The sequence below is a fragment of the Vigna radiata genome, chromosome 8 (assembly GCF_000741045.1).
Source record: "Vigna radiata var. radiata cultivar VC1973A chromosome 8, Vradiata_ver6, whole genome shotgun sequence".
NCBI classification, from domain to species: Eukaryota; Viridiplantae; Streptophyta; class Magnoliopsida; order Fabales; family Fabaceae; genus Vigna; species Vigna radiata.
In genome coordinates, this window is record NC_028358.1 from 41,365,615 (window position 1) to 41,580,685 (window position 215,071).

The 215,071-nt window shown below is 30.6% G+C and overlaps 19 protein-coding genes, 1 long non-coding RNA gene and 1 pseudogene across 32 annotated transcripts; 8 read left to right on the forward strand and 13 right to left on the reverse strand.

Annotated features, from left to right (window-relative positions):
• Positions 1-18,192: 18,192 nt before the first annotated feature.
• Positions 18,193-26,759, forward strand: LOC106769669 (protein argonaute 10). Of its 3 annotated transcripts, XM_022785652.1 has the most exons (23): positions 18,193-18,450; positions 19,039-19,172; positions 19,470-20,035; positions 20,326-20,534; positions 20,708-20,857; positions 20,976-21,109; positions 21,359-21,468; positions 21,559-21,665; positions 21,749-21,887; positions 21,967-22,083; positions 22,522-22,629; positions 22,732-22,803; positions 23,002-23,124; positions 23,212-23,371; positions 23,511-23,632; positions 23,947-24,084; positions 24,179-24,321; positions 24,509-24,571; positions 25,428-25,491; positions 25,574-25,709; positions 25,829-25,902; positions 26,127-26,253; positions 26,347-26,759. In XM_022785652.1, exons 3-23 carry the CDS (start codon positions 19,601-19,603, stop codon positions 26,538-26,540), a joined length of 2,925 nt encoding a protein of 974 aa, XP_022641373.1. In that variant the 5' UTR covers positions 18,193-18,450; positions 19,039-19,172; positions 19,470-19,600; the 3' UTR covers positions 26,541-26,759. The 3 variants fall into 3 exon arrangements, with proteins under 3 accessions (XP_022641373.1, XP_022641374.1, XP_014510871.1); XM_022785653.1 differs by lacking the exon at positions 19,039-19,172 and having other exon boundaries at positions 19,450-20,035; XM_014655385.2 differs by lacking the exon at positions 19,039-19,172.
• Positions 26,760-39,945: 13,186 nt separating this feature from the next.
• On the reverse strand, positions 39,946-48,906 carry LOC106772060. The gene is made up of 11 exons (XM_014658207.2): positions 48,303-48,906; positions 47,905-48,169; positions 47,095-47,254; positions 45,717-46,437; positions 45,185-45,614; positions 44,891-45,072; positions 44,023-44,182; positions 43,671-43,898; positions 43,241-43,591; positions 40,640-40,741; positions 39,946-40,525 (listed from the first exon to the last, which is right to left on the reverse strand). Exons 1-11 carry the CDS (start codon positions 48,797-48,799, stop codon positions 40,283-40,285), a joined length of 3,339 nt encoding a protein of 1,112 aa, XP_014513693.1. The 5' UTR covers positions 48,800-48,906; the 3' UTR covers positions 39,946-40,282.
• A 3,947-nt stretch (positions 48,907-52,853) lies between these two features.
• LOC106772673 (AUGMIN subunit 2) lies at positions 52,854-59,782 on the forward strand. Of its 2 annotated transcripts, none has more exons than XM_014659216.2 (7): positions 52,854-53,166; positions 56,465-56,648; positions 56,877-57,002; positions 57,112-57,216; positions 57,542-57,610; positions 58,749-58,862; positions 59,304-59,782. In XM_014659216.2, the coding sequence occupies exons 2-7, from the start codon at positions 56,526-56,528 to the stop codon at positions 59,583-59,585; spliced, it is 819 nt and encodes a 272-aa protein (XP_014514702.1). In that variant the 5' UTR covers positions 52,854-53,166; positions 56,465-56,525; the 3' UTR covers positions 59,586-59,782. The 2 variants fall into 2 exon arrangements, with proteins under 2 accessions (XP_014514702.1, XP_014514701.1); XM_014659215.2 differs by having other exon boundaries at positions 52,855-53,166; positions 56,517-56,648.
• Positions 59,783-62,167: 2,385 nt separating this feature from the next.
• Positions 62,168-65,701, forward strand: LOC106771776 (meiotic recombination protein DMC1 homolog). Its single transcript, XM_014657770.2, has 15 exons — positions 62,168-62,384; positions 62,468-62,553; positions 62,789-62,880; positions 62,972-63,043; positions 63,127-63,165; positions 63,324-63,381; positions 63,484-63,529; positions 63,619-63,664; positions 63,965-64,026; positions 64,165-64,231; positions 64,323-64,415; positions 64,516-64,584; positions 64,653-64,731; positions 64,929-65,095; positions 65,351-65,701. The coding sequence occupies exons 1-15, from the start codon at positions 62,368-62,370 to the stop codon at positions 65,393-65,395; spliced, it is 1,038 nt and encodes a 345-aa protein (XP_014513256.1). The 5' UTR covers positions 62,168-62,367; the 3' UTR covers positions 65,396-65,701.
• Positions 65,702-65,707: 6 nt separating this feature from the next.
• On the reverse strand, positions 65,708-68,143 carry LOC106769853 (stem-specific protein TSJT1). The gene is made up of 4 exons (XM_014655631.2): positions 67,794-68,143; positions 66,540-66,780; positions 66,331-66,451; positions 65,708-66,122 (listed from the first exon to the last, which is right to left on the reverse strand). Exons 1-4 carry the CDS (start codon positions 67,991-67,993, stop codon positions 65,932-65,934), a joined length of 753 nt encoding a protein of 250 aa, XP_014511117.1. The 5' UTR covers positions 67,994-68,143; the 3' UTR covers positions 65,708-65,931.
• Positions 68,144-69,315: 1,172 nt separating this feature from the next.
• Positions 69,316-78,622, reverse strand: LOC106772169 (protein GFS12). Its single transcript, XM_014658382.2, has 16 exons — positions 78,371-78,622; positions 78,147-78,238; positions 75,826-77,934; positions 75,410-75,737; positions 75,096-75,311; positions 74,925-74,997; positions 74,628-74,833; positions 74,471-74,533; positions 73,797-74,005; positions 72,531-72,642; positions 71,896-72,417; positions 71,284-71,591; positions 70,951-71,194; positions 70,805-70,878; positions 70,127-70,265; positions 69,316-69,691 (listed from the first exon to the last, which is right to left on the reverse strand). Exons 1-16 carry the CDS (start codon positions 78,497-78,499, stop codon positions 69,542-69,544), a joined length of 4,974 nt encoding a protein of 1,657 aa, XP_014513868.1. The 5' UTR covers positions 78,500-78,622; the 3' UTR covers positions 69,316-69,541.
• A 4,782-nt stretch (positions 78,623-83,404) lies between these two features.
• On the reverse strand, positions 83,405-86,634 carry LOC106769941 (transmembrane emp24 domain-containing protein p24beta3). The gene is made up of 4 exons (XM_014655755.2): positions 86,211-86,634; positions 85,038-85,224; positions 84,728-84,835; positions 83,405-83,840 (listed from the first exon to the last, which is right to left on the reverse strand). The coding sequence occupies exons 1-4, from the start codon at positions 86,412-86,414 to the stop codon at positions 83,707-83,709; spliced, it is 633 nt and encodes a 210-aa protein (XP_014511241.1). The 5' UTR covers positions 86,415-86,634; the 3' UTR covers positions 83,405-83,706.
• Positions 86,635-91,088: 4,454 nt separating this feature from the next.
• LOC106772228 (perakine reductase) lies at positions 91,089-95,591 on the forward strand. Of its 3 annotated transcripts, XR_001376562.2 has the most exons (9): positions 91,089-91,251; positions 91,935-92,105; positions 92,609-92,812; positions 92,923-93,095; positions 93,284-93,380; positions 93,597-93,750; positions 93,991-94,116; positions 94,393-94,509; positions 95,117-95,591. XR_001376562.2 is itself a non-coding variant. In XM_014658478.2 (8 exons), the coding sequence occupies exons 1-8, from the start codon at positions 91,195-91,197 to the stop codon at positions 94,419-94,421; spliced, it is 1,011 nt and encodes a 336-aa protein (XP_014513964.1). In that variant the 5' UTR covers positions 91,089-91,194; the 3' UTR covers positions 94,422-94,745. The 3 variants fall into 3 exon arrangements, 2 of the variants coding, with proteins under 2 accessions (XP_014513964.1, XP_014513963.1); XM_014658478.2 differs by lacking the exon at positions 95,117-95,591 and having other exon boundaries at positions 94,393-94,745; XM_014658477.2 differs by lacking the exons at positions 94,393-94,509; positions 95,117-95,591 and having other exon boundaries at positions 93,991-94,349.
• Positions 95,592-95,748: 157 nt separating this feature from the next.
• On the forward strand, positions 95,749-96,813 carry LOC106772229 (early light-induced protein, chloroplastic). The gene is made up of 3 exons (XM_014658479.2): positions 95,749-96,025; positions 96,163-96,252; positions 96,372-96,813. Exons 1-3 carry the CDS (start codon positions 95,882-95,884, stop codon positions 96,714-96,716), a joined length of 579 nt encoding a protein of 192 aa, XP_014513965.1. The 5' UTR covers positions 95,749-95,881; the 3' UTR covers positions 96,717-96,813.
• A 2,032-nt stretch (positions 96,814-98,845) lies between these two features.
• LOC106769605 (dymeclin) lies at positions 98,846-106,494 on the reverse strand. Its single transcript, XM_014655289.2, has 18 exons — positions 106,003-106,494; positions 105,437-105,670; positions 105,063-105,126; positions 104,840-104,969; positions 104,601-104,745; positions 104,208-104,447; positions 104,041-104,125; positions 102,625-102,727; positions 102,270-102,395; positions 102,073-102,186; positions 101,191-101,309; positions 101,002-101,089; positions 100,821-100,913; positions 100,598-100,687; positions 100,342-100,461; positions 100,148-100,239; positions 99,732-99,789; positions 98,846-99,273 (listed from the first exon to the last, which is right to left on the reverse strand). Exons 1-18 carry the CDS (start codon positions 106,190-106,192, stop codon positions 99,196-99,198), a joined length of 2,169 nt encoding a protein of 722 aa, XP_014510775.1. The 5' UTR covers positions 106,193-106,494; the 3' UTR covers positions 98,846-99,195.
• Positions 106,495-110,296: 3,802 nt separating this feature from the next.
• Positions 110,297-112,499, reverse strand: LOC106771128 (heat stress transcription factor A-6b-like). Its single transcript, XM_014657037.2, has 2 exons — positions 111,812-112,499; positions 110,297-111,297 (listed from the first exon to the last, which is right to left on the reverse strand). The coding sequence occupies exons 1-2, from the start codon at positions 112,118-112,120 to the stop codon at positions 110,572-110,574; spliced, it is 1,035 nt and encodes a 344-aa protein (XP_014512523.1). The 5' UTR covers positions 112,121-112,499; the 3' UTR covers positions 110,297-110,571.
• A 3,923-nt stretch (positions 112,500-116,422) lies between these two features.
• Positions 116,423-120,000, reverse strand: LOC106769678 (1,2-dihydroxy-3-keto-5-methylthiopentene dioxygenase 2). The gene is made up of 7 exons (XM_014655399.2): positions 119,846-120,000; positions 118,675-118,786; positions 118,496-118,590; positions 118,132-118,246; positions 117,925-118,049; positions 116,916-116,986; positions 116,423-116,834 (listed from the first exon to the last, which is right to left on the reverse strand). Exons 1-7 carry the CDS (start codon positions 119,861-119,863, stop codon positions 116,768-116,770), a joined length of 603 nt encoding a protein of 200 aa, XP_014510885.1. The 5' UTR covers positions 119,864-120,000; the 3' UTR covers positions 116,423-116,767.
• Positions 120,001-121,661: 1,661 nt separating this feature from the next.
• Positions 121,662-124,960, reverse strand: LOC106772692. 4 transcript variants are annotated; one of them, XM_014659239.2, is made up of 6 exons: positions 124,820-124,960; positions 124,652-124,722; positions 124,149-124,236; positions 122,952-123,629; positions 122,653-122,853; positions 121,662-121,928 (listed from the first exon to the last, which is right to left on the reverse strand). In XM_014659239.2, the coding sequence occupies exons 1-6, from the start codon at positions 124,904-124,906 to the stop codon at positions 121,884-121,886; spliced, it is 1,170 nt and encodes a 389-aa protein (XP_014514725.1). In that variant the 5' UTR covers positions 124,907-124,960; the 3' UTR covers positions 121,662-121,883. The 4 variants fall into 4 exon arrangements, with proteins under 4 accessions (XP_014514725.1, XP_022641386.1, XP_014514727.1 ...); XM_022785665.1 differs by adding an exon at positions 124,390-124,471 and having other exon boundaries at positions 124,652-124,939; XM_014659241.2 differs by having other exon boundaries at positions 124,149-124,471; positions 124,820-124,837.
• Positions 124,961-125,906: 946 nt separating this feature from the next.
• LOC106772032 (1,2-dihydroxy-3-keto-5-methylthiopentene dioxygenase 4) lies at positions 125,907-128,580 on the reverse strand. Its single transcript, XM_014658164.2, has 5 exons — positions 128,422-128,580; positions 128,233-128,320; positions 128,035-128,129; positions 126,412-126,651; positions 125,907-126,243 (listed from the first exon to the last, which is right to left on the reverse strand). Exons 1-5 carry the CDS (start codon positions 128,431-128,433, stop codon positions 126,115-126,117), a joined length of 564 nt encoding a protein of 187 aa, XP_014513650.1. The 5' UTR covers positions 128,434-128,580; the 3' UTR covers positions 125,907-126,114.
• A 1,036-nt stretch (positions 128,581-129,616) lies between these two features.
• On the reverse strand, positions 129,617-135,299 carry LOC106772031 (protein TIFY 4B). 4 transcript variants are annotated; one of them, XM_014658163.2, is made up of 9 exons: positions 135,026-135,299; positions 134,660-134,799; positions 134,426-134,574; positions 132,756-132,843; positions 132,507-132,666; positions 131,903-131,962; positions 130,669-130,726; positions 130,343-130,551; positions 129,617-130,009 (listed from the first exon to the last, which is right to left on the reverse strand). In XM_014658163.2, the coding sequence occupies exons 1-9, from the start codon at positions 135,144-135,146 to the stop codon at positions 129,993-129,995; spliced, it is 1,002 nt and encodes a 333-aa protein (XP_014513649.1). In that variant the 5' UTR covers positions 135,147-135,299; the 3' UTR covers positions 129,617-129,992. The 4 variants fall into 4 exon arrangements, with proteins under 4 accessions (XP_014513649.1, XP_014513647.1, XP_014513648.1 ...); XM_014658161.2 differs by having other exon boundaries at positions 130,669-130,732; XM_014658162.2 differs by having other exon boundaries at positions 132,504-132,666.
• Positions 135,300-145,319: 10,020 nt separating this feature from the next.
• On the forward strand, positions 145,320-147,869 carry LOC106771788. The gene is made up of 3 exons (XR_001376518.2): positions 145,320-145,492; positions 145,635-145,705; positions 147,672-147,869. It is a non-coding gene; the product is annotated as an uncharacterized LOC106771788 (long non-coding RNA).
• An 8,325-nt stretch (positions 147,870-156,194) lies between these two features.
• LOC106771353 (EPIDERMAL PATTERNING FACTOR-like protein 5) lies at positions 156,195-157,914 on the forward strand. The gene is made up of 2 exons (XM_014657322.2): positions 156,195-156,513; positions 156,606-157,914. Exons 1-2 carry the CDS (start codon positions 156,411-156,413, stop codon positions 156,860-156,862), a joined length of 360 nt encoding a protein of 119 aa, XP_014512808.1. The 5' UTR covers positions 156,195-156,410; the 3' UTR covers positions 156,863-157,914.
• An 11,364-nt stretch (positions 157,915-169,278) lies between these two features.
• On the reverse strand, positions 169,279-172,783 carry LOC106772573 (VAN3-binding protein). 2 transcript variants are annotated; one of them, XM_014659071.2, is made up of 7 exons: positions 172,397-172,783; positions 171,957-172,082; positions 170,996-171,407; positions 170,572-170,841; positions 170,403-170,452; positions 170,101-170,158; positions 169,279-169,924 (listed from the first exon to the last, which is right to left on the reverse strand). In XM_014659071.2, exons 1-7 carry the CDS (start codon positions 172,706-172,708, stop codon positions 169,710-169,712), a joined length of 1,443 nt encoding a protein of 480 aa, XP_014514557.1. In that variant the 5' UTR covers positions 172,709-172,783; the 3' UTR covers positions 169,279-169,709. The 2 variants fall into 2 exon arrangements, with proteins under 2 accessions (XP_014514557.1, XP_014514555.1); XM_014659069.2 differs by having other exon boundaries at positions 170,987-171,407.
• Positions 172,784-197,427: 24,644 nt separating this feature from the next.
• LOC106771217 lies at positions 197,428-199,099 on the reverse strand (annotated as a pseudogene).
• Positions 199,100-201,476: 2,377 nt separating this feature from the next.
• Positions 201,477-202,552, reverse strand: LOC106771277 (RING-H2 finger protein ATL32). Its single transcript, XM_014657231.2, has 2 exons — positions 202,294-202,552; positions 201,477-201,882 (listed from the first exon to the last, which is right to left on the reverse strand). The coding sequence occupies exons 1-2, from the start codon at positions 202,491-202,493 to the stop codon at positions 201,600-201,602; spliced, it is 483 nt and encodes a 160-aa protein (XP_014512717.1). The 5' UTR covers positions 202,494-202,552; the 3' UTR covers positions 201,477-201,599.
• Positions 202,553-209,812: 7,260 nt separating this feature from the next.
• Positions 209,813-212,506, forward strand: LOC106771340 (protein IQ-DOMAIN 14). The gene is made up of 4 exons (XM_014657307.2): positions 209,813-210,695; positions 210,805-211,029; positions 211,263-211,949; positions 212,141-212,506. The coding sequence occupies exons 1-4, from the start codon at positions 210,234-210,236 to the stop codon at positions 212,159-212,161; spliced, it is 1,395 nt and encodes a 464-aa protein (XP_014512793.1). The 5' UTR covers positions 209,813-210,233; the 3' UTR covers positions 212,162-212,506.
• Positions 212,507-215,071: the final 2,565 nt, after the last annotated feature.

Here is a 215,071-nt window from a genome sequence, read left to right on the forward strand (position 1 = left end):
CTTGTTATTTATAAAATAAATACACATTATTTAAATATGTGTTGGAATTGTCATTAAATTATTCAAAAGTTTTAAAATTCAATATTTACACAATCATGCTTTTATACTTTGCTATTTTTAGCACTTTATCAAAATGATAATGTATTAGACTTTTCTATAACAATATAAAATAAATTACATTCATTCCATATCCAAAATTAGAGTTGTTAAAATGAGTCACAACCCACGGACTAACCTAGCCCATCACAGGTTCGGATTGGGTTGGATTTAAAAAATTGTATTTTTTTTATGTGGGTCAGATTTCAACCCGACTCATTTAAACCCGGCTCATGCAGGTTGAACTCGTGGTGAGCTGGGTTGGTCCACCAACCCACCTACCTAATTTTATTTTATTAAAATTTATTAAATTTTTTTTGCATGAAATAATTATTTAAGTTTCCTATTTTCAAAATTAGTTAAACACCAATGTTGGGAGTGAAAATTAGATGTAAAATTTATTTAGATTTAAATTATAGAAAGTTTATAACTTTTTTTTTATTTTAAAAAAAATTGTATTTAAGTGAGTCAATCCTTTTACTTACCAACCCTCGGTGAGTCGAGCCGGTTCGAATTTTTCTAGCTCAGTAATAAATAAGCCGAGTTGGGTTGGTCACTTAGGTAAGCCAGGTCAGGTTACCCTTTTGACAGCTGGTCCAAAATTAACATCATTCAAGTTTTGTTATCTTTCATTATAAATATTAACATGTCTTTACAACAATTTGAGTTAAAAAAAAATATCTTCTAATTCAGGAATTTTTTGAATAAATTTATATGGAACTATGAGAAAGATGTGGAATTTGAATACATGCAAGTTAGAGAAGTTATTAAACGAAATGAAACCGTCGTCATGAACATTGTTTGACATATTCACCAAGTTAATTGGTGTTTGTTTTTGGATATCTATAAAGCAATTAAGATTATTCCTTATTTCTAAAAGAAAAAAGAAAAGATTATCATTTTGTTTATGTTGGTGATATAATGGTTAGGAGAAGTGATATAAACAAACACAAAACATTAAGGGTGTGTTCTTTTGGATAGATTTGAGGGAGATGATTTGGAGAAGATGATTTGAATGGATTTAAGTGAATTTGAGAGTAATTTTTTTGTTGTTTTTTGAGTGGATTTATGGGTAATTGAGAGTGAATTTGAGAGTAAAGTTTGTGAAAATTAGTGTAGGATTTGATTGATGTGACAGATTAAAAAAATTAGTTTAATTGGTAAAAATTAAAGATTACCAAAATGTCCCTAATTATTAAAGTAATATAAAATGTTATTTATTAATGTTATATTTAATTGTAAAAAATGTTTATAAAAAGTAAAAAATTAAAAATAATTAATAAAATTAATTTTTAAGATGTAAATAAATTAATAATTATTAGTATAATTTTAAGATTAAAAAATTAAAATGTATTTTTATTTTGATGATAAAAGTTTAAATAGAAAACCTATTACGCTAAACCTTAAAATAATATAGTTTATTTAATTAAATAAAGTCGTTTTTTCTTAATATAATTTTAAAATAAGTAGTGAAATTACATATAATTTATGCCTTATATTTGACACAAAAAGCACTGAAGTGGAATCTAGCTGCAAACGACCCTTCTCCGTCCCCTTCTCTCTCTTTCGCACCTCTCACCTTCCATTCACTGCGTGCCGCTTCTCCAAACAAGAGTTCGCTGACGAGGCCCTCTTCTATAGCATCGAAGCGCATTTGTCTAACTTGATCTCCTTCTACTGTGTTCTTTTCATGGGCTCGTTTCTCCTTCTCTTCGTCAACCACTTTCTTCTTCATCTTCCATCAACATTATTTTAAACAATGCAAGTGCAAGTGCAGCAGCGTATCTGTATTTTTATTTTAAACAATGCAACTGGAATCATGGAATTAGTTTTACATAGAGGGGTACTTGTGACTTTTTCGAAAGGATCCCTTCAAATCTCACCATATCTGCGGGTGAGTGAACAGTAGGTTCATCTCGCTTTTACTTTCAAATCCGTCTGTGCATTTCTCCTCATGCGAACACGATATCGTCTCAATTCATCGCTCTCAAATCTGAATAAACAATACTTTCCGCTCATACGAACACAGGCTAAATGAATACGTGTCAGAGTATATATTATATTTATTGAAAGAAAGTGGATGAGAACATAAAATTAAAATTAAATTGAAACAATTTAAAATAATGAGATTAAATAATTTTATTTTACTAAGAATGATAAGATATATTTTACTAGTTTATATAAATTAACAATTTTATTAGTTAAATAAATTTATCATTATTAATTTAATTAATAATGATTAACTAGCAAACATTAAATTTTAAAGTATACGTTTATCTTAAAATATAGTTTAATTCTTAATTTTTTTAACTTTTTTATATTCGTTAATTTCATACATGTTGTGAAGTAAAATGTAATCAATAAGTTATTATTCTGAACTCATCTAATTCCAGTGGAAATCATAATGAGTTTTAAAATGTCAAGTTTTCTCTTTCAAATCTTGAATCCACAGTTGCACATTGCTATACTTAATTACTGTTATCAATCCTTAATTAACAGTTGAGTAGTTGACTTTTCACTTTGTTGCATAGGTCTGCTTGTTTTATTTGTTTTTTCTTTTTGAGATAAATATTTTTAATAAAAAAATCACTGTAATTAATTTTGAACATGCTTTTAGACAAACTTTTTAAAAAGTTAGTATTATCTTATGTTAGAAACAACTTATTAAAAAACAGATGCAGTAAAAAGTGGAACTTTTAAAAAAACAGGAAACTATACACATTACTTTTAGTTATATAAAAATCACTTAAAACAAGTAACTTTTTTGCTATCACACTTTTTTTTTTAAAAAAAAAAGAAGCACGAAAACAAAAGCCTATTTTATCCTATTCAAAAGATATATTAAATACATATTTTAATAAAATCATTTGATACAAATGCAAACTTACACATATTTAAATCATAATTTGATATATTAATTATTATTTATCTTTCTTTGTTATTATTAAACTATTGTTACACTCTTTTCAGTGAAGTATTATTTCAATAAAAGCATTGGTTTATAATTCATATTATATATTCTTATAAATAATTCTCAATTATCACTCATATAATAAATTTTAATCTTTCCTCTCATGAGACTATATTCAGAAAGAATTACATTCATGATCACAAAGTAAAATTTTGTTAAAAAAATTATCATAAGTAATGTAATAAATATTCTTCTCTATTCATATACTATTTTTAAATAATATAAACAAAAACGCATCATTAAACTTAATAAAAAAATAAGAGAAAAACCTTGCACTTGTTGAGAAGGCATAAAACTATGAAATATAATTTGTACCCACATCATTATTTTTCTATAATTACAACTGTATTTTAATTTAATATGAAATACAGAAATGCAAATAGGGTTAAAACTAGTCAAATAAGGTAAGTTAATTACACTTTAAGACAACTCATCTCTATAACTTCTAAAATCAATAAAATCCAATTCAACTTTAAAAAAAAAAAATACACTGTGAAAAAATTAAGTATTTTACTTCTAAAGAATACTAAACGTTAACTCTTCATCTTCTTTAGATTTTTGTTTTATTATATACATTTCTTTATTTATTTTTTTTAAGTGCGGTGGTCATAATGTAAAAAATATATATTCCTCGTCTTAAACAATTGATTTTAATTTTTTTTAACAAATGTTATTTCTTATTTTTTATATAATAAATACTAAAGGTGACGAAGTTATTATATGTTTATATTATCTAGATTTTATTGCTATTTCAAATTGATATATAAATAAAAAAAAAAAAACACTATCATGAAGTTGGTTTTTCTTTATAATGATGATGAATAGAAACTGAATGCTTATATTTAAAAATATATATTTTATAATTAAGGATGTAACAATCCAAAAATTTGAGACAAACATATAATAATTCTTAGTTAAGCATTAATAATTAATGTGTGAACTGATTCATTCTACAATTCTTATTTAGAAAATGAATCATATAATAGTTTTGTCTCTCATTAACAAAATATTCATATGTTATTTTATTAATTTTTTTATAGTTTTTTTTAAATATTTATTTTCTTGGTTTACAAAATTGTAAAGGTAATTGTTCAAAATAAATTTCGTACGAAATTTAATTCTATAAATTTTTTTCAATACATTCTTTTAGTCTTTACATTTTGAAATATATTTCAAAATACATTAAAGTAAACATATAAATATTTTAAAATATAGGTTAGAGACTTGACACACCTTAAAAAAAATTACAATTCTTAATTTTTTCACTCCATCACTCTCAACTCCTATTTTTCCTCTATCAGTTTCAACCCTTATTTTTCATCTATATATAATATATTATTGCAAAAGAAAAGGAAACAAAACAAATGAATATCCTTAATCTAAATTAATTTTAAATAAACATTTGATATTATAAAATATCAAATAAGAGAACAAAGATCAAACATAAAACTATCATTATTAATATATATTCTCTATTTAAAGACTTTCCAGAAAATTAGCATATTGAATATATTTGTGAGACTTCACTTATTTTACTAATTCTTTTATCCACTTATCTTTATACTCTATCTAACATTGACTAAGATAACTTCACTAACTCCATGAGTATGATCTTATTTTATATTATATTTTTTGTTCAATAATTTTTTTTTTTTACTCTCACCTCTTATATACTATTATATAAGTTAGATATTAGAGTTAGTGTAATCTCAATTGCAAGTTCTTTTCAAAACACTTAAATTCATTTCTACTAACCATTCGCTTCATAAATAATTAATTTGTCCACCCATCACTAAAATATTCACACATACTAATAATACATTATTAAACAAATGGTAAAACAATCATAATTATAAGAGATAATAAACAATGGTAGTCGTTTAACAATATATAAATCATTCCTAATATGGAATAAGTCGTAAAGTTACCCCAATATCAAAGAACCATAGTTTAGTCGTAATGTTACAAAAACTGTTTTTTAAAATAATATTAGTGTCTAATGTGATTTTTGAAAATTTTCACTTTTGTCTAGCTTTCAACTAAAAATGTTCCAAGTTATAAAACACATCCTTAATAAATCAAACTAAGGTTTAAATATTAGTCAAGTTTTTAATTTGGGTTTCTCTTGTTTCTAATCTATTTAATCCTTTTCTTAGTACAATATAAAATGTATAAGTAAAACCACCTTAATTGATATAATCTTGTCTAGAAAAGAATATGAATTTAAATCATCGACAGACATAACAAAAATAAATTAGAAAAAAATACGCACCACAATATAAGTCAAGTGAATATTTCTCACAAAAATGTTAATCTTTAATAACAATCAGAGTTGTAATTTAATAACCAAGAGAATCCTCTTTCAAAAAATACAAATACATATAATATGACTCAAAATCAGTTTTTGGTATCTCTATATATAAGCACATAAGTTTAAAAAAAAAAAACCTAAAAACTTTAAAATAAAGCTTAAAGCTCAAAAACACATAAAAATAACAAAATGAAAATTATAAACACAAACTTTTGCTTAGTCTGCTTATCCAACAAATTTATCATTTCATAAAATTAAAATAAAATTATAATTTATTTAATTTCTTAAATTATTTTTCAATTTTGCTCATGATGTTGGTGTTTTTAAGTTCCTTCCTTCAAAGAATATTATAAAATTAAAGGAGACGTGATTTGATCTTTTACCTTATCGTAGATAATTTGAACATTATAAAACCAAAGAAGATTTAGTTTGATTTTTTTACCTTATCGTAGATCTTTTGAACATTATAAAACTAAAGGAAACGTGGTTTGATCTTTTACTTGTCCTAAATAATTTGAATTATAATTTTTTTTTCTTCAAGTTCTTCTCATGTATGATTTGAAAATCTCTTTTATCATTATTAATACATCATAGACATTTAAGGTCTCTTTTATTATAACATGTAGACGTCTATATTATATGATTGTGGTTATTATATATTTGGGATGTCACAATAATGATCGTCCTATTTACAAAATCATATATTCAATCAACAATCAAGACATAATTTTATATCCACGACTAAATGAGGTTTCATCTAGGAAAAACTACGTGCACAACAAAAGAAAATACATAAACACTTTTCTGAACAAAAATTCAAACTTTGTGGATGGTGAAATCAAATGAAAAATATGACAGATCCTTCGTACTTCCCCACTTCAAAGAAAGAGCATAGAAAAAAAAATTAAGTCAGCAAAAAAATTACTACATTAATATAATTGATTTTTGGTTAATCGATTAATCTATGTAATGTAATTATTTTTTTAATAATTATATTTTGTAAATAAGTAATCAAAATAGTAAATAAATAAAAATTAATTATTTTAAAATTTAATGTTAAATAAAATAATTTATTTTAATGTATTATTATTTTTAATTTAATTTTTAATTTATATTTTTTTTTTATTTTTGCTTATATTAAATTTTTTAAAAAAATTACAGAAGTTTTAAAACATATTAATATAAACTAAATTTATTGTGTTATATCAATCAAAATTAACATAAACTCTTGCCTCATTTACTTTTCTTATCAATTACTTTTGGCTTTTTTTTTTCTTTTTCCACTCTCCCTTCATTCAAGTTAAGTCGAATCAATTTATTCATTCCACTAACATGGAATGTATTAATTAAATTAGTTAAGGTGAGTCCAGTCTCACTGGAGTATTTTCTTATTACATCTCCACCATAATATAAAAAAAATAGCCTGGTTTAAATTTTTAGTACAATTATTATTTTAAGTGTTTTATTTAATGAAAACTAAAATTAATTAAAGTTTAATGAAACTCCTCAATTTTGAAATACAAAACATAATGACTATTTTTCTTAATTAATAATAATAAAGTGAAAAGTTGAAGCGGTGACTGCTCACAATGGACATGAGAAGAAACACAATAGGGTATATTTGCTTGTATCTTATATTGGATGTGCTTAATTAGTCGACAAACATGTATATGGAGGAATTAATAACAAAGTAAATAATATTGGTGATTGAATATCTATTAGGTATCTTAATAATGCTTATCCGACACACATATGGGGCAAGCATAGCATAAATATCCTATCAGGAAGTGACAATTTGATTCTAATCACTACCAAAAAAATATTAATTTAATCACTGTTCTGCTATATTTAATGTAAAACAAATGTCCATCAGTTAAACAAAAGGTAGTGGATTGGGGAATCTATTGCTACAAACTTACAACACAAACTAATCTTATTTTCCAAAAACCCAACACTAATCTAAAAAATATGCCACATAATTGCACAGAATACGACCCACAATAACTAAAATAAAATTATATGCGTACAAGTTTATATTTTTAATTAACCGGTTTTTATTAATATTAAAAATTTCATATCAACCATTTTATAAATTTTAAATTGATTTTATGAATAGTTAAAAAGCTTTTATTTTTAATTTGAATCTAATTAAAAGAGTTTCTGCTTTTCTTTCTTTGTCCACACATAAAATGTGTCAATTCAGTCAAAAAGGATTGACCCAATTAACAATAATTGAGTTGCTACGATGATTAAATTATTGATCACGTACACCACAAAAACATAAAGGATTACATTTTGCTTATGTTTTAAGTGTTAAATAACACGAGAGTGACAGAAAATAAACGGGCCTTATTTATATTTTACTTTATGCACTCCAGTCAAGAAAAGAAACGGAAGCAAAAATCCATGAAAAAGACTTCCTTAAAAAAACAAAAAAACGAGGTAAATTTAATTGATGTGAAAGTATGATCCGTGAAAAAAATATTCATGATAACTTCCTTAAAAAATATTTTTAATTTATGTACATCTATAAAAACCCCAGCTACATCTATAAAAAAGTTTTGATAATTACATTCTCTTTTGCTTCTTACATTTTGGAGCATATTATAGTTTGTCCAAGGCGAGTTAAAGAAACGTCTTTTTCTCTCCTCCACATACTCAAATTTTAAAATATGATTTTAAAACATGATTATGTGTGAATTTTTTTGTTCATTATATTTTCAAATATGTTAAGTTTCAAATATTTTTGCTTGTTGAAATTTAAAACTCGATTAAGTATAAGTGTTTTTTTTTTTTGTTTATCACATTCCAAAATCTGAGTATATGATTTTCCATGTTTGTTAACGATTTTGTAATCTAATAAAGTCATGAATTTCAGAATTCGGTTAGTGTGCCGAATTTCATACACCGCATATTACACATATATTAATAATTTATTTATTTAATATATATTTTGTGAGGGTAAAATGAGAAATGAAGCAAAAGTTGGAGGTGCAGTAAGAAAACAATGGGACACAGGAAGAAAGCCCCTCCTAATTAACTTGGTTAACTTTAAGTTGAACTGCACAATCCTGCTGGATTTGGGCCATTGTTATCTTCCAATCCTACATACGGTTCACTATCGGATTGTTCTAAGCCATTTCTTATTATTACTTATTTATAAATATACTACAGCTTTAAAATAATAAATTCATTAAAAACTTGTATTTTTTTATATTAACATTATAAAGGGGTGTGTTACCCATTTTTTCTTTATTTTCTTTGGAGACTTTTCGTGCACTAGTTTAATGTTGCACAAAAACATTGATATTAGAAAGTAATGTAAAATAACAATAATGTATAATTTGTGAGGAAATTCGTAAACGTTTGGAAGAAATTCATACTCGCTGATTTGAAACATATGAACTTTTAATGACAATATTTAGCCGTCATGTTTAGCATCACTCTATGTAAAATGAGTGGCTAACTATTCAAATTTAACGTATATAACAAGAATTTGCAAAAATAAAAAAGATGTACATAATTATTTTTTTATGACGAGATAAATTTTTTAATAAGTTGTTTTACCCGATCTAAATTTTTTGAAATAAATTCTAGTAATCTCATTTTTAGCGTATTTATACCCACCTTAACATTATTTATACTTAAACGGTGAAATAAAAATATATAAACTTGAATTAAATACATTTTTTACAACAAATAACAAAATCGTAAATATAATACGGTGTTTTCAAAATATAATGTATTAAATAAAAAATCTTTGAAAAAGTGCATCTTTAAACAAAAGAAAGGAAATGTTTATGTCGAAATGGGACGGACAAGGATGATCGGTGTAGCAGTGACATGTAGAATACACTTTAATAAAAAGTCAGAATCTTTTTCTATAAGTCTATAATAATTTAATTATGAAAAAAATGAATTTATTTCAAAATTAATTCTTTATTTATAAAATTTATGAGAATATGACAAATTAATTTATCTGTTAATTATCATGCATACAAATCTTAACTAGTAGTTGTTATAATATTAATTGTCTCTTAACTCTGTTCAATTGTAGTCGAGACAATAAAAAATATTTTTATACATCAACAACTTGATCCTTTCCATTTAGTTTATCACCATATCCGGTCAGTTGATTATAAACTGATGATAAGAAGAGGTATTTATATTTTGAAATGAAAGTGGTTATGGTTGGTAGTGATTGGTGGTGTATGATGTGAGGACATGAAGAGTAGGAGAGGGAAGAAGAGTGTCTAATAATATTTGGCAAACTCAAAGATAGACGCTACAAAAGTCCAGATTGAACGGGTGATGTCTGGGTGGAACATGTTATATGCACAGTTGCAGACAAAGTAAAGCATAAAGAATCATCTTGTGTTGTGTTTTAAATGTTACTCTCTCACACAGATTCACCTTTAACTATGCAACTCATTGGTCCCATCACCATCTACAACCTTTTGTCATCTCCAATAAAAGTAAAAGTGGAAACTAAAACACTTACAAAAGTTTTCCACACTTTTAATGCAAATAAAGTCACATACTATTGTGCTGACACCCTCTTCCTTTTCTTTTCTTTTCATCAACATCATCTCCATTATTTCAAACCACAAACTTTTCACAGAACACACCAAGTTTTCAATATTTTTATGTTTAACACTGCACCTCCTTCATTTCTCTTACAATCTAAATCTGTCTATTTCGTTCAAATTTTATCACTTAAACGTCATTGTCAAATTCAAAGTACATAATTTGCAACAAAAGCAGAAACCAACCTATTGTCTTCGTTTCATCCACAACAATAGTACAGAATTTATTACAATTATATGTTAGTAACCCTTCACAAATTATGGTAAAACGATCAAGAAAAAATAAACTCATTTTCATATAAGCACTTCTGTGGGGTAATCAATAATACAATATGTTAATACTATCGTTATTTTATTTATTTTATCTTTTCCTCGTTTATTACGTATACTTTTTAGTACTACATTTACTCATCAAAAGAAGCCATGAACATACTAAGAAGGAAAGCCCGTATTACAAGTGTACGGAATCCATGGCCCCAACAGACGCAATTCATTAGCCCATGGACTTTTGGGCTGGTGTGGGGCCCAAATAAGAGACCTAACAAACAAATCTGTGTCTGAGCTGTGGACAAAATTGTCCTTGGTTGACAGAAAGAAAAAAGTGAGTGAAGTATGGTTGGGGACTCTGTGGATTGTGGATAATAATGAAATGAACAATAAACATTATTAAACAAAGAGGATGAAAAGGAAGGTAAAGTGAAAGTAGTACTTGGCCTTGTTTTGTGGTTTCTGACCATTTTTCTTTTGAATGAATGATGAAAGTTTTTGGTGCCTTCTGATACCGACATAAGCTGTGTTTGGTTCAAAGATAGAAGGCATGCAGATGCAGGAATGGCATCTGCTTCTGCTGCCAAAACAGAAAAAAGACACATATTCTTGGCATCAGTGTAACTATTCTCAGTATTCTGGACCAACACATGCTCTAAATAAAAATAGATAAAATACTAAGTTCATATTACTTCAACCTTCAAACTGCAAACAATTTACGGCTTATTCACACACAAAATAAATTTCCTTCATTTTCATTGAAGAAAAGACTAAAGGCTATAAAGCCAGAGTCTCCTTTAAAAGCACCAATCTTTTTTCTGCAACAAGTAACGTTTTTAGGAAAAAAAAAAAAAGAGATGTTGGTAAAGGCATTCTAACGTTGTCACATTAGAGTTTCTTACCCCAGGAGAGAAACAAGGTTCTTTACAAGGCTGCGGTTCTATCCATTATTTAAGGAGAAAAAACTGTTTTGTTGCCGTTTTTGTCTATCCACTTCTCCAGTGACAAAGCTATGTATAAAGTTAAAGGCAAAAAAATTATTTGATACCTTATATGACCTACTCTGTAAAAGTCTTTCACTACAGTCTATGCTTTTGTGTTTGCTTCATACATGACACTGTAATTGACATGTTCAGCAGCGGAAGATAATTTGATTCCTTTTTATTCTTTAAAAAAAAAAAACATTTTCATATTTAAATTAAGTAAATTACATTTTTTATATGCCAACTATGTGTGAGAAAAATGGGTTACAAAAAGGTTGGCCTCCACCTCAGAAAATCACTGTATTTTTCCCCATAAACTATACATGCTGTAATTTATTTATTGAGGTCGATCTCTCTCTCATTTATCTTAATTTCCACGAAAACAATTATATATGTTCCACCTATTTATTTAGTTTTTTTTTTTTTTTTATCAAAAAGAGTAATGTTTGAAAATATGATCACGTGATGTTAAAGTTTAACACGACACTACCATCCCTAGTCAGTGAGAGTATGCTAAAGTTCTCCATGATGTCCCTGTATTTAATTCCCCCTCCTTGGTTAACTTGTTAATTAGAAAAAAATAGAAGGAGGTTGAGTACTCAGTTCCCATGGGATTCTTGGATGAATATATATGGGAAATCCTACAAGTTTTTTTATGCATATTTTAATGGCAAAAGGCCTCAAACTGTTACTGCAATTATTATCCCAACTACAAAGTGCAGGCAGAAAGGTTAGAAGAAGAAACAATTATCATGAGTGGAATTGCAGGCGTGCATTTGCAAACACAACTCTATTCAAATTCACATTAAAATACTCGTGTTTTTTTGTGGTTCATTCCATATTAATAATTTAATGCTAATTAATTAATTAATGTGGGGTGAGTGTTAATGGGTATAATATTTATGGCAACCTTGTTTCATCATATTGGAGGATTTCATCCTTTTATATTCATTCCTTTTACCATAATCCTTCCCTCACGTGTATATCACTTCTCACTTTCATACCATCTCATTCTTTAAAAATTCTTGGAATTCATTTTACATATCTTTGTAAAGAAAGAAAGCGACAGTCATTTCATATCTCATACATAATACTTCAAAAATTAAGTTATATTTTGACATATTTTTAAAAATTGAAACAAAATTAACTTAACAACAGAAAGTATAACCTTGGAGTGGAATGGTCATTTAACAAGACATGCATTGAGGTTTGTAGCATAAGATTTTGGAGTAAATGATGGCTTTAACTTGGTATAGACACTTTTTAGCGTACCAAACAAAAGGTTTAAGAATGAGTAGTGGTTTGCCGGGAAGGGTATAGCTTTCACGTGATGGAAGAAAATGTTAAAAATTGAAAGATGATAGATAGGTTAGCTAGGTACATTGTTTATGTGAAAGTCGAAGGCATGAATAATGTAAGCATAACACAATGAAATGATATGATAGGGTGCAATGCAATGCAACAGTGAAAAATGTAGAATATTGTTGGGATGTGTTGTGGGCCCACCACACGCACTTGAGTTGGCCTTGTTTGGGAACTCACGTCTCCACCACTGGGAAGCATCATGAATCTCAAACATGCCCCTTCCTTGTCCAGAAGCAAGAGCACAAACCAAACACACTTACATTATTTTAGTCTATTGTACCAAAAACAAATCCCAAAGCCCAAAAAAGAAACCACTACCTTGCCCATCATCCTCGTCTCTCTCCTTCTTAATCCACTACAACTTTTGTGTCATCAAAATTACCATGTGTTTGTCTACGTGCCGGAACAAAACACGCCCATGCCTCCTAACAAAAACAATTCTCAATGCTCTCTCTCGGATCATTTACTGCATAAAATGTGTTATGGAACATTGTGAGCGTGCAGACAATCCCTGTCTTCTTTTTCCTAAAATTAAAATACTTTCTTTTAATTTTCAATTTTTAATTATTACATCAAAATATAATAACTATTAGTCTATTACATTTAAATGAAATTTGAAAACTATACAACACCAAGAGTTTGAAACAAAATTAACCATCCAAATGGTCCTCACTCGGTCTTAGCTTCTTCTGCTAAAGTTGTTGCAGTTAAATATATCTCTTTAGACATTGAATTCTTTGACTTGATGTTCAGGTTGGATTCTGTGAGAATGTAATGAGTGGTCCCTACACCGTAGGTGTTGGCTCACTAACCTCAAGCGACAACATCTGAAATATACATTGTACCAAGTAGTCTTTAGGTCTTCAATCTCTCTCTAATCTTTTGCTATCTTTAATATTTATTTTTTTCAGATTCACTTCTATATAACACAAGCTTGTTTTTCATTGACAAATATACAAATAAATTGTCAATTATTCTATTCAATTATCCAAAAAAAATATAATGATTAGTATAATACAAATAATGGCATCTAAGTATCTATTGTTAAAAGTGGGTTTAAGGATATAATATAAGAGAATGATAATATAGTATGTTAAAAAAAATTATTGTACAGTTTTGTATCTTCTAATAAGAATTACACTTATATAATATGTTATGATTATATATAAATCTTCCATCATTTTGTTTCTTTCTATTAGAAATTTAAGTATGTCTCCAAGTCTTTTACTATAAATGTAAAAAACTAGTAACATGCATAAATTTAATATTTTTTAAAATTTTGAGTTGGAGTGGATGTAATATATATTAATGTAACTCTCACTTGACTTGTTTATTTAAAATTAATATATATTTATTAAATTTCAACTAGCTTAGCATGTTTGATTAAAAAGTGTCTATAAGAAAACCCTCTCTCTTTTTTTTTTTTCAAAAAGAAAAAGAAAATTTCATTCTATTGAAAGCTTTAATATTTTATCCATAATTGATATTTATGTATATACGATAACTGTTGTATGTGTGGCAGCATCCTTTACTTTGATAAAGTTCTGTAAATGTATGGCGGCAGGGCCAGAGGAGGCATATGACAGTACAAGCTTTTGTTTTAGGCCATCAGGAAAAAAAATGTTATTTATTTAATTTGTATTGATAGTTGGTTTAATAAATAGTCTTAATTGAAGTGTATTTTTTAATGAATTTGAATCATAATAAAGTAAAAAGCTTTTTTAGTTGGAGTGAGATGATCACTAGGTGAGAAACATGTATGATATGATATTTTTTTTTTATTGTTTATAGGATTAAGATTATAAAAAAGATATTCTGTCAAGTCTTTAATAATGAATATTTTTTTCAAATATCTTCTCTTTATATAAAAAAGATGTGATATTTGTGTATATTTTTTAATAAGATTTTCTTGATATACATAGAAGTGCAAAATTTATTTACATTGAAGTATTTTGTTAACAAAAGGATACATTACTTACCATAGAGCTTTGTAAAAAACATGATATGACTTAGAAACATTAGGTCAATAAAAAACAATTCCTCTTCACAAAGGATTGTATGATTTTTCTTCTATTGTTTAGAAAGCATGCAAATGATCATGGTTGTTGTAATTTAAAATTTATCAACATTTTTGTATTTTTCTTTGATAAAATTTTTTATCTTGACTTTCATAAAATTCACAATGTTCAGTAATACTTTCCTTTGATGTATTGGGAGTTAAAAACAATTTTATTACTAGCACGTGAACTTAATATATCCTTATTTAGATGATTATATAAAAAAAAAGTTTCAATTTTTTTTAATGTCTTGATGTTTATTTGTTTAATGAAATTTTGATAAAAAAGTTATAGTTTATATTTATTATAATGTGGAGTATAATTTTTTTATTTAAATTAAAAAATTATAAAATTTCAATTCTCAAATGTTATTTTTAAAATTTTTACATATAAAATTTATGAATAATGAAGTGAATTTTCAAAATTTAAGTATTTAATTTCAAAATATTATTATAATATTCAAATTATCAAGTGTTTATTTTTGACATCATAACTATATCCAAAATATTTTCTATTCTCATAAAAAGTTTAAGATAAAAAAAAGTAAACAGATAAAATTTCTAATAAATTAAAAAACAAATGTTTGTGGCTTATTTTTTGTTTTTTACTCTTATCTAATTAAATTTTATTTTTATTTACAAAACGAGAGATGACATTAAAACTTCAATAAAAGCTCATTTTGTTTACTTAAAAATTATTTTATTTATAAACATATCTATTTATGTATTTATATATTATTAAAAGTCTTATCTATGTATTTATATATTATTAAAAGTCTTATCTATGTATTTATATATTATTAAAAATATTATAAATAAAATGAATTTAAAATATATAAGTAAGCTAGACTTAAATTTCACTTATTACTTTATATATATATATATATATATATATATATATATATATATATATATATATATATATATATATATATATATATATATATATATAAATTTAAATTTAAATTGTATCACCTCTCAGGCATATATTTTCAACTTTTTTCTCTTCTTAACTTTTGAATATATATTTCACTTCTTATTTTAGTAATAGGTAAAATAATCCTTTTCATCATAATAAATAATATATACATTTTTAAATATATTAAATTATTTTATCATCTATATTTTTAATCAACTTTTTTATCTCAACAACTCGATGGTTTGAATGCAAAGTTTCATCCTTAACACACCCACCTACTGTTTAACAAATAATATGGTGTGTGATATCCGAATATTGATGAGGGTGAGGAGTAATCGCCGGTGCAAGAAGCATGGTGCAGGGAACACGGATAAAGAGCGGTTCTTGGCAAGCTTCGAGTGGAAGGGGCACATGGACGAATCAAACATACATCGGAATGAGAGGGATCTAGAGACTGTATAGGTATGGGACTATACGGTTGAAGGATAACTTAAAGGAATTGATTTGGCTACTCATATTAACAAATGCATTTGCTTTTCGGTAGTCTAAATCATAAGAACTCCGTGGTTAAGCGTATTTAGCCTAGAGTAATTATGGGATGGGTGGTTTTCTCAAATTATCAATATATATATAATATAATGATAAATATATTTTTAAAAAAGGTAATATTTTTTTAATTCTCACACAGAATAAATGTAAGGTTAACATATAAGATAAAAGTGAAAATTATCTTTATTTTATAAACTGGATTTGGTAGAAACGAGTTAGATTTAAATTGATTATCTTAACATGATAATAAAGTGAGTAAGAAAATATTTGAATTGAATTTTACAAAGTTAAATTAAAGTTAATATAAAATTATTAAGAATCCATCATATGAAAATCCTGATCGTAAAAGCCGAAATGATAAGAAAATAATTTTATGAAAATGAGATAAAGAAAAGCTCCAAAATTGTAATGAAAGTGTCTAAAACATGGTCTCATCTTGACACAATACACCCGCACTTCAATGATTAGCTCTAGGAGAAACCACGTAGGCAGTGGGTACCCCAACCAACAACACCAACTACGATCATGATGACATGATCTGAAGGCAAGGTCATGATCAGTGTAGATCTCTTGGGCCCCTCCGTAGTCAACAAGGAAATGTGGTAGACCCTCAAGTACTGAATCAGAGCAGGCCCACAACACCACCGAACACAATGTGGGTCCCATTCACCCAAAGCCAACGAAACCATTGAATGGACCGTTACAAAGCCTTCTTCGCAAACTGAAAATGAGTATTGGTTTGTGACAAACACATTGGAAGTAGAGAAAACCTTCAAAACCACAAAATATAAAAATAAAGAAAGAAAAGCCTATCTAAGCCTGCAAGAGAAGAAACACCACTGCAACTTCAAATTATTCTTCTTCCTTCTATATTATCCTCGGTTACTCTTATGGACCCCACTCCTCTACTTTTTATATAATAATAATAATATTAACTTTTCTTTTTTATTCTTTTCTTTTACATTTACCATTTCTTTTCTCGTTCATCTTTTATGCAAAATAAACTAAAAGTGTCTTTGGTTTTCAATACTCACATATAAATTAGTTTTTAGTTTGGTCAAAATTTTAAATTTTAAGATACAACTTACTTCACATTTTATCACTTCAAACTTACAATATTTTTCAACTCTACTAATATAAAATTGTTACTCTTTTTTTCTTAACTCGACCAACGTTAATATTTTTAATAAAAATAATATTTGTTTTTAATTCATTTCACATACATTATACCAAATATTTATATTTACTAAGGATATATGTTTATATTTTTAACAAATAAAAAATACTTACTCTAGTTCCTAGTAAGTGTCGTTAAACATTTGAATGTACAAACCAGTAAATATCTTAGTTTTTACAAGTTAAAAATATTTTTTTGATCTTTTTATTTTTTTTTTAAATAATTCGAAATAGCATATGTATTTTTTTATAATAAAATGTCTCCTTTTTTTCCATAAAAATAACTTAGCTTCTATATTTATAATAATTTGTTTCTATTCAAATAATTAGAATGAAAAAAATATTCCTCCATAATAAAAGTAACTTTGTAATATAAAGAGTATTTTATTATTTTTCTTTGAATTTTCCAAAAATGAAGATATAATTACTCAATTTAGATTTCCTTTTAATTTTTTTATCGTTCTATGTTCAGTTTTTTAATATTTTAAAATATATTAAAATATCTTTGATGTATCAGGAGTGGTATATCCTAGAAGAGAACACGTAAAATACATAAGTTGAAAATCTGAATTCATAGTTGGTAAAAAAATAATAAAGGTAACTTTAAACTTTACCAACAATAAATAAATAAAACGAGAATTTGAATTAAAAACCTATAATTAAGAAAGAACCAAGGAGTATTTATGAAGATATTGAATTCTTTCAATAAAATTATTTTAATAAATGAGATATTTATTATTGTTATTAATATGTGAAAAAAAATTGAATGTTAGATAAGAACTCTTTCATAATTATAAATTTAAAAATGAAAGTCCTAAATACAGATATTTAACAGACGTAAATAACAGTGATATGATATAGTATGAGCATGGTGCCATCCGAGGCTGCGGAAACTGATAGGAGAGAGAGAGAAGTAAAGCAAAGAGGCAGGGAAAGCCTTTTACACGTGATAAAGAAAGAACAAAAAGCGCTTTGCATGCGTGTATAAGATCATCATAATCATCATCAACGCTACTTCTTACCCACCTTCCCTTTCCTTTCTTCTTTCTCTTTCAAAGTTCTCAATCTCCTGCTTCTACCAACACACCCTTTCTACTGTTTCTACCCCTCTTTCCTTCCCTTCACGTTTACCTTACTATCCATGTTTCACAACCCCTTCTGCTGAAACAGGGTGAGTTCAAGTTTCGTACTTTCATTCATTTTCATCTTCATTGTCACTTCTGCTTGGTGGGTTTCGGTTTTGTTTTCAGTTTCTGTAACTTCAAGGCTTTTAATGGAAAAACATTTTGCTCTAAAGCAAGCGCTACCAACATTCTCTCTCTCTCTCTCTCTCTCTCTCACTCTCCCTCTCCCTCTCTCTCTTTATTTTCTTGGTGAAAATATTTCACAGTGATTTTGTTTTTGTGCTGGTGGTTTGTTTTCCTTTTTCTCAATTTCATGGTAGTTCTGTGGAGTGAAGGTTTCAGCTTTGTCTTCACAATCCATGCATTGTAATGTTGTCTTTTTTTAAAAAAGTATGGTTGCGTGTCTGCACATGTGCGTCGTCTTGGTAATTTTCAGTTTTCGGCAGGGGACAAGTCTGTAAGAACTGGTTTTGTCTTCTGGTTATTTCCATTTTCCGAGTTTCTCACATGTCTAATCACATTTTATTATTGACTCTTCTATTCCTTGCTCATAGTTGTCATTGGCTTTCCTCACTGAACGATCGTGCTTATTTTTCTTTTGTCTTTTGCTCTTTGTGATATTTCGTGTTGTACAGTTAATGTTTTGTGCTACTAATTAGCACTGAGATTTCCTTGTCTTCTGGCTTTTCAACTTTAAGCAAAGGCGAGAAGATGTTGCTGTCGAAATTACTTTTCTTTGCCTTATTCTGCTCTATGGCCCTGTATAGCTGTATGTTTCTACTACCATGACTACTTTTGGATTTGCTTGGGAAGTAAGGGTGAAAAAATGAATTTTCAGTTTTGCAAAAGAATGGTAATGCTTGTATTGCTATACAATGATACAATACAATGCCAGTTTTCAGTTTCACCCTTACTAATCTTCTTCGTCTGATTATATACATCAAATCAAGCCATTGATCATTCTCGTTAATGCACAGTAATTACTGCTGATTATACCAACGTAATAATTACATTTTCCATCTTTGTATATGCATTCTTATCTGAAGCAATTGGTACTGTTTGGCAGACATGACAAGCAAAAGCTAAAAGAGTGTGAAATTGGTTTACTGTGAAGCTTGTCACCTTGGACAAGTTTGCTGTACTATCGTTCTTTGTACATATTCTGGTGAGAGTTAAGTATTCATCAACCAGGCCAACATGCCAGTGAGGCAGATGAAAGAAAGCTCTGAGCAACACCTTGTGATCAAACCTCATTTGCAGAATCCCATGAATCCAGCCAAGAAAACAACCAAAGCTGCCCAAAATGGCAAAGGTCCACCGCCACCAGAAATCGATAGCCAAGCTTTGCCTCACTCAAAGAACAAGGGAAGAAGAAGGGGGAGAGGTGGCAGAAAACCCGATCAAGGAGATGTTATGATGAGGCCTAGATGCAGACCATGCACTGCAACACTTACAAGTAGTGCAAATGGGAATGTTGAAAATGATTTCATCTCTGATATGGGTTTTCCCACTTCAAGCAAGTCTTTGAGCTTTGCTCGTAGGCCTGGATATGGACAAGTTGGGACAAAATGCATTGTGAAGGCTAACCACTTCTTTGCAGAGTTACCAGACAAGGACTTGAACCAATATGATGTAAGATCCTTTCCTTGATATATTTGTATCACTACACTGATAAGGCAATTAAATTGGATGTTCTGAGTGCACAACTATTGGGCCCTCTATGGCAGCATGCATTTAAGTTCATCCTGTGATTTTCCTCTTATAGGGGTTCTGCTTTTGCAGGCCTGCCTTTTCTTGTAGTGTTATTAATGAGATTTTAAATTTTCCTTTAAGGCTTTTGTTCCCTATTATCATCATCATCATCATTATTATTATACTTTTTGCTTTAATTTAATGTCATTATGTTTGCCTTTATTTTGAAGGTTGCTATTACCCCAGAAGTGTCTTCTAAAATAGTGAACAGGTCTATCATAGCAGAACTAGTGAGGCTCTATAAAGAGTCTGACCTGGGGATGAGACTTCCAGCATATGATGGCAGAAAAAGTCTGTACACAGCAGGGCAGCTTCCCTTTGCTTGGAGAGAGTTTAAGATTAAGCTTGTAGAAGAAGAGGAAGGAGTCAATGGCCCCAAGTAAGGATTTATTGCTCATAATCACTTTCAATATTTTTCTTTTCTTCTCTCTCCCTTATCAACTCAGACAAACAAACACAACCGCCCCTTTTGTACCGTAACCAGAAAAAACCGAAAAATGTTTATGTGTTTCGGTGGGTTCAATTTCAACTGACACCTTGGCCATTTTTCAGAAGGGAAAGAGAGTACAGGGTGGTGATCAAGTTTGTTGCTCGGGCAAACTTGCACCACTTGGGCCAGTTCCTAGCTGGTAAGCGTGCTGATGCACCTCAGGAGGCACTTCAAATCCTGGACATTGTACTAAGAGAGCTGGCAACCAAGAGGTACTATAATATTGGTCTAGGGAATATAATAAACTATAAAAATTCAAGACATGATATATTTAATGAGTAAGTGAAGCTTAAAATCTTATTTATCTTACCATGACTGCATTTTCTAAAGGTATTGCCCAATTGGAAGGTCCTTCTTTTCACCTGATATTAGAACACCGCAACGGCTTGGAGAGGGATTAGAGTCATGGTGTGGATTTTACCAGAGCATAAGGCCTACTCAGATGGGACTCTCCCTCAATATTGGTACATTGCTTATATTGATTAAATATTAATTATACAGGTAGTCTAATTACAGTAAAATTTAGGGCTTGTTTACTTTGAAAAATTGTTTCCTCGTTCGTACACATCTTTGAAAACAGAAAATAAAATAGAAATTAAGTGTAATTTTTGTAATTTGAGGTACAAACTTAGAATGAAAATAGAAACAGTTGCCCAAATAAAATAAGTTGATAAATTTAATTTTTTTCTTAATTGTGATCTTGCATTTCACAGATATGGCATCTGCTGCATTTATTGAGCCACTTCCAGTAGTGGAATTTGTTGGGCAGCTATTAGGGAAAGATGTGATGTCAAGGCCATTGTCAGATGCTGATCGCATTAAGGTAATTAGTACAGTGACAGAGGATGCTAAGTTCATATGTTATTCTGTCAATATTGATCAAGTTAACGAGCTTCTTTTTAACGTCTAACAGATTAAGAAAGCCCTTAGAGGAGTAAAAGTTGAAGTAACACATAGAGGGAGTGTGAGAAGAAAATATCGTGTTTCAGGGTTGACTTCTCAACCAACAAGAGAACTTGTGTAAGTTGTTTTTCTTCCTATTAGCACTCGTAGAAGTTATAGTGATCTTCCGTTAGATCACTAATAATGATGTATTTTTTTAGGTTTCCTGTTGATGAGAACTCAACTATGAAATCAGTAGTTGAATACTTCCAAGAGATGTATGGCTTCACTATTCAGTATACTCACCTTCCTTGCCTCCAAGTGGGAAACCAGAAGAAGGCCAACTATTTGCCTATGGAGGTAGGAAAAGTTCCTGGCAATTGAAGTATTCACTCATCATTCTCACAATGTTTAATGTTATATGCTTCTGGTTCCCTAGGCTTGCAAAATTGTTGAGGGGCAACGCTATACAAAAAGATTGAACGAGAAGCAAATTACTGCTCTATTGAAAGTTACTTGCCAGAGACCTCGCGATCGTGAAAATGACATTTTACGGGTATTTAATTTGGAAGCTTCGCTACAACAAGCTCGTCTTTCATATAATGTTAACGTTTACAAAATAGCCACTTCCCACCTGTGCCTATTTTTAAAAAATAGACTATGTAATTGCAGAACAATTAGGAAGGGAAGGGCCGTTACATTAAACATGTCTTCATTATTAATTCTAAAAGTACTCAGCAAACTTCTACTCTTCATGGTTTTTATGAGACTTTAGTAATTTGAATGTTCACACAATTTAGTAATTTGTGTTTTTATGTGATGTGACAAGTGAAACCTTAAGATTATATGAAGGATAAATACATTTAACTTATGTTTTTTACACACACAGATGTATTTTTCTCTTAAGTGCATGATAATGTTGGACCTTCATAAATAGTAAAGATTTGTTTTTTTTTTTTTTTTTTTTAATTTTATGTGGGTTTCATACAAGCAGACCATTCAACATAATGCTTATGATCAAGATCCGTATGCAAAAGAATTTGGAATTAAAATCAGTGAAAAGTTAGCTTCTGTTGAAGCGAGAATTCTTCCAGCCCCTTGGGTAATGCACTTTCCCTTCAATAGATCTGATTTATCGCATTTACTGAAAATTTAATTTACTTTTTCGCTACTATTCACTGATTTAAAGTTCTTTCGATTTCAGCTTAAATATCACGAAAGTGGGAAAGAAAAGAACTGTTTACCCCAAGTTGGTCAATGGAATATGATGAACAAGGTAATGTATATTGGCATTACGTTTCTCTGTTCCTCAGCTGTTTTATAGCTGTTTTTGGCCAATTCTCTGATTTAATTTGATGTTGATATAGCTTTGGTTTATTTCATCTATTCCAACATTTCTGCTAATCTCGCTTAGACCAAGAACTTGCGATAGCTCACAGTATTGGTATATAACTCTTAAATCTTGAATTGACAGAAAATGATTAATGGAATGACTGTTAGCCGGTGGGCATGCATAAATTTTTCACGGAGTGTGCAAGATAGTGTTGCTCGCACTTTTTGTAATGAGCTTGCTCAAATGTGTCAAGTATCTGGCATGGTAATCCTCAATCTATTTTATTATCATTTTGTCTGTGTTTGATAGGAAGAAATTTACTGATATTCAGTAACATATCTTTTCTTTTAGGAATTTAATCCAGAGCCTGTTATCCCCATATACAATGCCAAGCCTGAACAGGTAGAGAAAGCTTTGAAACATGTTTACCATGTTTCTGCGAGCAAAACTAAAGGAAAGGAATTAGAGCTATTGTTAGCAATATTACCAGACAATAACGGTTCACTCTATGGTAAGCCATTTGAATTGATAATACCTCTATGATTGTTGTAGGGTATCAATCATCGAAGCTACTTGCTTGAGTTGACATGATACACAAAATGTTCCGAGTTATAATGCAGAGTATTCATTTAATTGTTTTTTGTTTTCAGGTGATCTGAAGCGAATTTGTGAAACTGATCTTGGGCTAATTTCACAATGCTGTCTGACAAAGCATGTCTTCAAAATCACTAAACAGTACTTAGCTAATGTGTCTCTGAAGATCAATGTGAAGGTTTGTTTACTTCTCTATCAAAAAACTACCTATCCTGACTAAACCATTGTTTGAACTTCGAAGTCTTCTTCAATTTATTATTAACTATCAGGCAATTTCCCATCTGTTTTTTTCTTCATAATTGCCTTGATAACCTCATTTTTTTTAATATATAAAATAGACACTAGTTAGAAATTGTTAGGCAAATACTAGGCTTGGTTATGTTGCGGAAATTATGATCCTTACCTTTTGGGTATTCATGTTATCATTGCTGTTACTTCTCATAAATGCATTCAGTAACTAAATAGTGGCCACTTACCCTCCTCCGGGTGCAGATGGGCGGTAGAAATACTGTACTTCTTGATGCTGTGAGCTGCAGAATACCATTGGTCAGTGACATACCAACCATTATTTTCGGAGCAGATGTAACCCACCCTGAAAACGGCGAAGACTCAAGCCCTTCAATTGCAGCTGTATTAGTCTAAATCTTTTTATCCTTTTCTGTTTTATTGTAATGCAATAGTCATTGATGATTTCAGCAACTGATAATGATTGCTCAAGCTGTAGGTAGTAGCATCTCAGGACTGGCCTGAAGTAACAAAATACGCTGGTCTAGTGTGCGCTCAAGCTCATCGGCAGGAACTCATACAAGACTTGTACAAAACTTGGCACGACCCTGTTCGTGGCACAGTTAGTGGAGGCATGATCCGGTACTAAAAGTATTAATTTTACTATTTTAATTTTGAACATGATTCTAGATTGTTGGGTGATGGGTTTTGATCATGTTAAATCTTAGTTTATTATTTCTTTTTATTGAAAGACTCTGTGTACAAGTAATTTCTCATACTCATTCGCAATTACTTATTTTATCATTTTAACATGTATTTTTTTGTGCAGAGATTTACTTGTTTCCTTTAGAAAGGCAACAGGACAAAAGCCGCTACGAATTATATTTTACAGGTCATTATGTTTAATTTATGAAGAAAGATCTATAATGCATGTTATAAACTTGCATAAAATTTCTTTTAGTAGGTTGAAGCGTACCTCTGTTGAATTGGTTAGTTGGTTCTTGCCATTGATTTTGATTAGAATTACATTAAAGATTGAGTTGCTGTTAGATGGAGTAAGCCATTACAAAACTTAGCATCATTGAAATGTGTAGAATTTGTTAGTAAGTTTCCTATAGTTTTAAGCTTACACCCCCTATTTTTTCTTTTATACATGTAATTTTCACTCGCCAGCTTCATTGTTTTGACTTCTACATGGATTTTATCTCAACGCCCTTCAGATGTTTTCTGAACTCTTTCCTTCGGCAAATTTTGCATCACCTGTCCACATAATTTCTGTTATGTCTACTACGGGGATTAATGTCATATAGCTGGCAAAATCAAGTGCATAAAACATCCCAAATGGTTTTCCTTTTATTCATATATTTCAGGGGCATTCCATTAAAATTCTTGTTCTAGTCTCGTAGAATACCATGTACAAGTAGACCCTCTGCACGTAACTTTCAATTATTGAGAATCTCCAGATTTTAAAAGTCCATAAATTTGCACCAAGGTTTTATTTTATTTTTTTCTTTTTTGCCTCCCAAGATAAAAGTTCTTCGAGTTTTTCATGCTATATTTTGTAAAATTGTAATCATATTATTTTTGAAATGTTAAAATTATGCTTTTATTTTTAGATATTAGAGACATTGTCTTCTTAAAACAATCTTGGCTAGTTTACATGTGTATCTTACCTAGGACATTGGCTTTCTGAAACATTGAAGTTTGATGGAAGTGGTACCAGGATATTAACATTGACATTTGAACAGGGACGGCGTCAGTGAAGGACAATTTTACCAAGTTTTACTTTATGAGTTGGATGCGATTCGGAAGGTCAGTATCACTTGCTTTCTATCATCAAGCATTTATGTTCTTTTTATAACAAAAATGTGTTCTGAGAAGCGATTCTGTGTAGGCATGTGCTTCCTTAGAACCAAATTACCAGCCTCCAGTAACTTTCATAGTCGTGCAAAAAAGGCATCATACTCGGCTATTCGCAAACAACCACAGGGACAGAAGCAGCACTGATAGGAGTGGGAATATATTGCCTGGTATTTTGCACATTCCTTAGATGCTTCTGCACAGAGATGCCATTTCTGAATCATTCTTCCCATTTTAAAATGAATATCTAATAATGGATTGGAGTTTTCTTGTTTTAAATTTCGTTCAGGGACTGTTGTTGATTCCAAAATCTGCCATCCAACAGAGTTTGATTTTTATCTCTGCAGTCATGCTGGCATCCAGGTAAAAGATGGTTTTTACCTTCTTTTTTTTTCCAGTGTTTATGATTACAAATAAGGTTGATAATGGAAAGAAATATTATAACAATCAAAATTAGAGGGAGAATTAACCCACTTAAGTTTTAACTTTTTAACACAGGAGGACTACAGATTAACCCAGAATGAAACTAGTGATATGCTTTGCTAAATCTTGGAAAAGTCTAAACGTGTGTTTGTATTAACATTCAGGGTACTAGTCGGCCAGCTCATTATCATGTTCTGTGGGATGAAAACAACTTCACAGCAGATGGAATTCAGTCTTTGACAAACAATCTTTGTTATACATATGCAAGGTGTACACGCTCAGTATCTGTTGGTAAGTCCATATTTCAATTACTATGTAATTTTTCATTTTTATATTTGTCTTGAATAGTTTAGAACTGAATTGGGTGGAATCGTTGCTGTGCAGTTCCCCCTGCATATTATGCGCATTTAGCAGCCTTTCGAGCCCGTTTCTACATGGAACCAGATATGCAAGAGAATGGTTCTACAGGTGAGGGTAACGGTCATGGTTCCAAAGGAACACGAGCAGCTGGAGATTATAGTGTGAAGCCATTGCCAGACCTGAAAGAAAATGTGAAGAGAGTGATGTTTTACTGTTAGACTGAAGGGTATAGGGAGGCATCAACATGGTAGGAAAGAAATTACTACTTTGTACATTAGTCGTGTAGGTTTCCATCCATAGATCCATGATTACAGTTCTTCAGGATTAGCTTAGAATGAATTCCTACAAGTATTTTTAGGTTTTATAGATGTCAAATTTGCCATTGTAAAAAAATTCTGTCAATCTTTAAGAAAATTTTGCCATAAGGCCTTTACAGAGACCAGAAATTTCCTACTTTAACTTTGCAAGCACATTGGGCTATTAATATAAATAATTTAATAGGCCATTACCAATAACTAAGCATTTTATAATAGTCACTTTAAAGACAAACAAAAAAATCACTTTTAAAATATTAATGATGTAAACCTAACAAACAAATTTACCATGAGAGAAATTTAATGCGAAAAAATTACTGAATGTGAGATAAAACCATAACCAACAACTCTTTTCTGATAATAAATTACTTTCTACACATAATTGAGCTAATTAACAAGTAATAACTTGGAAAATTTCCGGAAAAAAAAAACTTTAGTATATGATCTATTTCCTTTTTCAAATTGGTATAAGAAATTTTAAAAGAGGTATTGTGTATATCAGGATAAAATATGTTTTCACAAATTTTTCCTATCAAAACTTATTTCACTTGGCTATATAATTAATATTATGTGATTCTTGTAAGTTTTTTTTATAGTTCTTACTAATAAAGATTTTAAAATATGTTTAAATTTTAGAAATTAAAAAAAATATTTGACATTTTATAGCGACAAAAATAATATTACTTTAAAAATATATTTAATATTTTGAAAATCTTGCGAAGAAAACAAAACGCATTTTATCCAATAAATATTCACTAACTAAATTGTTTTTTTGTTTCATGGATATTGGTGTAAACAGTGTCAATTGTATCTGACGTGATCATTTGTTACTTATCAACAACATTAAAAAAAATCAGTAATATAAATTAGTGAAAAATTAATACAGTAACTGAAATTGCAGAATTTGAAGATGTGGATTTGCTTTTAAAATTTGAAGTAGTTCATGTGATAATGAAGAAATTCCTTGTTGCAACTTTTACAGCAATTATAGTAATGGTGCTAACTTTCTTTCTTCTCTTCTCTTCTCTTATTAATAAAAAATGAACTTTATTTGGATTAATAAAATATTCTCTACTTGAACAAGGCAGACATGAACAAACCTATATATTTAAACTTTTCTCATACAAGAAAGGATTTCAATACCTTAAAAGAAAATATGCCAAATTCAATTCAGTAATAAACTTGTGGAGACAAGGTTATGGTCAAAATCTCATTGCTAGACATCATTATGGCAAAATTTAAATGCTATAGAACTAAATATTCTAATCATTAATTACTACCACCATATATAGCAGAAACTTCTGGAAATGGATGCATGTGCCCCACACATCTCTATGTAAATACTTCACTAAATTTTTCTTATTTCTAGGGAATTTTTTCCAAATTTATTTTTGTTCTCACATTTATATTATATATATATATTGTAGAGATCAAATATATTTTCTACTGTAATAATAACTTGTATGACATAACAAAAAGAAGTATGTAAAATAACATAAATAAATAAAATTTCAAATCTTTATGTTTATTACTTCTACTAAAAAATTACCTTTAAGAGGCCTCAGTAAAGAGATTATTTTCTTTTACTTTTATAGAAATATAGAATTATGACGTTTCTCGTGTTTGAATTACATCTTTAAAAGTAATATTTCTAAAAACTAATGTTTTCCAAAAATTGTTTCTGATCTAAATTCTCTTTGTCACATTCTTAGGAAGAAAGGAAAGAATCTTACTCCAATAATTTTTTATTAAAACGAACTTTTTTCATTAAATACTTTAATAAAATAATAAATTAAGGACTTTGATAAAAGTAAACGTTACTATTTTAATTAAAATTTAATATAAATATTTTTGTTAATCAAACAAAATTAGTTATTTATAACTTCTGGTTATTATTTCCAATAATCGTGATTTTTGGGTTACTTGCAAAACGTCTTGTCGGGTAGAGACAAGTATGTATATACTTTCAAACTCAAAGTGCATTTTGTTACGTTTTTTTTTATTTTATTTTCTAGAACATCTTTAAATTTTAAAATTCATACAAATTGGCATGTCAAACTTTGAAAACTAACTTAAATTAGATTTAGTTAAAACAGTGAAAATTTCTCACTATACATAGTATATCAAAATTTTAAATTTAAATTTAATCAAAATTGTGAATAAATCGAAGTTATGGTATATTTAAAAGGAAAAGAAAAAGATATTTATTACATGACTCGATAAGACAGATTAATTCTTTAAGTACTTTCATACGAGGTTTCAATTTAAAATATGCAAATGATAACTATTATTGACATTTGCCTAAAATTAGACTTAAAAATAAAATGAGAACAATTTTATTATTTTTACTATTTATCATAGTTACTTCAAAGTCATATTTTATAATCACAATTTTAATTCGTTGACCACGTAAACTTTTTCACACTATAAAAACATATAAATCATACTAAAAAGTTATATGACAAAAACTTATTAAACAAAGTTTTGAATGAATTTATTTAAACTAAACACACTCTAAATTTAAATCTAACATAAAATAAAAGTATAATGACAAGGTAATTGGTTTATGCTTCATCCACCGTGTAGTTATTTATCACATGTTGAATCGAAAGAATATGATAGTTGTAATGAAAGAATAAAAATGGTATAGCTATATAGTGGATGCTTTATTTTAGGTACGGATGCTATTATATATAAGAATGATGTTTAGGAGTTCTCATTTTTGTAAACTACAAAGAGCAAACACATTATTCTCAATATTTTTCATATATATATATATATATATATATATATATATATATATATATTTTATCTTTTTTCTCTTTTCATTATATTATATTGAAAAATGATTGTTTCATACACTTAAATTTTTTACATTTATTTGATATGATCATTCTTTACTTTTTACTTTTTTATTTCTTAAAAAAATATAAAAATTTACACTTTTATAATTATTTTATTCTTATATTCTGTGTCAAATAAATATAAAAGTATGTTTCGATACTTGTGTTTCTCATTTCGTTATTATTTTAGTTGATTTTTATTTGTTAAATACTCTGTTTTTCTTTTTTACCATATCGTGTTATTTTTTCTCTTTGTGGATGTACAATAAAGTTGAATGTTTGCTATTTTTTTTTTCTCCATTAGGTTTTTAGGGTAAAGTTTGTAAAAATTGAGTGTTTGACAGGCAACTCCACTTAATAGGGATCAAAGTGTTGAGAATCCAGTGCTAGGCCTTTAAAATAATGAAACTGTATTTGAGTCTTCCCATTGTTTTGTAAATTCTGATTCTCAATGGCTGGTATATAAGTAAAGAAAAATAAATAAATTAATTATATATGGTTGGTTTCATGATGGAATTTTAGTAAAAAATTTAAAGTTCCAAAAGTAGGGGAACTTTTTATGAATTTTGCCTTCATATTTTATCCCTAGGGACCCATTTGGCATATGCTTAATTTATATAATAATAATAATAATAATAATAATAATAATAATAATAATAATAGTAATAATAATAATAATAATAGTAGTTTTAATGGAATACTTCCTATTTGCAGTATTAGTCTCCGTTTCTTAAGCTCAATAAATAATCAATACACGTTCCATATTCCTCCATACAATAACTTGTTACTTAACAATCAAGCAAGTATACCTAGTTTTCTGTACGAGTATTTTTTTTTAATATAAGTAAATTCTTGACAAAAATATTTGAAAGTGTGAGAAGATTACGTGTACTTAAAATAAACAAACAATTTCTGGATAAAATTGAAATAATAATTGAGATTATAATAAATACTATATTTAGGGCAAAAGAAAAGGAACTTCAAAGTTTCACGATAGAGAATGCTTTTACAATTATATAATATAAAAATTATTTATCATTATTATACACTATTTTCAATATTTTTAGTTTTTCTAAATTTCAAAGACAACATGTATAATTACAATTTAGGACCTGTAAGATAGTTCGTTTTCCTTTTCAGAAATTTCGTAGTGTTTAATCTTTATCATTAATTGATATTTGTAATTTAGTATCCATGATTCTTCTTATTGAAGTATATGAAAAACTAAAATGAGTTATGAGGGGTGATTATGGTCATGGTGGATTCATAATACCTACCTCATACAATGTAATTTATGACACTCATCATCTCTTTATCTTAACTACGGTAAGTTCTTTAAAATATCAGACACAAAGTCATAAACTATAGAAACAGATATAACAGCAAAAAATCAAATTAAACTTAATCAAAACACTGTTGAAAACCTAATTTGATTTTATATTTTTTGTACAATTTTCTATTATGAACATCATCATGGATTACTATATATATTGAGATAATTAGGCATAACCTATATATAGCCTGTGCACACATTCCAAAATTTTGTCAGAATTTAAATTTGTTACGAAGCTAATGACAAAAATAGGGTTATATTTTCACTATGAATTTCAGAGAAATTTCTTTCACCTCACAGAAATCATTGTTCAATTCCTTCATTTACGTGAATTTTCATTCAAATCAAACATAAAAATAGAATGGTTCACTTCTTTTTACAAATAAAAAAGAGATAGGAAAAGAAGAGAAAAATGTGAAATGATGAGTGATGTGATAGAATAAGGTATAAAGACAAAAAAGAGTGGTAAGAAGTGTAATGAAAATTTGTAAATTATAGGACTTCCTCCCTCTGAACCACCGTAATTAATTTTAGGAATTGTTAACAATTCTTGGCAGCTAAAGAGTGGAAAGGTTTCAGCTAATACAAGTAATTAATTAACAAAACCTCTATATAAGAATTTATGATTAGAGAATCTGGTTATTATAGAGAAAACTGTCCGTTCAGCATAACAGAAGCACAGACTTAAATCTTTTATGAATGGGGACCAAAAGAAATGAAGACAATTTTAGCATCACGTGACATTCCGCATTTCTGATATCATAATTGTATTTATACAATTCGCAGAAAAGCTTTTGTTTCATAGTGTCTAGATTTCATTCCGTATTTAAATCCAAATAAACAATCTAATTCAATTTGAATCATGATCTGCGTATTAATTTAAGCCAAATAAATGAGGCATATCTACCGTATAACATTGTACATATAACCTCGACTACATCTCACAGTAAAGGAAATGAATGTGGTAACTGGTATATCAGTATTTCTTTCTATGAACAATATATACGATCAGAACTCTTCAAATTACAACTTAGAGAACCAGTATATGCTCGACATAATTGCAATTAACACAGCAAACTGTGAATTCAAATTAATTGTAATTGGAATTAACACAAATACATATATAGTTTTTGAGAGTGCAAACACAGACACACACATATATACTGCACTAATACAAAGGGTTGTTATGTATAAGACCAGTGACTTTGAGCTATTCTTAGTCATCAAGCATTTTAGGGATACCATAACAATTTAACTTAAAGTTGTCTGAGTAAATTGCTCAGAAATCACCCGTTAAATATAGTTCACAGCTAATAAAATGTTTGCATTTTTTGTTGAAATCAAGAGTTTGTGACTGTTCAGTGTGATAATTATCTTGATTATATTAATAGGTTTTATTTTGTCATTCATTCTGAAAACATATGTTTATCTATCAGTAATGCATGACTGAAGTAGCAGTTAATATAGAGATTAAAGCTAACATCTCTGGTAACAATAGCTGACATAGAAAAGACATACGGATAGAATTGAGAGAATCAAATCACTGACCTATTACATGTCATTTAAGTACTCGTAGCAGATTGAAAGCTATGTGGAATCTTACCAAAAGAGAAATAAAAGAAGGAAAAAAAGAGGAAGCTTCAAATCCAAAGAAAACCCCGTGAGAACCAAAATGGACAAAGAAGATAAAGAAGAGAGGGAAAGAAACTGCAAAGATGTACAAATATTACACAACAAGATGATATTATATAATGGGGACATGGTGGTTCGTGACTTCATGTGTTCACATACATTTCTTGTCAGAAACGTTCAGATGGTGGTGTTTATAACGAAATCAATTCATTATCCGTATGAGATTTTTCCAAGGAGGATCAATTTTCAATGCAACAGATGATTGTAAACAGTTGAAGAAATATTAAAGTTTATAATTTATTACTAGTTCTTCTTTGTCTCATACTCAGTTGGAGGATTTTCTTTTCTTTGGGATGCAAAAGCACATGATTGTTTCATCACGTAGTAAAGATCCAAATTCAAAAACCAATGCCAAAAGGCTGTACTCAGATCCTAGCACGATGAGGAAAGTACATTGAGATATTTGAGAATCTACCGTGACTTCAGCAATGGAATAGTTTTTTTGTCTCATTTGAGCAATTTCTCACACATTAAGCAATATGAATTGGCCTAAGTCTGTACTGTGAGCCATATGTATTGATTACAGATCTGTAGTACTCTACATGCATCAATGTTTATTCAACACACATATGAACAAACATATATATAGGCCATTTTAATCCCAAAATGTCATGGGGAAAAATTACCATCTCATTTTTCTTCTCTGTAGTTAACTAATTGACCATCTTTAAAAGAAGAGAAGATAAAAGAAAAGAAATCTAGGTAGTTGAAGGAATTCAGAGGATCTTTGGAAATTCAGAAAGTACAAAAACCATCAACATGAACCCTAAATACAGAATTTCACTGCCATCACCACCACCAAGGAAATAAAGAAAGACAGTAATAGTAAAGAAAATCCAACAGATAAATTAAAAAAAAAAAAAAACAAAGGGGTATATTACAATTCCAATGTAATGGAGGCTCAGACACCGAAGTGCGAATCCGATCCTGAAATTACGAATGCATTGCACCGAGCCACGCAAAACAATTCCTGTCTCTCAAAACCCTAACAATAGATCATACAATTAAGATTTGGCACCATAGAGCATATTCAATTTCACGCAGTGGCAGAAGAAAAGTAAAAGAATCATAAAATATCTGATATCCGTTGTTTTATCCAAGAAAAAAAGAAACAAAGGGAAAAGAAAACATATATATATAAGTACTGGAGTAAGAACCCAGATGAGAGAAAAAATAGATAAGAAACCATTCTAACCAGTGAGACATTCGTTCTGTAAATGGGTTATTAACAAATCCTAGAGGGAAAAAAGATAATTAAAGAGAAAAGAAAGGAAGAGATAGCAGTTCATGCGGCCAACAACTACTAGGTGAAACTGCCACATGATCTGATCTCTCTTCAAACAGGTGAGGAAAGTTAAGATCATGCTGGCAGCTTCAACCGGTAGTGGTGCATGATGATAGTTATTGGAAAGAGGAAGAGAAAGGGTTGCAAAAGGTGATGATGATGATGATGAGATTGGGAATTGAAGGGAGTTTTAAAGGCTGGCTAGGGTTTGGATGAAGAAGATAGGAAGAGGCATGTATTATATATAGCAGAGATGAGGGAGGAATTAAGAAAGAAGAGTGTTGTGAAAAAATGAAAGGTTAGTTTGTTTGTGTTTTTTGTTTTAACTTTTAATATTTGTTATCTATAAGTAAGGGAATATTAGGGAAAATATTAAAATGAAAAGAAATTAAAAGAGGTAAAAAGTGGTCCCTGATGATGCAAATTGAATATTGTCACGCGAACACTAGCAGCATGCAGTTTGCAGAGAAGATAGCGAGTGTTTTCTATATATATTAGAAGTGCATTAATAACTTTTGGGCTGAGTACTAAGGAAGTGGGGAAGCCTTAATGCCACTGAGAAGGAAAGCAGTGAAGATGAGCCAAAAGAAAAGGGTTCGTATCTGAGGGGACCATTTGCATGGCTACATAGCCATTTGCATTACTTCACACATCATGCATCAGGAAGAAGAAAAAAAGCATCTCAAATTAACTATCTCTTTTTTTCTCTCTTCTGCATCTCCTACCTGCCAGCTGCATATATACCACATTCTGGAAACCCTTCATCCATTTCATTACGAAAATCACTCTTTATTACTTTTCAAATTAATGCTATCTCCAACCCTTTTTCTTCTTATAGATACTGCTAGTCACATCATACATCTAAAGTATTTATGTCATTATCTATTTTTTAGCTTTTTTCTTTTTTCTTTTTTATAACACTTCATAATAAACAACATCTAATTACAGTCTGTACCACCAGTCCTTTTCCCTTTCCTCCATTTATTTAATTAACATCACCCTCAAACTCACAAATTCCTACCACATTTTCATTTATGCCATTTTTATTCAAAGCCATTTGACTTTTCTATTACTAATTCTGGATTAATTAGTATTTCATTACATGCATTCAATTTTTTTTTTTAAATTTAAGTAATGATGATAATAATATTCTGACCTCCTTTCCACATTTTTAGATGCCTAAATTAATACACATGAAATAAAAATATGTAATAAAAGTAATATATTTTATGTTTAGATATACTAGATCATTCTTAATTATGTGATGATGTATTAATCATGATGTATAGATTCTTTGTGCCTACACCACTATAAAGATATATTATAGAGAGAAAACATTTAATTACAATTTTAAAATTCTGAAAACGTCAATTATTTCATAATTAAAAAATAAAAAATTGAGACATATATAATCTCTATATGTATAATATATACTGAGAAATGTGTATTATTTCAATATGAATTCTTGAAAAATTTCATCATTTATAATTATAGTACAAATGCATTAATTAAGTTTACAATCTATATAGTTTACATCAGTAAGACTTTTTGAAGTATTTTCCTATTATATTAATTTAAAAAAATATATACGTTAATGCAAATTTCCTATGTTATTCTAAGTCATATAAGATATGAATATATATCAGAAAAAAAAAGTAACAGTATTTAAAATTTGTGTGTGTTATAAATTAGTGTAATGGATTGCTTGACTGGTTTTGGTGAAGGAAGAGAAAGCACGTGGAAGTGTATGTGGCAAGAATATATAACTTGTGAAAGATTCTTAGATATATACCGAATAATTATTGTGTATTTTATTTGGACTAGGTATTTTATATGGCCACTTTATATGTGGAGCTGGCGGCTATCATCATTTTTCTGAAATCAGAATGCTGTTAATATATAAGAGAATATAACCAAAATTGAAAAAGAGATAGAGAATATAGTTTATTTTATATTTATTACTTTTTCCATACCTTTAAGTGCAATTATACTCTCTTCATCATTTTAAACAATGAAAAAGCAGCTAGCTTTTCCAAAAGATTGTTATATGTCAACTTCCAACCTTTTCATTTTTTTTTTTTATGACTATACCATTTTCTAGTAAATATAATTGGGAGACAAATGATTAAGATAATTTAAAAAGTAATCAAGAAATTGGAATTTGTAAGAAGTTTGCAACAAAGAAACATGGTTTTAAAACATTGATGTTTTATTCTATGCCTATATATATAAAGATTAATTATAGCAATGATGGATATGAAGTGGTTAATGTGTGATGATGATAGGGTTGTAGAGAGGATTTTATTCTGATTATTGTCTTTGGATGTTGATCATCTATTGGTCACTAAATTAAAGGTAATGTTAGTATCTTGAAAATTAAACAACATGCATTCTCTGCTACTTGTCTATGTTTCAATGCACAATTCATCACCATGATGCCACATCTCATCAATTTACAAATAAATAATCACTTCATCCAACACACACGCTTTCAATGATAATCTTAAAAACTGCTTTCAATTCAATTCTATGCCTTCTATTCTACTCGAATATATGCATGCACACAAACCAATTACTTTACACTAAATTTTAAGATTTAATTTTACTTATTCTTAATTTTTACTTTACACTATGTAAGAGCAATGTAAGAAAAAGTTGTGAGTGATTCATATATTGTCCAAGAAAGTTAAATACAAAAGGAAAAATAATAATTTCGTGAATTTTTTTCAGCTATGTTCACCTAGCATGGTATAGAATTTTTGTGGAAATTTATAAGGAAATTAGTAAATTTTTTATAAATAATGTTATTCAACTGTTTTTGGATATATAATGGAATAATTATGTATATATTTTTCATAAAAATATTAGAACAACCCAAATACTCTGCAATCCATATATTTATCAAACAAATTCACTTGCTAATAAGTAATTTTGTATTTTTTTTATGAAATTAATTATTAAAAGTTTGGATATTATGCACATAATCCTCGTACAATTTTACATGGGTTTGATATCATCTGTATATTATCATATCATTATCGTAATTATTTTATTTGTTCGATGTACTTTCTTCAGGTCCTTTTATTCAAGACAGTCAGATCAAACATTGTCATTGTTTACCATATCGAAAAAAAAAATTAATTTCTACATATGTCAAGAGGAATAATAAATGTAGTGATACCTTATCTTATTGTATACGATAAGTTGTTGATTTTGATAATATTTCATTTAAAAAGTTAAATTAAAACCTATTTTTAATTTTTGTTAATGGAGGTATATATATCAATGAAACTTCATTATTAATAGTGTACGGTTTTAAAGAATAATATTATAATCGCTTTTAATTTAAGGATTTTACCCTTATGTTATTATTCTTAAAATAGTACATATATTTTATATATTGAAATCGATATTTCTTCTTTGAAAATAATGTTATTTGGGATGAATGAAATTATTATAAACAGTAAAAATGATCATGTAAATACCAGCATATTGTACATATAAAAAACTAAAATGTCTTACATATGTTTTCAATTAATTCCCACTTCTTGTTTTTCTAAAAAGGGAAATATGTCTGCAAATGTTTAAGTTATTTTTGGTATTATATATCCCGTTGAGTAGGGCAGACTAGCTAGGATATATATATTGTGAAGCTAGGTGTGCACATATCCCAAGTTAAACTTTAAGATGCATGGCAATGCTTTTTATTTTAAATATGGAGCATGTCTCATGTATGCTTTTATTTTTTTCCTTTTTTTTTATGCTTCATCTATACTTTTCTAACCATGGTTGCACCAATTAGGGTTATGTTACAAAGGAGACTATCATTTAGCAGATCATACATACATATATATTAGTTTAAAACCTTAAATACTGAATTTATAAATCTTTTATTTTATATAGTGTTTATATTTTTTAATATAATATAATTGTAAATTGTTTCAGTATTTTCAAATATACCAGAGACAGAAAAATAGTATTGTTATAATTCTTTTATTTCCAACATATACTAGTAAAACGATTAATTAACAAATTATTGGTGACTAGTCTCCCTGATCTTGCACCAGAGCATAATAACCTTAAAGATAATTTAAAACTTTAAAATTATAATAATTTATTCGTTAAAGAAAATACGGCCAGGAGAAATATAAGAGACTACTACCATGTCTACTACTGCTAACTACTATCTGTTTGATGATTGCATAACTGTTGTGGAATTAATTCAAGGGTAAAATTTAAGAATTCCTCGTTTCAAGAAAACAATAGCTGAGTAGAGATTGTCAGACTGAGAAATGTACGCACAATTTAAAATGTTTAGAGAGGGAAAAAGTTAAGTTGACTGTGATGTGATTTAGATAGAAAAAAAAAATAGGGTTTTCATTTTAATGTTGCCATAGATGACAGCATAAATTAATTGTGGCAGTAAAGTCTTGGGTTACGAAAGTTAGATTTTTGTGCCAAAATTGTAATTGTTGCCTATAATGGAAAAATTACTATTAAGTCTCAACATCATGGTCCACAATGTATATTTGCCCCAAGCTTGCAAGAAAACAGGGTGGCTCGGAGCCAGAGGAGGTGGTCCGCATTTTATTTGAAGAAAGCATGTTCCATTTGGTTATTTGGTAGCAAAACTGCCAACCAAGTCAGCAGGTAGAAAAATAGAGACAAGAAAAAGAAAAGCAATAGGTAGCATCACCAGCCCATGTAAAGCAAGCTTAGCAGCATCTAAAGCCAAAAAGATATTTCCATTCTTCGCTTTCATTGAATTTTCTGTCACATAAGCAGTCTGCTCGATACTGTTTTCTAAAATTATTGTCACAAAACCACCGAGGCTTGATGACAAAAGGTCAAAATTAAAGCCTAAACTAAACTGGCATTCTCACAAGTAAATTTTTCAAAATGGGGTTTGTTGGGTGCTCAGAGTAGTTCACGGATTCTTGCTGAGTGTTGAGGGCCCTCCTATAAACGAGCTTTCGGTTGTGTTCTGTCCACAATCCACTGGCAAAGATGGAGGAGTGTTTTGGGATTTCGTTCCCTAAGAACCCTACATACATATAGGTGGATGATTTTTTTAATGAGGAGTGATTCTGGTCTTTATTAAGGATATGGCAGATGTGGGAGAGATATATAACTATAAGTACAAGAATCTTGTGAGTAGGGTGGTCCAAAGTTGCTGCTACTGCTTACTGCATGCACTCTTTGTATAAGGATGCAAAGACCACTCAATTTTTCCGTCCCAGACTCAACTTTAGGTGCTCACAGAAAAGGGAACATAAAGAGCAGCTGAGAGATGAAGCATCTGCAACCCCCATTAAACAATTTTAACTAATTGGAGTACAAGCTGTTCAGAGGTGGGTGTCATTCTGCCAATCCTGCAGATCACTGTCCAATGCAATGCACCTCTCTCACTCTCCTTATCTCTCTAACTAATTGTTATTAGTTAGAGCAAAAGGACGCCGACTTTTTTCTTTTGGTAAATAATTTAAGGGTTATTATTATGACACCAAATGCTGCATGTGAAACCAGGTAAAAAAAAATACAAGATAAGTTGAAACATTAGTTTAGAGAGGTAATAATCATTCGCTGTTGTTACCTGCTAACAACCAGTTAGTCTGTCACGAGAGAATATAGCCCACGTCGTTGCTGATTTATGACATTCCTTCCTCCGCTCAAGTCTAAGGAACCAAGAAAACGGATTAGAAGAAAAGCCAATCAAAGTCATTTGAAATACTCCAGCCTTTTGAAATTAACGAACTAAGTTAGCATACAAGTAACCTTTCTTTGTTAGAATCACAGCCTTTGTTACAATTCTGTCATGTTAAATAAAATTTATTAGAACCGTACAATTTCAAAAAATAAGACCCATAAAATTTATATTCATTGTTAAATTTCAACTTAGCAAGCATCTTTGTCATCAACTTGTCCAAGATAGAATGGTTTGCCAACTCCATCTTTGCATTTTCCCGCATTTTTACTGCATAAGGATCTTGATATAAGGAAAATAGGATTCACGGTTCTTCGAAACAGCCGATGAAGCAATCATGCAACCCTCCAAATGTCGTACCGTCAAATTATTTAAAGGAAAAGAAACCCACGCCTAGCTTGATAGTACCAAAATTGGGGAAAAAAAAAATAGGCTCCTAAGACAGCATACAATTCAAAGGAATCAATAAATTAATCCGAGAATTCAATGGCATCAATAAAAATAAGATACAATTGAGGAATGGTTGGAACTCATGTTCATCTCCACGTTTACTGTCCGAAAGAGATCTAGCTGCAATATAAAGATCTCAATCAGATTACATTAGAGCCGCATGGATCTCACCCTTTGAAAATGTACAAACGATACAACTCACGGAAGACATAGACCTAAAACAACAAACTACATGCAACAAAATTATTCTTGGATAATCCCTAGTAGACTTTATGAAGAAAAGGAAAAATAATATATTTCGCTAGGACAGAGCCACCCGGGTAAACCATCTAAAACTTCCTATAATCTTAAACTTGTAATCGATCTTTGTGTGTGTGCAAGCAGCATTTTATGGATTTCTTCAGCAGTAGGACGCTTGTTAGGATTTTCTTCTACGCACTTGTGAAACAAATCAACAAGGAATTTCAACATGTCAACCTCAAGATCTGATTTTTCTATTTCTTCACCGGATGGAATCATTGAGGGTTCGTCCATTGAACTCAATGCCTCCAGCTCATCAGTTAACCGTGGTCGTTTACCCATCTGCATTGACCATTGTACTAAAATTTATTAAAAAAGGCAAGTTGAAGTTATTCATAAACCAGTTAGTACAAGAACAGCCCCTGGAGTACAAAAAGGAACAAATGATAACCACACCTGCAGACTATCAAGGAGGTGTGAATCAGAAAGCCCATAATATGGAATTTGCAAAGTAAGCATCTCCAGAAGTAAACATCCAAACGACCAAATGTCCGCTTCCTGTCACAAGATAAAGAAAATATAAAATACAAACCCAAGATACTATTTCTGGTTGCTGAGCAATTTTGTCCACTAAACATATATTCTTAACTCATGAAGCAACATGTGCACTTGCACCTTTAAGCACAACAAAAGGGGGAAATGGAACAGCAAATATGTCCCAGCTAGGAAGGGGGATATCGCACAATTTTCATGAAAAGAAAATTTTCCAAGGCAACAGCCAACAATAGTTCTATAAAATAATTGATCATCTTTTATGTTTTGTCCTAATGCGATTGTAATCCACATAATGAATTGCACGAAGTGTGCATCCAAATTATTGACTCGCTGTCCTAAGGAACACATTCTAAATTACGAATTGAAAATCCAATAACACATTTTTCGGTAAAGTTTGTATGAGAAGTATGTCTAGCCCCACGCAAGTTCCTAGGGAAAACAAAAATGACGGTATCATACAATGATAGTCGTCAGAACAAATACTCTTAATGTTCCCATCACAATACCGTAAAACACAACTTATCACGTTATGTAAAAACTAAATAGTTTTTTTCTCTGTGAATCGGTTTTTATTCAATAATAGAATCCATAATACTAATTATTCATTTTAAGAAAATGATTTAGTTTTGTTAAATAGTTGCTGACAATTAGTTCCTACAGTTTGTCGTGGTCTACCATTACTGGCTGTCATCCACTTTTAATGGCAATTTAGTGTCTACAGTTTGTCCCTACATATCAATGCAAAGCCAAAGAGCTTCTTCCACATCCAATCCTATTCCAATGACTCCAATTAAAGTAGGCTCATGCCTCTTAGGAAAGGTATTCAGTATACTATTAATATTGAGTTATCGTCATTTGTCTCCATTATACTCATTTCTTGTTTTCTCTTTGCCCACTACAATTGTTCCTAAAACAATACATGAATTCATAATTTTTACTCATCCTTGTCCCTCCAATTACACTTTTTTTCCCCTTTGTCCACTACTATTGTTCCTAAGACTATCCATAAATCCATAATTTTGAGTTACCATCATCTATCCCCATTATATACTCTTATTATATTTTCTCTTTGCCCACATTGTTCCTAAAACTATCTATAAGGCACTTGATCATCCAGGAGATAGCACCTAGGAGCTTGTCACTCTATCCCCCTGTCAAGATGGCTGATTCTAGATGGGTCTATGTTGTTAAAGTTCAGCCTAGTGATGTTGATTGATTTAAAGCTCAATTGATGAACAGGAGATGCACTAAAATTTATGGACATGATTATTGTGATACTTTATTTCTCCCATGGCCAATATCAACACAGTTCAACTCATTTTTGCTAAGCCTATACTATCTATCATGGGTCACTACACAAACTACCATTAAAAATGCATTCCTTCATAGTGCCCTTGAGGAGGAAATTAACAGGAGTAACCTCAAGGATTAGTTTCTCAAGGGGAGTATAGTCTAATTTGTAAATAAGGTCAGTCACTCTATGGACCAAAGCAATGGCCCATAGCTCCCGTGCTTCTACTAGGAAGTCATCAAATTGTCTATGTTAAGGATATATTTATTACAATAAATGACGCCACTAGGATTTCTCAAGTAAAAGAGCACTAATTCAGTCATTTTCATATCAAAGATCTTGGCTATTAGAAATACTTTCTTGGTATTGAAGTGGCCTAGGTCAAAGAAAGGTGTGCTCTTGATATTTTGGAGGAGATAGGGCTAGCAAATTGCAAGTCCATTGATAGTCATATGGACCTAAATCAGAAGCTAATGGTGAACTAAGGAAAACTTTTTCAAACCCAGATATATATAATCCGTAGGAGATTGGAGGGAAAACTTATTTATCTCATTATTACAAGACTTCATATTTCTTATGCAATTAGAGTTTTTAGTCAATTCATATAAAATCCTTGCATTGACCATTGGAATGTTGTGGTTTGCAATCACTGATGTATCAAAAAGGCTACATGGCTTTGATTGTTGAATGAGAGCAAGGAAAATACACAAATCTTAGGGTATTGTGATGCCAATTGTGTTGGTTGTCTTGTTGACAGGAGATTCACCACAAGAAAGTGTATTCGTTGGAGGAATATCATCTCTTAGAGAAGACCAAGAAACAAAATGTTGTTGCTAGACATATCAAAAATATGTATCACATTCCCAATATACGAGTTAGGATGTGATATGTAAGTGCAAAAATGTGTTATGTGCATACATGGATGGGAGATAAATGGAGAAATACAATAATAGGGACAGTGAATAAAAAGAGGGCTCAAGAAAGTTAAGAAATCATGGTAATAGAGGAAAAGTTATTATTCCAAAATATATTTGGCTTTGACATGTTGACATAAACAGAATATCCTTTTCCAAAATCAGTGAGCTTCAAAATCAAAGGACCTGGACCTATAGTTAAACTTCTGCAAATGGCCAGTTATAAAAAAATTTATACTGTTCATATATTTCCAAAAAAAAAAAACAATAAATGGCTGACCAGTAGGAGGATCATACCAATCCATAAGATTTTTTTTCGTACATAGTCCGCATAACCTCTGGAGCCATCCACCTAGGTGTTCCAACACATACACAGGGAGGAGGTGTTCCCACATGAGCAATACAACATGCATGTAAAGTTGATCTTAGTGGCACTGCACTATCAAAATCACAGAGCTTTACAGTGGGAGCTCCATTGTCTCTCTTCCTATCCAAATCAAGCAGAATATTTTCACTTTTTATGTCACGATGAATTATGTGCCTTGAGTGCAGCTCTGACAAAGCACATGAGACATCTTTAGCGACATGCAAAGCCAACTCCACAGGAACATACGTTTTTCCAGTTTCTAACAGCTTCTCCAGATAGTTCTGCATAAAAATAAGTGTGAATTTAATAAAGAAAACAGATGTGTCAATAATAACAAAGAAATGACATATAAAATCTCACTTTTAAAGAGCCCCCTTCCACATACTCCATAAAAATGGCAGATCTTAACACACGGTGTTCAGGATTACCATCGGCTGAGACAGACCATTGACATGACATTCTGTGTCCATACATTTCCACTATGCAGGGGTGTTTTAAAGCACCAAGAATTCTTATTTCTCCCAGACAATTATACTCGAAGTTTTTAATTTTGTCAGCCGAACTCCCCTGAGCTGCCAAAGTACGCACCTACAATGCCACACAAGATGTGTGTGAAGCAACCGTATTATATTTATATTATATCCAAACAGCCACAACAAGAATTTATACTAACAAGTAGAACAAGTTATGGCCATTATGTTCAACTACAAACCTTTGCTGCAGCCTCAACTGATCCAATTTTGCATTTAATTAAAGTAGTTGAAGCTTTTGTCTCAAGCTCATCGCATGCAGTAAGTGATGGAACCGAATAATCAGAATCTGGAATTCCTCTAGAAGAAAGAGGGATCGTGGTTCGATTAAGAGGTATATACCTGGAATTCAAATCATCAGAGTCCTCATAATCCCTTATAATTTCACAGAAGTCAAATTTAAATAAAGTTCTCATGTGATGAACCAATTCTTAAGAAATTTTAATTAACCAGAAGAATGCACAATTGTATTCATCATTGCAAATGTAATGCTGACCAGCTATGATATTCAAAGTCACCAATATTCATTTAGTTTCATACAGGGTAGAGTTCCGTAAAGATATTTTTTAAAAATTGTGTGATGCTAACTTAAAAAGTATGTTTGGTCTAAAGATTCGCTGAGACTTAGTTTGGAAAAAAATAGGATATTCATTCATATTCTTTAATTTACACAAGGTTAATTGCCATGAAAATATTACATAAATATTTGGACTAAAATTGGAGCCAGACTTACTGATTGTTTTTGTTTACTAATTTCAAACCATAAGCAAAATTCTTACATTGTACAACATGATACAAGATTTAATTTAAAAAATGTCAAATAATCGGTGATTATTTAAGATGACAAAACTTATAACAGAAATAAAACTGGTATCAAAAGCTATATTTCAACATGAAACCAATAATAAAGTTATTTAGCATAACAAATTTATCTTAAATGTAGCCAAGCCAACGCAAGTAAGAGAAGACTACTACACAATACCAAGAAAAATGTGTTTTAAGAAAAGGTAATATGTTCCGCACCACTTCTGATTCCAAGGAGGCACATACCTGCAAAAGTATTCAGTATCTTTCTCTTCTCTTATATCAAGAGGTCGACAAGCATCAATCAGCATTCGAACCCACTTGGCACCCCTCTTAATCATAACAATATTCCAGGCATGTGGTGAAAAATCTAGGTAACCCCTGACAAGCTCACAAGGAATTGGTGGCTCCATGTGATCACATAAATACTGTAAAACAAATCATCTAGCATTAGACCATTAAAATAAGGCACAAACTGAAAAAACTACAACACAAAATGAGTGCAAAATTCTATAGTACAGTTTTAGTATCAACGATTACCTTGAAAAGCAGAGCTCTGTGTCTGCATACACCATACTGCACGGAGCCAATTGGAACTATGATTGAATTTCGCCTTTTTTTAATAGAGTCCAGAGATTTCTCACATGTCTTAGAGAGAGTAATATCTTCTATGGTGTTTACAACTGGTTCGGTGGAAGCCCTTATACTGTTGCTGCTTCCAACCGAGCATGTACAGATAAAAGGTTTATTATAGTTTGAACCAGACACAGATTTCCGTGTCTGTTCTATGATAGCACCTCTATCACTGCCACCAAAATGATCTGATACAAAGAGTGCAAGCAGTGATGCTGTCTGCAAGTTATCAACCACATCCTGGTTCCCATGTCTGTTTAAACCATTTAACTGATTCAAATTATGGACCAATGCCTGCGCAGCTAGCAAAACAGCATCCAACTCTTCATCTCTTTTTCTGAAAGATAACAAACAATCCAATCATATTAGGAATAAAACTACTGTATAATATACAACCATTACTACTACTACTACTAATAATAATAGTAGCAAAAAAAACCTGTCTAAAAGGATGACTTCACGAGAAGCAAGACACTGATTTTGCTCATATCTCTCTAGAGGAAAAAATGGCCGATCTCGTCCTGCATCATAAAATCCATCTGATAGATGGTCTTCAATGCCACAAAATGAGATCTTGCTGTACTTGTTAGACAATGATGAACAAGTACTAATAGATTTTCTAGACTTGCACGGTTTAGGATTATCAAGATCACGGTCTAAATGTCTCTTTGATTTAGAAACACACTCTAAAAGTTCAAAACACGATACTTCATCCTGTTCACTTTGCTTGTTCTCTATGGAGCACAAGCATGCATCCTTTTCATCTTTGCTTTCAGTAGTGCAGCAATCTTCCCCAGAAAAGCGCTTCTCAATAATTACTTCATCATTGTTAACATTATCAACTTCATTGTCATTTATTCCTTGTTCAGAAAATATTCTTTTATTATCATCCAGGTTCCCATTCTCCGATACAATTTCTGAACGAGTTTCAGAATCAAGACTATCACAATTTCCTAGTTCAGAAATTTTGTGAATCTTCTTGCTCAACAACTGGTCATGATCTACAGCTTTCCACTTCCTACTATTGTTCAAGCGCTCTTGACGAGCTTTCTGCTGTAAATAATACCGTCTTTTCCACCGCTTACCCGACTTCCGGGATACAAAACATCTACTACTGGATGAGGAGCTTGTTAGCATGGTTGATGACATATGCTGACAACCTGCAAAAGAAGAGTACTTGGCTCTTAATACATAAATTCAATCATTCACACCGCAAACACTGATGCTAGGTTTGGAAAGGAGAAAATGGAGAGGAAGTACATGAGTGAGAAAAGAAATTAAGAGAAATGGAGTGAAAATAAATATAATTGGTAGAAGAGAAATAGAGTGGAGATAAAAAAAATAAAAATTAATAATAATTTATGTATAAATACAAATATTTATATATTCGATGTTTGATTATATATAAAATTGATTATGTTATACATGACCGATTATATAAGAATGGGGATGATAACTTACATATATTATCTATCGTGGGTTAAAATGATTGATTATACATATAACTATATAATAATTTTATTTAGACATTTATACAGTAAATTTTGTCATAATAAAAATATAGTTCATTATATTGTTTTATATAATTCACTAAAAAGTGAACCATCTAAAGCTCTTGGGCATGGAAATGTTTTTTGCATGGGCCCTACATGTTTTTTACAAACTTCTCCAACATTCTTCTCTTCAAAACTAAGGAATTTTTTTTAACACTGTAACCTCTCTTCCGTACTCTTCCCTTCTATAATGTTTAGTTCCAACCAAATATACAGCAAACGTGAGCAAGAAAATTAAAGATAGGTATTCATTATAGGTCTCACCCTCAGAAAGGGTTTCGTCATTTTCCTGAAAGTTGCTTTCATTGAGATCCATTTCAACAGAAGAGCTGCTACAATCATCTTTGCATCTAGCTTCATCATTTCCCTCCATATTACAACATATCCATGAAGGAACTTGAAAAGTCCTGAGAAGCTTGTTGTACTTGAACAATAAATACACATACAAATAAGTTCAGCATGGGAATTTTTTTTTTCAAAAATCCAATACTAAATTATACAGTTAGAACTTAATAACACACAGAAGTATTAAAGAACCTAGATAAAAAATCTGAACTCCCATTAACACCCAGGTTCATTGTCGTTTGTTTCATATGCAAGCTACAGCTACAAAATGAATACCTTGGATGCACAAAGGCACCTTCAATGCGGTCCCTCCATGTAAAACACTGTCAGATCAGATGCCACCAAATTAAATGCATATTAAACACTTTCAAGCAAAGGAAACAGGAAAAAATTGCATATCAGACACTGGGACACACAATCAGCCATAAAGGGGACGCACTGACGGTAACATTTTTCAGATAGACCAATAATTTAGACCACAAAGCTGATCTAACAAACCAGAAGTCCAAAATAAAAGTGTAGACTTATGGACTAGCAGCAACTTAAAACAACTATCATAAACAGCCAAAAAAAATCCAAACAACGCATCAACATAGTAGAATATAATTTTATAGTGTGGGTGTTTAGGGTAAACAAATTTATCTTCAGCGTGTTAAAAGAACCAACAGATTCACGTCCTAGAATAACACAGACTGGACAGCAAAATGGTAACAAATCATAACTAGGTACCTGAAGATTTAACTTCTTAAGTCTATGCATGGAGGCAAGTTCAAGGGACCCTAACGAAGTCAACTTATTATTCGACAGGTCCAAACTCTCCAGTCTTGACAGAGAAGATATAGCTGACGGCAGCTCCATCAATTTATTATTCGCAACTTTCATGGATATCAAGCCACTCAAGTAACTAATCTCCACTGGCAACGTCTTCATTTTATTAAACGAAAGATCAAGATACTCCAGTTTTTTCAGGCATCCAATTTGCGGAGGAAGGTATCTATAGTAGTTTCAAAACAAAGACATGCCCATATCTTAATGACCCACATACCACATTATTTGTAATCTTAAACAACAATTGTGTTAAAAATTATAATTCAGACAAATTAAATGAAGGGGGAACGAACGCTAACCTTATGGAAAAATGACAAATGGAAAGCTTGGTCAAACACTGGAGACCAGAAATCTCTGTCAAAATCGGAAAAGCAGACGTTCTGGGAGGTCCTTTGGAGAGTTCGAGTTCCTTCAAACCCTGGAGCGAGTGCAACGGCAAGCCTCCGATCCCCGGCGAGGAAATCTTCATCTGCAAGCTTTCCAACGCCGTGAAGTTCCCAACCTCTGGCGCGAACAGGTTAATCTCGTTTCCGAAGAATTTAAGCGTTCGCAATTGTGCTAGGCGCGAAACCGACTTCGGAATAAGACTGTAAATGTTCTTGTACACGTAAAGGCTCTCCGCCGAGTCCTCGGCGTTCTCCGCCTCCGGAAACTCCACGCTCTTCCCGGTGAAGTCGAGAGCCGCGCTTTCGTCGGTTTCGGAGTCCAGAGAATCGGAGAAAGTGCTAGAATCCTCGGGCTTCTCCGGCGACTCGCGCCGCTCGGACGCGGGTTCGTCGGAGTGAAGAAGCTGCATTGGCTGAATCCGACGAAGTTCGCAAATTAGGAGTGGAGAATGAAAGAGGGAAAGAAAACCCTAGATTCTAGAGGCAGTGTTTGCGATGGATTTGAATATTTGGGGGTAGTCGCCGTTCGATATGCTGATTGCCAAACGCGGCGTTAAGGGGGATTTACGATAGTAGCCCTCGTTTTCGGCACCAATTACTAGGTTATGGGTGGTCAGTCAAAAGAGGCTGCGGAGTGAATACTAAGAATAAAAAAAAAAGAGACAGGAAAAACATCATCTCAATTATCTCTCAGAACATTTTCTAAAACGCCAAATTCGTTCTAGATTGGATTCATACTAAACATCCTCTCTTCAAACCAAATTTAAGATTAAGTCGGACAACGGCTAGATGTTAGTGTTTACAGTTATTTAAGAGCCTTTTGATGACTGCTGGATATAAGTACCCATAATATGCGTTCACTTTTTCTTAATGAAAACAAAAAGTAGATTATTCAAATAATATATTATTAAATTTATAAAAGATTAGTGAAAACTTAGCTTTATTTATGATAATGAAAAATAAAAAAATTATTATTATATAATTATAAAATAAATTAACTTTATTGTAAGTAATTTTTAATTGTTTTTGTAGATAATTGTTTTGTTATAGATAGCTATATTAGTTTTAAAAATTTGTTAGAAACCGGTAAAGAAAATGATTAAATTTAGAAAAAAATCAATTAAAAAGGAAAAATTTATAAAATAATTATTTTGATTTAAAAAATGCTTAAAGGTTAAAATTCGAGATTTTAAAAAAATTATATCATAGTATAGATACATCCATAAAAAAATAATTATAAAAAGTAACAAATATATATATTTTTTGTACTTGTATAAAAAGAATTAATTTTTTACCCACATTTTCTTTTCAATTTTATCTTTTCTTAACCAACAATTTAAACTACAATAACTACATTGTTATGGTTATTCTTTAAATGATTGTTAATTTAAATAATAATTTTTTATTTAAAATTATTTATTTTGTTATTGATGTCATTGTTCAATTACTTATTTATTGATTTGTATCGTATTTTAACTTTTCTATTATTCACGTGTTTTTATTAAATAGAAATTTTTCTCATAAGTATGAATTATCTGAAAGTTGTTTAGAGACATCAAAAGATCTATTAAAAATACATAACGTTTTTACAATTTTTTTGAATTTTGAATCTTAATGTCAAACCATATATGTTTTACATGTGTTTTTTTATAATTTTTAAATTTTAAAATTAAACTCTATTTTGATAGTTTTGGTTATTTGTTGGAGGGTAATATGTATGATGTTTGAAATTGTTCAAGATATTTTCCAAAATCTAATAACATGTGTTAGTTTCAGACATTGTGAAATCCTAGCATAAATGTAACCACTTGTCAATATTTTAAGTGTTTTAAAATTTGTTCTTATAGATAATTTCGGTACTTTTGGGTATTGTGTATGATTTAGGTTTAAAAAGTTGTTTTTTAATGATATGAAACATAGTATTTGTAGATTTGACGTTTAACCATTTGGTGTTACGTGTCAATCTCAAATATTATTAAATGTCAACATAAGATGTAATCACTTCTCAATCATTTTATGAACAAAATAAATACAGCTTTTATATTTTATTTCAATAATAAATGTAGATTTTGATAATTTCACTACAATTTGATTAAACAAATATGATCATAAATCAACATCAATAAAAACTCGTAAAAGAAATTTTAACATTTATTTATGGTATGATCATCAAAAGAAAAGATAAAGGTATATCAGCTTAGCATTTTATTGAAAAAGTTTTTGTTGTTGTTATTACTATTATCATAATTGGGATAGTGACAAAACCGTGAACCGAAAATAAACGGGTGTAAAAAAAAATTTAAAAATTATTCTAAAAAAATAATGGAAAATCATATCGTAAAACATGTGATATATCTACGAAAATTAGATTTTAGGTTTGGACAATAATTAACTGTGCAAAGTGGGCTAGGTTTTCGAAATATTTAATTTTCTCACAAATAATATAAAAAAAAACTATGAAAACAAAAAATATTTGTTATTTTTATGAAAAACGTCAAAGTGTAGTCAAAAGATAACAAAAAAGGTGTGGATATGACGTACCTCATCAGTGTCCGACATTCCGTTGCTTGGTAGTTGCTCTTTTGACAGAATCCCTCTGCTTTGAGAACTTGTAATATGTGCATATTTATATACTGATATTATGGTATAACGTTAATCTTGTGAATTAATTAAGAATTAATAAAATAAGAAAAGAAATAATTTTGGCTGAAAAAAAAATCAAATGATATTTAAGACATAAATTATAATTATTGTAAGAAGTTTGGTCAATTTTTAAGATATATTTTCTTTTTAAAAAAAAAATTAACGCATTAAATTATAGTATAATATTGCTATATTATTTTTAATTATTAATTATAAATATTGAGATAGTATTAATTCAAATTATTACAATATTAAACTTTCATTTATTTAAAAATTAATATTTCAAAAATATTTTCCAAAAACATATTTTACATAAACTTTTGGATTAAATTAAAGTTTGAAAATTATGTATATATTTTTTAAGATTTTTTTTGTTTTTCTTTTTCTCTTTATCCATCATTATTTCATTTTCACTTATTTATTTATTCGAATGAAATTAAGTATTGAAAAATACTTTAAAGAAAGATTATCAATATGAAGGCAACATTGAGTTTCATGGGTTTCATGAAAGTAAAGAAAAAAAATCATCTGTCTAAGAAAAAAACAGGACAGTAGATAAATTTTAAACCATTCACATTTTTCTAAAGAAGAAAAAGAAATTCATAAAACATTTGTCAAGTGAAATTGCCTTTATTCACCTGAATGCCTCTAAACCACATCAAATTTTGTACAAATGTAAGCAATTTATTTTGTTCGTTGATAAAATAAATTAATGCAAATGATTTTTGCACTTTCTAAGACGAACAAAATAAACTTATTCAGAAATTTATACAAAAACTACATACCCCTTTATACAAAAAGAAAGTAATTAGAATGAAAGAATATCACACACATTATTAAAATAAAAAATAAATGTATGTTTTCGTACTCACGTGTTTGAAAAAAATAAAAAAAAAATGATTTTATGTGATTCTGATTCTATAAGCAATCCCAAACATACAATACTCTAAAGAATGTTATAATTATGTTTTGCCAAATAGCAAACTTCCATTCAACCAACCATCTACACTGATATATCTCGTTTCAATAATACAGACAACACAATCACAAACGAACACTCCACAATATTAAAAAAGTCGAAGAACTTAATTCAATAAAAACTTTCATTAAGAATAATTAGTAACTACGACATAAGTCCTATTGCAACTTCATCCAAGAAAAAAAATATCCCACCGAGGTGGACAAAAATAATTACAATGAGTATGTAGCTATACAATGAGAATGAAGTACATAATAGTTGGCATTTTCAAGCTAATATTTCCTACACAAAATTTATATAGCACACACTTTCACTATTCTCTTATCTCAGTGTCTCTCAATGACTTATTTTCTTAGAGATACTCAATTTTTATCTTTTGATCTCCCAAAAATCCTAATGCAAAAATTATGCATTTTTTTTGGTCATACCAATTAAAGAAAATACACATTTTTATATAAATCAATGTCATCCAATAAACTGGTTGTAAGATCTGGAAATGTAATTAAAAAAATAATTAAATAAAATAAACTCTAGTTAAATTGTTACCAGAAATAGTTTAGTATTGGGTTGTTTTGTATTAATATTTTTTGAGGGATAAATTAATTTAATTTGCTTTTTATTGTTTGGTGGCAGATTTGGCGTTTGTATTATATAGTTTATATATTTGTTCGTGTGTATAATTAATTACCAAAGATATTGTCTATGCACTGCAAAGAGGATATATTAGTGGTAAAAAGTGAACCGCAGTATGACTAGATGGTTGATGATTGAAATAACAAAAAAAAATAATGAAAGAAGAATTATATGTGTGTGTTGGGCTTAAGCTATGAAGCCCATAAGCAAAGAGGAAGAGACAGAGTCAGGTTCTTTTCCTACTTTCTTCTCTTCTCTTCTCTTCTCTTCTCTCGGCATTTCTCTTTTCTCTTTCTTTTATTTCTATTTTTGTTTCTTCGAAAACCCTAGACCAAGAGGGCAAGGGCGTGCGAGAGAGAGAGTTGCACGAGGGAGATCACCAAATGCTCAATCCGTAACGAGCAAGCTCGGTGGTGAGTGGGAGAACGAGTTATTGGGAGTCAGAGAGTGAACGCAGGAGCTAGAGAGCGAGATACATGAAATTCGAACCTAGGGTTGCCGAAAAAGGGGAAATCGAACAAGGTATGGAGAGCTATCTTGGTTTGAATTGTTTGTTTTAAATGTAATGATGGATTATTGCTATTTATTTCCATTTTTTCCCTTTTTGCTTAGGTGTTATATAGATATATTCTTGTGTTCTGGTTTCATATATTAAACAATTGATATTTATTCTGGACATGAGTATGAGTTGAAAATTTGGGCATATGTCTTGAAGATGTTTTAAATGGATAAGTTTGAATTAAAACTGGTTGGGTGGTCTAGGAAGGTTAAATCGTGAGTTAGAGGGGACATGGGTGGTATGCATTCATTGGAATTAGTGGGGGTTGAATTTGAGTTGTTTAGATATAGTCTGAATAAAAAATGATTACAGAAAATGCTTTACAGATCAAATTAACCCTTAACTCACTCCATTTGCTAAAAAAAACAAAAAAATTTAGAAGATAAACTGTTCACAGTGAAGCTTTTAACTATCAACAGAAACTTAAAACAAAAGACTACATATCATTTTGCGGGGAAAATATTAAAGACAGTAGTCCCTAATGTGGCTGGTGAATACCCAGTTTGCATGTAAAACGGGTAAATGTAGCAGCCTCTTTTTCAATCATCAGAATAAAACAACTGAATTCCATACAGGATTCCAAATTCCAAACCTGGGCTAGTATTTCATGACGCGTCCCAGGTTCGCTATCTAGCAGTAACTGCACTTCAGCCTCATCAGCACAATCATTCTTTAAAGTTCTAATCGCCACATCAAGCTGGCTGATTCTCTCACTGAGAACACCACAGCATATAACAGGCCATTTTTCATGCTCAAAACAGGCCAACTCCTTCTGAAGCAACAAGAGATCTCTTTCAAGTTCCTCAATCTCAGTATCCGCCTTGGTGATCAATATTCTCAAAACCCGAATACAGGATTCCATGTTCAACGTGTCCTCCTCTGTAACATCTACAAAATTAACAGAAAGCCAGAGTAAAAACAACACGAGAACACAAAAAATGCACAACCTCAGGGAGTAAAAAAAATTATTACCTGGGCCACACCCAAAGTAGTCACATTCATGTTGCGGTGACCAGTAATTACTACCAGTCGCATCTGAGAAAAGTAAATAAATAAATTACACGTCAAAAGCAATTTGATTTGTTCGAATAAACCTGTCGTCCACAATCATTTAGAGGAAACAAGAGAATAAGAGAGATCAAGTTACCATGTATATACTCCATGTATATACTCCTGGTGAAGCTCCACAATTCTATACTAAATTTTATTAACTCAATCCATAAATAAAAAATTTGACTTCATTACACTGTGTCCCAAACTGGGGTTGTTTTGGGTATTCTGGAAATATGAAATTTGATAATGGGTGCTCTGCTTTGAATGAATGGTTTGTTTTGTGAAGCGTATGTGGTATGAAATGTGCCAGTTGAAATGTGATTGTATGCTGAATATAAGTTTTAAGATTTTGAATATGTGGCTAACGCTGGTTCTGACAGAAGTATGAATGGTATGTGGTCCGATTGGAACTGTGGTGTATTGGTAACGCTAAAATTGGTAAAAAAGAAAATGTATTGGTTGCTTGATTTGAGTGTGAACTCGTTCTTATTTGCTAATGTTTAGTTAAATGCTAAAAAGATATTATCTGTGAACGGGAATAATAGGAATTTGAGTTAAGGAAAAGGCTTGAATCAAATGTATAATAATCTGAAATCAAATTGTTGAAGGAGAATATTGAAGTTATAGAACTTTACATGCCTTAGGGAGTCTTTTTAAATGAAAAGGTCATATGTTATAGTGTTGGTTAAAAGCAATTAGCATTTTATTGATTCATTCAATGGCTTAGTGGAGAAGGTTATAGAAAACGCGAATTTGGAGTAACTAGGACAAGTGTTGGGATTTTGGACAATTTTTAGTGCAGCATATGTTTTTAATATTATATTACTAAGTTCTCACGTGATGGTGCAACACTTTTTAAATATATAGAGTGGTTTGAACGATAAGGCATTGGATAGGTTTTAAAATTGAAACATTGAATTAAGTGGTAGGGCCGTGAATATCCTTGTTGTATCTCATTTCCTTTCATTTGTCCAGTGTATCTCATAGATGGCAAATGCTTATTTTACGGACAAAATCTAGAAATACCATATATATATGTGTGTGTGTGTGTGTGTGTGCACGGTGGTCATCTGTGTCAAAAATATAAAATAAAATAAATAAATAAATAATAATAATGGTGGTTGAATTGCATAGCATTATAGCTTGGTATGAAAAATTTAGACAACTTATGTTTGGTGGGACCTTCCAGAGTTGGTGATGCTGTGATATTTTGTAATTAAGTCTATGGAAATTTGACATTTTCACGTGATAAAAGGAGATATTCCCCTTCATTTTAATTGTTCTTATTTTGAAAGTAGTCAATTACTATACGGAAACCATTTTATTATTTTTGAAATTTTACATCTTATTTTGATTAGTTTTATTTTAAACTTTGGCTATATTTTTATGTCGTTTTGAATTATTTATGTGGATTAAGAGTTTAGATGATGTGATCTTTCAATGAAAACCAATGGCAATCACCTGACTTGGATAACAGAATTGTAAATGTCAGTCTGAATTATTGAGATGCCCTGTATGTTATCTGTGTAGTAATATAAAGCCTGGTAGGTGCTCATAAGTATGATAAAACTATATTTGTATCTGGATACTGGATAAGGTCCAAAATGATTTTGATTGTGTATAAGTTAGATTTCAGCTTTTTGGGTTAAGTGCTCAGGTTGCTGTTTGTTGTCAAAGAGGTTTGCTGTCATTACTGTTGCTGTATAAAAGTTCTGTATAAATTACTTGCTAATATTGCAGTTGCTGTTTCAGAATTCTGCAGTTTCTGTCATTGCTGTTTTGATAAATTAGTTTGTATCTTTTGTAGTCATGGTTCAGAGTAGTGTTTTTGTTAGGTGATGGAATATACATGTTTAATGAGTTTGGGATTGGACCTATTAGTTTATTAATTTACTCTGTGTGTATTGAACTTTTAACTCTGTTTGAACATGAAAATATAGTTCAATTCAAAAGTGCTGGAACATTACTTGTCATCTTAGTTTTCTGGAAGAGCTGTTAAAAGAAGTGATTATTTTCCAAATATTGATTGCGACTGATCATGCATTTAACACGTTGGTTAGGATTTCATCAAATTGAAGCTAGGTTTAGGTACCGGATTGCATAGTGTATCTTACCCACCATGTGATGTATATTATGTTTATAGAAACCATTGTTATAGGCTTATATAATTCCTCAAAATTAATTTTCAATACCCGTTTATTTTTACAGGTTTTAATTAAGGTGGAACTTTAATTAAAAAAACTGCTGCTGTTTGTGTTAGGATTTGAAAATGTCAATGGCAAGCGAATCAAGTTGGGTGGGGAGGAAGCCAGTGAAACGTATTGGGGGAATGTCAGATGCTCTATCAATTGCTGCTGATCTTGGTTTCTCTATGTCCCCTCCCCCATCCCAGGTACCATATTGTCTTTTCAAAATGTTTGCAAACACTTATAGTTTGAATTTATTGAAAATCATAAAATTCTGTGGGGCTTACTAATCTAATGAACCTTACTGATGCTTCTGTAGTTTTCAATAAATATTAACCAGTAGAAGGGTGCATTGCTAGCACTCGTCTATTTTTTTCATCCAATTCTCACTATTTGTTTGTCAAATTGTGGCACATCATTCTCTTTCTTTCCAGGAAGGACTTCAGAACTCATCCCCCACTACTGGGGAAAAGGGCGAGGACTTGATCAGGGTTTTGAGAGAATTAACTACTGTCCAAAGAAAAATCGCAGACTTGCAAGTTGAACTTCAAGGTCGAAAGGTTAGCCTTAGACATTCTAGTTGTTTACATAGTAAAACCAATGGCTTCTTTTGATGTTTTATTCTAACTAACATTTGTATACGCATCTTGAGATTTGTAAAATTTTTAGGATGACAAAAATGTTGCACATTTGACTCATGTGAGTGAAATGGAAAAGAAGATTGAGACATTGGCAAGGATTACTACTATACTCAAAGATGTTATTCAGAACAAGGTAATATAAGATTTGTCCCCTTCAGCTACCACTGCCTTAGTGTATCAGAATCATATTTTCTAGGTTTAGTTCATTATTCTTCATATTTATCAATTGAGGGGAGCAAGGGCAGCAGTGACGAAATTCCATGAACTTCCCAGGAGAGGCTTACTTAGTAACATTTAGACAATAATAAGAGAATTTCTTCACAAGTCTCACTTTATGCTTGGTTATTCTCTTGTTCGCTTCCCTGATGAACAGTTAGAGTTAGGGCTTAAGTTATCCAGATATAATTGGACAACCTATTATATGCCCTCTGACATGATTTCATTATCAAATTTGACAGGACCGCATTATAGCTCGCTTGCAGCAGCCATATTCCCTTGATTGCATTCCTGTTGAAGCAGAGTATCAGGTTAAATTAATATTAAACTAATGCACTATAAATCTGTACAAAGTTAATTTGATCAATGATTGGCCATCCAGTAGCATGCATAGGCACATGTGCCTGTATTTGGTTTTTTAACCATTGTGCTAGTATACATTATCTTATTGTGTTTAATTTCTGAGTTTGCTAGATGAAGTCTATAATGTGATAGTTTCATTACTTCTCTTAAATAAAGCTTGTTATAAAATGCAGCATTGTGGGAAAAACGTGATATAGTGACTTCATTTGAAACTGTTAGATATGAAATAAAAGACTCTGGTATCCATTATAAATTACTCTATTGAGAGGCTATGTTGCCCCGCCATCCATTGTAATTGTAATATAGTTCATCTCTTTGCATATCAATCCCGTGTCGTTGTAATATTATACTACCTATGCAGTATGATTTACATAGGCTGAAATATTTATGTACTGTGTTTTATCAGCGACTGAGCTTACATGAGTGTGTTAAATTATTCTGGATATTTGCTCCGCTGAAGTGCACTGTTTTTTTACAAGCTATTTGTGTAAAATTAGAACTAGAGTTAAGGATTATACTTAAATTCATATCCGACTTCTGCTAATTTCGAAATCGAATCATTACTGTCCAATGGTGCTACCATGTGATCAATTGATATGATTGATTCTTGGTTTAAATCTTTTTAGTTGTATTCCTTATAAATATGACGAAATTTTGGTTTTATTTATTGTAAAAAAAATTGCTGGTTTTGGTTGTCCTCATAAATTTATCTTACAAAAAATATTATCATTTAATGACCTTGACATGCATCTAGATTCTAAACACGCCACATTAGCAACAACATTGAGATTACACGTGACGTGGCATCAGTAAATTTATGCTACGTTATCAATAAATCACTAGGATGATTTTCAAGAATTTAAAAATTTATAAGCATGACAACCAAAAGAAAAACTATGGGGACTAAAACTAGTTGTAATCAAATTTTGGGGCCAAGAACAAATTAGTTCTAATATTACCATATATCCTTACGACCAACTTTAGTTGAAGATTGATATAAATGTTTAATTATTTTGAAGTGGAAAGTTTTAATCAATATAAGACAGGCATTGTAATTTTTGTGATATATTTCTCTTATTTGTGCAGAAACAATTCTCTGAACTACTGATGAAGGCAGCTAGTGATTATGGTGCTTTGACAGCTTCAGTGGCAGATTTTCAGTGGAGTCAGAATTTCAAAGAACCTCCTTCAGTTTGGGGGGTAGGCTTCTACATTCCTTTCTTGTTATAAACTAATCACGATTAGATGTTTGGGCATTCTGTTTCCATTTTTGTCTTAATTCTTAAACCAATATGCATCCATATAAGTGTGACGTGAGTACATCAAGAATATGACTCAGTGAGTAATTAGAAGTCTATTTAAGTCCACTTTGACATACTAAATTTAGAATTATATTCAAGTCCGATCAATTAGCCTGCGATACTATAAACGGAGTTTTGATATAAGGTACCATGATTCACTGACATGTGAAACATAAGCCTGTAGTATTTCTTATTTTGAGCATAACAAACCATTATTCTGTTGTATGTTCGGAAGGTGTGCAGACATTGCATTGAGTAGTATTGTGTAGTAATTTTGGTCAAACTTCATTTTGTGTGCTTCTTGCATTTAAAATGAAATTACTTTTTGCCTTTTTCCCAGGAAATGCTTCGACCCATTCCTGTAGCTTTGGCATCTTGCACTCGGTTCTTTGAAGCCATGTCTGCCACAAGAGAGTCATTTGCAACACTTCAAAAACTGAGAGTGGGCCATTTTGATTCCCCTCTAACTAGGACACCGGCGGGTGATCCTTCCCAAAGGGTACCGGGAGTTTCTGATTGTTTAACCCCACCTCCATGGAAAACTGAATCAAATTATGACGACTTAGGAATCAGAAATCAAAGGAGGCAACACCTAGATCAGGTGGAAGATGTAAACAGCTAGGTAACTGAGATCCGTCTGAATATTTGTACAAGCTCAAGGATCTTGTCTTTTTCTTCCCTCAGTGAAAGAAGTATGTTACATAGCTATCTAACATACTGTACGTACCTTGTGTGATATAATACTCATTTGCTTTTGCAAATCAATTACTGGTCATTGTTGTTTAAGAATTATATATTTCCGTCACCGGAAATTGTCAACTAATGTGTGAAATTCTCTTATAAATTCATAAAGATGTAATCAAGTTCATGATAAAATTAAATTTAAATGTGTTTCGTTTTTAAATTTTAATATGAAATTAAAATTCATTCGTGTCATAAATAAACTTTGATTTTTAAACTTAAAAAAAATATAATTCTTACAAAATTAGACAAAACATAAAAAACAGACTAAAAAAGAAAATTAAAATGGACAGCTAAAATAAAATTGGAACAATAAATTTGCTAGTTTTTCTGCACTCTTACTAATTCATGTCTCAGGGTGCGAGAATTACCATTAAAAGGATGGATTGATAAGATTTTTATGAAAAAGAATAATAGAGTGGAAATGAATATTTATACTTTATTTTAGTTCTTATATATATATATATATATATATATATATATATATATATATATATATATACCGTATAACTCATTTTTCTCCTGTGTACCAAACTGAACTTAATGTCTACTGTGCTACATTCTGAAGAAGAATGTCATGTTGGTTGGTTGGAGCTGAAGTTTTTTTATTTCCTCTTGTTTTAAATCATGGTAATATTTTGCATGTCGATGTCAAGTTCAAGGAGTAGATTGATTGCCATTGGGATATCCTGGTGTTTAGCAATACGCACTCAAATTGAAATCTTTTAATGACAACTGTCACATTCTTACAAGTCCAGCTCTCTACATTTCAATGTGGGATGTTGAATTTCGTCTATCTTCCACGAGTGAACATGTTCACTGACAATTGCCTTGTACTTGTTTTTATGAAAAATGCAGCTTAATTCAAAACATTCGAAAGAAGCTAAAATATACCTTATCGTAGTCGTAAACATGCATCAAATATAGACTGATCTATCAAAGTATACACCTAAAATTTTTTATTATTTTTGTGTGTATGAGTACTCGTAAATTTAACTTAAAATAAAACCTTGGTTTTTTATTTTCATTTTTTTTGAAAAGTTTAGGAGTGATTTTAATTTGTTTAAAAGAAAATAAACGATATATTTTAATTTGTTTAAAAGAAAATAAACTATATATTTTGTAAATATCTCATCAGACACGTTCCGGGTGTCGTAGAACCAAACTAGCAATATTATTAATAATAATTTCATTAATTATTATTTTTCTCTCATTTTCCTGCGTTTCTGTTCTACTTCCCACTTCTTACATTAAATTTATAGTTTAAATATTGATTTCTATTTTATTCAATTTAATTTTAATATACATTTTTAATTTAATTTTAATTTTGGTTAATTTTGTTTACTTTACTTTTTTTTCTAACATTGTTTAAATAATTTTTTTTCTTTGTGACTTTTTAGTTACTTTCTTAAAATTTTACTTTTTTTAATTTAAAAAGTTATTAATATGTGTGTCCTGGTAAAATATATTAGATCAATATTTTATATTCAATTTAGCCAAAATATGAAGCAATTTTGTCTTTCTTTAGACTCAAACTAAGTTTAATTTTTATGCAAATATTATTTTGATATTTTTAAAAATATTTTTAGTTTAGAGTTAATAATGGTTTAAAATTACATTAAAAATTTTAAAAATAAAGAGAAATGTTATTGGTTTAAATTCTAAAAGGTTAAAAATCACATTTTATTTTTAAAATTTTATGAGGTTAAAAAGTGGATAGTAAGATTTTTAACCTCTTAAAAATTTAAATCAATATTGTTAATCTTAAATTATAAAATTTGATTCTAATTTTAAATCAATTATAATCCTAAATAAAATATATTTAATAAAATTTAAATTTTAACAGAAATGTCAATATAGTATTTAAATAGAATTTTAATTTGATGTCAAATTAAAGATGAACAAAATTATTGTATTTTAATAAAATTAAATTGATAATTAAATTAAATATATTGATCCTGATACATGACATTCATCTTTATATGTGATGTGTCACATAGTTTAACGTGAATATTTTTTTAAAATTTTAAAAAATAAAAATTGAAAAACTATTAACTAACTTTATCTTGTCCATGATAGTCTGACTTGAATATTTTTTTAAATTTTAAAAAATAAAAATAAAAAAACTGTTAAGTAACATGAGTCTGACGTTATTTTTTATTAATTATTTTAACGATATAAAAAAAATAAAAAATAAAATTGAAGAAAATGAGAACCAAATTGAGAAAAAAATATTAATACTAAATTGAATAAATTCATGGACCAAATTAAAATTTATACTAAAATTTATAATTATAGACTGAAAACGTAAAAATTAGTGTGGATTTTCACGTGACAAATAGCATCATAATCTTTTATCATTTAACTTTTTTATTATATTTCTTATTTTTGTTTCAATTTTAATTTGATCGTCTCATCACAAATTTATTTAAACATGAATAAAAAAAAAAAAAGCAAATGAAAATGGAAAATTAGAGAGAGAAATAGAAACGCGGGAACGCTAACCGTTTACGTATGCTCTCCCTTTCAGCTTCAAAGAACATCTCCTTCTCGTTTCGAGCCCTATATATGTTGATCCCCCTCACTTCTTCAGACCTCATTCATAATTCAAAAACTCTCTCATTGTTCTTTAGGCACATCTATACTTTCTTTCCGGAGTCACGATGCTTGCGACGCTCAAGTAAGTCACATAATCTATTGCCATTTCTTCTCATCTTAGAATTTGAACACTACCTCACAGTTTGATCGGCGATGACTTTTCAGATCCGAAGAATCCAGCGGCCAGTTACAGCTCGTCGAACGAGAAGACATAGAAGACGATGAAGACCTCTTCGAAGCTATCGACAAATGTATTGTCGTTCTCTACTCTCGTTCGATTTCTCTATATATATACTTAACTGCTCTTCGCTCTTCATTTTACAGTCATTTATTTCTATTTTCATTTTTTCCGACCTTTGCCGGGAGTTCTTGTTAGATTCAATTTTTCATAGAACAACGATCTAGTTTGAAAAACTCAATTCTGCACTCGTTTGATTGGTGGAAAATTCGTTTGCATTCGATTCACATCCATACGTTTCTACGCAGTGATAGCTCAAGGCATCAATGCCGGAGATGTGAAGAAGCTTCAGGACGCAGGGATATATACCTGCAATGGCTTGATGATGCACACAAAGAAGGTTTAACTTAAAACACATCTCTAATTTAAATATCTAGGACGTGGAGTAGCTCTGTACTTTAATTGCTAACATAATTGTTATATTTTCGTAGAACTTGACTGGAATCAAAGGTCTATCCGAGGCCAAGGTCGATAAGATCTGCGAGGCTGCTGAGAAGATTGTGGTAAGATATCGTAGCTTATGAAATCTAAGTTATTCCTTAATACTATTTCAGCTCTTCATAATTTGACCTTTCCTGCGATGCAGAATTTTGGATATATTACCGGAAGCGACGCATTGCTCAAAGTACATTGTTTATTGTTTTTGGAAGTTTTTTTAATTTTGGATTCCATTTAGATTTGCATATCTGTGATGTTTTAAGAATTACAATAGCTTCCATTAGGCTTAAGTAATCGTAATTAATTTTCTTTGAGTGTGCATTTATTCTTCCTTTGTTACCACAGAGGAAGTCAGTGATCCGAATCACTACTGGAAGCCAAGCGCTTGATGAATTGCTAGGAGGTAGCCTTTACGCTGAATGAATCTCGTACTGTTTTGTGACTAGAAAATTTGATCCTCTATTGGTCCTATATGTTTTCCCTCTGAATTCTTCTTTCTAAATAGGTGGGATTGAGACATTAGCCATTACAGAAGCGTTTGGAGAATTCCGGTGAGAACACAGCTCATATAGAGTTTCTGATAGATTTGATATACTTCAGTTTGAGATGTTCATTCTAAGAATATTGTTTACTGTTTCAGATCGGGGAAAACACAGCTTGCTCATACTCTCTGTGTTTCCACTCAGGTTTATATTCTATGGTCGATGTTTGGTCATGACATGATGGGCGTTAATTGCTATAAATGAGTATTTGTGATTGAAAAGCTGCTCTGTCGTGTTTTCTTGTAACCTATGGCATTGGGATTGCGACAAATTTTTTTTCCCCTTTTTATGAATCACATTATTCTATCTATTGTATGCATAGAACAAATATGGTAGCTTCTTAAATACTAATTTGGTCTGCGTACGTGGTAGTCTTATTTCGACGCACATTGAAATATTTGCGTATTTGGTGTATACCATACTGATCTTTCCTGACCCCTCCAGCTGCCAACTAATATGAGGGGAGGCAACGGAAAAGTTGCTTACATTGACACAGAAGGAACTTTGTATGTTTTCTTTCTTATTTAAACAACTACTAAAGAACTTAAATAGCGACCTCTCTCAATCGATAACTTGTTACTGTTTTTTCAACTGACGTCATCCAAATTATAAAACGTTTCCCATTCATCCACAAATAACTGCAGCCGACCTGACCGAATTGTTCCCATAGCTGAGAGATTTGGCATGGATCCTGGGGCTGTACTGGACAATGTAAGTATTCTCGAAACCATATATCATAATTAGGATCTGAAGGGAAATTGTTTGCTGTTGACACCTAAACATATTCTGTTTGTCGCACAAGATTATATATGCTCGTGCCTACACTTACGAGCATCAGTACAATCTCCTCCTTGGTTTGGCTGCTAAGATGTCCGAGGAGCCATTCAGACTTCTGGTGAGGTCTTATTAACTTAGTAACAACGTTATCTTCGGAGTTTGTAATATCAGGAATCATGCATGAATATGGACTGTTAACGAATTTTGATTTGTGGCAGATTGTGGATTCGGTGATTGCTCTGTTTCGTGTAGACTTTTCTGGAAGAGGAGAGCTTGCAGAGCGTCAGGTCTGTTATTTACATGCACGTATCTGCTCCCTGAGTCAACTTTTGCTGACTTGAACAATCGTTTTCAGCAAAGACTGGCACAGATGCTTTCTCGATTAATAAAGATAGCTGAGGAGTTCAATGTTGCAGTTTATATGACAAATCAAGGTAAATTCTCCGCTTGTTGATATAAGAGTTTGCTTTTCGAGGAAGGGGATTAAGTTTTCACTCCCAAGTTCCAAATTGGTTGTTCTGAAGCTTGTAATTTATAACAAGTAATAGCAGTAGCATTCGAGTTTTAGTTGGGGCTTTTATGAGAATAAAGGGTATATTTATCTACACGATATTTTGTGTTTTGGTTGCAGTCATAGCTGATCCAGGAGGCGGGGTATTCGTAACTGATCCAAAGAAACCAGCAGGAGGGCATGTGCTAGCCCATGCAGCCACAGTAAGGTTGATGTTCAGGAAAGGGAAAGGGGAACAGCGGATTTGCAAAGTGTTTGACGCCCCCAACCTGCCAGAGGCTGAAGCAATATCCTTTTTTTTGCTCCTTTAAAAATAATCTACTCATCCAGTAATTACAAAATTAATCAAATCCACCCCAAATAGTTATGAAACTATGATTGTTAAAAACAAAGGGACCTTTCTCGTAATTCTAAATAACCAAGTCAAGTTAGCTGGATTTTAAAAATGGGGGCAAAAGCAATTATTATATCCACTGAAACCAGTTGCAATGCTTATGAGAATGAGGTTCTTCCATCAGCGTGTATTTTCTTGACAGGGTTACGTGTTCCAGATAACACCAGGGGGCATTGCAGACGCTAAGGACTAAAAAGTCGATTCTAACTTCTGGGACGAATCACAAAAGCGACAACAGTGGCTGAATATTTCTATTAACCTTAATCTTCCAGATATTTGCTCACGGCTTGTATGAAAAGTGTTACTTAGTACATTTCAGTGACGAGTTCCCCTTAGTTATAAACGTTTCCTTTATAGCAAGTAGCAAATATAGTTTACATTTTCAACGTCTCACAAACATTAACATTCTCACTGACTTCATAGAGAGATCCTGTTTTCATATTATTATATATATTAATAGTCATAGTATGGTACAGATATGGCTAAAATTCGAGTTAAACAAAAAAAGCCGTAAAAAATCATAATTTCTAGGATGAACCCGTCCACAAGTTGATATTATTACATGAGCTGTGACAAGAGAGAATGAGCTTAATATTTGCTCCAAGCAAATTGTATAGCTTAATATGATAAGCCAAGCCTCGCTAGAGCCTCAAAACAGAACCAGAATTTTAAAATTCGGCCGAAATCGGCTATGATAAAAGCCTTAATTCAAACAGAACGGGGTCGCAATCAAATATTATTTGACCAGTTAGCAGCACTCCCAACCCTTGGCATGCCAGTTGATTCCTTCTTAGTCTCAGCATCCACCTTGAAATTGGCACCATACACCTGTCCTGAACTACCAACCCTCGGCACAGGCCTCACCTCATTAAGTGGATGCTCAAAGCTGCTCAATCCTCCGGATGTTGTAAAGAAAAATCCTGAACATGGGGATCAAATATGTTACCATTGATGCCCAATATGGAACAAACGTAATTGCAAAATAAACGATTACACAATGGTAGTCCAGAAAGAAAAGAAACTGTCAGTTCTAGCGCAACTTCTCTTCCTCTTAACTCACTTTCAAATTTTAATAAACTTGGATAAATTTAGTTCAGATTGCCTTTTCAAAACAAATCTTAATATTACCTTTGGGGAATGGTGCAAAGGAATTCCCACAGCTCTTAGTTACGATCTCTGCGTCGTCTGAAAGAACAAGATTTCCATCGGCATCAGTTCCCCAAGCAAAGGGAACATTCCCATCAGCATCCTTCCAACAACCAGGATATGTATCTCAAGTTAGAAAAGAAAAACATTGGCAAATAGACAGGAAATTAGCTGGATCGAGGATAACTCACCGCAGCAATAAATGCAGTGTTAGCACTACTGTCATACAGAATAAACGCAAATTTTCCCTGGAAATCTCTCACAACTTGAGCAGCAGGATAGGGACCACGATCTCTTAGAGTTCTGTATGCCTCTATGATAATGGTTACCTCAGTAGCCGTTTTATTCATTCCATATTGTTGCTTAAGATTCGCAACGTTCTCAAGGTGACCTTGAAACAAGCAGAAAATGTCATCCACAACAGCGAACAGCCTGGCAACGTAAGAAAATCAGTATATTAGGAGAGTAATCTTTACGAGAGAAATCCTTCACAACATCATAGTGTTCAGTTTCTTTCATAAAATTAGATGATAAGAATTCAGGATTTTCAAATTTGTCATTTTACTGATCAAAGAGAAAGTAGAGGAGAATTTCAGTTTAACATGGAACGGGAATGATTAGGTAGGTATTGCTCCAAGGCTTAAGCTGAAGAACTACAACCTTGTAATTTCATTAAAATCACTGAAGTAACATAACAAGAAGCAACAGAAAACAGTTAAGACTAAGCTAGAAAGATTATAAATGGTGCAACAAAACTACCTTAGAATGACTTCTGCTGGTGGGAACTGGGAAAGGAAGACAAAAGGAAGGGCGAGGACTGATAATACAATGTTAATACTCTAACAAAATATATTTTAAGATATGTGAAAAAGCTAAAAAGAGGTGCTATATCTTAACCAAATAACCATCAAGGAAAATCTAAAGATTTTCATACATGGCAGTTACTACTTTTTTCTTTTTTCTTGTATTCGGGACTTAATGCCATCAACAGAAACAAGATAGATAATGCCAGAACCAAAAAAAAAATGAAACACAGAATCACGCGCGTGCTAATAAACTAAGGAGATGAAATCTAATGTTCGGTCAAGGTAAGGTCCAGCCAGAACAATAATAATCAATAACGATCAAGATGATGAAAACAAACAAGAATAACTCTTAAGAACATAAAAATAAAAGAAAAAAGAATCCAACATTTTCCATTAATCAATAATCGAATTCTACAATAAAATGTAAAGCAATATAAAAGCTTCAACTACACACCGTTATCCTAAAAAGTGTTGAGATTCAAACTCAGAAACATCAAATAACAAACAGGTTGAGTTTACAAACACATCGGCGAAAAATTTACTTCCAAGATCAAGAAACACAAAACGGAAACCTAATGAGTTTACCAAGAAAAAAAAATCAACTTTAAGACATCGAAAAAAGAAGAGAAAATGATGGACCTTGGGAGAAGGGGATTCTGTTTGTGAAGAGAATAGGCGAGGAGACCCGAAGTGCCAAGATTAACGGTGACGGAACCAGGGTGAACGGCAGAGAAGTGCTGTGCCAGAAACCCATCTTTTAAGGCTGAAACGGAATTTGATTGAGGGCTCTGAAGACCCTCAGGGCTCTTTGCCACCGATTTGTCAAAAACCGCCAACATTTTTGGTGGATGGTTGGTTGGATGAGAAGATGTGAAATGATACAACAGAACAAACGCAGTCAGCAGCAGAAATTGAAATCAGATCCTCAACAATGAACGATGCGACGAACTAAATATAAGCTTCTCTGCAATCCAATATCACTTCAGTTTTTACCCATTATGCCCCTTCTCTTTTTGGATAATTTTTAGAATTTTTCTATGGCCAATGCCCATCGTACACCACTCTGTTGCAAGTTCCAACGACCTTTCTTGGCGTTTAGCCGTTTACTTTTTGTCTTCTTTTTTTCTATGATTCTTTTGTGTTTTCTATTCTCGGAAATTCATTTTTGGAGAAAAAACATTGCAATTCATGTTTAATTTTTTTTCTCTATACAATAAAAATTAGAACATGCAATGTAACCTAGTTTATTTACTCAATTTCCAATAGAAATATTTTATGTACAGTATGTCCAATAAATTGCAACAAATCTTCCTAAGCAATTTTGAACGTTTAATTTAAAAAAAAAATTTAATAAATTTGTTGGTCCAATATATATGGTTTTACAATGTCTATATGTAGTTAATTGAAAAACATGAAAATATATATGATTGTGTAAGAATTGTATTAAAAGAATTATGTGACAATTTTTAAAAAGAGAAATTGGTTAGTAATTTTTAAATATATAGAAATTATTTAATTACTTATTTTACTAAACAAATAAACTAATTTTTATTTGATAAAAAATAAAATTGTCTAATTAAAAGATGATAAAAATGATATAACGAGATAGATAAACCGATAAAATTATGAATAAAAACAATATTTTAATTTTAGAGAGAGAGAAATATTCCTTTTATAAAGATGAAAAATAAAAACTTTAGTATTTTACCACAAGCTAAGTCACAATTAATCAACATAATATGTTATTATAACTAAAATCTTGAATTGCTTATTTATCATAGATAGATTAAAATGAAACTATTTTGTATTATTTTAAAACTACAAGACAAGTAAACCGACATTTGATCAATAGCACGACAGAATTCCGTTTTATAATAGAGATACATCAAAATCGAAGTCAATGTCCAAATGCAACTCATCTTTGACTAAGTTTATCGTTTACCAACACTCCAATAATAAAATCATTTTTTGATTAAAAATTATATAAAAAAACAAAGGGTATGTATGCTTAGGTGTATTCATATTATTTAAATAAAAACTTCAATTCATTATCCTTAATTAATGCGCTTAAAATAACACCCCTGTTAAGTTTACGTTTTATTGTCCGACATGCTAGTATGGATTTCTACGTCAGTGACGGTTCACACATCCCAAATACAAATTTGAATAATCAGAACATCATTGTATAAAAAATATACAAGGGGCACAATTAGTCTAGGAAACCAAAAACCAATTTTTTACTTCAAAGTTGAGACCTCATGAAATAATAAAAAAGAGAATTATACAGGGATATTTTGGCTGAAAGCCTGAACCGATGCAGTTGGTTCCTCTGATATGGCTGATCATTCATATGTACAAAGAAAGATAAGGAAAACGGTGAAGTATATTTAACAACAGATTCTAAGATAACCATCTTCGGTTCCAATGAGAAACAATCGGGAAAAGGGAAGTATACTAATACTTGATAACGCTGACAAGCTTCTCTGACCGTTATCAGAAACGTAGAGTCTCTGGGGGATAATATGGTGCTGCCCATCCTGCGTCATGGAATCATATAATCAGGAAAAAAATTTCAAAATCTGAGCACAAAACTAGTTCTGTATTGTTACAAATAGATGCATAGCAAACATAAAAGAATTCAGGTTCATATGGCTGAGAACTCAAGCCGCGGAACATAGACACTATAAGGCTGCAGGACACAACATCTCAAGCATATGAATTGCACTCTCTTAAATCTGTGAAGAAGAGATGAGTGGCTGGAAGTTGGGTTTTAAGCAAATGTAAAAGCATCTTCATATTTTATCAAGAAGCTGAAACCTATGAATCAGCTAGAAGGATCGCATCAAGCAACAAGATACAACTAAAGCAATAATGAACCATCATTTTAACACTTAAATTAAATGCTAGACAAACTATATTCCTTCTTAATTCCTATTCCTGTCATGTTGTGGGTCCTTAAAAGAGAAGCTTACTGTTTCGTTGACAGATTTAGACAAGGAGAGAAGCCCAATCCTACTCCGGGAAATTGAAATAACATCATGGCCCCAAATGGAGAAGCTGGATATACCATCTGAATGACCTCTGAAAATAACGGGCTGCGACGGCAAATTCCTGCAAGGGTAGTAAAAATGAGCTTCAAGATATATCCTTCTGGAAATGAGGAAGAAAGCTGATCACTTTCATTTAAGTTCTCGTGGCAATACATCTTCAAATAAAAACATGCAATATATGAAGCACAGTCTGCAAAGACTCAAATTATGAACGTGAAACAACAGACACATGATGAAAGTCCAACACTCCAATACGGACATACAATGAAGAAATAAACAGAGAAGAGTAGAGGTCCAGTTAGTTTTTTTTTTTTTTTTTTTTTTCTTTTTCTTTTGTTGATGAATTCTTTAATTTCCTATGCGAAACTATATGAACCAGGTCACCTGTACCTTAAGAAAATATTCTTACCGTTATTACCAAATAGTTTATTAACTACCATCAGGAATATATGCAATAAGGGGTAATAATTATTCAAAACTCAATCAACCACTTTCATGTGTCCAAATGCACAAAATTTAATCTCTCAAATTAAGAGATACAGTTCTAAATGATCATAAACTCTTAACGAATTTGAAGTTCAGTAGGGTGATAGCTCTTACATTCTTAAGTCCCAGACTCGTAAAGTTCTGTCCAGAGAGCTGGAAATGAGCAGATGTTCTTCAGGTGCTGCCAACTGTAGACAAAGACATGGATGAAGCTGTGTGTAAAATCAAATTACCTAAACCTTATATTTTCAACAAAATACCTTTGTCACGTATCCATCGTGAGCTCGCCAAGAGCTAATGACATTTCCACTCTTAGCATCAAATAATTTACAGTGACCAGAACTTAGCCCCGCTGCAATAAAAGATGGCAAAGAGGAAATTCCACCTGCTTGCATCTTGTCAGAGCCAGTAGAGCAGATGGCAGAAATAAGTGAAGGAAAACTAGATTCTGTAGATTCGCCTCTCCAGATATGAAGCTTTTGGCCTCGAGAAACATCAATGAACCTGTACAAGATTCAAAAGTGGGTAGGCATCGACATATTTTTCTAAATATCTTTATTGAAATGACATTCATCATGAAGAGTTAATTTTACCTCAGAGAACCATTTCCAGTGCCAACTACAAGAGTTTCAGTGGAGTATAATTGATGCATACAAGTATAAAGACTTGAGTCGAAAGCACTAGACAATATTCCATTTGATAGTGTATTCAAATTTAGCACATTTGCCTGGTCACTATTTATCTTTGATGCAGAGGATGGATGGCTTGTAGGATGGCTAGATTCTGTTTGCGACTCAGAAAATACTAATATTTGCTTCCCTGTTTGGCTATTCCAAATGTGAATTGTTCCATCACAAGATGCCACTCTTCCACTTGATAAGACGCAAATATCATTCACAACCTGAAATTGGAGAAAAGTAGTTCATAGGTCAACTAAACTAATTAATTGTATTTTATTGGACTAGTTCCTCATATATTAAGTCACATTGTAATCTGTTTTGTTTTAAATAGTCATCCATCGTGCTCCACTTTGTACTATGCAATTCGGATATTGATAATTTGAAACCAGAGTTGATACATGACAGTAGCGTTTAGTTCTCTGCTATAGAAATACAAACACACACACACACTACAGGGATCTATACCATGCAGCAGTTCTCCATGGTTGAAGAATGTCATTTTCAGCAAAGAATAACAAAACAAACCTCCTCATGGCCATAATAGCCGGACAGACAGTTAGTTCGGCTCAATTCCCATTTCTGAACAGTTCCCTTGTATCCTTGACCAATTCCAGCAGTAAAAACAGTGCATTCATCTTGGTTAACAGCCAGAGACCTTAGTGCTCCCTGATGTGCACGTATAGAGTATATAACAGATGCTCTGATCTTCCATGGAAGATCATCTTTCTGAATCCCCACCCTCCCAAGAAATTCAGGCCCATCCCAGATGGTGGCTGGACTAGGGAACCAAAACCAGGGTTCTTGGTTCATTTGGTATGTCATTCCTTCATGCACTACTACTGGACTTTGACGAACTTTAAATGGTCGTCTTTGAGGAATCAAATTTTTGGCACTTCTACTTCCTTGGGATTGTGGAATTGACCATCCAACTCCATTAAGCAACAGCTTTGCAGGATTGTAATCAGATGTAAATCCTTGGGATGTTACAGGTCTTCTAGCAAGAATAATTTCTGAACCATTTTTTGATGATTCTCCTGCATATTCCCACTGAATCACAACAGATTTAGAAATAAGCAAACAAGAAGCTATAACACCAATAAAACCATGCAATTTTTCCATTCATATAGGGGAAAAGAATAGAAAAATGTATAGCATCATACCTTCCAATTATGATGATGTAGAAGATACTGTTCAAGAATCAACCAAGTAGCACAGCATTGACGAAGTTTCTCTATCCCTAGAAGAGATGCAAAGGAAGGATAGAGTACCAACCTACATATGACCAAGAAGACTTTTTTATACACGGCAAACGAAAAAACAAGGCCATTTGAAATGGCATGTCATAAAACAAAATAAACTTGAAAGTGACTTTAGGAGGTCAAGATACAACCTATTTACAGTAGGGAATCAATGCAATTTGATGACAAACTTGATTTAATGATCCAATTGCATTTTCATAATAGTACAACAGCAAGTTTAAACCTGATTCAGTGACGATTTGCAATGCCCAACATCATGTCCAAATTAACTCCCATGGTTTCAGTAGAATGTGCAGAGCATGGGACATTTTCTAATTGAAAGATAAGACTATAAGCTTATGTCTCCTAGAAAAGATGATTTAAGGGAAATAATTTATCTTTCAAATCTATAGTCAAGTGCTTTGCTTATGTGTCTCAAATTTTGATAATTAACTCCGGATATTGATGATAGGTGGGACACTACAAGATGCAATATATTAGATCAGGTAGAAATTTGCATAACTTTTGCAAATCAGGACATTGCAACTGGGTTGAAAAACTAGATTAGTAAGGATCTTTAGGTCATGGAATATATTATTATATCTTTGTTTAGTTAAGCATATTACATGATGCATTTAATTTTTATTTTGTGTTAGAAATATGGATTTTCCTTATTAGAATTGGAAGAAAGATATGAAGCCAAAGGTGAAAAGTGGAGTTGTTGTCTTCAGATACTATGCTCTGAATCTTATCAAAGCAATAGAGCTTATTTTACAAGCTTTTACAGCTGTAAAATATCATATGAATTAATAACGTGAAGCTGAAGATACAGAACTAAAATAATATTAGAAACAAAAACATCCCTACACAGTTAACAATGAGATTGCCTAGCCAAAGATATTGGTTCTATCAAAGTGATCCGGCATTTCTCGTGGGGCAAATCTTCAAATCACATATGGTCATATCACCTTAAATTATAAAGAGGTTTAGCACAGTATTTTTAGATTTGACATAAACCACTAATATGACTCAATTTATTCATTCTATTTAGTTTTGCATGATTCCTTCTCACTTTTCTTATTTATTATTTCCACTTCTCTACCAAGAGTTCTTATAATTTTGCATTGAATAGCAGGAGGGTAATTGACCAGTATAACACCTAGACTAGAAAGCAAAACTGAAACTCACACTAGATCCATACGACTTTCAATGTGCAAGTCCCCTCCAATTTTTATTTTGCTAGCCTTCAAGTTTTTGCCAACAGTAGTTGAACCTTTAGAAACTTCCTGGGAGAAAGCCAGCTCATCAAATAGTTCTTTAAGTTTTGGAAGAATATGTAAAGCTGTCAAATCTGCTCCAATCCTCTGACAAATTCCAAAAAGAGTAGAGGCAGCAATCTGAAAAGGGGGAAGGCAACTAGGATTATTTAACAATTAAGTGATTATCAATAGAATGAGATGCATTATGATGATGAAAAGGAGCAGACATCACCACACTGGCAGGGTTCAGGTCAAATAAAAGGCCAGAGCAATCAATCTGTTTGAACTACAACTTTGGGGAATTGTGAAAAAACAGTTTGGAAGGAGTGTCAAATTTTGTTTTAAGCACAATGGTAAGTCTAATGGCCATGAACAAAATGAAAAAAATCATTGACAATCGTAACACTTTACTTTTGTCATTCCAATTAAAACAAGTCATAAATTAATTCTGATGTTTTCACATATAACTGTCTCACTACCCAGTGACTTGTGACTAAAAAGTTAGAGTCCCTGGCAAGGGTTTAAGCTAGATGCCAATTAGAGTCAACAGAATCGAGGAATGAGTGATGGATCCAAAACAAACCAATGGATAATTTGAAGAACCTGAAGCACTGCAATGTCCATATGTTTCTGCATAAGAAGCCCTATGTGTATGCAACTTAGATCCTGTGTATTTTTCAGTAAATTGAACAATAAGCTGTTATGCAGTATTTATTGGCAATTAAAGCATTTTGAAACCCAAAAAGAATAAGAACCATACTTCAAGAAGCTGCTTTACAATGACCTCTTCTGTCAGGAAAGCTACAAGGCCATCTAAAGTCATCATGCAATCAATAAGTGCCAAAGCAGTCCAACTCTGGACAGGATCGGGCTTATTCATGCATGACACATCAATGAAGGAACGAACAACATTTTTGAGTAAAGGTACCATCTGTTTGACAATAAACAATTCCCCAAAAATGCCACCTGAGAAGTCAAAAAATGGAAGGGCATTATAAATTGAAGGTCCAAATGAAGGAAAGATAGAAAAATGCAGAAGTCAATAAACTAAGAATACCAATTCTGACCAGCACATCAATGCCATCCGCAGATAGTCCTTTCCCAAAGCAGTGAACAAGAGGCAAGATAGTCTGATTCAAGAATGAGAAAAGCAATAATGATCACACATAAGTAGGATTGATGGATGAAGGAAAACATAGTATGGAAGGTTGTTGCAAAACCCAAAAACCTGATGGATGGTAATAGGTACTCCAAGCTCCTCGCTAGAACTGATTAGAAGCACTGAAGCAGAGGCAGCTGAACTTTTATCTGGAGAATTGTACAAGTTTGACAAGACCAATGGATGAATAGTTTCCAGGTATGCTTGTTTACCAACTTGATTCCATATTTCCCTCACAAATGAATCTTGTAGAAGTGCAACCTTTAAACGTAAATAACCTGTGGTCTGTAAAAAGAAGTCTTCTAAGATTTCTATTTATTTTTAGAAAAAAAGGGAAAAATCCACAGGCTAAACAAAAGCATAAAATCAAGTGAGCAACTTGCCTGTAAAATTTTCTGTACTGTTGGCAGGATTATTGTTTTCACTGCTGGCACTGTTAAGCATTTCATGAATTCCTTCAGAAGCATATATGCCCATTCAGCTTCAACATCACTCACAGCATTCACTATAAGCGGTAAGCAATAAGTAGTGCACATTTCAGTTGCGAATGCACCCATTTCCCTGAGGGCTCCATGCTTTGCAAGATTTGCAGCATAACGAAGACGAGTTTCGTCTTTAGCTACAAGCTGAAGTGGAGCAAGAAACAAGTAGGAGGACTTGACACTCTTTGGAAAATAAGGTGATTCCAGAAGAAATTTGGTAGAAGGCCTCCTATATAGCAAAAATAAATACTTAAATTAACATGATAGACGAAAAAAACAACAAAAAGTCAGTTGTATGTGTGCAAACACAATGGTACCTCGTCCAATCCTTTTGGATGCATGCTTCAACAAGTAATCTAACATTAGGAGGTAGATCCTGCAGAAATCCTGGAAAGGTTCCATCTTCCAAGTATATTGACAATGAGATTGGATCAAAGAGTGGCCTGGAAAGATGAAGTTCAGCCAAGAGACAACCAATAGAAAATATGTCCCCAGCAACATCTTCAGAGCAAAGTCTTGAAGAAGATAATTTCTGCTTCCAGAGTAGCAAGTCTGGATACCCTAAGGAGCCTTCATCTTCCTCTTTCATATGTTGAAGAAAAGAAATTAGATTTATTTTATTAGGTACATGGTAATTTCTGTCAATCAAAGATAGTTTGCTTATATTTTCACTAAATGTATTTGTTGTTGGATCTCCCAAAGATGAGATGTTTTTCCCTGTCATTTGATTTGAGGGATAACGGTAACAGGCATTCAAATGCCTAGCATGTTCAGAAAATTTAGATGCTTGCTCTAGTTCTTGTAGATAAGCAGTTCCAGCCAGAAGAGATGTCTCTCTGTGCATTTCATATGCCTGACTCCAAACTTTGGCATATTTATTGGAACTGTGACGTTTTGTTTTGGTAGTGGCATGACGTATAGGGTGTGGTTGTGTAAAGAGCTGACGACGTCCTGTTGATCTTGGCATTGAGGGTTCTGATAGAGGAAGCATAACATTCTTAGCAGCGATAGCTTCCTGGCCAGACATTTTGTAACCAAAGGTTATATCTATCCAGTGATGGAGCTGAAATGACACTCTATCACTTTCTAATGCATCAAAATGCAATTTAATGAAATCCTCAGGACTCTCTGCCCAAGAGGGTACAGCCAAATCAGCCATACCATCATGTATTGATATAAATATTTGAGCATCACAGTAAAACTCTGGAATGCATTCATCGGGAGTCCATTGATAGAGCCTCTGCATTGTGGAAGGATACTCATTAGGTTCATACACAGAACGAACAGCCATTCTCAGAACACTCAAAGGCAGTCTTCTTGCTTTATAACTGCAGACAGCCAATTCAGACAGACATTCATCTGAAACATGATGAGGGATTTCAGATGTTGAATATGTGAAATCCAATTGTTCATCGCCTTTTGCCAAGCGCCATTTACTCTTGCTCAAGTCGCGCCACCCTACATCACAATTATCATCAGGTTTTGAGCTAAAATCAATTACCCAAGGCATTACTGGATGAAATGTATGGTCCCCCCACCTCCTTCCTGCTAATCTGTTTAAGATGAGTAAATATTCAAAATTACTTATTTCTCCTCTCCACCACTGCTGAAAGCAAGCATGCCAATCTATTGTTGGAGAAAGCTTTAGATCAGCATAAAGGCCATGAGAATGACAACCAACATTACAACAACCAATTCTTGCAGGTTCAGAATTAACGCTTTCACTCTCCTGCGAAGTTAAATTAGATTCCAATACGGGCTCACTCCATAATCTCAGCCAACACCATAACGAATCAGTCAACATGATATTGGATGGACATATATTACCATGAGAAACCCCTAAACCATGTACGTACGATAAGGCTGAGAGTAGTTGATATATAAGAAATCTTCTATTCCAATCAGATTTTAAGGAATTGGGATTAAAATGAAGAATACTTTCCAAGTTGTATGGAGTTTTTGGAAGCACCACATTAACATGATCGGATGTTTCAAAAATTGCAAGGGCTGGAGCTATGTTGGGATGCCTCAAAGAGCCTGGCAAAACATCCTCTTCAAATGATGGCAACCCAATTAAACCCAGGAAATTTATACTGTCCCGTCCAGATCCTTTCTCTTCAATGAAGAGATAAAGTGAATTTAAGACATGGTCTTCGATTAGCCCGGACAAGAAATCAGAGGACACCTTTTGAAACGTAGAATAGGAAGAATTTCCCACATGAGCAATCGGCAAGAGTGAGGTGATTGTCCTCAAGCAAGAAAACCTTCCAGAATGACTACAATTTGTGTTTCCAGAAAAAGCTTTGCCACAGTCAGAATCATCTGATGAAGTAATTCTACCCTTAATAACATTATTTTTACTTCCACCAATATCAGGATCACCACTCCCGGTAGTAATTTCACCACTGTCCAAACTATATTCATTTCTGCATAAAGAACAAGAGTTTATCACTTCCAATTTCCAGCAGCCAACAACAAATCTAACCAAAGACTAAAACAACGATACATTTTCCAGATTTTAATTAAGAGAATGCAACAAAAGCACAAACAGACCATGTCAAAACATATCACAGATAATCATCATTAAAATTAAAAAAGAAAAGTAATCAGCACCAAAAATGCAGAACAAAAATCTTACACATAATTGATAAAACAATTCTTATCACGACTCGGCATGTATTGCAATATAAATTGACCGCCCGAAGCTTCTCCATCAGTAGTACCAGAAATCTATTTTTCCAAAAAGAAGAAAAGGAAATTAAAATGGAATATATTAAGTTAAAAAAAAAAAAAAGTTATCCAGAAATTGAATGAGAAGAGAGAGAGAGAGAGAGAGAGAGAGAGAGAGAGAGAGAGAGAGACATTGACGATAGCTGAGGATCCGAAAGGAAAAGCAGAATTGGAGATGGCATAATTGAAAAACACTTGCTCCGAGAAATCCGATTTTATTCGAAGTTGGAGGCACTCGAAGCATTCACTCTCTTCTTCCATCGATTCGCTCTACTGAGTCAACTCACCCATTTCTCATGCCCTCTCTCTGATTCACTCATGCTTCTCCCACCGTCGACGCTCTCTTCTCCGGTGTTAAATATGAAGGTCAATTCAGTCATTTCATAGCACAAGTAAATATAGCTAGTAAACTCCCAATCCAGCTTAATCATTTTAATTAACTAATAGTGTAAGAATATTTACATTTCTAGTAAATAACCATTAAATCCATCAATTTTTTTTATAAAGACTAACTTAATACCAAGAAATTCCTCCTAAATATTGTAAATAGTTTGATTTGTTACACTTTTCGAATTTCTTTCATGTTAAGTTATATCATTTTTTAAATATCTTATTTAAATAAATAATTCAAATTTATTATATTTTAGTTTTATTATTTTGATAGAGTATTTCATTTATCATTGAATAAAATTTCCTATCAAATAACACATTCATAGAATAATCTTTATAAACTCATCAATATTAAATTAAGAAATCTTGATTTACATCATGGAAAACTAGATTTATTAGTGTCAATAAAAAGCTTTCCATTAGTTGATATTTTTTTTAAATGTTGTAAAAAGAAAATCTAATTGAAACTAATAAAAAAATAAATCTAATATATATAAATCTAAATAAATTTTTAGTCTCAAAATTTATATACAAAATTAAAATTTGTCTCCATCATATATTTTTATACATATTAATTTTAAAATTTTAAAAACGAATAGATATTGAAATTTAAGATTGTAGAATATTTTTAACATATGAAATAATGTTTTAGTTTAATATTTGAATTATTTACATTATTTAACATAAAAATTTGATTAAATTAGATTAAAGTTACTATGTTTATTTATTTATTAAGTTTTATATGGAAAGATATCAAAATTTGAAACCGAACAAATTTTAGTTTTGCATACTAAAAACATATTTGACTAATCTATATATTGATCAACATTAATTATACACCTACTAAAAAGTTATCGTAATTGATATTAATAAGAAAAATTATAGTTGAACTTGATTGAAAAGAATTACTAATATTAAAAGAAAAAAAAACTAACTAAAATTGATAAATAAGATTCTTTTTATAGGAAAAAGAATAATCTTGGAGATATAATAAAAATTAATCACTATCAATTTTTGTTTGAAAGAAGGTTCATCGTACATGAATCGAAAGAACAGCATAAAATCAACTATGCCTGGTAGATGATGTTCCAACTAAAATAAAGGAAAATAAATATCATAATGTCTCAGTCTAAGAAAATAGTTAACAAACAAATTCATATCCTTACATTTTTATTTCAAGTAAAATTTAAAATTATATTATTTTAAGTAATTTAATTATTTTTTAACAATCTTAAAATTTAGTTTCTTTTAAATTTTATATTTAAACAATGTTATGAGAAAGTAACTTTATTTTTTATAAACATTATTACCCAAACTAATATTTTCCAGGAGATTATTTGTTTTAGTAAAAGCAAGAATGAATAAGGGCACCTACCAGTTTAGCGTAGCTTTTGGTTGAATTAAGACGAAGAGATGAAAGCATGGGTGTTGTTTTTTCTCCCGTGGGGATTCCACACTTTTTGCGGGCATAGGAATTAAATAAATATTAAAATCTCATTTGATTCACGGATTTAGAAGTGAATTTTAACTGAATTCCACTTATATATTATACATTTATCTTATTTATAGTGGACATAGGACTTCCGACATATATTACGTTTCTTCAATGAAATTAAATATATGATTTATAATGAACAAAAACATCTATATCTGTAATATAAACCCTTATCAAATGATAGGTTTGAACAACTGATAATTTCCTATCATTGTGTGTGACCATGTCAGTGAAAAGTTCTCACTGTTGTCTGTGTAACTCATTTATTTTTATCTCTCTTTTTTCATAAGAGTTATTCTTTTTAACATACGTATCAAAATCAATATTTTATAAAATTATATTTAACAATTAGGAAGTGTATTTATTACATGAATTTACTTTACAATGAATTTAAAAAAATTTCAATTAAATATAGTTATTTTTCAATTGTAAAACTGATGTCATCCAGACACAAATGATCATCTAACAAATTTGTTAATTTTTTACAATAACCATTTTTAAATGTATATTGAAGATGCATAAAATTAAGCTTAAAATTCAGTAAACTTTGATAAGGCTCAATGAGATATAGAATTATAGTTTAAATGAATTTCTATATTAGTCGATAAATATTAAGAAAAGAATAATCTAATCAAATTAATTCATAAACAAATAATTGGAAAAAAAAATTATAAATTAATTAAACATAAATAAAATAATAATAATTTAACAAATTAATTCATAATAATTAAAAATAATATTGAAATAAATTAAGAAAATAAAAGTTTAAAAAGGTAGTTGAATAAATATATTTTGCTCAAAAAATATTCAACAACCGAGAAGAACCATATATTCCAACATATTAAGTATTGGAGAAAAAAAAATCATATATGAACAATCATCAATACAAAAAGAAAAATAATTCAATAAAAGGTATCGTGGAACGATATCAAATTTGTCAATGTCACCATCAATTATTTGGATAAGTAATTTCTTACAATAAAAAAAATATAAACAATCGTGAAAAACATAATGGAATGTGAACATAATATATCCAGATAAGTAGTTTTATTGTGATTAAATCACAAATTAATTATTTATAAGATCATACATTTTTACAGTAGTAATTTTGGAAATTATTGTAAATGGGTTTAAAGTTTAAGATTTAAAGTTTAGGACTGGTTGCATGTTACATGTTATAAGTTACAGGTTACATATTAGAGTCTACAGGTTACAAATTATAAGTTACAAATTACATGTTATAGGTTACAGGTTGCAGGTTACAAGTTGCAGGTTACGTGTTATGGATTACGGGTTACAGGTTACAAGTTACAAATTACAGATGATAGGTTACAAGTTACATGTTATAGGTTATATATTACATGTTACATTTTATACGTTACATGTTACAAGTTACAGTAACACGTATTGCTTGACGTAAAACAGATAGTGGATTTGTTTATGTCTTTTGTTGAATCTTTTACATAGCTCGATAGAAAATTTGATAAGCCAATGATTTTTTTCCGTGTTTCNGAATACGGTTAACCAACATGTTAACTAATCGATTACAATAAATTGGATCGGATTTTGCGGTTTTTTCTTCTGCAGTACCTCGCCGTGACATGAGCGGATTATATGTTATAAGTTACAGGTAACATGTAACATGTTACATGTTACAATTTACAAGTTATAGGTTACATGTTACATTTTATAGGTTACTGGTTACATGTTAAAATTACAAAGTACAGGTGAAAGGTTACAAGTCACAAGTTATAAGTTACAAGTTAGAAGTTACAAGTTATCAGAGGTTACAAGTTACACGCTAGAAGTTACAAGTTATTACAAATTATTGGTTACAAGTTACAGGTTATATGTTACAGGCTATAAGTTACATGTTACAAGTTATAAGTCACAGGTTATGGGTTAAATGTTACAAGTTACATGTTACACGTTAATGTTACATGTTAATGTTACATGTTATAGGTTACATGTTACATGTTAGAAGTTACAAGTTACAAGTGACATGTTACAGGTCATAGGATACAAGTTATAAGTTCCAAGTGATAGGTTGCAAGTTACATATTGCTCGTTGCAGGTTACAGGTCACAAGTTAAGAGTCACAAATTACATGTTACAAGTTATAAGTAACAAGTTATAAGATACACATTATAGGTTATTACAGGTTACAAATTACATATTATATGTTACAGGTTATTAGTTACATGTTACAAGTTTCATGTTACAGGTTAAACGGAAGAGAAATAACATCTTCCATGTGAGGAGATTTAAAGGAAAACTAGAAGACAAAAAACATCTTAAATGTGGGAAGGAAATTTTAAGATTTGAAGATAAAGTGAATGTTTTTACTAAAGTGTCTTCAATGACAATAAAGAGTAATGGTAAATTAATTGTGTGTCACCTATTAAGAGTGTCTTCTTTTGTTTCTACAAATTTGTTATCCATATTTATAGTGATAACGAAGGATGAAATGAAAGATGATGAAAGTGAAAAAAGTGATAAATGTACAACTGTGGAAAGAGGTAATCAATTATGAAAAAAGTTAAAAATGATTCCCATGGACCATAAGGATCGATTCTCTTGTGCATGGATCCGATTCCATGCATTTGACTTTATTGTTTTGTGTTGCAACCCAACCACGTTGAATATCTCATTGAATTTATATATATATAAAATAAATATAATAGTATTATTAAATAATAATAACTTAAATAATATTGACAATAATAATAATAATAAATAATAACTATAAAGATAAAAAAAAATCGTATATTTTAATCTATTAAAACATTTTATTTTATTACATTTATCCACAACTTTTTCACAAATTTTATATTCAAATTTATCTATTTTCATTTCTAATGACAAATAAAACAAACAAATTTTATTTATGAAAGCCAACAAAAAAAAATCCCAACTAACGAAATTAAAGAAAACTGATTATGGCTCTAACTCTATTTTAGCTATAATATATTTTTAAAATAATAAATAAATTTCTATTAAGAAAAATATCCTATTAAAATATATTGTTTAATCATGGTAAAATAATTTTCAATTAATTCAGTTTTTATTTCTAAATTTTTTATTCATACAAACTGGTAGAGAAGTTTTATTGCTTTGTTCCATCCCATTATCACCCAATCAAATAAAATATCTTTTCTATTCTATCATTCCTATTATATTATTCTCCTTAATTGCGCTATATTTCACCACTCATCCAAACCAATTAACAACATGCAAAAGTGAAACAATAAATCCTTAAACGCATCAACATAAGCAGTATAGGTTCAGTTACCAAAATATGTCTTACTAGGATTGTACTTCAAGTTTGCATCAAACGTTTGAGAACTTGTAGATTACCCTTTTACAAACTTAGTATTGATTCTCACATGGTTTAATTTCTGTCAACCCATTGAAATCCAAACTAAGGAATTTAAAAATCTTGTTGGGTATCAAAATACAGGTCGTGTTTCTGTAAAAAAAAAAAAAAGTGTTCACCAAGAAATCTGACTTTTAAATAGAGAGCACATGTAAACCTAATACCGATGCTAATGAAGAACAGCATAAGGTTAATAATGAAGGGAACTCAAACACGGTTGTATGCCACTGACTTGCTGAAAAGGCGCCTGATGTATAGGACTTGCAGAGCACTAACAGCGGCCAAGAGAAAATACTCTCCTACTGTGTAGAATACAACACGCTTCCGAGTGCTCTCGTTCGCTACAAACAAAGAGGATTGAGTCAGTGAAAGTTACTATCATGTTCGTAACTATTTTTTCTTAATAGGACACAAAGGAGATAAGATATATCCACGAGTGACAAGACTAGGATATACAAGCATCAGATATAACATTAGTGTTCTAAGCCAATAACACAAGAATATGCTGTTCAAACAAGCCGGTTCTTATATTCATCAATGTCTGAACTGCTTTTATCCTCACAGAAAATATTCAGATCGTTTATAAAATATGAAATAAACGCCAAGAATATAACGCTACATCTTATCAGAACTTGTAATAGACAGGAATAACCCTAAAAATATCCCTTTCTAGCAGAAGTAATGGTACTTATAACAGAAGTCTGCAATGGCAGCTTGTTACTACACTACTTTAAGGTATGGTTTGTCATACTTTCAGAATATGAAAACAATCTGAACATTTCATTGGCCAAAAAGTTTCAGGAACTTCACAAACACACCAATAGGATCTGGCACAAGAAGGCTTCACTTTGGCTGAAACATCTAGCACTTTACAATTAAAATGACCGAATGAGTACCAGGATAACCTAAATAGAGATGTTCTTCATTTGCAGAATTTGTTTAATCTCAAAATGATAAAAGGTAAAGATACTGAACGTCTGGGAATCATCCCTGCTATGAAGATGCTTATGAAAAATATATTTCCACACTGCATAAATTCTACAAATGCCCGTATATCATTGCAAATATAATATCACAACACAATTACTAGATCAAAATTCCCCAACTAGAACAGTGGCTTGCATCATACCATGTTAGGCCTCTACTTGTGTATAGTAGGAGAAAGACGGTTCTTGGATAAAGAACCTATCATACCAGCTCATAAACAAAGGAAAAAAAAAATACTTACTGTGACGATGCCTTGCATCACGAGCTTTCAAGTACTTTTGTTCAGCAGTAACAGACTCTAGTGCTTCTCTGAGTTCAGCAATTTTAACATTAATTGGGTCCAAATGCTCTGCAAGCCATTANAGTCAAATGGAAGTTTGATAATCAACAAATAGAACAAATAAAGGACAACTGGACCATTCTCCATAAACATCAAGAAGTACCTCATGTATATACTATATATTAAAAGCTGTGTGATTAACACCAAAACTTGTAATTTATGAAGTAGGATAGTAGAATCTACTAAAAAAACCCTCTTACAAAGTACGTACCATCTTTGGCAAGGTCATGCTCAGAGGGAATATGACCAACATGGATGTAGAAAGAGACAGTCTCAGGTGTTGAGTATGGGTTATGGAAACAAAATTTATACATTCCATGTGCTGGGGCTTTGAAATCAAACTTGTCACCAGAGGTTCCCTTTATACTTTTGACAGTATTCCCAGCGGGGGATGTCACCTGCATGATAGCTACAAAATTAGGATATCTACAAAATTAAAGTTACAAAACAATTTACGATTCCTGGATAGGTGATCTGACAAGTAATTACTGCTAAGCCACGTCTAACTCGTATACTTCACATCAGCACAGAGAGATTTTACGCAATACTGCCCCATCCATCATGCAGAGCTTACCAACCAGAGTGTTCCACAACTTATAACAATGTATTCAATCATCAAAAGGCCTCAAGGTCCCAAACTCCAGTGTAAACAAAAAGTGTGCAAAACATGAGCTTAAATCTAATTATGTGCAGAAAATAAAGGTAATCCCTTCCCCGGTCACCATTTTTGGCCTTTCAATTTGCAAACCGACTTCGGCATAAGTACATCAAGTAGGGAATGGATAATGATTTCCAAATTCCAAGTCAGGGTCCGTTTGTTTTAAAGTTTTGCACAATTGAATTTGATGGTGCCTCAACAAATATCAGTCACAAACTTTCAGTTTAGTGAAATGAGTGATTTTCTATTGAAAAGAAAAAAGAAGAGAAAATTGAGTTTCTGCAGCATAGACAAAAAGGAACATATACCCCATGTAAAATTTATATACAATTTCACAGGTGGTTTTAGTGTTATTTTCTCAATAGAATGGGAGTTTCACCTCGATAATAGATAAATAAAAGGTGTACATTAAAGTTCCACAATTTTATCATAAAACTCTAATTCATATTGGACAACTGTAGAAAAAGCAAGAGCAAAACTATCACTGAATTTTGTCCGTGTCTCCTGCAAGCATGCTGATTTAACTAGGATTGGTAATTATGTACATAAATGGATCATAATCGATCTTCTTAATAAAGATATAACAAAATTCCTCTAGAAAATCAAAATGTCAACTATCACCGAGCCCCAAAAATTAAAACCCGACGAAAAAAATCAGACCACCAATAAGTTAACAATTGAAGCAATTGGCAAGCAATTAGGGCAACTGAAACAATTGTCACTGACCGTGAAATCAATGCCGGGGTGATCGGAACTCCAGAAAATGTCATGGTCGACGACAACAAAATTCCCCGAAACGGTGTCTCCCTCGTAAAGCACGTACTCGTAGACGCACTCGACGTCGTTCACCGTCACCGACAGCGATTCAATGCGAGAGAATAAGCTCATAATCAAACACATCAAAACCGTCCACATGTTGGCGCTTCTCATTGTGTTTGCACCCCTCTATTAGGGTTTTATTATTTTGAAAGCAAAGAATTGAAAGTAAAAGAATTTATGGTTGCCGGGAAGTAAGAGGCGTTTTCAGATCTTAAAGATGGACTGTGACACCCTCTGGCGAAGCTTGCTTCTTTCTCTCTCTTTTTCTCCTTTCTTCCTCGGCGAATGCAACACAACAAAACGGCGCCCTATGGTTGATGGAGCCGTCGTTTATAGAGCTGACGTGTAAAATGCGTACGTGCACTAGCCAATCAGAGAACGGAGCAGGTGCTATATGGCACAGATGGAACCAAATTATATATATATATACACGTTCCTTTTTTTTTAGTTTAAATAATATTTTAAAATGCCAATTATACTTTTTTAAACTAGTCAAAGTATATATTCCATTGATATTTTCTTTGATAAAAAATATGTATTAGTAGTCAAATAAATATTTAAATAAGTCAGAAAACTTACTTAAAATAAAAAAAGTAACCGTTATACTTTTAAATATGAATCACCTCTAAAATGTTATGTTTTAATTCGACTAAAACATGAAAATAAATTTCTTACTAATCAGTGTCAAAAAAAAATTATAAAAATCAATTCAAAATTGGCATTTAAATTCATTTGAAAAATACATAATAAATATGTTCATATTTGATTATCGTATTATGCAAATTAAAATTAATTTATTTTATATATATATATATATATATATATATATATATATATATATATATATATATATATATATATATTCATTATCTTAAGTTGTTCTTAGTTTATAAATTAAAATACATGTTTTGGTAATAAAAGAACTATACTACATATTTTGAAAAATAATACTCTAACCCTTTTTCTTTTGAGTTTATCTTGGAATTCACCTTTCCAATTAGTAAAAAGAATATTCTTTGAAAATAAAAATTATATTCGATATTTTTTAATCCGAATAGCTAGAGACTCTATCTACCTTTGAGTATATCAAGTAATAACAAATCATCATTAATCGTTAAAAAATACCAAAAAAAAAGTGACAACGGTCAATCTGTAAAAGTCTCTATCTCTTCAATTTACGACTTAATATGTTATTTTACTTAATTTATGACTTTTATTCTGACTTTTAATGTAAATTTTGTTAACTCTTATTTGAACTCTCCTAAGTCAATTTTTTCTTTCTTTACTTCATTTTTCAACATCCATTTTTGTTAGGTTATTCTTTTATGTCAAATTTTGAGAATGTATCCATAATATTGATTATTTATTAATGTTTTTATGTTGTCTTATGGAAAACATTCATAAGAAAATAATAAAAGAAAAATTATTATAAAATAGTAAACATAAAAGAAGAAAATAAAATATTATTTACATTCTTTCTCATTTCTCTTTCTGTACTTCATACGTAATTATATATTTTTTATTTTGTTTTTTCAAATTCACATTTTTCTTTTTATTCATCTTATAAGTTATTTGCATCCATAATAGTCAAAATGTCCATGAATGTTTTAGATCGATAGATTTTTCTAAACATAAAAATTAAGACTTAAAGAATATATATTTTGAAGCAAGTTATAACTCTTCTTTTTAAAAATTGATTTTTTTTAAGCTATGTTATGAAATTGGTATCTTTGAATAGAAAAAAAAAAATTGTTGATTTTATAACTTAATTAAGTTATATATATATATATATATATATATATATATATATATAAATGAGTTTAAATTGAAATTGATATATGATTATAATTTTAGATTTTCATTTTATTAATTGTCGAGTCAAGTTGAAATTTTGACAGCTGATCATAAACATATAATTCATTATTTTGATCGTTTGAATCTTTTATTAGAAGTATCTAGTGATAGTAGTTTTTTGCATAAAATTTTCATAATATAAGTTAATGATAACTTTGACTTCTGGTATTTGTTTGGTACATAACATTTTTTATACTTACACAGTTAAGTTAATTACTTTTGTATTGCGTTCTTGAATTGATTATATTTAATTGAAATGTAAAAACATAGCTTTTGGAGTTTTGTAGTGGAAGAAAGAACTTTTATCATTTTAATGTAACTAATAGAAAACAAATAAAGTATTACATATGTTTCTATTTAATTAAATGACATGTGTTAGTTTCGATGTAAGTTAAGTATATTATATGAGTTTACGAATCGGTGAATGAGTGAAATATGGTATTTAGTTTGTGATTTAGTTATAAAATTTGAAATTGTATTTTCTTAAGGGAAAAACTATTGTATGTAAAAATCACAACGTGGTAATGTATAAATGACAATGTACATGTGTTTTAGATCATCCTGATTGGTGAATCGAGGAAAGTTCATATTAGATGGTTTGTAACAACTACTATTAAAGAGAAATTAATTTATCTAATAATTTCATGATAGATACATGATATCTTAGTACTACTTTATACACTTGTTTTATGAAGTTTGTGTTCATAATTTTTGTCTATGATTGTGTCTACAATTGTATGTACTGTTATTTGAAACATGAATGAGATTGTTCGAAAATTTTAAATTTTAGATGTTTGATGATTAAGTGAAATTTTGAATTTTAAATGTTTGATTGTATGAATTTTGATTTCTAGATGACAAATTAATTTTATTAGTTTATAATTTGTAAAAATTAATGTATCTTATTTAACTGTTTAAGTTTATTTTCTTTTTTAAATCAATTTATGGTTTATCTTTTTATTTTTTTTGTAAATGTAATTTTGTTTGCGATAATCGTGTGTGCACAACTATTTGAGGAATGCTGGAATTCAGTAGTAATATAGACTTGCAAATTTATTTATTGTATTGTATGTATAAAGCTTTTATAATATATGTAATTTTCATGCTATGTTTGGTAAGAAGACAGATATATTTTTGAATAACTCATTGGAGAAATCTTGATATAAAACTCCATGCTTATATATATTGTGTATATTGTTTTTGTTTTTAATAAATGAAGTGATATAAATCGGTAGAGATTTTATATAAATTGGTCCGTTAAATTTAATCTCAAGGTTAATTGTTTGCTATTATAAATATCTCGTGTGTTTCTGTTTAATTTTTCTTTTTATTAGATAGAAATGGGTCGAAAAGACAAGGATTTTTAGAAAAGGAAAATAGTCTTATTTTCCGTGCATATCTCTATATCTTTTATAAGACCATAATAAAATATTCTAATAATATATTACTGTACACATACATTACTAGAGACATAATAAAAACTTTCAAAATCGGTAATCTGGTCTAATCCGATCTACTTCACAAACTTAGTGAGACAATCCAAACCAACTCATTTATTAGTGAGTTAGAAAAATTCAAATTCAGCTCGATCCACAGTAAGTTAGTGGATAAATTGATTCAGTGACTCACTTAATTATAACTTTTCTAAATAAAAAAAATTACAAACTTTCTATAATTCAAATTTAAACAAATTTTACTCTAAAATTTCACTCTCAACACATGCGTGTTTAATAAATTTTGAAAATAGGAAACTTAAATAATTTTTTTAAACAAAAAATAAATAAATATCTTTTTATGAAATTGAAATTAAATTTTAATAAAATAAACTAGGTAGGTGGACCAACCCGACCCACCACGGGTTCAACTCGCAGGAGTCGGGTTTAAATGAATCAAGTTGAAATCTGACCATATAAAAGAATACAATTTTTTCAAACCCAACACCTGTGATGAACCAGATTGACATGCAAATTGTGATCCATTTTAACACCTCCAAACATAACTATCCAAATAACTTAGATAAACAATTGATAAATATGTAAAAATAACAATCAAATTAACATTTAATTGAAAGATATGCAATATCGTTTAGATTAGAAGAAAAAAAAAGTATTAATAACGAAAATTTCGAACTTAACAAAAACAAAAGTAACACTTTTTTCTCCTTTAAATATATTTGACACACTCTGATGAAAAATTGCAATTAAAAAACAAAACTTTCTCCATCATTCCAAATGATTTTATTTTTAATTTTATCGTTATATACTTATTTTCCTCATGACATAAAAGTAAACGTACACATAATTTTCTCAAGTACCCCGAATATATATATATATATATAATTTTATTTTTCTTATTTATGTGTTACTTTTGATTTTTTATATTTCCAAATTTAGTCTTGATAAATTTTAAAACATTAATAACTATAAAGAGTTCTATACTTAACTTTTATAAAATTATAATACAATGTATATTCAAATTACAAACTTTAATTATTTTGAATCTGAGTTTATATTTGGCCGAATGAAGAGAGAAAACAAACTATAGAAAAGTATAAATGTAAAATTTGGACTTTGAAATTATTGTTTTTGTTTTTTTGTAGAAATATAAGTTTTTTCTCTTTAAGTTTGGTATTTGTAATTAAAGTATATTGAACTATGATATCGTATTAATCATTAAATTAGATTATATTCTGAATAAGCAAAGATTGGAACCATTGGTGAGCTTATTATATTCAGATGAATCCACTTGACTATAAATTCAGAATCTACGTGCTTCCTTTTTTTTTTCTTCAAATAATTAATAAATAGTATTGGAGAAACAAATTCTTGATTGCTGAAAGCGAGCTCACAGATGATATGAAATAATTAATTTATACTTTGGTGCGGTGGCAACATGTTTAGGAGATTTTTAAATAAGAAAAAGTTTGGGTTGGTGGTGATATGTACAGAGTGGAACACTTTACCAACTAATGGGAAATTTTCGACATTAGCGTTATTCTGTTTCAAAGTCTTAACTTTGCATTCAAAGGCGTTGAAAAATGGAGAAGGCACAGATGCAAGTCCCCAGAGTTAAACTGGGTAGCCAGGGCTTAGAGGTAAACTGCTACTGTTATTAATTGTTGTGTTCATCATCCAAAGTATTTCTTACAATGAATTGAATTAACTCAACATAATAGGAAGAATGTATTCTGCCTTCTTTAGTATCTTCAATTCTCATCATATGCTTGCTTTTGTCAATCTCTGCAGAATATCTGTTTTCATGATCATCAACTCAAGGGATTATTTTGAAAAAAAAAAAATACATAATTCCAATGCGTAAATTACAAATGAATTTTGGAAAATATTATTTAAATGAATCGTCAATTCTCCTCTTCTATTGCTGCTGTTGCTGCTTATCTACACTAATGTCACAAATCCATCTGCTCTTACTCAACTGTAGCATCACAATTTTATTTTCTGCTGGGAGGTGTTCTTTGATCTAACAGTCTCCTCCAGTATTGGCATTTTGGTGACTTTTCCTGTTTCTTCATAGAAATGCAGTTGGTTGGTATACCTTAAACAGGGTTTTTAACTGCAGTCGTTGTTGCCATTTGTTACAATCCATGATATTAATAAATTACAGATAAATGAGGTTGATGAGCCAGTAATTACAATTTCAATATGATTAGGGTTTCAATGCTATTGAAAAGAGTCCAAAAACCTTCCGCAGACCTGGTCCGTGATTCAATAGTTGTGATAAAAACAGAACCTGCTATGTATATTCATTTGTGGAATGCAGGTTTCTAGGCTAGGATTTGGATGTGGAGGATTATCTGGAATTTATAATGCTCCCCTTTCACATGAAGAAGGGTGTTCAATCATTAAAGAAATATTCAATAAGGGTGTCACCTTCTTCGATACATCGGATCTTTATGGTGATAATCATGATAACGAAATCATGGTTGGCAAGGTAATACATTATCCAACTAATTCGTTTTTTTTCAATTTTCTTTTAATACTAAGTGGTAAAAGCACATACGCACTTGAAAGAGTATTATATTGTAGTAACTTGATTAGTCAGCTGACTCACAAATAAATCACTTTAGTACGACACAAATTGCCTGTATTTATGCCTTAAAAATCTCATTATAACATGACAACATAAATATAAGTTTATTCAGACAATCTTCTAGTGCAGGAATAACAAACTTGTGGAAAGTTAAAGTCCATTATGATATCAGTGTGACCTAATAAGAGTAGAAAGGGAGAGGACGATAGTTAAAACCACTGTATTTACTTCAACTCACTTCATACTCTTCTCAATACAGCAGTTTAGTTGGCCATTTTATAGGCAAATTTCATACATTAAAATATTGTAAATTTGCTAAGCTGGGCATGTAAGGCGGTGGAGCTTTCTTATCTAGTAGAATTTGATCACAATACAATTAAAAGTGTCTCTAATACTGTAAGCAGGCTTTAAAACAACTTCCCCGAGAACAAGTCCAGTTGGCTACAAAATTTGGTGTTACTGTATCTGAAGGGTTGGTTTTCGGGGTAAAGGGTACCCCTGAATATGTGCGACAATGCTGTGAAGCCAGTCTTAAGCGGCTTGATGTGGAACACATTGATTTATACTATCAACACAGAATTGATACTTCAGTGCCAATTGAAGACACTGTAAGCTTTGAATGCTTTTCCTTTCCTGTTACTTATGTATACCATTCCAATTTTCAACATTTTTAAATTGTGGATGATTATGTGTTTTAACATTGAACTCTGCATGGAAGATGGGAGAGCTCAAACAGCTGGTAAATGAAGGAAAGATAAAATATATTGGGTTGTCCGAGGCTAATGCTGACACTATAAGGAGAGCTCATGCTGTTCATCCTATTACTGCTTTGCAAATGGAGTATTCCTTGTGGTCTCGTGACATTGAAGAAGAAATAATTCCACTCTGCAGGTATTAAAGTAGGAAGATTAACTCCTATTTTATTTTCTGACTACAAATTATACATTTTTCTTGAGTTTTAATGTGATGTATTTTCTATCTAGTTCTTTCAGTTATGCTTTTAACTTGCATTATCTAAAAAGTATCTCAGAATTTTGTTGTTGTCTAATGTCTATCTTGGATGTATTTTGTACTTGTAGAGAACTTGGGATAGGAATTGTAGCATATAGCCCTCTTGGCCGTGGCTTTTTTGCAGGAAAGGCAGTGGTGGAGACGTTGCCTAGTCAGAGCCTGCTGGTATTAAGCTAATGACTAAGTAGTACACTTTTCATGTTTGCATGAAGTTGTAGCTTTTTCCTGTTGTGATGGTTAAGAAAATAACACCAACAAGGGAAGTTTAAGCTACTTATTGGATCGCATATACGCCGAGGGAAAATGAGATATGAGACTTGAGTTATTTCTAGTTCTGCAGTCACTGTCTATTGAAATTTGCTATTATTTTTTCTGTAACAGACTATGCATCCCAGGTTCACTGGAGAAAATTTGGAGAAGAACAAGCTTTTCTATAAACGACTTGATGACTTGGCTTCTAAGCATGCATGCACTCCTTCACAACTAGCCTTAGCATGGCTTCTCCATCAGCGAAACGACATAATCCCTATACCTGGTATGTCTTTATTACATTTACAAAGACTTTCCCTTACTATCTAATTTTGCTGTCCATTTTCTTACTTTTGTTTTGTCAAACGTGCTTAACAAATTATGCCAATTTATTTGTCTGAAAAAATTACCGCTTGTGAAGAAGGAGAAAAATAACATGAAATATGTTAAGTATTGTAAGCACGAGAATTTATAGATTAATTCCATTGACCAAATGCTTTTATTGTGTATTCTTTGATGCTATCAGGGACTACTAAACTGAAGAACTTTGAAAACAACGTTGGATCTCTGACTGTCAAGCTTACAGATGAGGATTTGACGGAAATTTCTGAAGCAGTTCCTGATTATGAAGTTGCTGGGACACGAGAGTACGGTATGTTAAATAACTACACTTGGAAGTTTGCAACTACACCACCCAAGTAATTGTGCTGAGAGGAATGGTGCAACCCTGTCATGATAATGTTGTATTTGTATTCACTCCTTATGCCTATCACAATAAATTTCTAACTGGAGTACTGTCCTCGGTGTGACATGGAATCTGATGATATTTTTCTCTTCCCCTTAAACAAAGTAATTTGTGCAAGTTTATCGATTATTCTGGACTTAGATATGATTTCATATTTACATGTGCATTCTGGAACATTTTCAGATTGTTTATTCAGGAACTCAAATATTTGAGTGTAAGGAGGTGCAGAAATAAATTATGGAGGTGTAGAAAGAAACTTCCTGTCACCGAATACTATTCAAGGATCAGGGCCGATCCAAGGTGAGGAATTACTTTTGGGCTGTTGCTTCCTGCACCACATCAAATTTCTCCTCCCACTCAATCAAAAAGCTTCCTGGAAAATGTTTTCGTAAAAGGAGGGGTTGATTGATTTCTGGCGAAATTGTTTATTTGTTTTTTCGGAAAAGAAATTCTGGAGTTGACAGGGTTTTGGAAGAAAATGATAGGGTGCAGAAAGTAATTCCCTTACTTTTTTTTTACTTGAACAAATAGGGTAACAATTTATAATTAACTACCGAACAATTAAGAAAATAAACGTATATATTAAAAATAATATACGTATATAAGAATTAAATAATTTTGATGTATTCAATACTTTTTTTCCTTTCAAAAGGTGATTATATTAGTAGCAATATTAACTTCTCTAAAAAAATAAATAAATCAATAAGCATGAGTATAAAAATGGTCTCTGACTATTTATACTAAATTCGTCATCAAATTTATATAAAAATAAATAAGTTTGATATTGGATCATTGAAGAATCTAATCCGATGAACAATCTCATCCAATGCATTGTCTAATAACATTAGTTGTATTATATAGATAGAGATTCAAATATAAAAATGATTTTATGTTTAAATATATGTAGGTGGAATCGGGATTAAATCCTGTAAACTAATCTTACACTTCATCCATAACTTGAAGTCACAGGTCCAATCAAATTCTTAGAAGGCATGTCATCTTAATTGCGTCAAACTTTCGACGAATTACGCTTACGTTCTTCCCTCAACACTGCTTAATCTCACATCTCATTATTATTACATCAGTATTTCTTTATAAATTTACTAGGAAATTATTTTCCATAGTTTATCATTCTATTTTCTAATTTTTAAAACTCTATTATATATATTCAGCGTAATGTTGTATCACACAGAAAAATTAAAATAGCTTTAACATTTTGAAAAGTGTATTTTGAAGGAATTAGTGGTGATGATTTAGGTTTAATTATTACGTAGATGTGTGTAGAATGTTCTAGGTCTCAGCAAAGGGTGGAAGTATGAAAAAGAGGAAAGACCTGATATTGACCTAGTGTTTCTTTATGGTTCTTATGAAAGCCACGTCTCCCCAGTTGAGCATGTGTGGACAAGTGAACCCACGTGAACCAATGAACTTTAGGACTTAGATACACATGACGTGGAACCTAAATATCCACCACATTACTTGCCCTCTAATTCTATTTAACCACCCTTCTTCTCTACTTCTTCTGCCATACCACTGAAGCCTGCTTCATCAACTTATTATCCTCATTATTTCTAAGTCTTTAGGTTGCAGAAGCTTCTTTATTATCAGTCCTCGTTTCTAGTATCTTACATTGTGTGTAACTTGGAACTTTCTCACTATAACCAATTCATCTATGGCTGTCTCATCTTATGCCATGCAATCAATCCTCTCAAACCCTTTGATGGGCATGTCCACCAGATCTAGGGTCAACCATTTTGGTATTCCTGCTATGTACTTGAGAAGGAATGTTAGCCTGAGAGTTAGGTCCATGGCTGAGGTACTGGATCTCACCATAGTTTCAGATATTATATTTTGTTTCTTTCATGTTGTAATGTTATTTGAACTGTTCCTTATCATTAATTATGGTACTATCATCTGTTATTAACTATTATTTTTCTTTTGTTATATATGCAGGAAGAGAAACAAAGTGAGCCAGCAGGCCCAGTTACACCACCACCATCAGTAGAACCTGTGAAGAAACCAGCCAGTAGTGCCTCACCAAAGGTGAGCTCAGTGTTAAATGATTAACAAAACATTATGACTTTTGTCTCGTTCTGAGGGTGGAAGGAGATTCCACATTTATTCGTTTGAGTTTATAATATTGAGAATATGGTAATTGACAGGTGAGCACGAAGTTCTCGGATGTGTTGGCATTCAGTGGGCCAGCACCTGAGAGGATCAATGGAAGGCTGGCCATGATTGGGTTTGTAGCTGCAATGGCGGTGGAAGTAGCGAAAGGGCAGGGTGTGTTTGAACAGATATCGAATGGTGGGATCCCATGGTTCTTGGGGACAAGTGTGATTTTTACACTTGCTTCCTTGGTGCCACTGTTCCAAGGGGTCAGTGTGGAGTCAAAATCCAAAGGGTTCATGTCATCAGATGCAGAACTGTGGAATGGGAGGTTTGCTATGTTGGGTTTGATTGCGCTGGCTTTTACAGAGTATGTCAAGGGAGGCACCCTGGTGTAAATACCACAGCAATGGTCTAATAATCATTCCTTGTTAGAGAGACCTGTGTTTTCTTAAACTACATATATATCAATGAACGTAAACAAAATTCATGATATCGAATTCTTCTCTGTCTTGCATAGGAACCTCTAATATCAAGTTAACTAAACCAAGTTTCTTCTTCCTAAGCAGAGTTAACAACACAGTATAGACGCAGGGTCTTAGATTGCCAATAATCAGAATTGAAATATGTTTAGAGACGAATGACGTGATATAAGTAAAGGAAATTTTGTTTTAAAAGTGAATTAAAAAAAAAAATAATGTAAGATATTGGGACAATTTTAATAAACAGCAATATTAGGACAGTTTTAAAATTGAGATACAAATATTTTGGAACAACATGATTTTTCTGCGTTAACATATATTGAGGAAAGTTTCTGAAGTTTATGAACACTTGTTCAAAAAGAAAATTATTATATAAATAGAGTAACAGAATTAAAGAGTAATCTAAGTATATATTATAAGTGGAAATGTCTACTGTTTCACACCATATAACTTAGCCACATTCAACAACAGAGAACATGAAAACACAACTAACAAGCCTAACAGGTAGGTATCGTGCTAGTACTGTTTTGTTGGATCCTTCAACATAGTAATTTGATAACCTTGTAAACTGAAAAAACAAAGGTTTGATAGCGAAATTAACATCGTAAGAGAAGTGTGGGTTCCTTTAAAGGTTAATTTATTTTGAAAATTATGGGTCTTGTTTAAAAGAAATTATTGTGACGTTGTTTGGGAAAAGTAATACGAGTTTTCACCATCATAACCAAGTTTTAGTACATGACGAAGATTTCTGTGTAAGTTCAAACCAGCTACTTCTTGCGTAATTTGATTAAAAATTGTAATTAGGTTAAATGTTAATTAATTAAAAGAAATCGTATTAGGAATTAACAATTTTAATTAAAGTTTTTGTATAAGAATTCTTGTTAGTTCATGGCAGTTTCAGTGAAATTTATATTTTAACTGAAGTTATGTTCACTTTGACAATTATCCTTCTCACAACTTTTTTCAAACAATGTCAGTGTAATATGATTTAATCATTTTCGTAATTTTTTTTAAACAAAATTCATATGCATAATTTTCAAAATAAATTAACTCAATTTATAAAAAAAACCGAAAATATGACATTGTGATTGATTTTCCGTATTTCAAAAACTGATTTATGGAAAAAATATATTTTTAATTTAATTTTTAAATACCAAATACGAACATATTTTACAATGTATTACAAAAAATCACAATAAATTAACCCCATTTGTAAAAAAAAAAAAAAAAAAAAAAAACTGAAAGTGTGACATTGCGAGTGATTTTTCGTATTTCAATTAAAGAATTTTTTTTAATTTGATTTTTAAATTCCAAATACAAACATATTTTACAATGTAATTAAATTAAACACTAATTAATAAAAAAACAATCATATTAAGGATTGCCGATTTCAATTAAAATTTTTATATATGAGAACTTCAGCTTCAGTAAGATTTATATTTTAACTGAAGTTGTTCCCTAACTATTGTTCTTCTCACAAAACTATTTTCGTAATTTTTTTAAACGAAATCCATATTAATAATTTTCAAAATAAATTAACCCCGTTTAAAAAATAAACCAAAAGTGTGACATTGTAAGTTATTTTCCATTTTTCAAAAACTGATTTAAAGAAAAAATATATTTTTAATTTTATTTTTAAATATCAAATTTACAATGTCTTACAAAAAAAAAGTAAAGAAATTTATTTATAAAATTGTTTCAAGTTAATGTTTATCACAATTGTGGAAAGCACAGGTTTCTAATTTAGGGGTAAAATGTGGTAAGCAATTTTAACAATCCATAACTTTTTCAAGGATGGTACAATGCATGGATTCGAGTAAACAAAAATCTCACTCGAGAGTTACCCAATGCATATTACAATGCAAGCATTCGTTTGTTCAAGTATAAAAAATATTTTCAAAGAAATACATTACAATTTAAAAAATGCTACAATAATGATCATAATAACTGCCTATGTTTTATTCGTATTAGTAAAAGGCATAATTGAAAAACAAATACATCATAATTATTATGCAATATTCCATTATTGTTCAATTAAAACAATGTTGATGAATGATACAGACGTGTTTATTATGCTGACACAAAATACAGAGGCAATACAAAAAGAGAAGTTCCAAGAAGAAAAAAGGAGTTAGGTAGCGAAGCACAAGGAAGTGAGCCCAAAAAACTTATGATATGACATGGATATATTAGTGTCACCCCCTTATTAATTACACGATATCTGAACTCCATCTACGGGCATGAATCTCTACACTCAAATTTATGAACAGAAAAGAATGAGAACAATACACATCTCGGCAGTTTTCTTCTTTTTTCAGAAATTGTATCTATTGCGTATGTACATATATTCACCAATAGAAACTATATCTTCAGCCACGTTTGTAAAACCCTCCGTTTATGGATCAAGCTGATATTCAGGCTTGTCAAAATCACCATTTTGGAGGGTGCTTCCCACCACCCCATTTTCAAGTCCCTGCAAATCATTTCAAGTCAAAGACCAAAACAATAGAAGAAAGCAGTGTCGCATCCAATACAAATGAAATTTAGCCATACTACAATAAATTGGTGTTGACCGAACACTACACTACACAGGACAATGCTATAAGACTGAAGGTGGGAACCAGATCTATCGCCCTTTAATTACGTGTTTAATACGTCAAATATAACGGGATGATTCAAGTTTGGTCCAGCGGGGGTACGACCTTGCTTTTGTACTCAATAAATAAATGTCTCTCCCACTGTGCACTACACAGATGGGATGTAAGAATGACAATGATGGTAGGCATTAATCCATCATAAAAAAAACAACATAATAAGCAAAAGCTAAAGGAAGGTTGCCACTAATGAAAAAAAGAAAAAGAAAATGTAATGTTTGATGTTGTATGTACGCACAGACAATAACAAAAAAAGCAGAGAGGTTCAGATACATACTTCCGTTTGTAGATCCACTGGAAACAAATTTATGGCTCCTGTATTGAATGAGAATCCACTGAAGAGGACACAACTTTTGCATTAGTGCATGCACAATGGGAAAAAGAACATGGGCGAAAACGATTGACAAAAAGTTAAGATAAAAAATAAGATCGATAATACAATTAATTCCAGGAGCTAGCGTTTTTTCAAGTCTCAATGAATAATGATTACCTAGATACTACTACAACCTATTCCTGGAGCTAGTGTTTTTCAAGTCTCAATGCATAAAGATTATCAAGGTTTGCTACTTAATGAGCAAGCACATGCAATTTACAAGCAGGACGAAATGAAACGATACCGACATAATTCAAATTGAGTAAAATAATAATGAATAGCCCTCAGACAACGTGAATAAAATGCTTTAGGAATCATACCAATGGGATAGCACTAGCTGCCAGACATACGGGATAAAAAACTCCTCTGGATGACTCTCTTGTTCATATGTGAAGCGCAGTTGAGTAAACATCTGCCAAAAAAGATACAACCTCAAAACCAAGACAATAATCCACCTAATGATATTTCTTCACAGAAAGCAAACCACAAATCAGAAAACCATATTCCATCTTACCTTCATTCCATCACCCCTCCAAGAACGACAATTGACAGTTATGACTTGGAGCACTTCATTGACTGACCAGTCACCGTTCTCTCTTTGAGCATCCATATGACTATTGAAAAAATCTAATACCTGTAAATATTTAATAGATAATTCTTCATTAATGTGACTAAAGATATAACAAAACTTGCTCCTTCAAGAGTTACAAGATTTCACAAGGGTCAGGATATCTTGTAACTTTCATTTAAGTATAATAAATAACACGTACAGTATAAATGTTATCAATCAATTCATTGAAGCGAGGATGATTCTTGAATGGCTGAAAGACTTCCTGCCTGTGCATTATTGCATATACTACCTGCCCCGGTCACATAAGAGATCAGTAAGATGGATGTATAAGGTTGTAATGTAAATAACAGATACTGCAAACTAGATAAAAAATAGACATTATATCATATGTCTTCTCAGTCAATCAAATAAAAATCATCTACCTCAGGATTTCGAGGCAGGGCATAAGTCAGGATTGCATTTATTATTTCTAGTACAAGCCTCAGGAAGTCAGTGTAAATGTGCAATTCAGTTGACTGCACCAACAAATTAGATAGTTTATAAAAAGGAATAATCTAAGTTTGTAATCAGTAGAATAAAAAAAAGCACGAAGGCAGTACATACCATATCTTCTACAAGGTTGTTTCCTTCAAATGAGTTACCTTTTGCTGTATGCAGTTTATTATCTTTGTGTTCAGCTAATTTGTTATACCTGTTAAGAAGAAAATATTTGACCTCATTTTAAACCACAGATTACAATGTTCCAAAAATTGAGAATGGAAGATTATGAAGGCCAGCATAAGAGTGACATACTTGCGTGAAAGCATGTCAAAAAGGCTGACTAGTCTCTGAGATGCATATGCACTCAAACGATGAACATGAGGTGCCATGTTTGCCAAGGTTGCCAAACATGTTGTTTGGAGATAGACATCCTATCATAATTCAACAAAAAACAGGATGATCGGAGGAGATATATATATAAATAAAACAAACAATTTTATTAGTTTTATGAACGTAAACTACATAGGTAGACATTAACTAACATACTTCAATGATTTTGGAGTCTCAATCCAAGGCTTGTACAGTTGTAAACTTAATGTCTGTCCTTAAAAGTACTGGTTTTATTCATGAATACTACTTTTAATACATAATGTCCAAATATCATATTTTCTCATACTAACTAAAGATAGCAACACCAACTCAACAAATGCAACTTATAATTCACGTACTTGAGTGAAAATTATATAACCGAGATAGAGACTTTAAGGTTTAATATTTGTTGAATATGAGTTCACAATGATAGTGAAGGAAAATACCAATGGATGCCCTCCCCAAATATACATTAGAATTTCACAGGGGTTGTTCTAATTTATTCGGGTGAACGGTATAAATACATGTCCAAGTCCAGTGTAATTCATCAGCAGAAACAAATCCAGTTTTCAAGATGAGGTAAAGTATCCATAATTCAACTATGATGGAATGAAGTATTTAACATAAAACAGAAACATTAAAATTAATAGAATCAATCACTTCATTCAACTAATAAAGACATTAACTCAGAACAGTGACACATATCTCTGTAATAACCATATTAATTGGCCAAAATATTAGGTATTTTTTTCATACAATATATGTATGTCTGAATTAAATAATCATGAAATGAATTGACAGTGCATCTGTGTTTAAGATGTATACCCGGAGTTTTGACAAATTATACTGTACAGTTCTGATAAGAATTATGACCATGAAAGAACCAAGAGATGTCTGATGGAGAAGGCGTTCTTTGTACCATGGGACACCAGTCAATATCTGTCCATTCATATACCACGTTAGCATGTAGCACAGTCCACACATTTTTAGAACAAAATCTAATGTCAAACAACAACTTTTACCAGCTTATGAATGCTCGCATTAAAAGAAGAATCTTGACTGAGTATGAGAAGAATAATTAGCAACATGTAAATTTGATTAGCCGTCCTTGTAGAAGCATTGTACAAAGCTTCCAGAATTGGCATTAACTGTTAATTTCATAAGATAAACAGGTATTAGAATTAGGCTAATCTTCCGTCATTCTACAGTATTAGCAGGTTGTTAATATATCAGACGATAATCAAGTAAAAACATGTTTTAAAAAGCAATAATCCTCAACATAGCTTTATCCGAAGTTCTTCCTGACTTTTACATATATAAATAATTAATTCTTTCCCAATTGCTTCACAGGAGAAACTTAAATTTGCTGCTTCGTACCAATGTATCCAGATCTGTCCGCACCAATACATACTCCAAAAAGGCAGAATTCCCTTGCAGCAACGAGTAAAGTAGCAGTACAGCTGCCTCATCAGCTAAGCATCTGTAGAGGAATAAACATTGAAAAGTTTAAAAAAACAAACTATAGAGCAAAATCCAAAAATATCTATAAATATCTAATCTCATGATCAAAATGTATGTGCCTTGGTGTGAAGGTGTGTTGGATATTTCACATCTACTAGAAATAAGAACAATTTACAATATATATAAATAGGTGTAAATCTCATCTTACAAGTCGGTTTAGTAAGATTGATTTCAGCTTAAAGTCTACTTCTTAATGTCCAAATCATTGGAATGTAGTCATTCATACATTAAACTACATTAAAAAATATCCTTGAAAAAGTTTGCTATATGGTCACAATAACCATACTAAAGTTATCTGTTATTCAAATATTAATTGGGCATGATCTCCTTCTATAAAAGATCTACTTTTAGATATTGTTTCTCCTGTGGTGATAACTTGATATCTTGGAAGAGCAATAAACAAAATGTTAAAATATAAAGTTATGGCCTTAGCTACTTGTGAACTTATTTGACTTAAACAATTACTTAAAAATTGAAATTTGGAAATGTCATTCACATGACACTTATAAATTATATGTGACAATCAGACTATTCTTCATATTAGCTCTAATCTCATTTCTCATGAAAGGACCAAACATATTAAAAATGATTGTCATTTAATTCTAAAAAATATTATATTTGGAGACATAAAGACCGAGCTTATCAACTCAAATTATCAATTAGTAGATATTTTTATTAAGTCTTTATAAGGACTTATAATGGATTTCATTTATAACAAACTAGGTACATAAGATTTATATGAATCAATTTCAGAGAAAATATTAGATATTATTAAGACATCATTAGATGTTGTCAGTTATAATATCATTTGTATGTGAACTAAGCCATATTTTTTGTATGATTCATTATTATAAATACATTGCTCTATGAGTATATTATACACAAATATGCCAGAAACATGCCCGACCCGACAAAGAAATTTGTAGCTAATTGGAAACCAAACATGATAGTAGGTGAGGGGAATAAGGATCTAATTCTTATTTCTAGTTTATTTTACCTTTTCCCTCCCTTACTTTGATGTGAGAATCAATGGGTGAACAAAGTGTAAGAAACAAGTTCTCTAAATGTCATAATAAGACTGATGGACGGCACACATGCTAATTATGTGACATTTGAGATGCAGAAGTTTTGACTTATAGTGATAAGAAACAGTTTACAAACACGCAGATTGTACTACCATACTTTGCATAGATGGACTCGATTAAAACCATGCTAAGCATGAAATGAATGTAGTATGTTAATTGTAAGAAACCACCAGAGCAAGAAACTCACATCCCAAGTGTATCAAACAACAAAGCAAAGGGAAGCTTTATGTGTTGAGCACTATGCGCATTGCCCTCAATGTCTACACGATCCACTGCATTTATAGGTCTGATAAAAAAATTGCTAGCATCCTTAATCAATTAAAATAATATGAATAGATATGAAAAACACATTACATTCACAATCAATTGCATGTTCCAAAGCCTTGCAGTAAGGATTTTCAGAGAAGTGGGAATTTTCTTTGAGTAAAAAATCTGACGTTGAAGATTTGTTATTTGCATAGTCCTCACTCATGACACATTTGTGATAATGAACGAGAACAAGCAGCACATGAATACTGATATCTGCAATAGGACCTTTCGATCCTTCACCACTCGAACTGACCAAATAACTAAATGGAAATAAAACAATATTTGCTGCAAGGTAAAAATACAAAAAACTACATATCAGCGAGTTCCCAAACTTCACAAAGTAATCTTTGAGCAATTATATTAACTATATTCAAAATGTTTATTTGACTTCAAAAAATCCATAAATACTAAAAAGAAAAACATCTGCAGTCATCATACCAGCTGCAGAACCAACTCTCTGTAGCACACTACTCTGACTTCCATCAGATAAGATGGAATAAGTAGCCCTATTAAATGGAACATCAGAACGCATCATGAAGTTTAGAAGCAATCTGCGAACAACTGAACCAATCAGAGAGCTGTCCTGCAAAAACCACAAGCATAGATGTTTACAATCTATCTGCTAATACACAATAACTCAACAACTGAAGTTTGATGTTAAAATATCAAGTTTTAACCTGAGCCATTGCTGCATCAAGAAAGGGGTTCACATCATTGGGCCCAGGAGATGACCCACAGAGAAGCTGAGTTGACATTGAAATAATCATGAAATTAAGCAGCTCTAGGTGTAGGAGAAATGTGTCTGGACTATAATAATAATATTAACTTGTCAGGACAGATAGCTTAGTCAATAGCTCAACAAGAATTAGCACGTTAAATTATTCATGGGTGATGATATACCTCACTTCTACTGATGCTATAAAGTTCAGCACATTCCGCATAACAAAATTTTCAATGGTTTGATCTGTATTAAAATAAAAATTTAAAAACAATTAAGAGATCTGAATAATACTGGAAATACACACATAAAAACCAAAATAGTCCTGAAAGGGGTATATGACATAATTCAGAAATCCATTAAAAGTAAGGAAGTTCCGATTAAAACCCATGTTTGTGTCACATCAAAATAATAAGCCGACATTGAACCCAATATTTCTCACTCAGTAGGAATCAAAATTATGTTTCAACTTTCTAACGAATTTTGAGTTCAATGTAATTTTAATGCTACGTTTGCGCGGTTTAATTGTATATCTGAAACAAAGAGTCATACATACCTCTCAAAACGTCCTTCGGTACAGCCTCATTATCTTCAATTGACAGGTATAACTGGATATCCCCTTGGACACTTTCAATCAAGTACTTTAAAAATATTGAACTGAAGTACACTGCATTAACAGCTTTTTCATAGACCAAGGGCGATACACCAGAAGAAGACACGGACTGTTGCAAGCAGCAAGCTAGATGGAACAAAATTTTAGCGAGATGTCTGGTGTGACAATTGTTTTTGGCTGCAAAACAATTAAAAGAAAAACAATAACCAAGTGTTCAAAACAAGATCTTGCCACGGGGAAAAAATCACTCCTAAACAGTCGAACGTCAATTAACAAATCATAACATAAACTAAAATTTAAAACAGTAAGAATTACTTCATTTAAAAACCCAATTTCTTTAGAAAATATAATCACCATTATGAAGTTCTTGACATTATCATAATTTCGAGATAGGAAAACCGTATCCCTTCAATGTGCCACGAATTGAACAATTGAAACCTCTCCTTCAAATCACTACCATTCTAAGCCTAAAAACGATGACCAAATAAAGTAATTATAACATGGCAAACCTAATAGCTCGCAAGCTTGTTGAACACGTTGAGCCGGCCATTGGACATTGAGAGGAAGCTCCAGCAATTTCTGCCAGAACTCTGACGAGAGAGGGAAGGGCTGGCTATCGACTAAAGTTCCGATCAGATACTCCGCCGTCTCCGGAGAGAATGTGCCACTCTTGCGCGGCGTTGACGGTACCGACCCCATTCGAAGAAATAAGGGTTTTTTCTCGCGATGCGGTCTTCGCTACTTTGTGAAATCTCGTGGACTCTAATTTGGTGTCAGATTCAGGGCAACGGCATTGCGCGAAAACAAGGGGAGAGATCAAAAGGATTTGATCCGAAGGAAAAAACAGAGATAGATTTTTTAAATCTCGAAAGCTAGTGAAGGAAACACAGAGAGTGTAGAAGGGTGAAGAACCGCAACAACGACAAGGAGCTTCCGAACGAAGGTTTTGCAGAGAAATTAAGGTCTTGTTTGGATGTTTACGCGTTTTGGCGTTTTTATTTGGCGAAATCGCACTTTTAAATTGTTAAAACCCAAACAGGATACATTTCCCTTTCGACAAAATACAAATTTTTATTTTTCTTCTTTTAATTTTATAAATATCGTCGCTAATAAAACAAAAAATAGTAATAAAGTATCGTATTCAAATTTTCGTCCCCATTTTGTCGAAACAAAAAATTAGTATGGAGATTAATGTCTGATATGAAAATGTTAAAGATCTGAAACCTTGTTAAAGCTCCAATTATCTTAATCACGTATTATGGCAAATAATAAAACTTAATATTAATAGAAAATAAAACATTACGGCGATTATTTTCATGATGCAATGTGCATTTAGCCTAATGCTTGACTATAATCCAATGCGGTTCTGCCTGATTGTGTGCCAAACATGTGAGTGGAACACTAATAGTAAAATAAACACTTCTTTTAATGTGATTTATTATGATATGCACACACAAAAAATAAAAATAAAAAATATATTTTAGTGCATAAATAAATATGTATTAGATTCGTATTTCGAACATGCTCAATAAAAAGTATTCATAATTAAAACCTAGGCTTCTTTTAATATCATGTACTTTTGTTATGTATAATAAGAAAATGAGGATACTGAATGACTAATGTTTAATATCTGTAGTCACGTTTAAATGTTATAATAATGATGGCTGAATATTTACTTATAATAATATTTTATTATGATTTTTTTTTTAGTTTTGAAGAAAATAATATCTGTTATGCTCTAAATTGTGTTTATTTTGTATTTTTATATCATTTCTAGGATTTTGATAGGTCTGGTATAACTTCAGTTTCTATTTCTTATATAAAAATGTTTAAATAAATTGAATCTCAATTTTTCACTAGTATGGTGTTTACATAGATAACTGAGATTCAAGGTCACATTTTTGTAGAATAATCATTTATATTAATGTGTTTGTATCCTAAATTTTTGCAAACAAGCAACACATTTAAATCCATGCAACATAGAATGTGTGATAATATCTTAAATAATCAACCATATAACAGAAGTTTTTTTTTAATACTGTTGAAATTCGAAAGCTGTTTGGAAAATAATAAATTTCTAAGAAAATAGTGAAGTAGAAACCCAAAGCTGATTAATGGCATTAAAAAATATTAATGAATAATTAATGTGAAAGAAAACAAAGTTTTATTTTAAAAATGTCAAAGAATGACAAGTGATCGGTTCAATTTGCTGATTTTTGTACTATTCCTCTACAAGTTATAACCCGCCACGCGTATGATAATAATTATAGAATTTATTTAACCTTTTTCATTTGATGTCCGTCACCGCCATAGTTATTATTATTATTATAGTAAACCTTCAAAGAGAATAGAAAAGAATTGTATATTATTAACACTAGAGAAAAAGTTTCATCCAATTTTGACATTAAAAATATTAAACGTTTACTTTTTTCTTCATTTTTTAGTAATGCTATTTATGTAAATTACTTAAATTGTAAATGAATTTATTTAATTTTTTTATAAACAGTAGAGATTATCAGAGTATATATTAATTTCACAGATAATAAAGTTTGAATAAAGTGTGAGGTATTGGTGTTGGCGGATCCGATGATGGATGCAAGTGTCATCAATCTTGCCTTCGCCTCAACATGCTCGCCATTCTATAACATTTCATTATTTAATCACCGTTTACTTTTCTCAATCTAGAAAATATATTTTTAACAATTTCTTTATAACTTTTTTAAAAAATATATGATTAATCCTTTTTAAATGTATAAATTAATAAAATAAAATAGCAATACATAATTTATAATAAAAAATTATTAAAAAAATTGATAGAATATCAGCATCCTTCCTTTTATGTCTACTGAGAAGGTGAGAGTATGAAAAAATTTAGGGTTAAATATGCTTTTAATCCCTGAAGTTTCACTGATTTTTTGTTTTAGTCCCTGCATGAAACATTGATGGCACTGCCATGTCTTGTCTGTCCACTGCCTGTCACGTCTTTCCCACCCAAGATTAGGGTTTCAGATTGGGGGAAAGTGGAAAAATTCCTTCTCCTGCGCCGCTACCTCCTCCATGAGAGCCACCCAGCGACTCTCATCGGCCACCATGAGCTCATTCATGGTCGCCGTCGCACAGCAATCACCGCCATCATCATCCCACCGCCACAAAGTCACACCACCACAACATTCTCCTTCATCTTGCGAGTTCGTCTGTTCGCATCGCCACTATGCCACCGTTCAACCTCCATGGTCAGCCATCTTCAAACCTGCACTCAGAAAAAAAAAACCAACCCAGCAACAGAAAGCGCACAAGCCACCGTGCTCCACCAGTGCTGCAAAGCCGCCACAAGACGCCTTGACCACCACCTGCACAAGCCCAATCTCCACCGCAACCAACCTCCGAGAAGCCCAGACGCGAGTGATGCAGTTTCTCCACCACCTGCAACCACAATCGGACCTGCAAGACAAAACCCAATTGTGATTTTTCCCGAGAAGAAATTTTTTGGGTGGGGAATTTTTCCGAGATTGTGGCTATGTAGAGGGAAGTGTTGTTTTCTTAAAGGATTTGTAGGAATCTGCATTCCAATCTTAAAGGATTTGTAGAAATCTAAAGTCCGATCAAGGAATTTTTAGGTGAAATTTTTGGATGCAAGAACACTGCAGTTTCTCCGAGAAGGAGTTTTTCCCCTTTACCCCAATCTGAAACCCTAATTTTGAGTGGGAAAGACGTGGCAGGCAGTGTACAGAGAAGATGTGCAGAACCGTTAGCCACCTCACCAAAAAATTAAAGCCGTCTATTTTTAGAGACTAAATATACATATTTACCATCAATATTTCATGCAAAAACTAAAACAAAAAAACAGTGAAACTTCATATGATAAAAGCATATTTAACTAAAAAATTTAAGACTAGTGTGATAGGAATTTGGAAGATTATGAAGATACACGTGTCCTGCCACCAACACTTCTCATCCATCTTATCACCTAGACAGAAAAATTGCAGCAAGCAACCTATGCAATTCAAGGGGATAATACCTTTTCAAATTTTTTTCCACTAAAGGAAATAAATTAACATTCATCATTCTTCAATATATTGTAATCACTGTTACATGTGCTTCGTGTTGTTGCGCATGTGACTCACGACACCTTTTACTTCCAACATTTATACACGCTAACTAATTTTTTTAACTAACTTTTCACCAATTCTTTTTAATCAATCCATTACAACATATTACATTGTTTTCAAACAGTTGAGAAAAACTTCATCACAACAAAACTCAGCGCTTTTTATTTACTAGTAAAAAAGCAATTTATGTTAAAATGTATTACTAGTAAACAAATTTAAGAATAAAACATTTTTACTAACAAACAATTTATTGTAAAAATTAATAGTCATTTATAATAATTTAATTGAATTTATTCTTAAACATAATTTTTTAATCAATTTAATAAATATAATATTAGAAAAATTGCAGCGTTTCCATTTTTTTAAAGACCTAAAATAAGAACTTTAATTTTATGAACCTTAAGCAGATCTTGAACTTGATGATATAATTTCAGTGATAACTCATTAAGAAAATTTGTCTTTCAAAACATCGAAATATACTACTATGACATAATATAAAAGATATATATATATATATATATATATATATATTTAAGCAATGTTTCATGAATATAGTAATGTGATTTTATTTTCTTAGTCACAATTTTCTTAAGTCGGTCCTTAAAAAAGAAAAATTCAAGCTGCAACCCTACCTTCTATAACAATGGCATGAAATCGTATATGTTGCTAAACAAGAGAGTTCCTCCACAGCTCAAAGCAACAAAACCATCATTTTGACTGAGATATTAACTTGAAATAAATTTGACATACAATAATTGAGAAAACCACCCTTTTGCTATAAATGTCATCAAAAGGTGTCCATTTTCTTGATAAGCTGTGGACCAATAAAAGTTTGACAAGAAAGTCAGTTTAGCATCTCAGTATCAACACAATAACTGGTTAGACAGTGTATATATCTAAAAGTAATTAATTAAGAAGATCTTGCCATTCATTGAAGCAATGGAAAATGCAGCAACACTTTACAATTTCCTATTTGGAACTTGAGGCCAAATAACCAAGTTGCCGAGCCAATACATCTACACCCATTACACCTTGTTCTTCAATGCCCTCATTCAGCAAATCTTGCCAAAACACTTCATCAATATCTTTATCCATACTTTCTACTTCCTCCATTCTCTTCTGGCTTCCAATTTGCTCCCCCAGATTCAAACCAAGGTCAAGATCTGGTACCTCAAAATCCAACACTTGTGCTTCAAGTTTAACCAAACTTGAGTACTCTTCACCGCAATCTAACTCTCCTATTTCAACAACATTACTAGGCCCTTGATCAAGACTCCTCCTCTTCTTAGAAAAAGCTTCCTTCAGCTCCTTTCTCAGCTCCTTTTGCTGAACCAATTGTTGCACGAAGTTGGGATTCTGCATTGCCCTGGCCAAGAAATTCATCGTCTGCTGCTGTTTCTGCTCAGTCCTTTTAAGCCTTCCTTCCATTGCTTGAATGTGAACTCTAGTATTCTGTTGCTGTTGTCTGAGTTTCACCAACTCCGCCATAAGAACTTGCCTGTCACGCTTCAACCTGTCAACTTCTCCATCTAATCCAAACAGCCCCACCTCAACACAAGGATCCACCCCTTGCTGCATCGCATGAGATTGGTGATTTGTTTTCCGCCTTCTAATGCTCTTCAGAAGAATCCTTTGCCCTCTGAGAAACATCTCGTTAGCAAACTCCCACTTATCTGGATCAACCTTTTTAAACCCCTACAGTCATGCCAAATTCCTTCTAATTCATTTTCAAATCTATTAAAAATACTGTCTCATAATGGTTTGACAAACGCATATATCTATATATATGATCGATAAAACTCTTTACCTAAACCACCTATAAGTGAGTTTATCACTCCTTAATATGTTAAGATGTAACAACATCACTGCAAACTAAAGGTGAATATCAATACTGTCTTGTATCGTTTTATGCTGCAACTTTTCTACCTTTCCTTTTCAAGAATAATAATAATAGGGAACCTAATTAAGAAACAAAAAATCGAGCCCGACCAAACCTACCAGTGCCAAATACGATAACCGAAGACGGAAGAATTAATAACAACACATCAATTCATGACAAGGAAGATGATCAAGGTTATATGGTTGCATATAGAAGCAATCCATAATGAAAGTAACATTTCATCTGACCACAATAAGAAAAGCTAGGAAGAAGAAGAATAAAATATACATGATATTGGATGATTGGGAAGTAGAAAGAGGTGTTACTGACATAGGTGTTGAGTTGCCTGACAAAACTGGAGAAATTGTTGTGCTTGAAGAATCTGGGCAGAAGGGTGACGGAAAAGGCCTGTGGATCCCACACAATGAAGCTATTGTTCCCCTTGCTCCAGGAAATTATATGGTTAGTGGAAGGGTCATCAACAATGTCGTATGTTTTTGTTAGGAATGGCGGAGGAGCAGTTTGATGAAGCCCCTGAACCGGTTGAGGAACAATCATTATTGGGGGCGGATCATAGCCAGCATAAAAGGAAGAACTTTCTCCGAGAAACTCTTCCTTCACTGGACCTTGAGGATTCATGTTGGAATGATCTAGCAACCCTTGTTAATTATAGCTATGGAAGGAGGAACACCAACACGGATTATGGCAAGTAGAAGAAATTTAATATAGTTGGAAAAATAAAAATGAAACGTTGTATCTTGCAAGAGTGTTGACAGGAGTGAAAGAAGTATGGAATAGCAGTGCAGTTAAAGCTTTGATAAAGCAATATGGGAGATGAGCTATGAATAGGAGAAAGTGAAAAAAAAGAAGAGGTATATTGGCATGGAATTGGGTATAGCTAGGTCATTGAATGTGGACTTTGGATGATGTTATGGCATGATGATGGGAGCGACGTGGAGGAAGGAGAAGCAAGTACAGTATGAGTTTTGTAAATATTATAATTGGGTGTTGTTCTTTTCCCTTTTCGCTTTTTCTTTCGGGCTGATGTATTATTATGAGTCATATGCCTAATGGAGAAGTTAAAGTAGATGGCAAGGGAAATCTAACAAACAGATTTTTTCTTCTCTGATTCATTATGCCTGTTTTTGTTTATTTCTCCTTTGGGAAATCCCTTGTGGCTTGCATTAATTAGTTTAGTTGAGTGACCAAAGAAGAAGGATAAGATATTTCAACATATTAAAATATAAAATTCCCTTTTCTTTTTGTCAACGTGTAGGGTAGTGAAGTGGGGCACCGCCACATGTGAAAACCAAGAACTTACCAGACCCATTTACTTTATAATTTCTTCTGTTTCATTCTGTCACTTCTTCTCACCTTTTTATTTCCTTTTCTGTGTCTGGTTTGTCAGGTGTACCTTTTTCAATGGAGGAATGACCATGGCTTCCATTATTTATTGTAATTAGAAGATGGGTCATAAGTTTAATTCAATATCATTTCGTGCGTAGTAAAAATTAGATAATTCAATAACGATTCAATAACGAATGAAATAAAAATAAAACTATTTACTTAGTATTCGTTAAAATAGGTTTTGATCATGATTCTGAATTCAATTTTACAAAATCGGTTTGTAAAATAAAATTTATACCTCACTTATATATATATATATTATAAATTGATTTTATCTCTAAATAGTCGACATGAGACTTCCAATTAGTACACTATTTTTTTTCTTTTATTTTCACTTCTCTTAATCAAAATTATTTTTTCATAGATGTTTGGGTTGTAGAGTCAAGTATTTCTACAAAATACATATTTACATTTTATTCCACTTCATGTGAGTTTATATACATATTCTTTAGTCGAAATCATTTTAAAATCAGAATAAAATTTTAAATTTAAAGAAGATTGGCCTACAGAACCTTTCTGCCAGAATGATAGAGTCAAACAGCTAACGTTAAAGTGCACGATATTTTTTTCATTTTGCAATCCTAATAGATGTACTTGTTTTCAGTACAAAAGGTGATAAATAAAAATAGGGGAATTGTTTCGCTTTTTTGTTCTGAAAATACGAAAATGAAAAATGAAATTATAGATTTTGAAAAAAATAAATAAACACATCTTAGTGATAAGACATTTATATTTGTTTGGTTTTACGCATTTTTCTTGTATTGGAGTTTGGTCAATTCTCAATTCAGAGTCAATGATTCTGAAATCCAGAGACGTGTGATTTTTAAATTTGATGTGAAATTATCTTCTTTTTTTTAGTCTAGATTTTTTTTTTCAAACTTCAAAATCGAATAATATAGTCTCTTAATTTAAGATGTTAAATTTTTTTAATCCATTGTTGTTTAACATATCTAATATATTTATATAGTTTCATTAAAAAATTATATATATTTATTTTTTAAATTTAAAAACTAAATTTTACCAAAATTTTATATAATAACGAATTCAAATTTCATATGTTTAACCTTAAAAATTCAAATTATATTTAATTTTAATTTTAAAAATTTTAATAAAATGTATTTTAGTTTAGAATCTTCACATCATTATAAAGATTTCTTTTGTGAAATAATATATTATAAGACTATTATATTTTTATGACAATTATTCTAAAATCATATTGAAACTCATTTTTAACTAACTAATACTATATTTATTTTAAGCAAAGATATCTTTATAATCAGTTTAAAATGTTTTGGACCAAAATTCAATTATTTTTTTTTAATTAAGCTCTCTTTTATTTTATTTTTTATATACACATAATATAGAACGATTTCTTAACTGGTACAAAATATCAATTAGTGTGGACTCTAAGCCTATAATAATAAGAAGAAGAATCAACTTTAACAAATAACACACTTGATTGTCAGATCTAGAAATGAACGATAAATAAATTTAGAGAGTAACTAATAATTTCATAAAAATCACTTACTTAATTTCCCTTTTATCCTTAAAATTGACAGTACAATTTAGTTTCTAAATTTACATCAAATCATTTACGACCGCTAAAAGAAATAGACTATTTTAGTCTCTCAATTTATTATTTAAAACTCCACAACGTTTTAAAAAAAAATTAATTATTGAAATTTAGTGTTTAGAGATTAAAAAAGCACATTTGAATAAAATTAAAAAAAAATCTAAAAACAAAATTAATTGTTTTGTAGATAAAGTTCACAAAATATTTCTTAAAAATAGTAGCAATTGGATTGGTTTGGTAAGAGAGGCTCTGAGCAAAGCAAAGATAAAGACAGTGTTATGTTGTGGGTAGGTTGCCAGAATAAATATCTTCCCAAAACAATATTATTTTATTCCAATTCATCTTTTATTTTATTAATATTATTATTTATTATTTATTCGATCATCGAGCCACATTCACGGGACTGCTTACTACCCAAAATAAATTAAATATATTTATGATTTTATTTTTGTCAAATATTTTAGTAGATAATTTTATTCTTATCTCCATCCAATAGAGCAAGCAGGCTCCAATAAATATAAGATACCATCCATATATTTTTACTCCATATGGATCAATTATATAATTAGATTAATATTCATTAAAACCTATTAAATGCTCAAACATGATCATCTTTTAAATTAAACAAATACACTTAAATATACAGTTATGAAAAAATATTTTAAATATTACTTTACCATTCCCACCATATTTATTAAATACTTTTTCAAATTAAAAATTTAATTTAATGATACTTTTAAAATTAATTGTATAAAACGCTGTAAATAAATATTAAAGTAGGTTCAATAATAATTGAAACAGAAAAAAAAAAATAGAAAGTCAAGTGTAGGATATTTGGCTTTTGCAAGCACTAATTTTAAAATAAATAAATAAATAATAATGTAACTGAAATAGGTGAAAAATAGGAGTAAAGGAGCTGCATGGGACACGTGGCCAAACTTTTGCGCATCTAGAAGGAAAGACACCTGTAAGCACTTAACCAATATTTTAATCTAATTATAATTATAATATTATAATAATATTAAAGATTAAAGATCTGTGTAGAAGCACATAGAATATACCCGACACCACCACAAAGGAAATGAAAGCTCAGTCACTCAAAGTAACATCCTTTTTTTTTTTTCTTTTGCTTGGTCTAAATTCTTCTCTGATAGGACGTGAATATTATTATTTTCACATTTACTTTAAAAACTTAAATACCATGAAACCAGGATTTCTTATCAAAATATCTCAAGTTAAACACGACAGGAATGCATTTCTCATTACTTCTAGAAAACTTTCCTCAAGTTAAACCATTCATATTTCTGCTCATTAAGAGTTTTTTTACATTTTTTAACATATCATTTTTTATATATATATATATATATATATTTATTGTTAAAAGATTTATCTCATTAAACTTGTTTAGTATATAAAAATAAGAATGATATAATAAGAAAAAATATCAAATGTTATTATGCAAAAGTTATAAGCGTCACACTACATGACTACGAACCTAATCCCAAGACCAACATGCCCAATCTTGAAAATGGCAACACAGCACCACCGTTGAGGGCCATAACAGGCACAGAGGAACTTCTTGAAGTGAAATCGGTGTGCTATCAAAAAATAGATTTAGAAGCTCGTCTAATTATAATATCAGTAGCTTCGTTTTCTTTGTTTTGTATTCATTAGCAAATTTGTATTTTGATTGCTCTAAAAATTCAACGACTACCTAAGTTCAATCTCCAACTTAATGGAGCTAAAAGTAAAGTCAATTACTATCATATTACACAGATTAAGAAACCCCAATACAAGACAGTCAGCTTTAAAGTATAGAGACATTAACATATAGCAGAAGACTTTACCATAACTAATACACATGATACATTTCATAAAGTTCAAGCAAACTTAATTAAATGATAAACGGAATTTGCTATATAAGACTCGTAATTTAACGAAACCTACAAAAACACCACGACTGATTCCTCCTGCCAACTTCTGAGTTTTCTCTTATTCTGGGATTTCTGACATATATATTTTAAACTAGTAAAATTTTAATGCAGCCAGAGCATACAATACTAAAACATGTTTATGTATATTCTGTACCAACTTCTTGTAATAATACAATGAAATCTTTATACAGTGACAGGGAAGAAAAACACTAGCGCGGATACATCAAAGCTAACAACATCACAAACCGATACATAAAAGACGGAAATCTTTATTTAAAGAGCCATATTATTTTCCTTTTTCAAACCATACTACTTTAGCAACAAAGTCTTAATCCTTTTCACCAACTTGCATAGATCAGGAAGACCAGATCTTTACGCAGCAGCATTAACAGCGTGGTTAGCGACATCGTTTTCCACAAAATCCTTTAGATACTGCTGTCTGCGCATCGAAATCATACTATGAGGTTTGGCAAAAAGGCATGTGATTGTTTCACTGACTACTTAATTTATCAAGTCATACCTTGCTGGGAGATGGTCATTTGGGCGATTGTGTGGAGTCCAAACTGGCTCACCAACAAAAAATCGCAGTGCCTGGAGATCATAAAATAATAAGAAGCCTTTAAAAGGTAGACTAAACTCAGAAAAGTTAACATAAGAAAGCTTAGAAGTGCCCATCAATTGCCGGAAAACAACAAAATTAAGCTTGTAAGATATCATATTTCAAGTTGCCATAGTCCTCAATCCTAGATATAGCAGCCAACTCAAAATCCATATAGCCGTTAAAGGATCGTGGATAGATATATGAATGCTACAATGAAAAATAATAGACAGAAAGAAGACAAACACTTCATCACCTATACTAGATACACAAATTCTTTTGAAAAATTATCCTAGAAGATATATTCATAATTAATAAAAAAAATATCACGGTTTATCACACTTATATATTAACCTTTAACTTGATCTACAATTAACAAGAGAAATGAGAACATAAAAAGGAAATGCGAAGAGAAAAATAAGATGATGGAGCAGTGATAAGGTTGGTACCTTGTTACCTAGACAAGAGTTTAACTACTTCCCTACCTGGGGTAAAGGTATATACATATAATGGGGTAAAGGTTTATACATCTATCCTCAATTAGTTGGCTGCTGTTGAACCACGTTGTGGCAGCTATTCATGTAATGAAAAAAACGCCACTGTGATTTTATTGTACTGGCCAGCAGCCATGACATTCTGCACTAATTGATAATTATCCAAGTTACATCTTAATCTTAATATATCTACAAGAATGCAACTATTTTTTTATTTTTTTGCAACCATGTGCTACTTGCTTAAATTTATATACACAAACAGACTCACAAAAAGCGTTCCAAATAGGACAATGTTATAAAGTATTCTGAGAACCAAGTTCAAAACATCAAGTTCGCAAACAATGGGATAGAGGAATGAAAGTATAAGAACATAGAGCTTTTCCATTAGCAACAGAAAAGTAAAAGTACAAATTCTCTTGTAAACATGCAACCAATACCTTAATGTAGTTGCTCTCATCTAGGGTAAAACGATGATAAATTCCAGCAGGTAAGATGATCATTCCTCCTTTCTTGACCCAAACGCGAATCCAAGCATCATTACGATCCCTGACATCAAAATAGCCTAAACAAAAGCAGTATATTTTAGCAACTTAACAGGGTACGGAGGCAAGAAAATCAAAATCAACTTCAAAATTAGTCTGTACCACTTCCAGCAGCACAAAAGCGGATTTCCTCATCAGTGTGAAGATGCTCTTCAAAGAAGCTTTTGATTTTCTGTTCATAATTTGGCAACTTTTCTGGGCAGACCTCACAAACATCCTGAAGAAAAGGTGTGACGGGTTAAATTATAAAAAACATAATCATAAGCAGGATGTCAAAATGAAACACGCTAGACATGAAACAAAAAAATTTAAAATGTTAACTTTTGCAGACAAAAAGCACAATGTTTGAAATAAAAAAATATATAGAAATTCTTTTGCATATTGTTCATTTCTCTGCATGAGTTTATTTACTTAGTAGAACAAAGTTAATTCTAAACAACTATAAGGAAACATTAGTATAACAAACCATGTAAGTGTAACCACGTTCTTCACGAATCTTTTTCAGCTCTGGATCAGTCTCATAATTATCAGCATCTAGTTTCCAGCTAAGGACTCCAAGTTCTGCAATTTAAAACAAACCAAAGATCATTCGAATGTAAAGCTCTTAATCTGCACATAAATTTAATAAACATAGCAGAAACTTACCGGCAAGTTGATCGAATGAGACAAACTCTTTGGGTTCTTTGTGGTGGGGGAGTCTTTGATCTTCATCACTATCATCCATGTACCATGCTTGAAGGACTTCCTCTCGTGGATCCTATGAAAAAAAAAAAAAACATTTGATTGAAAAGATCTCTCCATATTTTTGAACGGGGAACTCATACAACCTCTCCACAGCCACAAAAGTGACAGCAACAACCGAATTGCACCCTTTTTTCTAATTTTTTTTCCAAGTAACTAGTTTTCTCTTTGAGCGCACATAGATCCTTAGATTATGTCTCTCCACGTTTTTTTTCCAGTATTATTAGTATCTCCAAGATTAAGTATTGTACATCTTAAAAAAATATATGTATTATTCAAAATGACTACATGTTTGGCTTTTATAGAACAAATTTGATAATTATCTGATTCATGTTTTCTACCCAGTTGTTTCAACTTGTTCATACATTTGTATTATGACTATTGAAGAACTTTATTACATATCTAACTGATTAAGAATATAATTGTAATCAGAAAGCAATTACCATTTCAAGTAGAGAACAGTTGGCTCTAAAAATATCGTCACACCAATGCTATGATATCGCATAAGACATTCAGAAAAAAAGTAAGTTCTATACTAGTAGGAACAATGATCGTTAGCATCCAATTTTTGCAACTAAACTCCCAACCTACTACCTATGCAGATCCACATCAAACCCGTTCATCCTTGCGTAGTGAAAAGTAAGTAAACAACCAATTAAGAGTTCATTATTTCGCACCTGACACAGCATCCTTAAGACTTTGTGCAAATTCCCCAAACCCTCTCACATCATCCTCTAATTACTTCAATTAAATAAATCCGGTTGTTTCAAAATTCCTAGGAATTATGCCGGTAACACGTGGCGCCTATTTTTTCCTCAAATTTGTTTGTAATAAATCACGAAAATATCACTAATTCCTCTTGAAAACTAAAAAAAACCCACATAGACAAACAAATAGGCAAACATGAATTCAAATAACAGACTAAGATTTTTAACATACTTGTTCACGATTAAATCTGCGCTCAATTATCAAAAGCACAGGAAAACCACGATCATTTCTTTACGATAAAAGGCAGTATTTACTGATTAAAAAATGAGGATTTTAAAAAGTTATAAAAGGAAAGTTGGAGGATTACCTTGACAGAGGAAACCATGGTAACAACGAGTCTGCTTCTACAGCTTGTTCCAGGCAATGTTTTTTCAATGAGATTTCTGCAAACATACGCTTAATGCCCACGCCAATTATAAACCCTTCAATTGCATCACGATTTTACCAAAATACCCTTTTTTGTTGTGGGAAAAAAGTGTTGCCTTTTTTAGTTTTCTTATCGAGTCCTAGAAAGTGTTTTGTAATAATCAAAGTGGAAAAATAATTATTTATAGTAATACAAAACAGTTAATATAATTAAAAAATAATTCCAGTAACAATATAGCTTTTAGTTCATTTAATTCAAACACAACATAATACCACAATAAAAAATAATTATCACAATTTTATGAATAAAATTACAGAGGTGTATCCTATCAATTGTTATATATAAATGTGTTTTTTGAATTAAAAGTAAAAACACCAAATAAACGTAAATCGCTTTTAACTTTAGCGTGTCCATCTATTTTCGATTTTCTTCTTCTAAAAAAAAACACGTGCGTATAATCTACTCAGAATGTTTTTTAAGACTAAAACAAAAAGTTTTTGTTGAAAAGTATTCTTCTAAAACAAAAAATTAAAAAGGTTGTGTTATTACGTCTTCAGGTAACATTCTTATTTTATTTTTCGTATATTATTATAACTTTTATTTGCAAGAAATATACTAAAACATTAACTTATCTGTGATTTGTGTTATATTATAGCGCGTATTTATGGATCACACCGTTAACAACGACAAAAAAAAAGTACTAATTATGTTTTTGATATAGTTTTTGGGTTTTAATATGTATATTTTCAATTAGCTTACTTTTTAACTTCTATATTTATTTCTTTTCACATTGTCATAAATGGATTTATGAGAAATTCAGATAATTGAGCTTTTTCTTCCAAATATTCTGTCATAATTATCATTCACATTACAAAATTCTTGTTCTCCTCTTTTCAACTAAATTTTTTCTCACTGTTTTCTTTATCATCGCCTTATTAATGTACAGAGTTTGCTACACCACTCGCAATTACAGAGTTTGATAGTTATCTGTTTTCTAAAAAAAGAACTTTAATTTTTCAATTAATGAAAATTGATTTTTCAACGTTAAAATAATATAATTAAATAATAATTTGATTATTATAAGAACAAAAAGGCTTTGTCGAAACACGATGCAACGGTAGAAACGTGATTGAAAATAAGGAGCGTCTTGGAAAGAAAATTCCTTGTTTCTTTTTATTAATAAATGTTGAAGCGTGTGCTATACATATTTATAAAATTTAATTAACAATAAATTGAAAGGTCAACGATTAAAAAATCTTCAAAAACTGCCTTCACACTGACACTGCACATGTTGCATACCTTATGTTACGTGTAAGAATGTAGTTTGACACTTTTTAATTTCAATTGTTAAACGAGTAGACAATCTTACCAGTAAATATAATTTCCTTAGCTACTGAAACTTTTTTATGAAATGAATTTCAGATATCCTACAATTCAAAACATACCTTTGAGACGTAAAAAGCTCAACTAAACTATTATTTATAACTTCAATTTTCAAAGTCGGAGAAATGTTTCAAATATTAACAACGTTATTTTATGAAGAAGTCGATAGACATTTCTTTTTTTTCTCTATACAATATAGATGGTTCGATTTTAGCATCGTATATCAATAGTTATATCAATTTTTTAATATTTTCCTTTCCATCTATTTTTATATACATTCTACAGGTCAACTTACTCTATCTAAATATATTAGTTATTAAAAGCTGATTTATTATTTAATATGTTTCAAAATATAATAATGGAACTAAGATACTTAAAAAAAAACAGTAAATATGATTAAACATTTGCCATGAAATATAAATTATATATACGGAAAGCTTTTAGTTTATAAGTAAAATCTTAGACACCTCTCTCTTCTTTCCTTTTTCTTTCTATCTCTTAATTATAACTATTCATATTTGAATAAATCACCTTGGATAGTACTGTCCTTTAGGATGGAGAAATTTGGGTCAGAATGGGTTGCCAATATAGCCGGCTATGCATATTCCAAAGCTCTAGTTTCTAATGCTATTGATATTTCCTGCGAAAGATGAAGGGCGTGTCTATGTTAGAAGAAATAAGGCTAAAATAGAAAAAAAAATTTATTGAAACCAGATAACAGCAAAAAGATTTAGGCGTAAATTTTAAACACCTCATGCTGACACATAATAGTATATGCTAAACATCTGCTTTTTCACTATCTACGTTGATGCAATAAAAGAGTGTTCTTCTAAAAGAGTCATCCCCTCCTGTATGTTGTTACTGTTGTTCTACTGATATATTTTGTTATACGATGTATTCATTTTGTTGTAGGCTACCCTTCCAAGTGCTGTTTTTCAATGTTGGGAATCCAGCAAACATGTAAAGAATTCAACATTGAGATAAAGTGAGATTGGAAGAGTCATACTAATCTATTCCTTCATTATTTCCTATTTCGTTTTGACAACTTTCTCTTCATTATTTTTTCTCTACCGTAAATAGGTTCATCTCTGACTTGCCACAAGATATTAAAGATGAACTTAAAATCACAAACGAGCATTATTAGAGTTGGTGCTTCCATACCCAAATGTGGACCCCAACTCTTAAATTTAGGAAACCAAAATTAGAGCCAGAGGAACTCGCACATACAATCTTGCACTCATATGTTGAAATTAACAGAAGTTAAAATAGTATGAGAGTGGAATGGAACCCTATAGATCCTCAATATCAATCAAAGTCTATCATTAGATCAAAATAAAAAACATTTACCAAAACTGTTAACTTGCCTGTGGCTTTGCAGTCTTTGAGAATAAGCAACTTGATGTGATTGCCTGTCCATGATCTAAAAGCCATCCCACTTCACTCAGTGTTTCACCTTCCTTTGTTTGTTTAAGTGAACACCACAGCTGCTTCGGAAGTAATATGTTGCTGTCTCCATCTCTGACAGAGTCCTGTACTTTCTCATCAAAAAGCTCTTGAAAGATCCCCTGTAATTAAAAAGAAAAATCATGCCAATGAATCCAATAAACAAGGACAGTCCAGATTGCAAAATATAAAGGGTAATAAAAGAGATCCTTGCACTCACAGTATTTGAAGTGCTAAAACTGGCGACAGCAGTAGATCCCTTCCAGATACCAGCAACATCAGAAGCAATCATGGGTGCGGTAGAAGCAAAGGCAGAATCACGTATAGCACAACCTCCTAGTTGATCACCATTTCTGAATGGCCCATACCACTGCTCACGAAATACTCTAATACCCTGTAGCACCAACTCTGTGTTATTTAATACATGGATAAACTGTATAACTCTAACCCGAGATTCACAATCTTGAGGATTGAACATGCAGCACTCCAACTCTAGTATGTTATCTTTCTTTTGCCAGACAGCAACATAAGAACCACTGGATTGGTAAGCAAAGGCAGTAAGTCCACTAATTCCTTCTCCCACTTTCCTCTCATCCACGCTGTACTGTGTAGCAGCATCAGCCTCGCATCCCACAGTTGGAAGTAACTGAATGGATTTATATTGAAGAAGACGTTCATCTGGTTCAGCAAGAGTGGGGCACTGAGTCTGCCAATCGAATACTTTAACTTCCCACTCCCGGTATGTTTCAGGCACCACGGACTCGGGTAGTTCAATTGCCTTTCCTTCATTACTGAAGTCTGCTCCAAATCCATCCCACTCACCAGAGACTCTCCTCGCGAATTGAGACCAGGCTTCAATACTTGGGTCCCACACCGTGGAAGTAGTTGTTCTTCCATCCTGCATGGAATAGCCAAATTGGTATCCAACTACTAAATATTGCATTAATTCTAAACAAGACAAAACAAGCATAAATTTACATAATCAGACAATATACATTATCAAACTGGGGGGGGGGGGGGGGAGCAACACCACCCACAAGTTACAGAGTCACATTTCACAATTATTTTTGTCAAAAAAAAAAAAGCAGAGTGATGACCCATGTTGATCCTTCAAAAATATAGGCTACATCACACAAGTCCTCTACTTATATCACATGCGTGTCTTCAAATTAAAATTTATATACCACTGGTTTCACTCTTCAAAGATCAGCCTGAGCAATAATCTGATAATAACAGACCAAATTGATGCCGTGTATATACCTGTGGTGAACCAATTGGAAGACCATTATACTGATACGTGTATCTTTACTCTTAAGATTTCCAAAATGTACACTTGCTCAAAAACTAATCCCTGCAAGATATGACAACACGAAACGGAAAGGCAAGAAACACATTGAAAAGGTGCCCCTAGTCTTACTTGGTAAGAATCTGTTTTTCGGATTGGACTATCAGTTTCAAGAGTTGCTTCTTCAGCATTTTGATTGACTGCACGCATTGAAGTTCTCCTGTTTTCAGATTCAAACATACTCACAACTTCAGTAATAAGAGTATCAAATAACACAACGGTAAGGGGCTACATTTGGACAGCAAAATAGTTAGATTAAAAATAACAACTTAAAATAAACTGTTTTTTGGCACCAAAAGTATCTCCAACAAACCGCTGGAGGGTAATTCCTTTCAATAGGTAGAGATTCCCAAAGTGCTTTTTATCAATCCATGCACATGGTCAAGAAAGGAACCCTGACAAAATGCTTAAGAAACTAAGTTATTCACTTGCTAATACTTATAATAAAGTTTAGATACATTAACATTTCACACTTTCACTCCAATCAAGCACGCCCCAGAAGTTGAAACAATTCCCAAATTGCTACCAAGTTGAAAAATCACAATAAAAACAGGCTCAGATAGCAAATCCAATACCTCCTCCTCCAATTGAAGGGAAGTCCCAGCATCCCGGAAACCCCAAATTTTCGATTATATGGCAGTGAGACCTAAATTTTAGACACATAACAATTTTAAACATAAAAAGCGCAAAAGAAAGTTGGTAGAAAGAGCAGAAGCATGAAGCAGAGGTAAGGATAGAAATACAAGTGGATAGGATGAAGATGAGGAGGGGTGTGGTTGAAGAAGGCATGAAGATGGCGAAGTGGTGTTTGTCACAGAGAAAGCAGCCATTAGTGGAAGGAATCACCAAACAAAGAAATTCAATAATATTATCCTTTATATTACCTCAATTCTTAATTTACAAAATATCCACCAATACCTGTCTATAATGATCAATATTTGAAAATAAATAATTAATATATATATATATATATATATATATATATTTTCATTTCAGAGCATAATTTTTGGAAAAATTATATATTTCAATAATTCTCTATCTATTTTATCGTAGTTCTGTAATGTCTAATTAAAATGTACTTTTATTCTTAACATCATAATTAGGAGTGAAAAAGTAAATCTTATTACGAAGATAGGTTAATTTTGCAGTTCGTCAAAATTTGATAAATTGAGTAGGTATTTTTAAATTGTCAGTCTACTTTATTTATTTTTTTCATCTAATTTATTAAATTAACATGTTCGGAGGGATTGGCTAGCTAGTTTTTTTTTTATTAATTTAAAAAAAATCCAATTTTTAGCATACTAATGATGAATCAAATTAAAATTTTCACATGGAATGCTATGTCTACACTCGATTACTTTTCAAGCCATACCTTTGTAGAAATTCACACAATAATATTGGTATTTTCGTAATATATTGGATTGAGTGTATTTTGAATCGTGACTTTATTTTTGTATAGTGCATTTCAACTATATGCACAATCGCTTCATGGGACTTTTAGAATTCCTTTAACTCTGATCGCCAAGAATGGAAAACAAGCTATAATAGGTAGCAGATATTTAATTAGAAAGTATATTTATGCATGGTATATGGTATGATATAAGAAAATGTTGGAACTTTTGAATTATTTCAATGGTTTACTTAGTTCAGATAAAAAGGATGAAGTGCTTTGCAGAAGTAATTCATTTGTATCCCTAAAAATCGACCTAAGTGCGGATTTAAAACATAACTAAGGTCAAAACGCTTTGAATATTTTGAGACCAAATAAATGGTTTTGGGGGATACAGAGGAAATGTCAGAGAAAAAATAATTGGAAAAGGCAAACCTGACTTAAACAACTAAACACGAGTTAATAGAATGTAATAGCAGTTGCACAAAGAGAAGCTAGTAGCAGATAAACATACATCATAAGCTCTTAAGTCTGTTTCATCTCATGCTTCGTTTTAGGTTCGCATATAGGTATTCTTTTAAGGTAATGAAATCCCAACATTTACATCACAAACTATAAGCTATATAGAGTTTAGAGTATTTCAGGTTCCTAATGAGCTGCAAGTGGCACTCCAAATTTTTCATTCAGGATCTTAATGTATTCCTTTCTAGAAGGATTATCTTCTTGTGGTCGATTATATGGTGTCCAAACTGGCTCTCCCTTAAACAACCTCATCAACTGCACGCAAGCACATATATATGAATAAAACTATGATTATTCAACCCAGAAAATTCATGAATCTTCATATATATTTAAACAATCTTTAAGGTAACATAATTTTTTTCTTCCTTCTGCATCCGAAAGATGAAACCTTAACAAGAGAATATATGGTTTTGGTTTTCATACCTTCACATAGTTACTGGGGTCTAGGGTGAACCGGTGATAAATTCCAGCAGGTAAAATGATAAGATCACCAGCCTTGATCAAAATGCGAATCCAACGATCATCCTTGTCTCGCACATCAAAGTAGCCACTTCCTTCCAAACAATAGCGAATCTCTTCATCTTGGTGAATGTGCTCGGTGTAGAAATTCTTCAACTTCTCTTCATAATTTTCTACCTTTTCTGGGCATAAATCAAGCATGTCCTACAACACATCCAAATAAAACACTTATATTCAAGTTTTCTTTCATCCGCACTTAGAATATCACTTAGCAATTAGCTGTAAGATCGGGCCTTATTTCTCTTAAATTATTAAATACAAATCGTCAGATACTTAACTTAATTTCATAAAATTAATTTTTACATATACTTATATATTATAAATTAGTATTAACGAATTCCGACAAAAAAGTCATAAATAAAGCTCAAAATTGTCAGATATCAGATATCTATACGGACAATAACATTATTAACCTCAGCAATTCTGCTACTATGTACTGAAAATTGGACTGCCTCAGAACAATATAGTGTGACTGCTAAGGTTTGTCTATCCAGTCTTTGGGATCACGTACGTACGATCTGTTTTGAGCTTAAAAAATTAACTGACCTTCTTATAAGTTATTTTTTAATCTATTTTTATAAATTTCTCAATCAAATTTATAGTTAAACTCTCGTTTGCTAAAAGCTTTTCAAATAAATACTTAAGTTGTTTATATCATACATTTTTAGTGTCCTCCATAAAAGATAGGTGTGATGTTCAAACTTATTTTAAAGAAAAAAAAATTTATAAAATTTTAAAAATATAAGTAAAAATTATTTATCAGAACTTAAAAATTCATAAACAAGATACAGCATGAAAATCCCTCATACCAAAAAACAGGGGGCTGTTTAGTAAATTGAGGACTTTAACCAAAAATTTACATGAGCATAGTCTAATATAAATTATTACCTGTCATTTTATTTTAAACAAATAATATAATTAATCCATTTAATCCAACTTACTTCATAATTGACTTCAAATCAAAATTTTATGATTTTAATAGACGCGGTTTAAGAAAAAAAAACAATAATAACTATAGGTGTTACCTATAATATTTTAGAGCAAACATCTAGAAAGAACGTAACATTTTGTCATAACTCAACACTTACACAGAAAAAATAAATAGTCTTTTTAAATAGTTTTTCTAAAATTTCTATAACAAAATTCATTATTTAATTATTTAAAGTAATAATCTTTATGCTGATTTTAAACAATAACAGTCTTTATATTGAGTAATAACAGTCTGTGTAGTTGTATATAGAGAAATTTTATGATGCTTTGGGAGTTCAAGGGTTTTGGTATATTTTGAGGGAGAACGTTCTCTTATTCCATAATTGGCTTAAAAAGCATGTGAGGCAAAAGTCTGGGATTTATCTGAAAACTGTAGCAACTCTCTCTATCCTATATATTTGTTCAATGCATATCATCCTGGAAATTCACATACTAATCTTATCAGGCGCTAATCAATGAATAGGTAGGAATCCATGGACCGTTATCTGAATGCAGAAAACAAAATCAAAGGAATTGAAATAAAAAATAAATCGGTACCATGTAGTTGTATCCCCTAGCTTCTCTAATTTTGTTCAACTCTTCATCGTTCTCGTAGATAGTTGGATTCAGCTTCCAGTACAAGACCCCCAATTCTGAAATGAAAAAGAAAAAAAAAAAAAAAAAACTCAAAAGAACGTCACAATGAAGAAAAATCAAAGAGAGAGATTGGAGGGAGAGGGAGAGAGACGAAGTGACCTGCCAATTGGTCCAATGAAACTGATTCGTTGGGATTGCGACGGTGAGGAAGCCTTGGATCTTCATTGGTATCGTCCATCAACCATGCCTGTGATGTCAGAAAGTCTTATTAATAACGAAGCTCCTCCAAGACCCAGACCTAGCTAGACCTTCATCATCCATATACACAGAACAGAAGAAAGAACTCACCTCAATCGCCATGAATGACAACTTTCAAGTTTCAATCACTCCTGTTCCTTACTCTTATTATCATTCCTTTTCTCTATATATTTGTTATCACTCCACTAAAGAAATTAATTATAAACCACACGATATTATTGTGGCGCATATTATATACTTCTTTCTATCTTTTTTTTACCATCTCTTCGTCCGTCATGTGACGTGCACACGTACATGTGGCTGGTGTTTTCACGGAGAAAAAAAAAATATCATCTTCGTCGTTTCATTAGATTGTTGTTTTATCGGCATTTCCTTGCACGCACGACCGACTCCACTTTCATTGTTTAAAACTACATATTATTACTTTTGTAACAGTAGCACGTACTAATAATATAAGTTCCCACATTTAGATAATTGTCTGTTACATGAGAGTTTTCAAGGAGAAAGTAGAAATTCCACACCAATTCCATAGAATGAAACATGAATAAATCCATACAAAAGAGTAAAATGTTATTTTTAATTCAACATCTTAATATAATAACTTTACAACTTTTCGAGTCATATCGATCATCCTACTTATATATTTAAACAATATAAATCTTTCAACTGACATTAACTTTCTAATAAATTTATCATATTTTTTAGTCACAAAAATGTATATTATATAATAAGAATTAAGATACATCATACAAAGAGAAAGCAGAAAGAAAAGACGATAGTTTACTTAAATAAAAATGAGAAAAAAACACGAAAATAAATATAGTAAAATGAAGTCTTTCACACAAAAACACAAAAGTTTATAAAATTTAAAAATCGGAATATAACCTGTTATATTAACAACCTTATTAATTATATTGACAAAAATATTAATGATAAAACATATAATCGATCGTATTATCAAAATTAGAAAAAAAAAATAAAAATAACTAACCGATACAATATTATTTCATTGATTTTTATTACACGCAGATCAAAATCTTATTGTGGTTGTCTTGCCCAAGTATTTCTTTCCAATTAATCCACCTTTATTTTCCCACATTGCTTTCTTTCTTTTTTGTTTCACTCTTCCATTCCCTCTTTGTCTCCTGTCTACCACATGGAGCACAAAGGAGAGTGGAGTAAGAGCATGAAACATCCTTCAACATTTCAAACTAGAGACATTCATCCTGAAACAAAATAAAAAATCAGCAATTACAAAGTAAACATGAGAGAAGAGTAAGGGTACTTTGGCATCTGCACAAAAGCTATTAACATTTAACGAGGCAGCAAGATAAATTTACACATCATATATTCTTGGGAAAATGGCTGCTCCTCCTTGGCTCTACATTACTACTGATAAAACCTTAAACTTCAGCAACAAGAAATTCCCGAAGGACGAAATTAGATGGCTGATATTACAAAATTGATATGGTAAGCAGGGCACTCCACTATCCTAAACAACAGAAATTTGCAAAACAGTTAAAGATACTAAAATTGACCAGTCCGAGAGCAGTCAATTCTTGCAGTAGGCTCCTAGACGCTATCGTCTCTTCAGTTATACTTCGATCATCTCTTCAATCATCTACGAGTCCCAATTCTGCACAATCTATCTAGTTCGAGTTTTAGCATTCTTGAACATCTGCAAAGACAGACAACATAAATTTACAACAGAAAATATTGAAAAAAAAATGGCAACCTAACATTGACGCTTTAATCATATATTGGCTCACCATTTAGATTTTAAAAGCCATCACAAATATTATAGTTTGTAAACTAGTCAAAAGGTTAACATTAGTTTATAAGATTTTCATAGAAACTCTCCACACAAAGGTTTCCCCCTGCTTGTTAGATGGTTTGCAAATCTCACGTCCCCAAATATCAATACAGCAAACAGGACAATCACATTCTCCATAGATAAAAGAAATATACTGTCTTGCTACTAGAAGTTGAAGAAAATTTTCAACTAACTAACCTTTGTCATTGAGATCAATGGGAAGGGCAACTTTGAGCTGGTTGTCAGCTGAACCACTAGAAGCTAGAGGCAGCCTAGGCTGTGGTGGAGAGCTAGTGCTACTACGGCTTGAATTCCCATTTGAGGCATGGACCTTCACTGGAAGGTTCAAATACATCTCGAAGTTAGATGAAGTTATTCCAGTCAATTTCTTGCCTTTAAATCTTCCCCTAGCATAGAAGGCAGATTAAGAGGATAATTCAGCAGGCTATCACCCAAAAAATACACTTGTAGCACAGGGGCTAGAATTGATGTCAAAACAATTGGCAACACAGCACTGCAGATACCTGTCCTTACGCTTTTCACGATATCGCTGCAATGACACTTTTCTGCTTGCTTGACCATCTATATCTTGTGAAAAAACATACATATATTATGAATACTTACGTTTCAAGAATTGGAGGTGTGGAAATTTATTAGAGTTTTTAACCCATACTGATATGGTACATCAAACACTCAAGATTTCATTATATTTCGTTGCTTTTAGATTCACAAAAAGCAACAAGAAGTTCTCTTAACCAGGTATTTAATTGGAGCATGTGCCCATTACCTAGATACTTAATAGCTGCCAATTATGAGCACCAGTATCTTCACACAATCTCGTACAAGCATTGAACCTTTTCACAGGGTAAAAACATAATTGATGAATAGTATCAGCACCAGTACACATTTGTACATGATAACTGCTAATATTCTTAAATACAAGTGACAGAGTTGAGTAGTGTGCAAGTCCCACATTGAATAGCTTGGGGTGCTGGTTGGAAAGCATTTGGTTCTCCGTGCTTAATAGCTAGCTTTTGAGAGTGGGTGTTTATTAACAAATAGCAATTTTACCAGCAGCAGACAAGGTACTTAAATATACAAGAGGTTCTAGCAAACATAAGTGGAGCTTAAATCCAACACTAAGGTAGAAAAGTTGCGGCGTAAGTCCAACACTACCAATAACAACAAAAGCCTTCACTTTTTCCCATGGGGCATATGAATCAAACAAAGCCATTGAGATCTATCCAATATGAAACTTAAACTAAGTAGGTGACTTTTTTTATTTTCTTGATTCAAGAAAATCGTGAACCAGTACGCCTAGAAAAAAAAAGGACCTCAGTGAACTTGCCAAGTCAAATTAAAAATAAATGGGAATTCAATATCGATATAAATTCAACAAAGGGTGCGGCTGTAGCAGCAACAACAACAAAGTCGTGTTCCAAAAGGTGTACCCAGTTATATGAATGACATTATATTTGAAATGCATAGAGATCAAAGCTTCATGAGTAATATTTAGCCAGAGAACTCCGCCCGTGTGTTTCATAGCCAATCCCATGGCCGTTTTAAGGAGGGTTGTTCTAGGCCCTTGACAGCCAATGTAAAACTTGCAGTTATACCAAAATACAAGGATGCAGCATCGGTCCAGATTCAACCCAGTATTTTATAAAAATAATTAACTTGAAATTTTCTGTAAATTTATCACAACAGTAGATCGAAAGTTCTAGCAGAAAAAAATTCCAACTAGTGAATTATACCTACCAGCATCAAGAGTTATGCTCCCTTTCTCTCTGTATTGCAGAGGATATTCCACCATCTTATCTGTAAAATCCAATTCAGAACACCAATTATTAAGTTACCAAAACCACAACAGGCGTAATATGTGGATTATAACATCTAGTTCGATATTATTGTTGTCATTATTTAAGCACGTAAAAGAATATGTGCTTTGACATCTACGTCCAAAGTGAATTTGGTCGTAATGACTGGGCATCCAATTATTTATCAGCTTGCACAGAAAAGGAACAACCCGTTGCACGAAAAACTCAACAAACATGGAAAATGAAATAGCACAATAAAAAGCAATTAGTAGCTTGAATCCTATTTCATGATTTATTTATTTTTTCCCATATTCAGACAAAGCAAAGTAGGTTTGCTCCTCATCCTCCTTCAAGAAATAAATTGAATCTGGTATTCAAGAAAATAAAAAGGCTACAGCAATTTTCTGCATCAAATCATCAGCTGAAATGATTCAATGAAAAGTTTTAGATTTTTTACGCAACAGGCACTGAAGATTCATTCCCTCGCACGTCTGAGTACAGATAGTTCAAAGCAAAATTAAGTAATCTTTCTACCTACTTGCTACCTGCTTGAGCAACCTGAAGGATAGCTGTATCAACAGGGATGCGGACATCCTTATCCATCGGTAAGTGGCAAGGAGAAGACCAAGCTGATGTATTTCCATGTAAAGGATCATCCTGAGTAAACTGGACAGGACTTGCAGCAAGCTGCATGATTGCCCGTGCCTGCAAAAGCCAAGTACATTGGAATTGGAAGGTGAAACCTTATTGGATGATGTATGGCCAGGTATGCAAGAGGATAAATCATTACCAACCTTATCAGGTGAGACTCCATCATAGACGTTCACCTTCCCACAATAGAAAATTGTCATTTGGCCAATTGATCCACTAGTTGCACACCCTCTGTGACCACGTTTACAAGCAATGTTCAGAACATGAATGAACAATACTTAAAAGAAACACTGGCTTACCTCCAGTTGCATACATTTATGCAAAATGTATTGAATTCAAGCTATACGACATTTTAGGCCACCAAATTGCTCTAAACGTTGTACACTTTATGAGTATCCAGGACTCTATTTTCTGTAAAAAATGCCTCAAGAGCTGCTTAAATTTATCCATTAATCAACGAAGATACTGTACTAATTCTAGAACACTTAATTTTAGGACGGAGGAGAAGCAGAAATTAGTCAGAGACAGTTAGAATATGAGATAATTAGTTAGAGGGGGTTAGTGAAATAAATAAATAAATAAAAGGAAGCAAAGGAAAACTGAGAGTCAGCTATGTTTTAAAAAGGGAAACCTTCGGTTTGTTTTGTTATCATTTCGAAAACTGAGAGCTAGCTATTTTTTTAAAAGGGAAACCTTCATCAAGGGGAACCCTTGGATGAGATTGAATTCTCTTCGGTGTATTCATTTTAATAAAAAAATACAATCTTCTTTCCTTTTTTTTTTCTCTACTTCTCATCCATGTTATAAAACACCTACTTATAACACTCAGGTCAGCTTCATTTTCAGTTTCAGCAAGGTATGATTACGACTTGCTGTAATTGAGTAAAATTTCCTGAGATTCCCTAGACACAACATACAATTTCCAATAACTTGGTGGCCACAATTTCGGTTTTCGGTCTAAATTGTTTGTTTTTCTTGAATCTTGAAATGATGATGCTAAACCTAAAATCAATTTTAAACATAGAGAGTTTGACTTCCTCCTACCGATATTTAACGTACATTTCATCTGAATGAATCGTGTCTCCAACTCAATCATGATATCTAGTGCAATATCTAAATAGGATATTTTAACTTAAGTAGAATGACAAGATTGTAGAATGACAGACATGAATAGAAAACAAAAAACTTCAATTAAACATTAAATACAAATACAAAGCACCAGAAACAACATTGGAATTGCGTGATTATCTAGATTTGGCAATAACGGTTATATGCTTCAAATGCGCTGACTGGTGGTCTGAAATTGGATAAATCCATAGTGCTACCCAATACATCCCAGAAAATTCCAACATCCAATGACCTAAAACCTTTTCTAGTCTCACTGAAAGCAAGATCCAGCCCATGATCCCGTAAGGCGTACAGAAAGTGTTTAGACACACAAAAAGCATTCACATTCTTTTAAGAATACCTCACTAACAGCTTTTCCACCACTTTTTCCTCAAATTCACTGCATACTAAAAACCCACCATTTGCATCATTTCCCGGCTCAGAGAAATAAAAAAGTAACAAAACAATGAATCAATTCTCGAACTTGACAGCAAAAGTTAATCCACTTGAAAACTAACCTTCACTGAACCTCAAATCCTCGTATCACTCCCTCTAGTACGCAACCCTCACTCTTGACTGAACCTCAAAACAACTATTTTCTCCCACAAATCATCAAAAGATGAAACTGGCTTGGACGAGATTCCACACCCCAAGCTTAAAAAAAATAAAGAAAGAAAGAAAGGAGAGAGGAAAAAAGAAAACAAACCTGGGGCTAGCAACGTTAGCGTTGGTGTTGGTGTTATTAGTCTCCGTAGGTTTTTCCCCAGAAGAGGCAGATTTCTGAATGTCGTCGGCCGCGAGAAAGGCGGGTTCCTCAGGAGGAGGGGCCTCGGGCTGAGGTTGAGTCAAATTGGCCTACAATCAGTGACGGAGTAACGATTGATGACATTTACTGTGAAGAAGAAGCAAAGGCGAAAGAAGAAGAAGAAAAGAAACTCACTTGAGGTTGAGGAGAATGAGGCTGGTGGTGCATGGGGGGAGGAGGAGGAGGGGAATCATCGTCGGAAGGTTCGAGAAGCGCTTTGAGGGAAATGACCTGTTGGATCGCCTGCGATTTGTTCCATGAAGGCCTGCGCATCCCTGTACGAACACGTGTCTTCTCCGTTTTATTAATTATTTATTTCTTTATTAATAAAGTAAATAACTACGATTATTGAGGTTAAATTAAAAAATAACCCGCATCCCGATTAATGTCATCATTTAATAAAGAAAAAATATGGTCGCATAATAATGTGTTAGGGAAATGGAGGTTCTCAGGTACCGGAAATCATGGAGGAAAAAAGAGGAGAGAGAAAGAGACTTAGACCTTTTTCTTTGAGGAATCTGCGACAGTCTTCGCGAGTGAGCTGAGAAATGTCATCCTCCGTGAGCTGGTTGAGGGGCTTGTCGAGGATGGATCGGAAGGTGGCGGTTCCGCCGACGTTCATGGCCTCCGATTCCGGCAGCCGGTGGTGGGTGGGACCATGAATTTAAGAAAGGTAGAGAGAGAGAGAAAGAGAGAGAGAGAGAGAGAGTGAGTGTGTGAGTGAGAGAGTGTTGTTGGCAGGCAGCGTTGGGTTGGGGGGAAATGGGGGAAGGGTAGGGGGGGGCTTTTTTAGGAGTTGGGGTGAACCCTAAGCTGCCACGTATGTTTCTGTCTTCATTATTAGCAACTAATCTTCTTTCTCACTATACATTACACTCAATCTTTATCATTTTTTTTCTTTTTTACATTTTTTTTTACTTTTTTTACTATCTCCTTATATTTTTATTTATAATATCACATTTTTTTATAAAAAAAATGGTTTGAAATTAGTTATAATTTTGACAGTCTAATTTATCTGTGAAAGAAATGATTAAGAAATGTTTGTAAGAAAGTGATTAAGAAGATTGTGTATGAAAAAGTAAAATGGGAGTACAAAATGTGGAATGGAGAAGGTAAAAGGTAAGTTGGATGGGCGTGGGAGTTGGCGTCAGTGTGTAATAATTTGTGTTGGGTGAATAAATTGGGTTTGTCCGCTAGCTTTTGCGCTCCGTCCAAGCCAACCAAACCAAACTTTGCTCTGTTTCCACTCCCACACTCGTCACTTTCACTCCTTCACACTTTTCAAGATAAACACACCGTGCATTCCTTCTGGATTTACAATGGCTAGATGCACGTTAAAGCTTTTTACGCTAACTTCAATATTAAAACATTATTTCAATTCGTTTCAAAAATATCTTAACTTTAAATATTTTAAGTCATATTTTTGAAGTATGTAAAAAAAAAACTGTTAATTTTTATTTCAAATAAAATATGTGTAATATGTTTGATAATGAAAACAATACGGATGTAATTATTTTTAAAATGAGATTTGAGAGAAAAGAGAGATAAAAGTGAAATGGTTTTAATTAAGAGAAAGATGATAAGAAAGGAAGGAAATTAAAAATAAAATATATGAATCTTTTGTGAATTATGTGATGAATTTGATAAATTAAAAATTATTTTAATTATTAAAATTACAACAATATTATTTTACTTTTACTTATGAAAATAAGTTAAAATAAAATATAATAAGTATACATTATAATAAAATAAAATGTAAATTATTATTTGAAATAAAAAAAAATCAAAAAGAGTAAAATTATATAAAATAAAATGAGATTGGTTGAACTTAAAATCAAAATAAATTGTGGGTGAGTGATTAGTTTAAATAAAAATATTATTATTATTAAATGTGAGAGAAAAAACATAATTTGGACAATTATAAAATTGATGGTCATTAATGTAATTTAATACAGAGCAGTGTGATTTTCTCTTTTATTTTTTTTATAATGTTGTTAAAATAGGTTATTCACCTTAATTTCATCCATCTAATCACAGGTTGGTTATTTAATGAATCAATTCAACACAATTCCTTTATTAAGGAATTGAACAAAATTTGAACTCTGACTCATCACGAGTTAATAGGTTAAACAGTTTAGCTGAATGATAGGTTTTTTTAATTCCAAGAAAATAATAATTTTTTTCTAATTCAAATATAAATAAATTTCAAAACAAACTGATGTTAAATTTATAAGACAATTTGAAATTAAAAAAAATATATAATACGATCAAAATACAACTCAAAATCATATTTGAGTTTCAAATATAATTCAAAAGCAAACACAAACAAAATTAGATAGGTTAGCGAGTCAACCTGACTCACCATAGATTCAATCCAAATGGTCATAATCTTAGTGGATCGGATTCAAAATTGACCAGTATTAAATTTTTTTTTTCCATTCTAACTCGACTCGAACTCGTGATGGATCAGATTAACTCACGGTTTCCAATTCATTTCAACAACACCACTTTTCACCCACTAAAATAATGAGAAACTCAATTTTGCAAATCATTTTATCTAAATAACTCCGATACCTTTTTTTCTCTTTTCTTTTTAATTATTACACTACATCATTCTAAATAAACACACCATACAAAATAAAATAGAGAATTTATTTCACTAATTTTTAATTATTTCATACGAAACATTTATTTGGGCATGTATAGTTTTGCATGTAATATAAATTCAACAAATATATGTATAGAGGTTTTTGCCAACTGATTCACTAAATAATAAATAGATAAATACTTAAATCAATTGTTTAACTTTTTTATTTATCTTTCAAACGGTGAATAAAAACTATTTTGGTTAGATCAAAATTTCATACTTTTGAATTCTTTTTACAAATAATTAAAGTAATAATAAGATATATTGTAAACATATCCATTAAGTCGTTACTTAATCTTACAACTCATTATGCGCATATTAATCAATATAATGTATATAAAACACGCACCTGATGCAATTATAGCTCTCAACAAAAATAATTTAAACGATAAGTTAACTTAATTTAAAACAATATCATGAACAATATATTACACACGTAAATATAATATCACATGATTGTCAGCATACACAAGAAAACAGGTTATATTATTACTATCATACACATGAAAGAACTATTTTTAACATCTCTAATCAATAATAAATATTGAACCATTCTTAATAAATAATGAAACATTCTTAATAAGAAGTGAGAACTCTCAATCACATTTCCAATATTTTTAATGGATAGTGTAATCGTCTTCAAAAATATCCACATAGATTAAACATTTTTCATCTGTACATGTTTAAAGAGAAGGTAAACCTACTAGATAAATTATATATAAAAATATTTTTTAGATTCTCACCATCTAATTTGTAATCTACATAATTAGATTATCAAATTATGCAGATTGAAATAATATAATCGATAATGTCACCCAAATAAATATTAGAAAAGAGGTTAAAAGAATTCAAAGAGATTTTATATGTGGTTAGAGTCAAGACCACAAGAAAACATGGATATGGAAGATGGGTGGGTTTGAAAAAAATATGTACTAATATATGTAATGTCAAACCAACCTATAGTTTAATGAGAGCAGGATTGGTAGATGTTGAAGATAACCTATTTGGACACTTTTGGAATATTAGAGTTTTACCAACATCCTCACAGTTTGGCAAAAAAAAATTGTTTCCACCATTTTTGTTTACCAAGTTAAGTAAAAAAGGTAAATCTATTTGGAAGTTTACCTGGGTCGTATGGATCATTTAGATGCACATAAATGTCATTTTTTTATGTGTAAGGTGCAGTACGGTGAGAAATGTTTAACTTAGCTCAAGTTTGTGTTTGTTTCAAAGAGTGAATTTGAGGAAAAAGAGAGATTGACATTAGTTAAGTCTGAGAAAATATTGATCATTTGTATAAATAAAAATAAGTAATAATTTAAATTTAAATACTTTTATAAAAATGTAAAGATAAGATAGTAAGAGAATTTATTTCAATAAAAATAAAATCGATGAATAAAAAAATTTAAAAAATTACAAAACTTTATTATTACTTATATTATTATTATTGTCTATATTATTATTAATATTATTACTATTAACTGTATTTTTATTTTTTTAGTTATTTTTATTATTATAATAAAAATATTTTCTATTATTATTTTTTTTATTTCAATCTATTTGTGTTATACTCCCTATCAGTCACCAATCTCCATAAATTGTCGGAATGTTACAATTTATCTTCTATTCTTCCTTAAATCTATTCATTCAATATACAATATAAACCTAGACTAAGATTTTTTATCCATAGGACATGAGTTTAAGGATATTTATAATTTTTTCTTGAAAATATAGGTGAAGAACAAGAGTAAAAAATGCAGGTTTAATTTTTTACTCTCTTTATTGTAGGTGGAATGAAAAATCTAGAAAAAATTATAGGTATTAGGTGCATTACACAGTCTTCTTAAAGTGTAAGGTTCATTGACAAAATCTTAAATGGTAATTTTTTCATTTCCAATGCCCGTTGATCCGCCATCTCACTTGAAGAAAAAGAGATTTTGTTCCATCTTTCTTAGTCTTGTTATTGCTTTTCCTATCAAGATTGTTCAAAGATCAAACTTTTTCAGAATAAAACATAATGGAGAAAAAGTTCAAAGACTCTTGCAAATTTTAAAATTATGCATTAAACAAATACCAAAGGTCATAGTAGTCATATTTAAACTAAAAAGCATATTTTCTACAAAATGTTCCTTTCGAACAGCAAAAAATACACAAATATTTCAAACAAGAATACAGATATCTATATTTTAAACTTACCTTTTATTGGAGATTTATTTAAGAGCAAAACAAAAAATAAAAGATTTTTGTGAGAGCAAAACAAAAAATGAAAACAAATTTTACAAAATACAAAAATAAAACTTTACAAATATACAAATCTGAATTTTACATGATATGTACATTTTTTTTTAAATAAAAGAAACTACCATTGAACTAAATCTTTGACAATGTCGTCAAAAACTTGACGAGGGAATTAGGTCGAGATTCTATATCCATAGAGTTGGAGCTCCAAAATTCTCAACATTCTACTGTATAAAGTTTTAAAAGAGTTGTTTAAATGTGTAATTTATTGTTAAGTACACCAAGCAAGTCAGTTGTAATACAGATAAATGAGAGATAATATGAAATTTGTGTAATAATTAAGTGGGTATTGCTATGGGACATCATAATTTGGCAGAAAACCATTTTCATCGTTTTTGTCTGCCAAGGTTAAGTAAAAAGAGTAAATCTATTTGAAAGTTTCTTTAGATCGTTATTGTATAGACCATTTGTAAGAATAAATGGTTTTTAGGAGTAAAGTGAAGGATGGTGATGAAATGTTTAACTTAGTCTAGGTTAGGCTAAGGTTTGGATATGTATAATTAATAGGAAAAAGTGGTTTTAATAATACTTTTTTAATATTTTTTTTACAACGTATACGTGATAGTTTGTGATGGGTTCATTTTAAATATTTTTTAAAATATAAATTTAAATAGACCAATAAAATAATGACACGTATTCCGTTGTTAAAAAAGTTGTAAAAAAATATTGTCAAAATATCCTCATTATAACTAATAATGTTTCAAATGTGAGATTTTCGTACTTGAATTGGTGTTTGTGTCCACCTTTATGCATTAAATCAATAGGTTTGTAGTTTCTCCCTCTTCATATGTCCCACATTGATGATATGTTGAATGTTGGTTATGACTATAAATAAGTAAAGGTTTTAGATTTTGGTCAACCCTTATCTCTGAATTTATAAGAATAATCTATCCCTAACAGTGGATTAGGAGTTGTGGATGATGCTTTTTTTGCTGCTTGGGTTGCATAATTTTCACCCACATCATATGATACTCTTTTCTGTTAGGTGCTTTGAGATATAGTATGTTTTAGATCTCTTTTGAGGTTACATCCATATACAATACTTTATTTACACTCATCTAATGTGTCATATAGACTTAGGTTAAAGATTATTTTTTACGGTACAGGGAGTATGAAGAAAAAGGAAAAACATATAATCTAATTTTGAAAATATTAAAAATCAACTTTTGGTTTAATATTTTTGTGAAAAATAATGAGTGTTTATTTACTGCAATATGTAAATAGCAGGGTTAAACTGAGAAGAAGATTAAATATAAGAAAAGGTAAGAAAAGGATAAGACAAGACAGAAGAAGAGTAGAGTGAAGAAGAAGGTAAGATGGTCCAACTGTGTTTTCTTTGTTTTTGTTTACTTGAATGGCATTTGATGTAGCATTGGATCTCCTCGGGGCGAGGGAAGATTTTCAGATGTACCGTGTTGTTTTCTATGTCACGTCGTAATCTTTCTTCTTCACCCTTCTCAGTTATGGCTTCGTTATCATCACCGTGCCTTCATTTTTTGCCAAATAAATTCTTGCAGTTCTTGCTGTGAGATGCAGAAGGTGTCTGGTTTCTTATATATGTTTTCTTTGAATTAAAGTTTTGATAATCTCATTTAATGAGTTTTAAAATAGTAGTTTTGGATGTGGTAAAAGGAGCTGCCAAAGTGAAAGAGATGATGCGTGTGGGTTTGCAATGCATGAGGAAGCTTCAAAGCTTCGTCATTGTCTCACTGCACAAGGAAGATTCTTCCATTTATGGCCAAATATTGCATTACTTCTCACGCCACGGAAAGTGCTGTGCCGTTAACACTTGACATTATTTTATCATCAGGTGCTCTGCCTCCTCTGTTTCACAATAATAATTAATAATATTTATAATTTCTCTGCTAAAAGACAGATCATGTGTCTGCTCTTCTTTTCTTTTCTCTCCTGGCATTTAGTTTGCTTTTCGAAAAACCATTAAAAACACAGGTCAACAATTTTATTCTTCAATCTTCAAAATTTAACCTTCATTCAAATAACAAACAAGGGATACTGGTAACTTTTCTTTTTTTTTACACCTCACTTATATCAGGCCTCCAACTTTTATGAATTTTCCTATTTTGTCCCTCTCAGAAGTAGAGATTTTGTAGAAAAAATCTTTAACTATTTTTCCTCTTTAATACACTCATTTCCAAATAAACCCTACACCATTTTTTTCTCTTATTTTAGTTGCTGCATTTCAAAGAACTTCTCCGTATAGATCAAAGCTCCACGCATTTCATTATGCTTTCATTCCGAATTCTTCTTCAAGATACTGCATAAAATAAAATACTGCATTTGAAAATAAAATACATTTTTAAACAATCATAAACTTTCAAAACATGATTATCTCCCGACAATCTTTCTTTATTAACAACAACCACGGCATAAAACATGATCGGCCTAAATACTAAATAAAAAAACAAAAATTTATTCAAGACTAAATAAAACTTAAAATAATTAAAACGTATAAAACATTAAAAACTTAATAATAAATAAAAAATTTAATAACAAAATTAACTACTACATAAAAATTAACATCTACAAAATTAATTAATACATCATAAATAACAAAAAATATTAAAAACGAAATAATAAAAAAAATAACAACATCTTTATTACCACCTAAATATTACAAATTAAATAATGTATATAAAAAATAATATATTACAAACAAATAAAAAAATAAAAGTATTAAACAAATCAAAAAATAATATATATGAATCAAATTAAACAAACGAAAAACTTAAAAACAATGAAAATCGCTCTTTGGAATGCGTTAAAAATATGAAAAGCACCCCACTCTAATCGAAACTTGAAATTCAGTTGAAGATTGTAGAACTTTGAAATGCGGCAAGGCCTAATTGACATTCGAACAACGACACTCTCATAACCAGAGTTTCAGGGTGTTTAAGTTATCAACTCACATCACTGAGCAAATGCCTTGCACTATTGCGAATGTCTTGCATCATCTTTCTCTTCCACGACCCACACCGCACATCCAGCACAACCATCATCGATGTCCAGATAACTGCACACTAAAATACTGTATTACCATGACACAACTTCAAAAGTCAAACTCTCACACAAACAAAAGAACAACTCAACAATGACGAAATGATTATTAAACCATTATGATAGTTGAATAGTTTAATAAATAAAGGGTAAATATGTTGGAAGGTATTGGTGAGATGCAGGGAGAATTTCTCTTTTTACAAATATATTAAATCATTTCATGTAATAAAATAAAACTTTCATCATATTTTTTTTATGAAAGAATTTTAGACTAATTTAACTTTTTGACCTCTATTTTTTTTTTTTTTTACATATTATCGGTTTTCATTTTTAATAATGTTGTAAGAAAATAACCAAGACTGTATGTCCTTCTGTTAAAAAAATTCAAAACACATTTTATAATGACAATTTGAAATTATAGCCAACATATATGTCTCGGTCATTCTAGTTGTTGCAGGACATACTTTGACATCGATTATTTATAAACCAAGACAATACACTAATTAGGCATCAATTATTTATAAACTGAGACGTATACTTTGGTTATTATTACAAAACTGTCACCGTATTTTTATATGTTTCGGCTTTTACAAAATCGAAGCAAAATCTCCTTTTTTTTTTCTACTCGTGATTGTTTAAGAAGATGAAATGAGAAGCAAATTTGCCCATATTTAAGGGTGTTGATTTGGGGGAGGGATGGGAGAAAACATCTTTGATGTGAGAAGGTTATTTAAGGTAAATATTGTATATGATAGATGAATAGATGATACAGGTTACATGGCGTTGACTTTGGGTGGTTTGTGGTTGGAGAAAATTGGTTATATATGGTGTGAGGGAACCAATTCTGCAGGTAAGGAATCGATTATGGCATAGGTGAAATAAATTCTGATATGTAGGAAACTGATTCTTCTTATATGAAATCTATTTTTTTTATGTTGTGTTATACGTTTTAGTTATTATGAAAGATAAATGTATAATATTTTATTTTTATATATTGAAACATTTTTTTTTATCTATCACACTTATTAAAACTTTCACAAACTTTTTCTTTTAAATATATTAATTTTTTCCTCTTCATCTCTAAAGTTAAAAATCATCACAGTTCTTCTCTGTCTCCTGAAATCTATAATTGGAAGTGAACAATTTGTAAATGTCATTTTTATTTCTTTCGTTACCAACCAATGGAAACAGCAAAGTGAATGCCACTTAGTTTTGACAGGACACTAAGGATTTATGAATGCTTCAAATCGTTAAACCCTATGATTTATGATGCTTTCTCACCACATCATAAACTCTTTATTTATTTGATTTTAATTTTATTATTATCATTATTCTTATTTTTACTATTAATTACAACTTTGTTTGACTCGTTTAAATGGGTTATATTAGTATTCAAACATTCATTTTGACGTTTAAGTACTCATTGTCAAAGTGCACATCGTTCTTGTAATCTTTGAGTAATATATTGAGAAATGATTATTTGATACACCTAAACTTTTTACATTTATTTGACATTATTTTTATTTATTTTTTATTATTTTTTTTTTAAAAACTACAAAACTTTACACTTTTTAAATCATTTTATCTTTATATTACGTGTCAAATAAATTTAAAAGTCTATCATAGTATTATTACTCTTAGTATTATTACTCTGATATATTTGTTGGACCTCTTCAATCAAGTTATATAACATGAAAGGAAACGCAGCTTGAATGTGATAATATAATTGTATGGTCATTCATATCAATACCATACATCACTCAAAAGGGGTGAGTCACTCCTAAAAAGTAATATATGCAATTGTTACTGGTAGAAAACTTTTTCTTGAAAAATGTTATAGTTGATAAAACGATATCCATGAAAAAAGTCATGACTGGTGGGCAAAAGTCCAAAAATACAATGGGCCTATGCAGGGCCTTACTTTGCGGACCTAAACCCAATTATTCATCACACCACAAAAACACTCTTAACAGATTCTGAGCGATGAAGCAAAGAGATAAAGTTAAAAAAAATACAGAAAAAGAAATGTAACTTTAAAATTTTTGGTCACATGCTTTTAATTAAAATTCAGTGGTGAATTCTGGCACTGTGCCATAGGCCTGCTGCACCTGCATAAAGATTCATATCTTATGCTTCACTTTTATACTACTCACGTCACTGTGATGCATTAATTATTACTTTTACACATTCTTAATTATTGTTTTTTTAACTAATATAATTATTTTGTTAGAGTATAAATTAATCGATAGAATTTTATGACGACAATTCCTATAAATACGATGATATCGTTGAAGCATCATAATTATAACTTTTTTACGTAACTTTTTATAAACTCGTGCATGCTTTCTGTCTATGGGTTACTGCTTTGCCTTCTGAACAGGAGACAGCGTCGTCCCGTCAATAAAAACCGTTTACACTGGATATTAATGCTGTTCTTTGGATGCGTCCTAAGTTTTTTAAATTTTTTAATCTTGACTTCTTTAACGATTCATAATAATAATCGTTTACAAAATTATATTAACGATGGTGTTTTATTTATTATTCTAAACTTATATTTTTTAAATATAATTCCTTCCTCTCACCACAACTTTTTAATTAATTCACTATTCATTTAATTAATTCACTATTCATTTCCAATCACTTTTTTAATTAACAACCTATATTTGTGTAAATTATAAGACTTTCATATTTATACTAGTTATAACGGCTATAGGTAAGGCCTTGTAAAAATTAAAGCCAAAGGTGTGTACACGTGGTAGCCTAACATTGGGTAAAGTTTCAAAAATAAAATTTTAATAAAACACTTATTCTAGGTTACAGCTCATTCTCCTTTCCTTATCGTTCACCACCAAACACACCTCTCCCTCTTCTTCTTTTTCTTCATTCCTCCACCTTCCATCTATCATAACTCAAAATCTAACCGTTTGTTTATCAAATTGAAGCTACCTAAACGTTCAGGACTCCAAGAGCTACGTTTCTACCGATTGATTTTCCGTTTCATCCAACGGGTAAGAAAACCCCTTTCTCCATTTTTCCCTAGGATTGTAAACATGCAATTTCTTGCTACAAGTAACCCATTTCGTTTTCTTCCATAATCTAGCTTCTAGTTGGTTCTAAAATTCGTTCTCCATCATCAATTGATGATTTTAGGTGATTCTCACACTTTGGGTTCAAAGTACGTGGTTTAGGATTCTTCCTTGAGTTGGCCGGACGCACTAGAGGTAAGGGGAGCTAGTTCTATTTCTTATTTTTATTGTGTAATGTGAATGAATGACAAATTTTGAAGTGGTATGTTGTTAAAGGCATGAAATTGGTTTTATTGACTTGAAATGCATGTATGGAAGTGGGTGTGTTATGTGAATTTGGTGATTGATGGCTATGAACTGTCTAGAATGATTTTGAAAGATGAATTATTTATGTTGGAACTATTTTGGTGTGAAAAATCTGTTGTGGTGTTGTTAGGAAGAAAAATCAAGTGTCTTAGGGTCAATTTAGGTCATTTAGAGGAAGTAAGGTAGTGATTTTGAGCAATTGAGGTCTGCAACATATTTGGACTATTGGGACAGTTTTATCCACTGCATTGTGACTTGTTTGAGTTACTAAATTGGTAAAAATAGGTGCAAAGAGGTAAGATTGAGTTTTTGGTCTCTATGTTGGTGAAATTGGAGTTATTTGAAGAGAAGGGAAGTAGTGAATTTGAGAGGTAGAGGTCTAGGACTCTTTTGAACTGTTGAGGCAGCTTAGGCAAGTTAATTATAACTTGTTAGAACTATAAAATTGGTTAAAATGAGGTTCTAAATGGTAGAAGTGGAGTTGAGTCCTTAGGTTGAGGAAAAACTAGTGTTTTGGGTGAGTTTAGAGGAAGTGAGGTAGTGGTTTTGAGCTCTAGGGGTTATAACTTGAATTAGGCAGTTAAGACAACTTATGTAAGTTCAAAGTGACTTGTGAGAAGTGTCAAAATAGCCAAGAAGAGTCCTCAGGTGTTAAATCTAGGTTTGAGCCCATAAGTTGAGAAAATTGAGGTTTTTGAGTGTAAATCTATGCATAGTTGTTAGGAATTGAGGTTAGGAATGTTTATACACCTTTAGAAAAGTTTAAATACACCTAAATTTCGAGTTATAATGATTAGAAATTCATAAAAAGGTCTAAAACGGAACTTAGGGGTGTGAGTTGTGCAAAATCTGCATAAAACCTGCAGAATCCACGCTGGGCGCCACCTAACTGGCGTTGGGCGCCATTTGGTTTTGTTTCCTGGCGCTGGGCGCCACCTGAATGGCGCTGGGCGCCATTCAGCACACTGTTTCTGCTGTCGTTTTTGTTTTTGACGTTTCGGGAGTTCCGGACGTCCGTTTTGGGCGTTCTGGGGGTTTTTAACCCTTCCGGAACCATTGGTGAGGGTCCCAAGGCTGTTTGAATTACTTAAGTATTGATAATTAAATATCATAAAGAAATTTGTGGTAATAAGTGATGGTTTTGTGAAAGTATGTAATGTATGAGTCGTTTTATGACATGGTCGATGTTGTGTGATGGTGTGGGTTTGGTATGAGCCAATATAGTAAGAATCTACTTGAATGACTATGAAATTTTATGTTTGATGAAGCAAAGTGGTTTATGAGGTACATTATTGATTCAAGAGGAATATCAGGTGATTTAAAGTGGTCGGATTGAATATGAAATTAAGATCTCTCGGTGAGATCAGTTAGTGTATTGAATATATGTAAGAGGCTTCCACTATGGGGGGTTATCCCTAACACTCTAACGGTCTTTCATTCTCACTTAGAAAGGATTGACGCGTGTGGTGAGAGTAGTGGGAGGTCCTAGGGTAGGCGCTATCACTGGAGGTCTATTTCGCGGTAACGGACCAGCCTTGTGTGTGGTCGGGTGAAACCCCTCGGCAATGGCTTTGCAAAGCAGTAGAGGCCACCACAAGTGCACAACCCGTCCCAGCTCTATATACATTCTATGTTCGGACGTGTCTAGGAGTCTTAACATGACATGATGTTTGCTTTAGTGAGTTTTGTGGAATGAATGTTTATGTTTATAATGACTTACATGTTTAAGTGTGTATGTACGTTCTTGCAATGAATTGTATGATTGTTTGAGACCCAGCTCACCCTTGCACTTGTATGTTTGTATGTGTTTGACTTCCCCCTTGCGATGATCATCCAATCCTTTGGATGTGAGTAGTAGGTGATGAAGTACCCTTGGAGCATGCGTGGGAGACTGAGGAAGATCCAGCCCCTAATACTTAGGGCGTTTATTAGTTCTTATTTCAATAGCTTGTTAATTTTTGGAAACACTCTCTAGGCATCCTTCGATCTTTAGTTTATTATGTATTTTGGAGAACTTTGGAGAACTTGTACTCAAGTTTTATTTCATTTTAATTTCCACTAAATTTCGAATGACTGTATAAATATTTAAATATTGTCATCTTTATCTCTTAATTGCTTTCACATATTGTAATAGCTGAATCCTATTATATTATATGTGAATATGATATTTGGGATGTCACACTATACTCGATAATTACATTATACTGAATCTTTCGTTAAGCATCTTAACTCACATAAATAATTATAAAAATATAATTGTGTTTACCGTGTTTTATCAATGTTACTTTTAAAAATACAATATAAATTCACATAGAGGAATTAAATATATATATATATATATATATATATATATATATATATAATAATTACATAATTATAGTCCATTACTATTAAATACATTATTACAATAAACTCTTTTTTTTTATGAAACGAGTTAATTTAATTTGAAAATTATGAATATTGTTTGAAAAAACTTCAAATGAAAAGTGTTAAAAACGAAGTGATGAAAACATTTACTAATTTTCTAACATTTGAAATAGCTCAACCTACTCAACAGATACAAAACTATCTCTAGACTCACAAAGTATAAATTTCTTTAATAATTTTTAATGTAATGATTAATGAATTTTAAAATAACAACACAACTTAGATATTAAAATTTATAATAATGTCTAACATAATTTTATTTTATTGTGAACAATAATTTATCTTTATTAAGTGGTAATACTGTATTTTCACTAATTTACCCATGAGTTATGTTTTAATCAGTGAAAAAAAAAAGGTTACATAAGTTTCGGTTTCTGGCAGGCAACCTATATAACTTAACCAATGGTTGACTTTTTATTGTTTGAAAGTGAATTCAACGAATATAAATCGAACTTGAGAACGTGAATTATGCATGTGCTAGTTCAAAATATATATATTTTTTAAATCTCTGGATATAATTAAGATATATATCTCAATGAAATTGAACACTGACTTTTAAGTTAAAAGATTTGTTGTGATAAATATATTATAAATGAGGATACTTGGACATCTATTAATATCTCAAAATAATAATAATGTTTTAATCAAATTTATTTAATTTTTTATTTAAAATTCTAATATAAATTATATTATTAAAATGGGTGGTAGGATGAATGTAAATTTTGTTAAAAGGTTTTTAAACTATTATTATCTCCTTTTCATCCTTAAAGTAAAAATCACATTCATCTCATTTTTATGTTTAGTGGACATAAAACTTTTGTTTCATCTCGTTCCTACTATATAATGAGTATACATAATTTGTCCATACCTTTTTTTCTTTTAACTATTTTCAAATTAATTATTTTTTTAAAAAGAATATAAAAACAGTAAAAAAGAACATATTATATCAACAAATATTTTACATATATAATGTAGAATATTTAGAAGAAAAATTATAACAATGTAAATTTTAAATCAAGAGTAATTAATAAAAATTGAATAAAAATGAAATAATCATATAAAATATTACACAATTTTAAGTATAGAAAAATTTTATAACTGCCAAAACATTTATTAATTTTGAATACATTAATGAAACAAGGTTCACAAAGTTCAAAAATATTTCTAAAAGAATATAAAAAGAAAACGAGTATCAAAGTTTGTAATATTTCAATGATCTCTTTATATCATTTTTCCTAAATTATAATGAAATATATATATTTTTTATACATTAAAAAAATTATAATATACCAATTAAATGAACTTACATGTAAAAAAATTAAACTTATTGAATAAAGTGAAAAACTATGTATAAGATTAATATCTCTTGTGTTGAATATATACATAAAATTCTCTATTTATAATATAATAAATATGGGTTAAGTTCAAAATATAAATAAGAATTAGTAAAAAAAATTTAACTAAAAATATAAAATAAATATAAAATAAAAAATATCATAATAATTTGAATGTAAATATTGATAACGATATTAAATTATTATTTTATAGTAAATAAAACATCTTAATATAACTTATTTGTGCAATTAAGTTGATGAGAATGAATTAGAAAATAAAAAATATTATTACAATATTGTAAATAATGAAAAATAAGAATTAAAAATATTTAAAAAAAGGAAAAAATATCAAATGTGCGTCCTAAAAATAATTTGATATATCATAAAATTAAGGTTTAATTATTTAAATAATTCCTATTTTTGGTGATATTTTTCTTCTTTCAATTGGATTCCATTTTTAAAAAATTGAAGCAATTAAGTTCTTGCCGTTAGTTTCGTACTAATAACATTAAAGAAAGTGTTGTTTGTCTACTCATTACTTTTTTAAAAACTTTATTTTATTTTATTTTAATTATTTTCATTTTATTTTTATTTTTTCGTAAAATAAATGTCACATGTCAAGCTCACGACGTGTCACATGACAATGATAGTGCAACGTGACATTTACAGTAACACGTGTCATTGTCAGATCACCTGTCGTTACATTTGTCACAACTTAATCTTAAAATGGGTGTTTCATCCTCCACCTCCAAGATTTCATCCTCAAACTTTTTCAAAAATTTATTTTTAACTTTAGTAAATATCTTTTTTACTTTTCACTTTATATTTAAAGTAAGGAGGTTTCATCCTACACCTCCAACACTTCATCGTGTATCTTCAACTTTTTAAAACTTTATTTTTTAACTTTAGTAAATATATTTTTTACTTCTTATCTTTTTGTTTAAAGTAATCCTACGTATTTTTAACTCTACACCCTTTTAAATTTTTTTAAAAACTTTGTCTTTTATTTATATTTCAATAACTCTTTAATTTAATTTAAGAATCTAATATTGTTTAATATTTTTTCATTTTTTAATAGTTATTAAAATATAATTTATATTATTATAATACTTATATTACTAAAATTAAAATTAAAATAATTAAAATAAAATTAATAAAATAAAAATAATTATATAAAATCTGATTTAATATATATAAATATATTAATTTATAATACATTAATAAATAAAATTTCGAAATTTTTAGATTCTTAATTATTATTATTTTTATTTTAATTTTTTAATATCAGTATATAATAATATAAAATATATTTTAATAGTTATTTAAATATAAAATATATTAAATAATATTAAATTTTCAAATTAAATAAAATAATTAATAAAGTATAAATAGAAAACAAATCATTAGAAACATTTTTATCGGAATTAGAAATCCGACAACTATGTTATCAAATATCAATATCCATGATTTTTTTTAAATTTTATTTTTTATTTAAAATTCAATAATAACTTATTTTTTTATATAATACTTATATTATAAAAATTAAAATTAAAGTAATTAAAATAAAAGTAATAAAAGCAAAAATAAATGTATAAAAAATTATTTAATATATATAAATTTTCTAAATTATATTAAAATATTAAATTAATAAAATAGGATTTCAAAATTTTTACATTTCTTAATTATTATTATTTTTATTTTAACTTTTCTAATATTAGTACTGTAATAATATAAATTATATTTTAATGTTTATTTAAATATAAAATTTAGCAAATAATAATAAATTTTTAAATTATATTAAATAATTAATAAAATATAAATAAAAAACAATTTTTTAAAAACATTTTCTATCGGAATTGGGATAACTATGTTATCGGATACCAATATCCGATACTTTTTTTTCTAAATTTTATTTTTTATTTAAAATTCAATAATAATTTAATTTTTTGTATAATACTTATATTATAAAAATTAAAATAATTAAAATAAAAGTAATAAAAATAAAAATATTTATATAAAAACTTATTTAATATATATATACACTAAATTATATTAAAATATTAAATTAACAAAATAGGATTTCAAAATTTTTACATTTCTTAATTATTATTATTATTATTTTATTTTTTCTAATATTAATACTGTAATATTATAAATTATACTTTTATAATTATTTAAATATAAAATAAATTAAATAATTAATTAATAAAGTATAGATCAAAAATAAATTTTTAAAAACATTTTCTATCGGAATTGGAAATCCGAGAACTGTTATCGGATATCAGTATCCGATATTTTTTTTTTTAAATTTTATTTTATATTTAAAATTCAATAATAATTTAACTTTTTATATAATACTAACACTAAAAAAATTAAAATAAAAGTCAAAATAATTATATAAAAACTGATTTATTATATATAAATATACTAAATTATATTAAAATATTAAATTAATAAAATAGAATTTCAAATTTTTTACATCTTTTAATTATTATTATTTTTATTTTAATACTTTTAATATTACCACTATAATAACATAAATTATATTGTAATTGTTATTTAAATTTAAAATATATTAAATAATATTNAATTTTTAAATTAAATTAAAAAATAATAAATTATAAATAAAAAACAAATTATTAAAAAAAATTGTGTTTATATATCTGATGACTTTTTCTTAAATTTTATTTTCCATTTAAAATTTAATAATAATGTAATTTAAATGAAAAATTGTATTGTAATTATTATTAAAATATGAAAAAATACTAAATAATATCAAGTTTTTAAATTAAATTAAATAGTTATGAAATTATAAATAAAAGATAAAATTATAAAAGTTTTGTTAAAAGGGTGGATGGTTAAAGATGTGTAAAGTTACTTTAAATATAAAATAAAAAGTAAAAATAATATTTACTAAAATTAAAAATAAATTATTGAAAAAGTTGGAAGTGCATAATGAAATCTTTGAGATGGAGATGAAACACTCTCTTATAATTTTTATTTTGTATGGATATTTTTATTTGATCTCAAATTAATATTTTTCAAAATTAAAGAATTTTATAACTCTTCAAATTCAAACAAAATTTAATTTATGTATAAATCATTACAAATTTTTTTATACAAAATAATATTTTTATTAGAAAAATAAAAATAAAAATCCGAACTAAGACACACTTTTATCTAAGTAGTATTGACAAAAATAATTTAATTGCATAAAAATTTTAAAAAATAAAAACTAAATTAAGACAAATAAAAATGGATAAATTCATTTAAAAATTTTATACAAAATTAAAGAACAAATAAAATAATTGAACCTGAAAAAAAATTAACATTTAAATTATAAATAATTTTATGAAGGTAATTAAAAAAAATAATTTTAGTACTTTCTCAACAATTCCTTATAAAGTTAAACACAATAGGACAGCATTTAAATTTCCTAATTAAAATCCAGTCAGAATAATATTTAATAAAATAAAATTTCACATCATTAATTTGTTAATTTTTTTTTATTTGTTATAAGTATATTTAAAAAATATAATTAATTTCTATATAATCAATTAAATATAAATATAAATAAACTTAATTTTGTTAAAAATATTTAATAAAAATATTTATATACTTTTTTATATAGATTAAATTTTGTCGAAGCAAAACTTTTTAATTTTAAAAAAATCATGACTAAATTAAAACAAAATAAAAATATAAAAATTAAATTGAGATAAATACAATGACAATAATTCTGTTATTTCTATATGATACAATGTTAACTTGACATATAGTAAAAGTTTTATTTTAAAAAAAATAAAATAAAAATAAAAATAAAAATATGGAAAAAATAAAAAAAACACGAGGTGAGACATGACACGTCTTTAACCGTGTTGTTTGAATAATTAAATCTAAAATTAAATTGCAGAAAAAAAATATAACTAAATATATTATAAGATAGAAAATTCCTTAGAAATTTAAAAAAACTTTAAAACACTTGAAGATAGTTAAGTCATTGATGCTGTGTTCACATGCATAGATAATACTATCTAAGTTTATGAAGACAGAATTACTAAATATACAATGTTCGTTTTCGTTGATTTAGAAGTTTACATAGTAATGATTTGAGGGATTATTAAAAATTTCAATCTTTTCATTTTGTGCAGTTTTGAAATGATTTGGGAGAAAACGTGAATATATAGCCTTTTTGCACTTTCGTGTATGAAATCTAATAAAATTGTTATAAATGAAAAAATTTTCTTTCTAAATGTTAATTTAATCAACCATTTAAATATTTATTTCTGCGCAATTTTTTCTTTTAAAATGTATTAGTTAATATGTTTTTTAATAATTATTGTCGTAATATTTTAAATGTTTTTGAATTTGAAGCTTTATTAGACAGTGTAGTAAAATTTATAAAATTAATGTGATTAAATAACAAAAACAGACGTAGATATTATATAATGGTGGTTTGTGTGGGTGAAATTTATTTGTAATTATTTTTTTGGGTGAAGTTAAAAAAAAATTCACTTTACTTAATTTTTTTACTCTTTTTTTTTTCGTTTTTTAATACTTAAAAATTAATTTTATTAATAAATATATTATTAGTAAATATAATTTTATATTACTTTTATTACTATATTTTGATAATCTTCTATTTTAATTGATTAAATAATTTTTTTATCGGTCACATCGGTCAAATTCTACACTAATTTTTACATACTTTACTTTTAAATATAATTTCAGTCATGTCAAAATTCTTAAGAAAAAAAAAAAATCAACTTACTCTCAGACCATTCATCTCCCTCTCTCCTAAATCTATCTTTAAAAGTGAACATATCCTAAACGTGTGTACATTTGGAGAGATGGATTTGAGAGATAGGAAGTAGATGAGTTTAAAAGAATTTAAAGATAAATTGAGTGTTATTTTTTTTAAAAGATTTAAAAGTGATTGGGAGTGAATTTGAAAATGAAAGTTTATGAAACATTTAACCAATGTTCAGATTAAAAAATGTTTTAATTGATAGAAAATAAAAACAAAATAACCTTAATGACAAAATTAATATAAATGATATTTATTAATAGAATATTTATTGGTAAAAAATATTATAAAGAAGAAAACAAATTAAAATTAATTTTGAGAATCAAATAAATTTTTATTTAAGTAAAATCTAATAATAATGTTTAAAATTTAATTTTTTAAACATAGTTCATAGCTAATGAAAAATATTTTGCTTTAGATACTATTTTGAAAAATAAAAAATATCAAAACATAAACAATTAAAATTAAAAACTGAAATGTCAAATTTTGAAATTATTAATTTATTATTTATGGTTATTTTTATTCCAATAATGAAACCAAAAACCAAAACTGAATTTGAATACAAATTGATTATAATATTTTATGCATTATATAAAAATTGAAATTATTAAAATTGTAAATGGATAAAAATGATATTTAATTTAAACCAGTTCAAATCTCTTGTTATTATCGATAATTCAAAGCTCGCAAATCACTTTAAATCGTCACCCCCCTATTCCTTACAAATTCTTCTAAACAAACACCATTTAACTCATGAATGTATCCTCGTCAATTCTTTTCAACAGAAAATTTCCTTTAAACAAACAGGACCTAAGAGATAATAAAAATTAAACAATAATTAAATATTAAATAACAAAGATAACTTTTTTTTTTTATGTTAAGTAATAAATAAATAATTTACATAACTGAACTCTTGAAATTAAACACTCTGATGAAAAAAAAAATTAAAAAAGTGAAAATAATTGAATGAGACCTCAAATTAATAATGTATTATTTATATGTAATTTATATTGTGATAATAGAAAAATATAACTTTAAAAAATAAATATAGAATAAATCAAATAATTAAAAGATAAAGAAAAAAGTATGTGAAAATAATTAATATATATATATATATATATATATATATATATATATATATAATATTTTAAATTATCTAAGAAATTAAAACAGTGATGTTATTCGTATTCATTCCCAATAATCTAAGAAATTTGCGTAAAATAAAGTCGAAAAGTACTTACATATTTGAAAACGAAATTATAAGATGAGTGCGACGAATAACATTGGATCCAAACTTGATTTCATTTTATTTTATTGTTGGCTGCCCCTCTCAGAAAATGAAAAGACGTTTACTTATACCTCTGACATGTCTATATCTGCAACACATATAATGTAGTGAATATTTTTTTCGAGATAAATAACAATCATACACTTTATTTCTGGTAGAGAGATGAAAAGGTGAAAAGAAATTAACTGCAATTATTTTTGAAAGAAAAGGATAAATAAGTGATTAAATAAAGAATCATAATACATGTCTATTTTTATTACTATGTTTAATTTTAGACTCATAAAATTTAATTGTAATTATGATATAATGTGAGTTGAAATTTTTTAAAATGAATAAAAATGTGAGAAGCAAAATAGAAAAAAGTAGAGAATTAAAATGGAAAATTACTGAAATGAGGGCTTTGTTTGTTTGAAGGAAATTCATAGATAGAATTGAGCTAGTTGGAACCCACCTATCACAATCATTGTGGAGTTTTGTAGGACCCATGCCCCTACCATTTGGGCCTTTTCCCCTAATACTCAAACAACTTCCATCTCTCTCTCACTGTCTTCTTTTTGACTTGGACTTTCTCTCCCACACCAACTCTCTCACGCAATAATCTTTTCTTCACATCTCCAACAATAATACAACATCGCATACATATCCTCCCTTCAACATCGTCATCCTCCTTCTCGCTCTTCAACGACTAACTCACATTTCTTTCCTAACCTGCGCACCCCCACCTCGCCCATAGGCGTAATGCGCCACCACCATCACTTCCACTGGTTCAAAGCCTTCACCACCTTCTCTTTTCTCTTCTTCTCATCCGCTGCAGCCGTAACCACTCTCACACCACAACCCAGTAAGGGCTCCCTTCAACAAAGAAACTTCTTTTTTCAAGACCACACGCTTCACTTCTAACTTCTCACGTCTTTTTTATTTTGGTTTTCTCAGGTGGTGGGGCTGTGAATCACCTCAACCGGGAAGAGAAACAAAATGGGTCACCGGCGGTGACGGAGGAGAGACTTGTGGCTGGGGAGAAGAGATTCGGCGGGCCGGGGTCGTCGCCGCCGTCGTGCAGATCCAAGTGCGGTTGGTGCAGTCCTTGCATACCGGTTCACGTTCCAGTTCAACCCGGTTTAATAATTCGCCTCGAGTACTACCCAGAAGCATGGCGTTGCAAGTGTGGGAACAAGCTTTTTATGCCATGACGTTAATAAATTAGCATATATAGTTATGGATTGTAAAAATCCTAGTACAAAAGATGAACACAAACGTTGGCAGAAGCGAGCAGGAGAACATTGCAGACACTAGCAGCAGCCGTCTTAAATTTTCCCTTCGGGGTATTTGTTTATTTTTATCTCAGTGTTATGTGCCTTTCATGCACTGATTAATGCTGCTGAGGTTGGGTTGTTTTAAGAGTACTATGTTTATAGTATTATTGAGGTTTATAGTATTGATTTTTGGATTAACCTTTTGAGGGAAGGAGGGAGGGACAGTCAGGAAGGGAGTGTTGGGAATGTAAGAAGATGTTCAGGTGTGATTACCGAGACGAATATCTTAAACCTTTCTCTGCTTTTAACACACTACACTCCTACTTCTCTCTATGTATTGTTTCCATCCTCCATTTGTATACGTGTATGTTTATGGCACCTTGCAATGCATCACCCTACAATCCTCTATATATCATTACAAGTGAATGAAGGTTGTAAGGTGTAATTATGATGAGGATACATCAGGGAGGACGGAGAGAACATGTATTTGAATGATGCTGGATGTCTAACAGGGTTAACTTGCTCAACTTTTGTTTGTATTTGTAGGGGTTGAAGTTTGTGCCACCTTACTGTTTTAAGGCATTTAGGTTTTTGAGGTTGCATTCTTAATTTTTCATTGTTTGGATTTTGTACTTTTGAGGATTTGTTATCACGCGACCTGTCTCATCGCTCGCTCTCAGTTATTGCTTCGCCGAGAGTTTTTAATTTGAACTGTATGAGAGTTGTTTATATGTGCACGCGCCGGTTCCCCCTTCTCCCCCCTTTCGTTTTCCATTAAATATAATGTGGACATGCCAACAAGTGGTGTTTTCACCTCTGCAGAAAGCAACGTTTGACACAGCAACAAGTTCAGAGGGATATACTTAACCATTATATGGGGAGAATGGACGACGAAGTAACAAAAAGAAATACAGTCATATGGGGATGTATTTGTTTGTTTCATTACTGTCTATGATAATGGACGAGAGTTATTGTTTTTTGACCGTACAAGTTGCCATTGTTCATATTCTTTTCTTTCTCAGGCGACTTAACATTTAACCTAATAATCAAGGGAATTCCTCCTTTTCTCTTTGTTTGGAAGCATCAGTTTGAGTTCCCCACCGGCCAGAATGACCACTTAAATTAAAACCCTATATTTTAACACTTACAAGTGCATCCATGGAAGCCTGAATTAGTTCAATTAAAAATATGAAGTTTAAAAAGTACGTAATCATGTTGAAAGGTGGATTCTATTCTATATAACTTAGAATGAAATTTATGCCCAAAATGCGGGCGAGACGGTAATCTTGTCGTAACCATGGATTCGATTTGATTTTAAAAAGGTTTCAATTATTGTGAGATTTTATAGCGATGAATGGAACCAATATTTCTGATTTAAGCTTGTTCACTTTTTGAGCGGGGGTCCATGCTTATAGTGAGGAAACCAAACACGAAGCTATAGGCCCCATGATTCAAATTGCGTATTTCTGAAAATGCCATGCACATCTTCCTCCACCATATATGACTTATGAATCGAAAACATTGCGTAAAGTGGTTGACAAATGGATTAGTGATGGAGATGAAACGGCGGGAGCAAATTGAAGTTGATGTCTGTTTTGAATGAACCTAATTCATAAATCCTAGATTAAGATATGTGTGACTTTAAAATTGATATGTTTCCTAAAGAAGAATAAAATAATGGGCCAACAATTATGGATAGATGATAGTATTATTGTAGTGGATGACATGTGAGTGACGAGTGTTTGGAAAGAGAAGAAGAGAGAATTGGGGAATTCCCCCTAAAAATGCAGTACACACACGAGGGGTAGAAAGCTCCTTTCTCTGCAATTGGGTTGAACAGAGATACAGAGTTTGCTTTGGCTGGGTACCCCTGTGTCAGTGTTGCTTGTATCAATTGAGGTAAAAGTAAAAACTGGCAAAAGGAAAGCCACCATTCACAAAATAACGCAACAACTCAACTCTCTCTACCCACTTAACCCTTGTTTCTTTCAAACCACTATTTCATCTGGGACATTTCAACTCCTAAAACAGCAATCTTTCTGTAGGGATGGATAATAATTACTAACACCTATCAATCCAATAAGTACACACATTTTTTTTTTTCTCCATTTGCGTTACTAAATTAATCATTTTCTGTATCCATTAACCTATTTATATATATATATGTAACATTTTTATTGTTTTAAAGAATTAGCTGGCACTGATACCCAGAGAGAAATGTACAGCCCGAGAAGTGTGTCTGCTTTTTCACGAGGCCTGGCAGTGTTGTTGTTTTTTGTTTGTTTTTTTTTCTTCTCTTTTGCACTTATAATATGTCACAGTCCCACAGAAAAACATGTATTTAGTAGTTTTATTTCAGGGTTTGACAAGACAGATTGACAATAAGACGGGTAATGGGTGAAGCAGTTTTGCTCCAAAAGTTGACATTCAAAATCCTGAGCCTAATCAGGATGCCCATTAAACCACACACATGAACATGACAGCACCCCACCTTCTTCAAAGTCTGAAAAAGAGGGAGAGATAACTGGAGATGTGATGTCTGATTAGATTGTGTTGTTGGGATTGCCGGTGAACTGGGAAAGTGGTTTTAGCCCTCAGCACACTCACTCACTCACTCACTCACTCACATCTTTATTCCCATCTATCAAAATCTTTCTTCCCAGTCCTGTTTTGACCATCAAACCCTGATCAGATTCACCACACTTTTTTTGGTATTTCATCTGCTCGTCTTATTTCTAGGAAATTTCATTGTCAATGCACTGAAACTGAATGCACGTCCTATTGTGTATACGCATGTTTCCTTTGAAATAGATGGTTCTTGCTTGTGCCTCTTTTTATTTCTGTAATTGGATTTTGCTTTGTGGGGTGGTAGTCAATGCAGAGGTCACAGTCTTACAGGACATAGTATATACAACCATTGCCTCCGACCCACGAAGAATAATCAGATAACATGTGAACTGATTCGGATCCATAAAATTTGACAGACACCGAATATATGAGCATTTATGTTATTAGGTATCAATTGGACACCAAAAAGATAAAGTTGGTTGAGATAACTGTCTGGAAACATTACATTGAAAATGAAGCATATTATAGTACTCACAAGTCCAAATTATTGAATTCCGAAATACAAGTATACTTACCCCTAAAATGATGCTTTAGCAGCACCTCTGGACCCATAGGCTTCAAGGTTTAACTCATCTCCCACCAAATTCTCATTCCATGTATCATCTTCTGGACCCACATTATGGCAAATTAAAACAATTCCAAATTTCCTTTTTTTTACATATATATATATATATATATATATATATATATATGTATAAATTAGAGTGGAAGATGAATTTCTTACTGATGAACCACTTCTTTCGTACCTTATTTGTTCTGTGTGAAACTTCCGACTTTTCTTTTTCACGGACTCTTCCAATTCTAAGAATAAAAAGCATAACTTTTATTTAGAAAATATTTTTTTCTTCTTTTTCAAACTTCATTTCTTAAAGACTCTTGATGTTTGTTATCAGACTACTAATGTTCCGTGCACTAGGAATTCTATTGAAATATTTAAAATAATAAAATCAATACAAAATATAGGTTTTTTCTTAAAAAAAAGGTTTAATGCTTCCATCTATCCTCATATTTGTGAGTAAATCTCAGTTGGGTCCTCAAGTTTTGAACTGTCTCATAAGTCATAATTTTTGTAAAAATACACACATTTTGCCCTAACCGTTAAGTTGTCTCAAACGGCGTTAATTGATGTTGAGATAATTTTTTTTATTTTAGGCTTAATCCCTCTCTTGCTCCTTATGTTTGTGAAAATCTCAGTCCGGTCCTCAAGTTTTGAACTGTCTCAATTGGGTCATAATTTTTGAACTATCGACAACGGCGGCATTTTTTAGTTTGAGAGGGAGAAAAGGTGTGAGTCGGGGGGTTTGAGGTGGAGGAATGAGTGAAATGTCATCAGTGATTGGAAGGAAAAAGAAAGATCATAGCCATGTGGATATAATGATTTTAAAACATAAAAAAAAAATTATAGCTCAATTCAAAGTTAACGCCGTCTCAATATACTTAACGGTTGAAGTAAAAGTGTGATATAAGTGATTGGAAGGAAAAAGAAAGACTATAACCACGTGGATTTAATGATTTTAAAACATAAAAAAAAAATTACAGCTCAATTCAAAGTTAATGTCGTCTCAATACACTTAATGGTTAGTATAAAATGTTGTAAAATGTTTGCATTTCATAAGAACTTGAGAACCTAACTAAGATTTTTACCCAAGAGAGGAATTAAGCTTAAAATAAAAAATTCATCTCAGCATCAATTAAAGCTGTTTGAGACAACTTAACGCGGTCAGGGTAAAATGCGTGCATTTTTGCAAAAATTATGATCCAATGAAACAATTCAAAACTTAAGGACCAAACTGAGATTGACATACAAATATGAGGACCAATAGAGGTATTAAATCTAAAAAAAATACAAACCTTATATAGTATAGTTCATGCGATGAAAATTAAAACAAATAATTGAATAATAATAATTTGACGATTGGATCATACCATTCAACTTATAAAATAATATAAACTCTATTTTGGTATAAAATAATTATATGCAACCAAAAGAAGTTGCATGCACTAACATATCATATTGAAGCTCAATGAAAAGGAAAAAAAAAAAATCGATAACTTTCATAATACTCACCGATAGAAACATTTTTACAGAGTATGTGATATTCCAAAGAATGAAAATCAAGCAATTGAAAATAGAAAGAGAAAAAGAATAGGAAAAGAGTTTCAAAAATGGTTGTTTTAAGAAACTCAACCATTTTTTTTTAAATCTTTTTATAACTTAAACTTTTAAAGATGAGTCTTTTTTAGTATTCCTTTTCCATTTTTCCTATTGTTCTGAAACTAAATTCCCGGTTTCTCGCAATAATAATTCGAAATAACAAATTTGGTGGATTATATAAAATTTTTAGTTCATAGAACTTCTACTCTTTGTAATTATTTTTATGTGTATTTAATAATTTTATATAAATTAAAACTTGAAATCCTTGGTGTAGAATACAAACTTATTTAACCTTAATTATTTTCATTTAAAAATAATGTTAGAAAAATTTTATAACAAGCCGTTGACTTTTTGAAATATTTTTTTTATGAAGTGTTTGAGTTATCGAAATTATTGACATAACTAATTCCGATTTAACCTACGAAACTAACGTAGTGGTCTAATTTTAGAAAGTAAAGCACTTATTATATTTTTGGTGGTTGCACATACAGTGAATAGATTCTCTCTCGCAGCATCATCATAATAAGGTTCTTTGCTTTGGCCAAATTTTGTAGGTGTAAGGAAGAAAAGAAAACTACTGAGTGATTAGATGAGATACGATAGAAGTGTAGTTTGTGTATGGCTATGGAATCTCTGACACTCCTCATGTTTCTAGCACACTTTCTGTCTGCGAATTCAATACCAAAGAAAATTCTGATTCTTCACATTTTGTCTTCATCAATCCAATGCCTCCTAACATTTAAATCCTTCATTCACATATAAATACCTCTGCTTATTCAACATTTTCTGATTTTCATCAATACTTCCAATGGATCTTCTAATCATCATTGCATGTGTCTTTCATTTCTAATACCAATTTTCTAAATAGACAACCATAGATTTAACATCATCTTTACTTCGGTGGTCCACAACGTCGTTGCCGATATTTGTTGTTTTCTCTTGTCTTCTTTCTTCTGTGTTAGTGTTCATGGTCCTACACACTCTTCCAGTTATCTCTGTCTATACTTCCTACGTTATTAAACTAATATATTTATTTTGTTGTTCAAATGAATTCCATATTTTAATTTCAAGATTTCAATCACGAACAATCAATATAATTGATTGCCGTGAATTACACAAATTTTCTAACATTCATCAGGAGCTTTTAAAATATTTTCCAGAAACTCACAAAATAGCAAACAGCTTTAAAAGACTACAGAACCCAATATATAACTGAAGAAGAAAAAGAGAGAAGATTGAATCTGCATATTGAATGTGCTTTTCCAAAACGATGGACCAAAAACGACAACGGATAACTTAATACGAAAATGAAATAAAATATGCGAATATTTAAAATTCACATATACTCCCGTGAATATCCTCAAATATTAAAAAATATATGTTTTATATATTTTTAAAAAAATTTAAAAAACTTACAAAAAATTATACAAAATTTAATATAAATGAAATAAAATATAAACTAACGTTTAATTTTTATTAAATTTAATCTAAAATATAGATTAATTTTATTTTAAATTTAATTGAGTTAAATTTAATTTAATTAAATAAAATATAAATAAAATTATTTTTTTTATTTTTTTTATAGATAGACAAATATTAAAATATTCTTGATATTAAATATTTACCTTATCTACTGTCTATAGTATATTTTATCTCCGAATATCCGTATATGTGAATTTTGTTGGTATCCTTAATAAAGAGCGATACTAAGTGGAGTTCCATTTTTGCAATACTTTATTTAAACTCTATTTTTATAATAAAAGTAAAACATATTATTTTAATTTATTTAATTTTAAAATGACGTAAAATCATATGAACCAAATTGTTTAATTTGTGTGTAGGAGCAAATATTGTTCTGTTTTTTTACTAATTAAATCGCTTAAAATCATGGTGATTAAATTATTTTAGCGTCTTGGAATAAATATTTCAAAATTTAGAGACTAAATTATTTAATTTGTAAAATATGAATATGATGACTTTGGAGGTGACTGTGTTGTGTTGTAATATATTGAATTTAAGGAGTAAATAATATTAATTGTTTATCGAGTGTAGAAGAGGATAATAGTGTAATAAGCACAAAATTTGTATAGTGTCGAAATTTAACCCATATGTGCGATTTGAAAATAGTCCATTGTGAATGTGGTCGGTTAGATAAATGTAACATGGTTGCCAGTAATTTTAGCTGAGTCAAAATAATATTATTAAAATTTTATATGTTTGATAATTTTATTAATAAAATAAAAATAAATAATTGGATCACTAGTATCATATTTTAAAATAGTGAATAAATTGAATCTGTGTTGATTTTATATTTACATTTAGCTTCTCTTCTAGAAAATGAATCTAATGTTTTTTTTTTCATAACTATAGTTATATATTTTTTTTAAGTTATAGACTAAAAAGTGAACACAGTAGTAATTCTTTTTACGTTCATAAAAAATTACTATACAAAAAAACTTATAAGATAAAGAGAAAATATAAAACAAATATTTTAGTATCAAATAAAATATAGGAAAAATACCTTTTCTTTCTTCATAGTCGATCAAAACAAACATAAATGAGACCAAAACCATTGTTTGTGTTTATCTTTTTTTTTTTCATAAACAAAAAAATAAAGTGAAATATAAATACAAACAATAAGTAAATCAAGAGGCTAGAAAATAAAATAAAAATATATCTTAATAAGTAATAATTGGCATTATAAATTTTTTTATTTTGTTTATTTTTATCCATATTTTATTTATTACTTTTTAGATGAATAATATATTTATTTAATAATTTGGAAAAGACATTTATTTGGTTTATTTTTGGAGATAAGTGAAAATCTCATGTATTTAGGAATATTATCAACATATTGGTTAATAAAAGACATTTCAGTACAATTTTCAGACTCAATCCACTTTGATACTCTTTGTCCATTGAACCAATAAGTTAAGCTAGCGTTTAACTTGTCCAATAATTTCATTCGTCCACCAATACGTGCATTTTGAAAAATATAGAACACTTTTTAAAGTTAAAATTAAATATTTGGAGAATCAGAAACTAACTTTAAGGCTCCGTTCGTTTGAACAGATTATATTATACTGTTCAAACAGATTGGAAAGCGAGGAAATAAAAAATAATAGTGTTCGCATTAACAGATTAGGAGGGAATGTATTATGCTGATTTGCAGAATAAAGTGTTTTTTCTCATCCCTGCAATATAAAGAGATTTGAGGATAAATATAGTAAAATATCTTTTTACCCCTGATACAAAATGCACAATTTCTCCTCCACTTTCCTGATATCTACCTCTCTTTCTTCCACGTGTCGATATTTGTCCAAGCCCCAGCCTCAACTTTTTTTCATCTCCTTACTTTTATTTCTTCAACTCCTAATTTTTATTATTCAAATAAAACTTTTACTTTATTTCTCTTCTACTTCCATTTATTATATATCTTTTGCTTGTATACTTTACTAATAATAATAGTAATAATAATAATAATAATTAAGTTTAATTTTTTATTTTTTATAAACATTTTTACATTTATATAACATTAAAAAATTACATTTTATATTACTTTAATAATTAGAGGTATTTTGGTAATCTTCAATTTCTACCAATTAAACTAATTTTTTAAATCTATCACATCAATCAAATCTTACACTAATTTTCACAAACTTTACCCTCAAATCCACTCTCAATTACCCACAAATCCACTAAAAAAAAACAACAAAAAAATTACCCTTAAATCCACTCAAATCCATTCAAATCATCTCTCCCAAATCATCTCCCCCAAATCTTCACAAAAGAACACAGCCTAAGAAAGAGGATAGAAACAGGAGTTGGAGACATTCATCATCATCTCTTTTAGAGTTCAGTAGTGACTTAACTCCCTTATTTAATATAAATATATACATATTAAATTTGTGAAAAAGATTTAAAATTTTAATTATTGATAAAAATATTTATCAATAGATCCATCATTAAAATTCATTTGAAAATTAGAATTTTGTTATGATAGAAATATCTACTGATAAAATAGATGTCAAGGTTTTTAATTTGAGGTTTAAATATTTCGTTAAAAAACTTGTTGCTATACGTGTGTTAGTAATTGATTTTTTAATTAATTAGTAAATATGTTGATAATAATTTTTTTAAATATAATAAAAATCATAGAATAAATTATAATTTTGAAATTGTATTGTAATTAAAAATTTTAAAAAATCATCGATAAAATAAACATCAATGTTTTCATTAAATTTGATGAAACATATTAATTCGACGTGAGTGAGAAGGAAAATAACAAAGAAAAAAATGAGGAGAAAGATAAAAAAAATCATTAGATTATTAAAGTTTTGAATGACATCAATAAAGAATTTAACAAATTAAAATAGACTACTTATGATATTTTAATATAGTAGTTATATAAGGGGAAAAACCATTTTTGTCGTGGAAGACACTCGTTTTCAGCCATATGAAAAAATCTCGTTACAATAATTCTTTTAACACAATAAATTAATTTTTACTTCTTATGAGTTAGGTTACCGAAAAATAAATACATTTTGTTGATATGAGTAATCAAATCAGTCTTATACTTATACAGTCTCTATATTCTTCTCATTTCAATGTATGTTTGATTCGATTCTTTCACTTGCTCCTTCCACGGAAAACAACTTGCTAGAAACAACTTTTTGTTTATGCTTTTTGAACATCGTGTCTCTTACACCGACGATTACTCTCACCCATCCTCGTAATTGTCTAAGTGTCACAAGTTCAATACTATAAAAATAAAAATAAAAAGTATTATGTAATGCTTAAACCAAAAAATAGTTAAAAGAAAAACATTTATTACGTGTTAATGTAAAAGGAATAACTATAATTATCTGCTTAAACTTCATAACTGTTTAGAAGGTGTATATAGGAATTTACAAGAAACGGAAAACATCAACACTGTTAAATAATTCAATCATAATTTGGGAAATTGTCAGTTGTCAATTTTTGGTAAAGTTATTGACTTGTTCCTAACCTTGTGAGTTTTATAGGATTCCCTTTTAAGATATAGTAGAATTTTATTTTGAAAGAGCTAAGTTTATGTTATAAAAAGGAATTACAATTACAATTTATTACAATTTTAATGAATTATCCTTAAAATTTAAGTATAACGAGTTTTTGTATATGGCTGAAAATGAACATGTCTCTTACTACACAAATTGTTTCCTTCTCTTATATAATCACTATATTAACACATCATATTATTATTATTATTATTATATTATTATTATTATTATTATTATTATTATTATAGAGTAGTTTATTTTATTTGTGATTTTCTTTATTTACTTTTTTCTAAAAGGAATTACAATTACAATTGAAGTATAACTAACAGCATGCACGTGATAGCTCAAAAACTTGTTAGTGAATGTCTGAATGAAATTATTTCTTAATATTGGGCTTAGTTGTTACGGTATTTTTTTTTTAAATATTAATTTCACTTAAAAATTAATCACTTTCTTAGTCTTCCATGAGTCTGCTTTAGTTTTTAAAAAAATAAAAGCCAAAAATAACATGAAATTTGATTAAAATAAAAAATTTATTTTAATCTCTTTCACAATTTTATTATAATTTTTTTAATTTGTAAGAAACTGGATCATTTTGGTACAAATGTTGAAATATATCTGTTAACTTAAAATAGTAATTCGTGATTATAATATTAAAAAAGGAAAATTGGCAAGAAACACAGTGAATAGTGCCTTGTAAGGTTTTCTCTGAAATATTTTTAAACTGTAAATATTTAAATATCGTTGAAGGATAAAAAATAAACGAGAAAGTAGAGGGAGCAGTGTGTGATGATAGAGAGAGTAACTCTCCAAACTTTAGCAAGACTGTTTGGGTTTGAAAGTTTGTTTTTAGTCCATTGGGCTTTTATTATAACAGTTTTGGTTATACTCTTCTATAGTATTTTTCTCTACACCACTCTACATTTCTTCTTGCACTCTCATATTTTTTAAAATTTCAAAACTATTCTCTATATTTCAGAAAACCCTACACACCATTTCATTTCTTCAACCAAAATCCATTGAAGAATTTTTCAAGCCTTCAAATGATTTTAAAGTCCGTTGAAGCTTTTGAAAATTTTTTAAACAGATTTCAAAATTAGTTAAAAGACGTTTTCTTCAATGATTTTAAACTTTGTTGAAGAATTTTTTCTTTTGTGAATTTCGAAATTCATTAAAAAAGTTTTCGAAAGTTCTAACGAATTTCAAAATCTTGAAGAACACTATTTTTGAAATGTGGGGAGGTGCGGGAAGAAACACTAGACTATTCTCTCTTATCAATGCCGAATTCAGAAATTGGGCCTTTCAATCCAATCATTAGGGTTTTCTGAATTGTAAGAAAGGGAGCACAGTTACAGTCAAGCACTTTTTCTTCAAAGCCCAATATAGATAGCATTATGTTGCAAAAGTTATATTGTATATTGAAGATGAAAAAGTATTTTAATTCTCTAAAGTTGTTAGTTTCTTAATTATCGTTAAATAAGAATTTTCAGACATATTATATATGAAATTTTAAATGCATCTTCTCCCACTTTTTACTTTTTTTTTTTTAAAATTTCATTGTAAATAATATTTACATGTTTTATATTTTGCACGTCCACATATTCTTACAAAAATAAATGAAAATAGACAAAATTGTGTACACAGTAGCAGTTATATAGATATAAAAAAAAACTACAAAATTGTTTATTATATTAAAAGTAAAACAAAATAGGAAAATATAAATGAAAAGCAGTTATGAAAATTAATCCTATTATTAATAGTCATAGATAAATAAAAACTTGATGTATACACAAATAAACTTCCCATCCAAGATTTCGTTCTCTAATAAACATTTACTCTATTTTTGTTGGCACAGCAAAGGTATATTTTTTGTTGGGTTCGGAACAAAGTCTCCTTCTTGTTAACATAATATTTTTTTTTGTGTCTGAAACCGACTCAATATTTTTAAATAAATTATGCTATTTTTTAACTGTAAACGTGATGAAACCAAAAGATATTCTTAATTTCCGAAACAGAATGTGAATAACATACGTAATTGCTAAACTAGATCATGTAGTTGATGATTACATCAAATGTGAATTACTCCTAGTTTCGCTAACCAATGACAATCAGCGGAATAAAGATCAGTTCAATCCTCTAAACTAATCCAACTTACTACGAGTTTAAACTTTTTAATCACGGACTAATTTGAACTTCATTAGGATTTAGTGAATAAGGTAAATAAACGAGTTAGAAGAGTAAAACAAAGAGTCGGCGAGAGGAAAAATCAAGCAGCAATTTGTACCAGGTACCTCAACTTTACTTCACCCTTTGTTCCAGCAATTCTCCTGATGTTCTTCCCAGGTTGTCTAATTGTTACGAGATTAAGAGAAATTTTCCGTTGCAATTTCGCTTACTGTTAATAAATCACTATATATTTTCGGGTGCACTTTAAACATAAAATATAAAGAAAATTGGGAGTACAAGATAATGTTGTTTCTTAATGCAGAAGAAGCCTATGCCCAGAAATTATTTGTTGTGACTATCACACGAAAATCAAAGACTTTTGACCACTTTTTTTATAAAGTCCAAACCCAAAATGTACAAACAAGAGGATGAAACAAGGATACATTTGTCCTTAAACATTATACTTTGCCTCCAAAATGATTCTTTCCTCTTCTTTTTGACTACCCCTACAATCCCAAGTTCAAGGTACTCATTTTCCTTCCAAAACAATCAAAGAGCCAAAGGCCTATTGGCTCACGTTGGACTCACATCGATTCAATGTTTCGCTTTCACATTCAAAACTAAATTACATCCAAGATTAAAGAAAGTGTGACCCCATTTTTGCCTTTAGTTTCACCTTTTTACAATAATCAAAACCCACCATGTACAAAAAAGACCTATAATGCTTGCTAGCAGCACCTTCTTTGATCCAAAATTTCTTATCCCTCTCATTCAACACAGAAAGAGATGCCCGTGCTCATATTCGGTTTCTGTTGTTCTTTTCTGCTGCAATGGAGAGAAGCCGTGAAACACCCCTAGTCCAAACATCATATTCTCTCTGATCTCTGCACTCAAATTCCACAGTTCCACGCATCACTGTTTTTAACCCAAAGTAACGACGATCCTCGCCACCTTCCAGCAAGTGGCGCCCCGGCCAGGCCGGTACATCTTTGATCACTTCGACCACCACATCTGAACCAATTCAAAGGAAGGAATATATAAAAATTAGAGCACCCTTTTGATCTTTCACAACTATAGTAGTAGTAGCACCTACGACTTTCACAAATCCCAAAAACGGAACAAGACCCACCTCCAAATCTGTTGTCAAATAATTAGTTTGGAGCAAGACAAAAGTAATGAAAACTCACTCTTTTTCTTTTTCGTGATGGTCCCAGCGACGTGCCTGCTCTTCATTTTTAGTATAACCTTCACACCAAAAAAGTATTTCCAATGAATTAAAGGTTGCAGTTTTCTAAGGAACCAACAAAGTAAACTAGATACCTTCACTTCATCATAAATAATGCCCCCACCTCTTCACTTTTCCACAATCATGTTTTAAACACATCGTTAACAGTTTAATACTAATAGATGCCCGGATAATTACGTCATTAGTCATCCTCTGAGATAAAAAAGTTCATCATTCTTGAACACGGGGAAACATAATGCCTACCTGATTCATCCGGTTTATATATACAGACACAATTTTCCAATGAAGATCACCTGCACATAAATTACCTCATCAGAGCAAAATTAAACCACAGAATTTATTTCTTCTGTATACAAGACACCATGAGAAAACAACAATATGATAAAACTAAAACTAGATGAAAAATATATACCTTTCCGAGTGCGTTTCAGGAGCTCAACACCTCTGGCCAGTAATTCTCTACTGCATATACCCAAGAAATTTTCTTCTGGCAAAATTTCACCGCTGAAACTACCATTAGAATTTCCATTGCTACCACTATTATCATTATCATTATTATTATTAACATTATTAATACTATTGCCTACGCCAGCTCCCAAATTTCTCTCCACGGGAATTACCGCTGCAATATTCCAAACTTCCTTCAGGGCCCTCGCTTTCAATGTGGCAGCCCCACGCAAAGCTGCAATTAAATTTCACACCTCCAATAAATTAAAATGAGGACAAACAAATCATTAATCAGAACGCATATTTTCCAATTTCCATCAAAATTCACATTTTTCGTTAGCAGAATGTTCTTCGATATGTCATTCACACTTCATTCTCACCATCCGTACCTGTCGCAGCCCCCGCGGTTAGAGTCGTAATATCACCGGCGGATCTCACATTCACGGCGGAGCTAACCACCGATGCAAGATGTTCGCGCTCGGCCCCCAGAGCCTCCGCTACCTCCACGCACTGTGCCGCCACCAGTGTCGCCGCCGACGCCACCGCCAGGTCCGTCTTAGCCATCTGCTCGTCCTTCCCGGACCCGGATGAGGCGGCGGTGGCAGCGGCTATCGCCGCCACTGCTGCGGCCACTCCAGCGACCGATACCGCTGCATGGAGCTGAGCATTGTGCGCTCTAGTCTCCTCCTTTTTCTTCTCCTTCCTATCCTTGAGCCACCTTCCAACTGTCTTACCGGAGGCTGCGGGCGTTGTTCTGAAATTAAGACTCAGACTGCTGCTGATATTGTTGGAGCGGGTGTACTGCAGAGATGATCCCACAGAAGCCATTCACATAAAACAAGAGAGAAAGTACAAGGCATTAATCCTAAGGCAGTGTGGCCTGTTATGTGCGCCGTTTAAAAGATTGTAACTACGTATTTGTCGAAGGCTAAAGACAGCAGCGGTGAATGCAGCAGAGGGCAGAAAGTCAGAGGCTGTGGCTTGCTAAATTTGGATTTTGCAAAGACGGTGATTAGGTGCTACTCGACGTAGCTATCCCAACCAATTGGACACAGGAAATGGACCAGTTAACCAATTGGAACATACCCTAAAAATAGAGGATCCATTAAACTTTCACACACCTTCTGCTAAATTTATCCATCCCTTAGCGGTAGTAATAAATTGTTTATTATAATAGTAATGTTAGTTTTAGAAAAAAGAAGTTTACAATGAGATTGGAGGGAGCTGATTAAATTAAAGGGGGTTTGGGTTTGCCTTGGTTGTAGAGAAAGGTGAGAGACATATTGGTTATAACTGAGTGATTGTGTTTTTCTCGGATGGCTAAAAGTTAAAGATGCATGATGTGTGTACCTTGATATCGTCGATTTCAGAAGGAGAAACAGGAGGGCTATCGGTTAGGGAGCCACAGCTTTGGGTTCCGTTAAGAGGGCCACTGCTGTGAGAGAGTCTTCCTGAAGTTCGTGGAGACACTTCCTGCTGCGAAATACGCCACAATAAATACGTTAGCATTGGTTCTTCATGACGTTAGAGATAAAGATAACGAAGGATTGACGCACACGAAACCGTTTAAATGGAAACAGAGTGAGGTAAACAATAAACAGAAGAAACAAAAGAGGCGAAGAAGACAAACGAAGCTAGAAACCAAATAGCTTTGTGCGACTGACACAAACAACACTGCAGTCCATTCTTTCAGGTGTTTTCCTTTTCCAGAGACTGTGATATGATTCAAGTCCAACTCTCGCATGGAAAAACAATTACACCATACTATCGTATTCGGAAGGAAGCCTTACGGATTGTGACATGATTCGTTCCATCACCATTTGAGAAGTCTCCGAGGAGGCAAAGGAGAACGGGTTCCCAGCAACCGTGGCGGAAGCTTCCTCACTCTCACCGGCAACATCCTCGGGTATGGCATCGGCAGCGCCGCTACCGGAGAGGGTGACTTTCGAGAGCGCCGGAGAGAGAGCCTTAGAGACTTCGAGGGCGGAGACGCTCCAGGAACGTGAGAGGAACTCCATGGGCTCGCGAGGCGTCTCCGGTGGTCGAAACATGCCGCCGTGAAGCGGGTCGGGTCGCCAGGGTTCGGTTTGAGCTTTGTCCATTGGGAGTGTGAAAGAAAGAGAAATAAAACGTAAGGATGAGTGGGAGAGAAAGAGAGAGAGAGAGAGAGAGAGAGAGTCGAAGCGTAGTGAAAGTGTGGGGTGCGGTGCTTATAAAGAGAGCGGGTGTGCGTGGAAAAGAAAAAAAAAATGTGATACAAGAGAGACAAAGCAGCCGATTGTATTCTATTTGATGTCAGTCAGAGTTGCTGAGTACTGATAGAAAGGTCAAAATTTTGCATCAAAAAAGAAAGCAACAAAATGAATTAAACCAGAAAACACGAAAAGGATCACCATTACATGACATGATTATAGGAATGACAACCAACTAGAGTTGGATATTTGTCTAATACCAGTACACTAATCTTATTATTCTTTCTCAGTAATATTTTTTTATTCCCTTTCTTGTCTTCTTCCTCTCTCTTTATTATATTTATTAGAAATAATATAGTATGTTCTCCTTTAATGGTCACGTGTTGTTATGATTGTAAGCCTTGTTACTTTAGTGGGAGTAAGGTTCTCGTCTCGTGATTCCATCATCCGGATCATCGACGATAAAATTAAAATGGTTTCATTAACTTTTTTTTTTCTGCTGCAATTTAAAATGATTAGTACTCCTAAAAGTGTTAATCGAGTGAGCACAATTATGAAAAAGAAAAGTAGTGTACGTTTGCATTTTAGCATGAAACGTTTGAAATTGTGAATTGTATGAAAAATAAAAGAATCTCCACTCACACTTCTTTCCCTCTCTGTTTGTTTGTTTGTTCTCTTTCCTCTACTTTCTGGCGAATTTAAAACCTTCTCGATCCCTCCCTTTCCTCCACCTAAACTCCACAACCACCTCCTTCCCTTATTCATATTTCGAACCGCAACAACACCCTCTTCTTCCTGCCAAAATGCATTAATTTCTCTTCACTTTACTTTAAAAATCAAAATTTAATTATTGAGAAACCATAAAGCATTAATTTCTCCCTGTTTAATCTTGTACAACATTTTTCATCAGTCAATATTCACAATGTATTAATGTGTCGGATTATCTTTATTCCTCTAATTATAATTTATTCATGAGTTTAATTGTAAAATTCATAAATGCGTCTTTGTTCCGGTACAGTAAACATAAATATACGCCAAGAGATGCATTCATGGAAATGTCATCATTCCTTCGTGATATTTGAGTCTACGGCGTCAAAAATACCATTGATTAGATCGTAAGCCTTTTGAAATTAAGCTCAAAGTTGAATCTTAACCGATTTCCATTAAGATGATTTGTCAAAATGTGATAATTGTAACGAGGATAAATAAATTGGTTTTTTAGAAGGAAAAACTAAGACTGATGAAGAATAAGATGAAGGAATTGTTACTATCGAATGGTATGTGACTGTTACGCATTGTTTTGTGGAAGGTCACAGAGGCCGGGGACAGCGCATCTTGGTAGATTCATCAGATTCCTGACTGTTCACTCTTTGTAACTTTATTCTGTATGTTGTAATTATTTTCTCCAGACGTACTATATCATTCCATCCACTAAAAAAGCGAAGGATATAATTAAGAGGAAGAAAGTTCATGATGAAATGTGTAAGAAAAAGGAAATGAATTGGGATAAATGAAGGAATTTGTACGTACTTGTTTTAAAACCATTATCTGACCGTGTGGTACAGCTTTAAGTATATGAACGAATGTTTTAGTGGTTCATGATTCTTGTAAGAATTGTTTGAAGACTGATATTAGGTGTAGGGAAAATAATGGAAGAAAAATAATGGCGGTGGTATATGATTTGGAAACAAAAGGGAGTGATCTGTATCCATCTGGAGAATTTAATGAAATGGGACCTAAGGTTTAGGGACGATACCTTCGAAACAGATAAACCTATCAATTTAAATTCATCAATGATTGGGACTCACACTTTCCACACACATACACGTTACTAACTTTACTCCACCCATCATTTTTCTTACAATTCCCGTAAAATTAATTCACATCCTTATCATTTTAAACTTATTATGTGTTTAAATAATTACCATGTCAACATGTTTTGGCCAAAGAATTGAGCTTAATGATAGACAAAAATATCCAGTATCAACATCATATGAGTGTTAGTGCGCCATGTTGTTCTGTAGAAAATTTTTATTATATGATATCTAAACTTAAGCCATATTTGCTTCATTCAGAAAATCATTTTCTTTAGAGAGATTAAAAAGCAATGCATTCTTGCTTTTTCTTAAAGCAAATAGAAAAAATGTGGAAACATTTTAATTTACGAAATAAGGTGAGACATGTTAAAAGTGTGAGAAGCTGTGTTAAATCACGACAGAAAAATATGGAAAAATATATGTCCACAATCAGTATAACGATAAAACATTTAAAAAAAAAAAAACAGTATCGTACAATCATATACATAAAGATACAAAGAAATTAAATCAGGAGACTCTATCGTTTCAATAGAAAAAAGAAAATAATTTTTTTTCTATTTAAATTTAGATTGTGATACATGTATGAGAGGATAGTCTCTATCAATCTTATAGCAGTGTTATGAAAGCTTCGTTTTCGTATCATATATCAAAAAACATTAGTATTTAAGATCACTACTGAAATGTTATGTAAATTTATATAGTTATAAATAATTTTGTATATTTTTATCAGCATCAATTGTATATATAAAGGTACAGCGATATGTCCACATTGTATATGAGAGAAAAAAGAATTTAAACTTAGTATGTACAAAATATACATATATTCTATTTAATAAATGGATAGCTTAAATACTAAATGATAATTTTTTTTTTACTTCGACCTTTACCGTAATATTTAGCACCCCACCATCTTTAATAAGCTTCACTAAAAATTTGTAGACTTATTAATGCAACAATACAAAATATAGAAGAAAAACTTCAGCGTTGTATAGGAAAATGAATTTTCTCGATGAATATGCACCAACAACTTTAAATAGTGTAAGATCGACGTCAATTAAACAAATAAATTATATATATATATATATATATATATATATATATATATATATATATATATATATATATATGTGTGTGTGTGTGTGTGTGTGTTTCGGATAGAGTGGAGTAATTTCACATAATATACTTTCACACTTTACTCTTTAGTCTAAATTCTTTCTTGTTAATGATGTTTTTATGCTTAAGTCAGTAATTAATAATTCTGACGGTAGTCAAATCAAATTTTTAAATTCACCATGCAATCTCATAGTTTTTACATTGACCTTTATTTATAATTTTTAAGATAGGTATAAGATTAGTAAAACCTTAATCACGGTCCAGTCTCGATCCCTTAAAACACCAATTAACATTTATTCTTTATCGTTATTGAGATGGTTCAGTTCGATCCTTAGTCATGTCTGTCTGAATGACCCTTGTCTTGTCCAAATTCACAAATTCAAACATATGTGACTGGTCGTCTTTTTCAATGACTCTTTTCGTCTAATCCTAATTATGCGATCGTGTAACTATATATATAAAATGTAATTTTTTAGAATTGAGATATATTTAAAGTCTATCTTTATAAGTAAGATATGGCAATTATCCAAAACCCTTTGCCACCAACCACTGAACGTTATGAAATCACTAATAATATTCATTTTCACTCTTGAAATCCATTTTTTAAATGAACACTCTATCGTCGTCACCACAAATCAAGAACCTAAGTATATGCCCCCACTTCATCCGAAACGGAAAAATCAGAATTATATCCAATATATAATACATTAAAAAGGAGAGGAGTGATATGTTCCATTATTGCATAAACACAAAAAATAGATTATTCGGACACATTTTCAATTCACTTCAAATAATAGAGTTCACACTCTACAAAAAATATGTTGAAAATATATTCGATGGTGGGAGAATTTTGTTGGAATTAGAAAAAGATAAAGAAGAATTATTGCATAAATAAACCAAATTGTTACCCTTAACTGCAATGGTGATTGATGAAAGAGAAAAGTTATTGATATGATCCGATAAAAGTACAGTTGAGCCTAATGGTAGCATTGTGATTGAAATGTACGAGTGTCATGAGAGTGAAGGTGTTAAATTTGGATGTACCGCACATGGGTACGATCTATACGAGCAACGCCATGGCCAGATCGACCATTTGCACATGCTCATGCTGGTGCTAGGCTACGTAGAACCAACATATATATAGATGCAAGACCATTAGGATCATGACCTTTGAACTACTTTCTACACCCCATAAATTCAAATTATTTCTTCTTTCAAGTAACAAATACGCTAACACACAATCATCATTTATTGCATGACGTTAAACAATAACAATTATAGCCTCTTTGGTTTCGCTTTCAGAATCACATATGAGGTAGTTTTTCATGTCTTCCTTCAAGCTTTCAATTTAATTTTTTTCTTCTGTTTTAGAATTCCTGTGATATTCTGCCCATCAACGTCTTTCCAAACACTGTTTAATCACGGGACATTCTCTTTGTTTATCTTTTAACCATAACAACGCATTCATTGCAAAATATTAGCATCACAATAAAAAACAATGGCTATACTTAGAAATATTAGCATCACACATATTTATATAGTTATTTATAATGTGGTGACTAAATAAAATTTATTTAATATTCCTGTTAAATAAATTCCCGTCATCAAAGGCAGAGTTGTATAAATTGTTTTTCGTAGTAATATTTTCATTTTAGTATTGTCATGATGTTATGTTATTTATGAGAAGAAAATAGTGTTGGTAGGAGTGATTTATCATAAATTGAAAAGCTAGTTAATTTATTTTAATATAAGTTTTTAAAAATAGTGTTGCAGTATAAGGTATTATTTCTGTTCTGGGTGATTTATTACAAAATATACGGCAGTACTTGGTGACCGACAGAGTTGGGTGTGCAGCAGCGCGGGTGTCTAGTGCCACACCTATGGACCTACTTAACTTTCTGACATCCGTCAATACTACTCGCACTGTACTTTTACCACAACTTACTCTACACTACAAAATGCTACAAGTCTGTCAGTTTTTTTTTTATTATTAAATTTTTCAGTTTAAGTAGTTATTTTAGATTAAAAATACTACGAAATGCTGACTTGGTAAAAAGAAGTCCTCAAAATAATAATTTTAAATTTTATAAATACAACTTAGGTTCACCTTCATGCTTGTCCCTTTAGCTGTTAAAACTAACAACATTCTGATTAGTTTAAAAGGGAATTATAATAATTTTTTAATACGCATTAAAGCATTTAATTTTTATTTTGTATATATTTAGTAAAATATAATATATAAAGCTTAAGATTTTATTTTATTAAAAATTTAATGTTAAGCATGGATAATAATCTGAAACATCTATCAATTTCCTTAATTTTTATTATTTTTTTCATGTTTTAACGTTATTTTTATTCATCATTTTTTTTAATTTAAATATTTTTGTGTCAGAAACTCTAATTGTACTAATGAATTGAAAACATTAAAATTTTAACTAAATATTAAATTTGACTTAAAGGCTATGTTGGTTTGAAATGAATGTATTTTCTACAGATATTTGTGAGCGAGGAATTAAGTTTTAAAGGTGTTGGTTTGAAGAGATTTGCAAAGAATGATTTAAATGGATTTGTCGGATGCGTTACTTTTTATCACTCACTCTGTTGCTCGGATTTGAGAATTTTGTTTAAAAAGTCGATTTTATCCTTGAATTATTCTAAAATACTAGGATAAAAAACATGCATATATTCAGTTATTCCATTACATATAAACCGTATTCGGTTACGGTTCCACTCACATATATATAAAAAAGCTTGTATTCGATTCCCAATTTTATTTATTCAGTTCCCTTGTATTCGTTGGCTTCTTGTTGATCTAAAACAACACAGTCAACAAATATATATTTAAATGTATACTGTTAATCAATTTGAAGAATAATTATATATATTTAAANATATTTTNAAAAGGTATATATTACAAATATTTTATTTATTTTTTAAAAATAAATAATTTTACATTAATATAATTATAAATAAAACTTTTACTCTTTATTAACATTTATACATTTAAATATAACATTTATACATTTAAATATAACATTAAAAAATAACATTTCATATTATTTTAATAAATAGGGACATTTTGGTAATCTTTAATTTCTACCAATTAAATTAATTTTTTAAATCTATCACATCAATCAAATCATACACTAATTCTCACAAACTTTACTCTCAAATCCAGTCTCAATTACCCACAAATCCACTCAAAAAAACAACAAAAAAATTACTCTCAAATTCATTCAAATCATCTCCCATAAATCCATCCAAAAAAGAACACAGCACAAGTGATGTTTTGTTTTTTAAGTGAATTAATAGATTTATTTTATTAAATATGCTTTTAATATATTATGAAAATATATATATATATATATATATATATATATATATATATATATATATATATATATATATATATATATAAAAACTAATTTGATGGACCTATAGCAGACTTTAGAATTAAGCAAAACTTAAAACAGGATTTTAGTCTTGAAAAAACACATTTCTGATTCCAAATACTGCATCAAATCGAGCTTGAAAATTATAATAAGAGAATCACCTGAAAAAAGATTGCCACTTGAATTTTCTTGTCCTCATTTCTCTTCAAAAAATTTTAGGTTCGAATATTTGTAACTCTGAGTTTGTAGTCATTTTTTACTCAGGTTGTTAACAGAGTGTTTTTTTACCAAAGTTTAAATATCAGAAATAAAAATAATTTATAAGGTTTAAGATTTTGGTTTTAAAAACGGTGATACAAATTCTTATGAAACTTAATATACTGGTGTTAGAGATATTAGTAGATTTTGTAGAACTCAAAATATTGACCGTTTCGTGACATTTAATGTTATGAAATTTAAAAATAACAATTATTCTGTTTTGAATACATTCCATAGTTTAGTTTAAACATGTTATATATTATCACTTTTTTATAAACTTACAATTCGCCATTTTCAATTTATATTAAGATAAAAAAAAAAACATCGAGTTTGAAAAGAAAAAAATATTTGAAGTGTGACAAACAGAGTCAATAGTATTTGGTAAACAAAATTAAATAAGTATTTACTTTTCTTTTTCATCTATGTGATTTCTCTCTTATCTTATCTTAAACATAATATACTTTTGAATAAAATATACACTCTCAAGTCTGTTTGATATGGTAATTTTTAATATTGAATTTCCACCACCCCATAAATCAAACAGGACAATTTGAGATTATTATTGGTTTAAAATGTAATTGCAATGATTAAATGTTTGTTTTTTTTTTTCATCAAAATATTACGATAACTACGTATTATATAGTTATATATAGTACTGGTAGATACTACTTTAAAAATACACAACACGTAAAAATATTTAGAAAAAATTTCCAGTTGTTTGCGCATATAGAGAGAGAACAAAAGAAAAGAAATATGTAAGAACTAGAATAAAAATTAATATTATATAGTTAAAAATAAACAGAAAAGACAACAAAATTTGTACTTTAGTAAGATTTTATTAATTTTTATTATTTAATTTTATGATTAAGATCATAATATAGTTTATTATTAAGTCAATCACAACAAATAAAATTATTGTTAGTTTGGAGTTGAGACTTTTGTCGTAATTTTATCTTTAAAAATATTTCAAAAGGTTATAAAAGAGAAATATGTTTAAATTATATTTTTATATTAAAAAAAAATTAAATAAATGATGCAGAACACTTTGGGTGTCCTAATCTTTATATAAAACATACAGAAGCAAGTGCATGTGCATACATTAGAGTACCATAAAAAATCATATATATAATAAAAAATTCATTATATAAATTAAAAAACTTCATTACATCAGTAATGTAAAAACGCTGATTAATGTCATCCATAGACATTGATTAGGGGTAAGCTCGACGTATATTGATAACCGGTGGCATATTCATAAATAAGTTGGCCATATAGACGTCAGTTTGGAAGGCCCCCGATGTCTATAGTCCTTTATGCGTGGGGCTGTCCTGATTGACGCCTTTTAGACATAGACGTCAGTTAGAAACGCCCGACGTCTATATGATGGAAATTAATGGTTGTTCACCGACTTGTCAAACATATAAATGTCACTCAGGGCAGCCCCGACATATGTCTATGGGGCAGGTGAAAAGTCATTCATTTCCGTCATATAGACATTGGGGCCCCTCTTAACTAACGTCTGTATGGTGGACATTAATGGCTATTCACCTACCTGTAGACTTATAGACGTCAGGTAAGCGATAGCCGACGTCTATATGTCTGTCAGGCAGGTGAAAAGTCATTCTTTTCCGTCATGTAGATGTCGAATGTCTCCTAACGAACGTCTATAATCGCATATAGACATCAGTGGCCTTAATACGACGTCTATATGTCCCGCGAATATTAATTTTTAAATCAGAAAGACATCGAATAGTGAGTTAACCGACCTCTTTTACGTTATATACGTCCGGGTTGTGTACAACAAACGTCGGATTTCTTTTTAAAACAAAGATTGCGAACCAGCAGTTTCGCGCACTTCATCGTCTTCCTTTGCTTTTATCTTCGCTCATTTGGATTTAGAGGTGCGTTTAATCTCTTTTGATATGGTTAGACTTGCTTTTAATTTGATTAAAGTAATCTTTGATGTATTATCTTTTATTTGAACCGATTAAAATGTGTTTTCATTGTGTTTTGGCGCTATTTTTTTTGGTGTCTTTGGGTGGCGTAGTGCACCTTCTCCCTTTGCTAGTTTCCTCCTAAGAAAAACTTACGTCTTTTGGATATCTCACGACATTCCAATCGAAAGACGAACCTGGGTCATTGCATAAAACCATTCCACCGCCATTGAAAAAGAAAACGGTGAGAATACGGTGTCACTGCCGTATTCTTTTTTCATTGGCGGTCGGAGTGGACCTAGGCAACGACCCAGGTTCGTCTTTGGGTTGAAATGCCATGAGAAATCCAAAAGACGCAATTTTTTTTCCGAGGAAACTAGCAAAGGAAAGAGGTGCTACTACGCTACCCAAAGACACGAGAAAAACCGCATCAAAACACAATACATCACAGACGTCGATTAATGTAATGAACGTCTATAGTGCCCATAGACGTCAGCTCATGTAATGACTGACGTCTAGAGTGCCCATAAACGTCAATCAATGCAATGTTTGACGGTTTTACAGACGTCGGACGTGTCACTAAACCGACGTTTAGGGGTGTCCTTAGACGTCGGTTAATGTAATGTCTGATGTTTTTATAGACGTCGAGCTTTAGCCTTAACCGACATTTATAACAACGTCGCACATGCAGAAAATCGACGTCCCATTAACGTCACAGGTAATGATGTCAGTTTCTAAAATGATGTTAAATGCTCAAAATAACCGACGTCTAAAACTCTTTCTGCACTAATGAATGAAAACAATGGTCATTATGGACTAAAAATAAATGAGATACATGTTGAACTTTAAAATTCCAGAAAATTACATGACAATATTCAAATGTTATTCATAAATACAAAGCTACTCTATATTCAATTTATGTTTTTGATGTATAGAAATATATATTTTAAACCTTTTGTGCATTATCACATGCAATATTAATGTTGTTAGAATTAATAATTAAAGTCAAAATATCCTTTACCTTGAAAGTCGTCACGATTTTAATAAAAAAAACATCTTCAGTTATGCAGCTAAAGTCGCTCTCGTGATTTTCTTTTTAAATAAAAAAATGAAAACAAACAGAAGAATAGAAAAAAAAATAAAAGAAACTGTGTAATTTTATATACAAAAATGCAAATTCTTAGAGTTCTTATTTACCAAAAAAATTCAAAAGTTTTTAAATTAATATCAAATTAAAGTTACAAACTTCTTATTTCTTAATTCATTATGATATATTAAGATTTAAATTAAAACTAATTTAAATAACCTTATTTCCATATTTTAAAGATAGATTACAATCATGAAGTAAGAATGTTTGGTGAAGATATCAAATTTGTTAGATTTGATATTTTCTTTTGTAAATTATTTAATTGTTGTACTGTGGATTGGTAGTAGTATCGGAAGACAGTGTCACTGACAGACACTTTTTTTTTTTTTTTTTTTGAGAAAGTGAATATGTCACCAAAAGACAAAAGAATAAAAATCTATAAATTTGAAAGTTGAAAGCATAAAAGATAATTAAAAGTTTACACTTTCCAAACAAATTACTTTTGGCTTGAGATCGAGACAAAGATTTAAGAAGGAACGAGGAGAAGGATTTGAGGAAAAAAAAATTATTTATATGTGCATAAGAAAAATAATCAATTTTATAAATTACAAAAATATTATAACTATAATAATTATTTTTGTTATTAATATTTAATAAAAAAATATTTATATATATACATATAAGAAAAAAATCGATTTCATAAATTATAAAAAAAAAAATATAATAATTAAAATAATATAAATAATATTAATATAAATATATATACATATATAATAAAATATAAATAGTATTAAAAAATCAATAAAAGTTTAATAGTATTAAAAATTACACGCTCAGATAAAATTTATTGACATTCTCATTAGATAATTTTATTTAAATAAAATTAGATTCTCAAATAAAAATATATATAACTTAAAAATAAATAATAGTATTAAAAGAATACTTGAAAAAGGTAAATCAGAATAATATATAAATAGTAAAATGTGTGTTATTATTTTCTCTCATTTCACTTTGCACTCTACCTATGTTTTCCTTTATTTTCATATTGGGATTTTTAATTTTAGGGTTAAACATGTTTTTAATCCTTATATTTTGGGTCGATTTTGATTTTAGTCCATTTTTAAACTAAGGTACAATTTAATCCTTCAACTTTAGAAAACTCTGGTTTTAGTCTTTTTTACCAATTTTTTTAACTTTATTTGTTATTTCAAACGCGTTTTATTATAGCATTTGAATTGTTTACACTATTTGATATATTTTTGTTTCAATTTAATTTAAAAATAGACTAAAACTAAAATCATACCAAAATATAGAAACTAAAAATATATTTAACCGTTAAATTTTATTGTGAATGACTCGATAGTTTGAGAAGGAAGTGCCGGTGCTTCTGAAAACTGCGCGTGTTGGCGTGCTTGGCTACGTCATTATCTTCCTCTTTTGCTTTCATCTTACTTTCTCCCTCTTTCTTACGAATCCCAAAACCTTTTTATTGCACCACTGCCACTTACCACTGTATTTCCTAGAGTTTTCTTTTTTCCCACTTTTCAAAACTTCTCATGTCTTATCTCTCAATTTTATTTTTAATCAGTCTTTATAAATATTCTTGTAATGAATTATTTCTATTAAAAATAGTAAAAATAGTTAGAAATTATATATCTGTCAAAAATACAATTATTTGATAATATAAATAATCAGCAAATTTCATTTATTAGTCATTTATATAATATTAAATTAATTTTAAATATATTTTAATATGGTATTTCAAGAGTCAAAGTTTATCATATTAAAATTAATGATATTAAAGTTTAGGTTTAATAGTCAATTTAGTTCTCACTTTGGTTGAAAAATCTTAATTTAGTCTCTCGTTATAAAAGTGTTTTACATTAGTCTTAACTTTTAAAATAGTGAGTCAGAAATATAAGTTAACGAAATTAATGGATGATGATGTGACACAGCTTAAAGCTGATGTGTTAGATTGGTCCCTTGTTAGCTTTAAGTTCTGTCACATCATCATCTATTAATTTCGTTAACTTATATTTAACAGAGACCAATCTTACCCACTATTTTAAAAGTTAGGACTAATTTAAAACATTTTTATAACGAGAGACTAAATTGAGATTTTTCAACCAAAGTAAGGACTAAATTGACTATTAAACCTAAAGTTTACTATAATAAAATTGTTATTAACTAGCTTATTTTTACTAGTTATATCATATTATTATTGGATTATCATAAGATTTATATAAATCAATATAATGATAACTCAATATAATGATGAAAAATAAAATAGTACTTTTTAAAATGTAGTTTGAACTTATTTCAATTTTGACAAAAAAATCCTATATTAACTTCACAAGTATATAGATAATATCTAATTCTTTTAATAAGGTATAAAGATAGAAATGTATACCTACATATTGACTTTGTCCTAATAAATATGTATATATTAATTTTAATTTCTAATTTTATAAAGCCTCTTTTTCTTCTGCGTACACTTTTTCTTTTTTTAATTGTTTGACTTTAAATCAACTTATATCTTTAATATTTATTTGTTGTGTGATTTTAGTAAAGTGTTGTATTGTAATTTTTTTAGAGTATTAAATAAGGAGATTTCATTATAATTTAAAAAATGAAAAGAGAGTGGAGAGACATTTTAAAAAATTAAATTTGAATATTTGTTTTCTTTTAAAAATTTCAAAATTTATCAACTTTTATTAATATTTACAAATTTGAAGATGTTTTGGTGCAAATTTAATAAATATTATGATTTTCGTTAATTTTATCTTATATTCTAATTTGACATGTATAATATTTGACTTTATATTTATTTTACAGGATTTTTTTATATAAAAATTAGTTAATTGAAATCAAAATATTAAAAAAATACATACCAACAAACAAGTATAAATAGTAATAGTAATTTATAGCAATAATAATAATAATAATTTTTCCACAAAATAATTGGATTATTTTATAATTTTATTTATAATATAATTTCTTTTTATCATCATATCAATCAAATTGTTTACGAATATTTATAAATTTTTTTCTCATTCTTGTATTTTTTTAAGTCAAACACCTTCATTCTCACTTTTCCTTGTAATTTTTTCTCTCATTTTGAGTCTTCCAAATTCATCTCTTTAATCCAAATACAAAGTTAATTTTATAAAATAATATGAAACATCTTCGTATATCAACAATAACATTTACATACAGATAGAAGCAAAACAAATGTATAATTAATTTAATTAAAAACTAGACATAGTTTTCATAATTGGAACTAACAACAACATTTTTGGGACTTACACCATATAGAAATAGCAAGTGCTACCCTTGATTTGCATTAGTGAAGTACTGGCTTGTTAAATGATGTTGGAAAGAAGACGGAATGGTTTGATTTGATCTCAATAAGTTTGATACAACTTCAACTGTTTTAAATGAAATTTTAAATAATTTTTTTAAATGAAATTTTAAATAATTTTTTAAATAGGACAAATATTATTTTTTATTATATATTTAAATTTATTTTTAAAAAAATATTTGAAACGAATCCATTATAAACTATCAATATATTATAAAAAAATTATAAAAAACTAGATGTTAAAAAAAAAATTAAATAAAATTATTACAGTGTGGTATAATTGTAGAGAAAGAAAATCAAAGGATGTGATTGTGATCTCCTTTTACTGTAGACACGGTAGCAGCCACTTAATATATGGTTGGAATTTGGAAACCGAAATAGTGCAATTATGCAGTGTGAGTTATTGGTAAGTGTCGTAATAATATTTCGCATGGGGTCATGGAATTTTGTGGTTGAAAATAAGGGACGACTACAGGCTTCTTAGGCTTCAGCATTAGTTACTGTAAACTATAAATGTCACCAAAATTGCCCAAAATGTTAGGAAGGGAAAAGCATAAATGTTGGTACAGCGATCAAAGCAGGGTGTTTCGGTGGTACAAATTCTCTTTTAAATGCATGTGTGGAGATTTTATGGTATATTTGGAAAATTAAAAAGTGAGAAATTTTGGCAAATAAATATATAGGGAGAAGATTTGAAGGAAGGAAAATAAATCATATAGACAGAGATATTTTTGGTTCTGGTTCATTGCTACCTTTCATCGAATCTGTTACATATCAGTCATCACAGTACCAATTCCACGCACCAACAACTGAATGAATTCATTTAACCCGTGATAATTTTAATGTCAATGGACCCATAAAGTTGCTTTCATTTTTCTGTTGAGTATTGATGAGTAACCAGATAGATATTAGTAGCAGAATATGAGTAATTACTGATGCATTCATTGATGGTTAAAGTTTGCACCCAGGAATTATGTATGCATGCATTCAGTGACTGACACAGTACAGGAGTTGAGTCCCTTTGCTGGTCTTTGAACATGAAAATCAAAGTACCATAATTCAGTGCAGGACCTGGAATAGGAATGAATATATATATATATATACCTAAGCAAACTACAGAAATTTGCAACAAAATGGGGGGAGCCAATAAATTCGCAGTGGCTACTCCGAGAAGGGTCTCACAACACTGAGTGAGTCAGAGGTTGTGCCATGCTGCTATGTGACAAAGAGATTAAACTCACTCATTAAATGATGTTTGTATAGCATGGTCCCACATGACTCCTACCTTTTGCTTTCCTCAAGGTAATGACTTCTTTCAGTATTTCGAGACAAGGCCAAAAAGAACATCTTTAAAATAACATATGCTTCTTTAAATAACTATTTATCTTAATTAACACTTTACTTGTAAATTTTTTTCAGAAATTATTTCACTCTTTAAATGTTGGTAATTTGTAAGTTTTTAATTTTTCTAATTTATTTTGTTTTTCTTATCTTATATGTAAAACTCCATGTTGTGAATGTAAATATCACAGGTCAATTCCACTAAGGAAATAAACACTTTTTCAGTATTAAATATGTTAGATTGAGTGATAGCATTGCATTTGATTATAACTCATACTTGTAACTATTAAAATAAAATAGATATTTAATTAGTAAAATTTGATTCAAATCTCATGTTTGATCTGACCTAGTAAAATATGTAAAATGGTGGAACAAAATTATAAAATTGTGTATGTCAGAATCAAGAATAAATTTTAAACTTTTCTTTCTATCATATCAATTTCATTATCATTAAAGCTCTCTTTGTAGGATTTGTAAGATTTTTGGAGATGATATTAGGGAGATGATTTGAAGGATTTAAATGGATTTGAAAGTGTTTTTCTTTTAACAGATTTGTTAGTAATTGAAAGTGTATATGTGAGTAAAATTTATGATAATTAATATAAGATTTGATTAATGTAATAAATTTAAAAAAATAGTTTAATTGATAAAAATTAAAGATTATTAAGATGTTTCTATTTATTAAAATAATATAAAATTATATTTATTAATGTTATATTTAATTATAAAAATGTTTATAAAGAATAAAAAAATTAAATTAATTTTTAAAAAATAAAAATTATAATTTAGTAAAATGAATTATTATAATATTATATATAATTGTAAAATTTATTATAAAAAAGAAAAAAATAAAAATTAATTTTTAAAATTTGATTATTATTATTATTTAATGTACGCAGGTTTTTGTTTGAAATTTTGATTCTATTAGATTCTTAAAATTAATCAAATACTATTTTAGAATAAATACTTTTTCTTGAAATCGATTCCGTAAATTATTTTTATATGCAAAATTAGAAATGATCAAATTACAAGAGGACAAAAATAAAATTTCATATTAAATCCTTTTAAATCTTCCAACATCACTTGGTGATAAAAAAAAAATTATCTATCCTGCAAATCGTTATAATTCATTACCCGGCAATTCCCTCAAAATAACACCATTTCATTCTTCAATCCATTTGCACAAATTAGTTTAACTCTTCTTGGTCACATATTTGCTTATTCGTCGATATTGTAGCCAATTCTTGTAATGACATAATGAATCCTAATAGAAACAGCCTTTTGAATTGAAATGTAAACCTTGGTTTGGAAACAGTCTCATCCATAAAACCCAAGTGCCATTTGCGTTTGATTATTATCTTTTTCCACGGAAATAGGTTGTTCTGGTGGGTGGGTCAGTGGCGCAATGAATTTATATATTGCAATGGTGCGAAAAATGAAGGACATGAGGGGACATAATGAGATGGTACACAAGTGCATCAACTGAGCAAGAATTTAGAAGAAGATTGAAAGCCACCCTGCAATTATTATCAGCCAAAAAGAAATTCAACAATGGGATAGATAGTTAGATATAGATACTGCGATTCTTCTGACCCCCACTTCTCCATCAATCCAACAATTAATCACAAAGGGTGATTTATGCACTCAGTTGTTGGTATACCTTGCAAATTGCTTTATTTATCCATTAATTCCAAAAGGCAACACTGTAATAGACCCTTTTTTTTTGGACCTTTCCATCTCACACCTAATGGTCAAAGCTACAGTTATGATCATGCACTTCTTATTGCAAACTTATTTCCTGGAACACTTCAGGACTACTGTTTAAAGGATTCGCAAATTGTTTCTGTTTCAAAAATATTTTACAAAATTAACTAAAACTGATATGGTTAGAAGCAAACTTTAAACCTAACTCAACCTCTACAAAATTGGTTTGTAAGATGATGTTTGCATTCATTTATATACGTTTTATTTCTAGTCGATGTGAGACTTCTAATAAATATTGTTAAAATAGACTTTAACGACGATTTTGATACCATGTTAGAAGGTGGGTTTTAGCCTAACTTAACTCCACAAAACCGGTTTGTAAGATGAATTTTGTACCTAAAAATAATTCTACATTTGATAGATATAGTTGATGACACCATTACATAGCAAAAGATTCGATGCAGGCAATAAAAGTGTTTGATAATGCGGATGAGATGTAGTTATTGTGGCACATTCTAGGGTAACCTAGGATTAGTCTTCAATCAAAAGTATGTGCACATAATGAATAATGACTATTTATCTATTGCATTATATAATGCAGTGGGCCTATACCACCCGTGTGTGTAGTATTTTCTTTTGCTTGATGAAGCAATGAGACACAACCTTATTATCAGATTGGGATATCCCATCGTCTCTTAAAATAGAAAACTTGCACAACCAAACGTCAAAACAGAAATAGATAAGTAAGTTTGGGATGACATTATAACATAGATAAGTAAGTTTGCTATTCCGGGAGTGTTTCTACTTTATAGAAAACAGTGTTTGTGGTATCATTAAAAAAAAAAAACCCTGAGTTTGGGCCAATCCAGAATTGCTTGTCCATTAGACCACACCAGTCGAAATTGTATTCTTTATATTCTAATTATCATAATAGGTCTACTATAGTTATTATCACTTTTCCTTTTGTAAAAAAACATAGTTTCAAAACTGGCATCGGTTCAATTTAGTTAATGAAGGGAACCAAACTCTTAATTAATGTTATGATGAATATGTTATTAAAGTTATATTGTAATAGGATTTGCTATTTTTAGATTGAAGATAAATGTTATTTATCATTATGATTATCAATATACGATTACTTTTAAATTAAAATTAATTTCCATTTTAGTCAAATTTGAAACCCATTGTATTGTTTCTGCAGTATTATTAGTATACTCAGACTCGTGTGTATATGAATTTAAATAAAAAAAAAAGTAAACATTATTTTGGTAGTGATTGATTCACTAGGAGCTATAACGGTAGTACATAATGGTAATAGTTAGTGTTTAGGTTCTTTTAGACACCTTTATAGTTCCATTACTGGCAATAAGTTATCTCACTTTCCTTACAATATATCAAGTTTTTTTTTCTTTTTTTTTTTTCTACAGTATACTTCTATTTCTTTATATTTAATTTATCTATTTTTTATAATAAAAACTGAAAAATAAAATAAAAAGTCCAGTGAACTCTTAAACCAAAGTGTCAAAATGAGTGGGTGTAACGTAAAATAAATAAAAATTAAAAATCACTACTAAATACAAAAGTAAAACATATGTTAAACTCAGAGTTACATGCACGAGGCTCCTTTTAGTTATTAAAATTTTAAGTTAGATGGAATGTTTTCTTAAATGTACTTGTGTAATTTTATTTTATATATAGTTCATCGTTTCATAATAATAAAAAAAAGAGATTGTTTTTTTAGGGGTGAGAAAAAAATCCATACAAAATCAAATTCAAAGAGATTTAAAATAAATTTGAACACACGATCAAATTAGATGGAATAAATGGATAGTGTTGACGAATAAAATAAAAAAAAAAAATTGCGATTAATTTCTTAAACCAGGATAAAATTTTATAAATATTTAAATCAATCCAAATTTATATTTTAATATTTATAAATGCATAATTATATTTAAAATTTTAAATTTTGGCTTAATATGATTTTAATATATTAAAATTTAATTATAAATTATGTAAATTCATAATTTATCATAATAATTATCAGTAAAATTACACATGTAATTTTTACTTAAAATTCATATTATTTACGTCACTTATTCAAAATAAAAATATTTTTTTTATTGAAAAGGATTAATCTAATATAAATATCTCGATCGAATTAATCTACGATATAAATCATCTCAATACGATAAACCTAATAAATTAAAGGGTTAAATATGTTTTTAGTCCTTATACTTTGGAGCGATTTTGGTTTTAATCCCTCTTTCAAACTATAGTACAATTTAGTCCTTCAACTTTAGACAACTTTGATTTTAGTCCTTTTTACCAAATTTTTTAAATTTTATTTGTTATTTCAAACACGTTACAGTATAACATTTGGATTGTTAACTGAGAAATGCCTTTGAAACAGCAAATAAAGTTAAAAAAAATTGGTAAAAAGGACTAAAACCAGAATTTTCTAAAGTTGAAGGACTAAATTGTACTATAGTTTGAAAGAGGGACTAAAATCAAAATCGCCCTAAAGTATAGGGACTAAAAACATATTTAACCCTAAATTAAATTATTACATGTATTATAAAATATTAAAATTGAGTTATATTGAAATGAACGGATTATACCAAAATCCTAATCCTATCTAAAGTAGTGACGGATGCTTGGCCGTAGTTTTTCTTTTTGATCTCACTAACCAACCTAAAATTTTACTTACATACGGTTATGCAGTGGATGGAGGCGAAATTGTAAAAATTTTCAATTTAAGAAATTCTGGTAATCCTTACAGTACTGATAATGATCATACGGTAAATTTTATAAAATAAACAGAAGTGTGAATTATAAATAATTTATTTGAATAAAATTTTAAATTGTTTATGTACAATTTGAACTTGATCATAATTTGGCGAACTTCACTCATTTTCTAAGAACAATCCAAGAAAAAAAAAAATCTGAAATGGAAACAATAATTGAGGCAGTAGATTGGAAGATGGTTTATAAGAACAGTAAATAGTGGGCCCCAGAAGTTTAGGGTTTGTAAGGATAAATGTGGGAAGTGAAATGGACGTAAAGAGAAGTGAATGAGTAGTTGGGTGAATGAATTGCATAGTAATAGAAGATAAAAAAGAAAATTGAAGTAGCTAGAAGGTCTAACTCGGTAATAATAATGGTAAGAAATTTGAGACGTATTTACCGCCGAGAAAGGAAGCGCCGTACGTTGAGTAGTGGCGGTGAAGGGTGTTGCAGTTCCAACTTGAGATTTTCTTGGAGATTATGAGATGGGACAGAAATAACTCTCTTGTTTTTAGCTTAGGTTAGCTTTATCAGCTACCTGGTGATGGAGATGGCTTTTCAAGAGAACTCAGTTTTTTCCTTTTTTCCTTTTCCAACTGCAGCTTCGTGATGGATTGATTGAAATCAATGTTTTCATAGAAAAGGACTGCCACTGCAATCCCTCTTCTCTATTTAACTTTATTGAATCATCAAATTAGTTTTTTTTTTTTTATAAATATTAGTTTAGGGTTGATGTAGATGTGTAGCCGAGCTCACTCAGTAATTAAATTTCCTTTTAAGTTGTAGCTAGTTGTGGTGTGGATTAGATGGAGTAGGGTAAAGAGTAAAATTAAAAAAATGTAGAAATGATTGATAGTGGTGGAGACGTATTTATCCAAAAACAGAGAAGAGAAGAAGAAGAAGAAAGAGTGAAAGAAAGAAGGGGCGGAGATGGGACAGGGACAGAGACAGAGACAGAGATGTTGGAGGTGAGGATTCTGTGATCTGAATTTCAAGATCATTCACAACACAACACACAACCCACCAAACACATTAATTCCTCTAATAATTCCAAACAACCAGCCTGTGCCATCACCTATTTCAACTTCAATTCAAGATGTGACACCTTTCTTCTTTTTTCTTCAAAAAACTAACCATGGCCCAACATTTTTCTTATGGGCCCTTTTATCTACCTCTGGCCCATCTTATTTCATCAGTAGGTGCACCTTCACATCCTCACTGTAATTACCATTACTAAGTTAGATGGGCCTGTGCCACCACCCGTTAAATTTCAAACCACTAGCCCATCCTCTCATCTACACAAAGATATCTGCCCAAGTGGGTAACTAACCACTGTTTCTGGCTGTTTGATTTCCACTCAACACCTTATCTCATTGTAATATTAGATTTGTACTCTTGCATCCTATGACTTTCTTCCCATCGAATGACATGGAGGATCTTTCATGGCTTCGAAGAAGGGAACTGTTACAACATTTGGTACATTTACTAATGTTTACCAAAAACAAATACGTTTAGAAACATTTTCTTAGTTAGATCTATTGAAAGTGCAATCATAAATAAATTTAACATGCTGCAACAACGTTTTTTTAAAATATATGTTATTGCATGATTTCTTTCACTCTAATAAATTTATTTTATGCTATACACGTTTATCTAAAATTTATTGAAAATGACATTTTATATTTCACAATTTTTTTTATAAAATAGCATTTTTATGATATTAAAAGGTTTAATACATCGTTTAGTTCCTAGTTTGGGACATTGTGTTCAAAGTCGTCTTACCTTTTAAAAAAGTTCACTATTGTCCCATATTTCGTTAAAAACGGTTCAAGTTGGTCCTTTTGACTGATGGCATAAAAAACATAACGGTGCAATAATATGACAACTATGATCTGTCCAATTTTTTATGACGCGGCAACTGTGACCCAATTGACGTGGCCAAAAACCCAATTGACATGGCCAAAAACTCTTGTGTCACTACAGCCGCCCTTTGCAGAGAAAATCAACATAAAATCCAGAAATCAAACCCAAATCGCCCAATTCCAACCAAACCCTAGTCACCATGAAACCTTAAACCGCTTCGCCAGTAATCAGGCCAAAATCTCCACCATACGTCACGCCTCACCACCATTAAGCAAGAACCTAATTGAAATCCCTAGCCTGCAAACTAGAAATTCCAACCCAAATATGAACAAGAAAATCTCAATCGCAACACCTAGAAACCCAATTCACACTTGCAGCAAACCATAAACATACATAATCACTATCCAAATCGCAGAAATCCTAGTTTGCAATCAGCATCCATGGTCTGCAACTTGCAAATTGCACAAGCCAGAAACGCAAAAACAATATGCTTCCATGCATCATGCAAGAAGCCTCTTCATGCGTCCTCCATCTTCGTCTTCTTTGCAAAGAGCAAAAACCCAAAACGAGAGTTTCTTCTTCGTTCATCGCTGATCAAACTTATTGCGTCACCATAGGCTGTCGTGAGTCAAGGTGCAAAATCATGAAGGCTCTCTTGCATAAACATTGCACAGGTCACAGTTGCCACAAAAAATTGGACAGGTCAGAGTTGCTACATCATTGCACTATTAGGTTTTTAACACTGTAAGCCAAAAAGACCACTTGAACCGTTTTTAACGAAATATGGAATAATAGTGAACTTTTTTAAAAGCCAAAAAGACCACTTGAACCGTTTTTAACGAAATATGGAATAATAGTGAACTTTTTTAAAAGATAGGATGACTTTAAACACAACACCCCAAACTAAGAATGAAATTATATGTTAAATCATATTTCTAAAAACTTATATTCATATATTTTTATATCATCACTTATTTATCAAGGATTAACAAAATTTAATAACACTTTTAAAATGTAATTTTCTTGTTAAAAAAATGTCACTGAAAACTCTTAGCAATATTTTTTTGTAAATGTAACTATTAATATGATTTGTTTTATTATCAAGTCATTAATAATATAGAAAATACCTAACATTCAATAAGATACCTCTAAACTATGTTAATAACATTTTATTTTTCATAATTTAGTAATGCTTTTTTATGTTACTAAATATAGATATCAAGTGCTAGTTCTGATAATTGCAAGTTACATAGTGTGGACAAATTGCTGAAGACAGAGATGAAGAGGGTGAGTGAAGGTCATTAATTAGTGCAACACATAGTGTGTCATATATAGTGCTTTAGTCTGCCCTACGACAATGCCCGAATTGTTCACCGTCACAAATTCCTCGCTCATCATGTCCATACAATTCTTCAACATCACACACTTAAATCCTGCATTTCACAAAATGCTTGATGAGTCATCATGCACAATAGGAGGATCTATAATATAGGAAAATTCATGTTCACATAAAATGATATATTGAGAGTTAAAATACACAGTTTTTCAAAGTCGTAGAGACGACAATTCTCTGTAGGGATACCCTACAAATACAAACACTGACAGTTCATAAAAATTATCCTTTTGTGTAGGGTGATTGTGTTAGGCAACTTAACGTTCAAATACAAGAATGGTAGGTGCCATGGCTTGCAAGAAATGTTTGTAATTTGCATAGGTTTCCTCTACAATTCCCCATTCTGACGAGGGGATTGTTTAAAACCTTTTAAACTCGGTACCATTTTCAATAACCTTTTCAGCTGACAAAAATATATCAAATAATAGATAGAAAGCACCACGATAAGAACATAAATGATAAACACCCCACGCATAAAAAAAAATGGCTTGTTTGCTTAGCTGTCGAAAAGATATGAAGCAAGTTCATGGTTATCATTCTCAACAGTATGAATACCAGGAAGCAGATTGACTGAGTACTTGATTGCAATGGCACCCCATGCGTTGGGCCACAAGGTGAAAGAATCAATTCCACTTGCTTCATGTGTCAGCATTTGTGTGACTAAGAAAAAATAATAGACCCCATTAACCAATTCTCACCCATGCCACTGTCTCCAAATACAATCTTGTACCATACGTCATTTATTAGTCATGTACTAGATTTGGCACATGACGTTTTCCAATATCAATCCTTTGACAACGTTTATTGCTCCTTCGTTTACTGCAATTACATTTTTTCCATGGACCACTCTAAGAGGACATGCTGCAATAACCTTCTCAACTTCTCCAACTTGTCCAACAATCAATGTTTTTTTGTTTCTCTTGCTTACCAGTAAGGTTATGAATGGACGATACGTATGCTTTCGTTGTACATAATATATATTTACACACTTTCCCAATGGGCTTTAACAATTCCCAATATACACCGATCAGATTCAAGGTTTCGCATCCTACATCTAAGGGTTATCATCCACCATTTGTGTAGTTATATATTTAAAACGCATCAAACCAGCAATGATTATGCTGAACAAAATAAAGGGATTAAGTTTCATGTTCTGTGTATCAGTTAAATTACATGTACGTAAATCTTATGCATTTAACAGAATACTAAACTGAGCTGCTTTAAGAAATTGGGTCATGTGATGCACACTAAACATTTATACAGTATGGCACTTAGGTCAAGGTCATGCTAGCCATACTTTGCCCAAACATTTTATTGTGGAATCTGCCAAACTTTTCCTGCATGTCTGCTTTTTATCTTTTGCCTATCCATAAAGGGAAAAAACAAATACTTTTTGACCACTTTCTTTAATTTTCCCAAACTGAGGTCCCTTTAACCAGTATTAGATCCCAAAGTAAAAAAGGAAAATATAAAGTCGGAGAAAAAGAAAGAGAAAGCTCTCAATCAGTAACTCTACCCTTATATTCTGAGATTTACTAATTATTTTTCTGAATATTTCTTTTCTTTTTTACTTTTATATTGATCTATACATAGTTCGAAAAAATATTACTAACATATACGAGAGAAAGTTGCTAAAAATTGTAAAACATGTAGACAAGCAATTTTAAGAACCACATGCAGTGCTAGTGATTTACTCTAAGAAAAAAAAAAAGAAGCATCGCTACAAGTATATTCCTTCTATAATTTGTACAGAGGCAATGAAATACAAGACAAGAAAAAAAGTTGCTGGTGTGAACTCATAATGTCTCTTCTTTCCAAAATAACGTTCAACTGTAACGCGATGGAACTCTGTGTTGCTGCCCTATATTTATATGACTAGGAACACCAATTTCTCACTAAAAAGGCATATATGATGAGATATTGCAAGAACCAGAACGAGTAACCAAAGGGAGGAGCTTCCTCGTAGAATTAAGCTATCTGAGAATAAACCAAAAAGAAGAAGAATGCCGTCATATAACGTATAGAAAATGTATAGTAAGTAACTACTCATGGTGCTTAATGATCGGAGATAACTTAGAAATCATGTGTCTTGAGACAAAATGAGTTGGTCGGTTTATAATAACAATTAGACCATATTTATGTCAAAAGAGTCGCATACTCTGATTTTTCGACTGTCTAATACTGATGCACCTAAGTATGTATAAGCAGGGTACAAAATATAGGCCAAGTCATTTAATTTCTATCTGTTTGTTTTTTGGATGAGTGAAAAGAAAAGAAAAACCCAAATGCAGACCTAATCATACAGTTGTGACTTTACACACATTCTTACCGTTCTCATTCAATGTTGGTGGTGGTGGTGGTGGAGCCCTGGACGAGTTCATCAATGTTATTCCAAGGTTGGAGCAACTCAAACCAAAAGCACCTTGAAGACAAATTTAAATTAATCTCAGGTTTTTTTGGACGAATTCTGGGAACAATGAAATTACAGTAAATAAGATTTTTCTCTCTAAGGCAGATTAAACATAGGACTTCCTCCAAACAAACTGATTTAACTCTAACTGAGGTTTTATGTTCTTACATTCTTTGAAGCAAGGTAAGGCAGTGGCATTGAGAATATTGTAATAGCCAGCATCACATATGCAACTATAAGAGAAGAAGGAGGTCCTGTTGCACGAGCCACCTCCACAATCAACCCAATGGCAAGCTACATAAACATACGACCAAAATGTTACAACATATTTGCAACAAAAAAAAAAGCTGAAACGTTTGCTGCTAGAGATTACATAAGTCCATTACCATTAAATATTGATGTATTAGCTTTACTTTCTTTCTGTGGATCGGGAGCAGGGGCATTGGAGCAAGAGTAATCCAGAGTACCTACATCGAGAGGATCACGCAAATCTTTCAGCGTCTGGTAAAATAAAATAAAGTATCAATAGTCATCAAGAAAAACCGAGAACTGTTCTAAACAATCACGATTCAATTCTTAATCCATGGAGCTTTTCATTAACTTATTTCATATAGTTGCAGTATCAGCACCGTGTTTTTCTTTTATTGATGAATTAACCTGCTTCACTCAATACTTCCTGAAGTTAAAGGTTTACACTTGAAAACAATCGGCCAAATGCATAACATGGCAGCATCACTTGAAAACAATCATACAGTGTTTGTTGTTTGAACACTGTGATTCCTCCGTATAGTAGCGTAGCAAATAGTTTCACCAATACACAAAAAAAAACAAACAAACAACATAACCATTCACTCTTCCTAAGATCTCATGTCTCGATTGTGTTAGTATACTTCTAAAAGCATGCTTTCTATTAAAATGCATTGTTTAAGATTAAAACAACCAATAATAAAAGAGCAGCGAATACATAACTTGTTTTTGGAGGAGGGAGTTCTTACAATTAGGAACTATGCAAGGAAGAAACTTTAAGCCCTCATCAGGAGAAGAAAGAGTTTGCCTCCAACCTGGATCGCAATCGCATTCAAACAATATAGAGTCATTCTTAGAAGGCTTGCAAGTTCCCTTTCCACATTCCACTTCTCTGCACAAATCCTCTGAACTTATCTCACATTGCAAACAGAACAGGAAGTCAAAACCAAATTGTGAAGTCTAACTCAAATCAATTAAAAAAAAAAGAAAAAGAACGAAACTTGAGAAAGACCCATAAGAATTAAAGCCAAGGAACTTCATGCCAGTGAATCAAAAGCAACAAGTCCAGAATCCCAATAAAGAAATCCAATCCAATCAAATAAAAAGGGCCACGTTCACAAACCAGATAATGGAGAGATCAGAGGAGATAAGAAATCACTTGTGGCCGAAAGACTTTGCAGAAGAAGAAAAAGAATGACACTTGGTAATCCCATCTTTAACTGTGAGAAAGAGTGTTAGGATCCGATATCATAAGACGTGTGCTCTCTCTCTCTAAACTAGAATAGCTATTTTATGCGACTGTTTGCTCAAGATTCTTATGAATTGGTATCAGTTTTTTTACTATGTCTCTCTGATCTGCAAAAGAAGCGGCGCAAGTGGTGACCCTGGCATTATAGTATTCATCTTGGACCAGTGCTCACGTTCTGAAGAATTTAAAAGGTCTTGGTCTCTCTAACTAATTTTTGTCGCTTAATTTTCCCAAAATTCTTATATCACGAAGAGAGAGGGTCAAATTCGCACGAACAACGTAGCAATCTAACACTTGGATACATGATGTATGTAACCGTAAACTGTGCTGATAATAAAAAAAAAAGGTACACTGTTTGAACCTAGTAATATGCAAACAAAGTCAATAGTGAGGGTATTTAGTGCACTGATGTCATGTCTGATCTTGAAGTGAGAAAAGAAAGATAAAAAGTTATATTAAATATTTAATTATCTGAGGGAATAAATATATATAAAAAAGAAAAGGAAGTTATGTAATTTGATAAGAAATAAATAAAGATAAAGAAAGAAAACTAGATAAAAATTAATATAGTATATTATATTATCTTTATAAAATATTTGTCTTCCAAAACATACCAGGAAAAAGTGATATTAATAACACCCCCACACTTTCTTAGTTTTTTTCCTTTCATTTTTCTCTTCCAAATATAAATTCTCTAGTATGTGTTCGATTCTACCAACTTACTCCACAAAGTGATATGACACCAGTTTCATTGTTGAGATGTCATTTCAACCTGGCATTCATAATAAACATTGATTTGCGGGCCAATCTGGGAATAGAAGTACATTCCTCATCAAAATTTTGGCAATGTTGTGTAAAGTGCATCTCAAAGTTGAATTTAACGAGGGTAGCATGTGTGATTAGATAATAATGACAACAAAATTATCAGCAGTTTAAGAGTTTAATGGTTGTTTGTTTAGTGTTGTTTAGTGATTGAAACGCGCATTACAGAAGTGATGTATTTAACAGTTAAATTATATAAGGATATGATATTTAGACAACATTTTTTTTTTACAACATTTGAATATTGATTATGTGTCAATCTGTGATTGGTAAAAAATTACTCCACAATCATAAACATTATTGTGGAATAATCTTTGACCAATCACAGATTGACACATAATCAATGTTCAAATGTTGTAAAAACAATGTTGTCTAATTATCATTATCCATTATATAAATCAAAATCAAATAACTTTGTAGTTGGTATTTAGAAAGCCCATTGTCCTCGTTCAAGAAAGTCACCCAATATTTTTTCTCTTTTCTCTTTTCTCTTTCAGTAATTAATTTGGCTCAGAGTTGATGAATACAAATTTGCAAATTAGAGAACTAGCGTCAACTTTGTTTACCCAATCTTCAGAAGAGGGAGATGATTATACGCTTTCTTTTTTGTTGTTATGCGGCTGCACCAAAATCATAATAATTAGTGATTGGATTAGCTACCAAACCACAATTTAAGGATATTTTGCCTCACAATCTGATCACACTTATTGTTGGACTTAGATAAGCTTATGGAAAAAGAGATAAGGACCTGTCCTATATCTAAGGTTGGATTTAATTACGTTTTTCCATTTTAATGTTTGCACTTTTGAAATATATTATTTTAATATTTTTTATATTTATACTTAATGTTTAATACACAAAATTTCACTATCTTTTAAAAATAAAAAGACAAACTACTTTTGACAAAATATAGTACCACAAAAAAGACATTTGTTCGTGTAATCTTTGGAAAAAAATTATTTGAAATAAAAAATTATTTAAAAACAGTGCTTTATCAAAAACAGGCTCTAAAATAAGAAACATTAGTATTGTATCAACACTTCATTAACATGCTGAAAACAATTACAATGTTAGTGTATGTTTTAATATTAGAGACTATTCTTATCACATTAAAGTGTCAATTATTCATCTTTTTCGTCTCATCAGCTTGAACTTTCTTCCTCGTTGAAGTGAAAAACTTGAGATACATATCTCACAAAAAGTACAAGAGATATATATTAATGATTAAAATTTGTTAATATCTTAATAGTAATAATAATAATAAAAATATACCTATACAAGACTGAAAGATTCACTAAATCAGTGTTTCATTTCTGCCTGTTAAATATTAGTTAACAAAAGAAAATTCACACACACCAAAATAGCAGTCATGTAAAATTTAAAATACCAACCAAAAGTGTACACGTGTTTGTAGAGATTAAGTATTTAATAATTAAATGAAGCAAAATGGTTTCTAGATAAATATTTTTTTATATTCCATTTTAATATTGCTTGTTAAAAGAAAATACTGGCCAATTTTATTTTATAGAAATGGTTGCTTTTAATAAAGATAAATTTTTCCATTGGTTTAACTGCTATTTTCGTAAAATTTTATTCAAACATATTATTATTTTTTATTTTAATTTTTAGTAAGAAAATCAAAGAAAAATAAATCTAAATGAAAAAAAAATCTAAAAAATAAGTAATTATTAAGAATTAAAATTGAAATATATTATGTTCAACAACGTGTCAATGTCATGTTTTAGCATCAAATAATATTTAAGCTAAAATGTCATATTTCTATTTCCCTTTATATATTTATTTACGTAATGTTTAAAATTGATTTATAAAAAGACATTTATTTGAGAAAATGGTCGGAGTTAATATTAATGTAAGAAGAAAAGTTGATGTTTTGTCGCAGATGGTTAGTTAGGACAGTAAATATTACATGTACTAAATCTGGAACACAAACCAACGTCTGCACATTCAAACAAATAAAGTTATTGAAATAGTTACTGAAATCCCTTATAGGAAGGTGTATTATGAAATCAGAGTTGTACTGGAGTTCGACAATAAGGACAGTGGGGATGAGCTGCAAGCCATGGAAGAAGACATGCAGAATGATACTTGTGGGAGCATGAAAGGTTCATAACATGTTGCTCTTCCCCCAACTCCTCAAGGCAAACAGCACACACTTTTCTCTCTTCCTTAACCCTGTTGCCACGCAATAACCACGAACTCTCCAATAACTTCCGACCTAATCCTCCGTCCTTCTTCTGGTTACTGTTTTCTCTCACTTTTCCCCCTTTTTTTCTCGGATTCTCACCTGATCTGTAATATCATGCATGTGTTAATTAACCACTTATGCTATCAGAAAGAGTTATATGCTTAGTTATGAATAAAAGCTATTTTTTTTTTTTATTAATCAGTAAGCAAATCTGATGTAATTAACTGTTTCAACTAGTAACACAAGGTTGGATCATAGGGAAATTTCTATTACAGTAAAAAATGTCTTTGGATTGTAAAGTTGAGCGAGTTTCATAGGACATGACGTGGGTGTATCGAAATATTAATATTCTTAAATCTAGTAGCCTGTGAGATAGAGTTTGATTCAAGGAAGTACATGGAATCTAAGAAATGTCCGAATCCGGATACCCTTGAGTTGAAGAGGAAAAAGGAAAATTCCTTAATTAGGCATGAAGAAGTGGAAAAGGTATTAAAAAATGCAGAAAGGAAGGTAACCTGTAGGAGGAAAAGAAGTGTCCAAGCTTGTGGTGAAGCCTCTGTCTGGCCTTGAGAGCAGTTTCATCTAAGACAGTGAGAGGAATGGAAGGTGGGTAGAGTGATTCCTTTAGGTAATAGTTGTGTCGGTTTTCATGTCTGTGGTTGCTCTCTGCTCTCTTTCTTGCAAGCAACCCAACACCAGGCAACCTACCAGCCATGAACCAACCCTCTTTACCTTCTCATTCTTATCTTAATTTATGGCCATAATAAGAGCCTCTAATAATGCATCCAAGCTTTTTATGCTAACTTGGGTGTGACAGCTGAGTAGAGTCAGTCAATTTGTTACCTGTTGGTAAATATCAAAAGCTGAGGGCCCCAATTTTCATCACTCTCTAGCCCTTTCTAATCATTTCAATTATGTGTCATACATGTGCATTGCATGACACCTGTCTTAGTGTATGGCTCTTGGAGAGCATCACACTAGTACCATGTTCTTGTTGTAATAATATCATATTATTGCAAAAGAAACGTTTCTCCAACGGTAATATTCCAGCAGCCAAATTCTTAAGTGCTGCAACGGTCAAATTATTTATTGTATTTTATTGTCTTTTATTAATTTTATTCTTCTCTATCTCTATAAATAGAGAACTCTTTCCCTATTCCAAAAGACACAAAAGTTCATTCTTTGTCTTCTTCTCATAAAATTATCCTGGGTATAAACTCTTTACAGAGTTTCTTGCTAGTTCTGTGATCCTCGAATACATTTTCGAGAAGTTCCTGTTGTATCCTGGGGGACTTGTACAACACACCGCGGATAAGTCCTTAAGGACAGTGATCTACACGCCTCAGGAAATGCGGTTCGAGATTTTGGTCAGTATTTTTTTACTACAATCTTAAGAACTTATATTTCAGTCAAAATTAGAAAGGTATGTGAAGTTTATCTACTGTGAATACATTCTTGAAAATTTAGTTATAATTGATATATTAATTTTGAGTGTTCTATTGGATGTTTGTTTTTGTTGGAATGATTGAGATAATTTTTAGTAGTTTTGGCCATCATGGCATGACAATAAATGTTGAATTCTTTTGTAGGCATGAAATTAATTTTATGAGGTTTGAATCTTTTAAAATATATATATAAATAAGAAATTATGATAGTCTACCGTGATGTTTTAAAGTATTCTGAAGAAAAGAAAGAAACCCTTAGCATTAAAAGCTAATTAATTCTACATAAATTTTTTGTTTAGGAAAACAACGGTCTAATAAATGTCTAGATACAGTAAATGCAAATTAACGAGATAGCTATTGATTCTTTCTATATTTCTGGAAAGAGAAAGAGTTAAAATTTTCAGCACTTACGTCTTGTTCATTTGGCCTTAAATCTGATTTGTCCGTAAAGATATTTTTTAAAATGGTGGAAATTGGTTATTTATTTTAAAATTTATATTATTGTTGTGCAAATTTTATGTTTGAGAGTGGTCCAGTGCTGAAAAAGAAATTTGGATTAATACGGATTTTTTTTGTTCATAAACCCTAAATCTAATTTTTCTTTAGAATTAAATGGCATCTGGAAATATATCTTTATTAAGTTGGTTTTTATATTATACATGTTAAAGGTTTTTATTTATTTCGTAAATAGCAACCTGGAGTATTAATTTCGATTCGTCTCATAGTTAATATTCTTTTGCTAGAAAATATTTTATTACACGGAGGAGTTTCACTTTTGTGAGTGGATAATTGATTTGATATTGAAATGGCAGTTAACTTTTATATGGGTTATATATTTAATTTTCACAATGTGGAAGCAATAAACTGTGTTGTTTTAATGATTAATAATATAAAAATATATTTATTTTATTTAAGAATGGATATGACATATTTGGAGTGGCGTTCAAATTGTTGTGTATTTGAAGAAGTAGTTGATATTTATTATATGATTTATGTATTTATAATTGACGCTTTAGGCTTCCATAAGAAATTATAATGTTTTATATGATGAGTTGATATAGAATCATGGTTTGGATGTTTGGTGATGTTAAATACACGGTGAGTGTTTTGAAAGTAGAGAATATGTCATTACATGTTTGTATGTGAATAACATGTTAATTTTTTGTATATGCAATGATTATTGTTAGAACTAAATTGGTTCTACGATTAAACTTTGAAATGAAAGATATGGGTAGAGTTAATGTAAGTTTAAGTGTTAGAATCATAAGGAAGGGAGAGAGTATATTACTACTATCCAAGAACAATATATTGAGAAACTTCTTAAGAAGTTTAGGTTTTATGACTAAAATCAGTTAGTACCCCTTATGATGCTAATTTTATTTAATGAAAGTAGAGGAGAATTATTATCTCAGCATCAGTATGCCCAGATAATTGGGAGCTTACTGCACTTAATGAGTTTTTATAGACCCTGATATTGCTTATGCAGTAGGTAGACTGTATAGGTATACTCAATGTCCAAGTCAGGAACATTGGGATGCACTTGCAAGGCTTATGAGATACTTAAGAGATTCAATGGATTATGCCATTGAATATAGTGGATTTCCCGCTGTACTAGAAGGGTACAGTGATGCTAACTGGATCTCTGATTCAGACGAGACAAAACCACTAGTGGTTATGTATTCACACTTCGGGGTGGTGCGATTACATGGAGATCAGCCAGAGAAACAATTATTGTAAGATCAACAATGAAATCTGAGATTGTTGCTCTCGAGATGGCTGATAGTGAGGCTGCGTGGTTGAAAAACTACTTAGCAAATATTCCATTAAGAATGAAACCAACCCCATCGGTATCGATACACTGTGATTGCCAACCGGCAATAGCTATAGCTAAAAACAAAAGTTTGGTGAAACAGCTGCTAAAGAGTGGAACTATTTCCGTTTATTATGTGAAGTCAGAGGATCTGTGGAATCTAGCAGATCCTCTGACAAAACCCTGGGAAGACAAATGATTTTAGAAACATCGAGGGGAATGAACTTAAGCCACTTGCAAACAAACAAGTGATGGTAACCCAACCTTTGTGATTGGAGATCCCATGAATAAGGTTCATATGGGTAAAAACAAGTCACTTGTTAATTCTGATAGCACTAAATTGATTTTAATCAATTATGTCCCTTCCTATGGTGTGTGTGAAAGTGCTAGAGACTGCATTATTGAGAGGTTAAACTTTGTCATTAAAATTCTATATGGTGAAAGAATTTTATTTAAACAAAGTTTTTAATGATTTTCATATCCCTTATGGGTGGTGTATGATTTGCAACATACACTTGATGAAATCACCTATATGAGTGTCGAGTGGGGCCGCTTGCATGAGATCTTGGCATGATCTCTAGAGCACTCATGAATACCGGGCACGCGCATGGCCTATTTAGCGCATCACAGCGATAACAGCAAGAATTGTGGGGGTGTATTGTGATTGATAAACCTCTAATACACGTCAAGTGTCTTTGGTTCATATAGTTTGCTACACCAACTACACTGTGTGTTAAGTTTCTTGATCTAAGACTGGTTCATATAGCTTGCTATACCAGCTCTGATGCATTACATCCTGTGAGACCCAGGATAAAAAGTTTCTTTTCTTTTCTTTCAAACTTTCTTTTGCAATAAGTGGGGGATTGTTGTAATAATATCATATTATTGCAAAAGAAACGTTTTTCCAACGGTAATATTCCAACAGCCAAATTCTTAAGTGCTGCACCGGCCAAATTATTTATTGTATTTTATTGTCTTTTATTGATTTTATTCTTTCCTATCTCTATAAATAGAGAACTCTTTCCCCATTCCAAAACACACAAAAGTTCATTCTTTGTCTTCTTCTCATAAAATTATCCTGGGTATAAACTCTTTACAGAGTTTCTTGCTAGTTCTGTGATCCTCGAATACATTTCGAGAAGTTCCTGTTGTATCCTGGGAGACTTGCGCAACACACCGCGGATAAGTCCTTAAGGACAGTGATCTACACGCCTCAGGAAATCCGGTTCGAGATTTTGGTTAGTATTTTTTTACTACAGTTCTGTGATGTGGCAAATTCGTAAATGTTCTTTCTGCACACCAGTTTTACTGGATTCATTTCATCCAGATTCTTCCCAGGAGGCAGTGTTTCTCTGTCAATATCTTAAAGTCTTATGGACTGAACTTGCATAATAAAATCATATTAAATATATTAAAACTTAACAGAGTGTTATATATTGTTTGAATAATTCATGGCAGTTAAAAATTAGTAAAGTATGGGAGATAAGTTTTTAACTTTACATGAAGAGAGGTAACTAAGATACCAAAGGTGAAGTTTTTAGAGTAAAAGAGATGATATTGCAGCACCTACCAATCTGCAATTCGTGGCAGAGAATAGCTCAAAATTGTTGTTGATAAAGAGTGAGTTGTCTCTGACATAAATTACATGAAAATGACTCAACTGTTAGATTTTGACACCTACTCAGACACCAACAAAAGAAAACGTGGACTACCATTTTCCTGGTCCATTAAGGTTTTCTACAATGTGGTCCTTTATTGGTGGGCTTAGGGCTTTAAACCAGGCTTATATGGACTTCTGCTCTTTCTTTTTTTCTATTCCAACTTATGTCTCCATAAGGTTAGGATAACAGTACTCTTTCTTCCCTCTATCTTCAACTCCTTCTCAGAACAATATCCATTTATTTTCATCAAATTACTGGGAAAATGGCTTAAAGAATAAACTTTACTTCTTATGTGCAAGTCTATCATGTTACTAATAATTCATGGTAGAAATTTAAAAATTCAAAATTAAAGATTAAATAAAATATAAAAGAGTAAACTTACAATATATTATTTTTCAAGATATTTTAATTCATTTTTTAATACAAGTTATTATAACAATTTTTTTTTTTACTTTAATAGAATTGTTGAAAAATCCTATGTCTTTTTATGAGACAAAAAAGAAGAAGGTAAAACCAAAAAGTCAAAGAAAAAAATCACCCAGAAACCTCTAAAACAAATATGGTATAAAGTGCTCTCTCATCTTAACTTAAGATGATGACTCGAGTGCTCAGGATTTGAGAGATATTATAAAAAATAAACAAAATACTGTTTAAAATAGAAGAACAAAACATATCAAGGTTAAATATTATGTAACAAGGAAGTAGAGAAATCAAATAAAAATAAACTGCAGGCACGGTAGTTTTAAAGATCAATCAACTTCTAACAAAATCACTTCCAAAATGCAAGTTTAAAAATAGACTGAAGGCAGTTTTTTTTTATCATTTATTGTTCATTTAATTAAAATAGGTTGTTTATGACAGCATATGATAATATGTATAGTTTTTTTCTTTACCTGAAACAACTTTTGAAATAAATGCAAAAATAGTTAAAAATATAAATATGAGACTAAATTTCACCTTAAAATAAAAAAAAAAACAAACTCATAAATTTGTTATTTTAAAATTTTTAATTAAAAATAATACTAACTTTCTATATGTATCGGGTTGAAATCGCATTTACGTGAAAAAAACATTAAAAAAAAAATTAAAATTGTAACGTTTTCCTTTCTATACTCAAAATGAACAAGGCCACTTCCTATATGTTAAAAAACAACTCTTGGAAGTTCATTTATATTTGTTGGATCTGTTATTATGGGACATTCATATGTTTTCTTTAATGTTATATATGTTGTTAATACTTTTAGCAGTTTCATTTAGACCAAAATTTTCCCTTAAAAAGTCGTTCAAATTGAAGTACAGATATATTTTCCTTCCAACTTTAATCAAACATGAAATAATATAAGGGACAAACAAACTTCTAATTTGTGTTTTTTTTTTTTCATTTTGTTTTATACAAGTATTAGGTGATGAATAATAGAATGTCTTTAAAGAGATGGAGACTGTATTCACATGTGAAGAAATGAAAGGCACAGGAGAACTGAAAACTAGAGACACTCCTGGAGGCCCACCTAGAGGATCTCCTGCATCACAGATCATATTAATTAAATTTTAGATAACGTGTCTTTACGTGTTTAATGTCAAACTGCTGAATTTACATATTATCCTTATTCAGATAATGCAAGAACCTTCTAAGAAAATACATCATTGATGTTCTCTGATCAAGTGCCTCACTATGGTTTTAGTTTGGATTCATTGAATCATCGTTGATGAATATTTTAACCATAACAAGACAACCTTCTTCCAGAAAACTTATCACCAATAAAAATATACTGTGTTCTGTTTTTTCTCCTCTGTAATCTTATATCCTAGCATCATATTTGCCAGAATTACTGATACTATTTCTTACTTTTTACCTTGCTTTGTTTCAGTTAGACTTGTCTACATATTACAAATATTCTCTAATAGATGTTACAACAAAGTACATCTAGGTGGGGGTGGTTTTGGAATTAGAATAGGAGATATACTTCTTCCGATTTCAAATGTATCCTTTGATTTAAATAGGTACATAAATGACTCATCAAATGTTCACAATTTACAAAGATTAGTAAGGGTAGATGCAGCCATATGGGACTTTGTTTAGTGATAACATCCACTAAAATGAGTAAGGAATCAAGCAGAGACCTAGAGAAGGAAATGAACCAAATTCCAAGACGGTGTTTCCCCTAACAAAACACCAAGTCAAATGAGGAGCATATAAACATGCCATGTGATTGCCAACTCGTTGTATGCTAATGAAAAGATATCATTTAAAACAATGCAAATCATCATTGAATGATGGCTAGGATGGGCCCTGTCCCTATTAATTTCATATTTCATATTCATGTATTGGAAACACTGGTTTACTCACTTCATCTCCCATGCTACCTTTGGTTAGAATACATTATTTGCATACAATTTATCATACATTAATCATAATCTTGTTCATTCACCTACTTTCATATATGCCATTAGTCCTGTAAATAAAATGATGCGGATAATGTCTCATCTTTGTATAATACAGCATGAAAATTGCACGTTATAACACTTCACTACATTCAATCACCACCTAAGCCAACCAATTCAGTTGGTTGCTGTCAGTGGCCTTTGATTCATATGAGTACTTTTTTTTTAAGTTCATTTATACAGTCTTGCTATGTAGTAGTTCTGGACATATGAAGCATAAAAGTTCTTGAACCCTTGTAGTAGTAGTCTTTGCTTATGGGAAATGTAAAAGTTAGATGACTTCTCTCAAGGGCTTGGTATCAGGGCAAAAATTGGGTAGGGTCAACAGGGAAAGCAAAGAAACAAAATTTAGTAGAAAAAAAAAATGTTAACAAAAACAAACACAGGAACATTAACCCTGTGTCTTAGGCTAAGGGAGAGGGCACGTGCACATCTTCAGGACCGCTACTCAATCATTTATCAGTGGATCCTGCAAGGTCTTTTAACTTTCTTTAGTTCATGACCCCTGTAATGGACCCTCAGTTGAACACTCTCCTACCCAAATAAGAGTATTTTACACGGATGCTGCATGTTCTTGATCTATTATCACATGGTTTCTGATCTATCCCATTCCACATTAACCGACAGCATGAATTATTAAAATACCCTTATGGCTATTGATGAGGAATAGCTACCTATAGGGATAGCATGGGAAATTAAAACTCATTTTAACTTTAGACTATGGAGGGCAAGGAATCTTATTATCTTAATCGGTAACAGTTGCATAATGCTCCAGATTGTGGCAAGTGGCTTATGCGGGGAGCTTCCTCTTGTCTTTTTTTTCTTTCACACAGCCAGGCCTTACCTGTTGCATGGCATAGAGACCCCCAAAAACATATTCTCAAAATGGTGGTTAGTAATTAGTACGGAAAAGATGTCATGAGACAGTGAGTTTAAGCTGTCAAATAGCGTTGTCTATTTTCAATAAGGGGGCCATGATGTTGAAAGAAACTTAAAAAATGTAGATATGAAGAGATCTACAGATCGTTTTTGTTACTTTCTTTAAGTTTGTTTCTACTTGTTAGTATCCGTATCTGCTTACTAGGTGTTTGAAAGAGATGGGGAAGACAGGGAAATGGCTCAGAAACTTGTTGACCGGTAAGAAAGACAAGGAAAGGGAGAAGGAAAAATCTACATCTAACCTGAATTTTGCTTCAAATGGAACAGAAAACTCAGCCACTCCAACTTCCACAACCCCAAAGGAGAAAAAGAGATGGAGTTTCAGAAGATCATCAGCCACTTCCACAGCCACACTAGCATCAGTTTCCAAGGAATTGAATTTTGTAGAACCAACTGTCACTGCTTCACAGACAGTGCAAGCTGACACTGATGATCAGAATGGGCAAAGGAAGCATGCCATGGCTGTGGCTGCTGCCACCGCAGCAGCAGCTGATGCTGCGGTGGCAGCTGCTGAGGCTGTAGCTGCTGTTATCCGTTTGACTTCTGCTTCCAATGCAACATCCAAAAGCATTAAAGAGGCTGCTGCCATTAAAATCCAATCAGTCTTTCGGTCTCATTTGGTATTTCAATTATATGGAAGCTAGTTTTGTCTTTCATTCACTAGGGAATCGTTGGAATTTGAGTGTGTGGTTGTGTGATACGATATGTATCATTGTTTATATATGACAGGCAAGGAAAGCATTGTGCGCTCTAAGAGGACTGGTGAAGTTGCAGGCATTGGTAAGGGGTCATTTGGTGAGAAAACAGGCCAAGGAAACACTGAGATGCATGCAGGCTTTGGTGACGGCACAAGCTAGAGCTCGTATTCAGAGGATCCGAATGGGTTCTGAAGGAATTCCTAATCAACAACAAAGAAAAGCCACAGATGATGATTTGTTCAGGCAAATATATAATGTCAGTTTCATAACCGCTCTCAATTATCTTTTGACAGTTGAAAATGAAATTTCAATCATTTATGGGATTTATAATTTACATGATGGTGTGAAATTCTTTTTTTGCTGTATCTTTTCAGCATGATAACGAAATTTTGCACGGAAAGTACAAAAATTTAATGTTGAAATATATGGCAAAGCACTCTAGGAAATGTGGCTATCATTGATATGAAATATGGGTTTTTGTACATATAGGAAATGGAGAGAGGCTTGGAAGACAATATCAAGATTGTTGAGATGGATGTGGGTGAAACAAAAAGTGATTGCAGAAGTAGAAGCAGCAGTGTATATCATCATGGGCATCAAGAACATCATGACCATAGATTTTCCACACATTATTCAACAAATGGTTCCTACTCAAAGGAAGAAAACTACAAGGTGTCACCAGCTCCATCAGCATTGACAGAGTTGAGCCCAAGAGAATGCAGCAGCCATTTTGAGGACTGTTTCAGCACAGCCCAAAGCAGCCCTCAGTTCCACTCTGCTGTGTCAAGAACAGAAAATTCAAAGCACCCTTTTTCTTTTCCAAGGCCAGCTTATGCAGAGCCTATGTGCCATGACTACCCTCTGTTTCCAAATTACATGGCTAACACTGAATCATCAAGGGCCAAAGTCAGATCGCATAGTGCACCGAAACAAAGACCTGATTCATTTGAGAGGCAACCAAGCCGCCGAAGAGCTTCAGTAGAGGGAAGAAATGTCCCAAGGCCAATTAGGATGCAAAGGTCATCTTCACATTTGAGTGCCACAGCTCAAAACTATCAATATCCTTGGTCGATCAAGCTTGACAGATCCGCAGTTTCACTCAAAGACAGCGAGTGTGGCTCTACAAGTACAGTGCTCACTAACACTAATTATTGCAGATCTCTTGTTGCATTTGACGTGAGTACTTTCCGTTCTCGCACTCATACCATAAATTTTGTCATAAACTCGAATACTAAAGTAGAGATAAACAAGAAAATTAAGAGTAACCATGTTTGCTGTTTAATAATATACATGTTTATATGTCTGTGTATTCTTAATATATGTTTGTAACGTTGTTGGTCTGACAATGTTTTTTCGTTTGACTGCAGGCACGTGGAGATAGGTATTGACTACTTAGCATGAACCATGTCTTAAATGAAATAAAAGACAGTTTGCAAGATCACCAAGTCTAGACTTACGAGTTTCAGTTTGCTGAGCTTTTCCTCCTTTTGATTTCAAACAAACTAAATAATAACTTCGCTTTTGCAGTAGAGTTGTTGTGAGAGATTTATTGCTGTCCAATGGTTGTAGAGTTTCTCCTTCTATCCATTGTGTGCCATGTTTGTGGATTACTTTGTAATAAAACATTGTAACAATTCACAGGCTGTGTAAATTTACCAAGTAAGATGATGATAGATATGTTTGTTGGGATTTCTTTTTTCTTAAGAATGAGATGACAAGCTGCATATACTATACATTTGAAAAGCAATATTATGATAGTTGTATGAAGAGCATTAGAAGAGTAACAAACCTTATCTACATACATGGATAGACTCCCGTCATAAAATATCATAGTCAAAAAGTGCAACAAAATATTTCTTCTAAAAAGAGATAAGTTGTAATTTTTCAGAATCTGAGCTACGATACAATTAAAGGGCTTTTCTTTTTATCTACTATCCAACAAAATCAGAATTTCAATTTTCAATCAGCTTAAAAATTTGGTTAAAATCTTCTTTTCCATTTTTTTTATAATGATATTTAGACAACATTTTTTTGACAATTTAAACATTGATCACGTATCAATCTGTGATTAGTCAAAAATTACTCTACAATCAATAATAATCATAAATGTGGAGTAATTTTTGACCAATCACATATTGACACGTAATCAATGTTGAAATGTTGTAAAAAAAATGTTGTCTAAATATCATTATTATTATTTTTTTAAACTGATTCAACTTTAATAATTTTATATTTGTATGTGTTAACATCATATTTTGTACTTTTCATTTTGTACTTGTCATTTTGTAGTATTTTTAATTTTAACTTTTCTTTATCACATGTTATCGTGTTTTATTGACGTGTCAAAATGTTACATGTAAGAAAAATGTCAAATGATAATGTATTGAATTTAGTTTCTGTATTTAAAATTTACACTTTTTTTTAATAGAGTGTTATTTCTTTCTAAATAAAATCAAATTAGTAATAGGATTTAATTATAATTTACATATTCGTCTTACAATAATGCTTTTAAATTTTTAGATCAATTTATTTTATTTAAATATTAAAATTAATTTTATTTTTAATTTAAATTTAAAAGAGTACTTATTTCAAACTTGTAAGTTTAAATAGTTTTAAACATCTGTTACGTTTTTTTAAAAATAATTTTCATTTAAAAATCATAAATTTGAAATCTGTAGTGACACTCGAATAATTTGAATGTATGACACAATCAGAAAATAGAAAAATTAAGTTTAATGATGTATAATATATTAATTATTCAGTATAAATTTAATGCGAAAATTAATTTTTTTAGAGGAATTAAATTGATAAACAGACTAACAAAAGGAATATACATGTTTTTTTTATAAATTATTGCAAATATTCAAATTTAAAAATTACAAAGTGTGACTTTATATTTTCAAAATATATAAAAACTTAAGTTTAAAATAGGTATGTATTTAATTTAGATTGTAAAATAAATTTTATTTGAATATTTAAATGATGTGATTTCATGTATAGATTTAAAAAATATTTTAACATATACATATGAATTTTAATTAGATTTAATTATGAAGTTTGTGACATTTTTCGTTTTTTAAAAATTAAGACTTAATAGAGTCAAAGTTTCAAATATAGAGATTAAATATGAGATTATAAGTGAAATGTAACACTGACACTGAAATATAATTAAAATGTGACATTGATACTAACAATACTGGTATTGACATTGATATTATTACATAACACGACACAGACATGATACATGAAAAAAATTACAAATTAAATGAAATAATTTTTTAAATAGAAAATATACAAATTGACAAACTATATTAATAATCGATACGAACCTAACAAAAAGACTAAATTGAATCTATTTCATAGAAAATGATATTGATAATTATCTAATTTATATGTTTTTGACAATTAAAATAATGAATTTGATATAATATTGAGTATACCAAACCTCTCTAAATTTGAATTAGAGAATGAAGTGTTGAGAAAAAAAAAATTGAAATTGATAAAATTTTGTGATTTGCAACAACTTTTCAATAAATTAAGGGATGGTGCAATTGTTTTTGAAGATAAATTTTTTTATATTAGTGAATAAACGGTTTAGACAATCAAATACTTGAAATTAAGAACAAAAGTTTTCATATGAAAAAAATAAAACAATGAATGAAAATATTAAAAAAATTAAAAATAATACATCATTTAAACATAACTATATAAAGAAAAAAAATTATAACTTAAATTGTGTCGTAGAAATAATTTAATACATCATAAATAAAACGACACAAAAAACATGTATAATTAAGAATATAATAAAATGAAAAATATCTTGAACATCTATTTTTATTTTAAAAAATCAAACTAATAAAATCATTGAAAAATAACAAAAATTGTTTTAACAAAACAAAATTATTCAAATAAAAAACAAATAAAGATAAAAAAAAAGAAAAGTTTTTGTATATACTACGCATTAAATGTTTACATGATTGAACATTTAAAATTGAAAACATCACGTAGAAAAAATAATAATAAATAAAATATTAATTTTTTTTATAAATAATCAAATATAAAACATAAAAGCTAATATTCCTTATTTTTATGATACATCATTTAAATATAAAAACATAAAAAAGAAATGTATAATCAATATCGTGGTTTAAAAAAAGTATATTGAAAATGTGAAAAACTTTTATGAATATAAAACAAATCAAATAATTAAAAACCAAGGACACACTTATATATATATATATATATATATATATATATATATATATATATATATATATGGGGTTTGCTAACTTGCGTAC

Excerpts from the sequence above, each read along its gene's own strand:
- LOC106769678 (XM_014655399.2), bottom strand. Across the intron at positions 116,987-117,924 it reads ATGAGAGCAACTACATTAAG|GCACTGCGATTTTTTGTTGG; the intron begins GTATTGGTTGCA and ends TATGATCTCCAG. Across the intron at positions 116,835-116,915 it reads AATGACCATCTCCCAGCAAG|ACAGCAGTATCTAAAGGATT; the intron begins GTATGACTTGAT and ends TTCGATGCGCAG.
- LOC106771353 (XM_014657322.2), top strand. The coding sequence starts at position 156,411 with ATGCGCCACCACCATCACTTCCACTGGTTCAAAGCCTTCACCACCTTC. Across the intron at positions 156,514-156,605 it reads CACTCTCACACCACAACCCA|GTGGTGGGGCTGTGAATCAC; the intron begins GTAAGGGCTCCC and ends TGGTTTTCTCAG.
- LOC106771340 (XM_014657307.2), top strand. The coding sequence starts at position 210,234 with ATGGGGAAGACAGGGAAATGGCTCAGAAACTTGTTGACCGGTAAGAAA. Across the intron at positions 210,696-210,804 it reads CAGTCTTTCGGTCTCATTTG|GCAAGGAAAGCATTGTGCGC; the intron begins GTATTTCAATTA and ends TATATATGACAG. Across the intron at positions 211,030-211,262 it reads TGTTCAGGCAAATATATAAT|GAAATGGAGAGAGGCTTGGA; the intron begins GTCAGTTTCATA and ends TTGTACATATAG.
- LOC106769669 (XM_022785652.1), top strand. The coding sequence starts at position 19,601 with ATGCCAGTGAGGCAGATGAAAGAAAGCTCTGAGCAACACCTTGTGATC. Across the intron at positions 22,630-22,731 it reads GAATTCTTCCAGCCCCTTGG|CTTAAATATCACGAAAGTGG; the intron begins GTAATGCACTTT and ends TTTCGATTTCAG. Across the intron at positions 25,903-26,126 it reads GCAGTCATGCTGGCATCCAG|GGTACTAGTCGGCCAGCTCA; the intron begins GTAAAAGATGGT and ends ATTAACATTCAG.
- LOC106771776 (XM_014657770.2), top strand. Across the intron at positions 63,530-63,618 it reads GAAGCGTTTGGAGAATTCCG|ATCGGGGAAAACACAGCTTG; the intron begins GTGAGAACACAG and ends TTACTGTTTCAG. Across the intron at positions 65,096-65,350 it reads ACCTGCCAGAGGCTGAAGCA|GTGTTCCAGATAACACCAGG; the intron begins ATATCCTTTTTT and ends TGACAGGGTTAC.
- LOC106772228 (XM_014658477.2), top strand. The coding sequence starts at position 91,195 with ATGGAGAAGGCACAGATGCAAGTCCCCAGAGTTAAACTGGGTAGCCAG. Across the intron at positions 91,252-91,934 it reads TGGGTAGCCAGGGCTTAGAG|GTTTCTAGGCTAGGATTTGG; the intron begins GTAAACTGCTAC and ends TGTGGAATGCAG. Across the intron at positions 93,751-93,990 it reads CGACATAATCCCTATACCTG|GGACTACTAAACTGAAGAAC; the intron begins GTATGTCTTTAT and ends TGATGCTATCAG.
- LOC106772673 (XM_014659216.2), top strand. The coding sequence starts at position 56,526 with ATGTCAATGGCAAGCGAATCAAGTTGGGTGGGGAGGAAGCCAGTGAAA. Across the intron at positions 56,649-56,876 it reads TGTCCCCTCCCCCATCCCAG|GAAGGACTTCAGAACTCATC; the intron begins GTACCATATTGT and ends CTTTCTTTCCAG. Across the intron at positions 57,611-58,748 it reads CTGTTGAAGCAGAGTATCAG|AAACAATTCTCTGAACTACT; the intron begins GTTAAATTAATA and ends TTATTTGTGCAG.
- LOC106772031 (XM_014658160.2), bottom strand. The coding sequence starts at position 135,146 with ATGAACGTCGGCGGAACCGCCACCTTCCGATCCATCCTCGACAAGCCC. Across the intron at positions 132,844-134,425 it reads GCTAACGTTGCTAGCCCCAG|AGGGTGTGCAACTAGTGGAT; the intron begins GTTTGTTTTCTT and ends ACGTGGTCACAG. Across the intron at positions 132,667-132,755 it reads ATGGAGTCTCACCTGATAAG|GCACGGGCAATCATGCAGCT; the intron begins GTTGGTAATGAT and ends TGGCTTTTGCAG.
- LOC106772169 (XM_014658382.2), bottom strand. The coding sequence starts at position 78,499 with ATGGAAGAAGAGAGTGAATGCTTCGAGTGCCTCCAACTTCGAATAAAA. Across the intron at positions 74,006-74,470 it reads TGGACATTGCAGTGCTTCAG|ATTGCTGCCTCTACTCTTTT; the intron begins GTTCTTCAAATT and ends CCCCCTTTTCAG. Across the intron at positions 69,692-70,126 it reads CTAAATCTGTCAACGAAACA|GATGGGCAGCACCATATTAT; the intron begins GTAAGCTTCTCT and ends TCCATGACGCAG.
- LOC106772692 (XM_014659239.2), bottom strand. The coding sequence starts at position 124,906 with ATGGCTGCTTTCTCTGTGACAAACACCACTTCGCCATCTTCATGCCTT. Across the intron at positions 124,237-124,651 it reads CCCTTCAATTGGAGGAGGAG|GAGAACTTCAATGCGTGCAG; the intron begins GTATTGGATTTG and ends ATCTGAAAACAG. Across the intron at positions 122,854-122,951 it reads GTTTTAGCACTTCAAATACT|GGGATCTTTCAAGAGCTTTT; the intron begins GTGAGTGCAAGG and ends TTTTAATTACAG.
- LOC106769605 (XM_014655289.2), bottom strand. The coding sequence starts at position 106,192 with ATGGGGTCGGTACCGTCAACGCCGCGCAAGAGTGGCACATTCTCTCCG. Across the intron at positions 105,671-106,002 it reads ACAAGCTTGCGAGCTATTAG|CCAAAAACAATTGTCACACC; the intron begins GTTTGCCATGTT and ends ATTGTTTTGCAG. Across the intron at positions 102,728-104,040 it reads TTGTTTGATACACTTGGGAT|ATGCTTAGCTGATGAGGCAG; the intron begins GTGAGTTTCTTG and ends ATTCCTCTACAG.
- LOC106772229 (XM_014658479.2), top strand. The coding sequence starts at position 95,882 with ATGGCTGTCTCATCTTATGCCATGCAATCAATCCTCTCAAACCCTTTG. Across the intron at positions 96,026-96,162 it reads GAGTTAGGTCCATGGCTGAG|GAAGAGAAACAAAGTGAGCC; the intron begins GTACTGGATCTC and ends TTATATATGCAG. Across the intron at positions 96,253-96,371 it reads CCAGTAGTGCCTCACCAAAG|GTGAGCACGAAGTTCTCGGA; the intron begins GTGAGCTCAGTG and ends GGTAATTGACAG.
- LOC106772060 (XM_014658207.2), bottom strand. The coding sequence starts at position 48,799 with ATGCAGCTTCTTCACTCCGACGAACCCGCGTCCGAGCGGCGCGAGTCG. Across the intron at positions 44,183-44,890 it reads GATACTGAATACTTTTGCAG|GTATATACCTCTTAATCGAA; the intron begins GTATGTGCCTCC and ends TTTGAATTCCAG. Across the intron at positions 43,592-43,670 it reads TGGAAGGGGGCTCTTTAAAA|AACTATCTGGAGAAGCTGTT; the intron begins GTGAGATTTTAT and ends ATTTTTATGCAG.
- LOC106771128 (XM_014657037.2), bottom strand. The coding sequence starts at position 112,120 with ATGAATCCTCAAGGTCCAGTGAAGGAAGAGTTTCTCGGAGAAAGTTCT. Across the intron at positions 111,298-111,811 it reads TCAGGCAACTCAACACCTAT|GGGTTTAAAAAGGTTGATCC; the intron begins GTCAGTAACACC and ends GCATGACTGTAG.
- LOC106771277 (XM_014657231.2), bottom strand. The coding sequence starts at position 202,493 with ATGGCTGGTAGGTTGCCTGGTGTTGGGTTGCTTGCAAGAAAGAGAGCA. Across the intron at positions 201,883-202,293 it reads CACTTCTTTTCCTCCTACAG|ATCAGGTGAGAATCCGAGAA; the intron begins GTTACCTTCCTT and ends ATGATATTACAG.
- LOC106772032 (XM_014658164.2), bottom strand. Across the intron at positions 128,130-128,232 it reads TTCATTGGACCAATTGGCAG|AATTGGGGGTCTTGTACTGG; the intron begins GTCACTTCGTCT and ends TTTTCATTTCAG. Across the intron at positions 126,652-128,034 it reads CTAGGGGATACAACTACATG|GACATGCTTGATTTATGCCC; the intron begins GTACCGATTTAT and ends GATGTGTTGTAG.
- LOC106769853 (XM_014655631.2), bottom strand. The coding sequence starts at position 67,993 with ATGTTGGCGGTTTTTGACAAATCGGTGGCAAAGAGCCCTGAGGGTCTT. Across the intron at positions 66,781-67,793 it reads CAGAATCCCCTTCTCCCAAG|GCTGTTCGCTGTTGTGGATG; the intron begins GTCCATCATTTT and ends TTACGTTGCCAG. Across the intron at positions 66,123-66,330 it reads CTTTGCACCATTCCCCAAAG|GATTTTTCTTTACAACATCC; the intron begins GTAATATTAAGA and ends CCCCATGTTCAG.
- LOC106772573 (XM_014659069.2), bottom strand. The coding sequence starts at position 172,708 with ATGGACAAAGCTCAAACCGAACCCTGGCGACCCGACCCGCTTCACGGC. Across the intron at positions 170,842-170,986 it reads GGCTGCGACAGGTACGGATG|CTTTGCGTGGGGCTGCCACA; the intron begins GTGAGAATGAAG and ends ATTTAATTGCAG. Across the intron at positions 170,453-170,571 it reads CCTGAAACGCACTCGGAAAG|GTGATCTTCATTGGAAAATT; the intron begins GTATATATTTTT and ends ATTTATGTGCAG.
- LOC106769941 (XM_014655755.2), bottom strand. The coding sequence starts at position 86,414 with ATGAGAAGCGCCAACATGTGGACGGTTTTGATGTGTTTGATTATGAGC. Across the intron at positions 85,225-86,210 it reads ACCCCGGCATTGATTTCACG|GTGACATCCCCCGCTGGGAA; the intron begins GTCAGTGACAAT and ends GCTATCATGCAG. Across the intron at positions 83,841-84,727 it reads TGATGCAAGGCATCGTCACA|CGAACGAGAGCACTCGGAAG; the intron begins GTAAGTATTTTT and ends CTTTGTTTGTAG.